This window comes from Patagioenas fasciata, chromosome 7 (assembly GCF_037038585.1).
Source record: "Patagioenas fasciata isolate bPatFas1 chromosome 7, bPatFas1.hap1, whole genome shotgun sequence".
NCBI lineage: Eukaryota > Metazoa > Chordata > Aves > Columbiformes > Columbidae > Patagioenas > Patagioenas fasciata.
The window spans coordinates 24573087-24778820 of NC_092526.1; the positions used below are offsets into that span (position 1 = coordinate 24573087).

The window sequence follows — 205734 nt, forward strand, 5'->3', positions numbered from 1 at the left end:
TTCAGTCCTAGTGTGTATGGGTTTTGCTCCTGTTTTGTTTGTTTTGCAGAGATGCAAAATATTTTTGAGTGAAAAAAGTTTTGTCTATTCAAATGAAACTGCCCAGCACTGTCTTTTGAAACAGTCTCAACAGTTTAGTAAAACACCTAAGTGGACAACATACTGTCATCCTAAAAGTATGATTTCCCATTTTAGTTTTGTACAGTTTCTTATGGCCTTTATGAATCATTTGTTTACTAGTAACCACAATTTTAATTGTCCATTGAACTTTAAGAAAATGAAATATTTTCTTGATCATGATCGTATGAGAGTAAACATTTTTACATTGAAACTTGAATTAATCAGTAAAACAAACTAAGTGTTTGTCAATACTCATGATCCATTTTTAATGTGGGTTCTTTTCTTAAAGCAAATTATCCAACTTTTTGATAATTAATGTATATGGTTGCATAGGATAGAAAAAGTACTGACTTTTGAGAACACTATTTCTCTAGCCAACTGCTTCACAGCTCTGTAGTGTCAATTTGGACACCTTTTGTATTGGTAGTGCCCTTAATGAGGAGAAAAAGATAAAATCGCATTTTTGTTTTTAAACTATTTTAGAATATTGTCTGATTAGCTCTCAGCTTTGGTAATGTACCAAAGAGAGTATAAAATGCTTGAGAAATAGTGCATATCAGAAAACTTCAAACTTGTTTAAAGATTAATTTAAATTCTATAATTAAAGTGATCAAAAAAAACTTGAACACTCAAAATGCATGCTGTCAAGGTACTTAAGGAAAATCTGTTATGATCTGCAGGTCATAAAACAATGTTAATGTGATCTTTGCAATGCAGCTAGGTTTATTTTAAATGGTCTTTGTTTCACAACATTTCAACATAAATCTACTGTTTTTTTGGATTGGGCCCCCAAAGTTTGTATCTCAACAGCAACCAGACCAGTAGGTGTAGTCTGGTTTTGGACAGTCACTTCTCACACTGTGGTTGAGTGTTCCTTAGGTACACGGTGGTGTCAGCACAGTCAGTCTGTCCATGTTCATGCAGGGGACTCCCTCATCTCAGTGCTGCACAGTGGTGAGTGTGTGGCCAGAGCTGGCATCTTGTATCACTCTGAAACAGAGACCCTTCCAGGGGTTGGTAAGTATGAAGGGTGTTTATGTGCCTCTGTGGAAGTACATGTCTAACTAAAGAATCAGTTTTGAAGGATGTGAAGCCTTTTTGCAGAATGACAGCACAAACAGAACTAAAACAAGTAGGCATAGCTCAGTAATACTGATCTCTTAAGCTTTTGACTTCAAGTACTTACACAGCTCTACAACATTCTTTTCAGTGCTTAATTTTCTGACTATGGTTTCTGCATCCCTTTTTTGTGTTGAGATTAGACAGATAAGCCTCCTTATATTCCCAAACAGTTAAATAGCCACTGGCTTCTAAAGTGATTTAAAATGCAGTTAAGATTTTTACTGCATGTCAATTGTCCTATGGGAAGGTGAAATAATAGGCTGTAAGGTCCCAAGGCAATGTCACCTGATAGCTCTGAGGGAAAGAATAGCTACAAATGTAATGGGTATTTTTTTCAAATGGCCACCCTATTGCTGTCTTCCTAAATATTTTTCTGTTTTATGAACTGGTCAGAGCTTAGTGAAACCACAGCTGAAATGCATGTATTACTGACTGTCTTAAATTTCACCGTTAAATTCCTAATGAAAATAGAGAAAAGTGTAATGCAGGTTCAGGAGCCCTAGATACACACAGATGACTACCCTTTTAAAAAAAATCTTTCCTCCTCTCATACTGAAGTCATCCACCATTCTTCCTTCTATATATTCTCCTTTCTTTCTAGAGACTTGACTTCCCATAGCTGCAGCCTGTTCAGACATGGAGTTTGATCCATGCAGATCAGAAGTGTATCTTGGCACACCGTGTTACTTTTTCATTTGCTTGACTATTTTGGCCATGGGTAAGTTACAAGCAGTTTTAATTAAGCTCATCATGACTTCCAGTTACACAGCTTCTGCTCTGTTTGAAGGAAGAAAGGTGCAGAGTGAGTATGGCTTGACTGCAAATTGTATCTACATTAGAGACTTTTATAAAGGCTTTGAGAGGAAAGAAGAAAATCTGTTATAAATTGATCCAGGGTCTAAATCTTACAGTCAAAGAATCTCATCTCTTCCTGAATTGATTTACAGTGTATTGGTGGAGTTAGAGATACCATCTTTGCATTACAGCTGTGAACAGAGGCCAGGGCAACAGCAATGTTAATTAACTGAAACCAATTTCAAAGGTAGGAGTGCATTAGCATTGAAATCCAGAAAACATAAATTGCTTCTCAATCTTGGAAATGTATGTTTATCAAGACTGTAATTTAACTTTCTGCAAATAAAGCCAAACAGTGTTTGTCATTTTAGTGTGAGATTAACTGTAAAACTTAAGTTGTAATGTTAAGAGATTATAGAACATTATATTATTAATAAAAAGAAAATGGGCCTAAACAATTGTGGTTTTGTGCTGAAACTAAACTAAACAAATACTAACTTGTCATCTTTGGTTCATTTTAATTTGGTTGTAAACTCTTATATAAGAAAAGCTATTAGGAAGGCTTTGGCACTTGCAGAGGGAAATGAGATTAAATTTGTAAATATATGCTAACAGAAGCTCGGCATGTAAAGCAAAATAGGAAAATGGGAGAACTTCAGTGAAGGAAGGGCAAAACAACACCCAAACACCAGCCTATCCAGTTCAGAAGTGTCACCTCCTTGGTATTCCCTGTTTGGGCAGTCAGGGGACCATGTTCAACTGCTCTTTTAAAGTTCTCTTGCTATGATGCACGACCATACCTTGTCTTACTTCCCCTTATTTCAAAGACCTGTTGTATTAAGCTACTGCAACAGGTTTATAGCTTCTTGCTGTTGCGTGTGTCTCATTTAAAACTTCCTTGTTACAGGTCCTAGAATCTACTTGAAAGTTCTATGTGCACAAATGCACCACGTGTGAGCAGGAGAGGTATTTCTCAGTTGTCTGCATCATCCATTGTTATGAAGTCTTTATGCCCTTTACGCAAAAATGGCTGAAATCACATCTTGCTTGAAAAAGCTGTTGAATTGTCTTATGTTAATGCTTTATCTTCAATGCATATTATTCAAAACCTGCAAAAGTCATAGGTATGCAGGGGACAGGAGCGCTAATAATGTGGTTCAATTTGTAGAACTACAACAACTTCTCAATATTATCCAAATTTGTGTCCTTGTTCACAGAAAGGAGAAAACTGTCTGACAGTCAAGCATTTTTTGTTTCCCTTCTATTACCAGCATAAAAATACAGTATTTTTACTTGAATCTAGATAGTCTCCATTTGAAGGAAATGTTAGATGATGATATACTTGCCTCAGGATGAGACAGATCCCATCAGCGTTTCTTTGTTTAATGTAAATTAGTTTTGTAAAAAGTTGGACCTGGAATCACAGCTGTGTAAATAGTGTAGTCACACTGTTTATGGTTTTGTAGTCCCAACAGTGAATCTGAATTCCACATTACCTTTAACATAAATTGATGTTTTTCCCTAGACTCTTTATGGAGACCAGAATTGGCAGGTGGTTGCTTTGTTCATGTTGAGCTTTAAGGTCTGCTGTGGTGCTCAAGAGCAGAGGTCGTCAAAGATATTTTTCAAAAACATTTGCCATACTGTCTTTGAAAAATACTAGTGCTATCAGTTTTTAAATTAAAATTCAGTTTCAAAAATATGTGGGTTATAATATTAAATCATATTGTTACTTGCAATATTTACCAATACAAGTTGTGATAATATATACCTCTACTGAAATGCTGTGAAATGTTTCATTTACAGATTTGGTTTTGCACTCTGGAAAATCAAAGAACTGAACTTTTTGTGGGAAACTTTATGAATGTTGAATTTTGATTTAGAGTAAAGCTAAGTTTGTTTCAGTCAACTGTTCAGAAATTCCAGTATAACAGTCCTATTACATGAGTAGCATTCAGCCTATTTCTAGCTTCATGGTAATATGTAGTGGTCCCCCCTCATGTATAGGGACATAACAGCTTTTAAAATAATGTATTTATTGTGGTATTATGAGGTGTCTTCTAAAGGATAAAAGTGTTGATCATAGCAATGACATTGTGTGTATGCAAAAAGTTGATGGATAAAACCTGATGATGTGACTGTAACCATGTAAAGCTTAAACTGATGCTTCTAGAACTTCAAATCAAATTAGGAAATAAGTGATAAATGTTTTTTTAAAAACATTTTAAAATTAAACTATATTTTCTAACAATGAAGAATGTCAAATGATTGTCACAACTTTGCATTTCAGTATAATGCAGCTTGTCCCAGGATGCCTCTGCAAGGTGAAATGTAAAGTGGATGGTCTTAAGATAGTGCCTTGACAAAGCTGCTCCCATTTCAGGCTGCTGGAAGGGCTTGGTTCTGTTCCCATGAGTGACACGGACACTCGGAGCACGTGGAACCATCTGGCATTGCTCTTGCAGTAGTCAGTGCTGGCTCAGCAGCATAACATTCAAAGCAGTCTGAAAACGAGTGGCATTGATGTTAGGTACCCAAATGAAGTTCAGGAAATACTGAAAACATAAAAGGACAGTTGGTAAGTTCAATTATTCATCAACTGGTTATTGACAGTGGCATTGATAAATGCAGTCCTGCCCAGACACAAGCCTGAGGACGTGGGAGCAATGAGAGGGTACAAACAGCCGCTGACCTTTCTCCATCCCACCCCTGGCAGCAGCCAGCAGCCTTTCCTGTCTCACCCTGTTCCTGCCGTTGTGAGCAGGATATCCTGGCTGCCCGGAGGCCAGGGTTAAAAGCCCTTCTGGAACATGGAGTGACACACATGCTCACCTAGCAAATACAGAGCAGCTGGGTAAATAAATGTAGAGATGACGCCATAAAAGCTGGTCATTAAGTCAAGTAAATCTTGCCAGTGTTAGAAAGCAAATGCAAGGAAGATGTGGGTGAGCCAAATGCTGCCTGAAAACCTCAGGTTTAAAATGACACTTGTTGACAGGATTTAGGTATGATACTGACCACACTACGGGCTTAGAGCCTAGTCCCAGGTATATTTGCAGTTTGTTCCTTGACTTGCTTAGGACAGAATTCTGGGTTTAGCCTAATTCGCTAGGAAAGCAAAAGCAATCTCTGCTGCTTAGTTTGCTCCTCTTTCTTTTTCCTTTTGTCCTCACCAAAGCTTTAGAGTTTTGTGGACAGCTTTAGCCAAACTCCAATAAGGTAGAACTCTCAATGTATTAAATTCTTACAGCCCTAATTTGGGCTGGTAAGAAAGATGAAAACTGATATGTCAGCTTGACCTTTGCTAATAGCAGAGAATCCATGTGATAAAAGCCCAAATGTTAGTTGGTGTACATCCACTTCAGATGGTCAAGGTGCTCTGCCTTGCAGTTCTTGGACCCTTAAAATACTTGGAGTGGGTCAGCCCCAGGGCAAACCAGCCTTTTTAGTACTGCTGCTTCTGGAAGTACAGGGCAACACTGTTCTTCCACTCAGGTTGTGTTTTGTTTGGTTTTTTTTTTCAATTGAGGTTTTCTTAATAAATGAAGGTTTTGTCTTTCTCTGTTCATGCTGTTAACTGTGTTATGCCCAAGTTCTCAGCTGTGCACAGCTTTACAGGTTAGCAATATTCTAGCGCAGGAACATGAAGAACAGAAGCTGCTGGCTTCCTTGAGATGGTGTTGGAGCTCAGTTTACACATGCAGAAGGGCCTCAAATGGATTGTAGTTGGTTGCCTTGTCCTTAAGAGGTGAGATCCCTTTAAAGCATAGCCTTAAAAACAGTCTGCAGGGAACAGGAGCAAGCTGTGAAATGGGGCTGAGGAGAGAGAAGGGGAAAGATTTTATTTTTTTGGAAGAAGACAGCAATAGGCTGGGTCTGTATGTGTGTTAACAGACTCCTGGCTCTTCTCCTCATGAAGAGTTGCTCTATTTTCACAAGCCTGGAGTCTTTCCATGTTTTTATCCCAGCGTGTGATTGAGGAAGCAGGGTTTACTGTCTTAGGTGGAGGAGATGAGTGACTGCTGCCCAAGGGGCAGTGGAGAAAGGCTTTCAAGAAGGCTTTTACTCCTGTGCCGTGCAAAGGTTAGCATCACAACCTGGAACGCAGAGGCTGTCCATCTGCAAAGCTTCAGCAGGCACCACAGCCCATCAGCACACTTAATAAAAACTTCTTTGTACAACTTCACCTGTCTGTTTCATGACTTATTGCTAATGAAATAGTGACCAGAAAGCAAAGAGAACTGCTAACAGGGAAAACAGAGCAAGGGCAATACAAGCCAGTGTCTTGTGTGTATGGCTAAATTACACTGAAATGAACATCTGGCAGCAACAGCCAGGCAGAAGGGACCTGGTTGCTATAGAGAAACAATAAATTTAGGGCAGTAACAAATCTGCTGCCTTGGTTACAATTTAGTACTTTTTAAGGCTGATGAGAGGAAATCACTATCTCTTCATTTACAGAGCTGTGAGCTGCTCTGCAGACATGAATAAAACATGACATTATTTCCTGTTCTTTTCAGTAGCTCGTGTAAGACTCCCCTACATATCTGAGCCTGAGCAGTCAGTTCAGGTGTTTACAGCTGAGTGTTTGTGGGCTGGCCTGCTTAGCCATGCTATGGTGCTTCAGCTCCTTCCACCCAGCCTCTATCCAGCATGATTTACATTGCTAAATCCAAAATGATCCTTGTCACTGTTGCAAAATGGATAGGCTAATTATTATCTGCTCCTTTGAAAAATTATAGAAAAGCCGAAGTGTTGCTTTAGTTTTCTTTTGTTTGTTTTAAAACCACATGCTGATAGGCCACAGCTGCAGAGCAGTCAGCACACAGCAAAGTTAAAACATCTGTGAGGGGTCGGGGAGGGAACCTTATGATGAATGAAATGTTTGTAATGAGTTACACAATTGCAGAGACACTATAGCAATCAGCAAGACCTTCAGCAGCCAGAGCACAAGTACTGACTGCTGAAGTGAAATGCAAGTTTTATGAACACAGGGACTAGTGTCTAGGCAAAATTGTGCTTGCCCCCATTAGCCTCTGTGTGCAGAGTGGTCTATTTGGTGCTGATGCTTGGCATCTTGAATCATAACTGTGATGTTACACTTCTGTGATTCTGAATGACAGCATTTGCTTATTGCTAGCAAATAAGCTCTTCGGAAACAACATGGTGGCACGCGCTGACTTCCCGGGAAGCTGGCTGGGGAGCTGCGCGCCGAGAGCAGGGGTTTGCTGATCTCCTGCAGGCTGGAGCGCATGGATGTTTGACACACAGGGAGCTTAGCTACCTCACCAGGGCTGTCAGCATTCTCTGTGTTTGCAAATGCCTGCCGTTTCATTCCAGATAGGCTTTTCTTGCTCTGACTGTGTGTACTCTGGCCCTGAAAGAGGCAGCTTTCGCTGCACACGGTTTCCAGCCCTGCCAGAGCAAGTCTCATCTGCCTTTGGCAAGTCACACGTGGGCATGTGCACCCCACCTGTCCTTGCAGCCACAGAAGTAAAGCTCTCACCTCTGAGGAAATGGAAGAGTTAAGAAAAGGAGAAAAAATTCAGAAACTGCTGCCTGAGGGCTGCCCATTTGAAGATGGCGGTTGAACCTTTCCCCACTGCAAATGCCTCGAACTATTTCTCCCCTTCCCCAATGGCAATAATGGGTCTCAGTTGTGGTTTTGTGGCAGATGAGGAGGAGATGGGTGCACCTGGTGGGAGGCAGGGTCAGCCCTCCCCCAGCCAGGACACGGCTGCTTGTGAGGGGGCTGCTCCTGCCCCAGGTGTGTGGAGAGAGGGCTGCAGTCCCCACAGCAGCTGCTCTCCACAGAGCGGCCAGAGGCTGGCAGGATGCTCCCTGTTGAGTTAAGAGGATTTGTCTGTGAGAACACCGATAATTTTAGTGCCTTGTTGACTGCTTTCTGATAGTAACACGAGGGCTTGGAGGAGATGGCTGGTGTGGGTCTTAGTGGGGGAAGAATCTACAGCAGGGCTGCCCTTGGCTGGAAAGGGTGTCCTGAGGAGGCCCTGTGGTCAAAGGGGCTTGGAGGTGACAGCAGAGCAGCAAAGACTCCTTTCCCTGAGCCAAAATGAAGCTGTATGAGGTGTCCTCTCAGAGACAGGCCCTTGGAGAGGGGCTGGGGAGCCCTGGCCCCAGGGCTGGGGGATCCAGGTCTTCCCCAGGGAAACAGGGAGCTCAGGGGACAACCTGAGTGTAGTCGTGGGGAGTCCGGCTTCCCTCAAGGTGTGTGTGTGCATCTGTGGGTACCTCTTGGCTTTGGCTTGTGTTTCAGATGTGTTGAGACAGGATTTGGATGTGAGACCTCTGAGTCCCAAATGTCTTAAAGAAGCTATTTTGTTTCTGTGCAGCTGTATTAGTTGCTTATGAGAACCACTCTGCAAACCATGTTCTGCCCTTGTTTACAAGCAGCCAATTTTCATGTATCCAGCCTGACTTTGCTAGTGGATCCTTTTTTTCCATGCTGAATGAGCTTGATGTTAGCAACTGCTTAGCTGCAGAGCAAGGACAGCAGTTGTTATTTGCCTTCGTGCTCTGAAACCCCTTGGCGATTTTTAAGAGAAACAAGTAAAAGGAGTATAATCCAAATGTTGCTGGGTGTGCTGAGGTTTCTGAAAGCAGGAGTCTTCTGTGGTGCAGCTCAGGGTCACTTGTGTATTATGTGCTCTGGGTTTGGCCTTTGAAACACCCCTCTTTTGTGTGCTGTTTCTCTCAACTTTGAAATGTGACTATGAAATATTGACATACGTGCTTACATGTTTGGATTGTGAAGAATGGCTCCTTTTTAAAACAATACATATGAAAAAAAAATAAAACAAATCATTCCTATACACTGGAAGCTACAATTGAATTTGCCCTTAACCACTCTACTACAGTGACTTGGGTTTAACCTGCCTGTAAAACTCCCCAGCTGCTCTTACTCTTTTCCTGTCAGAATGCTGGCCATAGAATAAATTAAGAGTACAGAACTGAAACCGAGATGTGAAATTAAACTTTTATTAAAGTAAATCAGGTCTTGGATTTATTTTAAAGAGTGAGGCAATAAAAGTGAACATATAAAAAATTGCAATTTAAAATAATGCACATTCTTTTTATGTCATTTCTCTGTTTTCAATTTTATTGGTACAACTGAGTTATGTTTACTTAAGTTGCATACCTGTGTTTTTCCAACTGCCATGGTGGCTTGTGTGTTTGATGCCCTTAGTTTTCAGGATGCCATGGAGAAAGAAAGGGGAATATAGTGGAAAAAGGAAACCGCAGAGAGCTTGTTACAGCTCTCTGGTTTGCTGCCATCTGGCACCAGTGCAACATAGGGTTGCCCAGAGGTCTCCTTATTTCAGCACAGAAAAGGAAACCCTGGGCCTCTGCCCCACCGTGGGGTGTCCTGCAGCGCCTTCCCTCTTGCTTTAGGATCTGCTGGGGTAGGAGGCAGAACCTAGGTTTCCTTTCTGAGTCTTCTGAATGAATTATATTTGTATTGAAGAAACTGTAATTCCTGTAAAAGAGCATTTTGCAGTGTGCCCTATGAGGAAGTCTGGAGGACAGGGAGGAGCAGGCTTGTAAGGGGGTGAGGTGCATCTTGTGCCCAAAAGGAATGTTGCGTCTGCCATGGATGCAAAAGGAAGAATTACCTGACTGGAACAGAAAAATGACTTTAGAAAAAGTATGTAGCTCTGCTTGTGTAGTTTGCTCATTCTCTCTCTCCATCCCATTTGTCTGTAGGACTGCAGTCTCAGTCCTGCAACTACCAAGCCCCTTCAATGTCTATTGTCTTTGCAGACACACTAATTGTAATGGAGCAAGCCTAGATCCCACAATCAGTCCAAAATGCTGCTCTGAATCTATAGTGGTGCTATCCACAGGTGGCTGGCAAGGTTAATCACCTCTTTCACAGGTACTATAGTTGCTTTCAAGCACGAAAATCAATTTTTCATCTGTTTGCAATTGAAAATTGCCCTATTTCTAAGAAGTGTTGGCTAGCAAAGACTGCAGGGGCAATACATTTTAAGGTATCAGCACAGGGTTGCTCAGTGCATTCTTCTGAGTTTCTTGTGTAGCAGAAACTATTTCTGTGCTTCTGGTGGTGATTTTCTTTTTTTGGATTATAGGGACATTAACTGGGTCTCCACTGGCAAAGTTGTGCAGATGTTTTATGGAGGCAATATTTTCCTCTATTGTTGTTTCTCCTGGCATTTGATAAGCTCAAAGGAAACAATGTATCTGTTTTGCCCAGTTTACAGAGCTGGAAGGAAACGCTTTAGGTTATTTCAGCCAGACAAAAGATGAGATCTATAGTCAAGTGTCCTGAGCCAGAACTGTCCACTCAAGATTCATCAGCTGGAAAATGAGCCTATGGTGGACCTGTGCTTGTGCTTCCTGATACTCCTAGTGTAGACCCTTCTCTCCTCAAAACTAGAGTAAGGTGCATATTTAGTGGTGGTCTTAGTTCACATCAAGGTAGTCTAGATGGAGAATTAATACAGATTAGCTTCAGTAATGCAACCATTTGGTTACCTATTCATTCATTCATTAACATTAGAGACATTAACATAGAGACATTAACTATGTCTCTATGTGGACAAAATGCTAAACTACCCCGGAGCTATTGTTTATCAAAAATTGCACAGTCAAGCACTAGCCTGCAATACTGATGTTTCCTTCTGGCTTTTGGGAATGGGCAAGGTTTTTATGTTGATAACAGGATCCTATTCTTGCCTGCCCCGTTGTCCTCTGAACCTTCTGCTTTGGGATGAGAGAGATGCAAAGGACAGAGGAGGCTAAAGCTCTTGTGGTTTTTCTGCTGTTACCAGCATATTGCCATCTGGAAATCACTGAAGGAGTCTGTTAATTCAATTTTATTGCTGTATATTTTAAAGACTGCCAGAGAAGCCCAGGGATTTGGGACAGGTCTTAGTTTTATTTTAGTCTAAATCAAAATAAATAATAAAATCCTCATGAAGATGTACAGGCACTGTGAGATACTTACCCAGCCTGACATGATGAAGAAATAAACTAATGATGTTTTATAGGCTCATGAAAAAAATATTTACTTACCTCATATGACTGTGCCAATAAAGTTTTAAACAGATTAAAAGTGAAGACAGATGCCAATGTTCATACCAATTACTTTGCATGTGGGAAAAAAATAAGGCAAAAAACCCCAAACAAACAACAACAAAAATGCAAAGAACAACACACAATTATCCCAAATTCAAGCTTGATAAATCTGATTTAAATCCATTAATGTCTGGTGCAACATGTACTTGTTTCTCTCCTAAGACCAAGCAAGTTTTGCTACAGATTTGGCCGAGCCCCTTGAAACTGTTGCAGAAAAATGGCGCAAAAGTATATTGGATAAGATTTTGTATAAGAATATGCAGTTTAAGAGTGCAACTAAGCTTGAAATTAGACTACTTCAGTCTGTGCAGTGATGTTTTTAAAGAGACATCTGATAAACCAGTGGCTGTTAGAGTAAGGTTTTGATCACCAAAAACACAGGGCACTTGTGAAGTAAGCATGTGAACCCAGCTGAATGCTCTGCTGAATACAGATACATTTAAGTGTTCAAGTGTTTCAAGTGTTTGCCCAGGAAGTACGAATGCCTAGAAAAACTGGAGGGCATGAGGAAATGCTCTACCTAGCACAGTGTTCATGAAGTCCACGCTGCATGCCAGAAATAACTAGTTTTGGTTGTATGTTTCTTAGACGGAAATTACTTTTGGCACAGAGCTGCACTTCTGCTGTGATTTGCATCCCCTGCTAAAAAAAGCCAGATTGGTAGCTCTGGTGTTAGGAAACTTTGGAATGAAAACTTGCCACATGGATAGCTCCATAATGAAAAAATCCCCAAGTTTTGTCTATATAGCAGCTGCCAGCCCAGCCCCGGTGAACACAGTGACGAGGCTGGTGAGGGCTCAAGGTGGCTGAGCAGGGCAGAGCTCAGGCATTATCTGCAAGTACACACATGTGAGTGTAAAATGGAGCATTTGGTAGATGGTAGCAAGGAGGGGAAGTTCTGTTTTGAAGATGAAGCAGTTCACAAGAAGGATGGAGATGTCTAAAAATTACTAATTCAATACATCAGCTGTACTGACTTCCACACAAGCACACCCCTTGCCTCACAGTATTTCGGCACTATTAGCCTTTCTCCCGTTGACTACACCGAGTAACTAATGAATTTCCATACGGCAACAATTCTCCATGGCTCTCGGGAAGCATCCCTGGCACTCCATCATGTCATCGCTCAGGACTTCCAAAGTCCCACAGTCGTGTAGCACCGGCTTTCCTCTATTTTCCCTGAATGACAAACCGATGGTGCATTAAGAGATTGTTTTAAAATGTTTACTTTTTTCCTTGAACTTGGTCTGCCACAGGAGTGAACACAGGATGTGCAAATACAAAAAATGTACAAATAAAAAATGGGAGAGAATGTGGTCTGGGCATCATGAACAAGCCCAGCCAGCTGCCTCAGGAGGGGCTGGGACTCGGGACACAACAGCGGAGTTGAACTTGAACTCTGCATGAGCTAAGCTTCTCTTAGTGGTGTACTCAACAGCAAACTTATCCCAGCTCTCCAGATCTTCTCTGGATCTCAGTTCTGCCTGTGAAAGGCCCCTATATCTGATTTATATCTGTGATGAGTTTTTCATAAGTCAACATGCTTCTAAGATGGATAATAGTGTTTTTATTTTCCTAACTTGTTTAATTCAGACCTGCAAACTAGCTTGTAAAACCATGTGCAAGAGTTGCCTAATGTATTCTTGCCCATGGGAGATCTGTAGCAGGCTTTTTTTTTTTTTTTAAATTGGATTTGGAAACTTCTGAGCAGCCATGAGTGTGATCAACATTAACTGCTATGTAAAATGACCGGTTTCATAGAAGAGTGATGACCAAAGCTCAGCAAGAATAAAAGACGTGAGCTCTGTTAGGTGATACAAATCTATTGTGAAAAGACTGGCAGTGCTTATTGTGTTGCTTCTGTCTTTTTTCCTCTTTCCTTTTCTTAACAAAAAAAAAAAAATAGTGCAGCATATGATGTGTCAGAGCCACAGTAAAAGCTGTGTCTGTGCTCCCTGGCAGCATGAGCAACCCCACTTCCTAGCACTTCAGCTGAGCACTCACTGACTGATAAAGCTGCTGCTGTCTCCTACCAGCTGTGCTGGAATGACATACCAGACAACGGAGTCTCTTTCTCCTCTGTCTCCAGTGCTGGCCAAAAGCAGTATGAAAATGCAATAAAATATTCATTTAACTCTAGATCAAAGATCGCCTTATGACTGCAAAGAAAGTTAACTTGCACTTTGAAGCCAGGTGGTGCAGATTTGAATGCTAAGAAGAAAAATGTTGAAAAACAAAAGGGTGACGGTGTATTTACTTAGACTTACTGGACTTCGCCTCTGTTCTTAAAAAACATTTGCATTTGCCACCATACAGCAGCCACAGATCAGTCTGATGTTATTATTCTAGTTTTCTGAAATGAGTTTAAGGTGTCTCACAGAAGTTTTAATCACAATTAGCAAGTTGACTTTTTTTTAATCTGAATAAATGCTTTTCTAAGCACTTGTCTTTATTTTCCTATTGCCTGCATGCTATACAACAATCACAACATCTCATAGGAAAAACTGAGCAACCTGGTCAGTACTTATGTCAGTGTATCCTAGAGAAGTACTAACTGGGGTTGGCAAGATTCCTTCACCAGTTCTTTTACAGTGTCTGTCATGATCTGAAGGAACCTTGGTCAGAGAAGGAGGAGGAAGACTCCCCGTTCATTTAACCTTTGGGCTTGCTGAAGGCATAACAACAGGAGTATTTATTACTGCTGTTTGTTTTTAACGGTCTTACTAAAGGCCAGCAACTCCTCAAGTGTTTGGTGAGCCCTAGCCCTGCCATGAATAATGAACTGTCTGTGACAAACTCTGATGTGAATTCAGCCCACACAGAGCAGTTTGCCATAAACATGAATTCACTGGCTTCCCTCTTGACAGTTATCTTTATCTCTCTTGTAGACTGAGCAAAAGTATCTGCTTCAAAGATCCCGAACTCTAAGACATTCAAAGTCTCTGTACAAACACTGCGGTTCAGGGCCATCTCTTAATCACCGCTGACCTAGGCAAGACCTAGACGTGCAACCGCGAGATGCAAGGCTGCAATGTCAGAAAAGATTGTTCTCTTAGAAAACACTTGGGAAAAAACTTCAGTTGCAAAGGAGAACTAACCTGTTGAGCTGCCCCTTCTCCTGTCCCAGGTGACAGAGAGTGTCACCTCTGTTGATGAGTCCTTAGGTTTCACCATAGTCACTTCTAGTTCTGTTCTCCCATTCTCCTCTTGTGCTGTGGTCCCACAGCCACCCAGCCCCCAGGAGATTTCTGCTCACGGGGAACTGCCCTTTCCATACAAAAGCACAGGTCAAATTCAAGCACCTCCGCTAATAAATGGCTCTGAAACAAGGACTGTCCATCAGATTTTTCAGACTGACCCTTCCAAAGTTTCGGGATGCCTTCCTCGTTCCACGTTACTTTTTTCTTTTTTTTTGATAATTGAGTCCGATTGCTGTTAGCTGCTCTGATGTACCTTTTGGTGGTTTATGGAGCTTAGCTTAGTTTTTGTGCTGGTTTAAATGAAAGTATAATTCTTTCTGTGGGTGGTGGGTTACTATTAGGAGGTATTAAAGGCCCTTGGCAGAGCAATCGTGTCCTGGAGCACATTAGGTTTTGCTTCGGGCCTTCTATTCCATTTTCACTACAGCTTGAATATGTGTTTGTTTGCTGTTTGGCTTTACCTCTGTCCCATTGCTTTCACTGGTTTTTGTTTCTGTTCTGCCAGGCTAAGAAGTTTAGTGGGATTTTTGCCACACAGAAATATGGCCATGTGGAGTCCTAAAGCAGCATTGCTGGTGTTTTGCTGATTAGTGTTGTGTTTAACCAGAGAATGGACACAATTGCTATGCTTTGTTGTGTATTTAGATTTGTTAAGTCCAATAGATTTTACTGTTTCTTTCTTCCTTCTTGGGCTGCTCCTGTTTCTATTCATTACAGGGATTTGCTCAAAAATTAACATGCTTGGGCTGACCGTTTGCACTTTGCACTTTGTTCTGACTGAAATTGTAACTTTCTGTGATCTATGGCCCCAGGCACAAGGAACTGGCAAGGAAGTGCCTGGAACGGCGGTTTGGCTACAGATATGTAGTTTAGAGTCCTGTCCCTCTATTACTCTGCATTACAGACAATAGGCCAGATTGGGGCAACTCCACCGGGCTTTGATTCAGCAACCCAAAATTTATACTAGCTGAGAATCTGACCCAATGTCTTATTTGTAACTGAGATAAAATTTGCAGAGAGAGGTAATATCTTTTATTAGACCCTCTTGATTTATCGGGGGGCAAAAGGGGAGTGTGGATGGCAAACAAGTTTGTGAGGATGCCACAGAAATTGGTATCATAGTCTATTCACAGCAAAAAGACTTTAATAAAAGATGTGCATGAAAAAAGTGTGAATAATGATGAAGCTTTCTCTTCTGGGTCCTGCACCCTTGTCTTAGCTGTCTTACCTGGGGAAAGGAAGACTTGTGGTCATCTGTTCCTAGATCTGACAGTCTCCCGTGCAGCGGGCCCTATTCCTTCCTAGAGCTGATCTACTTGTTAGGGTTCATGTGGGACCTCGCCATTCCCCTGTGGGAATGCTCCTTCTCTCTTCCCTTGAATGGAGTGCACAAAACCATCTCACTAGGTTTATGTAAGTGGGCAGGGACCTGGGACTTCACCCTCTCCACCAGGTCCTACAACAAGTCTCAGTTAGCTGTGCTGCTGTTTGCACCTCACAAGTAACGGGATGCAATTGGAAAATGTGCATTTGGATGTAGTCTCAGAACTATTAACATAGGACCTCTTTGAATGGGACTTGAGAGGAAGACTGAGAACATTTGCGTGAGTGGACCGTTCTGGGTCCCTCTCTGTAGGCCTGTGTTCAGCAGTGGTGGCACCACAGACAGTTTTCCCTGCGGCCATAGTGAGGTGAAGGCTGCTGTCTGTCTTCTTCAGACACGGCTGCCAGGTCAGCGTGCATGAACATGAGGTGTAGGTGTGTGATTTTGGCTGTGAGTACAACCAGCATGACAGACACCCATGAAGCAGAGATGGCAACACCACCTTTCAAAGCTTATGTGCACTAGGAGTGCAGAGTCCCATGTATAAATCAGGATTTTCATAAACATCCTCGAGCAAGGGAACCATTTCCTCAGTTCCCCTAAGAGCAAGAGAAACCAAGGCCTTGTCTGGGATCCCCATGGGCCACTGCCAGCAGGTGTCCCAGCCGTGCCTGGGCCACGGTCTGGTTCTACTGAAGATTTACTGCTTGGTCTGTCAGCACGAACACATCCCACTTTCTTCTATGTGCTCTCTGACACCCTGGTGGGGTTTGCTGCAGAGGCAACATTTAGATTTCTTCTCCAAATTGGCCAAGGGTATAATAGGTGAAATGATGGAGTGAGCTCAGACTTAAATGCAGGGGATAGAGGATAAAACAGAAGGAATAAATCTTTGCCCCCCCCGCTTCCCAGCCAGATGCACCGTAAGCCTGACAGACTTATGATTTTATATGGAGAACAACATATGCTAGAGTTTTTATTCCTCTAACCATTAATCAAAATGTATTTTGTATAAACAACATAATTGCCAGCTCTGGCCAGCGTGGGTGGGCTGACAGAAAGGCTTTGCAGCTCTCTGCGGCACAGATAAGCTTTGCCAGACGCCAGCCCTGGTATCCAGCAGCAGCTGTAAGGACCACACTTCAGTGCGGGCGGGTGTGCGGGGCCTCAGACCGGGCTCCAGCCTTGGCGCTGGCGGTGTGGACAAGGCTGCGTTGTCAGCTAGACCAGCGTAATGCTGCTAGGACTGAGACTATTAGTGTTTCAGCAGAGACAAACCCTCCTGCGTCTGTCTGGACTTTTTGTCTTCTTCACGGGTTACAGCATGCATTACGTCTGCTCATTTTGTAGCAAAACCAAACCTGTGATTTTTGTTTTACTAGATGAGCCAAAGAAAGTAAAACTGTAGACAAGACAGCTTAGTGCACATTAGCAGGAAACTTCTTGCCCACACCCCAAAATATGGCTGGAAACTAGAAACACTGAGAGGACTTTCCCTTGGTGCGAGGGGCCAGGGGCTGGAGGGAGCCAAGCGCTTGGTGTGGAGTTGGGTGTGATGTTCAGGCAGTGGGTGCCTGCTGGCAGCGAGCCAGGAGGAAAATGCTGGGCTAGAAGCCTTTCCATGGGTCTTCTGAAAACCACGCCACAGGTCCTTTCCACCTTACGGGAGCCTGCGGTAGAGGAATGGCTGCACGGGCCATGCCACTGCACGGATACTCAAGCACCTTTCTCTGGAGGGCAGGGAGATTTGATTTCAGGCTCTGCAAGGGTGCCTGCTGTGAGTACTCACAGTACTCAGATGTCTTCTGGGGAACTGGCAGGAGAGCACAGCAAAGCTTCACAATGTCAGAGTTATTTCTCGAAAGGAAAATATTTTATTGTCCAGTTTTATGCTGCTATTTGATGCAGTGGTCATTTATCTCGAAGGACTGCTTCCAGGCTACTGATGGCAGGTGATGTGAAGCTGCAGCCAGGCCAGAACTCCAGTGCCAAGGTGATTTTGAGTAGCAGCCAGAGAAAGAAGTGCCAGGGTGCTAATAAAACGTTGCTCCTGAAGGCTCTTCCAGGAATTAACAATCTATTTTAACTTTAAGAAATCTGACAGTTTTGTAAGGGTTATTTCTAGAGTGCTGGAATAGATCTACGAAAGAGAAAATGTTCTGATTCTCTTCTCCTAGAAATATTCTTTGAGGAATTTAAAATAGCAGACTGGATTAATGCACAGATGGCACAAGAAATTAACATTGTAAGAGAGTGACAAAAATAATGCATCTTTGTTGCTGTCTTCATCTATTAGGAAGGATCTCATCAACTACAGATTATCTCTGAACTCTGGTAGTTACCAAAAGCCCACCAGTGGCAAACAAGGCTCATGTGAGGTGTGAAATATGCCACTGGGTTAGCAACCTCCCCCTGCCTAATTCCAGCTGTTATACAGTGTTAGTCTGGTTTGGGAGTGGTGGTTCTGCTACATTTAATTTCCCTAGAAATCATCATAAAAGCAGGGGACAAAGGGAAATGAATTCAGCAGTACAAATTGCTCCAACGTAGTTGCCCTTGGTTTTTGCTTAACTTGGACAGCTTTAAAGGGTTACAGAAAATGTAAAGAGATCGGCCCCAAGTAGTAAATTTCAGAGCCAGATCTTGATGCCCCAAACCATGAAATTTTTAGATCTGGACTTTTGATTTAGCCCATTCTAGAAGTAAATTCCTTTCTTCAAAACTTGCGCTGGAGCCAGGCTTGCATTCCTCACCATCTCAAAATTTAGTGCCGGTTACTCTGTGGTGAAAGCAGATTTATATTTTGCTGGTCTTGAAGTGACTGATTTGCTGAGCATCAGATGATAGAATTTGCTATAACAAATTGGTGGATCGATGATCTAACACGCAGGTATGCTGTTGCTGACAACATGTGATGATTCAAAAGCAACAAACATATCTTGCTGTGCCATTTCTTAGGGGAATAATTTTTTCCTGACACTTCTAGTGATCATCTTACACTGTGAAGCATGAGATTTGATTACCGATACTTTAGCATGCATAACTACAAAGGTTGTTATTTTTAATGGAGTGGACAGTGTGTCTCACGAGAGTTATAAACAGACCATGTGTGTTTGAAATGTGGTGGTTGTGATTTGGCTGATTCTAATACAGAAGGCTTTGCACAATTAGATTAGCTGACGAAAACACAGCATTGCTCAACAAATCAGCAGGATTCATAGTTAACATTTTTCATTAAGTTTCTATGTAAGGCAGTTTGTTTTCCTTTCAGTATTATGTCTATCTTGAGTAGCAGCAATTGCTGCTGAGAATGTCAGGCTGGGCAACAGCAGCCAGGAGTTGGATGTACCAGAACTATCACTTTTCTATGTTTTGAGGTTAGAATTGCAATGACAGGGCACAATGATTTGGGGTGACTCATCAATTAAATAATGGATTCTTGATCACCCTTTGGCCCTCTCTTCCATGGTGGAATTTTGGCCAACTACCTTGCAAATCAGAAGGATTTGTCTTCAGTTAACATCTTCTTATGCTATTTTTAACTACTCCTTCAAAAACTAATGAGTTGACTTCAATCTTTGATGCGCAGGTGTTTCAGAAGCAGCAACATACTAAAATCTCACACACTGCCTCAGTAAATCTCTAGTTTGCAGGTATGCACCAATGCTCTGTCTTGTATTTAACAACCAAATTTATTCTCAGCTCAAAGGCTGCACAAGAAGTAACCTTCCTGTGGTTGTTTTTGATTTGATTCTAAAGTCTCATATGAAATAAAAGAGCTGAAATAAATTCAGAATGAGCTGTTAGCATAAGCTAAAACTATTTTTCTCCCATTGTTCATGAATTATTTCAGAATGTGGACTGTGTGGGATTTGCTGCTGAGTTGTACTGTACAGAGGATGACAATAAATGTTGAGAACTTTTTTTACCTCTGTTCCCATACTGGGTTCTGTAGTCTGACTCCTCAGAGTGATCAGTTCAAGGCTATTTACAACCTGGGTGCTGGATTTGCATCCAGTCTGGTGTGCCGTGCACAGAAAGCATGTACACTGCATCAGAACATGCTTTTGTGATTAGACGTCATGTTTTCACAATGGATTGCTTCTCTGAAGCATCTATTCCTGTTACTGTAGGGGTGCTTTTTCTTCTTGCATGATAACATTGAAAACTCAATATAGGGCTATATAAGGGGGGCTTGTGTGTATATATATGTAGTGCTATATAGGGTATACAGTCTCCATATAAGGCTATGCTTTGACAGATACATAACTATATTCTGCCTTCCCCTTATTTCTTGATACAAGCAACTTCTAAGTGATGCCAAACATCTGACTGTGTAAGCTGATTGATGCATATCATAGAAACCAGAAAAACTAAGTTCTGGTTAACACTGATGCTTCAAAAACTGGGTGGGCTCCTTCTTGGCAATGCTTTTTGTTTAAAATGAGCTTTTGAGTTTCTAAGTGGCACTTGAAGCTAACAGACAAATCCAAGGAATATGGGGAGACCTTGAGCACTAAAAAAACCCCTCCTGCTGAAGATAATGTTCTCATCAATCTTCAACATAAGGTAAAATCCTTTAGCGTTTGGGTTAGTTCCAAGCTCATAGGGTTGTATTTCTCTTTTGGCTCTTCTTCTCAGACAAATAGTCCAAATGGGAAAATCCTACAAATAGTCCTCTCCTGTCCAGTCTGAGTTCAGCCACGACCTTAAAGCCAGCCAAGGTCACTGTGACTTGCAGCACCCTTCTCATTCCCCCTCTTCTGCCTAGCCCATCCTCAAAAACTTGAAATATCTGAATAGATTAAGTTATTTTTTAGAAATATTTTTTAAAATCACCTTTTGCTTGGTTTTATCACTAGACCACAGAGACTGAATGCATGTGGGTCTGACTGTACTCTCCACCAACAGAGATTTTTGGACCTTCAATTTCAGCGAAACTATATAGAGCTTACAAGCTGCCTACTCTTAAATATGTAATTTTAAGGGGCACTTTTTTCTCTCTTTTCATCCCCCTTCCACCCCTCCCTTCTTTTTTGATAGCTTTCTTGTTTAGTGCCTTTCAGACCCAGTCCCTGCATTTATAGATGCCAGGGGAATATGTCTGCCTACCCACCCCACCTTTTGATTTTTATGGAGACCTGTAGCAGTGACTGCATTTACAGTGTGGCAAAACAGAATTTAAAACAAATTGAATCGCACCTCATGGCCACCACAACTCAATCCAAATGCTGCAAGTAAGAGGGACCTTAAGTTATTATGCAGAAACTCTTATTTTCTTCAAATATGCAGACCAAATGTTTTGTGTCTGTTTCACTTTTTCTTCATTTCACCTTATTAGAAATTAGAGTGACAATGGATACAGACCATGCCTGTCTGCCCATGTCTGGCAGGATTTTGTTCATCTATGAATTCATATTGCTTTTTTAATATTGTTGATAAGTGATAGCTTTATTTGTAGACCATCTAGGGGATACAGAAGATGCATTAAGCCTTACACAGTAAAATCAATGCAGTGGCCGAGCTCATATTCATATGAATTTACCAATAAACTAGAGTTGCCAGATGTATGCAGACAATTATGAAAAGCCAAAATTGAAGATGTCATGTAACCAGGTTTCTTTTCCAGACTGGATGTTAAGATCAGGTATTTATTTGTTATCTAAAACAGGTGAGAAGTAAGGTGAGTAGTGTTAAGACACACTACTTACAATGCCATTCTGGACACTTTTTTAGTGGATTTTTAATGGGCAGTGGATTGCCTATTGAAGAAGTCTGTGATTTAGTCTTGAAAGGAGATTTGTTTGCTTCTGCACCACCCAAGCAATATTGGATGGTAATTATTCTCTCTATTGAGAGAGTGTTAACATGAATCATCTCACTCTGTGTTATCACTCAAACCTTTCCCGTTCACACCAATAAACATGCTTATACTTACTATGGCAACACTAACAGCCACAGGGGAACAACCTAGCCTTTTGTGCTGCAGCGTAGTTTTATAAGCAATGGGCCTCTCCGACCGCATCCGTGCGGTTTAGTGTTTCGTACTGTTTCATTAACCACCCTTCTGACAGCTTCTCAGCTTAACAATGGGTAAGGCTACAGCTGCAGTAGGCGTCTCTTAAATTCTCCCTGATGTGAAGAAATCATGCAGCTCCTCTGCTGTCTCCTTACTATGAAATCCTGCTTCTAATCCCTATTAAACCAGCTGATTTGCTAAAAGAATTTCTAGTTATTTATTTTTATGTCTTTCATTATTGGCTGTTCATAATCACTCTCAGACTTTCATACCCTGACATTTTATTTGCTGTAGTTCATATTCCCTTTCTATTGGCTTCAGTTGGGCTGGGGTTTCATTTTTTGAAAGGCACCTGTTTGGCTTGAACAATACCTTGCCATTTAACCATTTTATTGCTTTCCCCCATACCTTCCTGCCTCCTTCACCTCATGCACACCTCTTTTTTTTTGTTGTTGTTTTTTTTTCTTTTTGTGCTCTCAATGATTACGTTCAAGTTTCCTAAATAGCTTCCATGCTGAGTCTAAAGATTTTAATTTCCTTATTTTGAATTTAAAGTCTTTGTAATGTCCACCACAGTTAAGCACAAAGTTTCCCTTCCATGGAGCCTGCTGACATGATGAGCTTCTCCCTGGGATGCTGAGTTACAGCATGGCCTCAGCTGCTGGGGCCAGGTCCTCTCTGACCACCTCCTGGTCACTTCTGTCACCTCTCCCCTCTGCTCCAGCCTGGCCCCACAACTGGGTTAGCGAACCTGGTGGAAAAATGCCCCAGGAAGAAAACAAAAGGGAGTTTTCTGCTGGTCTTGCTGGAAGGCAAAACCAGCTTCTGAGCTCTAGCACCTGGTGTCGAATTTGTAGCTCAGTGTTTCTTGCCTGACTCCTTGCACAGGGCTGGGTTTGGTTTCAGGTCCTGCCTGTGCCTGCACGGTACTAGAAGATGGATTAAAAGGTATGGGATCATCTGATGTACTTTGGAAGCAGAATTAAACCTGTTTAGCCAAAAATCTTTGTTTCTTTATAGGAGCTGCAGTTTGACTGTTGGTTTGAGGAGACTGGAAGGTCTTAAGATAGGCAAATCTATAAGAAACTCTGAGCTGGCAGGAGTGAATTCAAGCCTGTCTGCAGGGATCCCATTGCTAATTACCTGCCCTGTACCCAGACCATAATGTGCTTCTATGGGGGCACAATGAACCAGTTGTGAGAATGGCTCCAACTAATAAAGTAATTAAAACTCTCTATAGATTTGCAGACAGACTAATTGGGATCAGAAGATCTGGGAGCAACAGAAATCAGTGACATGCACTGGCCTTTTTTAAAAAAAAGTTCATTTTCAATTGGTCTTTTCTAATTTTTCTTACTACTAGGCTGTGATTAGTCTCCAGGGAAAAGCTAAGTGTGTATTTTAAATCTCCTTTTGTATTAGTCTTACACCACAACTTATCTTTTCTCTGGATCGGGATTTTGCTCCCATTAGGCTGAAATAAACGACCTCAAAATCAAAATAAGTGGGTACCTGGCAGTTTGCACCAATAATCTCCTGAAACCTGATTTTACAGTTTGTTTATACCCTAACGTGCTATACTAGCACTGTACTGAGCCTGTCCTGACCCCACACACCCATGGGGCAGCTGCCTCTCTGGGGCCAGGCTGCCTGTGGCACGTAGGCTGCTGGGAACAAGAGACACCAGCTTTCTCAGCAGGTGCCTCATGTGCTGCCCCTTCTCCCTTCATGTGCATCCCTCTGGTGAGCTCCACACAGCACAGGCTGTTTCCTGTCGCATAAGTAGCAGCATGAAGACTCACTTATTGATATTTGGGGCAAACAAGGAAACACCCAGAGACTTTCAGTGGAAAAGGACAAGCTGTTCTTTAATTTTAGTGGTGTAACTCCAGGAAATTCAGGAAGCTTGCAGACTTGGGAGAGCGGTAGTAAAATCTAAACAAAGATTTCAAGGTGTAATTTCCTCAGGTTTTAAGGCAGCTCTTTTCTAGAGTTTAAGTCTTTCCTATAAAGGACTGAATGAAGAAAATAGAAATCTGAGCTTTGCAGAACTGAATCCAAATTGTACAGTTCTAGCTTGGTTCTGTTTTCTTTCTCTCTGCATTGTTACCTTGAAACTATCAAGCTCTATTTTTAGTTATTACTTTATTTTTTTGCCATTCTCTAGAGCCAAAGCGCAAAGTTTCAGCCTCAAACAAATTGTTATAATTAGGTTCCAAACCCCTTAAACAAGTTATTTTATTGAAAGTACTGTTAGGCCTTTGACTGGGGCTGTGCTAGCAGGGACTGCAATAATGTCTAATGGCGCTGTGAATGCTGTGGCTGGTCTCTATTACTACCCAAAGGAAATTCAGAGTGTAGGAAAAGGGGAGAACTTTAGCATTTCCCAATGGCCAATGGGACTGTGCTTGCTAGAAAGGTCTCTTGACCATTCTTACAAGATAAGACATGGAAAATAAATTATAGTTATTTGTAATGACTCTTTATCATTGCAGCAAAGCTATGGCGAGTCAGGACTGGTAATGAGTTTAGGTGAGTCCCTAGTTTTGTTATGTTCTTATGCCTGGCGAGTTTATTTAATGGAACCAGTGTGTATTTATTATCAAACTTTCCAGGCTTCAACATACCACAAGGCAGTGCATGGGCCAAGGTGTGCTAGGAGAGCACAAATCAGCTTTAATTGTTTCAGATTCCCACAGGCTGTTCCTTCTCCTCCACTACTGCGATCTCTCCAGAGGTGCCTCTGGGTTGAATTGAATCGAGATGTTATTTAGTGTGAACACTTTAACATGCCTCGGTTGGTCCCACAGGCAGTGGGCAAGGTACCAAATATCCAAGAACAGCCTGAGGACAGTGTGCCATAGCAACACCACTGCTGGCTGCAATCATGGCTTGCGTGCTTTTCTTCACCAACACTGTAATTCCTGCTATACTTTAAATAAGAACAGACACTGTCCTCTAGGTTTCTCTCCACAAATGCATAGAAACTGGGCCAAACTCTTTCCTCAGTTGCACTGAAGTAAATCAGAAGTAATTCCACTGACAACTGTGAACGTTACAGTGAAGTTACACCAGCTGAGGGCAGGAGCTGGACTGCCTCGCTGACACTGCCAGCCAAGCTGAAACGCTCATTTACTGCAGCACATGGGCAGCATTACAGCTTCAGACTTTGTTTGGGTGGAAGTCAGTGGTTAAACACCTGAAATCTCAGTAGACAAAAGAGAAGACTATAAAATTTTATGACTGTAGAGTAGGAGATTGCAACATGTAGGTTCCACTAAAAAAAGAATCAGAAACTATGTTATATTACATACCTTAGAGGTTTTGTCACTGAGTTGATTAGTATGACTTAGTTATTAGCTGTTAGTAGAAGCTTTCCACTGAGAAATGGAATTAGAAATACCAGTTGCTGTATTTTTTTTCACGATCTTGTTGAATTCATCTCAGTCTCACAGATGCACAGAGAATGAGTCCTAAGGCTGTTTTATATGTTTAAGTATTTGCCTATTTCTTTGTGGCGGGAAAAATGCAATCTGTGGAGAGAAACTCAATGTTTTGTAACAGCTGGGTTTCAGATGCACATGCCAGAGCAGAAAGGGACGAGCGCTGTCAGCCACATCTGTACTCAGGCAACTGTAATTTTGCTGACCGGGATACTTATTTTCCCAGGCCAGCACTAGGACCCCAGTTTCTAACTCTCTGCAGCATCCCCTGGCCTTCTCCTACCCCTTCTGTTTGCCTCTTCTTTTCTCTGCCATTCCCACAATTCTCCTTCACTCTGCATCCCCTGCCCAAGCACTGGAATAGCTGCCCTCACCACTAGAGAAAGGCGGGGGATCCTTTAAGAAAGCGAGGACTCTGCCTTTATCTCATATGGACAAGAACTCGCAGGCAGACATAACGTTATTCCTCATTCCTGAAACATATTTGATGTGTTGTGTTGGTTTTTTTCCTTGCAGCTAGATCATATACATTTTTTTTTTAAAGAGTGTTTTTTTTGTCCAGTCTCTGACTGGACAAATACAGCTGTTTTCAGCACCAACACATACATGAGAGGATTTTAAATTGGCAGAGGGAAGTGGACTTGACTTTGAATGCAGCTTCTAGATGTCTTCTAGACAACTAAATTCACTACTCAGAAGGGCCTAAAATCAGAACAGAAAAGAGCGTTCATCCTAACTGTAGTGCATTCAGTAGAAACATAAAATAATGTTTTTAGACGTTCATTTGTAGTATCTGTCCATCCCTATTCCTGTCCCTGTTTCTTCCTCCCATTTCACTTCCAGTTTTCACATCTCATCCTCTGTATCTTTAGCCAATACAACTGGTGAGATCCAGCCTCTACCCAAATTGAGTGCCAGTAAGTGCATGCACTGGGCAACAGCATTTAAAGGCAGGAAAAGCTTGCATGTAAGCAGAGTGATTTTAGAGGGCAAGTTAAGGATTAAAATGAGCTTTTGAAAGTGTGTCAGATTCCCAGTCAGCCCACCCTGGTGACTCTGACTTGCGCTGGTTGCAGTGATGCTGCTTTGCAGTCATGAGGCTCCTCTGGTCTCTCTCAATGTTTTGTAACAGCTGGGATTCAGATGCACATGCCAGAGCAGAAAGGGACAAGCGCTGTCAGCCACATCTGTACTGGCTCCAGCCCTTGGGCAGCTGCAGCGCTTCCTCCCAGCTCACACCGCAGGAGCCCACCAAGTCCTGCCTCTTGACATGATCATGAGACACCCTGATTAGAACACAAAACATTGATAATGTGAAACTTTCAATTGCTTTCACATTCGTAGTTGAGCTTGGTATGTCCAAGCTTGTGGATGTTCAGGAGTTACCTGTTTATCTTATTTTACCCATTTTTATTACTGATTGGAAAGCGCAGGGTTGAGGGGATTTCTTGTCATGTTTTTCCTGGTGGAGAAATGCAAAGCAATCCCTTTTGGCATAGGAAATGATGTTATATTTTATTTAATAAAAAGTAAATTTTATTGTTCACCAATCCAATTTATAAATGTGAGCTCTGTAACTCACACTTTTAATTACATGGGGAAAAATGGAATTAGTTCATTAATGCTGTGAAAAGGAACAGTGCCCTACCTGCCAAATGGCAAGGTGGAAATAATTAATCTGGTCAATTAAAAAGAAACGGATAAATTAAAATGGAAAGCCTTCCATGTGGTGCATTAAATTAGAGAGTCACAATTTCCAGAATGGATGTTTATTGTCAGACTTGATCCTTCCTTTTCTTGCTTGACTTGATTCTGTGTTTGGCAAGTCCTGTTAGAGAGTTGTTTGGTGTTCAGAACTGACATACGAATTCATACGCCCAGGCATATTTTGCAAAAGAGAGCTTGCAATATCAAGGTTGTTACAAAATCCAGCTGATGAAATGCACATGCCTTGTTTTTATTATCGTATTACAAACCCCCTTATTCCCTTTGCTTTGCTTTGTTTTCTTTCCCATTGTTAAATGTCACTTGCCTTTCCTTGGGATTTAAAAGACCCAGGCATGATGCTGAATTGCTGGGGTCATCTCAATCAATTTATGACCTTAAAAATCTGATCCACACGGAAACTACTGAGCTGCTGGAGCTGAACCCTAAAGTATACAGCATATTTGCTCCATAGAACTGGAAATAGTAAAACAGTTTCTTTTCTATAAATATCAGTAACTCCTCTTGACATTTACAAGTACATAGTATTTTTTTTTACACACTGCATGATCTCAAAAGTGTTTAACGGATCAGTGAACTGTGTATCTGCTCAGCATAGGTAACTACAAAGCCATTATGTGCCCTGCACCATCCCTCACAAAAGCTCAGGACATTTACATTAGCTCCTGTCCATCTCAAGGCCATAAATTGCAACAAGAAATATGGGCTACTTACTGAATGGTTGACCAGTGCTTTGGTGTAGCCTACAGGAAAATATGAATGTTATTGTTTACTTTAACTAGGGCATATATCATACAGAGCCAAGGTCTTCTTGTTTGTTAAGATGAGAGTTGGTCTGGTCAGAAACACTTTAGGGCACATCCCGTTGCTAGGAAAAAAATTGAAAAGCAAAAGCTAGGCAGAGGATAGTATGAAAGTTTTATATCTGAGGTGTTAGAATTGGCAAGCATTAAAAATACAGCAAGAGACCAGAGTCAGATGTTTCTGTGATGTGGTAAAAATAAGCAGTGTGTTGTTGCCTCTTCAGATGGCATGGGTTTGCCTCATGAGGGGGAACAGTACGAGATGGAATAAACAGCTGTGGCCAGAAATCAAATTCCTGGCAGTTCAGCAGCTCCGGTCCTCCTCCTCCTCCAAAACTATAAATCACCAGGGGGATTCCCCTTGCCCCAGATCCCGCCAGCAACTCTGTAAAATCACTAGACAGCCCCCACAACTTGGTTTTAACTCTTGAATGCTCATGTGTCGATAGATTTCCTCGCTAAATCCTTAGTACATCATGAATCAGAGCTGAATTATACAGTCTGCACCTGTTTTTCCCATCTAAACCAGCAAATCATTGCCTGTGTCCAGCTGAGAACTTCCTGGAGATGGGAGACACAAGCAGCTCCGACCAGATACAAGGGTGCAGCTTCAAAGGGAATGGCACAGGAAAGGGGCAGGCAGGGGAAAATAAATTTATTTACTGTAAATGTGCACACAGTAAATAAAACCTGCCCTGGGGTATGAAACTTGCAAAACTCTGTTAAAATCATCAGGTTTCCCAACACTCCTGTCAGCTTCTGCTGTAACAACCCTATACAAACTAAGGCAGGAGTCATTGCTGCATGATGAAAGCTATCCCAATTAAAGAGGTGAGCTCTCCAAAAGTAGCTAAAAAGTTGCTGAGACCAGATATGCATGGGAGGCTGTCCTCACCCGGCAAATTTTACAACCGTTGCCAAAGGGAAATCCCAGCATTCCGGTGTCTGCTGAGAGCAACTGTGCCGTGCTCCGGACTCTGTCCTGCTGGCTGGTGAGTCTTGCTCTCCTCTCATCCCACCGGCCCACGCCCAGGGGTGTCGAGTCTCATGTACAATCCCATCTCAGATGTCCACCCAAGCTGTGTGATGAGATCTTCTTATGTTTCCTGAGCTTGTAATGAAGTGCTCTCCTTGTGTGCCATAAGCTTAGGCTGTGTAATGGAAACCGAGTCTCCCCTCTTCATCGCTGTACATTTTGCCTCACTGTTTTGCTGCCACAACTGATGGCTGTACATTTGGTGAGACTGACCTTAACATTGCATATAACAGCAGAACTGGCATAGGAATAAACAAACCCCAAGCTGTGTTTCATGGCAGCACCAAGTTTTCAAACCCACAGCCTGAAGGTGGAGGAAGAGAGGGTTTAAGACAGGTAATAAACCAAGTGATTTAAAACTTATTGACAGCAGACCACTGAGCTCAGCATCCCATTCTCGAGGCCCAAAGCAGGAAGGTGAGGGTCTGTCTGCTCAGCAGGGGTTGGGATGCTACTCCTTGGCACCAGGAGCTGCAGCCTGGCCAGCTCCTTGCTCTCCACAGGGGCAAGCAACCTTGCAAGGGCAGTGATGTAGCCCCGGTGCAGGTATGCACTTTCAGGCGGTCTCTCAGCACGCCATATCCTAAGGTACAGTTTCCCAAAGACATTCGGTAACCGCTTGCTGAAATGGCAAGGCCTGGGTGCCTACGTGCCACACAGATCTTGGCCCGAGGGCTCCATTGCTTCATCTGTGGTTACTTCACCCCTGTCCTTGGGCCAGAGAGGGAAATGGCAGAGGGGACTCAAAGATCATTATAAGCCACTTCTGCACTGAGGGACCAGCTTCAGGACCTGCATGGTTCAGGTCCCACTTGCCCATCCCCAGGGGACAGAAGAGCTGCTGCCTGCTGTGCTGGGGGCTGTCCCCTGACCCAGGGCAACCCCCACGGGTGTCTCTGGCCATTTACAGGCCCCACTTGGGGATGAAGGAGGGGAGGGAAAGGGAAAACAATGCACAGCAGCAGCCCAGCATCAGTATGGCAAGTGTGTTGTCAAAACCTGAGTCATACTTGGGCTTCCCCACTCATTAAAGTTCATATTTTTCCAACAGGCTGTGGTTCCTTGCACTGTAGTTTAATCCTCCTCCCTCGCTCTTTCTCTTTCCATCACACCCACACTATACTTGTCTTCATTTTGAAACATAAATGCTCACCTCTGAGCAAGCTCCCAGGCTATGGCAGGTTTTATGCATTTTTTATTAGGGCTGCTCCAATGCTGAACTGAGATTACATGATGTCTGGATTTCCTTGCAGTCAAACTTCATATCCTGAGAAACGGGAAATTTTACTGAAATCCAGCAGCCCTGGCCAGGGTGTAGGAAAGTCCACACCATCATTTCCATGCTTGTGTTATTGCCATGGATGTGCAGAATTATCAGACTTTTTTTTTTTGGAGGAGGGGTGGTTGGTTGTGGGTTTTTTTGTTCATCAGGGTGGGGCAAATGCACTTTAGGTAATTTTGCCACTGCTCAGTTTAAATTGCTATTAAGTTGTGATGGGAATTCAAGATGTGTAAATATGAAAAAACCTATGGGGAAAAAATTACAGTGAAAACTGACCATGTTGCATGATAAAGGCACTCAGACTAGCTAGTGCTATGAGAAAACGAACAGAAATAGCTGTGAGAAATAATCAGAAGGATATGAAATGCACACCAGATCTTAGCTAGTATAAATATTCATTGCTTCAGGGGAGCCAGGCAAGCCAACATCAACTGAGGATATTAGCTACATGTCATGGATTGAAATATTTATTTTTGTGCGACGAGGAAGGGAGCTGGCTGTTAGCAACTGCATTTGCAAGAAGAGGCCGGGTCCCTGGGAGGCACAGCCTGCCCTGGCTCCCCTGCAGCCTCCCCCCAGCCTGCCCCTACTGCAGCTCCTGCCCTGAGGAGCCCAGTCTTCCTTCTGTGCCTCTTGTGGGTGTCCTGTTCCCTGCCAGCTCACCCACCGAGGGCCTTTATCCCATGTCAATACCCTCGCTGCTGCTGGCACTCCCGCTCAGCTGCTCCCAGCCTGCATTCCATTTGGGATGGGAGAAATGGTGCTGTGTTTCTCCCTGGGGAGCTCTGCATGGGGCTCTGCTGCGCAAGCAGGATACGCAGAGAGGGAAGGTGCTGGAAGGCCTCTATCAGAAGCACTCAGCTGGTCCTGGGGGCTGCACAACCACATGGCATTATCCAGCTGCAGGCTCACTGACAAGTGGTGACAGGCTTGAAATGATCCCCCTGTGAGATCCCCACCTCTGCTCTTTAATGAGGATGAGCAGGCTCTCAAGGAGAAAACGCAGGTGCAAGCTGCTCTCAGGAGGCAGCATTGCCACGCTTACTCCCTCAGTTGAAGGTGAAACTCCTGCTGTATGATACCTGGCACAAATCCTTGTTAAATGGCAATGTGGTTACTGTTAGTGCTACAGTAGTGCCCAGGAAGGCTCCTCCAGGACTGTACCAGGTTGCAGGGAATCAAATGCAGGAGGCAAAGAAAATGACAGTCAGGAAAATGTGTAAGTGAATGTGTCTTTGTTCAGTGTCAGGAAATTAATGCCAGCTTCTTAAGGCATGGGAAATGACATTGGCTGCCAAATACAAAGTGCTCTGGATTTCATGGGAATAATTATGACAGTGAAATATTTTCCTAACTTGACCTTGGGCCACATACTAAATGGAAAGAAGTAAATTTGGCACTACAAATGCAAACTGAGCCATGTGGAAGATCAGGCCTTACAGAGCCTGTTCCACAGGACCAAATCCTGCTGTCACTTACACTGGTGTAAATCAGAGAGTGCTTTGCTGAGTTGGATGGAAGTACTGGGGCTTGCACCGAGTAAGCGTGAGCATAATTTAGCGCTTGGTGAGGACTGTTTTCTCATGGAGGTCACCAGTTATCTCAACTGAACAAATCACCAGCTCATGTGGTGCTCTCAAAGAAGAACCATAAAACCAGAAAGCGGTGGCAAGGAATAAAGTTATCCCCCCTGGAACACTGGATGGCGTTTGATAGGAATGTGGTCTGAGGTGACAACGGGTTCTCACCCCAGATCAACACCCAATTGTTGCAGGTTCAAACAACAAACAAAATGCCAGTTCCAGGAAATGAGATGAGGATCTGTTTTGCATCCTCATTCTGGGCTCATTTCCCCCTGTTTAATTAATGAATAACTTTAGAAGAATAATAGTGATATTTATTTGCAAAAAAAAAAAAAGTGATAGTACTCTATCAGTACAACAGGATAAGCAAAACCTGAACTCAGACCAGTTAATATTTTCATCAGATAAAGGGAGAACATAACAAATAGGCAAAAATATTTTAAGAAAGAAAATGTCACAGTGCACCTCTGGTTTACTTTTCTGCAGTAGCTACAGAGCAGAAATATTAAGCAGGTGTTGTCACGTAGGTTGCTTTCCTCATCATCCTGAAGACAAAGCTGACTACTGAAGTTAAGACTCAGAATGAAGGCACTAGTTGTTTAGGTTTGTTGTGTAAATATACATCTCTTTGGCAAATGGAAATTAGAGAAATAATTTTGGTACAGTCTTCAATTATGGGAGGTTAATACGCATCCTCAGTCTTTTCAAATGCAAACGATAGGAGGTAACTATTTAGCATGTCTCTCTAGGGAGGATTTGTCTGATTTCCAACACGAGAAAACATGAAAGCCAAGGCAGAGGCCTGCTGTTACTCCACCATGGAAGAACATGTTCCTTTGAAATTTCATCAGCTAGAAAATCAATGAGCAGGGTTTTGGATTTCATAGAGGAATTTTACTGGGGCTTTTTCTAGGTCCAAATGATAAAAATGCTATAAATTCTACCTTAGACTCTGCAAGTGAAAGGTTTAAGAGATTATGTGAGTAAGTCATTCATCCCTTCTGAATATCCTGCTGATAAAAGGGATCCCCTGATGTGATATGTACTGTCAGGTTTGAATTTGAAGCAGAGAATTTCTTTCAAGTTCCCTTCAGGGAATCTGTACATTTTACACTGATTATTAGGATCACCTCTCCAGGCATGGAGAGGAAGCCAGAATGAGACCCTAAAGCCATAGAGAAATTATCAGAAAGAGATAAACTGGTTTCCTTTTTTATTAAATTCTCTTATAACCAGCTTTATAACCTAGCAAGTAACACAAATTTCACAGTACATTACACATGCTCACTTGCAGGCATTTCACAAGATCAGGGAGGCGTCCGTGCACTTTCTGCCCTGGACTGAGCACAAAGGCAGCAGGCAGGGCTCCCACATCTCCCTTCCCAGAGACTCCAGCCTGCTCTAACAGCTTTATATTTTGTTGACTGTTTCATTGCTATTAACTCGTTACCAGCATTCTGTGCCTTCTGAAGCCCTGATTTGATTCTTGGGCAGGAGCAGGCCAAAAGGCATTTAAGTGTTGCAGAAAAGAAGGTGCCACTCATTACACTGGGAAAAACTGTGGCTGCTCCCTTTCTCTGCAGGAAGGGCGATTCCTATCTTGCATACAACTGTAAGGGTTCAGTGAAGATTGCTGGGGAGGTGCTTCCATGTGTGCAGGTTAACAATCCCTGCAGTGAAACCAGCACAAGTCCTAGAGAAGTTCCAGTGGAGTCATGTCCTGGACTGCACAAATACGTATAGGCCAGACCTACATGTACTCAAGGGCAAGTTCTTCTACATGGTGTGATCTGTGTAAGGGTGCTACAGAGGCATGGAAGGGATGCAAGAGGCAGCAGGGGTGCACAGCATTGCCTGCACCTCTGGGAGGAAGGCACTGGTACCCAAAACTGCTCCCTCCCTCTCCCCGCCCCAGGGCTTGTGGTGATGCTGAGAGGGAGCATAAAATCCTCGCTGGCAGCCCATGCATGGCCTCGCCCCTCCTTAAATGCAGGGCAAGCAGCTGCAGGAGAGCCAAGGGCAGTGCAGGGCTGCCCTCAGGTAGCACTGAACTCCCCAGGGCAGAGATTGCCCTGGACTACTGCCCTTCACCATTCGGTTTTGGCTTCCCTTTCTTCCTGCTTTCCCTCCAACCGGGAGGAGCAGCAAACTCTTGCGTGGGCCGGGAAAAACGGGATTTCGTTACCCTTCCGTGTCTGGAGTGAATATTAGCTGTCAGCACTTGCTCGGTCTCGTTTCCAGCGACGTGGCTGTCCCAGCCCCGTGGCGGGGACCCGGGAGGGCAGATGGGGGTCCCAGGGATGCTGCACGCCACCGCCAGAGCCCGGCTGCGCCAAACCTGGCGTAGCAGCACCCTCTGTAGCACGGCTGGAGCATGGCAGCAGCCGCCCAACCCTCTCCCTGAAGGTTACACAAAGGCAAGCGCTGCCAGGGAAAGAATAATGCCGCTCTGATAAATCAGGCGGTATTTCCTAATGGAGCTGTCTCCACACCTGCCTCGCATCCACGGACAGTTGTGGGAATTGTGTCAGTGCAGTGGCATCTCTTCGCTATCGAGATGGCTGAAGTAGCAGTCAGATGACAGCCACTGGGAGACGTGGCTCTTCTTTTGTTTTAAAAATGCTTTGACCTGCTCTGCAGGGGATGAGTGAAGGATTTATGTGCGCTCTGAAACCTCCGTCCCTCAGCTCTGATGGAGAAGCAGACCCTCCCGCTCCGCATGGGAACTGCAGTGATAAATACTATTGACAGAGCAAAAAAATCGGATACGCCATGTCAGAGCTCTTGCATTTCTGTTTGCTGGCTGTTTGAGCAGCCGTGAATCAGTGGAGGAGGACACAAAGAGCTCTGTGAGGCACTAGAGAAATGCAGTTAAGAAAAATCCAAGCTGTCTTAATTTTAATTTGGAAGACGGCTGTTAGAAAAGAAGTTCAACCCAACAGGATCTGAGTGTTAGCCAACTCCTTCTGCCCTCTCCCACGGGAAAGAGGGCTATAAAATAAAACTGACTCATAAAAAGCTGTTAGTCAACCTGTCCCCTGCTTGTGACACAGGATGGCAAGGGTCCTAGAGGCAGAGTTGCAGGGAAGAAGGTAAGCAGCAGGAAAGGTTGAAACCAGAGAAGGGGATGATTGTGTGCAGCAGAGGACAAAAACACCACAGAGAAGCTCAGACTGTTCAGAGCCAGTGTGCAAATTCATCCTGGGAAGTTTAAAAGGTTGCAGTGCCGAGTGTTGATTCCCATGTTCCAGAAGAAAATCTGGTGCTTGTGTTTTGATTTCCATCTCCGAGCAGTTCCTGGTGGGGTGGCCGTCTGGATGCAGGTGTCTCGCAGGGTTGGGGCTGCACCGTGGGGACAATCCGACACTACATGGAAAGGAGGCCCCAGAGCCACGGCAGGCTGTGTGGGCTGCTGGTGGACGCTCTGCCTGGCTGGGTCCCGTAGAGGATCAGGATCCCCTGATGACTTGTACCTCTCGTTGTGCAACAGTGATGTTTTCTTAAAGTGCAGCAGTTGCACCATGGGAAGCATGGGGTTGGCTGTCTTCTAAGCAGTATTTTAAGTGGGTGCAAACAAGGGGATTTGTCACTGGATTTGGGTTGTAGCATTTCAGTACTTTCCAAGAATTTGCTCTTAGATGGCTTGAAATAGTCTGTGAAAACTGATATTTTCTTAGGTGCCAATTTCAAGCTAATTGAAGTCAATGGGAACTTTTTTATTGGCTTCCCTGGGCTTCAGTTCGGGCTATAAACTATACTGAATTTAGGGGAAAAACCTCCAGAATAGAAACATTCTGGACTGAAGCTGCTGGATTTGGCAAGGTCTGCTGTATGAACAGGCTTTATTAGCTTAAATTCAGGCAAGGTCTAGGAAAATTATGCTAATCAAAAGGTTCTTTAAAAAATTAGTCCAAATGTCTCAATTTTTCTACTTAATGGAAAAGTATCATCCAAAAAAGTAGTAGTTTTGCTCAAAGTAAAGCCTAAAAATTCATCAAGACTGAAAGCCTGTTTTACTGTATTAAGAAACTGCTTCTTTGGGAGTCATGGGTAGGTTGCAGTGTTCAAATGAGTTGCAGAGGACTGCAAAACAGCTGTTCTTTGTATCGGTTATGTCTCAGTATTTCCCTGCAGCATCTCCCAGACTATGTGCAAACTTAGATGTTCTTATATTACTGATTAGAAGTAAATTGATTGAAACTGGCAGGATTTTAACACTAACTGGCTTATCACCATTTCCACAAGTGTGGAAATCCTCCTTGCCAGCCCCTAGGACACCAGTCAGGTTCACTTCTACTGCTACCGGCTTCCATTGTCCGTGTCCCCAGAGCAGCACAGAGTGACAAAGCGGTGTGTGCCTTCTCAGAAAGGCCAGCCTGCAGCCTGTGAAAGCTGATGGGGCCTCTTGTGCAGGCACTGACTCAGGGGCCCTCCACACGAGCATCAGGCTGCACCTCGCTAAAGGCTCCTTGAGTGGGGAGCCATTCAGATGTGGTGGATGTGCAAGGAAAGCCTAGAGGTGCCCCTTGCTGTGCTTGTGAAAGAAGGTGGTGTTTTACCATCCTCTTAGCTCTTTGCAATAATAGATGGTTTTGCAGGGAATTTGATTTTTTGGACTAGTTCTTGGTAAACCAGATGGTATTTATGTGTTTATCTTTTTCTCTGTATGAACTACATGTCATGATGCGAAGAAGATGTGCCTTGTCTCAGGCATACTCATTCCTTTAGAAGATAGAAGGATTTAGCAGAGGCTCAAAATTTAGAGAAGGTTTTATTTTCTGAAAGGCCAAAGGGAGATAAAGGAAGAAAAGGCTGGGGGAGAGGAGAATATGGATCTGTTGATGCTTTTCTTTCAGCCCACACAGCCATATTATCATACGAGTGTCCTGAATCTGCAAACCATCAGACAGGGCCACACTGTGCCGCCTTTGCTGGAGGCTAAAGCCAATGTGGGTGTGTGGAAGTTTTGAACTCAGGCATCTAAAACAGGATATTGTAAGTTAGATATTGTGGAATGGGCTGCCCAAATCAGCTTTTATTCGTTTATGCAACTTCTACCATTTTTAGAAAAATGACATTCCTCTCCCTCGTCCATCGTCTCATAGGGCTTGCTTACCCAGTAGAAACACCCTTTACTTCCCCAAGTAAGACTCTAATCATGCTTCTCCCAGAATTGTACAAAAAAGACTCTTTTGTCTCATCTTTTATACCTGTCTTACCATAAAGTCAGCCACCCCTTGATTACTGAAATTTTTTAATCTGCTCTGACACTGGAGCTGATCACAAGTGTCCCTGGCACTACCTCTGCTCCGCTGGTGGTGTCAGCAGACCTTTGATTAACTACAGAGATTTGAGCACCAAGGGGATTCAAGGTGGGCCGTGAAGTAAATCACATCTCAGGCCCTTCATGCCTCCCCTGCTCCACCCACTAGTGCAGGGGAGCTGCTGACAGAATGGCAGTTCGAGGACTTTGCTCGTGCAGCATGCGCTGTAATTACTGCAAGGGTAATTGGGGAAAAAAGATCACACGTGGCAAGCCCTTGTAAGGTTTGAGGACAAGAACATCTCACAAGGTGCACCGTAAAGGCATGGTCCAAAAGAGGCTATTGATTCAAATAAAAACCCGGAGATTGGTCTCAGTGCAGCAGTGGTGTGTGTGGGAGGCATCTCACGCCACCCATCTTTTGGATGCTGATGCAGTGACAGAGGGCTGAGAACTTCCTTCTCCTTGCTTCCACCAAAAAAATAGCAGAGGCTCTTGCTATAGGGATCCATGCTTATCTGCAGCTGCTTTCCCTTTGCAGCTCCCTGAAAATGTGGTCAGCTGTTGCTGGGTAGTGTTTTCTGTTTGCATTCTTTTAAATGAAAACAGTGATTTTTGGTTGTGGACAAAAGAACTACTGTTCTGGCTCAGGGGATTAATTTAGGTGGATTTTACTATATTTCTAAGGAGCACAAACCATTATTTGGTGTCCTCCTTTTTCTCCAAATAAAAATGTACGTGCTTTCCTTTAAAAATGTATTTTGTGTGTAAGTCACATAGTGATAACATTAAATGTGGTATAAAGATGGTAATAAAACTGGTTGTAACATTTATATACTTTTCATGACCAAAGTGCCTTGCAGTTGGAGATGCTATAAATGCATGCTTGCCACTGGAGGAAGCGACACACTTACACTGCAAAACATGACAGCTGTGTGACCCCAGGGGCTGTGGCCACGGGAAGGTTGGGTGGTTGATGCTGAGGAAGAGACTGTGGTGGACAGGGTGGAAAATACTGCCTGGACGGGGAGGAGGCCCTGCACAAAGCATCCATTGATGCGGCAGAGGAGGAAGCACCTGTCTCAGGTCTCCTCCAGTTGTGTCTCAGCTCTGCTGCTTCTCCCTCTCCTCTCAGCAGCAGGGACCTCTCCGCATCGGGGTCATGGTGTTCAGCATCACCCAGTCTGTGCAGAAACCCTGGGCTGTCAAGATGTGCAGTGTGCTCGGGGAGGAAAAGCAAGTAAAAACAGAAGGAAAAGGGAAGAATGTTGAAATGCTGCTATTGAAATTTCTCCTGGGGGTTTCTGTGTTTGGTATTTTTGTTTGGTTTTGTTTGTTTGGTCAGGTTGTTTTGGTTGGTTGTTTTTTGTTTTCTTTTTTTTTTTTTTGCATGTCTGAACGGTTGCAGCAGGATGATGCAAATTCCAGACATGCTGACTGCCCTCTAGCTGTATTTTCTAAAACAGTCTGATCTTACACGAATCTGTGTCCTTTTATGGGGACCTTTTTCCACAGCAGCATGGCTGCTCTCCCTTCCCGCCCTGCGTTCCCCAGCGGCTGGCAGGATGGGGCAGTGTGTGCCAGAGCCAGCTGAGCCTGTCACCTCCACTTATTCCCAGTGGAGCCCTGCGTGCCACGGGAGGCAAGAAAGAGATGAAGTGCTTAGCGCGGCTAATCCTGGCTGCAGTGCCCTAATGAATGTCACGCACTGGTTGTATGGAAACCGCTAGAGCATGTGAACATCCCTGAACAGTCAGCCATGGAAAAGTCTCTAAATTGCTCTCCATGTGAGGGCATTCAACATTTGCACGGGCACAAATCTGCTAAGTGATTTTTTTTTTTTTCGTAAATGTCCACTGACTTTTACAGAATACACACAATGAATATTAAATAAAGGGCTGATGTTCCTGAAGTCATTGCCCATTATTGCACTTCAGATGCCGTTATGTGGTGTGACTTTTAAAAACTTTTTTTTTTAAAGGTCATGCTGTTTATGCTGCATAATATATAATACAATTTCACTGTAAATTAGAAACATACTTTCCAGCCTGCTGCTGTGCTTCATGGAGGTGAACAAGATTTGAAATCACAGGTCTCCTCCTTGTGAGGAAGCACTTGTGGGAAATATTTAATATCACCATAATTGGGGGCTTTATGGGCTAGTACTGAGCTATGAAGGCCTCTCTGGGACACCTTGCTGTATCTCCTGCCTGCTCTCTAGCCTCTCTAAAACATTTTCCAATTCTTAACACTGTGAAATTTATTTTTACTTTACTGTTACAGGAAGTTTTGGGTAAACTATAACATTACCTAACCCACAGCCTTTTTCTTTAGCTACAGAGGTTATTCTCAGTCCTGACAGGTTTCTCTCCCATCAGAGAAGTAGAGTTGACTTTTTGCATGTTGAAATAGTTGCAGACTTGTTCAGTCCTTATATAAACTAATCTCTGGAAGGATTAAGTATTCTATTGCTTTATAATAGAGCAACTTTCAAAAACGCTGTCCTCTTTCTTTCCAGGTAAACCACAGTATAGACACTGGATTCTGAGGGACATGCAGCCTGACTCCGAAATTGTCCCTGTGACAGCTCTTCAGGGAGCCCATATCAAAGGTAAGGAAGTGAATTAAAGCCATGGATCTTTGATCGTTATTTAAAAAAAACACTTCAGGTCATGCGTTGCTTCAGAAAGCAGAATACAGAAGAAAGATAGCAGCCAGGAGCACAGAACGAGACTGCACAATAACACTGAGAGGTATTTTGGTCTCACTTTGCTGTGGAATATGTAATATGGTTGAAAAGGTATGGGAGGACTACTGAGAAAATACACTGTCTGATGCCAGTGTGATGGAAGTGGCAAGTAAAGTAATTAAGCAAATAAACAGGGTTTCAGAGAGGTGTTGAAAAATGCTGGAACAGTAACACAAGGAGGAAACTGAGAAGCAGATTTCTTCCGTTGATTGGTAGAAGATGTAAGCCTTGCAGGAAATGAAAGTTACATATTTTTTGAAAAATATGATAAAAAATATAATTTCACATTCACAAGGTCTCTCATCAGAGACTGGTATGTTCTGAGAATGGTATTTGGATTAAAGGGGCAGGCCAGGCTGTGTTACCAAGTGTGTGCTTGCTATCAAACGTGTCTGCGGGGCAACAGCTGCCGCTCGGATGGCAGAGGCGTGGGGACTCTGGAGGGTGCAGAAGCCAAGAGGCAGTACTGGGCAGTGTCTCTGCCTCATAACCAAGGGCAGACCTGAACTGAAATGCCATCCATCCCTATATATCCTTCTTGGAATATATTCCTGGTCCTTGTACTAGGTATACAGTTTGCCAGAACTCTTGTGCGTTATTACTGAGTTAGCAAAACGCAACGTTAATTTTTGTAGGACTGATTTTTTATTTTAAAGACATTTTTTTGTGTTTAAATATACTATCAACATAGGCTGTAACATACTAAAAATACCTCAGAAAAGCAGAAAAAACATTTCATGCACAGGTACAGAGTGGAGAATTAAACCAATTCTGTTTCTTCAATTTCTGTGCTAGAAGAGATGAACAACAAATTATCTTCAACTGCCAATGACTGAAAAGAACCTTGGTCAAAATTTCAGATGGATAAAGTATTTTATAGGTGAAAACTCTATGGTATTTCTGTAATAAAGTTTTTGATCAACACATCTTAAGGTGTATTTAACATGACAGATTATTGAAAATGCCCCTAGTTATTTGGTACATGTTAATTTTATGCAAATGTTCTATTTTTCTCTGAATGCTGTTAAAATACAGGATAAAATCATTAAAGCTAAGCAATCAAGAAAAACCCATATCACTAACGGACTACCAGGGTGAGCATGGCCTCACAAGCTCAAGAAAAGGAAAAACACAAAGTTCTTGTCTCTCCTGTATGGGAACACCATTTACCCAGTCCACCCATTGATTTTATACAGCAGTGCCCTTAGAAGCCTGGCTTCATAGGTAACTGTATTCTTCCCACTGTGCATCCTCTTCTCTTCAAGGGGTTGCTCAATGACAGCTGGGATGTTTCTTCCATACAGCTCACACTGCTTCAGAAACTGAACGCACTCTTGAATAACGCTGTCCCGCAGCATGATCATGTGTTTGGACATGTTCTCCAGCAAGGACAGGAAACATCGTTTCGCATAATACCATGTATCAGTGCTCAGTTTTTTGTTATATGGCTCCAGGCTTTTAATGACTCTCGAAATACCAAAGTCATAGTTTCCCTTCACACAGTAGAGGGTACCAATGACCAGATTGACAATGCAAAGATGGTAGGTATTTTTATCAGGGTGATCATAGGACAGCTGCTCTTCTCCCTTCTCGATCTTCCTCATCAGTTCCTCTGCATCTTCATTCTGGCTTGTCAGGATGTAGGAAACGCAGAGGTTGGCTAACACAATGGCACTAACATCGAGAATGTTGTCATAGTGCTTTTTAACTATTGGCTCATAGAAGCTAATAGCCTCTTTGTGCTTGTGGTCTTGCATGAAGAGCACGTGAGCCACGTTGAGCTTCCACACTTCATGTTCGTTACAGAATTCCACCGATTTGCGAAAAATCTTTTCTACCATTGTGTAATTCTTCATGTCCCAGTAGATCTTTGCCTGGGCCATCAAGACAGGGATATATTTATCCAGGGTCTCATCATACTCATTAATTGCCTTTTGCACAGCTTCATCATCCCAGTTCTGCCTAGCTTCCTGTACCTGCTTTGTGAGTTTTCTCAGCTGCTCAGTCAGCATCCCTGCTGAATCATCTAGCTTGTGGAAAGCCTCCTCAGGAGCAGTTTGACAAGTAATAATGGCATCCAAGAAGTTGTACAAGTAAGGCGTGAGCAGTTTGTAGGTCAGATGGGCATTCTCTGCCAGCACATCAGCTGCCAGGTCGTAGTACTGATGCTTGCAATAGAGCAGTAGCAAGTTTCCAAAAGTTTCTGGTGGACAGGGGTTCTGCAGCAGAAGAAACTGCAGCTTCTCAAACCCTTCAGTGGGCTGGCTGTCCATGTTCATTAGTGCTTGGTTGTGCAGTGTGACTGGATCCAGCTCTTCTTCAGCCCTTGGTGGCATGTCTGTGAGAGCCTCCTGGGCTGCTTTCAGGTTGCGCAGCTGGTACTCAATGGCGGCTTTGAGGTTGAAAGTCTCCACCAGGGCCGTGCGGTGCAGGAGCAGGGTGTTGCCCACACTGCGGACATCGATGCCCTCGGTGGTCATGCCCACGCTGAGCTCTGGGTGCTGGTGGATGCCGCGCTCTATGATATCAGAGATGTGTTTGAGGGCAGGGGCGTACTGCTTGGCTGCGTAGCAGCACAGAGCCATGTTGTAGGACAGCTCAGGGCAATAACCCAACACCTGCATGGCGCCAGCGAACTTGACGCTGGCCTCTTCATGCCGCCCCTGCTGGTACAGCAGGCAGCCCAGGTTGATCTCGGCATCAGCCCGTTCCGAGGGGTCCTCGGTCGCTCCAGGGCCGCCATCTGCAGCGGCGGCCAGAGCCTCCTCCACCAGGCTCTTGGCCGCCGGCAGGTCACCCTGGGCATAGTGGATGGCAGCCTGGAGGCGCAGGGCCCGGCCCTGGTAGGCGGGGAGGTCCAGCAGCGGGCTGACGGCCCGCAGGGCCTCAGCGTAGAGTCCGGCCTTGTAGAGGGCCTGCGCCTGGTAGAGCCGGTAGGCATCCAGCTCGGGGTGCAGCGCCGCCAGCTGCTCGTAGCACTCGGCCGCCGCCGCGAAGTCCTGCAGCTGGTAATGGCAGTAGCCCAGCAGGGAGAGGCCGCCCCGGGAGCGGCAGCTCTTCTGCAGCTCGCGGCTCAGCAGTGACACCGCCTCCGCGTAGCGCCCACCGCCGATGAGCCCGTACACCGCGGCCGTGTACTGCCCGTCGGGCACCGGCACCGGCCTCATCGCCGCTGCCACGGCAACGGCCCCGCCGCACCGGAAGCGGAAGCCGGGACCCCGCTGCCATGGCAACGCCTGCTGCGGAGCGGAAGCACTTCCCACGCGGGCGGGTGAGGGCGCAGCGGGGCCGCTGCTCCGGAAGCGGCTGGTGGGGCCGCTCAGTGACGGGTTCCGTCGGGTCGGCTTAAACAAGCCGCGCCCCCTGGAACCCGCCTCGGCCTGCGTGTGGGCGGTGTTACAGTGACTTAGGCAGCTGGGAAGAATAGCGAGTAAAATAAAAATTAGCTCACTGATTTTTTTTTTTTTTTTCCAACACCGTTAATTTATATCTAAAACTTCTGTAATAGACCATAGTTCTGTTGAGCAGGGCGTGGTAGTGTAAAAGGCCCGATGCTAAACGCACAGTCCTGGAACACAGGCCATTATTTCATTGATGGCTTTGGCTTTTTGAACAGGAAGCATCCGCTTTGCAGCCTACCAAGATTCAAACTGTATTACAGCTGGTGGGAGGGAGGTTGATTGTACCTTAGCACAATCTGCCAGGTTTTCTACAGTTTTTAAACTGTAGTAGTGACACCCTGCTTTTCCATAACTACTTCAACAACATAATTGTTCTTTGGAGGGATATTTTTTTCTCTGCACAGTATGTTTACTGAACAGTGGCATGCCCAGTGTCACAGACTGTATAATCTGTATAATTGCTGTACATGTAAACAGCTCTGCTAAAATCACCAGCCAGACTTGCTTTATGGTCCTTCCAGGCTAAGGCCAAGTGTACCCAGCGAAGCTGCCATTGCTTCCAGCAGCGAGTGCTGCAAGGTCATGTGTCAGAAATCTTGTGCGAACTGCTCAGTCACACATTTTCATGCTCTTGTGTTTGCATGGTTCAGTAATCAGTAGACACAGCTCTAATTCATCCCAACAGGGTATTTTCAAAGAAAAAACTAAAAAAACACAGGAAGCCATTAAAATTATGTATTATTTTTTTAGAGAGACAAAACCAAGTTGTTTATTTCAAAAACATGCTTTAAAAATCTGAATCAGTGTTGTTTGATCTATTAAAGCAAAACAATGAGGGTAATGGTCTTAAAATGGAAAAAAGGAAAAGCATGTAGAGGTCTTAAGTTACACATTTTGAAAGTCTGTAGGATTCACTTGCATTGGAACATCCACAGAGTATTTCTGTTGTTGTTCTGTCAGTCGCTTTCCATAGGCAAAGGTTTGAAGCCTATAATGGTATTTTCCTCACAACTGTAAGACGTGGTGGCCAATGTGCTTATGAATTGGTAATTAAATACAAAGTAATCCAGGAAAGTAAAGGTAACAAGCAATATACAGTACATATTCCAATACGGGAACATTCAAGTGATGGGAATCTCTGGAGTCTCTCGTTTCAGCTGATTTATACCTCCCATTTCATCGTTACGTTAGAAACCATTCACATGATTTTACTCTCAAAAAATTTCCACTTCTTTGACAACACCAATAAAAAACCTTCTTGCTCTATGTTTTCTTTCCCAGAACACTCTCAGCATTGGAAATTTCTATTAATATGTTTTACATAACCTTGAAATAAATCTGTTCTAAAATTTCACTCAATGCATGAACGATGTATCAGCATCTAAGATACATATCAGTAACTAAGATGGTTTTAATCTTATGAAGGGAAAATAAATATTTCGCCGGTAGACTGAAACACTCCCATTTTTCCACTAGGATTAATTTGTCTAAATATTACAAATGATGTTAGGCACTGCTGGTTGCAGTTTTCAACAATAGTTTGTGAATGCTAGTATTGGCTTTGTTGGTAACTACAGGCACGTTGCGAGATTGCAGTGCACTCTAAGAAGGAGGAATTAGCAAGGTCACCAGTCCAGAAAAATGCAGCTGCTGTACCAAGGACACCACCTAAGGAATACCTGAGCTAAATGAAACATGCTCCTCTACTCTATGGCTATTTTCTGTGGGGCACAAAACACACTCATGACCTTGTCAGCAAGATCTCTGGCGCTGCGGGTGGCAGGGGCTGGCTGTGACAGGGCTGCAGGGAGAGGTCAGGCTCTAATTGCCACACGTAGCAATTCAGTTTAAAATTCTGTGAGCTGCTGCTGCCTAACCTTGTGGTTCTGCTTGGAATGGGAGCTACAGAGTGTTCTGATGGAGGCAAATGTCTGCATCTCCATCACGTTCTGTTGAAGCTGTTCTGTTTTGCCTGTAGGCCCCAGGCTGGGAGAAAGGCAAAATGATGGGACATTTTTAGGGGAAACTGTCTGATTAGAACTATGGCCAAAGACACCTCTTGGACTTCAGGAGGTGGGAAACCCATCTTCTGTCTGAGTCACAGGAGAGCCTTTTCCCCAGGTGCTCCTCGCCTTGAACAGCATTTGTGTTTCTGGTGCAGTCACAGTGTTGTGTTGCAGGGGTGGGCTTTAATCCGGGAGTATGCACATACAAGACCCTCCTGAGCTCTTGCAGCAAAGCCTGTCATAGCTGTGCTTCTCCCAGGTGTCATGCAGAAATTGGGGCTGTACTCACGTGTGAGGGGCTTGGGCAGGATACAAGCCCACCCTTGTGACTCCTCACAGGCTGGTGGAGAAGGCACACCCACAGTTCAAAAGCCTGCTTCAAATCAAGCAGGATTTCTGTTTTGGTTTGGGTTTTTTTGGTGGTGAGGCAAGGTTGATTTTGGTAAGCAGACTCACAGGTGGGAATCCTGAGTGGAATTACTGTGTGGCCTGAACTATCTCTGAGGTTGGGGCTGAAGACCCAGATCTTCTCCCAGGCATTTTCTGCTGATCAAGTGAGGGTCGCTGGTCGGCTCCTGTGAGACCTCATGCCCTGTGATTCATGAGACAAGAAATCTGACCCAATTCAGGCTGCAGTTAGCGCTAGTCAGTAGGACACCTGGAGGAGTTTGGCAAAACTGACTGAAGTACTGGGAAAATGTTTCCCTATCAGAAATAATAACAAGCTGAAAGAATTTCTATCGAGCTTGTAAGCACTAGCTAAAAAGTGTTTTCCACCATCTTCGGATATGAGGAATTTAGACTATGTTTCTTTACTGTGCTGCATGTTTCCATAAAGAATCTTCTTCCTCTCAAAAATGCAAGTCTCTCGCTGATTCCTAAGCCAAGTGTTAAAAAAAAAAAATTAGATTTTTGTTTGTTTGTTTTCTAAGTTGAGCTCTATCACTTTGAGAGACCCTATGCTGTTCTGACATGCACCACTGTGCCCCCTGTTTTCAGCAGGGTTGCTTCATTTGGCCTGAGAACATTTTGATAAAGATCTAGCCATGCTCTTTCATTTTCTTTCTTGTGATGGAGGAACAGAACCATAACATTAGTCAGCAGTTTCTGAATTTTGACCGACAATAGCAAAGATACCGAAAGACAGGAGAAATAGATGGAGGCAATTACGGTCAGTCACTTGATTGATGGTTGACATTGTTGAAGCTCCAGCTGCATGTCAGGGTGCAGTGGTGCTGCCTCCCCATCCCTGCAATGCGTGTTGCTGTGGGCAACAGAGCTCTGAGGCCAGTCCAAAGGCGAGGAAATGGGGGGAGACCTTGGCAGGAGCTGTCAGATATGCTCTGTAAATTACATTATACTTAGCAATATGCAATATCAAAATTCAGGAAAATTGTGTGTACCTGCCAGCAGTGCTATGTCAGTTCCTGGTGTCTGTTTCTCCCATAAAGTAGGTGATGTAAGCTTCGTGTAGCTTGCTGCTTACTATACTGCAGCTGTCTTTATTCAGGGGAAAAAAAAAAAGTGGTAAAATAATAGCAGAAACATTTCCATTTGGTGCATGTGTTCACTGCTGTGCAGTCTGCATCTCTCCTCCTTCCCTGCTTCTTTCTGCTAGAGACAGTGATGGAGTTCAGTTGCACTAACAGATTGGTTTGCAATGGTACCGAATTTTCCTGCTATTCTCCTGTACACATGATTAGTAGCAAAGAGGGTGTGGTGTTTTTTCGGGGTTTGTTTGTTTGTTTTTTTAAATGAGTGATCAGCAGATTTGTTTCTGTTTGATTGTCAGGCAGATGTAGTCAGCATTTTAGAGGTGCTAACAACTCACTTTCCTTAGAAAGGAGGAAATCTGTTTTTAGCATCTGGTCAGCTGGGCCAGGTTCTGATTTCCATCAAGTCGGTGCCAGGTCAAGGTAATTCCACTGACGTAAATGGAGTTTGGCACAGGTGTAAAATTAAGCTGAATTCAGCTTTAATTTCTGCTGCCAGACAACCCTATATTTAGAAAGCCATTTTTCATGGAGTACAAAGGCTTTTTTTTCCTATGAATGGGAACTCATGTGAGCCCTGCAACGTGACTCCTCTTGTGTCTGATCATGCAGCAGAGAGTACTCTCAAATCACAGGTCACAGCTGTGCTACACCAGTGATCTTTGCACCAATACAGAGAGACCAACCCTCAGGTAATACCAGTGTCATCACACAGATCTAGACACATTTGGTTTTGTGACTTACCATGTTTGATTAGATTTTTATGAACGCTGCTACCACACGTCTACATGTAAGCCTTGGCTAGTGCTGTGCTAGCTCTAATAACAGCATCTCAAATTGTACTGAAAGAACTGCAAGAGAACTAAGAGGTAGTCAGTCCAGTATGATGATAGTCTTCCTCTCTAGCATTTCAAAATATTAATTTCAACTGGAAATTATACTGAAAAGGCTTACCCATGCTCCATCTTTCAATGTAATACAAACCTGAAGCACAGGGCAACAGATTTACCTTTTTAATTTTTTAATTTGTATTCTATTTTCATTAAAGACCATTAATCTTTTCCTTAGGGGACACTGTAATTGAAAAAAAAAATCAATTTGTTAAAGGAGCATTTTTTAAAAGAAAAAAAACCTCTAAAATTACCATGCAATATTTTGCCTTTATGCAAACTTCCCATTGCTGAGAAATTTACTGCGTTGTTAATATAAATTTCTCAGGGAAGCAGGGACAGGTTAGTGTTTTTAAAGATAATAAAGTTTGTTTTTAAATGTAGCAAAGGTAGGCAATTCTAAAGGCCCTGATCAATCACTAAGAAGCTTTGTTGTAAAAAAATACTTCTTTAGAATACAAAGCAGGCTTTTCAGAACATTCAGGCATAAAAGAGGGGGGAGAATGAGGAACATCACAAAAGCAGGCATAATTGATTCATAACATTACTGAAGAGATGCAAAACAACAATGTAATTACATACTATTCTGTTTTCCTGCAGCTCCTTGCATATGAATTGACCAGCTTGCATCCCAGTTCTGCTCTGTATTATTAATTTTATTAAGCTGTAAGTTCTTATATTTCAGTCTGTTGTCAGCTTTACAGATTTTTACAGCAGCAGTTGAAATGTAGTGGAGCTGAATGAATGCTTCTTGTGCTAAATCTTCCGTGTTGCTCCAGATACGAGCGCAGTCTCACCGCAGGCCCTTCCTTTCAGTCCCACTAAACCTCCCAGTAAAAGCAAAATGTGCTGCCGTCAAGATAATATCCAATCAATTAAGCGTGTCTGTGAAAGCATTTCTTAGAAAATGGTGGGCCTAAGCTTATGAAAATGTTTCAGACAGCTCTTACTGTAAAGCGACACTGACATTTGCAGGCTTAATTTATGTCTTTGAGAGACATAGTAAAGCTAGAGGAAAAGGAGGATGAGGTGTCTGCCTGAGAAGGAAGTCTTTTTTGGTGCAGCTCCTCCCATTTACCTCTATTCACTGCCACGGAGTCCAGCATAGGCTGCAGTTTCACATTCAGCTTCACCAGACACTGGAAGTTAAGAAAAAAAAAAGGGGGGGGGGGGAGTGCGGGGATGAGAGAAAAAAATATTGACAATATATCCTTTGGTGGACACTCCTCACCGCCAGCTTTAAATGCCTGTGTATGTAAAACTTAGTGTTCCCATTGAGATCTCTACCTTATCTTTTGCCTGAGGCTTTAAGTAAGCCACCAAAAATGCCAAAAAAGTGCACATAAGGTGGCAGAGTTGCTGGTCAACTACTTTAGCATTCTTGTAATCCTTAAAGATAGTTCTTTTAGGCATCCCCCAAGTGCCCTAGGCTCTCTGCTTGCTGGCATCTGCATGAGCAGGAGCTCCACTGGTTGGATGACAAGTTGGGCAAAGCTGAAATAACCTTCAGATTCTCCCTGGTGCTAGATTCTTCTTTCCTATAGATGACTAAACTACAACAGTACTGTGCTTTCCAAAGATGGCAAAGAATCCAGTTCTGTGTGCTCAAAATGAAGAAAAGAAGTTTTCTTTTTAGATTGTGCTGAAATCACCTCTTTTCTACAAACCCAGCCCAAAGCTCACAGCAGCCAGTAAGAATCTTTTATCTGTTTTCAGCTGGCTTTGAATCAGCCCCAAAATTATATAATTGCTGCACACTTTTGCTAGAATTTTGTTTTACTTTCCCCTTTAGTATCAAATGTTTATGTGAAAAGACCATGAGTGCTTCACTTTTTTTCCCCTACATTGAAGAGAGACAGGACATAATTAACAGCAGCAACTAAATGGTTAACCAGATACCTCCCTAGTGGTCATCTAATATGCCCTTTCAGGACAGAGAAGGAGTATTGGTTTGCAGCTTTTTTGATGAGCAAGAAGTGGGTTTTGCTGAGGGTTGGGTATTGTGTTTTCTCTGCTAGCATGGAAACTACAGATTTGCCATTTGAAATAAAGTGTTGGTGCAAGATAGATAAAAAAAATAATGACAGATGAGAGATCAAAAGCTGTTCTTCTAAAAGTGCGGAAAATTAGAAGGAAAAGAAAGGAGATGGGAAGTAGGTACCTTTGCACTTGATAATTTTCATCATTTGTTTTAAATGGCAGGGTTAACAGCAAACACTTTAAATGGTCCCCAGAGCCCAGACACCACTGAAGAACTGGATTTTTTATAGCTAGGCTGCAATCTATGGGAGCTTGGGTAGCTACTGAAGTAAGTCTTGGTAGATTTTTAATTGAGCTATTATATGATAATTAAGGGTTAATGGCCTGATTTTAAGATGTGCTGAAAACTTGCAATTTCAGTTGACTTCAGGAGGAAATATGAATGCTCAGCACTTCTGAAAAATCACAAGTGGCTGATTTGTGTGGAACTTGAAGCAAATCCACTTGAAATTATTCCCTTAGAATATGGCAGAGACTGGGCAGATAATTTTGGGCCTGGGATAAGAGGCAGAGGTTACTGCTGTCTCTACGTATAGTTTTGCTCACTGGTGATGGTCATTCATTTGATAGAATGGATGTGAGCTCCCCATTTTTTTTAGCTCTTTATTTCAGATCATTGTGTATTCCCCAAACCTGCTTTTGGTGGAGTGCAAACCAGAGGGGCAGTGATGCACCATTAACACCTGAAAATCTCACTGCTGCCATCACTGGCACTTGCATTACCACTGGCAGCTCAGTGTCTACAGGCAGCACATTAGATATTCAACTCTTGGCAGCAGCTTAGCAGATCCTTTCTGTGCAAACCCAGGATCCATCCACTGGCAGTTAAGCTTGCTGTTATTTCTCAAATCTTGAAAAAGTTGTCATGAAGTATTTTTCCAATATACACTCTAAGCACAAAGACAGCATTCTGCACTCACACCCTGCCACCTCCAGGACCCATAAGCACAAGATGCAGTACAGGCTGCTCCTGTTCCGGTGCTGTACCAGCAGCCTGTACCTGCCACAGGCAGTGTAGAGGAGAAGGGGCGCATTGGGACAGTGGCCTCTGCCTCAGCACCGGTGCGCAGCTCTAAGCTACCTCTGTGTCCTTTCTGTACTGTTTTGTTACCAAGGCTGACCACGAGACCCTGATGTTTTTGGTCCTAGTGCCAGGGAGCAAATGCAGAGATCTGGGCATGACCCGCTGCTGGGCCAGCCCTGCAGGCCTGAGGCACAGTGGGAGCCGCTTTGGGCAGTGAGCTTTGCATCCACTGCGGCAGAGACCAGAAGCCCAAGTAGACTGGGAATGGATTCAAGAAGCCCCCACATGGTTCTACAGTAATCACTGTATCGTGTGAGCTGTAAACACCTTTTAAATCCAAAAGTACAGGCATACATTTCTTAGAAATACATACCTAAGTGCATACTACAGAGTCTAGTAACCCAGGTGCAGCAGAGGTTACCACGTAAATAACAAGAATGGCTAACTAAAAACATTAACTTTGATTAAATAAATTAAAAGAAGTATTTAAGAAAGAATAAACCTTTTAGTTAATATTCAGTTTTACCATAGCACAATCAATTAATTCTATGGAATGCTTAAAATATATAGTGTAATTTTAACCAACTTTATTTTGTTACACATTGATTTAGATTAGGGATACTTGACAGTGCAGATTTTGCACTTGGTCTATAAAATGTCTTTACTCAGACATTGATTTGATGTTTAAACCACTGCTTCTGTATTTAGTATCCTTTCACATTGGAACTCTTTCGTTCTGATCTAGTCTTTTAATTAAACCAACTACCATAATTCCTATGGAAATTAGCTTTTATTTTATCTTTTCCTGCTACCAAAGCATTTCAGTAGGACTTTTCTGATACAAAGTACACAAATTGGATTTTATTTCTGCTTGAGATGTAATTAAAACCTCATTTGATTACTATATATCTCTGGTCCTGTTTTAATTATTAAACCCCAGTAATCAATTTTCTTTTATGAAGCTTCTGGGAAATTATCTCAAAAGCCACACATTTCTCTCCCTTCTGGCAGGCTCTCAACCATTTACTGAATTACATTCAGAGCACCTGTTCATGATCAGGACTCAACCACCAATTTATTCCCAAAGCTATGTAAGTTTATTTTGGCTGTAGCCTTGTCAGGGTTTTCTACCTTCTGGATGCACTTTTTACTTTCCATTTGATTGCCTAACCTCCCCCCCGCCTTGATGTACTGCTCAGCCATGCCGCTGGTTTTGATGTACGTCTCATATGAACGGCTTTGCTAGTGATCTAATTTGATATCCAGCTTCTTAAACCCCAATTGGTTATTTGCTTTAGTAGGAAGAAGCTTGGTCTTCAGCAGCTGTCCGACATGGGGTCCCACCACATAAACTCATAGCTCCAGAAACCTATCTTCCTCAGCCTTCCTTGGTGGAGCTGAGGGAAGCCCTGCCTGGACCTCAGTGCTGCCAGCTGTCCTGCCATCCTGCCACTGCAGTAGCTGCCTTGCGGCACAGCAAGAGGTGCTGGACTGGTGATCTTTCCTGTTTTATCCGCTTTGCTGTAAAAGCTGTTCTTAGCTGCAGAGCTGAAGGGTGCCAGGGCAGCGGTTGTGCTGGCTGCAGCGTTAGGAAACATCAGAGAGGTTTGCAGTTTCCTTCTCTATCCACGTGTCACCTCAGGTCTGTGACTACACTGGTTTTCAGGAAGTTAATGTATAGCACTGACTTTTTCTTACCTCCTTCAATAATTTAGGTGTCTTTTGTGACTATGTACAGCTCTGCCTACAGCATACCTTCACAAGGTATAGCTCCTCTTAAAGATAAGCTCTTCCAGCACAAGAAGTTGTTAAAGGCACTTCAGTGGTCCATTATGCACACCTGGGAGATGGCAGGGCTGCATGGAGAACAGGCTCAAAACAGCAAGAGCATGAGATACTCATGAGAGAAGGTAGGGAGGGGAGAATGTTAGGGTTTTTTTTCATTTGGTATAGAGAGCTATTTCTTAGGTATATTTTGCTATATAAAGCATAGAGAATGCAGAAATAGTAGAAGTAGCAACAACCCCCTTTAGAGAAGGGTAATGAGTAGCAGTGGAGGCATTTGTTGGTAGATCTGCCTCCTAGGTGGTGTGGAATTGGACTTCATCTGCTACATCACCTTCATCTCTGGGAAATCATGTTATCTGAAACAGCCAAGATGCAGCACAGATGTGGCCAGAGTCTAAACTATTGCTAAAGCAAATACAACATTTTGTTGTATTCTAATACCAAATCCTTTAAAGAGGAATATGGTGAGTCCTAAGTAGGAAATGCTGCAGGACCCTCAGAGTATATTCTCCCCCACCCCCTGAGATTCTCATCCAAATATTGACCAATTCTGACCTTGCCTAACTTATGAGCTTTGACAAAATTACAGCTCACAGAAGTATGGTTGCAGGTCTAATATTTGTAAAGTGAGTTTGTGGAATAAGATCATATAAATTCAATTTTATGACTGAGCACATATCAAAAAGTTATAGGTCTCAGTGTTCACTCTACTTTGGAACCCTGTGGTTTGTAATGAATCACTTTTATTATGTAGGCAGTTTCTGAGTTGGAAGGGAGGACTAGTGACCGAGAAGCCATAGGGATAAATTCAGACCTGGTGTAAGCGTAAGAAGCATTGCTGAAGTCAAGAGAGTCGTGACCAGTTACAGCAAAGCTGAATTGGACTCCTGAGTTTTGCTGAAGTGGCTTTCACATGAGGATACACAGGCCAAAGGTGAGCCATCTATCTTAAAGTCCTTGAACTTCAGATTAGTTCAGATAAAAGGGAACCTGTACTGCAGTCATCCACAGATTTGATCTTCATAATATAAATACTTGGTGGAAGTTGTTTTGAAAATCCAAAAGCATTTCTGTATATACACCCATGTACTAAAAAAAAACCAACAACCCACAACCCTGCTAGAGTTCTACCTCCTATAGACAGAATATAGAAGATAAAGTGATACAGAGAAGATCTATGGATTAACTTCTATGAACTTTTGACTGTTTGTATATGAATTAACTATTTGCCCTACTGATTCAGGGCCATATTTAACCATTATGTTAAAAAAAAAAATACTGTATTTAGGAGGAGGCTGAGTTCATGAAAAAAAAAATATGCTGCAGTCTCCTCATAGTTGAAGGAAACTTGTTTATTCCTTCTAGAGCTCACTGGGGAGGTGTCCAGGTTGTCAAGTACGTACTGCATCAGTGCATTACTTTCATATTTCTGCCAGTGCATTTTTTTCTGATGCCTAAAATCATAATTAGGTTAGATGAATATATTACTATCTTCTCTGATATTAATAGAAAACAGGAGTTTATCTTCTCTATAGAAATTGTTGGCAGTGCGGAATGAAGTCAGTTGTGCCTGGAAAGGGATCTAATATATGCACGAGTGTTCAGCTCTTCCATTACGAATTAGCATTATGCTTCTTTCTGGTGATGGTATACTAGCAAGAATAATGCTGTACTCCTTTGTAAGCAAACATGCACATTATAGAGGAATGATAATAAAGCAGGATTCTTCAGTGGTAAAATGTACCAGGTGCTTCAGGGAGGAAAATACATACAGAGCTCCTGGCAGCCAAATGTGGTCTGACCAATATCAAGCATGCTGTGCTGTCAAAGGGAAAGAGTAATACTGAAGGACTGGGTACCTACTGAAGTAGCTCAACTGATGTGTTGCTATAGTTGCAGATGATTCATCTGTTCATAATAATTTCATGAAACAAAGGGTTTGCTCAGAGGAGGAAGAGTTATTACTTCATAAACAACTTCTTATTTGGCTCTGCTGTTTATGGTTTTGATTCTATATCTAAAGCATGCAAGAGACAGAATGTTTCTAACTCTTTTCCTTTCAACATTTTAACCAAGCAGCTGATCAGTGTCTTCTGCCTTGCTATTAAATGGATTTTGAAAAACTCCTCAAACTGTATCAGTCTCATATCCTTATTTAGTTCTTTGAATTTGCCCTCAGCTGGGAATTCTGCAGGCAACTGTGATTCTGTTGTGTTAAACACTTACTTGAAGTGTTTCATCCATCATCACTTCTAGTCCTTTTCTGATGCAATGTAGTTTGTGCTTTGTCTTTCTTGAAAACTGAATGGCTGTTAAATTATCCATTTATCTTCTTTCAGATTTGCTGTACAATTTGAGTTCCCTCTATTGGCTGTCTCTTCTACCTTATCTGCCAACTTTTCAGTCTACTTCCTCAGATCTTTATATACATTTTCATACACCACTGCATGTCCTTCGTAACACATTGGGCAGATAATTCAAAATAAGACATCAACAGAAATTGCAGTGTTATGTTTTAGTCACTTTTTCTCACAGATCAGGCTGAAAGCCTTTTAGTGAACCCTAGCTTCACTGAAGTCAATGGCAAATGTTGGGTTTTCTATCGTCTCCCAAATATCTTTCTTGATGACCTGCCCTTTCCGATGAGACATTTTTGGCGTAAGTTGACTCTTGGAGAAGTTGAAGTACTCTTGTTTGAGGGGAAAAAGTACTTGTTTCTGTTGTCTGTTCTTCTAAGCAATTTGGGGAAACTTGTAACTTCCTAAAATTGTTTCTAGTAGTGCGTTTCATCAGTATCTCAATCACATTACAAAAATCCTAGCAAATCTAATGTTCTGTCCATTTCCAAAAGCAAAACTCTCACAAAACAAGAGGATCAGGATCTTTTTGCCCATTGTAAAAAGGTGTTCGTGATACTCATAGACACACAAAATTATTGTTTTGGAACCACTAAAGCTATGGCTTTCCATATTACATTGTGAAATAGCACTGGGAAGGGAATTGCAAATAAAAGCATTCTTTCTTCTTCTGTTTTTTTCTTTCCTGTATAGATCTTCTTTATCTTTTCTCTCTATTAGTACAAAAGTAGCAGAAAAAAAGAGACTCTTAGGTTAAGGGCATGAGGTAAGAAAGAGTTTGCTGATGCTTGTTCCATTACTGCAAGTTGTAACACAGTCATAGTATCTGAGTTTTCTGAAAGCTCAAGAGAGTTCATTCTGGGTGGCCTCATTTAGGTTCATCATTAATAGACATGCAACAAGGCAACAAAAGAGCTGAACCTAGCTCAGCTTCTGTTTCAAGGCTACAGAAAGATCCTTCTGCAGTGCCAAAACCTCCTTTCTCTGGGACAAACCCTTATTCCTAATGTAATCCTTCCTACCAACTCCCCCCAGTACTGGCATTTGGCCTGATTAAGTTTCCTCTGAAGCAAATTTCTTACAAACACAGCAGAACAGGTTTCACCTGCTCTTCCTTGGATAAAATTACCCCCTGGATTTCAACACAAAGTAGGGCTAATTTGATCTGCTGACGTCTGTGCAGCCTAAATCCTTGGTGTGTCACATAAGGCAGCCTGAGCCTATCTGCCTTACTAATCCAAGTCAGCCCGGCAGTCCCAGGAAGCATAGATGAATTATCTCTCACTCTCTGTGTCCAAATCAAATGTCAGAAATAAGCCTTGCCGAAAGCATGCCTCTTTATGGCATTTGTTAGGATCTATTGAAAGTTACCCTCCTTTTCTACTACAAAGAAAAAGCTGATTTCAATGAGAATTGCACAGAGCTGATCAAATTGCTTCCTGTGAATGCATTTTTTCCGAATAGCTTAGTCCTGATTCCCCTTCTTGATTTTTTTTTTTTTTTTGTTAAAACACTTCTCAACAACTCATGAATGTATTTCAGGGAACGTCTATGTATTGCTCACAGTGGACAGCTCACTACCCAGTGCTATCCCTGCCCCCTGACTAGTTGCAAGCTTTAAATAGAACAGCAGTGCTCTGACTTTCATACCAACAATCCCAGGTATGGGTGAATGGTGGTAAAACAAGCCATTTCCAAAATGTTTGTGCAGATAAACCCTTCCTTATTAAAGAATCTTTAAAGTTTTTCAGAGTACAGAAACTTCAGAAGGAAGCAATCATTGTTTTGGCTTTATCCAGTGACGCTTGCTCGAGTGAGGACTAAGCCATCCCCCACAGTCCATTCTGGACAAGTAGAATGATCCAAACCCTGAATTTCTTATACAATATTTCCTTATGCAAAATTGTAATTGAAGGAATGAGGAAAAGGAATAGAAGGGGCACCTGAGGAAGGGCTGAATCAAGACAAATATAAGCATGATTCTTAAAGCACACCCTTTCCTCCTTCTCTGCAAAGAAGCATTAAAGTTTAATCTCCTGCCTTGTAATTATAACTAGAGCATGCACTTTCAAAAAAGAAAAAAACCACTGTTTGTGCACATGCACTTTCAATTCAGGCGTCAAAGTCAACTGGAACTGGAGAAGTTAAAGCATTGAGGTAGCCATGGTTATTGGAGACTTCTGTGTATTTTTTCCTATGTTTTGTAGAGGCACTACCATTTATGATACCCTCTGCTTTTAATATGTGCTTACAAGCAGAATGTAGCTTTTACAGCTACATCATCATAATCTAAAGATAGATTTAATTACAAGGCCAGATATTATCTTCTGTAGGAAGACAGGCATATCAGAGCTCTTGTAGTTGTAGACAGAGTGATTAGATTTCTTTCTAAGTACGTCAGACAATGTGATAAAGAAGGAATCTGTCCCTCCACATTCCGTTCAAAACATTTTAATTACTTGCTAGGCTAAACATACATGTTTCTACTCTTCCCAGATTCCCCCTAGAATCTCAGATGGAGTAATGCAGATTCCCGTCTGTAGATACTATTATATGTGTAAAGCTCTCAATACCCAAGAAAATCTTGAATAGCACTAAAAATAGCACTAAAATGGAGCAGTTCAATGGAGCACCAAGGTAGAGGTGAGCAGGGCAATCTCAGGCACGCATAAGTTGTAAAAGCTGTGAGCTTCTTTATCTTCCACAAAGACATCTCCCTTAAATTTAAATAGCTGCTGTCATTGTCACTGACTACCTGACTCTGTATTTATCTGCCCAGCAGCAGAGTGCATGGCCTTTGGCCCTGCTATTCATGGTGTTGCTGTCTCTGCCTAACAATGCTGTGAACAGAGCTGGGCTTCTGTTGGTGTCTTTTGTTTGATCTGAATCACTGAAGCTTTGATGTTGTTTGTGAGAAAAAAAAATGATTAAAAAGAATAAAATCTTCACTCTCCCACTTTGTCCGCTCCCTGCAGAGAAATCTAATCTGAGTTGGGAAAAATCTGTGACTGATCCTGTCTTAGGTACACACAAACCACAGAGCCAAGAAGATAATTCTGTTGTTGTTGAAACTCTTAGCATCTCTTTACTGGAGGGTCAGAGAGGTAATTTGTCTTAACGATCAAAATTATGTTTCTCCTTGCATGAGCATATATGACCAAATAGGTACAGAATCCTTTATGTGGTGAACACAGCTGCCGGTGTAGCCACAGTGCTTTATTTTTAGTGGGTAGTCTTAGATTTTTCTGCTTTAGCTGCATGTGCTTCTCCTTTATAGAACATTCTACCAAAAACAAAAAAAAGAGGGGAGGGAGATGATTACTTCATACTGAAGCTACATTAGTAGATTTGAAATGCTCTACAGTTCAAAAACATTTATTTTTCCTTATAAATTATTATTCTAATAACCTTGTTTCTCATCTGTACTGATGAGCTCTTTTCTTGCTGGCATTTTTGAATGAAGAGCAAATGTGATGCAGTAAAGCGTGACTAAAGCCCCTAAAATCAGAGCTTCAGAGTAAATGGATGGCTGTTCTGCTACTCAAGGCAAAAACTCCACTGTCACATAAAAATACTCCGATCAGTGATCACTACAGTAACAAAAAAGTAAATTCAATAAAATTATAATGTCCCAAGTGTAATAAAAAGCAATGAACAAAAAATTGGGAAGCTTTTATCTTCACAAACCTTTGATCCACAGTGTGAAGGAACCAGATTTGATTACTAAGGTATTTTGAAATTGGAGGTGGCCTAACTCCCACACTGAGCAGCAGATGTGGGAGAGTGCAAGGCAGCAGAGCCGTGGTTACCTTGTTCTAAGAGCAGAGTCAGGCTTACGGAGCAAACACAAAAAGGTTTTGGATTTAGACACTTGGATATGGAAAATCTAGCTGTGTGTAATTCCTGTGTCGTCTTTTTTTCTATCCCCACCTATCATTACTTATCTATATTTAGCTTCAAGCTCCATGTTAGGTTATGATGTAGTGTGTTTTGTATATCTTTGACCTTTCTTCTGGTTTGGACAGGCATTCCAAGGGACAGTCCAAGAGGATTACTAAGAGAAGATGCACACATTTTGAGGGTTTGCTAGTCACTTGTAAACCTTCTCACAAAAAGGAGCCAAACACAGAAAACAATTCTAGCCAGGTAAGCAGAGAGATGTGATACACATCCTCCAACAAAGGGGATTTCATTATCCTTTACTTGGGAGAACTGCACCTCAAAGTGGGTTGTCTTGAGCTGCCTTAAGGAAATGCAGAGAGCTGAGGAGATGCATGAGGAGGAGGTAGAGCCAACTCTCCAGAAATCCCAAAGAATGTTTCACAATGGATGAAAAAAAATAAGCCTAGGAAAGCCATAACTTTCTAAAATGCTTGGCAAAATTTATATATTGTTTTCAAGTATGGAACATTCCTTGTGGGCACTCTGGTATGTAGCCTGGCTTGTAAGCTTTGACTGTGGAGAAGATATGGTTTGTTATAGTACTGTCAGTGGCACTGAGGTGGTGTCAGACCCCTCCTGGAAATTTGGGCTGTGAAGTTCCTTCTGTATTGCATACTTCAGACATGCACAGCTGCCAAGAATAGCCTAGTCTGGGGAACTACTTTGAGCAAAGAAATTTTCAGGTGGCTCTGGTGATCTCCTCACTTTAACAGGAGTTGCCAGCATTCCCATGGTTGCTGGGACCATCTCTACTGTGCAGGTGTCAAATAAAACAGAGCACAGCATTAGGTCCTGCTGTTGCAACTGCGTTGGTGCAAACACACGCACTCCCCACAGATCTCCCTTCAGGGTGCTGGAGGCTGGGATCTGCCCACATGGATCCAGGACTTCTAATCACTAGCATGGAAAAAAACTACATGCAAAAGCCTTGATTTGTTCTCTATGGTTTAATGTTGTGATTTCTGTATCAAAATGAGTGTCAAATGTTTATTTCAAACATACCTTTTTTAATTAGCACTATGCTAGTGAGCTCTATAGGGACTGTTAAGATTTTATTAATTTGTCAGCTGCCACTCCACCTCTTCATGTTGCATTTGTAATGATGTAACCCATTCTATCCCTACATGCAGCCCCTACAACATATTACAATGGCTAGAATTTTAAAGAATGTATTTGGAAAGAAAAAATAAAGAAATCTAGGACTTGGCCATAGTTGTGGTGTTCAGCCAGCCCTAAACAGAGGATTTACAATGCCTGAATACACTGCTGATGTGATCTGTGTACTGAGGTTTGATTAAGCTGGATATGAAAATTAAAACTTGGCTTTCACATTGAAGAGAGAATCTCCCGCAGTGTGATACTATGACATCAAGTTTTCTGTTTACCCCTAAGGCTGGTGCTGCTATGACTTCCAGGTTTGATGGTGTCTCTTTTTTAAGTTGTTGAGCAGCAGGCTAATAGCTGCACAGCATGATGCAAAGACAGCAGAAAGCAGGGAAATCAGATGTGAATATATTCCTCAGAGATCTCCTGCTAAGATGGAGCTAACTAACCAGAGCTTTAGTGCTCAGATGTAGTCTTCTCATGCAGAGGATGGGCTGATTATCAACTCTTCCTGCTTTATTGTACATTTTTGTATTACAGATGCTGTTACAAATCATGAATTCTGGTACAATATGCATTCTAGTATAATATGAACTATTATATTGAAAGGAACATTATTTTTAAAGAGTTTTTGTCCAAGGTCAGTTTTTCCCCCTGCTATGGTCCAAAATGATCTTGGTATTTTAAAAAATACAGGTTTATATTCTTCTTCTGTGCTTGCTTTGCCTTAATTGTTTGGAAGCTGTAGCTTTAGTTTATTTCATAATGAAAAAGACTGACCTAAGAAAGGGACAGAATCTGCTGGCAAAGCAGCAGCCCATATTGCTGTTCACACAAGTTGTCCATGTCACACAACAGGAGCTGCCTTTGCCGCTGGGCAGTCACTTCATTATTGCCACAGTGGCAGCCTCAGATGGCACAAGGTATAGAGGGCAGGGGAACCACATCATCCTTCTTACCTCATATGCTACTGGTGATGTATCTGGTCTATAAAATGAAAACGAACTGCCAATCCATTTTTGTAGGGAAGCTGCTTTCAGACACAAGTTCATCAGTTCAGCGTTAACATGGGAGCTGGTACCTGCTTCCCAGCTCTTGGCTTTTTATGACCACTGACCACTGCTTGGAGATGTGAGGCAGTTTTGGATGCAGTGGCAACAGGGAGAACTTGTTGCAGTTCCCCCAAAAAGCTAAGTGAGAACATCCCCATGTTTTCTCAGAGATCAGTGGCCAAACTGGCAATCTTTACTGACTTAAGGCAGTCTGTGTGGTTTCAGTGAGTAGGAGGAAGACTGGCTGACATAGTTATCGATGATTAAGTTTCTACAGTGTTATTTTCCATTTATCATCCTGCTCTTGTAGCTCTGCTTTTTATACAGATAAGAGGGAAAAAGTTTAAAAGGTGAAGCTTATGTTACACAAGTCAAATTCTGAAGCTGATTTAATCCATAAAGAGAGAAGCATTATTCTGATCATCTATAGTCTTAATATAGTAGTAATTGAGAGCTTATACACCTTATAGCAAGCACCCAAGCAGTCTGTAGAAACATGATTAGATGAGTAAACTCCAGGTTAAACAGCACACATGTTAAACCATAAGTTGTTTGTCACTGACCTTAAAGGCTTGGCCTAGAGTGCCCCTTAGCAGTTTGGAAAAGAGCCAGAATGAAGTGCAAAGGCTCAGCCTTGAGCTTCCCTTTGGGTCACAGCTATTCGGACAGGTTTGAGAGCAGCACCTCTCTGCAGAGCGCTCCACACCATGACATGATGAGAATCAGTTTGTCTCAAACATGATAAAATAAACAGTTGCCGTATCAGCTTTCAGAACTTGGAGAAGAATTATATGTACATATATTACCACCTCTAGTGAATCTGAAGATTTCTGCATAGAATTCAGGCTTTTGGTAAAGTCAAAGAAATACAAGAATTCAAATAGCCTTTAAGGCTGCAATGTAAGCTAACTCTTTGTCCCTAGAGAGGCAAGAACAATCTTCTCTGGACTCTACCGGAACAGTAAGTAAAAATTACCTCATACAATGGCATGCAGATGCTATCAATCCACTCGAGCTGCAACCTGGGTAGTTCATCTTTCCTGTTCCGATCAAAAATGGCCTGAATTGAGAAGGGAACAAAACTGTCATGCTTTATTACACTAGAGTATTTTATAGACACATCATCCAGCACTTTGGAGCTATGATCAAATTGTCACAACCAGAACATTTTGTAAACCATAATCAATCTTTGCAGCAGTCTTCCTACTGCTTTGTCTGGCATGAAAAATAAAATGTTTATTTTCAATTCTGTTTTGAAATTTGTAGGATGAATGTATTTGAATTTTATAATTCTGTGATGTAAAGTAAATGCTCCACAGTTGGAGCTGATCTGGTAAGAAACCTCCTGTAGAAATGTAAAGTAGATAGATACCTTGGAGCAGAAATTCCCCTTTTCTCACATGGGCTTTTCCAGCTCTACAAAATGACCAGTGATGGATCTGGGCTCCCTCCCTCCCAGTTACAGACCCTTTCTGCAGAACCAGCCGTGCCTGTGAATCCAAAGGGTGAGGAACCAACATTCATTGTACATAAAGCAGTTACCAGTTTGTTCCTCTAGAAGCAGCCTAATTCACTGCTCACTGCAGAAGAAGTTATAGAGGTCAAAGCTGATGTTTAAGAGGCTCAATTATTGGCTGAACGGAGATGGAAGAAACTGAGTTCTGCAGAGTCTGAATGTGAGTTGAGTTTCCTCCATACTCTGCCTGAGATTACTTGGGTCCATCAGCTTTCCGCCTACAGAATTTTAATCCTTCTTCTAGTGACCCATCTGCACCATTTACTGAATGCCTTTTTTTTTTTTTTTTAACTCTCTGTTTGTTTGTTTGTTTGTTTGTTTTCCTATGTAAAGTCTGTTCTTATTCTGGGGCCATCTCCTCAAAGTTGACGTCTCCTGAGAAAACTTACTTTCCTTCTTTACCTTCTAGAGCAGGGACGTCAAACACATTTTCACCGGGGGCCACATCAGCCTCGCGGTTGCCTTCAAAGGGCTGAAAGTAATTTTAGGACTGTATAAATATAGGAGTAGTTACATTATATCCATATTTTATGGAATGGCAGTTGCAGTTTTTCAGGCCTAGATTTGGTCTGAGACCAAACTGTGGACTATAGCTACCATTTTTTTTTGAGAAGATGTACACACAACTACTATAGGGAGAAATCCGTTAATGTCCCAACCTCTGTACACTAAGTGAAAAGCCATTTATTATATCTGAGCACTATTTACTACAAACTTTTTAATTTCATTGACTTCATTCCATTACCACAGGCTCATGTGTGAGTATTGTCAGAGAACAAGTCTGGGCCACTGGAATGATCTTCTTATTTCTGGAAGCATAAGCATATTTGTGAATTGCTTCTAAGTTGAATTCTTTAGAATACTTTCTGTTCCCCTTCTCCTGTTGCCTCCAGATAATGGCTTGTCAACATTTTGAGGTATTTAACTTATGTAACACTTTCTCTTCAAAAATCTTTATGGAACCTTTTTTCTCAGTTCTTGTTTGACACTTCATATCCATCTGCCTGTATTCCACTCAATACCAATTTATTCTTTAAATAACAGTATTATATTTAGTTATATACCTATACAAATGCTTTTCAGCATTTGATACATCAAGTAAAACAGGTAGCTGCAGCATAAAGTAGATCTGACAATTTTGATTTTCATAAGTAGCTGTTGATTTTTTTATTTGAATACTGTATATTAAAGCCAATACCTGTTGCTTAGAAAAACCTTGGGAATAGGTACAGAAAATGGAGAAAAGACTCAATGCAAAAGGAAATGAGTTGAATGAAGAACCTTCCTATATGGCTCTAAATGCATGTTCTTATTGGGCAGAGCCTTTATCAATTTCAAAATTTTTCTTTACATACAAAATTCAGTTAGTTTTTCTGAATGAACCCAATTATATTCTCTTACCCTATTCAAGTTAATAACTATTTCAGAAGCTATAAAAACTTACTGAAGGGGTGAGTTTGAGTTCAGATCTTTCTCTGTCTCCTTGTTCAAAGAACTCACTGGTTACCAGCTCAGCCGCCTAAAATATAAACCATGATAAAGATTAGGTTTCTGGCTACATAATTTTTAGGGTAATTAGTTCTTGCTCAGACCATGAGTTCAGCCTTAACAGTGCTTAACTGTAAAGAAGTTAATAGCCCCATGTATATGACTGATGGCACATGTTTGCATAGTTTTCAGGACTGGACATAGAGCGGTATAAAGAGCCATAACCAACAGTTGACACACTCGCCCCTTCCTGATGGGGAGCTGACAGGGGGATCACATTGCAATGTCAAGGTAGCACTCAGTGCAGATATATGCAAGTTACTCAACTATTAAGAACAGAACAGAACATTATAGCATCTTGTTGAGATCCATGACTGTGTCTGTAAAAATGCTTTGTAAAATGTGCAAGAGCTCTCTGGGTATTTACAGGCTGTTACCCTATATAAACAACTTCACTTATCAAAAACAGCCAATGACCTCTGTTGTCTTAATTTAATGTGAAATCATGAAGGCTTTTTTCCCCATGACTATCATCACTATAGGATCTGAATATGAACTCAGATTCTGATTATCATATTGAATCAGAACCAAACTGGTGGGTTGGAAGTTGGAATGCGTTTTTCTGACTTACATGAATGAGGATGTTCTATTCACAGCAGAGGTTTGTGCTTCTCAGAAAAACACAAGATTTAAAACCAAAATCAGTTATGGAAATAACAGGAGTTTTAGGAAAGTCAGTGAGCAATCCTCATATAGTAAGTAGCCTTTACGTACTGTCCTCTTCTCATATGTGGGGCTTTGAAGGCAGGCACGTGTGACATTTCAGATGCAAAAAAAAAAGGAAACTAATCTGAAGATGTCATACAGTCCTTAAAACTCCTGTCACACCTGCTTATTGTTTTTAAGGTGGGAAGTGATTTCATAACACCAAGACACAAGAGCATGAACTAAGGACAGAACCTGCACTTCATAAAATCTCAAAATTTCTTGCCCTAGCAACTGCATGGTAGCTAATATTCACAAATCCTAAGCTTGTTAGAGTTGAAATAAGGAGTACCAAAATAAATTGGAAGTAGGTGAAGTGATGTTATAAAGTACTCTTAAATCTTGAGCCAGGCTATCACACAGTTTAGGACTTTGCAATGTATATGATCCCAGTGCACTAATAAAATTCTGGATCAATACTCCAGAGAGAGGAATAATTTAACAACTTAGCAGCAATTAAGGGTTTGCCAAGTGTATTGTATAAATATAATCAAGACGTAGTCTTACCACTGTCTCTCACTGCTATTCTGATCCTGTTCTCCTTGTGTCACTTTCCCTCTTGTCCGTTTCTATCTTCTCTTCCTGAATTTTGCCTTCTTGCATGTAGCCTTTATTCCTTCTGATTAATATATTTTAGTCTCTTTCTCCCTCCCTTTTCAAGGTGTTTTCCTTTTAGTACAGTTGAGGTCCAGCTATTCCCTGTTTTCCCTCTGTGGACTTATTAGCCTCTCTGCTCACCCAAGTAATGTTTCAATCAATCCCAGACTGGATTTTTCAATATAAAGTAAACCTGTACACTAGGCTGCAGGGGAGTTTTCACCTGCAGACCTCAAGAGTGATAAGGATAAAAAAACCAGTTTGCCAGAGACTTCAGCACTAATTCAGCATCACAGCATGAAGATTAACAGCATGGGAAACAGACCCTACCTGACATTTTGGCTGTTAAAGACAATGGAGACGCTAACTGGGTTAAAGAGGAAAAATGAGGAGGAATTTCTCACACCACAGCTGTGGCTGGTGGCACTGAAAAATCTTGTGACTCATTTTCCCTCTGCAGAATATGAGCAACCTCTCTGATTTCCATGTGAGGTGGCTGTATTCTGGCCAAGTAGAGCAACAGCTTTAGAAGGACTATTGCCATAGCCTGCTTATAAAAGAAAAAAAGATAGTCTGACAAAAGTGCAAGCTGAGCTGAAGGCCTCACCACATAAATGTGTTTTTACTAAGTTAATGTGTGTGTAACATTTTTAGGTCCCTTTCAGCTTCTCTTGCTTCCTTGTCCTTTTCCAAGACATCTGGCTGCTTCTGCCTCACTAAATCTCTCGTCCAGCTTCTCTTCTTTGTTCCACCACTTTGCTGTTAAGCCAATCCAACTCTCTCTCCAGGTGCTCAGCCACACTCAGCTGTGCTGGGCTATTTCCTATTCACTTCTTGATGCTGTATATTCCTCCAAACTCCTGCCCAGCCTGCCTTCTACCAGCTTGTTCTGGGCCTCAGTAAAGGACAGAGGATTTATAAGCATGGATACAGGAGATATTAAAGATGGATGCTGAGTAAGGAAAGATGCCTAGAAGAGGGAAAATGACGTGGCAAAGGACAAGGCTTTTGGGGCAGCTTGCTTTCTCACATTCTAATTGTTTGCTAATGCTGGACCCAAGTTTTATGTATATTTTGAAAGGACCTACTCAGGTGCAGGAGCTTGAAATTTGTTTGTTTCTAAGTACAGGATGCTAAAAGAGACTCTACACTACACCTGCAGTTTTTTCTATCAGTGTTGAGAAGATGAACACATTTTCCTTATTGTATATTCTGAAGATTTTATGTTAATCAAAGTTTGCAGATCATCTGCCAGTATTTTTGATTTAGGGAAGATTCTGCCACTGCCAAGGAAGACTTTGGGACAAAACAAGAAAGCACAGCTTATGCTAACACTTTTTTTTTTTTTTTTCTTAATCCATCAATTTTTTTATATGGATTTAAAAGGTTAATAAGAGGAGAGGTTGTAAAGCCAGATCTCTTCAGGTACCTACACGCTGTTCACCAGCATGTGTACATGGAAAGATTATGCAATAAACCATTTTTTGGAGAAACCCCCTGCTATTTTTTTTATAGCATTAATACCACTGTAAATTGATTCCGGTTTTGGTTCCTTGTAAGCCAGGGCCCTGGGAATATTGTCCTGCCAGTCCCGCCTCCTCCCAGCCCTGCTATTAATCATGACTTGCCTGTCTTGAAATCTCCCACGGTTTGGTCACAGCTCCAAGGTCACAGGCTGTCATTAGCATTGATCTGAAAACCAGAAATGAACAATACCAGCTGAATAAAGCTTTGTTGGATTTCTACATAACTCTGCTTTGGGTGCATAAATAAATAATACATATATAAAATGTCAGCCTTGGCACCTTCTTTTCCTCCCCAAAAGAATGACATGTTTGAAATCTCAGCCATCGGCATGGCTTTTACATCACAATTGAGCCTAGGAAGCCTAATGTGTTGCAGGTCATCAGATGATGAATTTTGGTATTGTGCATTGTACACTAGAAAAGAAATGATATTGCAATGGAATAACTGCTAATTTTGCAATACTTCTAACACTACTTACATGAATACCTATAATATAATAGAAAACATGTGCTTCACATGATTTAGGTAAGGATATTATTACATAACAACACCTGCAAACTGGATTAATTTATATGCCTATTTGCAAGTGACTGCTGTAGCAGGAGAACCTATAATCACAGGAGGCATCCCAGACACTGTTTAAGCAGTTTCTACTGCTCATCTACAATAAAAATATAAGATTTACTATGAGCTATACTGTTCCGCTGTAGTTTAATACCTAGCTACAACCATGTTTTATATGCATTAGGAGAAAGAAACCATTCAGCTGTAGAAAGCGTTTATGTACAGTACATGATGCAGATAAAAGTCTAAGAAAGTTTAATTGAAGAACAAGGACACTGAAAATGAAGCATCAAATATATTGCCTGGATCTAAAATTAGGAATGGGTGAAATGACATGGAAAATAGAAAATGACTGATATTTTGGTCAAGAGACCAAAAGGAAAAAGAATTTTAATGAAATTTCAGATAAAATGAGACATAATCAGGCATGCATATGAAAATGCACACATTTTATTGTCTCAAAAGCATAGTGTACTCAAACCACGCACAATGTCTGAGGTTTTCAACAGGATGCAAGCTCAGAGCATTTGTGAGGGCTGAAAGAGTACTGTGCATCTGCAAATTCCCAGGTACAGACTAGGAGAGCAGAGAGAAGCATGGCCACTGAAAGAAAGCAGCTGAGAGGAGGAGGGAACAGACAAGAAAGACCTTTGTGCTCTGAGGCAGAATATTGATGCTTTCTGGAGAAAGAGCAGAAGGGCTGAGTGGTAACTGGCGGGGCTGGGAGAAAGGGAAGAAAATGTGGCAGAGTGTGAAGGCAGAACAGGAATGGAGAAGGTGAGGTCACGCTGATTACAACCCTGCTGTTTGGTAATGTTTAGAAATCATACCATATATTTTACATCATGGATCGTATGTTTTAAACAAGCTACTTTCTCTTATTACTCTACGTCTTCACTCCATGATATCTGAAATTCCTTACACAAATATGGGTACACTTTAAAATAACCAGAAAGCAAGAAATAGTAGTGCTCACCGAAATATTTCTCGGTGGTTTTTTATATTCCAATCATAACCACCTTTACCGACAAGTTCAAAAAACTCGGTCCTTCTCCTGGAACAAAACAGATTATCAGAGAAGGAAACAAGACACTTGGAGGGCAGCACTGCAGTGGAAGCACAGTTCTCTGGATGATACGAAACCATTGCGCCTCATGTATTATTGTTAAAGTCGTTACACTGACAGTCCATTTAAGCGAAGCATACTAATTTCCGAACATGTTCTATAAATGTCTGTTATCAATGTCAGAGCTGTCTAGTAAAAGCAATATTGTATTTATGGTCTCTGCAGATAAGGAAATAAATGGTACCAAAATGTTCAGTCTTCCATGGAAGCATGAAATGTTCAGCTGCAGCAGAGGACAGACAGACAATAGAAACACCCCTGAAACAGATACACGCTTCTGTCTACTTGTGCTTGCAAAATAATTTTTTACTTCTGGATCCCGAAGGGTTTTTCAGAGATGTGCAATTCCTGTTGTTTCCAGCACACAGAACAGAACAATGAGACACAGGAGCTGCAGATGTCTCAAGTTAGTAGTTCTTATTGACTAGAAACTAGGTCCCTGTGCGTGGTCCTGTGCTTTGTCTTGTGCAATATTTTACCTGTGTCCTCAGAGATGGACAAAACATGAGCCAGAACATGTTAATGCTTGTCTGTTGCCTTTAAGTACCAAAATTCTGAGTGATCGTAGTCTGTGATTTTTTATGGCACTGAGACTCTGAGCAGCTCTTATGGCACGCAGTGTACACTACAATATGAGACAGATCCTGCTCCAGATACAGCAGAAGTTGAGATATAAAAATATGTAACAACTTGCCCAGGGTGACACAACATATTAACCTGGAAAGCAAATACTTGTGTTCTGAGTGACAGTCCAGTGCCCCCTCTCATGGGAGGCTGTGCTGTCTCTTTGTCAGGTGGAAATATACTTAGATTCCCCAACAGGAGAGAGTTTGCAAAGCCTTTTATTTTCTACATTTACCTCAGCTAGACAGAAATTTTGAACAGTTATTGTTGAAAGCACAATACTACCTGACAGCGGGCAGTATAGGTTCTACACACGAGGAGATGCACACTTCCAGGAACATTGCCCTTGATCAATGGACAGAACTTTACATGGAGCATGTTGCATTATTCTGGTTCCTGACAGCCATGCATTATAGACCAGTCACTCCTACTATCAGCCTTTTCTAGAATGGATTTCATGACAGCAACTAGAGCAGGGAGATACAAGGACAATGTGATGATATCTAATCCCTTATGTTTCATGAAATAAGAAATAAAAGGGTTTCAGGTTTCGTAATTTGCTGGGACAATGCAAAGTCACGCATGCAGAAAAGAAAATTCAGTTCTTTCACACAGTCATAGCATCATGGCCCCAGTGGAAACAAATATTGCAATGATGAAAATTTTAACGCCAATAGTAGTTGGCACATAAACCTTAAACCAGCCTAATCCTGAGCAGCTCATCAACAACTATATATTCTGTTAAGAGAGTAAGCAGTGGATTTTTGCATCCTGCATTTCAGTGTAAAATTTGGTAGTGATTTCCTTTTGACATATTGGATATCCTGAGCAATTCTTAAATGGCTACAATATGTTACTGGACAGAAAACAGGCAAGAATGTTTAAAGCTGAAGGTGCAGGAAGATTACATCCAAGAAGCCTCAAACATTCAAATGTAAAACATAGAGATCCATAAACAGTAACTGAAAATCTGAGTCTCAAGGCCTTATGTTAATCTGAAAACTTTAAAATAAGAATTTTCTTTGAAATCCATTTTAATGGATCCAGAAGTAGTAGTCGAACTTCACAGAGAATTTCTAGTGTAGGAAAGTGTCACCCTGAGGAAAGCAGCACATATAAGGAAACAATTTAGTGTTTCCTACCAGTTGCTTATGCATGGTATCTAAAACAAAGAGATTTGCTATTATTAAGCAAACACAATACACCAGGATTTCAGAAATAAACAGAATGACAACAATTTTACAATGTCTTTGAGTAACATTGACACTGTTTGTATTTTGCCTGGAAGGGAAAGTTGTCTCGCTATATATAGCAAATCCAGTTGCTCTACAGCCCAGTGACTCAAGACATCATTTGAGTGAATTTCCATAAACCTTATTTTGGTTCTACACTTTTGTTTGTTGTATTATCTACAAACATCATTATCTGGAATTATCCACTGAAATCAAGTATATTTTTTGTCTGATCTTTTACTGAAAGGCATCTTTTTGTTTGTTTGTAGAAAAGTAGTGCCTTGAGTAGGTCGTAAAGCCTTGCTCTGCCTGGAGTTTTGTTGCTGTTTTGCTAGTTGGACTTTGTGATCATTAGGTTTAGGTATTCTAAGAATACTGATATGAGAATTTCCTTCTCTACAAAAATATCGAAGGCATAGCAAACTGAAAAAAAAAACAAGTTAGGTACTTGTGCAGAAACATCTGTTCACAGAAGGTGACTTTAAGAACTGTAAATCATCAGTGTTTCCAGGGAGTGATTTTCAGGCACTTTTGGAAGTAAAGTAGCATAACAACTACCTGATTAATGAATCCTAATAACACAAGAGGAAAAGATAACTTATTTGCAGGCTTCTGAGTAGAGAGGCCTCGTTTTCTGAAAGTTTTCTGATTCGTGTAGCACATAAAAATCAATTATGCAAGCAGGGAAGAATAATCTTGAAATTCAGCTGATGTCCCTTTTTGGACGTTATTTCCCTGCATTAAAACTAGAAAGACAACTGGACCGTGTAGTTTCTCAAGCTAAGGCAGGCGGAGAAGAGAGCTCCATCATGCTGGGCCTGGGCTCCCTCCCGGCCAGGGCAGCTGCCCACCCGCCCCTTCCACTCGCCTCTGCCTTGACGGCACAAAACGTTTCTGCAGCACTTGCTATTTGTGGTGACACAGAAGAACTCATACTGACAACATCCCTGTGGTCCCCGTATCTCACTTAGACCTGTCAGCAGCTTCCCCTGCCACACCAGCCCCCCAGATATCAAGGGATCCGAACAGACAGCTACTCAAAGAGTGTCCTGCTCAGGGTTTTCATGTTGGGAAGCACGAATTTCTTCAAGGACTAATCTTTAGAAGTTATGTATAATAAAACTATTAATTAAAACCCTTTCTTAATAAAACTATGCTGAGAATACACTTTCAGGAAACAAACAATATCAGTGTTGGCTACTGTCAGGACTGTTTAGAAACAGCCCTTGGCACAGTGAGCAAATACTGAGGGAAAAAAGACAAAACAACATCGCAAAACCCCAGCTAGGATTTTTTACAATTAACAGCTAAAGATACAATGTTGATATAGATAGTTGAACAATTTCAGGGTAAAGACTTTGCCTGAAGTTTTCTAGAAACTTGGTTTGCTATCAACCATCAGTACAAAGGAGGGGTGGAATCCAGGTATATCACCCTGAGAAAAACATTACTAAATGCTACCCAAGCACAGTACGGGACAGGATGCTAATGGACATCAAACAAAAATTCCTAAGGATGAAATATGAAAGGCTGGGAAGGCAGTACGCTGGAACTGCATGTCCAACAGCGCTTCTCCCTGTCAGTCAGACCCAGGCATGTGCCGGAGACGGCGACGTCAACAGCACGATGTGATGGTGACACCACGACTCCTCCAACTACACACATGCTCCCACACATCTCACTGGGAAAAGCTTGGTAATAATGAATAGTATTTGAAAAACATAATATAGCACCAACTTGAAGGTTACTTAGAGATTTGATTTGCAAACAAGGGAAAGGACAAAAACTGGATGTGAGAGATCCTATTATGCTTCTCTCGAGTTAAGCTTTTTAAGACTTATTCTCATCGTATGCAAACTGGGAGAATTTGCCTTCAAAGAACCAAGGTGTATGCTTTCATTACCTCTGCAACTGGGTCTGTAACAAAATATAGTGTTTTTCAGTATACACATTTAGAAGCTCTGAAATGGTGGAAAATAATTCTAAAATGTCATGGATTTTCTACATGCCTGAAGAAATTATCACAGAGGGGACAGAAGAATTATGGGACTGAGCTGTAACTGATTCCTGGGATCACTTTGGACTATAAGCCTAGGATTTCACTTGCTTTTTGTTGATACAGACATGTTACACATTAAAGCAAAACTTACTTGGACACTTGAGATATTTCTATTAGCCTGAGATATACTAAGTATTAAACTAAATCTCTTCAACCATAACTAAACACTGATTTCTCATATTATATATCCTTATTGGTATTTAATAGGTCATTAGAGTACGTTCTTCGAATTTTCATTTGTCAAATACCAGAAACGCCAATACTTACTCAAAATACAGAGTGAGGTCTGTTGCCAATATCGATTGCTTTAGAAGCTGCATAAGGTCACTGTAGTCCTTAGAGGACAAATTAGCAAAGATGTTGTGACCCTATAATGAAAGAGATAAAAGAGGTAAAGGGCTAGGAATCAATATAGTTTTTTAAAAGGCTTTCTAACTCTTTAAGTCTACTGTTTCCCTGTAACAGAGGCCTTTTCTGATTCATGGCAAAACTACAACAAAATAATAATGTTAATACTGCTGAGATTACATCGGGGTGGAAGAGTTGACGACTGTAATCAAGCACCTGGGTTGTTTTTCTAAACTCTGCTGAAATTATGGCCTCTTCAGTAAAGATTTACTCCTTGCTCTGACCCTGCACAGACTCAGTTTATGGGGAAAAACTATGGATACATCTCAATCTTTCCTCTTATTAAATGTTTGGGGAGCTGTGCATTGCAGCTTTTGAGTTGTGCTCCTAATAGATTTATCTGTGCTGCTGCTTGCAGGCACACAAACTGCTGTTAGAGCAGTCAGAGACATTAAATCAGAGTTTCATTCAAAACAGCCCATTTGCTCACTCTGCCCGTTACTGCGTTGTCTTACAGTGTATAGCAGCATTCCCTATGCGGGCTAAAGAACCACAACTTTATGCAGTTTAAATGCCCTTTATAAGCCCAATAGGCTACTTTCGAGGGGATCATGGATTAAGAATTTGAAAGGTGCTCCGCGGCCAGAATGAAAGGAAACAAATTATTTAATATTGCTATTTGAGAGCAGGAAGGTCTTTTTGTCACTGAATTTCTGACAACTAGGAGGGACGGAGATCTTATAACTTCTCTATGAAATCCTAGAGAAAATAAGCTGAAAGAAACAAAATTAATAGAAAATCCTAAATATAAGTGTTTTTTGTGACATTAGACACATATAACTAAATTAACATAAATGAAAGTACAACACTTTTTTCCTAATCACCTATAGAAATAGGTTCTTGCTAAACAGTCTTATTTTGGTGATATTTAGCACTGTAATGCACACATTCAGTATGCACTGCCATCTGCTGCTTAGGAAGATTAAAATGCCCTTAAAACCAAGATTTTTCCAGCAACTGGATTGATATAACCACGATGGTCTGAGGACATAAAGAATATAAGGTCTGGAGGTAGGGATGGCATTTTTTTAACAGATCAGCTAATTCTTGGACTGAAAAAAAATAATATGCCATGCATAAAAGATGGTCTTCTCTGTGAAAATGAAATTATTGTTTCTTTTCAGCTTAATATTGAGAAGGATTTGAGAATCTAAAGCTTATTTACAAAAAACAATTTTTAAACTAAAGCACTCAAAGTAAAATAAAGCAAAATGTACCAGGAAATAACAGTCCTTACAAGGAGGTAATTTACCAAGTCATCTGTTATTCTATAATATCTGTTGCCTTTCTGACGTGTTTCATGGTGTATAAACCTATGTCACTATAAAGCACAAGATCACTTACAATGAGTTTATCGTGTCAAGAGTAAAGGATAAATAGCTCCTTTGTCCAACAAGTATAAAAATCTAAAGAAATAATACAATATACTATGTTTCCTTCTAGACAGCAATGACAGAAGAGAATATGAACATTATTGGATAGGATATAATCTAATTTCATCCTATTTGAGATTCACCAGCACTGCTCAGCTGGTGAAAGGTGGTTTATCTTTAAGTAGGCTGAACAATCCAAATCTGCATTTATTCCAAACTAAGTGGTGTTTGTTCCATTAACAAACAATATCTAGTGGGTAAAAATCCTGTAAGATTAATTTTCTTTCTGGTCTAGAAATGGGGACCTGAAGAATTTGCCTAAACGATCAAAGGGGAGGACTTGCATTTCAAGTAACATTTTACATCTCTGAAACAAGCTGGAGTAGATTCCAAGGAAACAAGTACGTTTTTTTCATAAATTTAATTATTTTTAAGCTGGAAAAGATAAAGAAGAGCATCTAGACTGACATGGGCTATAAACTTCCACAGAGTTTTTTCCATGTCTTGAGCCTGTCTTCAGAGAGGCATTCAGTCATGATGAAGTTTTCAGGAACTAGAGAAATCACTCTTGCCCTGGGAAGATTGTTCCAGAGGCTGAACAGTCTCATTGGTTTAGAAAAAAACCCAAACATACCCTGTTCTGAATCAGTCTGTTTAACTTTCAAATGCTGCTTTTTCATATGTCTTTCCCTGGTAGTACAAGGAGCCATTAAATTCCTAGTATCACCTTTTAGATAAGCTAGGCTAAGCCAAACAGATTGAGCTGTTTAAATTTCATGCTGGTGCTCTCCTTTCCTGTATCTACTTTTTAAATGTAATGTCAAGAACCTGAACACTGAAGCCACAGTTCCATAATGAATCTCTGTGGCACTGTACAAAGAGGTAAAGCCATCACCCTGTTCCCATTTTTCTATGATCACAGGAAATTACCAGACGCTCTTCAGAAATTACTGCAGATCAGCATATGATCTGCAGTTGTGCTGCATGAACATTTTTGCTTTTATATATACTGAATGCACTTTGTAACAACCTATACGTGTAAATTAAGAAAATACATCCATTGCTTTGCAAGAATTGAGTGTTCATCCTTCTACTTTTCTCATTTACTGCATCTCGGGTGGCGCATGCTGCACACCATTATGCATAAGATATTTTAGGCAATAACTATGTCTTTATAGGTATCTGCAAAGCAACTAGTATACTTCGAGCAGCACATTACTACTGCTTAAAAAGAAAAATCATTTAGTAAAGTTATGCAAAACCATCATAAAAATACTGCTTACAGAAAACCTGTCAAAGCAGTCAAATTGGTCCAGTAAAAGATGACTGTGATACTCTGAATGCAACACCTGTGGGGAAAGGGAAGAGCCTGTTTCATATACCTAGAAGCCATGGAGCAGTATACACGTAAGAAGACTGAGAAAAGCTGACAATGTGATTAGGATTTGTTCCTCCTTGCCCCTGGCTGATTGAGACAAATATAATCTCTGGGCTCTATGATCAGCATTTATAGTTGTTTAATTTTGTGCTAGTTGTGACCTTTGTGGTAACCAATAAATAATTCCTCAAGGAGAGGGCATCAAAAAGGTACCGTGTGTGGTATTCCCTTTCCCAGCTGAAACTGCCCAACAGCTTACAGTGAGATTAATAGCCATGCTTTTGTACCTCACTTTGGAGAATCATGACAGCATGATTGAAATGGTGGTGCTCCAAGGTAGCAGAGGTGCCGTAGAGCTGAGCTAAGGCTGATCCGCTCCTGAAACAGAACACACAGAGTCAACAAATACTGATCATCTGCTTACGAAGCAGGTTTCAGAGACAATTTAGGAACGAAAGCATGTAGCCACAGTCTCCCTTCTCCACTTCAGCAACCATACTTAAGTTGACAAGATCAAAATACTAATTTAAAGCCAGATACAAGGCATTTATGTTCCAGATCTTGCTAAATATCATCAGCTGACTAAAGATTTTCCTAGAACTACATTAAATTTTGTAATGCAACTTTCAAAGTGTGTCAGTGGTGCAACAGCACAGGCGCACCACTGTGCTGTAAGGACAAACAGTAATGTCCTTGAGCTAGGACTGGCTGTTCTGCTACTACCTTTTATTTTTAATTCTTAGTAGATGTAAACACAATGGCTTACGATGGATGATTACAAACTCTTTAAAAGAAACCAAAACACAACAACAAAAAAACAACTGCAAAGGCAGTGAGGCTTTCTCTGTAAAATCATGGCCTTAAAAAAATACTAGGGTAAACAAAAATCCACAAGTGAGAGCAGTGGATATGAAAGTAAAGTTAAGCATCTCCTTAGAATGTATTTTCTCATCATGTTTCTTGTCTAAAACAAAATGAGCTTCAAAATGAACAGAGCAGGTGGGCTTTCTAAGTTTAAAGAACAAAAGTCTACAAAATATAATGATGAAATTGTGGAATGTTGAGGGGTGCAGAGAATGAGACTGAATTGTCAGAATAGTCACTCCTCACCATTACTTTACTTCTGGGACCCAGCCTGAAGCAACAAGATGGGTTTTCTTTCCAAAGAAGTGAGAATGAGAGATTATGCTAGAGACAAACAGAAAGAGTCTCCTAGGAGCATATACTGTAAAACTGCACTATACTGATATTTAATTATCAGAAGCAGCTATATTAGAGAGAAGGATGTCCAGGAAACATCATCCCTAGAGAACATTGTGCTGAGATAAATAACAGAGCCATTTCGGGCAACTGTGATATTGCCTCCATCATATACCTATTGAACTTTCATCACACAGAACAGCAGTATTGGATACTGAAGATAAACCAGGAAAATATGATGCTTCAATTTATGTCAAGTTAGAGGAATAAATCATAGCTGTTGTTATGAAACCCACAGCTTCTGTTTTCGGGGATGTTTTATACATGTGTGGTAATGTTTGTCTTTTGTTAAATGTCTTCAGCAATTTCTTTATGGAGTCATAAAATGGCACCCTCCTCTTTGTACTCCGTTGTCAAACACCAAGTATAAGTGATAGCAGTGTAATGCTGGAACCTCTACCTTTAACTCAGCTGTCCCTCTGCATAAGAGCAATTGTTGTGTAATGTTACAGTGGGGAAGTGGTTAACTTAATCAGAGCCTAAAACGGTCAGGATGTAAATCTTAGGTCTCGTTTTTGTAAATTAGGAACATAAACATCAATCAGCTGAGCTTCCTTCCCATTTGTCTCGTCTTTTTTGATTCACTTCAAGATTCAGCTGCAAAAAGGCATCTAGTGGTGCTTGGTAACCTTTGCACCATGAGCTCTGCCTGTTGAGCACTGCAATTGATTTTCCTTGCTATGGTGATTGAAGATCCAGACAGTGTCATTGTTTCATTCAGACTGTATAGCAACACCAATAGCTCAGGAAATGGCAGCTCAGTGAATATCAGAAACATCAGCGTGAGTAATGTTCACTGAGGCAACTCACTCCCAGAAATGCAGCAGCCCGTGCACACACGCACTGCAGCAGCAGAGTACTTCTGCAAAATGTAGTGGAAAACAGGCTAACACAACATGAGCCTGTCTTTCTTTGGACAATCATTTGACTACCTCCCCATCACGCTGAAGAATTAGCAGTAATGCAGAACAGACAAAGCTGCCAATGCATGCTGGGATCTGCAGGACAACAGAGCCTCAAAGTCTCTTACTCTGATTGCAGAGAACCTGGGGAGTTGAGAAAACAACACAGGATTTGGAGGAGTCTCTGTGTCTGACAGCTGTATTTCACAGCTTGGCCAGGATGTTGTCAGGGGACATTTCCTGTTATCCCTGCCTATTCTCTGGAAACACAGATTTCGGAAAGAATTTGACCTTGGTCAAGGGGGTGCCCTTACCATCACAGAAGTGCCCTCAAACCTTCCACAAACCTGCTTCTGCCTCACTGTGTCTGAGAGCAGCAGCCTGGACAGTAAAAATATGTGCAAGTCAAGGCTGCTGAATCAGGTCCTAAGCATTTTAATAGAATAAAATTAATTTTTAGAATTGAAAACAATCTGGAGATCAAGATTTCACACAGGTGTTGGAAGAATCTGCCTTTGAGCTTCATGTTCTGGTGGGCACTGACCACGGCAGGGGTGACCAGCCCAGCCCTGCCCACTGCAGCATGTCGCCCAACAGTCTCTGTGTGCCCTGGCATGGGGGGCAGGCCAGGGGGAAGCATTGCAAGAGAGAAGGGACCCTGTGTGTTCCACAACTGATGGGTATGGGGTCAGGCAACTACTCCAGCCACCCGATGTGGACAACATCCATCAGAGCTCCAGAATTGTGGCAACCATTTCATACTTTGTAAGCCTGGAATTATTTTAAGTATGCTTGCTATACTGTTGTGAAAGTTTTTGTGAAAGCATTATTTCAGTTTTACTTATTTCCTTTTCTTCTTAATAGTTGAACAAGGTTTTGCTTAATGTCATGCATTCCAGCCAGCAAGAACAACCCAGATAGACTGTTTCAGTGTTTCCTAGGTTGAATACCAGAAACAACAATACCTGAGCCCGAAAAGAGCATCAGGTTTTGGCATCACATTTCAATATGCGGTGTCAGTTCAACAGCCCGATACAAAGGACAAGCCAGCAATTACCCAGAAGAACAGAGAACGATAAAGATGGATAGTCCCTTGCTACATTCAAGAATAGGAACACTTGGCCTTGGCCTAGGAGGCCTGAAATTAATGCTTCATTTTTTATCCCAGTCACCTTTTGCTCTTCTGTGGAAGAAAAACAAATTAAAGTAATAAGAATTAGAAAACTTACTTGGCTTGGAAGGCATTGTTGGTTCCCCTGTGGTCAAGGTCATGACATAAGCATCCCACAATCAAAGCTAAAATTTCAATTTCTGTTAGAATCTCCTGAAATCCTGCAGTCTGAGGACAGAAAAAAAATAGCAGCTGTAACTATCAGTAGCAAAAGGGATAAGTAATGTTAGTCTATTGAGCAACAGTCAACTTTGTTTTGATACCGTGAATGTTTCAGTAAGGAGAAGATAAATGCTTGTCATATTAGATTCCCTGCTGTATGTTAGATGGTTAGCAGAATAGATAACATCCTTGGAGCGATCTGTTGTTATCTCTGTTGCATTTGCAGCATGCCATTTCCCCACTACCCAGAAGGCATGAAAAGCAAAAAGAGCTGAAAACAAACACCAATAACTACACACTAATACAGGAACTGGAATTTCATATCAGAAGAATACAAACCAAAACTGATTCCATTTTGATTTATTGTTCAGAGAAGTACTTAGGCAGATTTCCTCCATCCTGAAGTGACCATCTTAGTCAACCCCTACTGTCTGAGATAGCTGAGATGTTAAAAGACTTACAAAAGAATCCAGCTAAAATATACTCTGTGGAACTATTACAAACTATTAAGAGATGTGTTATCTGGGACACATTAAATGAAGCGGCGTGATTAAAGAGGAAATGTCTCAAATGGCACATTTCTGCTGCAGATACCCGCTTGAATTTAGGAGACAACTTTGGAAACTGATGTACTGAAATTCTCCGTGAGTAGCCCAGACCAGATACACCTGTGTGAATGAGATTGCTGATCCTAGAAACATTTTTTTTGCCACTATACTTCTTCTCACGGATACCTGCCATGGCAGTGTTCCTGCCTTATGTCAGAAAAGAAACACTGCTGTTCCTGCGAACCTCGGGCATCCTGAACAGATCCTGTTTGCAGGAGGTGCTGGAGCCAGCGTGGGGCACCACCTCTCTGGTTCTGTGCTTCTTACCCACGGCAGAAACAACCTGGTTCTTCAGCTCTTCAGAAGCATAAGGCCTACTGCCTGCAAGAATGAGTAGCTGAGCTGGAAAATCATAACATTTGTCTTTCCACAGTGCCAGGCTCCAATGACACTCCTCAATTAGCCACACAATCTTGTTAGTATGAAAGGAAATTGTATAAAAGGAACATAAAACACATTTACACTGGAGGACCAAGCCAAGGCTGAACACTAGCAGTGTGTAAGAAATCCTCAATTCCACTGATTTCCAATGGGGCATCATTTCACCCACTGGCAAGGAGAGGGTTAAGTGATCCAAAGACAGTGAGTATCAGTGGGAGTGATGGCCTTACCTGGTAGGAACCTATAGCCCACTCAGAAATGCCAGTCATTTGCTGCAAAACCATGTGAAAACTCTGCTGTTCACCCTGAGGACCACAAATTCTACTTAAATAAATGGACATTCAAATCCAAATAGCCTCTGTTTTCATCGTCTGAAACGTGGCCACAATTAATATTTAGGCAGTACAGGGAGCCAGACTCCCCCAGGGGCTCGGGAATGCATTTCAGTGGGAACTGAGAAAGTGCAGGACCTGCTACAAAATCTTTATAATTTTGCTCAAAGTTTACATATCAGAAAAGATGATCAAATATGAGGAAAAAAGATTCCTTTTGTGTAGAATCCACTGGTGTACAGAGTAACTTGAATATGATGAGATTCTTCTGATTTCTACTGACATTGCTTTTTTTAGTTTCAGTAGCTGCTACACAGGCAGAGCACATTCTCTAAAAAATAGTGTCGTCTCTTATTAGTTTTTAAACATTGCTCATATATGACAAATAATAATCAAGGTCTATTTTTAAAAAAGGGATTAAAAATAGGTTTGTAACTGACAACATGACGTGTCAAGTTTCAATCTAGAGAAAACATTCATGGCTAAGTAAAACAACTTTTATATTTATAGTTTTATATTATAAAATTGATACTGTAATAAATATTCTTTAGCATAACACAAGCTTTGATTAAACTCAAAGGTTTAACCTATGCTGTAAATGCATGAAAGCCGCTTAAGGAATTTATTAACAGTAGCAATATCTCAAAAATAAATGCAACATTTTATTTAATCAAAAGTCTTGTAATAGAATATGTGAAAGAAATATAGCATATTTCACTCAATAAAAAAGCATGTGATTTAAAACAATCGGGGGATATCTGTTTTGAACATAATGTAAGGAAACAGAGGATTACATTGCCCCATTTTTTGAATTTACACAGAGAGAAAAAAAATACATGGCTATAGACGACAGTGCAGCAAAATTTATTTTCACCAGAAAAGGAATGATCCATAAGTCATGAGTGGCAGAGTCTCCAGTGAGTTATGGAGGTCATTCTTCCATGTGAGGAAATGAATTGCATTCATTATACCTTGCCCCACATTTATACGTTTTGTTATTAGCACACCAGATGAGATTTTAATTTTGTATTTCTTACTTGTTCATTTTTACTTTTTGAACTAAGTATCAATGTGAACTGTGTTAGGCAAAGGCACTGATAATGAAGCCAGGGCTTGATCCTACGGTTTAATTTCATGTGACGCCCTTGACTCGCAGGAGCAGTCTTGCTTCAGCGCTTGTCTTCAGGATATTTGGGCGAGACTGCAACACAGAAGTCTGGCTCGCAGAACTGGGCTTGTAATTGTTCAGTGTCTAACCAGAGAGAAAATACGTACTTAGATATACAGGAACATACAGATATGCAGAAGGCTGACACAGGAGTGAAACAACTGGTTTAAGCTTTGTTGAATTTCTATTGTTTGGCTTGTTCAACCCAGCTGAATTTTCCTTCTGCGTTCAGTGGTAGCATGCTTGGGCCATTAGAGGCTACTGCACTGCAGGTTAGACAGGACTATGCTTTGGTAAATCCTACCTGAAAATGCCCTAAAAGAGGTCTATTGATTTATATTTGTGGTGCAGTCAATGTTGCTGACTGTCAAGATGGATCGGGAATAGGGTGCAATAACTGCACAAAGCAATGCATTCTTGACCACCACGGCCCCTCTCTGATGGTCAAAGAATTTTCCCTTTATTGCAAGTGAAAAAAAGGCACATTCTAACTCAGATGTTTTCCCCAAGACAAATGCAGTAAGAGCAACCCTTGTACTATTGCTAATCTCTTGACTCTTGTGTCTTTTTTCACAAGATCAGTCTTCCTATCTCTGGAAAGGAGAGCAGATCATAGGATCCAAGCAGATCATACACCTGAACTTGTTCTGTTCCCAGCCAGAGCCACAGTGAAGCAGGTGGGATATGCGGTGAGTCCAATGCTGTGGGCACACGTGTCCAGCCCTGCACCTGGAATTGCTCATTTGGTTTATTATCAGGATTGTGGGCAACAAAACGAGCTGGGCTTGCAAATCCCAAATCACCTTCCACAGACACTTGTGTCCCTGTGCTGAAAAGATCCTGAAATTATCCCTTGAGAACCATGGTCAAAGCAGTTTATGGTTGAGGCCTCACAGGCTTGCTGGTGGCTGTTGAAGCAACAGGGATCTGCCTTCTCACCCATGTAGTCACCACTAGCTGGGATGGAGATGCCTGTTGGGAGAGAGCTTTCCCGCTGCAAGAGCAGCCTGCCAAAATCCCAGCCTCGGAGCTCCACCTAGAGCTCCTCACAGGGGACGTCTTAGGCATCTTCACACCCTGGCAGTGTTCAGCAGAAATTACTGTAATTCCCAGCTGAACATTGCTCCCTGACTTTGCCTTCACTATTCTGACTAAAAAGCTTTTCATTTTTCTATAACTGAGAAAAAAGGCATGCTAAATTTATAAAACTGTAAAGGCAACCGACACCCACACGTTACCATGAGATGTCATCAGAGATCAGAAAGTCCCTACTGAAACAATGTTAATTCTGCTCAGCTGAACAGCCTGATGCCCAGAAGAAAGGGTGACCTTTCTCTCATCCTGAGCATCTCCATTTCCTTTGTCTCACAGCATACGGCACAACTTCGCTGTGCCTCTGTAAATGCTCACAGAAACAAACGCGCACAGCTGGGACGGACCCAGCACTAGACCAACATCTGCCTGCTAGGGGATGTCAAACTCTTGTGTTTTCTCATCCGACACACAAAGTTCTGACGCAGGGACAAGGCCAAAGGGAGGAGGACAGCTGGGAACCCACGCACACAAGAGCTGTGCCGTGTGAGCACAGGCCATGGTGTCTCAAGTCCATGTAACATGGCACTGAGCTGTGCTGTGAAGGGCACAGGCTGTGCAGTCTCCATCCCTACAGACAGGGTCCAAACACAAACCACACTGCAGGGACCAGCCAGCAATGGGAACACACACATTCAGTGGTTAAAAATTAGGGAACAAGCACACAATATCCCAGATAAATACTTGCACAAATGCTATTGATATGACCACTTTAAAGTTCACAATAGATGAGTCTGGCCATTAAAACTGAACATGAAGAAGAAATGGAAAAGCTTGAATTCTTATTTTTATCTGGAGATAAGGCAGAAACAAACCGTAAAGTATTGTGGAAAGTGTTGTGTGCACACAGACCTGTTGCTTCTCTTTTGCCATATTAACCAGAATATTAAACATCCAGGACTACCGAGCTTTCTATTGATACATTTACAAGAATTCATTGGCCAAACATGCATTATTTCAGACAGTGAGGTTGCTTGGGTTAGGGAGAGAGAACAGGTAAGAGCAGTGGTACTTTCAGCAGAATTTACTTGTATGCTGAGAGGAGTTTCTGGTACTGATGGAGATAAGTGTTAATAAAACCCAGAAGTGTTGCAGTGTCCAATGGAGACACAAGCTTCACTTAGATCACTATGTTGGAAAATAATTTTAAAATGTTTTAAGGCAGGCAATACCTTATACAACTGTTTAGATGAAGCTGGATAAGAAGGTAATAAATATCAACATAATAAATAACTCTGGGATTCTAATCTTCCTTGGTTTTGTACTTCCTAATTTAAGAGTCTGAAATAAATGTCAAATCAAAGAGTTCCAAAGGAAAATCATTTTTGTAAGATCAAGATGTATAATAACAAGCTCACTCTAAGACTGCCATCTGTTTTCAGTCACTTTAATGTGTCTGTGATATCATTGTCACTAAAATACTATAAGGTTTTGCCAAATATGTGCTGCCTTAAATTGAATAACCTAATTCCATGTGCATTTCTATTGGAAATGAATGAGTATCATAATAACTACAAAATAAATCAAATGTTGGAAAATGTTGAGACAGGTGAGGCATTGTGGCAGTAAAAGCTCTTATGGGATTGTCTGTAGCTGGATACTTACAGTTAACATGGCAAACATTAGCTGGCAGACGTTGAAAGCATGCCTCCAGTTGTGGTACAGAACCATTCGGTAATTCTTCCTCACTGTCAAAAGCCACCTACACAGCGTCTGAAATTAAAAGTACAAATTATATTTGGGCTACTAAACGTGTCCAAATGGACAGAGCAGTGCCAAGCCAAAAGCAGCAGATATCTCTGCAGCACAGATGGTTACCTCGTAGTCAATTTTAAATTTCTGAACCATTCCAAGTTCCATGAACATCCTCAGGGCTGCAGTAATCATGGCATCCACATCAAGCGAGAAGTCATCAAAATGGATATCATCAATGCCAAGCTCTGACACCAGAGGGATATTTGCTGCCTGAAAATGCCAAAAGGAAAGGGAAACTTCTGATTCAGAACTTGGGTCTTTTTTTTCTATGTCACTCTTAGAAGAAACCATCCATACATCTGTTCTGACTTCATCCCCTGCTTGATTTGAATGCTGAGCAACAAAAGTCTTTATCTGAGAAATACAAATGTGTCAAGCCAACAGAGCAGGGGAACAGTGGAAGAAGAACCTGGTATGAGCAGGAAATCTGCTCACCATCCCAACTGGAGCCTGTATACAGCATTTAGACTGTGCAAGCTGACCACTTTAAAGCTACTGCAGTAACACAGTATATTCCAATGCAAATTACAATGCTGTAATGCAAGAAACATCTGGACAGCCAGCAGCTGTGAATTTTAATTGCTACCATTCAGAAATGCAGAGTAAATATACTGCTCTGCAGAATTTCTTCATCCAAATGTCCTTACATTTATAAGCATAAAAGTGCCCTCTGCTTTAGATAGTTTACTACACATTCGTAGAACCAAAAAAAGAGTAATACAAGAAATGTCTAGCAGAAGTACTTTTCAAAGTAAAAGAAAAATACTTTTCAGCATGGTAATTATGCAGTAATTTAATAAACAACAACAAAAGCCTTACATTTTGCTTTGTCCATGTAACAGCAGAATTCTGTTAGTGAGAGAGCAACGAGCTTTTCATGCACACAAAACCACACAACTGAGCATACAGGACTGGCTAACACATCCGCTGTGTTGTGGTTGGCTGGGTGGCAGCGCCTGGGGGAGTTCTGACAACCCCCTGGGCTCCTCTGCCCTCCCATGTGCCCCTCTGGGCTTGCCACTGTCTCCCAAGTGAGCGCAGGTGGAGGAGGCTGTGTTTGCTGAAGGAGCATCCGCTCCCTGTCTCCTGCAGTGAGAAGGTGATGGGTCAGGTAGAAACCTCACAAAGGGGCTGGATCCAGCCCAAGGGCCACGAGCTGGACTGTGCTGAATTAATTAAAATCACCTGGACTCAGCTGGTGTGACACATCCAGCTACTCGCATAAAACACTGATTTGCTCATGCAGCTGTAAGTTCACTTTCACAGTTACAGCTTCTATGTGACCACCTCGTGGTTTCCTTCCTTGAAATATTGCACCCTAACTACAAGTTACTAACACATAAAAAGCTTTTTCTAGCCACCTCAATAATTACTTTATGCAGAGATTAAGCTGGCTTAGCTATACAACGTAAGAAAAGATAGCGTAAACTTGCCATAAAATAGTATTAACATCGCAGTAGTAACTAACTTGCTGGCTACACAAAAGCCTTTTCAGGGCAGCACCCAGTAAAGTAAGCCAATAGCACAGAAAGCCACAGTGTCACAGCCGTGAGCCTCACTGACATACAAACCCAAGAAACACATCAGGTGTCATCCCAGGACACTGCTGAAGAACCTCTTGAGCCCGCAGGCAGAGATGTCATCTCCGTCAGCTGCGTACTTACTTTGTCTGCTAGCACACTTACCCATGTTGAATCAATTTACCATCTTGTTTTGAGTAATTGTTGAAACATTTCAAATACTTCTAGATGATCCCAACAGATAGAAAACCTTAAGAGCCTTTAAGATCTGGCTGAAAATCTATGTATTTACTTCGGAGGTAAAAAAAGAATTTGTGAAACAGGAACACAGGCCCAGAAGTGCTGCTGTCGAGACCTTCAGTGGTCTTACAAAAAGTGTAACTTTTTTATCATTTACTTACTCTTCAGAGCTTTGGGGGATACTCAAAATGCATACTCATATTTATTCTATGAATACACTCATTGCATAGTGAACACACTTTCTATAAAATGTCTCTGAGAGAAGAAACACATTTGTCCATCTTACTCATTTGTCTCTTAGAAAGAACTTTAACTAACAAAGATGCTGAAACAGAAGCACTTGATTGTAAGTAGACCTACTTGAAATTGTTTTATCGAAACTATCTTTCCAAACCTACTGCTGCATTTTTATTAACACTGAAGTGGGCTCTGATTAAAATTTTCACATTTTTTTGTCCTCTGAAAGGAAAACATCTTTTCCTTGCGATTTTTACTGGAAACAACTGCTTTTACCAGCCTGTTACAATTCAAGGGAGAACACTTGAAGCAGTTCCTCAAGTACAATTGTTTTTCCTTTTGCCAAACAGTGGAGAAATAACAATATATTCCAAATCTATTACAAACTGAACAACAAGATATTAACAAAGCAAGTCAAAACAATTTCTTCTCACGTCAGTCTGAAACTTTTAAATATTTATGAGGTTTTACATTCCTAACAGGAGTGCCATAATCCAAAATAACTGCTGAATTAATAGGCAGGAGATAACATTTGTATAAAAGAACCATTTGCTTTATAACAGCAATAAAGGAAACAACAGAATTATGAGTGTTGAGACTAATTTGAATAATGTTAAAAAAATGATATGTTGTGAGGCTGCAGCAGTATTCTGGCTGCACCTGGCATCATCTGTCCTATATGTTCAAAGGAGAGCAGTCACTAAAATGTCATGTTTTTTTTAATGACAAAGATATAAAAAATATTAATAATACAGAATATTAAAACATATCCATCCCTGAAATTTTACTCCACTACAGCACAAATTCCAGGGATTTCTTAAAATAAACAGCAATAACAACACTCTCTTCCAGGAAAAGAGAGGGGATAAAAGTACCATGACAATAAGAGGGACAGGCAATTAAAATTCAGGTTACAGTGACATTATTTTTTAAAGCACCCCTGTGATTTAGAATCACTTAAAAGGCTTCATTTTGAAGTTCAATTTCTTCTTGCTAAAAACAATTAAGAACATTATTCTCTGAGGTCTTTTTACCCTGTGGATCATGAAATTTCAACACTCTTCATCCTTGAGAGAAATTCACGACTCTTCTGTGAGCTGATGGTAAATTACAGCCTGAGGCGCCTCCTCTGGTCACATCTCCATACCCCTTGGTACCAAAGCAAAAATTTGTCTTGAAAGGAACCACGAACACGAGTTGGGCTTAACACATGGAAGGAAACCAAAGTGGCTTCTACCAACAATCAAGCCCCAGTTCTGGCCACTATAAAAGAAAGTCCATAGGAACAGAAAAATAATGTTTCTGGTGGTATCTATAAGCCTTTGGGCTGCTGCATATGAACAAAACCTAAGAAGGAAAACTTTAGAAAACTAAAGAGTCAAAGTTTTAGGGAACTTTTGAAAGGGTAAATACTTGCTATAAAACCTACTATTTGATGCTTACGCCTTAGTGCTGCTCTAGACAACTATTTCACGGTTTTAGAAGTACGTATAAAACATATGCTGTATAAAATGGTTTCTTTATATTGTCAGCATACAACTAGATAACAATAAAGATAAATATATTCATTTTTTCTTCTGGGCAGTACATGGCATGTGTAAATGTATATCAGAAAAATGCAGTATAATATGTACACACATATCCACAGAGCATTTTACAACATTCTCACTGTAAGGGCTGAACGAAGCGATCACAGTCAATCAACACTAGCAAAAGGGGAGACCTCTGCTGCTCGTACTGAACATATTTCCTGAATGAGATAGAGGTTTTACACTCAGCTTGGTTAATGTTACTGCAAATCGCTTTCCTTTTAATCCTCCTCTCAGTTTCTGTCACACGCTACACTAGTACCTTCATAACGGCCAATTACCAATATTGATAAATATATATGCAAAGCATAACAGTAAATTCCCTTTTACAAAATAACTCTAAATCAGTTTGTAGTTATAAATAACACAAGAATGATCCCTTGGAGATGGTGGAAAGGAAAGGGGGTGAGCTTCTTGTCCTGAATAACCTATAGGTGTGATAGTTTCTATAAGCTCATGAAAAGTGTCTTGCTATTTTAAGGTCTGGAAACACATTATCAGTCCTTCCAAACAGGGAAGAAACATTATAGATTTCTCTAACAATCCACACAGTTTTACAAATCAAATTTCCTGTGTGAGTTGGAAGCCAAGTTTTCAGTATGCAAAAGCTTTACTAAGCCAAAGTCTTCCCATTCCAGCTAGTCAGATGTATCACCAGTGGAGACCAGCACACAGGTCACATGCTGCCAGACCAAGGTAACTCCTTATGTCGGGAAAAACTATATCATGTCAGGAACAAATACAAAATAGCAATTTACATATTTAATAATCCCGTATAGCAGAATCTGGTTATGAGACAGTCTGGGTCAGGGGTGGAAAGGGGGAAATTTCAAGGTGGTGATTACATTTTGTCTCATCTTGCCATAATCCTCTTATTCCATTCTTATTTTCTAGAAGCTGGCACTGATAGACAGTTTCTTAAACAAAAGATACCTACAGCTCGAGAGTCTTGTTGAAATACGTTCATTCAGCATTACACAATATATGAGAACACAGTTTTTTATCCCATTTGATACTAAGAACATGGGACAAAAATACAATTCCACAGATCGACAGGGAAGGCTTGCTAAATAATTTTCCACTAACTCTTGTAATATTAGTAGCATATTCTTTATGATCTTACATATCCATATTTGATAATGTGATAAAATCAGATATAAGGAAACTGGTGAGTTCTCCAGCAAGCATTCTTTCTCCTTGTAAAATGTTTACTACCATGGAAGCAGGCCAGCTAAGCACAGAAAACACTGAAATCCTGCTTTGCTGTGACAGCTTAAACTCTCTGTACTTCAGTTTTACTACCTGTGTGGATAAGACATCGGTGCTTATTATATGAGGAAAGTATTTTGAAAACAACTGATAAGTATATTAGTATGGTTTTATTAAAAGAAAAAATTAGCACATTCTGCCATTTGGTGTGCTCAGCTTCTTTCCCATGCGATCTCAGAACGATTCTGTAACAATAACTTCCACTACTGAATACAGCCCAGTTTTTATATAGCTCTATGGACAAGGACATGTGGAATGGTGAGCAAGGTTTCCTAATCAGAAAATACTGACAGAGAGATGGAAAAAAAATAAGAAAAAACTTGAATAGATATATATGACACATATAAAGATATCCTGTGAAATCTATGTCCCAATGTAGCAACAGAATGGCAAAACAATCTGATCTGCCTCTTACCTCCCAGGGGCACTCTTTGAATCAGGCATCCATGTACCATGATTTCAACAGCATGTCATAGCACCTCATTCACACTCGATAGTGAAAATGGAACTTCAGACAATGACATACATTAAAAAAACAAAACTATCCTTTCAAGTATCTCTTCGTCTAGAATCATTCAGAAGATCAGGAACTGAAAAGCCTCAAAGGTTGAGCATCAAAGTGGAGGATATTTAAATGCCATGCCTTCTTTATCTCTCAGTCTTCTATCAAGCCATACTGGAGACTGATGGCAAAGATTTTTATTTGTAAAGGGCTATTTTCATATATAGAGGCCTCTAAAACACTTGTATTTATAGCTGCAGGCATCTTTTAAAATGTATCTTTAGAGTCAGTTATTAGCAGTAGTGGTCAAATTTTGCAGTTCTTCATAGCCATGGAAGACCAAAGCCTGTTCTGCTCTAGTCCAACACATTTCTTACTCTCTCCAAAGGGGAAAGAATCAGTTGTTTCAGCTCAGGGATGTTTTAATGCCCAGAGCAACGCAGCTTTTAAAGGCCTCCATCTGTTAGTGCAGACTGCGGATGGCGTCTCTCTGCCCTTCACACTGCTGAGTTAGCACCTCTTTTCCAATGACCAACTGCAGAAGAAGTAACATAGAGGCATTTAAAGGGAATTTTATAATATTTACAGTAAAGAAGAGTGGGTATGGAAAAGACTTAAAAATGTGCAGATATATTCTCCTCTGCACTTTGATTCTAGTGAACTTTTAACATGATTATCACAGTAGCATTGCTGCTGCCTTTGGGACTAAAATTGCCCAGAATCACAGAATCCTTTGGGGTCCAACACACCTGCTCAAGTAGGGTCAATAAAACCTCAACTTCATTCGCCCTTCAGCAACTCTCAACAAATTCCAGTTCTCCGAATGAGGTCACGAGGTGAAGAGATACTCAAATAAACACAACTGGAGACTGGGATTTAGATAGGAGTGGGGCTTTGAACTCGGCTGAAGGCAACTGGATGAAAATGTGAGATAAGGAAACCTCATGCTGCCATACAAATATGCTTTGCCACCATCAGATCTACCAGACGCCCTGTTTCTGTGTGCCAGACTCCGTGAATGTTTTAACCAATTGCTGAGGTGTAAAAGACATCAAAAGTTGCTGGAGCAGGATTTACGTATTTTAAACCTCTTCAGAGTAACCCAGCAGATAAGCAGAGGGTTGCAATTGTAAAATCAAATGCCCAAACTCTGCCCAAAGTCCCACAGTAGATGTCTGAGCCCTTTGCTGGACAAGGTCATTCATTGCTTTAGTCAAAGCTTCACATCTGTAAGCTGAGAATAATGCTGCTCTTGTGTCCAGCTTCAAAATCTGCAGCTGAAGCACGTATACGTTGTGCATACTGCTTCATCCTCAACTGGCAAATTAACAGTGTAACATGTAATTTCGACATAAACTGTGGAACAAAGAAAGTTGCATTTAGTCTTGTTTCAAAAAGTTATATTTGCTTTGACAATTTACCAAACATTACTGCTTAGCTTGAATACTGGTATTTGCTTTAATTAAAAGAGAAACTGCATGGCATTAAGAAAGCAATGTATTCCACTCCTTCTATTAGAACGGGAAGAGTAACCATTAAGCAATATATCATTATCAAATATAGCGTTTATTAATTGGAATTTTTTTATTATCACGCACTGTGGGCTTAGGACAAAAATACAGTATTTGCTTTTACTTTTGGTATAAGCTGTACGTACCTGCAAAAAGGATTTGTCTTCTTAATTTTATTTTTAAAAGGGCAAGTGAAGATATGTCATTATAGCTTGACACATGCTATTTCCAAAGGTAAGTCCAGAATTATAGCTAAAAAGCCAAAAGTATGGAGAAAGTTTCTGATCAATCCTGTCTAAACATGCCACTTTCGAAAATGAGGACCCACGAAAAGGAATAATAAATTTCAGAGATAAAAATATTACGTTTAAGATTTTGTTACAAACTGTAATAGAAAAGACACAAAATACATTATTTATGTTACTAAAAATCAATCCTTGATGTTGAAGTTGTTTCCTAGTACACAGAAACAAAATATATGGCAGCCTATAAAAGAAACAAGAAATTTCTATTTTAAAAGAACAGAGACATAAAATAAAAGCAATTAATGGTCTGAGCATCTATTATTCTTAAGGCTAAAGTCCATAACCACAGCAGCCCAGGACTGAGTTTTACAGGGCATGCACATTCAACACAATGATCTCCTGAGGCGCACAGGGGAGCGTTCACGTCCTTTTGGCTTACGGTGACTGGGAAAGAACTCGAGTGTCACATACTACAGGCTAGCAACTGTCGACTTTTTATGACCATTGGTGCAGATGAGAAGCTCATACAAAAGGGTCTATTCAGTCTCTGTCCCAGAATTTTAAACAAACACAAGCAGCAAACCTAGGGCAAGTATTTCTCCATGATACAAAAAGTGTCAGGCGCGCGGGCAGCCATTTCCCACAACAGCCTCGCTTGGTTTTGGTAGGCAGAATAGCTTGGTTGCTCCCATGAAGAACAAAATGGGCAATACAGACTGACGCCCTCGTGCCTCTCAGTTTGGGAGGGTGAGGGAAGAGGGACAGAAGGTAGCTGCCTCCGCCACAAGACTACCTCGCAAGGGGAAGGAAGGCTCTAGCTGTTTCCTTGAAGACTCAGAAGAGGAAAAACCTCATTAAGGGTGCAAGGAACAGGGTCAGGGTTCTTCTCACAGAGGATGCAATACAACGGCACAAGGAAGAAATTACTCTTCTGGTGGCAAACAGCCCGGATTGTGCCCTGTGATTTTCAGTTGGACACATGGTGTTAAATTGTGAAACAGAAAGGAGTGAAGGTTCTGTCAAAACCAGACAGAAAGAACCACCACCACCACCATCCACACACAAAAAAAACCCAACAAAAAACAACCAATAAAACCTCAAGAACCCCACCAGTACCACAATGGCGTGTACACTGGTATTATGCTGTTTTCCCTCCTGGTGTCCCCCTGCAGCACTGGCTGCACCCAAACCCATCTGCAGGGCAACTGGCCAGGTGCTGCCGGGGGCTGTGTGGTGCTGCAGGAGTGCAGAGCAATGGCACTGCATGGAGCTCCTGCTGGCTGCCCAAATTTTCTTCCCAAGCACCTGTGACAAATGGGGCTGGCAGCACGGTGACTAGCAGTGAGAGTTATGCAAATATATGAGTGGGCTACTGCTCCACTGGGGAGAAAGCCCTATTTCAGATCTGCCCAAATGACAGCTAGAGCAGGATATGGTCAGATAGACAATAAATAATATTGAAAACACCTGCAAGCCTACAACACAGATTTACAGAAAAGCTGCAGAGTACCTTGAAGTGATTATCCTTAAAATATGTTTTATCTTTGTCTTTTTCTCCATAGTTTTCGTCAAGTTCTGATTGCAGGTTTAAAAGAAACCCATCCATCCCATTCTGAATCCATAAATCCCTTCCTATGAGCACTCAGATCTGCCCAAAAGAGCATCCTCCAGAAAAAACAGAGCTTCATCTTGCCACAGCCAAGAGGGTTATCCTGTGCGGGGCTACTGCAGGGCAGACTGAACACACATCCCAGCTTCTCTCCCTGCAGCAAAAGGACCGTCCTCCACAGCACCCTTCATCCCACAAAGCACAACACCAGGGAAAGCCTGAGCACCCACCCCACACAGAGCTCTAGTTCACACACAACTCACAGCCTAATTACGTTTTCCAAGAACAAAAAAAAAATGTAATGATTCTGCTCTTTCAACAAAAACAAATAATAAGTGCTTAAATGTTGCATTTATTTAACTCTTTACTTAATACTTTCATCTAACTAGCTTTGTAAATTTTCTTTAAACAAAAGTTGCTTTCATCCACCACTACGTTGAGGTGAAAGGCTGCAACACAGCCATAAATACTTGTTTCTTGTCATTCATGAGGTTCTAATGAAGGTCTTATAATACAGATTAACTGGCCCCTATGAAAATGCCTTTAAGATGTTTGATATAACCGTTCCTTTTCTCCTAGACACTTTGCATCTGCCAAATTAATGTTTGAATATAAAATCTTATCCTACATTTAGACAGTGCTACATCAGCTAAGGAAGTACGAATCTCAGTGAAGAAGTCTGTCTGTGTGACTCTGTTTCTAGGGGCACTGAGGGTTGCCAGTGCCCCACAGAGCTGTGGGGTGCACAAACACCCCAGCCACCAGTGACTGCAACAGAGAGGCAGTTCAGGTGCACATGGGTGAGACAGGAGCCAGGCAAGGAGCTGGATGTGGGACCCTTCTGGGGTGGCACTGCAATGGGTCTCCTTCGGGGAAGTACAGGTAACGCAAGTAGGTACCCGGAATCACTTTAACAGCAGAGCTTATGAAGGCCATAAATAGAAATTGTTTTTTTCTTGTTTTGAGGTGGGGTTTGTTATGTGCCCATAAGCTTGTATGCCTGGGACAAAACACATGCTGCTGCATGGCAGCACAGAAAGTGGAGTTAGTCAAGTTAAAACACATTTAGCACACCAAACAGGGTTCTGCGTGTACATGGGGATCACAAACGCACTGCAAACACCAATATACAATGTTCTCAACTTCTTTGTGTGTTTTCAGACCTGGGTGTAGCTGGTTGCAAAGCACAAGATGACAGAACACTTCACAGAAATGGCCTCATAAAATATTCAGTTTCCTGGTTTTGCCTGGGGTACAATCTGCACATTTTCCATACAGTTCCAACAAGAAAGAGAAGTGCTAGAGTCTATTTCTCATACATTTAAAGTGTTTACACATTAAATTTGAAAGACTAAAAACACAGAACTACTGCCATTATTTTTTTCTTAGAAAATACATTTACTTGGCCTAGGATTTTGCCCAGCCTAAAACAATAGAGAAATTCCCCCTCTCCCCACAGACAATCAAACAGTGAAATAAATAACACACAGAAGGCTGCAATCACAAATATTTTTTCAATAGTATAATAGATACAGTTTTGCTTAGATGATTCAGGCCCATACACTCTAAATATGAATTGATCTAAAAAACAAGTTTGCATCCATGTAATTTTTTCCCTTCAAACAATCCCCAAGCCAAAGTTAATACTGTACAGGAGCACGATCACTCACACACTTGTGTGTGGGAAGAGCCTTTCAGCACAGCCTCACTCTTACCAGCTCATGGAGAAATAAAAATTGAAAAAAATAGATAAATTTTCTAAAATGCTGCATATGAGACTGTGGCTGTAACATGGCTGAGCCTGTGGGGACATTTCTCCCGAGTCTCTTGGTGACTTGCACATGAAGGACACGCTGCCTGTGCTGCTAATGATGCCACTACATGCGCACACACACACACACAGACATTACGATGGTATGAAATCACACTGGTGTTGCCTTTTTCAGGATTTTACAGCTTAACAGAAATGCTGCTGGGCAATCAGCCTTACAATGGAGCAAGGATGGCACCCAGTGGCCAAACAGATTCATCTCAGAAAAACATTTCTCATCTATTTATTTTGCACTCTTCACTCTCTGAAGTTTTAATTATAAAAAGGTTCTAGCTGTAACATGAACTTGGTGGCAATGTCAAAAGACTCTAAAGGACACTGCCTATTCCTTTGAGAAATATTTTTAATTTCCTTTTGGAAAACTACTTTGTAAAAAGAGTGGCTATGGAAACATCACCATGAATAATTTAAAATTAATACCAGGAAACATTTACGACAAACAAGTGTTTGTAGCCAGAACACTATGTAGAGGCAGAAATAAACAAAGAAAAGTATTTTTTTCCTTTTGTAAGTTAAATCCTGGGCAAAACAAGACTTTTTTCCTGGTTTTAAATACCAGTACAACTACAAAGGAGCTTGTTTAATTTTAAAATTAACCTTGCTAATATTAATGCCAATTAGAAAATTCCTATCCAAAGTTTGGTGAAAAATGACTTGATTTTGTACCCAGAAAATTTCCAGTTATAACTGTCAATCTGCTGAGGCTACGAGAGGAATCCAAACGCAGATAAAGAATTATTTTAATATGAAATATTATGACATTTTTCTGTATTTCTTAAAAAAATTCTTTCTTCCATGAATTAGAACAGACAATACAATGGTCTTACTGGCCCATTCTGGGAATGGGGGTCTCAGAACAGTGAGCTGTCACACACAGGGCTCACCCCAGGGATGTCTGTCAGCTCTGTGGGGAATTATTTGTTCCCTATTGAAGGTCAAAGAACCATAAACACACAGTGAAGAACTCCTAAAGTACCATCATTTGCTGAAGAACCCCGATTTTTAAAAATTATTCTGGTCCAAATTAAGTGCACAAGTCTTTGCTAGATGGAGTTTTCTTCCTATTTGAAAACCTTTCCAAGTCTGGCACTGACTGAAATATACTACTTTATCATTTGACAAATGTTGATTTCCTTTCTTTTTCTTTTAAAAAAAAATCATTCACCAGATATTCCTCAGGCTGGCGTGACATTTTGCCTTATCACTGGTCACATGGTCATTGGCTAAATGGTGTAGCACTTTCCAGCTGACAAGAGATTCTTGTGGAATGTGATGACTGATCAGATCGAAGGACACACAACGAGTCTGTTGCATAATACATCGTTTCACCTGCACTTGTGACCAATACTATGTTCCCAACAATTGCTATTTCTAATTTGTTTTCCTAAGCATTCTCAAGTCCTGGACCAATTGTGGTTTTGGATAATAAAACAGATGCAGTAAATACAAAGCTTCCCATGTAAATAACAAAATGCAGTATTTGAGAGCAGAGAAGTAACAGCACACTTCTTTTAGTCATGGTTAAGTTAATAACCATAAGTGGTTTATTACTCTTCTGCTGGAAATTTCTGTTGTTGAAGTACGACTACATTAGTGTGCATAATTACTAAGAAACTGAAAAACAGCTCCTATTAAAAGGCAATAAGTCAGTAATATTTCAAACTATTTAGAATGTTTTGTTACTACTATAAAAGAATGTTAGAGTATATCAGAAATTCTTAGAATTATCTAAATCAACTGAAATCTATTTCAGCTTCACAGAAGAAGGTTTTTTTAAAAAAGTAGTACAAAGACTGGTTTTGACCATGCATGTAATTTTAATTTTCTGTTATTTTCAGTGATTGAAGTTTTTTACTTGTTAAGGTATTTAACAAGAAGATTCAAGCTCTGGTGTAGCTATGAAGTAGCTGATCTTAGAAACAGTCATTTATTATTTAATGTTTCTAGTTACTGTGTGTCTTTGCAGTCAGAATATGAATGTTGATTTTTCACTTTTTTTTAATCCTAACCCTTAAGCTCACTTCTTGTTAACCTACAGTGTAAATGTGTTCACAGGTTATTCTGTATAGAATACTTAAGAATAAATACATTTTGCCTTTGCATATTAAAAAAAAAATGACCAGGAAGTTCCTTATTGGCATCTGCATTATGCCCTTGCCCTGATGTAATCCACAGACCAGAACTTACTCCTGTTGAAAGAAGCCTATCCCTTTAAAAAATTGATTTAATGACTGTGCCAAACTCATAAATGAACAGAAAAAAATTGTCTGGGCATGGGATATATGGTTAAATTATGGGTTTTATCTAGCTTCCAGGCCACACACTTCTTTTGCCTTAACCCTCCCAAATCATATATAGCTTTTCCTCAAGAGCAAGACTTTTTTAAAACAGGATTTTCTTATCCCCTACACCACAAAATAAACTGGTTTTGTGGGGGTTTATTGCATCATACAAACATTTTGCAGTCGTACAGCAGAAATGTTGAAATCTTTCACAAATTTATTTCAACATTTCTGTCCCCTTTTTGTAGATGGGAAACCAAAACATGAAGTTATGTCCTGCCCTGCTCAGATGATACAACACGAGGCAAGGAACCTGCCCAGTCGGACCACAAATATTTGGAGGGGGGCAGATGGGTCTATGCACTCCTGACCGCTATAACCTCCCTTTACCCCTCTATAGCCAGCAAAGGGGGCTGGCCCCTTCAGAGAGCAGGTCCGTGCCTGAGCCTCACCAGGTTAAATTACTCCTTGTGAAGCTTTCTCTCCACAGCATTCTGGAAAGTTCATATTTTGCCTGCCCTGGAGGGAACGGAATATCTTACTCTGGGAGCTTGAGGTTTTCACCTGGAAATAGTAGACGTGATAATTTTAGAAATACAAGAACAATCTTTTTTTGCAACAATTTAATTTCATATTGATCAACAGCAAAGCCAATAGATTCAAATGCTGGAATTTTAATAAAACTGAATATTTAAAATTTCGAAAGCAAATCCAGAATTTCAATTAGCTTTTTGTATTAACTATTCCTAGAATTAGGGTAGATACTGTAGCATGACACTAAGTCTAGTAGGACAGCTCCAAACCTAATTCATAAACAGGTGCCTCTCATGCCTCTGACACACTGAAGTCATCCCACTTTATTTCTGATGAAATGCCTTATGGAAGAAATTTAGGCAAAAGACCTCAGTTTTTTTCCCCCACAAACTGTCATGTTGCTCTTTTATATGCCTTATTCTCAATGAAAACTACCACACTGGAAACGGGTTTCACGATGGTAGCAATATCTGTGTGAGAAGGGCTGTTGCATCCAGAAGAGGTGCACCTGAGAATCACAGGTCCCAGCATTGACACAAGGAGCTGAAGAACAGCTTAGCAGGACAATCCAGAAATGTTTCCAGCGGCAGACGGTTGAGAAAGGAAAAGAAACAGCCTGTATTAAAATAAACAATGCAGGAAACTTCGGAGTTTTCGTCAGACCCTGGTATCTACAATTTCTGAGATTTATGACAGCAATAATCAAGCCAAATCACATTTCATTTTAAAAATTAAAGGCGTGGTCTCTTTTCTGGGTGATAAAAAGTGATGCAAAGAATGTAGTTGTTTGGGTTTTGTTTTGTTTTCCCAAGCAGTGCTTTTGAAAGGCTCTGATTAGTAACACAAGAATAGTTGTCTTGGGTCAGAACAAAGGTCCTTTTAATCCCTATAGTACCTTAGCTGTGAGTGACTGAGAGCAGGAAGGACTATTTGAACTGAGAAAACAGACTTCTTGGTGACGTCCCCTCAGCTTTGGCAAGCTGCACGTCAGAGACTGCCTGAGCCAGAGATGACCATCTTCATACAAGAATTCATCATTTTTAACTCATTTACATCTACATTTGCTGAAGAGAGATCTTTAGTCAAAAATCTGCACCCTGATAATTTCACTTGGTGCCCCTAAACCTAAACATTGTATGAGAAAAGACCACAAAAAATTATTTCCCTACTCCTCCATGCCATTGCCTCTCTTAAGTGAAATAAAAAAAAAATTAGTTTTATATATCTTTCAACTACAGAACACTAGCCTGATGCCAACAGATGACAGCCTCACATTGCAGAAACTAGTATAAAAACCCCAGTATTTTCTTTTTAATAATTATTTTTTAAAAATAATTTTCAGTGTATGCAATGTGTTCCTGACTTCTTGTTTCCATGACAACTGGAGGCATAGGCACATGTAAAAGCATATGGAATAATCTAATACAATAAAGACCTCAGTTTCATGAATTATGAAACTCTTAACACTGTGCTTGAGGTCTTATGTGGGCAGTGCATGTGGAAAAGCAGAGAAAATAAACTGTGTTTTACATCTTGTGAACATGTGCATTTCTCAAAAGGGGAAAAATGGAACACGGTTCAATATTAACACTTAAGCCCTGTTCACCCTTGGGGTTTCTCCTTATTTTCTTCCCCACTGTCACTACTCTCAGTGGAACATGAGCAGCTGGAATAGCATTGGGTAAAGGCTCGAAGCCAACACAGACCCTTCTGTGGCAGACAAGGAGGAGTCCAAGAGCCTGTGTGACTCGTCTTGGAGGACAATCTGAAAAATACTTAAGGATGTGAATAACTTCACATACTTAACACAGAACTGTAGGTCTCTAAAGGAAACTGTGTACGCTTCACCATGCGCACGGCTGAGCACATGGCTGCAATACTGGCTGTGCAGTGGGATTATTACACTCACCTTCGGTCCTTGGTAAACGCTCGTTACCAAACAGATCGAAACGGTAATGTTATCAATGCATTAAAAAACCTCATCTTCTAGCCAAACACATTTATATGGCAATATTTCATAAGTGATCCAAAACACAAAGACCAGCTTGCCTTTCTGAAATTTAATTACCAAGGAACACTATAATGTAATTATTATAAACCACTAGGAATTATTGAATTACCAAAATATAAAAGTAACTAAAATAGTCCTAAGTTGAAAGATGGCATTACAGCAGAAAATAACATAGCCTAGGAACGTTTTCCCAATCCTTACAGGTATCAGAGATAAAATTAATACATAAAATTCAATTTTTCATTGTGCTGCCCGCTGTTATGCATTTAAGGATGGGTATAAAATTGTAACAGCATAAGACATTAATAACAAATTCATGTTAGATTATACAGGTAATGCATTCTAAGTATCAAATTCACTTAAATCCACCATCTTTTATGGATTCAACTGTTTACACTGTCACATACAGCAGCAGTCTTAAAAGTCGTTTCCTTTTTTGGTTCAGCTCTTTCCATCATTTAGTTAAATATCTGTGTGTGTCAGAGAGACACAAAAGCCTCCCTATGTGGGTGTAGGTCTTAACCAGCCATACCTTGGGTTACAGAACTGAGAAACACAGGAATTGTTATTCATGCTACATTTTTAATCGAATATTCTGTAAAGCAGGTAATACATTATTTTCCAATGTGTAGCTCTCCTGTGTGCTGTTTGACCTAAAAAAGGGAATCTCTCACAGGGCTATAAATAATGCATCATAGTCATTAAATATTGATCTGGCTTATACCATTCACAGCTGTGCAATTAGGTTAGCTTTTTAAAAATAGCTTCTTGTGTATTACCCATAATAGGACAATGTTTACATATTCTCTTTGGAAACTATATTAGTTACATGCAAAGGTGATATGTGTTTGTGGGACTGCTTGCTAAGTCACAGGACTTGTTCATTGCTGTCTCAGAAGCCAGTAACTCTTGCTATAAATATCCAGTCCTGGACACAATTCTGCATTATTTATTCATTTATCTTGTCTTTCTATATTTGCCTACAAGAAAACTATTTTTAGGATTGGAGAGCCTGCATTTCAATGAGAATAAACCTGGCACTACAGGACAATGCTGTAGGATAGCATCAATCTTAGATTAATCAGATTTCACTAGTCTTACATTCCTTTATTCCAGTAAAACAAATGCTTATAGCTAAACACTAACGCTAGTACACAATGGAAATAATGGAAATGTCTTTTAAGTCTAAAATACAAGAGAACTTAGTTGCCACAGTTCTTCAAAAAATAAAATTAATATTGATATGGATATGATTCATTGGTACATTACTTTAGCTCATCCTGCCAAAATTCGGTTTGAATTTAGTGCAGTTATGTAGATGCAAGTGAGAAGCATTGTGATCAATCCTGCTCTTGACACATTCTCAGATATGCAAGAAATGTTTGCACTTTAAAAGTGTAAAAGTGTTTTGTTTATATGAACTTCACAGTTTGGAAGTTTGTTTTGTGGTGGTTTTTTGTGTGTGTGTTTTTTGTTTGTTTGTTTGTTTTGGAAGCCATCATAATCTAAATCTAAAAAAAATCAAAGTTGAAAACTGCTTAGTAGCAAATAAATGTAAAATGATCTAGCAACACAGAGTGTACATATAATACTTACTATAAATCGTATGTTTTTGTTGCTCTTGTTGTAATCCTATAAATCGTTCACAAAAAAACCACGTCCTCTTTCTTAAAAGCTGGAAGTATGACTCATATCCCAAATTCAGGAACAATGATAGATACTCCATGATTAATTCTGATTAATAATTACTTCTCATTTAATTCTCTGTTACTGAAACTATTAATTAAGCTTCCATATGTTTTTCCTCATTTAAAAAACCTACCTGTTTTCAGGAAAAAGGCCACATTTTACACTGCATGTAACTCAAGTTTTTACTTCACCTACATTTTAAACTGGCATAAAAAGAAGACTGGATTTTAAACCTTAACTTTTTTTCAGAGATCTTGCTCTATCAGACAATGCAACACAAAAGACTGACTGCCATGAATAGACAGATGGAAGGTGACAGAAGGAACACTACTATGCAATTTTACAAGTGCCTGGTCAAGTTGAAGACAGCAACATGCTGCTGAAATTAATGGCAAACCTCCTGTTAAACAGAATCACAGAACGGTTGGGGTTGGAAGGGAACTCTAGAGATCATCTAGTTCAACCCACCTGCTAAGGCAGGTTCACCCAGAGCAGATCGCACAGGAAGGTGTCCAGGTGGGTTTCGAATGTCTCCAGAGAAGGAGACTCCACAACCTCTCTGGGCAGCCTGTTCCAGTGCTCTGGCACCCTCAAAGTGAAGAAGTTTCTCCCCATATTCAGATGGAACCTTCCTGTGCCCGTTACCCCTCATCCTATCATTGGGCACCACTGAGAAGAGTTTGGTCCCATCCTATTGCCACTGACTCTTAAGATATTTATAAGCATTGATAATATGATCATCACCCTCCCCGGGGTCAGATTCCCACCTACAAAGACTAAAGGATTTGCCCAGGCTCTGAATCCAGATCTCTGCAGTTCCACTTGTGCCTGCCTGGAGTGCTAAGCCCCCTCTATCTCGTCACTGAAACAAGTTCTCTGGGTTTAGGGCATGAATTTTCCATCCCACTGCCTGGGCAGGGGCAGCAGACAGGGCTGGTGGCTCCATCCAGCTCAGTAGAGCAGCACCTGCCCACACTGTGTCTGAGCTGCATGCCAGTCCTGCTCACTGGCCGCCTGAGCAATGTGTGCCTGCGAGCATAGGTGCTATTGAATTTCAAAAGCTTTAATGCAAATAATAAAAGGGACTGGTGACACAATTTTTTTACAGTAATGATTCACATAATTGGATTTTCTTCTTGGGAAAAAAAAAACAAAACGCTGCAATCATTAATAGAGCAATTTTTAATCATAAAGCATGCTTAGACTTGGCTTTCAGGTTTTTATTAGTGAAAGCTATAGCCTAGTAACACCAGAAGCGGAATCCCTCAAAAGAAGTGCAAAAAAAACCCCATTCAATGTGAATCTATGTTGCTGCTTTGTTTCTTGACAATTGTAGAAATCAGATATGGAACAGACCAATTGCATGACATGGTCCATTATTATACATTCATGTTTCATTGTTCCATATTGTGAACTTCCCTCTGTATTTTCCAACTCCACAGCCAATGGTGCTCTGCATTTTTTTCCATCACAGCATCTGAAGAAATGTATTTCATTTCTTAAGGGTTTGTTACTAAGATTTTTTTGTTGTTGTTTCATTAACTCTTGAACAGGTTTGGTAGCAACAGCAATAAATGTTATTTGTTTTACAGAACATGCTCACAGTGATTATGTTTAATTCTTAAAAAGATACCAGTTATTATTTGTGAATTTTTATATTTGTGAACTCATCCAATAACAGTAGGAAATTATTGACAAAATTTCAAGTAAAAAAACCAACTTTAACTAGTCTTGCTAATAATTGCTGTAATGCAATAAAATTAATTAACTTGTAAAAGCCAGAGGAAAAATAAAGTACACTAGCAATTTTTGACTTTTTATCAGAATATTTTTGAGATCTTAGCCAACAAAAAATAATGGGAAAGCATTTTATTAAGACTATAAAGAAATGAGATGTCAAAAGTGGAAATAAACAGCCTGAACTAGGAGGAAAGAATATTTAATTATTTCCAAGTTGCTGGGACCAGTTACAGTATGTTTGGGGTAATATGTTGAAAAGTTGCCAACTCAAATGCATTGTCACTCCAGTGTCCCTAATTACTGTTAGGTCCTGTGTCAGTCAAGACCCAGTAGTGAACTATGGTCATTACTCTCATTTAGATGTTTCTGTCATGTGTGTTACTGCTTTGACTGAACCAGAACATCGGGTAAATCATAACAGGCATTTCCTCTGACATCTGCCAACAAATCACAAAAGGGAGCAGGGAGAGTTTTAGCCCCAAACACCCCTAGAGGGAGGAATTGTTTATTAGCCAGTCAAGTCTAGACGACCCTGATATAACAAAGGGCTTATGCAAAAGATAACTATACAATGAACAGAGAAAAGAGCAGTGATTTCAGGGTATGATGCCCTAGGAGACCAGCTGCCAGAGCTCTGCAAGGGGGGAGGCAGGAGCAATTTCATCCCATGGATGAATGGTCCTCTCTGGGGCTGATCTCTCTGTCGAAGGCCCACAAGACACACTGGTCCTCTTTGGGTTTTTGTTGTTTTCTTTTTTTACAACAAGTGGTGTAGAGCATTAACAAAAACCATCTGGCACTCATTTTGCCAAGAATCAAAAGCAAGACAACTGGATATAGAAAAGGGAAAATCTTTCTGAAAAAAAAAATAGCTTGATTGAAGCATAACTTGGTTGTAGTCCTCATTTTCTCAGCTATGTTCTTTAAAAAAAAAAAAACTATCAATTTGGGTTTGTTAATGAATAAATGTGTTTAATTTCCCTTTATCTTATCATTAACCATTAAATATATAGTTATAAGTCTTCAAGGTAAATAGATAAGGACAAGACTTTCCTTACTTGGACACTAGCCAATCTATTAATGAAGACACCTGGGAAAATGAGCGGAATAGCTCCTCATCACACTAGTATCTAAGTCCCAAGAGTTACATAGCAGGCTTTTATTTCAACTACATAGAACATGATGGAGAATTGTCTTTCAGTGTCTGACAACAATGAAGTAGTATGGCTCTCTTGTATGTAGAAAGATATTGGTTGAATCCTGACAGTCAACAGAAGACATATTGCAGACACTTATTGTAAGGTAAACTAAAAGTAAAAAAAAATTTAAAAAAATTATTGTCCGTTATCCCTTTCTTTCAGAGAGTGTTCAATGTTCTTTTTGCCAAACATAAAACACAACTTATCAAGCACACAATAGTATTTTCTGCTCACTGCAGTGGTAGAATGATCTTCAAGAATGTTTGATTCCAATATTATTCATTAATCTAATCTTTAGCTTACAAAAGGGTAGGTAACTGCACCAGTAACTACAATGGAGGGAGAATATTACATCCATATCACCGGTATCAATAGAGTGTTCCAAGGCACAGCTATTATTTGGGCAATAATCCAAAACTAATTAACTAACTAGCCATAGCTACCCTTCCTCTGCCCAGATAACTCATCAGTATCAGCTCTGCTAAGTCACCCATGGCTTCCCCGTTCCACCACAGCCATTCCAATGCTGCAGATCAGGTTGCAGCCAGCCAAGCGTCAAAATAACCAAAAAAATATTTTTCAGCCAGACTGGGGCCAGGGAGCCACAGCAGGGAATGCCAGCAGTGTGGGGTCACAACAGTCCAGATCTCCTTCCCAGCCCTCGCCACAGTCTCCAATGTTGTTTGTGCGCAGGAGACCAACACTGAGATCCACCACGAGAGCCTCCCAAACAGCTCTGAGGAGCCCTCTGCAGCACTGGCTCCTCACAGCCAAGGAACATGCCACCAAGCTTTCCTAATGTTTCCCCAAGCAGAAAAGGACAAACAAAGCCTACCACAAAAGCAGCTCTGAGTGCTGGCAGTGATGAAAGAGCAAGGTCAGCGTTCCCCCTACTCTCTCCCCTTTGGCAAGGCAGGATTCAGTGAGAAAACATAATTATTGGTTCCCTGCAATGCTTCAGCATGCATTGTTTTACGGTTCTGCCCAGTGCACTTACACAGGTTAGAAGAGTATTTCTCACCTTCAGGTCCAACCTTCTGAGCTTATGCACGATCTTGATAGCAAATGCTCTGCTTTTTTAGTAAACACAGGTCAGCTTCCACACTATAAGCACATAAAGTCTCAAGTTCCTCTCATTTTCTATAGTCTCTTTCACCTCCCACTGTGTTACAGCTTCCCTATGGTGGTTCTTGCTGAGAAGAGCACTGAACCCACGCTGATGCGCAGTTCCAGCATCTGGTGCTGGGACAATTGTATTTTGCCACTGTGCACCCATCACTGCAGCTCTTCATCCTTTGAAAGATTTTTTTTTTCCACCTTTCCTGCCTAACATGTAATACATCCTTCATAAATCCCTGTTAATTATGATTTTCTGCTTTTGATGTAAAACTCTTCTCTCATATAATCGAAATTAATTTTAATTTACTTTTATATTTTCAGAAACAACCAAAAACTTGAATCCTTACCTTAAATTTATCAACTTCTGCCTTCGAACATGTTGCATGATAAGACAACACCTGCCCCAGAACAAAAGATAAAAAAAATTTTTGTAGACTTGACAAACAGAAATAATAGGGCTTCGTTCTGCAGTCTAATCAATGATGTTTAAAACAAATCTAATTAATATTTATGCATGGTAATTCAGTTCTGAATGTCAGCATATAATAACTAATTGCAGGTTATCAGGTACACATTTGGCATTTATGTTGCAGGGAATTTTACAGGGAATCATAGACAGTAAGTAATTTAATATTATAAGTATTTCTACATTGTTCTCCTGGAGTTCTACAATTAAAAAAGAACTTAATGTAAAAATAACAGTAGGTTTACAGACTTTAAATAATGCCTTCACTATACTCTAAAAGCATTAATGCCTTTGCTAGTGGCACATCACTGCATACCAATTAACACCTCTATGCTATGCTTGACGTTCTCCTCAATACCATTCAGGAGATGAAAGCATCAAATAAAATGCAAAGTACTACACAGCTCCTCGGCACTGGGCCTGCTGCGCTCTGATGGTGGTGGAGGAGTTGCTGGTCCGTGAGGGAGCTCACGGAGCCCGAGAACCTCGAGCATGGACAGGTCCTCCTCACCGCACAGCAATACACCATCTGCTTATGTGCTGCAGCTTTCATACAAATTTCTCATTTTGAAATTATTCTCATCTATGAATGTCTCTGTTACTTGTACAAATACCTAAACTCTATCTGAAATGCCCTTGGCTTGCAATGCCTTGTGGCAACAAGTCCAAAGATACATTTACTCATATCAGTTTTAGAGGTTTCATCTTGTACAGTAACAGGAAATCATTCCTGCAGTGTAAAATAAATAACAAACACCAATTCACTTGTTCTGTCCCACATTTTACTTTCTATAACTATACATCATGTCCTTCTTCAACTGGTATCTAACTGTCTGTCCAACCATATTGTGGCTTCTCTCCAAATTTATAAGATTAGTAAGACTATGTGTTCTGCTAAAACAGATTACATTTAATACCAAAATTCTCGTCAAGCTTCTAATTTATCTTCATTCATTATATCCCTCTAGATTTTTGGAGTCTTTATTGTTGATTATTCTAATCTTTTAATAATTTCCAAATTTTGCATCCTTTGTATGTAACAGAATTTACCCTGGTTTTGAACCATATGGTGTTCTCCTGCCAAACTTTCCCCGTCGTTTATTTACATTTTGGTCTTTAGTTTTTTAGTCAATCTTACAAGAGTTCTATATGAAAACCAGTACCTGTATATCTGGATAAGAATCTTATTATGGTATATATCAAATTGATGTATTTTACATCTGATATCAATGTCATTTTCAAATACCAATCATTGCCATGCTAGCTAAATACATGAATACTAATCAACTATTCTATTACTAAAAAATGGATTCACAGTCCTTCAGCATATACCATTATTTTGTTCAGTACTTTTCTGTTGTATCTTCAAGCACTTTACACAAATATTATCGTAAGTTGTTGCTCATTTATAGAAAGAATTACTCTTCACTAAAGCACAGTGGCCATTTATCAAACGTATAACCTACATTCAAGCTACATGGCTATTAGTCTATTTTAGACCAAGGAAAGGAGCTATATTTTGAACCAAGATATGTGAATTGCCTTGATTTCAGTAGTAAATAACAAACTTCTATGTTAGCTTTCATCCCTATTTATCCAAGTTTGATATCTGGCACTGCTAGTTTTTCTTGCCAGGAGGAATATTCATTCTAAGGAGTCATATTGCACAAATATCTGGGGCATATGAGGCCTTACAGTAATTCATTACTAAGATATGTAAAGAATAATGAATCTTGCAGGAGGCCTAAAAAGGAAAGGTTTTAACTTTTCCTCCTAAGTGAATGCATACACAGGAACGATTTAAAAACCCACTTAGGCTTAGAATGTTTTTTAACACAAACAGTCCTATTGACTTCAAAAAGCCTACATGCTACATGCTTTGCAGGACAGATCCCCAATACATAAATAAAAATCTCCAACCCTAAAGCAAAGAAAAATTATGCGACCTCCATACCACTCCAGTTTGGTTTGATTTTTGTTTTAATGGAGATAAATTCATATCTCAATCAGACCAATGTGGTTTTGGGGGATTCTTGTTGTAATGGCGAGTATTGTATAAACTTGAAAGAGTTACACAGTTATAGGGTGCACACATCAGGGACAGCTATATCATTTTATTCTCCTCTTCTCACACGTCAAATTTAAACCGATACGAAACCTTAGCAACATTACCCTTGCATTGGAGGAATGTTTTAAGATTAATCAGTCTTGTGTAACAATTTTTAAAAGATCTTAAGTTTCATTGAAACCGTTCTTAAGGGTTTTACTAGAAATAATGTGAATTTGTAAAGCTATCCTCAAAACTCCAAGCTCTGTTCTCACCAAGATTATTTTAATATGATTATGTTTAAAATCTCCAGAATATAATAGAGAACAGTGCTTTACTGTTGAATCAATTGTTTTAAAAAGTATTGTTATTTAAACTTCTAAATGTTCTACAGGAGCTGGGAGATTTCGTTCTTCATGAATAGGGGGAGCAGAAACAGGAAAATTAAATTCCACAAAGGCAGTTGGCAGAAAAAAAGAGAAAGCTTTCCATCCATTTGCCTACTCTCTATATATTTCATAGAAAGACGTGATGTGTTGGACCTTGCATTATGTATTGGCCTTGACCTACAGCGGAGCTCTTGCTGAGCTGCTAGCCATCCTGTGTTGACTTTATTCTAGCAAGACACATATCTGATAAGGGTTCAATAGATGTTGCTTTTGATACTAAAAACCTCTATAATGATCATAACTTTTTTCAAATTTTGTCCTGTTCACGTTCTGTTTTACTTACACTTCACAACATTAGAAAAACAACAAGCTATCTAAAATATCAAATTCTAAGAAATTTTCAGTTCCTAATGGACAAGAAAATACATAATGCCTAGATTAATTCCTGCATTTAGACCTGTAAGAAACTAGATCCTCCATCATCAATGTCCCCCCTTCTAAGGTAAAGACATTGGCACCAAATGAGATATCCAGGTTCAAAATTACTTCAGCTGTTCATGAGCTCCTCAGTTAAGCATTGCCAGAGAAAGTATCCTCTCCAGCATTACCTTAATGAGACAACTGTCTAAGATGCAGAGAGATAGATGTAGAAAATGATGCTAAGTACAATAAATTCAGAAGCAGTAGGTTCCTTTACACGTGACACAAGCAAGAAAAGGTATCATTAAGATATATACATACATCAAGAGCTACAGACTGTTTTGCCCAGGACTTCTTCACTTGGTCATACATAATCGTGTTATTGATGCCCAGTCCACAAAAAATAACAAAAGCCTAAAATCAAAGAGAAAAAAAAAAGAAAGCCAGTTATAATACAGACACAAAAATGAATGCTGGCTTAATCATAAAAAGGAATTGTATGAAAATATTAGGAATAATTATGCTTAGGTTATCTTGAGAATGCAGGTAAGTCACTGGCCTCAACAAGAATAGAAAGATCAGATGCAAGAAACTTGTTTTAATTACCATGCAACCTTTCTTAAGTGAGGTGTTCTGAGAATTAATGTCAAATCACAAATACAGACAACATATTCTTCCCCCCTCCCTAGAGTAGTCTGAAGTAGCATTACCAAATCCTGCTGAAATAGTATGTTATTACTACAAAATTGAATGTCTCTTACTTCAAACAGTCGCTGGTCAGCATCATCAAAGGGTTTCCCATCAAGCCTGTTCAACACTTGAGCTACCCCTTTAGAAAGAGTTAATATGAATTATAATCTTCACCCGGTAATTCACAATGCAGATTATTTTAGTAATTGTTAACACTTAAAATATATCTTTCAAACTGAAAAGCAAAACTGCAAATATTTATTCTGAAAATTGTTAAACAGACAGAAACACATGGAAGTCTGATTGTTTTGATACCAGGAATCGGTTTATTACATTCAACTGTTATCCTTTACTTTCCAAGTATAATATTGCAAATCTAAAAGCTACTTGCAATGCTTTTCACGAAAGGTCAAAAACCTCCTTGGGAAAGAACTTGAGCACTTTGCTAATAGCCATCATGTAAGTTGCCCTAGAAATCTGGAGTTACTAATATAATTTGCTGAATCAGTACCTTTGTTTCTAAAATCTTAGTTGGTTTAGCATCACCTTTGTGTATAAATAATTTCATTCTCCTGACTGGTCCATAAATGTATTGAACCAATGAAATAAATGTAATTTCCTTAAACCACTTGAAAAAGTGTTCAAAGTTCTTGGCTCTAGCTGAACTAATACCAAGTTCTACTGCAACAAACTATATCTATCTCATTTAGCTACAATATGCCCTTAGAAAAATATTGTGAGAGCTATCAGCAGTGAAGGGTTCAATTTCTTTCTACTTCTCTAAGGTAACACACACAACATACAATGAGCCATATTTTTAAAAGTCTTAATTCCCACAGCACCTCTGCTGAATAAGCTCCAAGCCCCTGATCCAGAGTGGCACCCCTGACCTCAGCCTCGCTGACACACAACACCCAGGGATGTGAGGCTGCCCTCCTGGTTTAAATTGCTCTTGCTTTGACTTGGATTCTTCTGTGGAAAGTTAACAAAGGAATCTGGTGCCATTATTTACAACTAGCGCTCCTTTTTGTGCCAAAAGCAGGTAATAACCCCAGGCCACTGGCAGGTGTATCACAGCTGGGAAGCGTCTCATCAAACAAGCAATAAAACCCTGTCACGTCCTGATGCAGCACACACCATGGCCACGGGCAGCTCTGACACCTGCCACAGCCTCTCCAGTGAATCTGTCCTGAGTGGTTCATCATTAAAGAGGGAAATAACCACTTTGCTTGAATGCAAGAACAGTTCCCTTGGTCATATACAAAAAAAGGGAGACCCACAAAAAGTATCAAAGAATATCCACATTTTTCATTAGTATTGTTAGAATTGCTTTTTTCATCTCATTAGTGCTCAAGTTTCAATACAATATAACTTAACACAATGGGAAAGCTGAAAAAGTCCATACAGTATCCAAGTCAAAACAGCCCTTCTTGGATACTAAGCATGCATCCTAGGTACCATAACTTCTTAGCAATATTCATCTGGGAAAAAGAAGAAAAAGGAATATAGAATTGAAAAGACAGAATTAAATTTACATTAGCACAAAAATGATGCAGCTACAAGGAAAGTCTTACCTATTATTTGGTGGCTGCTATTCCATATAGGAACACATAGAACAGACCTTATGTGAAAGCCAGAAATCTGGTCAGCCTAAAATATAGAAATGAGACCTTCCATTAGCAGTAGGTACCATTTGCAGCCTTTTGCATTCTTGTAATAGAAATGTCAAAGAGTACGCTTACATTTACAAATGTCATTCTGTATGGAGCAGTTCTCACTCAAAAATTTTGTGCTGAAGCTTCATTCACAGTAAGATTAACAAAAAGTCATAACTATTTTTCTAAAAATTGCCAAAGAAAATACAAACATTGCCATCTTTGCCACAGAAAGTTTACACTATTTGACCTTGATTTGGAATTAAACTGCAACTGAGGCAACGTCCAGACAATTCCCAGATTACTTACACTAGTGTATTAGTAGGAACAACCTTAATTGAGTAAGCATGCCTGAGAAACACACTTCCCAGTTGCCAAACTGAAACTGGATTTAGCATTTAGCAAAGCAGCTATAAAAGCAGGTTTACAGGAAATACGCATTTTCAGAAGAAAGGCAAGAGCTGGTAGGGAATTAGGCAGAAGTGCAAGCCAGAAAGAAATGGAAGGAGGGGGTCAAAACCAAGATTTGAGATTTTCTATGTAGGTTTAATTGGTCCTGTAGTTTTGAAGAAAGCTTTCTGCCTCATTTATTGTTTTCTATCTAATATGGTATAAAACTTTGCAATTTATTATAAGTGCCACTGAATCTGTCTTTTCTACAGTTAATGAGCTTTATTCTTTAAGGTCATTGCTGTAAAATCTGAAGAAAATACTTTTTCAAAAGAGATGAGGGAGTGGGATGAGCCCACTCATAGGAGATCAGGAGGTGTTCTCTTACTAAAACTGCCAGTGCTACAGGCAATCTGTATCATAAGAAAAGACCAGCAATAATTCATATCACTGTGATCTCCTAGCTATAATGTGTGACTCAGGTTTTACTAGAGTACTGCTTATTTGTGCGTACTCAGAAAGCATCACTGAAATCAGTGTAGAGTGCCACCTAAAATCCATGGGAGCGGGGGAAAAGTTGCCTCAGAATTATACACCTTAGAATGAAGTCAGTGAAAATATTTTGTCATTAAATTCTCAGTGAATTAGTTGAAAACTGAGCATCAGCGTTTGAAAACTACAATTAATGTTCTGAGAGAAAAAACAGTGTTTTAAACAGACACAGAAAACAGAATACCTGTTAATAAACCACAAATGTATGTTCCTCTTGCTACACCTGACTATCTGTAGAATTGATTGAAACAACTGTATTTAAGAACTAAGTTTTTGTAGGAACTTGCCAAAAGAAAATAATTACTGCCCTTTGTATTGTTTTCTTTTTCTCTATATAAATTGGGCAGTGCCTTTAACTTGGAAAGGACTAACTGTGAAACAAATAAGAAATAGCTGAGTTATTCCAGGACATGATATATTAAAAGTACAACTGCAAATGTATCAAAGATAGGCATGCTTTATTTTAGCATATCTCTTAATCAAAAACAAACCCCAGGCATTAATTGCACTTTTTCAAATTCTGAAAAAATTAGTATCAACACAGTTTTCTTGTACACTTTTACAGCAGGCCCCTTCTATTTTTCTTGTTTTGAGAAATTCAACTAGTTTGAGATGATCCCTTTAACGACACATGGAATAAAACTGGAACCAAGCAAAGTCTCAAAATGAAACATTTCCAAGCACACTTTTTATAGTAATATAGTTTAGCAAGCTTGCTGACCAAGGCTGTCCACTGATTAATGTGCTGCCCAACTGTTGGCCAAGTCCCCTGCAGCAATACTCTTTCACTGGACAGAATTCAGTGAAGATTTTGTCCTTCCATATGCTTCTAAGACTTATTTAGGTGTTAAGTATGTGTATACATTTTTATCTGTACCTCCCTACACCTTCCTAACTGAGGCTGGAATTAATACCTTCAGATACATATGACTCCTAAAAAAAATTGTGTATCTTGGAGAAATAACAAATCCACTGGGCATATTTTATTTGTGCAAATTTAAAGGTTAGTTGGCTAAGTTAGATCACAAACAACATTTGTCTCTCTAGATACGAATTCTGTTTACACTCTGTGTGTGTACAGTCCTAGTCACCCCAACAGCTAATAACGATGGTGCTGCTAACACTGAACACCAACAGCAGAATTTTCAGCAATAAAAATCAGTTTGCATACATATCAAAGCACTTGATAATATAGGTATCACTCATAAATATAAAAAAAATCATGAATGAACTAAGAGCCTAAAGTCAAACACTAATTCAGTGCCTTGTGTCTACTAAATCAAGTCATGTCAACACCTGCCAACCAGACGGATGATATACTGGCTAGAAAAAACAATTCCAAATAAATATTCACATGTTTTACAGCCACTTGGATATAACAATAAAATTGTGTTACATTAGTTGTAATGTCAAAAATATGACGTATATTTAAATTTCTAAAAACCTCTTACTTCAGCGTCAAAGCGAGGATCCTGATAGGCATCACTGATGTTCACTGGGAGACCCGTGGAAGCTACAAGTTCAGCAATGCTATTATTGATTAGCCAGTCTGAATAAGATGGTGATTTCTCCACACTGTCTTTGAAACTATCAAAAGGCATAGCAAGGGAAGAAAAAAATACAGTCAACGTTGCTTGGAAGTGCAGCATGTCTTACAGGCATATTCATAGGAACAGCAGAACCTTCCACAGTTAGCAATGGTTACTAGGCATTATCTAGAGAGCAATAATTTGGTATTAATATTTATTGAAATGGCACATCAAACATTCTCTCCTTTACACAATTCCTTCTATTGAAAATAGCATTCGACTCCCAAATAAAGTAAACACAGTATTTAATAATGAAATGCATTTACATGTGAAGCAAGAGTAGGATTATGTTCCAAGTTTCTGTGGGATCCAGGCCCAGTCATCTAAATCAATCAGTTCTAAATAATATTTTCTGTAGAGCTAACTGAAAGTATATAATTAAGATTTTAATTGTTCAAATCAGTATAATAATTTGGGGTAGTTTTAATTCATACTTCAAACAACTTTTCTGTCAAAAGAAATGCCATTTTTAAAATTTTGGTCTGAAATGTCAGACCTGAATGGATGAAGAAGGGATCACGAGTCTTAAAATCAACAAATGAACAATACTAGTGTGCTGCAACATGGGGGTCCTAGACATACAATACGTGAAGGTTTTGGGGTTTTGTTTGTTTGTTTGTTTGTTTTTTACCTGGCTGAGCTTCTGCTACAACTACCAAGGGGCTAGAGAGCTATCAGTAAATGAGCATAAGACACTAGAATTGTGGGCTCAACTCACCACACTCCACCATGTCTCCAGAAAACTCAGATTATCTATATAGACCTTAAAAGTCCTCACCTCAAACCTCATCTAATTAGCAGAAAAGTTCTCATTGACTTATTTCAGACAGGTTTTTGATATTGGCAAGGTGTAGCTATTCATGTGTGAATAAATGAATGAATGTTGTCTTAAGTTTTGAGAAGAAAACTGATCAATTTTCAACACCTGAAAAATATTACTTAGAAAAAAGTGACTCTGAGCAGCCATAGAGAAGACAACAATAGTTTAAAGCTTTAAAGTAATCCATATGAATGAAAGAAGGATGCACAGTGAAATGCTTGAAAGACTCAATCAAACTGAAAGGATTGATTTTTGTTGGCTGCATTGATTTTCTGGAGATTAATTCAAATAAGTCACTCATTTGAAAGAAAACTCAATATTCTTACAGGACTAAAATAAAGATAATAATGATGATTTACTCAAATTTATGTGTATAAAATTTCATTTGAGATAAGAATTTTAAGTGGCTGTAATAAACGTTATGTGTATACTTTGACAGGAACCTTTACAGAGATGTAATAGTTTTTGAGCTAAGTAAGAAATTCACGTTTATAATTTAACATTTATTTCAGGACATCAATGCTTGAGAAGCAAAAAAAAAAATAATCTTTAAGAATAAAAATCTAATTTCGAATGCCTAGCTCCCAGTTCATACCTTCAAAAATCTAGATTATATTATCATTAAAATATAAGACACTTTACATTGGGACTGCATTATGGGTGTCAAGGATTTTAAGTAGTAACTGAATTCAAGTAAAAGAAACAAGATATAATTCAGGAAGAAGTTTTAGAAGTGTGTTCTGCTATGTAGTCCTCATTCCCAGCAAGTGCTTTACAACTACACTCTGGAAGAGAGGCACTCAACTTTTACTAGGAGGAAATATCAATGATTCATTCTGATGCAAATCACAGCCAGCTGGCTCCCTCTCCATCCTCAGCAGCTCAGAATGCTCAGAAGCTACTCTAAAAAATCATAAGCAACAATTTTCTCCAAACTGTGGAAAGCCATGAGTGAGCCTTGCAGGATGGAGCAGCAGCTGCACACCCCCAGCTCCGCACTTGCCCACGTGCTGGCAGGAGCACTGCGGGTCAGGCCGGAGAGCAAACCCAGCTCCAGAGCACCGAGCTGTGCTGCAGGCAGCTGCTTGACTTGCCATCATCCCCAAAGCCCCCCAACAGGGGTGGCAGAAGGCACAGTAGGGAAGTGGTACAGCCAAAATCACAGGCACCTTCAGTCCCTTCTCAACAGTCATGTGGTGTGTCCTGGAAGACTGCAAACTGAATAGATAAAAGCAGGTGTGGTCTTGCAAGGTTATTTTTTACAACCAACAGCAGGGAAAAAAAGATGCCAGTGTTCATTATAATATTTAGGGACTAAACAGGTGAACTGCTGTTAGCCAGATACAAGAAGGGCAAAAGAAAACCCAATTTCTTCTAAAACTGTGTGATAAAGTATGTTAAGACATGAAAATTTACGTTGTCCTTGGAGCCTCTCACTCTTTCAGACAAAACTTATAAACTGGAACTGCTCTGATTCTATAATGTCTTTGGATTTCCACAAAAATTTCAAATAAATAATATTTATCTTCACTGGTGTAATGATGGAGAAACTCATCTTGCCATTTTTTTCCACATGAAATGTCTCATGACTTCATGTCAGTTACAGCTGCAGAACATAGAATGAAAAGGGCAAAACTCACTAGAAAAGCGCTCAAATGTCAAGGGCTCACAGCATTGTTTTGTACCCTAAATAACCTTTATTTTCCCACTATAGTGCCAATAACTCAAGCTGCGCCTGTGATAGATCCAAATGTGACATCATATCTGCCAGTCTAAACCTTGCTCTTTGTAAAACCAACTTCATTCTCCACTGGCTGAAAAAATGAAAGAAAAAGCAAGAAATCTTTGTATTAAGATGCACAGAAATATACCCTTATAAATATTATAAAGACTAAATACCATGTTGCATGTGTTTATTCACTTACCAGACTAAAGTTAAAATAATCTTGACTTGACTACATGTAGAGCAGACTACTAACAATTTGCTTTTTGGTAACATGCTAATATAACTATGGTAACGAGAAACAAGCCAGCTTGGTTATCTTGACACCACTCTACATTGTTTTGACTAATCTGGCTACAGATCAAGTTTGAGAAAAACAGGAATAACAACCAAATCCCTTGATTCACAGTCCTGTCGCTGAACAAAAGGAATGTATTTTCACCCATTTAATTAACCTAGGAAAGACAAACTGCTATGCTCGAAGCTCCTTGTCAAAAGCAATAACTTGTGATTCCCAGATGAATCAACAGATTACTTATTCATACTTAAACCTTCCATTCTTTATTATTTGTTTTCCATTTGTCTCAGCGTGCCTCTCTCTCAACTAGTGGACAGGGCATGAAAGAGGTACAGCTTCTACCCATCTTTCTGTGTGGCCCTGGGCTGCGCTGTCAGCTTGCATACCTTAAAAATAACACTACTTATTTCTGTAAATGCTGTGAAATCAATCCATGAAAAGCCTTAAGAATTACAACCTTTCGTAATCTGGAGCAACATGTGCACATTCGTCTTACCACACTGGAGGTGAAGACATAAAGCACAGAAGGTGGCAAATTATTTTAAAAAGCTGCCTTAAAGGACTTAAATATGGCAAAGCACAGAGTAATCTTCAAGTTTGCTAACCTGCAGATAGCAAGTTCGACAAAAGGCCAGGTTTATCATCATGGCAGTCATTTGAAATGGGAAATTCTAATGCAGAGTCAGTGTGGATTCTTTTTGCATAAAATATGTATGACAATCACTGACTTTGGTTCCTGATAGATGGAAGAAGCCCTCTCATGACAGCCCTGAATCTTCATCCACTCATTTGATACATAGGACATTTTATGTGAACTGTTACCAGTATTGTCTTGAAGGAATTAATAAAGTAACCCTACATAGGCAAAAAGCTCTTTCTACGACTACTTAAAATTAGCCCTTTGTCAGTTTAAATACAGGTCCCACTAAGCAAAACATATACTTCTATCTTGATGGGTCTCCCAAACAAGATTTAGTCACAGGAACACAATTTCTAGGAAATAAATGTTCTCTGAGGTTTTTAGGCTTTCCAACTTGACAAGAGCAGAATCAAAATTTCACTGGACACCTTTCAACACAACTGTAAGGAGGCATTTTGAAAGAGATCAACAAACAATCTAAAATAATTTTGTAATTTTTAATTCAGTATTAACTGTACAAAACAACATTTGCATGTTCTCTGTGAGTTCAACAGTAAAAAGTCACCAGTTATTTCCTGGTTTCTTCTGTGAGACACTGATACAATGTCAGTGCATATATATGTGTGTATATATACACACAAATATAGGCACATATATTTATTCGAGCAAGTCTCCATTTGAAGCAAGCAGAAGTCTTGCCTGAGTAAAAACTGTAGGCTCACATTCTTCAATCAAATCCATCCAAAGTTCCATAAGAAAATAAAACTAAGATCAAGCAAATTTAAACCTATGTGAAAAATAAAGTAATTCATTACTACAGAGGGCATGAGCACTAACCTGTTGTCCATATCAGCACTGCATTTTGGAGATAACAACTCAAAGGATTTTGTAAATTTCACCACCTGTCACAAAAAACATAACTTTAACTTGTCATTAAGATCAATAGATATGTAAGAAAACAGTAATGTAAAGTTCCTTTATCTAAACCGTATTTTTATCTAATGGTCTTAGAATAAAAATTCTATCTGTATTCCCTCAGTGGAGAATTCTTGTTCAAAATACACACTGTGCACAGTTCACTAACAAACAATATCAAATCAAATGATAACTTTAGATTCCTTCATTAAACTATTTTCTGCAACGGTAGATGCTTCCCTTCAAAGGGCTTTGTGATATCAATTATGGAGCTTTACTCAAACTTCACTTTTTTAATATAGGAAAAGAAACGGGAAGATCTGTTTGCACTACTAATTGCAACCAATTGTCCTTTAACACATGGGCCAACAACACATAAGTGAAACATTTTAAGAGTGGTTAATGTGACATAGAAAACAGATAATATGTTTGGATGCCACCATGGGTCACCATCTCTCATTTCAGCTTTGTATTGTAAAAGCTTTTCACACAATGTGAAAACGACAATAATTTAGATGTGGCTTAACACTGTGTTACTCTATGGAGATCTATTTTGATATATAGATTTACCCTTCAAAATAGGGGGAAATCAGGAAAATAACTGTTCTGCCACTTGTAAAAACAACCAAGCAGGTGGCAAGATGCTATTCTCCTACTCCAAATTAACCTAAGATTTAAGACTGTTTAGGAAAAGGTCAGGCTGAAATGAATACCTTGGCTGTCCACATTTCAGAATTTGGTTTAGAGAAATGAGAACACATTGTCTGTGGTTTGGGGAAACAAAACAAAACAAAACAAAACAAAACAAAAAAAAAGACCACCACCACCACCCAAAACAAACCAACACTCTATGCTCAAAGGTAGAAATAGTACTAAGAGCAGAAAAATTAAGTGAACAATGCCACCCACAGCCTGCTAATAACACAATGTACTGTTCTGTGAAAAACAAAAATCACATTATGCTTGCAAACATAGTGGCATAAGAATGTAGTAGAACTTTATCTTGCAATTATAAAATCGGGGGGGGGGGGTTAGAAAGAGAAAATAAACTAGAAACATTAAAATTCTATAAAAGAGAATATATAAATGAAATACTTCAATCGTACTTTTATGCAAGCTGGTGTAATTTAGGGCATACTCCACTGAAAGTACTTAATTTCTATTAGTTTAAATGAAATGAGAATCATATCTTTCCTCCAGGAAAGAATTTTTTTTTCTGCCATACACACAAACCTCTGATTTTGTCTCTAATAATCATTTATACTTGTCATAGACCAGCAATAAATAATCATTTACAAAGTCAGTGAATCCAGAGATACTTGGACAGGAAAAGGAATTAAATCACAAGCAACATTTTTATGCTCAACGACTTCTTAAATCCATAGAAAGGAGGATAGTTTGTGTTGAGTAGCCTGAAAACACTGAAAGTAGCTACAAATATTTTACTTATTTTACTACTACTACTAAGAGTCATAAGGTTAAACATTTTAAAGTGGCTCTCATACCCTATGAATGGCAGTACAACAAAGTCTCAGTGAAAGCCTCTGTCAAAACTGTTCATGAAATCCAACTCTTGAAAAATACTTTAATGCAGCTTACATCTATCTGTTCAGCCTAACAGAGCTCTGCAATAATTATTCCTTGGTCAATTGGATGAAGCAATTGCAAAAAACAAACATACTTCAGTAATGCCAAAAGTTGTATTTTTGGTTCACCTGCTCAATGCAGAAGTTTCTTCCTATCACAAGTCCATGACTATCTAGACATTTGTATGCAAATGTGTCTCTTCCAATGGATTTTCTGTTACCTCAGTGAAAAATTACTAGATCAAAATAACAAGACAACTTTTCACAGCACTTTCGTCATGTAGGAACTGAGACCAGTCCTCATCATTTATTTTGAGAAGTATTAAAGAAACTACTTAAAATGTGCAAACATCGCTACTCCCAAACATACCCCTGCCACCAACTAGAGTAAGCAGAAGACTATCAGGAAGGAACAAATCCCATGGCGACTGGCCACCCAAAGTAGTTGAGAAAACTTCACGTGTTGCAGGTTCAGCCCTTATTGCCTTGCTATTCTTCCACATTAAAATACTGGATTTCACAAAAAACAAACAAACAAACAAAAAAAAAACCCCAAACACATTCATGAGACAAGTTTAGGAGCTGATTACTGTTAAGACAGTGATTAGATTACTGTAAAACCCAGTGAGCTGCTGAATACACAGGATGGTCAGGTAAAGTCTTAATGAGTTTATGCATTATTTCTGAGGGACCAGTCTGATAAAGATGTAACATTTTACATAGTAGAATAGAAATTACATAAGTATTACGGTTTGCTACAGTTAAACAAGAGTAACAGATGCAAAAGTATGCACACTGTAGAAACATCAACAAAGATGTCTGGTATTTATTGGAATGTATGCAGAAAAGGTTAGTTCTAAAAATGAGCATTAAGGATTTGGTTGATGATGGAATTGTTTCTGGTTCTGAAGTGGCTTGCAAGCACCACCCATTTGATAAGTCATTAGCCTGAAAATGTTAGCAAGGTCACAAATTCCCAGTAAATGTAAATGAAGCTGCAGACAGGATTTTTCTTTCCTTCTAGTGGCTATATCGTGAAAGGAACTGAGCACATAGATATTTGATATCAGGTAATTTTTCTTTTTTAAGCAGACGACAGGACCACCTTGCTTCTCAGTTAAGCTGCCCTAGCTGCTCTGCAGGGAGTACTAATTCTATCACACAGACAACTGAGATTCACAGTGTGTCAGCTGGATCACACCACTGATAGTTGCTCATGGATCTAACTCACAAACATCAAATTAAATGCCTTCAAATTGCCAGAAGGAATAATCTTTTCCACTTTCATTTGAAAAAATGGCTATGCTGGTTTTGGCTGGAATAGAGTTAATTTTCTTCATAGTAGCCTGCATGGTGACACATTTTAGATTTGTGAGGAAAACAGTGTTGATAACACAGGAACATTCTCATTAGTGCTGAACAGCACTTGCAGTGCCAAGGCCTCTATTTCCCACTCTGCTGCCCCAATGAATAGATTGGGGGGTACACAATAAATTGGGAAGGGGACACAGCTGGGACAGCTGACTCCCTCATACCAAACGGATATCCCATATGATGCCATGCTCAGCAATAAAAAATGGGGGAAGAAGGAGGAAGGGGGACACTTTCAGAGTTAGGTGTTTGTTTTCCCAGGTAACCATTACATGTGATGGAGCCCTGCTTTCCTGGAGATGACAAAACATCTGCGGGTTGACTGGAAGTAGCATATGAATTTCTTATTTTGCTTTACCTGCTGAACTGTCTTCAACTCAGCCCACAGGTTTTTGCACATTTACCCTTCCAATTCCCCCCCCATGCCACTGGGGTGGGAAGACGAGTGAGTGGTTGCGTGGGGCTGAGCTGCCTACTGGGGTTAAACCACAACAGTGGTGCTGATAAAGATTCAGTCTGTATCAAACCTACATTTAATAATGACATGCTGGAAGAATATTTGCTGTCCAGCACTTACACATGACATGAAACAGCTTCACCACAATAAAAGCAGCTGCTCCACTACTTAAATATTAGCTTTTCTATATAATGTGCTGCCATACTTACTGGTGATTCGATATCTTCCAGAAGTAATACTGAGCACCGTTCACACTTCAACAGAGTCTGGGCCCGATGCATAATTTTCTTGACAATTTTCTCTAGGTCAGTCTGTTCCTCGAAGAGGTCATTCACTACTTCCAGTAAAGCCTGCATACAATAACATAAAACTCTTCTATTGGTTGCAGAATTAATAAATAAATTGAGCATAGCAAAGGAGGTGTAATCTCTGTGATTCATTATAATGAGTGATCCATTGAAATCTTCATTCAAATAACATTTTTAATGATTATGGCATCAGAACTGGGGTGGGTGTATCTGAAGAAAAAAAAAAACTATTTCTTAGCTCAAAACTGGGCACAATCCAACTTCTAGCAAACAATGGGAATCTTTCAAATTATTTCACTGTGGTCCAAAAATGAAACAATGACTATAACACAATTCTCCAACTGCACAGCATGGATTGAGTTACTTGATTTGAATTTGCTGGTGCATTTAAACTCCATTTTGTTCATTTATTACCCATTTTGCATGTTCAAAAACCACACATCAATACTTCCATATTCTATACTACTAACAACACATCTGTGAAACGCCATGTTTCAAAACGAAAGGCTTCCCCTCTTATTTCATCAACTTTAAAAATAATAGGCCATGTTCCTCCTCACCATGGGTCCAAAGAAGTGTGCCTTTTCTTTTATTCCGGTTTAGAACACCAACACTAAAGAACAGCCATACATGTAATCATATAAATGTGGGTGGTCTTAGCTCTCCTAATGGAGTGGTCATCAGCAAAACGTTGGTCACAGTCACTGGAAGTTGCCATAATTGGTGTCCAGTTTGATAGGGAAAGTGAAGTATGGGACTTGTCCATCACGTGTTACTTGCTAACTAATTTCAACCATGGACTAGGGCAAAGCTAAAGACCACCAACAGGTCAGAAATGCAGTTAAGTACAGGCCACCTTGTAGCTGTTGAATGGCAATAATATTTGTTATGCCTTGCATGGCTGAATTGGCAAGAAGAAACAAAGAATCTGTATCCCTAATCCAATTTCCTGATGTGTTCAACCACCAGAATTTACCATTCTCTAATGAAGCATGGGAATGTCCCTAATACTTTTCTGCTACATGCTTCCCTCAGAAGATGAAATGCTGACTCCTCAGAAGTCTGTCATTGTTCCCTGCAGGCTTGGAATCTGCAGTAAATTTTAAGTCTCTATGTAGTCACTTTTTTTTTTTTTTTAAACGTCCAAGAAAAAAAATATTTGGCAGAAAAATCTTCACCCACCAAGTCTCCTCTACAACTCCAGCCCAAAACATAATGGTCTGTAGTCAGACCTGGACAGAAGACAAGCTCAGATGCATCATGACCCTCAAATATATAAGCTATTAGAAAGGGCTATTGTTAGTTTTCAAAGTATTGGAAAGCTTTCGCTTCCAGATATGGAAAGCACCAAAATTCCTGAATACACAAAAATGTCAGTACTCAATAAGACCCACCCCACTGTAGCTTCCACTGCTTTGTGAAGCAAGATGAGGTTCAACACTACAAGTGGTATTTCTACCAAAGCTTTAGAGCTCTGATCCATGATAACAAAAGTATAATTTCCCATTATTCCACAGTAAGGCAACTTGTTTAAAAAAGGCAAAAAATTATTTAAAAACCCTTAAAATTACCATTTTATTTCTTAAAAAAATTAAGACCTCTGAGAAGTACATGATACATGAGCTGAGCATTATTTTCACTTCTGTGGAGACTTCTGTCTCAACTCATACATGGCATCAGCAATCATGAGTAATGTACATATGCAGACACAGACTTGTCAAAACCCTTCACATACAAATTTTTTTCTTGCTTACTTTTATAATGATATATTCACATTATTTGCACATGAATTTAATATTACAAATTCAGGATGGCAAAGATTTGATATTACTGGAATTTTATGACAGTTTGAATCTCTGCCAAGGTAACACACTCTCCTGCATCGCCTGTGTTACAAATGCAATTGTTCCAGCACTACAAAACATGGAACTGACATCAGGAAACAACAGTCACCACCACGAGCGTGTTTCTCTCCCAAGCTCCCTTGCTTGCTGCCTCAGTCAAGATAGTGGTCTGTTGAAAATGCATTTTTTGAAATAAAATGTAGTCTGTGTTGCAAACATGTATGCACAGCTGCAATCTGAAGGAACAAAAGACAAAGGTTTGATACTGGTCCAATACACATTTTTTACTTACCCTGCTTCTGTCATATTCCTTCCTTGAAGCTGCAAATAGCTGGGCATTGGATATGGCAATCCCGCAGAACGGGAGATACATCTGCATCACCTAGTATCAAAAGAAACTCCCAGTCATTAAAAAGAACTGTTATTAGACAATCATGTTACTAACAAAGAGACCTAAACTTAGGTGACGTGTCCCAGGAGCATCTCACCTCAATCACTCTTCAGCAGAACACTAAACACAAAACAAACTCATAATGGGCAGGACACATAAATGGGTGGAATGGACATCAAATGAGTAGGAAAAAACAAATGCATCTGAGTTCACAGTTGCCAGCAGCTAGTGTCCTCTGTAACTTGGCTGGAAATCTGCAGATTCTCAAGTCTATAAAATGCCTGAAGAATACATTAAATTACTGTAGACGATACAGCTGCCCTATGAAAAGTGTTCTTTATTTTTCTGGACTGCTTTTTTCTTCTAAGCTCAAGAAGCAAGCTTGAGTCACATTCTTCCTGAGTTCTAGAGAATGTAATTTTTGGAGAATACCAGGCACAGTGGAACACAGCACATTGATCCAAAACTATTTATCAGAAAGCTGACTGTCCACTCAATGCGTGGGAGAAGTGGGGGCAAAACAAAAAATGAAACAAAACAAAACAAAAAACCCACACACAACAACAATTAAAAAAAAACCAACACCCACCAAAAACAACCAACTAACCACACAAGAAAGGAAGGAAAGGTTAAAAAACATGCTTGAGAAACTGAGCCTTAATGCATCTACCATACAAAGATTGGACAAGAGGGACTGGGAAAATATTTTGAGGTGCTATGACTTCAGGCGAGTCAAATACTTGAATACCTGTAAGGGTGGCGCTTTCATAAAGATCACAGTGGATCAAAGTCCAATAAAATTAGCATTTTTAAGCCACATACCGGTAACAAGTCTGTAACATCTGCCATTACTGAATGGTTCCCAAGCTTAGGTCTGGGACATTAAGTAAATCTTATGGGTGCTGAATAGCCTTGACATTTGCATAGTCAGTGAGACTTGGGCACTGCTGTTTACAGAGCCAATAAATGCTGCAGCAGCAGCAAACTCTTCTTCTTCTTGGTCTGTCGACTGGGAGATCTGCTGTAAGCAATCCTTTCTGTAACAAGTTTTGGCACTGAGAAAGTAGCATTTGTCTTTGAAATTCCACTTAATTAGAAAATTATTGCTAACCCAGGGAAGCAGGCTATTGAGACTACTTGAGGAAAAAGCCCAAGAACTGTAAGCATCCAGAAGAACCAAAACGGCAGCAACTGCCATTCTACTTTATCTCCCTTAAACACTCAATTTGCTACACATCTACTTAGTCTGTGTTTGAGTAATGATGAGGTTCTGAAAAGGATCTTCTGAATTTTGCACCTTTACAGCTACCCTTCTATCAGAGGACTGCAGATTTTTAGGTGTATTTGTGTGCACCCTTTACTGCTAATTTGCAAACACTTTCGTCGTCTTCCCACTATGGTTCCCTCTACAGGAGAATGGTATACTTTAGATTCTACAAACAGTCATCTTTTTGGAGAGGCAGTAATTAAACTAGTCAACTATCACATCAGATCTCCAGAAAAGAGGACACACAAAAAGAAAAGACTGTAACAAATTGGTAAGAGGTGTTCATTTTTTATAAGAACTCCTCTGTTAGAATTTTCTAGATGTCATTTTATTTCCAAAAGAAAAGAAAAAAAAAGGATCTTATTTTTCTTGTGACAGTACTAAACACCACAGCCAAGTAAGAGATTCGGAGGAGGGGAAAAATCCATCCTTTAGTGCAATTATGAATATCATAGTGAAACTGGGTACAGTTTTACTTAATAAAAATAAGTAAAGACTAGTATTTATTGCGCCCACATTGGAACCTCTGTTCCCAAAAGTAATGTGACCTTGTGGCAATGGAAAGCATATAAGAGGTTTATGAACCTCCAGCGACCACAGAAACAGCTAGCAAAGATATCTTTTTAGCAATAAGAAAACACAATTTTGCAATATTGAAAACCATTCCAAGCCATTGACTCTATATAGAAATTAACATCCATAAAACACTGGTTTATGAAATGTCAAGAGTCTGGAAAGCTGCTGACTCACATCATTCTTTTCACCACTCAAACTAATTGTGTAAGATGCAGTGCAACAAAGCAAGAGACATCAAGCTGTTTAAGATAACCAGTAGAAGAAATTAACGAATGTCCACAGCTATGAAAACGAAAATCAAACCGAACCAAACAAAATCTACACCCCACAACTGTCAGGTAGAGAGGAACCACCCTGTAATAAATCAGTTATCCATTTTTACCTGAGAACAATTGACAAAACAAAAGCTTAGTGTCATTCCTCTTTTGTACTTTCTGAAGAGTAAGGGTGATCTCTGCCTATGCCACTTTTGGCAAAATTTAATACAATACCTAATAAACAAAGAATAAAGACATTTCTAATGGCAACTGAATTTTAAATAAGATTTTTTAAGCAAAATTGCAGAATGCAGTAGAAAGAAATTATCATATTCTGATTTTGAATTATGAATTTAAATCTACAGTACTCAAGAGTGCTTCAGAAGCACCTCCAATATGATGATGTTATGACTTTTGACACTCCATACAAATATGGTCTAACATAGTATTCAACTCTTATCTGAGCCACACACTGTAGGGAGCTGGTATTGTTATGCCAGATTCACTTCAGGGATTTTCCCTCCAAGGAGAACACAGAGTTCAAGAAGTGGCACACACCACCAGAAACTGGACATTATTTTTTCCTCCTAAGTGATAGGTACATAATTTCTAATCCTCTGGTGCTCCAAGGTAAAAACATACTGCATCACTGAACCATAATGCACTGTAATTCTATTTCCATTCCTGCTGATTACTACTATTTCTCACTAAATAGAAGGATGTAACTTATAATGGAGCATTAAGCACAGTCTGTATTTTACTATCTTAATTCTCCAGCATGGATATGCTTCAGCAACATAAGACTGACATTTTGTAACAGCAAATAAATTGGGCAGAAGACGAAAGTGTGTGGTAAGGACAGAGTATTGAAAGGTTGGTCACAGACACGCTGTTAAGCAGCACATGACAGGAAACAACACAGATAAGTGACACAATGATTTCAATTTACCTTGGTGAGGCAAAACCTTGTTAAGAAGGAGTTGTTTTCTTGTTATGCCTGCTGTTCTTCCTGCAGCACTGAATAGGCCAGGAGAGCTTGCCTCTACCAGCCAACATCTGTACAGGTTTTACCGTATAGTTTTATTACACAGTGAAGCCAACCTGATGCTGGAATTTGTCAAGAAACCACAGATACCTGGTCCAAAAGCTCAGTATGAAATAATTCCATTACACCAATGCACAAAAAAATTTTGTGAAAACTATGGAAAACAAACCTAACATATTCTTCTGAGGGACTTAAGATAATCTCCCTTTGCTATACAGAGGGCCATAAAAAAAAGGCAGCAAAATGGAATATATCTGAAAGAAAATCTCCTTCATGTCTATTTTGACCTAATGACCGGAAAAGAGCCTGCAGATTTATTGAACAAAGCAATTTTCCAAGAAAACAAATAGAATATAAAAACATTAAAAACATATATATATAGCTTTAACAGATTTACCTTATTAAATTATTTTGGTAAATAAAATCAGTTGTAATGATTCATGACAGTACTTTTTGGCATATTAACAAACAAATCAGTGAAAATGTAATAGTATATTTGATAAAAATGATGTTCAGCCTGAATAATGAGCTAATCTAATGAACCTGTTGAGATGCTGGAAGAGACTACTGTTCTTTTTCATGCCAGCTATAAGGCATTCAGATAAAACAACTGTCAGTTAACAAGATTATATTATGAATTACTGGAGCATTAAGGTTTCAGGTAGCCTGACCCGTTTTGTCACACCTAACCCTCCAACTAGTACCACATCCTTCAATGGCAACTGCACTCACCTCGCGAGCTCACAGCAGCACACAAAATCTAAAAAGCTGTGCTCACTCACAAACTGTTCAATATTTTATCAAGGCAGGAAACCTTCTATGAAAAGAACACTTGTAATGGACACTTGTTTAATCTCTTCATTTCTTAATTATAGTATTGCATTATGAAGTTATTTTCTTTTAGGAGTTTTAAAACACAACTACTTAGGGAATGACCAGGATAAGTACCAGAAGCGTTAATATTCAATTATGAAACCACTTATTTCATCTCTGGGACTCAGCTGAAAATATATATTTTCTGCAAGAATACACCAGTAAGATCTAATGACTACCCTGACCACAGTTACTTCATCCTTCTCACAGGAGGATATATTCTCATGGCTTTAGAATCTCCACAGATCTCCAAATTTGCATGCCCAAAGTTAGACCCTTAAATCCACAATAAGAGCTGAAGCAGTAGCTTGATATAATACATGGAATACTGCTAGGATAAGAAAGCTGCAACCTGCACTCGATTAATTGATTTTTTAAGGCACCAGTTCTGAAATCCAGATGAAGGCACACTAGCTCTCCTTTAGAATTTCAGAGGACAGTCTTTCATATGTTTCCTCTTCATAATCACAATTTTATAGGGCAAAAGTTCCATACCTAGTTCCATCATTATTTGGACACATCAGTATTTGGACACCTACACTACAGCATCACAATGTCTAGAGATATGATGCTCGTTTTCCTTTCATCTGGATTTTTGTAGATGCTGAGACACAGTCAAAATAAATAAGTTAATAAGATGCTTATCAATGTTCCTCTAAACTGCTAAAAATAAGTTAAGGGTTTCTCCCATGATCTGGGCTTGGGTTTCACAGTAACCTCATGCATTACACAATTCTTTTTTTACCATCAGAAAGAGGCAGGAGGAGACCCCTGGCCAAGCTCTCTCTCACCACCTGTCCTCAAGAGATACCACCTTTCACTTCATCACATGGCCTGGATATGATGGTCTGTACAGAACCTGCACACCCTTCTCTTGCTACACAAGGAAAGTCCCTGCTGGCTCCTACTTTAAAAGTTTAACAGAAGTCTATTTTCTAGAACTGCATGTCTCATGGAAAATAAGTTTTCTCTTCACAAGAAGAGGATACAAAAGCATTCCGTTTCCAGCCACAGTGTTCTTTTATGCTCACAAATAGCATAAACTCCACATCAGCTACAAAGCAGTATGAAATATTACTTTTCTTACCCTATTTAGGAATATAGGTGTTTATATCTGCAGATCTCAATGTGCCTTTTGCTTGCCTTTTTTTTTTCTTAAGATAGGTAATGATATAGACAATGAAGCTGCATGCATGCAGACCTGCAATGCAGACAGTTATTAGCTAATAGTGAAAAGCAGCCAGTGCTGCAATGGCTACACGCTGCAGAGGTGAGATGCTAGGTTCACACTTGCTGGCTGGAAAGCAGTTCAGCTGCAGCTAATGCGATGACATTTACCTGCCTCCCCCGCATGCGGTTTCACCCGCAGTCAGCACCCTCAGAGAGCACCCACTGTCATAACTATCTGATCAATATAGTCTAACTCATGGCTTCTGACAAAGTCCAAGCATCCCCCTGCCTGTGGCTACAAAACAACAATTTTGATGTCTGACAGAAGAAAGAAGCCTCTCAGTAAGGTTTGTGTACCCAGCCTGGCACAAACTCCAGCATAAGCTCTCAGAAAATGTTTGTCTGGTTCAACTGTTTTCTGCTGCGGCCACAGGAGCCACTTCTCTTTGCACGGCTTGCTTGGCAAGGCTGGAGGGAAGGAAGCTAATACAGGCTTCCTAGAAAGAGAAAACAAGTCCTTTCAAAGTAAATGTCTTTGCTAGAGTTTAAAGTTACGTTTCATAGACATACTTAAAATCAAGTCAGGGAAGCCATCTGCCCTTTGAAACACTTACTAAAGTGTTAAAAATAGGTCCAGAAAATGAAATATTCTACAGAATTCTGAAAATGGTAAACCAAAATCAATCGCAAAATGGTTAAGCACGAGCATTCATCCGGACTCCGTTGCCTTTTGCCAGCTCTGCAGTGTCTGGCTATCCACACCTCTGATAAAATCTGATCGTCACCTAAGTTTGCAATTCTCAGAAATATTTCTCAAAATTATTTTTCTACCCAAAGGATGGACAGAACATTTGCTTAATAAAGACACACCACGAATTACAGGCACACAAATAGGGCATATAGCTCCTGCTTTTATCAGTGAACCTACAGAGGCTCCTAGACCAGATTTCTATTGCCTCTGACTTTTTTGTTGTTAGTTTCCATTTGCATGTGTTTATTATTTATGCAGCACCATAAAAATACCCCATAGTTTGCAAACATAAAGCAGCATCTCTGTCATATAAAGCTTGCTATCTAACTATGGAATCTTTTGGTGGCTATAAACAGCCTGAAAAGGACCACGGGAACATTTCTTCAGAACTTACTGTGCGCGTGGCTGCCTCGTATAATTACTGGCACACATTCAAAGCGGATAACTGCATCACCAGACAGATTACAACACATGTCTCCTGTAGGAGCTGATTTATTACAGTTTTAAAACCTGAATCCTATGTAGGTCACCGTCCTCAAAAGCCACAGCACAGGGAGATTATTCCATGTGGGAGCAAGGGGCAGGACAGGGCAGGAATGAAGCTTAAAGTGGTTCAGCTTCAGCCTCTGACCTTCTGGGCCCCATCACCACCCTCCAGGTGCTGAAGCACAAACCCCACCTTCTCCCTTTTCTGCTATGTGCTTAAGATCTTTAAACTGGGAAAACAAATGAACGCATTGAATTTGATTTACAATAATACATTTGTAAAACAGTTTATACAGTCAGATCTATATGCATCTATTAATCCTATTTCGTTTTTCTGGCAGATATTTGGAGGTTTCTTGCTCCAGTCATTTTCCAGCTAAACAGTATTCACATCTGCCATCACCAGCAGGAGGTGAAGCTCAAAAAAAATCTAAACAAGCCACATTGAACTCTTCTGTCATACACACAAAAACATTGGCTGTGACTATTAAACCTATTTTTAGCAATATCCTGTGAGACATATTTAAACATTTTAACATTGCATTGAATTTAGCACTTGGTATAAAGTGGGAAGTACAATAAACTGTACTGTAAATTTCCACGGGGCACCTCATTTTGAATGTTGTTGCTCCAAATAAATCTGAAATATGAAGACATTTCTGCTAAAGACTAGAGGGCCAAAACCAATTTAAATATTTGTAAAATGGCTACTAGTCTAGGATCCAATCTTCTGATCTCATACATGCAAAACTCTGGCTATTTTCACTGGAAATTTCTCCTTACTTTACACACACCTGAATCAGTGATGCCCAGTAATAAGCCCTGACCTTCACTTCAAACTCCCACTCAGTTATTCAACATGTGATAGTAAACCAGAATTTCCAGCAGAAAAGCAGTAACAAGAGGAAGAGAAAATTTACACAAGAAACAACAGTGGTTCTATTAAAATGACAAGTGTATGAACTGAGGAAGAGGAGGGGTAGCAAAAACAAAAAGCAGGAGCATCACCATGCTAGTGTAAGCCTCTGTAAGCCCAATGCCTGGCATTCAGCACTTAGCCTTGGGGGTTCAGCAAATGCACATCAAGCTTGAAAGCAAGGAAAAGACACTTTACAGGCAACAAGGGCTGCAAAGTTCAAGTAATGTGATTAAACCAGGAAAACAACAGGTTTCTATATTATAAACAAGCTGAAAGCCACAAAGACTCCCGACTGCAATGACTGCTGAGGACTCCCAGATCTGCTTGGCGGAGCTATGCACGATGTCTGTGTGACCACCTGGAGTTAGAAGGCCATTAAATCAACCTGGCAATCATAGATGACATTTCTCTATCAAGTCTAGTGTTTCCATCCACTGGTTTTGAAAGCTGGCAGGACGCCATGCTTTGTAGCAAAGTCTTACAGAGAAGTGCTAGGCAGCTTTTACTAGTTTGTCTGAAATAACATACATGAGCAGCATCACGGAGGGTCACTAATGTCCTCAAAACCACAACTCCTAACCACCAAGTAACATTCTCTTCTTCAAAGGCTGAATGTCAGTCATATTTGATCCATCCAAATTATATCATCACCTTAAGAAAAGTCAAGTGGAGAGGGTTCACAAAGGACATTTCACCTGTGTAGTGTTGTTCCAAGAGAGGCTGTTACTGTCTGGCTGCTCCCTCCTGTCTAAGGATAAGCCACTAGAGGCCAGTCCCCAGGCACAGGAGCTCACAGCCGTTGTGTGAGGCAGGCAGTTCTGCAGCACCTTAAATTTCAGTATATCAAAGCACTTTGGCAAATGGTGAGTGAAGTTTTACAGCAGCAATATCATGGCGTCATCTTTTTTCTAGAGACAGCAAAACCGAGTCAAAGAAAGATTAACTGATATATCTGAGGGGAGGAAGAAGGTCACAAAGATTTTTGTCAAAATTTTGGAAAAACTCCTGGTTTCCACCATGCCTGAATCAGTGGACTCTGCCTGCCCAAAGACACAGTTATAAATGCTTTATAAATGTCACTACATGAGACAAGAAGATCTTGGTATTGCCACTGCAGAGTGAGAGCAGTGAAGATGGATACTATCAACACTAAAAAAGGAGTTGCATATCAGAACTCTAAACTGGCATAAGAGAATTAACAAGTATCTCTTTAAAGTTGATTTTTCCTAAAACACTATTGTAGACATCTGTTTTACCACTTGAAATTGCACTGCATGTCTGATCTCTAGCAAATTCTACCCATGATAACTGACCATGCTAATTGAATGGCATCGAAACCAATAATAAATTCCATATGCATCCATACATTGAGAATGTCATCTTCGAGTCACAATTCTATTTACAATTAAGTTACCAACTCCCAGTTCCTGTCAGTGATGAGAACTGGATTCATTCACATACTCCTTGCTTGCAGTCTTCAAGTACCAGAGTACACAAACTGAAAACTATTTCTACTAATTCTTGGCTTAGGCATAACTGAATGAAAATGTCTTCTTTCAGTTTTCATACAAATTAAATTTTGTCTTTAGAGCTAGAGTGCAGGCACAGAATCAAAATCACCAACTGGTTGAGGCTGGCAGGGACCTCTGGAGGTCACCTGGCCCAATCCTCTGCTCAAGCAAGACCACCTAGAGCTGGGTACCCAGGATTGTGTCTACACAACTTTCTAATATCTCCAAAGATGAAGACCTAACAACCTCTCTGAACAACCTGTGTCAGTGCTTGGTCACTCACAGTAAAACAAAAAATGTTTTCTGATGTTCAGAGAGGAGTTTCCTGTGTTTAAGTTTATGCCCATTGCCACTTGTCCTGTCACTGTGCACCACTGAAAAGAGCCTGACTACATCCTCTGTGTAAACTCCCATCACCTGTTTATATACACTAATGAGATCCTCCCATGACCATTCTCTTCTTCGCTAAACAGTCCCAGCTTCCTCAGTCGTTCCTCATAGGAAAGATGTCCCAGTCCCTTAATCATCTTTGTTCACCTTTGTTGGACCCTGTCCAGTACATCCATGCCTGTCTTGTACTGGGAAGCCCAGAACTGTACACATTGCTATGAGTCACAAGTGAAACTCAATCCTGCTGTTGCCTAAATACTGCGTGCAGTTTAACCAAAAAAGAATTTAGCTCGTCTATATATAACAGTCTGCATTGAGATCACAGTGATATTACTAAGTTTCTATTCAGGTTCTTCTCTTGTATACTTCAGAAGGTGGTTTTTTATTTTTGAATAAAAAATTTACTTGAACAGTAACTCTTTTTTTTTTTTTTCCGTATTGGACTTTGTTTAACAGAGAGAGAGTGTTTTTGGAAGAGCTTACTGCAGAGGCCCAATCCTTTGTCATTCTGAACTCCTCTTTCAGCAAGGTGGGTGTTCTTACTTGACTAAAGCCAATGTCAGTAAAAGTCCTTTCTTCTAACTGAAGCCCCAACTAGAATACAACATCCTGAAACTAACACAAAAACCAACTAGATTTCCTGAATTAAATTGTGCCTGTTATGAATTGTTTTAGCTCCCCAACTGCCCACTCTTTGCAGCATCAGACCAAAGGGGATGGAAAGGATGGCTTCTGTTCAACTACAACAAAAATGTGAAGCAAGTTTTCCTATGCAAGTGATATCCAGCGTTTGGGTGGCAGCTTAAAAGAAAGGCAAGGACACAGGATGCCAACTGTATTCCCTTAAATTAACACTTGCCAAATAAAGCATTTCTAGTGTTTCTTAGGCCACAGAAACTTTACCCCCAAATGGAATAAAACCTTCAGTGGAACACAAATACCCCACAAAGAACAACATATGGCATAACTGACCCTTCCTTTCACCACACTATGTCTCTTTTCCAGCTGGGATGCACCTGTACCTTGACCCTTTCTTCCATAATACATAAAAGCATCACAACACATGATCACATCACAGTGTCCAAAAGAGGGCTACAAAGTTGGTGAAGGGTTTGGAGAGAGAGCCGTATGAGGAGCAGCTGAAGTAACTTGGTTTGTTCAGCCTGGAGAAGAGGAAACTGAGAGATCTCATCCCGGTCTACAGCTTCCTCACAAGGTAAGGAGGAAGGGCAGGTGCCGAACTCTTCTCTTCAGCGATCAGTGACAGAACCCGAGGGAATGGCAGGAAGATGTGCCAGAGGAGGTTTAGGTTGGACATTAGGAAAATGTTCTTCACCCAGAGGGTGGTGGAGCACTGGAACAGGCTCCCCAGGGAGGTGTCACAGCCCCAAGCCTGACAGTGTTCAAAAAGAGACTGGACAATGCCCTCAGACACATGGTGTGAACTGTGGGGTTGTCATGTGCAGGGACAGGAGTTGGACTCGATGATCCTTGTGGGTCCCTTCCAACTCAGTACATTCTATGATTCTATATTTTTGACATACGTCTTTATGTTATTTTGTTGAGTTTCTCCTTGACATTGTTAAATTTGCAAGTGGTGTTCTACATTTGCCTGGTTTGAGTTTATGTATATTTAGTGACTAATATAATTGTTACTGAATGTCATGGCACTTTATGCTGGTGACACTTCTCTTCATATGTTTTTTGTGAAAAAGCTGTTCTTACTTTCTGTTCCAGTTTTCAACAAGAAAAATAATTGTAAGGAATACAATGTATTCTCAGTGTATCATTTTTACCCATATTTTTAATTAGAAATAAGATGTTTCTGCAAAAGTACAGCACCTTATTCTAGCAGAATTGGCTACACAACTGAACACACTTGACAATACTTTTATTTGAATCTGATTATAGCAATTAGGCAATCTGAATGAGTTTCTATTATAGTATTTTCAGACCAAATTAAAAGCAACCCTAACACTTACAACATGTATTTTAATTTCTACCTATCTCATTGTGAGTGTTAATGTTTCACATGAGGAAGTGGGGGAATAAACCCTACAAACTATTGCCTTTAAGAAAATAGCTCACAAACCCTCATGTTGAGCTCATGTATGGAAAAAAAAAAAACCAGTCACAGTGCGTAGTAAGAACATCACCATCCATGCAAAGTAACAGAGTATTTGCTGGAGGAAAACTTACCTATAAGTCCAGACAGTATCATTCTTAGTGGTCTAAGGTTACTAATTACTAAATTAGGGACAGATTAAAACTGGTATGATTCCAAAGCAACAGAATAATTTCTTAATCCACAAGAAAGAACAAAAATGCTAATTCTTATTAATTTCAAATGAAAGGAGTATTTGAAAGACCGTCACAAAGTACAGAAAAATCCCTTAACTGTTTTCTTCATAAAACTAATTACAGAAAAATGTGTTGAACGATTATATTACCTCCCCTTCATTAAGAGCACAGTTTAAAGCAACAACAGCAGAAAAGTAGCTGAGCCAAATATTGTTCATGTAAACTACTGTGAACCTGCAGTAATACCTCTGACATATTAATTTGGATTTACAGGCTTGTAATTTACAGATTTTTTTTTCATCTTTGAAAATGTGGAAAGGTTGTGGATGCCTCAAGGACATTTTTGTCAACTCTGGCTGTATCAACTTCAAGAAGGCAGACTGACATTAAAGTTTATTTTACCCTTTTCAGGCAGATGCCAGTCAGAAGAAGCTGAGCATAAATATTTACAAGTTTTCTGTGGAACCATGTAATTTGTAACACGGTCCAATTCGTTTGACATTCCCAGCTTTCTCTGTATCTGTTGTGCATCTGAATCTCACATTTTACTGTCTAATCCATGCACAAGAACATCCAATACAAACAGGAAAGGAAGTGACCATCTCTGCACAGAACTTTGAATCCTGCCCATATTTTCAATGAGAGCAAGTAAGGAAAATATGTGGTATCTTTTGGTAAGATCTAAAGCCACAACTTTAGAGAAAGTGATCTAAACTTGTGCTTCAATTTTTTATCTTTCTATCTTTACTTCACTGCAACTAGACATATGGGGAAAAAGATTGTCCAGCAAACAGTAAAATGTGCAGTTTATGAAAATAAACAATAATTCAATCTGCAATCTTGAAAATATACCAGTTCTGGAATGCAAATGTGGTTTTATATGAAAAAGAATTTACTTCTGTCTTTAATCTTTGCTTAAAAAAATAGCCTGAAGTCTTTTTGAATTCAACTGTTTTGCCCAGAGTCTTCACTAGACATCAGTTAGAAAGAATCAGAGTATGGATGAGAGCCACGAGCTTCAGGAGTCAGGTATCCCCATTCAGCTTAAGTCTTGGAAGGATTAACTTTGCCAGACCAGTTAGAAGTCAGTCAGGTATATTCCTGAACTAAAAGCTTCTTTTTTTCTTTCCCTGGTGTTCTCTCTCCAAGACCAGCACCTTATCATAAGGGTTATTTTCTTATCTGTTGATTTCTTCCTTACAGTCCCCACTAACTCTGCAATCAGGGAGGTCAATATCATTAACTGTTTCTAGTTTCAGCTAATGAAATTTTAAAAATAAAGTCAAGTAGTAACTTGGATATTCCTCCAATTCCTTAGAACTTAAAAGTACAAATTCTGAAACAATGATTTACAGAATGCAGCTTTGACACGTTTTTTGTGTGTATGTGTGGGATGTTAATCTATATTCAGTTGAAATTGTGGTAATTAACTCAGAGAGTAAATTAGTGTCTCCCAAAATTGCCTTTTGAGCACAACTGAGCAGCAAAGCATCAGGAGAAGCACTGTGTTCCATATTACTGCACCTTTGAGTTTTAAGACTGGGTGAGCTACAGCAGCCTGGCTTGAAAAATTTGATTTATTTTTTTTTTGTACTGCAGACTTCAAGGGGCTGATGAAAGTGTGTGGGCTGGTTTGGATGTGAGCCATGCTTTCTCCACACATCATTGTGTCTCCTGCACTAATGACTCACACCTGCACATGCTGCTATCTGATTTCTAGGCAGTTATTTATAAACTGGAACTGCAGGGCCAAATCCTAGTGGTATAACTTCACAGATCATGATTTACCTAGAGCACTTGTCTGCGAAGCACAATTTGGGGACACTGAATTCACTCTTCTTTCAGGCCATGAAAACCGGACACAGTTTCTCCCCTGATAAAAACTCTCACTGCAATTTCATCTTGCAGACTGCTATGGATCTGATGTAGTAAATCACTACTTTTCACCTGGCTGTGAGAGAAACACAATCATAGACCTCTGAGGTCTCCTGGACACAGAAAAAGATCCTGTCTTCTCTCACAGCAGGTACAGAAATTATTTGCCATACAGGCTGTTTATACCTGGAGACTTGGGTGTTGCAGGCCACCACAGACCAAAAAAAAGATATTTTATTCAATCAAAAATAGTGTTGCCCCAAGCTGATGATTACAGTCTGGCCCAAAGTGGTCCAGAGAAGTATTCAAACCTTCACATTCCAGTCTCTGCTTTCAGAATCCTCCCAGTGCTCAGAGTCTTTTGCTAGTTAAGATTGCGGAAGCATCAGTATTTGGTAGCAATTATGTATCTTTTTCTCCCTCTTCTGCAAATGGCCATAACGTGTTTTTACTACAGCTTCAGATGAGGCCATTTGTCTTCCTCTCCTTCTTTGGGATAATTTGGTGAAAGGGACAGGGGAAAAGAAAAGAAAAAAAAAAAGGGTTCTAAACAAAAGCCTAAATGACTTCTCTGTGAGAACAGCGTTACAAACCATACAATGAGATACATCAGAGATATAAAGCAGTGGTCTGCTGCAGTGTATATTTTCAAATAAGTTTATCTCACACCTAGTAAGCAACACAGCATCCTGCCTCTTAATGTTAAAAATCATAGTTTTAAATCTTGGACTAAAGTGATTGTGTATCTAAACAAAGCTTAGTTTAAGTGGAAAGAAAACCAAGTCTTTATATAGAAAATCCCATCTATAAGCAAGCCTGTAACAGTTATTTATACAGACACACATTTTGCTTCCAGCAACACAAGTTTTTTCTAAACAAATACTTACGTATACTTCATTGTGTGCCTCAGAAGAAAAGCAGTAAGGTATTAATATTAATATGGTTGTTGAACTGCAGACTGGAGGGCATTGGATTTCATGTAGCTGAGTTGTGTTCAGAAATCAATATGCTACTGTCTTTTTTGGTGCAAACTTACTGATGTTAAAGACTTCTGTCTGCAATGATAACAGTTCAATCTAGGACCAAATTATTTTAAACATTTACAGTGCACCCAGCAAAACAAGGCTTCACTTCCAGGTGAAACCTTTCAATAGTATGATAGTTCACTCAGCCTAAGCTTGATTTTGTAGTACCAAGGAGTAAAATACCTCAACAAACTGAGTAAGGATATCTGGTCTTTAAGCTAAAGAAATAATAGAAAAACAGTCTGTCCTGTCATCATATGGGCTGTCCCCACCCCCAGACATTTCATTTTAAAATGCAGGAAAAAAGCAGTGTTCTTTGATTTGAGTAGGCTTCTCTCCATAATTTTGAACTGCCAAAGTTGTCATTAAATGAGCAATGAACACTAGCCAGGGCAAGGCTGAAAGATGAGCTAACATCCCTGGGTCATACACCCTTGCTTCTTACAGCTCAGTAGAACAAGAACAGAGATGCAAAGAGAAGCTCCAATTCAGCTGACTGCACACTTGCTCACAATTGCTTGCCTCCTACTTTAATTAATTTTCCATTTGGATTTAAACATTTTCCCAATGCCTGGTGTTTTTATCCTAATTTCATCTCCTTAAGAAACTAGTCTGTTTTATCTTAGCTAACCTTTTGAGATGCATTCAATCTTGCTGTAGTCCTCATGTCCACTCATTTTTCTTTTTTTTTTTCCTTCTTTTTCCAAAATTGGTTTATTCACTTACCAAAACTCTTACTTCCAACTCCATTCTCTGCTTACAGAACAACCCATTTTCATTTAGCTATTGCTTCGCCCAAAAAATGTTTATTTTACTTTGTTATAATTCCTTTGATGTTATTATTTTTTTTTAAATACTAATAAGTTAACAACCTCCATGAAGAGAATCTTCTCTTTATTCACAAAACTGGAACAGCACAAGCAAGAATGGGTGAATTCTGTATGCTCACCTGTCAAGTGTCCTGAAATATTATATAGGCAGGTAAGCAGGATTTATCCTTGGTACTTTTTTCATGACAAAACTTTTACCATAACCTGTGTGACAGTGGATTTCGTGATGTTTCCAAGAAACTGAACTCAAAGCATAAATTGATTTCACTGAAAAAAAAAATGATAGATGGTGCCAGTACTATGAAATCCAAAGTACCAAAGAGCTGTATGTCGTCATACAAATTGCCCGAGGCATTTAAATAAAGATCTTGATGCTCCTTTTTTTGTGCAAAGAGATTCTTGATTCTGAAAAGAGTTCAGTTTTAATTAGAAACTGTAAATCTGATTTCAGATGCTGAAAATCAAACACATGCACAAACCCCCTCAAAAAATGAAACTAAACACACACTTTTTCAATTTGTTATTTCTTACATCTGCTGGCCTAACATGGAAATAACTGGCCATCATTTGCATTGGCGTTGCCACTCCTTCCCATCTATCCACCTTCACCCCTGCACAGATTCACAGAAGGTCCAAGATGACATCCACACTGACAGGGGAAAGGAGGCTCCAGAGCACAGGGGTATTTCTGACTTTATCTGCTCCTGCCCGGGCTGGCAGCAGCCCTGGCACCACCGGCACCCTCACACGCTCTTGCTGGTGGCCGAGCAGTGACAGCTGGCAGGTCACAACCACACACTGCTCCAAGGGTCTGTTCTTAGTCACCTGTGTAGAGTAGCTTTACTGATCTCCAAATACCCAGCTGCCTGCTAACGAGAGGTGCAAAATCAGGGCAATCTGTCTTTTTATACTCCTTCCTTACCTTTGCTACTAGTAAGAAATACCGAAAAAACCAGACCTCACTGTAAAAACAAGACAGAGCTCTGCTTAGACCATGAGTTCAAGAACAGTTTAACCCCTCCAAGACAAGCAAAAAAATTACAATATAGTCTATAGGATTGTTTGGGTTTTTTGTTTAGTTTTGGTTTATTTACTTATTTAAAGGTCTTTCTTCTAAAATTTGTTCATTTTATTCCTGCTACTCTTTAAAGTCACCAGCATGACTTGCATGTATGAAGCATAAAAAATTGTCCTTTCACCAAAATTTTTATTGATTCAGTTTTATATATTCCCCCTACAAAGTACTTCTAAAATGACAAGCCCAAATAATTTTTTAAACCCTCCTATGCTCACCTTGATAGCAAAAGTGCTCTAAATAAGCACCTTAGCTGATGCTACATTTCGTTTTGAAATAAGTCAAAATAGGATCTTACTTCAAACCATGTATTAAGCTGATATTAACAAAGTAACTCAGCTGCCTGAATTACTATGCTGTTACTATGTTGCTCACAACTACATCATATAGCAAAAATACATCAGAATTATTATTTCAGTAGTTCTACACAAAAAAAAGGAGGGGGGAGGGAGGAACAAAATAAAAATTTCTAATTTATACAGTGATCAGTGTTGGTGTATCTACAGACTTCCTATGGAGTTCACAGATGAGGAGAACAGATGTATCATATTTGATCTTCCATGTCACCCCCCAGACTCAGGCCCGCTTCTCATCCTTTGGTGTTGAGGAGTATTTTCTCTACCTTGTTCTTGAGGTCTGCCTAATTTTACAAGGGGTTGGTACTTTCTAGTAACTTGTGCTAAACCAGTTTTTTGAACACCTGAATAGGAGAGAATTTCTCAACCCTCACTTACGGTAATATGTTTCAGAAAATCAGTTGGTCAAAACAAGAATGAGGACATCTTGTAGAGTCTCAAGGAGGGCACAGTAAAAGCGTACTGTTTAATGCATGCCTCTGTGTCTACCAGAAAATCATCAATAGAATAGAAAAGAATGCCTGGCTGCTATATTTAGACATGCTGTTTCAGATGTGGGTATGCTGTTTTCATCCTAATTTTACAATGTTTATCTGAAAGAAGAATAAAATGCAAAGATTGGCAACAGTATCAAACAAAATATTATACTATACATAAAGTTAAATCAAGAAACCACAAAACTGTTGGTTCTTCCGAAATTCTTTAGCAGCCACACTTCAAGACCAGAAAGTATCACATAATCTGTGGTCACAAAAATATTTGTCATCCTGGCTGTATGGTATTGCCAGAAAACACCCAAATACAACCCTTAACTCTGGTGTTAATTAGTCCAAATCATGTGGCTCCTGACAAGAACAGAAGCTCAGACTTGTTCCTTCCGTAAGTGAGCACTACACATTATGTTTCAGTTTATTTTTATGAAGACAACCATAACTTTAGATGGTGTTTCACAAATTGATACAGAAGATAGTTTTGTCACAGTAAGTAAGGTGCCCATATGTACATCATGCACATAAAACAGAAATTAAATAAGAGTGATAAAAGAAGATACAGAAAAAGAATTACTGTTTTTCAATTCTCCCTATTCATGTTGAAGTACAGCCTCACTGCCAAGCTCAGGACAAACTTAACTCCTTGGCTTCTCAAGGTCAGACCTAATTCCTGTCAGATGCAAGGTCTCATTGCAACAAGATATTGAAAAAGCCTGCAAAGAAATACGAGTTCTGAATCAAAGGGGTTGCGCTGTCTCATGTGTGTTCTGACTCTGAAACAGAGTTGCATATCACTGTGCCTCCAACTTTATTTTATTAAATTCCAAAAGGCTTCTAAACCAGAACAAACTCAAACACATCAGGTACTAGCTATTTTTTCAAAATGTTGTTATTCTCATTCAGCTTCCTTTCAAGCAAACTACTGCTCTTCATCAAAAACCAGATTTTTCTTCTGCTCCCATATCAATATGAAAGTTTAAGTTCTTCAGAGATAAAGTTGTCCATAAGAACAATGTTTGTTGTTTGTTTTTTTTTTTTTCCCCATTCCTTCAAGCAGCTCTTTCTGTTCTTCTACCTTTGTTCTGTACCAAGGAATAGCCAAGGCACCAGACAAGCGTTGCTTCTTTTCTGTGTTAGTTACCACTGTGGGTCACAGCCTCTGGTTCGGAAATGACACTTCTTGTCCTGCAGCTGAGAAGGAGCATTAACATTCCCTTCTTTGGGACCCAGTAACAGTGACGTTGCTCTCAGGTCTCTTTGAGAGGAGGTGTCTCCATAAAAACATAGTATGTTCAAGTAATAACAGCTGGTAAATGAAGTGCCATGAAGTCAAAGCTAACTGAAACCATGGGTTTCTGTACCAGAACTTAATGCAGATTGTGGAGGAGTATACTGAAAGCTGAGGCTTTCACAGTCACCCTGCAAGCATGTGTTTTATGTGACAACAAATGTTATGCTTCCTACTGTAAATAAACAGGCTTGACTTGCTACCAGCAGCTACGCTAGAGCTAGGAGACTATCTACAATAGATCCACAAGTACTCATGAAGCTTCGTTTTGAATATAAAACACAATTTCCTTCTGATATATTCAGCATCCATTAACATTCTTAAAAAAAGGCAAGCTACATTTTAACTTATGAATTTACAAGTAATTCTTACTTATGAAAAAAATCTTTCCCTTCCCACACACTCTACGAAGGCAGACAATGGGAACATGAACAATACCAGCAGCAAACTGATGCTGTGTGCTTATTTTGTGTGTTCCTACATGTGCAAGAGAAATGTGAAAGGGCAGCAACCAGTCATTTTAAGCTTTTTGGATTTCTGAAGGCAAAGGTCAGGTCATTAATGTCTACCACAAACACTTCAGCAATTTCTAGAAAAGTGTGGGAAAACTCTTCAAGCACATGAGTTGGTAGAGAACTTCTATCATTGAGAAGGAGCTATTTCTGATCACAAGAAATGTAAACACAGATAGCAGGTACAGATTTAATATTTATATTTGGATAGAAGTACTGAATTTTACACACTGATGCTCCGTCTTTTCAGACCCATTCAGCCCAACTGTGACTGCAATTTGGTTTGATTAAAGGGAGAACTAGAATAAGGAAGTAAATATTGCTTTAAAGCAATGTTATTTTATATATGGAGTGTATTAAGTCTCATCACATTGAACCAAACAGAAAATAAGCAGGATTTTTTTTTTTTTTTTTTGCTTAAAGCGCTAACCTTCTTTGAGTCAGCCTTTCTCTGCTACTTCTCACTAGTGTGTGCCCACAAACCTCTCTGTTATTTCTGCTTACACAGGCGCACACCATGTCAGCACCTCTGTTTTGAGGTGTCACAAGCGCACATCAGTTCGGGGATATCTGCTGACTTGACCTTTATGCTCCATGAAGGAACCTGATTCCTTCACACAGCTTTCAACAAATGAAGAGTCCAGTGAGTAAAGCCAGTGACTTTAAGAAGGTTTAGCCCCACACTCAAAAGTACCAATACACATGTTTATAATGCACTTACTATCCATTAACCAATGAAAGGAAAATCACTCTCCTTGTTTTAGGTATGGAAAAGAAGAGTGTTGTGATTGTCTCCCTGTATTTTACAGTGTGAGTCATCCGGCATAAAAAGTCCCTTGATTTCAACCATACTGCAGAACACCACATTCATTTACTTCCAGTTGCATGGAAGTCTATAATCTGAGTGTCTGAGAGCTCTTTGGATGTGAGCTGCTGCCCATTCATAGAGCTGCTAATACGACTGGCTAATGCTATTGAACCCAATTATTTGTGTTACCCTGTATAATACAAAATACAATTGAGAGAATTAAAGCCTCATGTGGAAAAATAACTGCATTTCTCACAAAGAGTAATGTTGTGCTCCCTACAAATTAAAAGAGAAAATTTTAGTTAAGGGGGACAAGTTCTAACCTTTACTTCCCCAGTCCCAACTCAGAAGACAACTGACACCTCATCTTATCCCTAAGCCAAAGAAGATGCATGTAGGTGGAAAGCAGTCATACGTGTGTGAGAACCATATGCATAAGTGGACTGGACAGGTGGCATTTAGAGCTCTTACAGACTACAGATACAGCCCAGAGAAGCTGCAGTAAATTAGACTTGCTGAGTTTGACTGTTCTGATGTCTACTAAAGATTGCAATGACCTCCAGAATACCAAATAATCTTGAAAATTTAAAACAATCTCTCATTCCTCTACCTCCAGGCTGAGCTCTCCTTATAATGTTTCTGCCAGATACAACAGATTCTCAGCTAAGGACTGCAGATTTGAACCAAACTCTTACTGACTTATGAGCATACCAGGCAAAGTTACAAGTCAGTAGGCCATTCATAATCAAGGCTTGCAGCCACCTACAAAACCTTGTCCCCCATAAGTCTAGTGTGTTGAATAACTCTCAGTTGCATGATACCTTGAACATAAAGCCATAATAAATAATTAATATTAAAATTATTACCATCCTGATAGAGATATGCTAATTCCCTTCATTAATTTAAAAATAGTGCAAAATTCTGTTTCCAAAACCACACAGTAAGTGAAAACAAAGGACAGAGGAAAATAATAGCAAAAGCTTCTCAAAAGAATGTATAAAGATTTAACCTGGGGTTCCTGTTTTCATTAATAAGGCTTATATTGGTATGCCTGGGCAGAACTGAGTAATATTTTGTTACTAGAGTTTAACAGTACTGCAAAAAGGGCATAATTCACGAATAATGCCCTTTTTTTTTTTTTTGTCCTTTACAAAATAATACAGTTGTATTTGTCCAGAGTCAAGGAAAATTTCCTGCCCAAAAGAATCCACATGCCTCCACAAAATGAAGGAAAAACCTTCTTAGTGTGAATCTGTGTCTGTGCTCTGGGATACATAGTGCCTGTGATGAATAACTATATAGTATGTCAAAAAAGAGTACAAGAAAGAAAGGTATATTGAAGTATACTGATCCAAAAATATGATCTGGGAACAACACAGGATTTATGGAATCTGTTCTAGAAAAAACAACAACAACAGTATTCCAAAGAGCTGGCTTTAAGAGTACTTTCTGGAAAATATTAGCCCTGTTAATACCACAAAGTCATCACCAAAGTTGTTTTGTTTGTTTGTTTGTTTTTAAGTATTAGACCATAATGCATAAGGAAAACATATATTATGTTTTTGGTAGAAAAGAATTTTGAACACTGTATCTGAACCCTTCTACTGTATTGAAATCACTAACACAAAACTCAATTAATACAAATGTGTCAGAAGTCCAACTTTTGGTGCAATGGTACTATTGTGTGATTACCTGAGCCGCCCTGATCTGCAACTCTAGTCTTATTCTTACAGTTTGCCACTTCTACAGTTTCTTGACTATGACTACTATTATGTGACTATACTTCTTCCCTTGATGTTCATTTGTGGCCTACTTTCAGCTGAAAAATTCATAAGGCACAAAAATTAAATTCCCTAAAGGTGTACAAAAGGTCTACAGAAACCTACTAAAAGATCAGACATATTTATATCACCTCATCTGCCATTTTTGTAATACATCCTACCACCTCTTGGGATATTTTGCCTGTACAGCACCTACTGCACTGGGGTCTTCTGCCCATGCATGTGGCTGCTATGTTAAAAAAGAAAAATGTGTGGACAAATGAAATAAAGGCAAACTCTTTCAAAAAAGATAAACCTATGATGTACCTAAAAAAGCCAAGGATTCCTTATCTCCATAACACTTGTATTAAAAATTTTCTCATTAGATTTACCACTCCAGTTATTCTCTTGAGAGAACCATTTAAATCAATTGATGTATTACATATGATTTCCTGAAGAGAAAACACAGCATATAACAGAAATCAGTCTAGGACTCTTCAAGAGCAGCACATACTAATGATGACACAAAACACAAAGTAACTTGGGGGTTGGCTTGGAACTTGCACACAGTGAGCACCTGAGAAGGAGCCCAGAAATGAAGCCTTGTCCCCCATGCCAGAACCCACTCTGGGTTCTGCCGCAGTTAAACCAATGCCAAGGCTCAAACCCTGGATTCCACATTTTTTAGCTGACCAGTGAATTTTATCTAGATTATATTCTACCTGGAGCACATTCTGGCATTCAAGAGCCAGCGAAGGATCCCATTTAGACACGGTGATTACAAGTACTGAGTTAACTTCAGGATCTCCTTGCAGCAGTCTTCTGCAGGACATCTGGTGGTGGCTAAAAACAATAGTTCAGAGAGCTAAGAACACAGGATAAGCTGGGGACTCTACCCAAGAAATAAATGGCATTATTTCCATTTCCACCTGAAAAACAAGTACAGTAACAATAATATTTGCTAAACAGTTTAAATCGTTTAAACAAAAAAAAGACTTAAGGGTCTTAAAAACACATTAGCTTCCATATCAGAACTATTACCTTTTATTTCGCTCTTTTAAGCAGATATAATATCCCAGAACACTCAGACAATCCAGTTAGGTAGACCAATGTATCTCTTTGTTTTTTGAATTGCTTCTTCTTGACTATCTAATCTCCCTCCCTCTCATATGCTCTCCCCCCAACTTCACCTAGGACAGGAGGTTTTCTCATTGTTACAACACACACACCCCACACAAAACAATAACAAAACCACACACAAACCCTACAAAACAAAACAAACACACACAAAAACCCAAAACAAACAAGCAAAAACCCACAAGCAATAATTTGTGGCTCTGAAAAAGGCATCAACATTCTGGTCAAAGCTGACAGCTAGATACAAAAGGCAAAAAGTTCAAAGAACCAACTACCCCAAAATATTTTTGCATTTAGCACCCTGGCAAATGCTTTCTGAAAGTATGAGTGCTGACCAAAACATGACAAGAAGAAAAATTAAGATACATTTGTATCCTAACAATTTCCAAGACAACTGAAAATTATCACCAATTTTGTGTCTTACAAGGAGGGTATGAAAGCAAACATTATCTTACTATGAATCCTGAGGCTTTGCCAATTATTTCAGGACAATTTTTCAACAATTAAAGTTCCTCCACATTACATTCCTCCTTGCACATTTAAAGGTATACGACCAGCCCCTTGGCTATGCTATTATTTAGCCTGGCAAGCAGACAACACAGGATGGCAGGTTATCTTCTATCTCCACCACAGATGCTGTCATGTATGTTCTCCACTACTGCTAACATGACCAAAATGGTTTCCTTTTTCATCTGGTGGGTCCTTTCCCTTTTTTAGTTTCTGCTTTTGTTTAACACATGAGCGACCCTTACAAAGTTCTCCACTTAGTCTTGGCAAGGGATAGTCATCGCTTCCATACTTCCCACATATTCCAGATTTTCCTTTTTATTTTTTTTAACCTTTTATTAGATACTGTACCTACACTTGTGTTGCTGTTTTTTGTAGTGTTCTATCTTTCATTTGCTTTGTTTCATCTAGGTCCCTGCATGACAAGGCTGAATAAGGCAGAAAGTGAGGAGAAAAATCCCTTTGTACTGAAGAAAAATAAGTTAGAAATAAAGCAGTATTACATGATTAAAAATTAAATCCAAACAGAGACAGATTGGCAAAACAAAGGAAAATTATAAACAGTACTGAGATAAAATAGTAAAAAGGGTTAATAAAAAAGAAAAACTCAAAAAGAGTGAACCTACTGCATTATACATCATATAGATCAAGTAAACTTGGTTGTTCCTATGTGCAAATAGTTTAACGGGGACACAGGGTATTCTATATCCTTGTATTCATTTCTAGTAATACCTGACAGTGGAGACATACAATGCTGTATGACAAACAATGCCAGATTGTGACAACCTCTGGTAGCAGCTTTCATTGGTCTGAAGTCTAGTAGCCCTTTGAACATGCAGAAGTCCTTACAACACACAGATTTTGTGGAATCACCTCTTTTTACCATCATGTTCAGTGTCTGAGTGAGAAGCGATACATGCTGAAAGCTAACAAACAGCAAATCTATTGAGACTCTTAACCCTCTCACAAATGCACCCATCTGCACAAAGCGTAGGAAGACACATGAGCAAAACGATAGCAACAGGATAAGAAAAAGGGAGCACAGAGGGAAGATGAGCATCATGTACAGCACCAGGGTCCACTCCCTGTTGCAAAAAGGAGGATACAAGGGTTGAAGTGTGAGAAGAAAAATGAGAGTCATAGAATGAGCCATAAACCAGAAAGAAGAATGACAAAGTTCTAAGAATACCATAAAAAACAAATTCTAAACCACATGGACAGCATTAGGCTCCTCACAGCACCTCTGACATCTATCCAGCCATGTGTATCGCAGCTCACAGCCCAGTATCAAGGCTTCCTTTCCAGAACTTTGGTGCACAAGAGCTTGACAAAGAAAATATTTTCAAAAATAGTTCGAGAAAAACTTATTTTGAGTAGATTAAAAGAAAAAAGGCAAAATTCAAATGAGTTTCTGTTTGAGGAAAAAAAATCAGCATGGAAACATCCACCTTGAATATCTAAAACGTGATAAAGCTGTAAATAATAAAAAAAATTTTCTTGTTGGAAAATGTTCAGCTACTTTCAGCTTCTAACAAAAGAAAAGTTTCCTCAGTTTTTAACAGTTGATGATGCTGCCAGACTAAAGCAGCAACATATGCAGACACGCTGCATAACTTTGTGGGTGAACAGGGAGGTAGCTACTGAGTGCATTTCTTGGATCAGGTAACCATAAGACTACTTTTGAGTGAAGATACACTTAAAGTACACTTAAGGTCTTGCTTTAGCTGTCTGAGATCATCTCCTCATCTTGTCATCTTCAGAAAAACATTGAAAAGTGGGAAATGAGTAACGTCTAAGATTACATAACAAAGTCACAAGAATAAATAGCAAAACTTTGCTCACAAAGCAAACACAACCCCTTGGAAAGTTCTAAATGCAGTTGTGAACATGACTTCAATCCTGGCAGTTATTAATGTTTGAGTACCTCGATCCACACTGAGCAAGTGTCAGTTATTCACCTATGATAAGGACATGTATATCAAAATCAAGCTTATTTGGTATATCAGTTGCAGACAAACGATGGAGCAAAAAGATCTTGATTTATCTTCCCATATAAGCACATGTTTTTAGAGAACTAACTCTGCTGCTTCAGTATTGCAGGCAGAAAGGAAAGGCTTCTGCAGGTGTTGCCAGAATCAGACATGCAAGTAAGTGAAGCTAGGTTTATTAAGATTTTGATGTTATAACAAAGGGGATGAGAAACTTCAGACGCGGTGCCGTGATGCCTCGTATCCACTTGATGGCACTGCGAACAGGCTGGTGCTGCTCGCACACGGGACTGGGAGCAGCGAGCAGCCTCAGTCCTCACCTAGAAAGGTAAACCACTGGTTTGACATGGGTGGAGAGCTGCAAACACTTGTAGCATTCTTAGCCTAAAGTTGCCTGCATTGATGAGGAGTAAATGTCTACCAAAAAAACGTGGAAGAAGCATGAAGATTAGTAACTAGATTTATATTTCATTAACACTTACAAAACACTCTGCCAGCTTTCAGTGTTAAAAAAGTACCAACAATACCAGAAAGGTCAACCTAACAGAGAGTCACAACTTATCTTCGGGAGGCACTGCCCTAGATATCATGTTCATTTAATTGTATATTATCACAACCAAGTAGGAACACAAGCCACTAGAGGGGGTGAGACCCTTTTCTGGTGGCACACAAGTGCTAGACTCAAACACAGGAGTGTAAAATGCTTCGCTTTTTGCTGTGCCCTCAGTTTGGATCTGCCCCAGCTTTTCACTCTCCCAGCCCTTGTGTGACAGTAATGTCAAATGAAAATGATAAGGTATCAATATGCAGCTCTGGTCAATACAACAGTACCACTCATAAGACCACAAACTTGAGTATTAATTCAGTAGTCTCAATGCCAGACTAACAGGAATGTGACAACCACACCACTAGGCATGGTGACAGATAACTCCCAGCAGCCGCAGCTACTGCCAGTCAGGCAGAGACGTCTCCAGGAAAAGTAGAACCAAGGATTGGCTCAAAAAAATAAAATATTGAGAGAAAAGTAAATGCAAAATCATTCCATTAAAAACAAAGAAAACCAACACAGTTGTGCTGCTATAAACTCTGCCATTGTAGAAGATGCATCCAGACACACAATGCTCTGATTACTGTTCCAAATACTTACTTCCATAGTCATATTCAGATAAAATCACATTGCCTGATTAATTTCATGTCAGGAATACAGCAACTATCCCAGAAAAGCGGGTTCTGATTAAAACAGTATCTCATGGATATTTTTAACATAAATTTCCAGCTTCAACATCACATTCTACTATAAGCATCCAACATCTAAATTAATATTTTTATATAAGCAAAAATAGGTCTTTGTATCTGGCTTAACATATAAATTCTCATAAAATCCACAAAGCTGACAGCAGAAGTGAAACAAAAGGCCATGCAAAGTAGAATAAATTGAATTAGCATCAATCCAAATTATTCTTCTCTCATTCAGTTTTCATTAAAACAAAAAGTAAGTATATGATGAAACAGTAATTGAAGTATTTTGTTTTAATGTTCAGGACATACTAGCTTAGTATTACATCAGTCAGGAAGATGACCAGTGGAAGAATTAATTCTCTTGATTAACATATATTAAATCCTCCTTATACATAGAACACAGAGGATTATAAAATACGTTTCTTAAAAGTCTTTTCCACTATTTCTGCACTGGAAATGGAACCTAACTTTAAGAGAATGTGAAAAGCTGTATTGAGGCAGGGGGAAATTATAACACCACTTGTCTTTATTCCAAATATAAACAGCAGTGCAGCAACTTCAAACCTCATAAGGCTGATAGCTGAACACACAAAATGCTCCAGCTTGCTTTTACAGGCTCTTATGGTGGTTTACACCTTTCCGCATCTCACTGGAATGGGCTCTACTTCCTGCGTACAGTGATTTCCCAGCACTTCAGAAAAATAAAATGCTTTCAATTTGTATATGAATGGCTTAGGTCAGCAGCAACTATTGAGTTTATCACTCAGTGGCCAGATTTTGTCAGATGTTCATGAGATCACACAAAACCAGAGATCATCTCTCCACTTAAAATGAAAATTACAGTCTCTACTTTGCATGTTTTTCCAAAACTTCAATTATATGCAGTATTTGTTGCTCTAATTTGTTAGTGAGAAGCTTCTTGCCTACCTGCTGGTTTAGCGCTTCTGCAGGCAGACTTCGGCTTTTATAAATCATCCACATCCCTACTGCTCTATCAAATTTTGCCACCTTCTTGAAGTTCACAATTACTTGATATTCTTTGAGAGACTCGAGACTGGAATTTACCCTTGTGACAGTGGTATTATTAAGGCCACATTTCAGCTGCTGTGCATGTCCAGTACGCTAGCAACAATCTTTGCCATCACTGAGAACCGAAACTTCTGGGCATACAGGATTAAAACCTCATGACTTTACACCTTGAGTTGAAGGAGAAGCCCTGAAACCCTAGGCTAGAGCAGATAATGAACCGTTGTGATTCAAGCACAAAAGCGAGTACATAGTCCCCACTAACCACACTAAACATGTTTTCCACTGTGTGTGACAGAACAGGAAAATTCTGATTGTGTTTACGGTAACATGTTTTAGCAAGCTTCCTTCTTTAAAAGTCTCCTCTCCCTAGTAGGAAGCAGTACCAGATTCATAGTTATTCTGCTCTGTAGGACAAGTCTGCAGGGCTGCTCCAGCTCAGACCACAACACATGGCCCCGGCTGCCCTGCAAGACATCTTGCTGACACCTCCCATGGCAGCCAGGACACCCTCTGCTCTCACATCTCCACAACTCCATCACTGCTCAGTACTTGCCTCCCCGTATTTGGGATCCCATAACACAGCCCTACACACTGGGCCCTGTCCATTATAATTCCAGGGCGTTTCCTCTCACCTTCCAGCTTAAAAGCATACCAGAACACTGGAGAGCTATTATCATGCCAGAAAGCTATTATCATTGAATTTGACTTGTAACCATGACACCAACAATGCAAAATTCTACTCTGTTTTTATATAGCAAAAGCCTTAAAAAAACAAACAAACAAACAAACAAAAAATACAAAAACCCACACAAACCACGGGAAAAAAGAAACAAAAAGAAACAAAACCAAACAACCACAACAAACCACAAAACCAAAACAGACAAACAAAAAAAACCCACAAACAACCCCAGAAGATTTGGTTTTTATCTATTGTACCACATAGATAGCAAATCGCCAACAAATTAATACTAAGGTTAAATTCACGTCAAGTTCAGTTCAAAGACTGCAGCCTTGATAGCTGCCGGTATTTTTTTCATTTCACTAAAAACGTATGTGGATAAATATTCTAAGTAAAAGAGTTCCCCACAGTCTGAATTGACAATTAAGGTGCTTACTCACAGCTTTCATAAAGCACTGTTAAATGAAGTGTTCTTCCTGGTGCCCCTGTCTGTATCACTATGCTGTTCACAGGAAATGTTTTTCTAAACACAGTTTGCTTACCCTGTTAAGAGTTACTTAAGTGTGCTGCATAATTTCCTTGCTGAAATCTCTGACCATCATTTATGATTACAAACAATCTGGCTCAATTATCTCTGACAGCTCCAACAATGTTCCAACTGAAAAAAAATCATTATAATATTGATTGTTTTAATGCTCGTTTAGTGTCTGCCAGCCAGGCAGGAGAAGCAAAATTGTTATCGTTAGTTGGTTAAACTACTTTAACTTTGATAATTCTAGTCAGCTCCACTCTGAACATGTAGTCTTCCTGCACAGTAATCGGTAATCTTGTTGACTAACTTTTACTGGTGACCTGACATGTTTTTTATCCTTTGTTGAAAGTTTTTAATTAAAGAAACAACACTTCCAAACATCCACAGTGATACAGGAAGCTCTGGAATCTTTCATAAGGACAGTAACGATGTCTGCTGAAGTTAACAATTGGCAAAGCAGACTAGCTAGGTCAAATGATGAACAAGTCTTTTTGTTTGTTTACAGTTTTGTTTGTTTTTAATCTTCCACTAATGCAGTGGCATCAAGATGCCAATAAGCACTGAAGATTTGCCCTTGCTTCCAAAACCAGTTCTGGGCATACCTGACAGTTTTATACCACAAAGAAAAGCGCAGTTCCTGATTGGTTTGGGATTGTGAGGTTTGTTTTAGTTTTTTTCCAGACTAGAGCATACACAAAAATTGTTCAAGTGACTTTTTCTTCTCCAGACAGGGAAAGTATGAACCATCACCACAGAGCAGAGGCGCTGCCCAGGGCTCTGGGGAGCAGACAGCCCTTCTGCCAAAGCAAACAGCTGACGGCAGGGAAGGCTGCTGCTCCAGGCGGGAACTTCACAACATTTAAAGGCTGAAGATTTTTATGGCAAAACAATTGGCATGGAAATGAATAGGGAATGACTCTTCACTGTGTCCACTAAAAGCAGAAGGAGCAATAACAAAATTAATGGCAGTCAGGTGGCATTTCTTCACACAATGTCCAGGATATTGTGGGATCTAGAAGTTTATCTTGCTTCAAAAAAATGCCTGAATAAATTCATAGGTAAAAAAAAAAAACATATCTGGCCTGAACTGCAAATCAGCAAATCAAGGGAAACTGGTGCAGCAGTACATGAGAGAAATACCATGACAGGTATTTGCTTTTGGCAGCTGGCAGAGAAGGGTGAGACAGACCTTTCATCTGAGGTGGTCAGTCTCTTCTTTTGTTTATTTATTCACTTGTGGCCACAGAATTTAACAGCCAGCTTCCCATATACAGGGTAAATTTGTTCCTATGCGCTCCCAGCAGGCCTCACAGTTACATTGCTGCAGACGTGCTCCAACTGCTGGGATGCAGACAGGAATCTCTCAGACTGGCAACTGCGAAGATGACATGGAGGAGAATCAAGTTCCTTCTAATGTACAATCAGGAGTTCACCAATTATAGACCAGTTACACTTTAGCAAACTGATCAAGGACAGCAGGGTGGCACTAACTGTCATGGAGGTAATAAATATTATATAAAGCTGGGACTATTAAGCAGCTGAAATTTATTTTCATGAAATTGCTTTGGTGTTTTCTAACCAGATGTGTCCAGATTACAGCTGCTCTATGCATGGACAGCATACAACAAGGCTTTAAGAGCTCAGGCTGAGCTCAATAAGAGGGAAAATTATTTCCTTATGATAAAGTAAGAATACTTAAAATGGAAAGTATGATAGTACATATGGAACCACCCAATGTCATTTCCAGAATTATGTTTCAAAAGAGAGACCACTGTAAAAGGTTTTGCCCTAAGGCATACTATACTGTGAGCAGTGCTAGAACGACAGAATACTGTTTTAATTATAGTTTCTTATGAAACCTGTAATAACATGTTGAAGGTCAGAGGTTGACTTAATTTTTAGCAAAGTGATTTGCTAAGCAGTTTTCAATATATCATCATGTAAGCTATAGCTATAGACAGGCTCAGTACCACTTATTCCAGCAGGAAATACTTTTGATGGCAGGAACTGCTGCTCGAATATTTCATTCTGCTGCAGGAAAAATAAGCAATTCACAGGAGATGTGAAATGCTATTTTCTAAAAGTGTATCAAGCCTTGAAGTTATTATGAAAAACAGCTATGGAGAACTGAACAGACTGACAGAAGTTCAGAAAACACTTTACTAGGGACAAAGTCCTCCCATCCAGCCCGCAGGGCACTTCTCCAGTAATTGTCAAAAGTGAAGGATTCAGCAGCTGCTGACCAGAAAGGTTCCCTTTTGCATGCTTCTGTAACGAGACCCCAATGCAGGTTTCACTTGAAGCAAACAAGATTTTTCCAATGAGCCATTTGAACAAAATAATTTAGTTGGTTTAAGGGACTTTTGCCAAGAAACAACAGCTGAAGGTAAAAATCTTTATTCCTTTGGTAATGTAATAAAATAGTTTTCTCCAGGAGAAGAAGAAAAAAAAGCTTTTCTAGTCAATTCCTTGTATAGATGGTACCTAAGAGTTTTACTGTAACACAAGTATACACATCATAGCCCTCAGACTATTTTGCAGCAGGCTCTCTTTCTACTGACAGATGAACCAAACAAAATTCTAATCCACCTGAGCCCTTGTATTATTATTGTTTTGGTATTCAAAGCATTTAAGTGAAAATTCTATTAATATAGTATTAATAAAAAAGATCAAATATTTAAAGATCACAGGATCTAGTTACTAAAGTGTCCAAAAATTACCATCAGAACTGCAGAATTCTTGACTTCTGAGCTTTCTGTTGAAAATTTCACACTATTCTGCTTCTGACTGAAGAACACAGCATGGCTGCACTCCGCCAAGGAAAAGGTGCCCCATGATCACCACATTTTGTTGCATTACCAGTCTTCCTGCAAAGTTTGTTGACGTTTTTGAGCCATGGAGATCTGGACTCCTTTCTCCAAGTCTGCTGCAACCCCCTATGAATACCAGTGAAAAGAGAAAATAGAGCACAAAGCTCCAAGGCTATTTTTGTGCTTCAGAATTTGCAGGAAGACCCATAGGTCTCATAGTAAGACTGACATCCAAGGGAATACTGAATTTTTCATAATTTGTCTCTAATGGATCACTCCTCTGGAGTTTCGTCAAACAAGGACACAACTGATAAAAATCATTGCAAGTCTAATTTTTGATAACATGACTGAACTAAGCATGAAGAAAAGCAGCAGTATGTGTTCTCAAATGCTGCATTAGATACAAATACTTAATGCCGTCACATGTGAGGAAAAGGCCTGCAGTTTCATAGGAAATCAGTCGGGCTGCTTCCACAAGTTGCCAAACAGAACAATAAAAAACTTAACTCAGGCTGTAAAGCACTGCCTGTTACCATCGGCTTGTTGCTTGGAGCCCTGTGTGTCTGTATTTAGACAAAAATCATCTCAAGTCCTCACACAGTTGCAGAGTCCGCCCTACAATAACTACTACAACGCAGCCTTGGTGATCCTCTAATCTACTTGAAAAAGTTGATCCAAGAGACACAAAGATCATCTAATGTATCTACTGGATGAATTTAACATAACCTGCACAGAACTTTAGGTACATAAAAACCAGCAGCTCTCATTCTGACATTAGACTCAACACAGTTCTTGTGGAGGTGAACGAGATGAGGCCCAACACAAGAAATGCATACAAGGCTCTCATGTTCCAACCAGATTGTTCTGCCCACAAGCATCCAACAAATATCATTAAAGTTTTTTTTCTGTCTTGTGGCTCTTTGTATAGCTCAATTTCCAGGACTGACTATCATTTCTAAATCTGATCACCTTTTACAAGCTCAGAGGCAACTTCAGGGTCCAGGCAGCTGACAAAATGCCTCCTGGAAAATGAAATTAAACTTAACTTGCAGGAGACTGACCTTTATTGTGGAGGAATGGTTGGTCTAACAACCTCTCCAGTTTTCTGACTTTTCAGTGAATACTCATAAAAAAAAGAAAAAGACTGCTTAACTCCTTTCATGTCTAGTGAACTGAGATATCAGAGAGGTATTTGATCAGCACGACAGTCTACCACAAACTGTGTTCTACTTATTGGGGTCCATTTGCCTCCAGTGGAAGGACACAAGCCAAAACTGATACTTAACTGATGAATTTAAGCTTCATAAAATAAACTTGGGGATCTGCATTTAATAAGATGTTCCTATCCTAGAAATGGCCAGAGGTTTGATGTTTAAAAGCCCATGAAGTCAGCAGAGATTCTTCCATTTAGCTTATTGAGCCTGGAGTCAAATACTACAAGTATTAGCCAAATGACAGTCTAGGTTTACAGACAAGAGCTCTTAATTGTTCAAGCCTCTCTGCATTAATTATTTAAGAAGATACAAGCACAGGAAATATGGGAAGAGCCAACAGGTTCAGACTCCTGCTGACAGTTGCAGGAAGAATCCAGACACATTCCCCAGTCTCACCATCATAGAAGACAAGAACAAAACTCCAGCCCCATGAAAAAAAGAAAATCTTCACTGAACTGTTCTATAGAGAAACACTTCTCGATGTCAAATCCAACAATGTGTGTGTGTGTTTTATGACAGCACCTAGAGGCCTCAAGCAGGTATCAAGGATTTAGTGCAATGCAAACCATAAACACACAGCAAAGCAGCTCCTGAGCCTAGGAAAAATATACATTTATATTTGAAAAAATAATCCACTAAAATATCACTGTAATAGATCTTAAATGTTTCCAGAACTCAGAGATGAAGACATCCAATTCAAATACTAACTGCCAGTCTTAAGAGACATATCTCTATCAATACCTCTGTGTTAAGTTTCAAGCACACTTCCAGAGTTCTGTAATTAAAAAGAAATCTAGACTTTCAGCTTAACTTGAAAGCATGACTGAAAATATGCAAGAATGAAGGAAGTCCATTCAAATATTTGCCACTGTAGCCATTTAGTGCTGTTGGTTGCAAATCAGTGGTGTGCAGCTGCGTTGATAAACCAAATATTCTAGTGACAAATAGTTTTAAACTCTGCAAGCAAGAGAGTTCAGTTACTGTGATTTACTCTAATTTAGATTTGTGTAGCAAGCACTTTTCAAGAACTATGCCTAATAGACCATTAGAGTTTTCCCAGACAGTTGTAGTGCTTCAGCACCTTCATCCTTCATATGCCTTTGTTATCTTCTGTCTTCTTTCAGCAAATTCGTCCCTTGCATTGGGATGTAAGTGACATACAGGCCACATGATAGCTTTGAGGGTAATGTCAATTTAAAATAATAGCTTTGAGTCTCACTGCATTGCAGATTTTCAGAGAACCAAGGCAGATGTTAGCAGGAGGTCATCACATACTGCAATATGTGAAACACAAATTCATTATCTAATTTATTTCTTACATTCCTTTCTAGGGAACCCATCAAAATAATTTTCAAGTGACTCTTTTTTTTTTAAAGTAAATTCCACACATTCACAAAGCTGAGGTCACCATTTTCAACAACAGTCAGAGATGCTAGTATGTTCTGGATCATTCCCTTTCCTAGTAGTTTTATTTATAGTTGATTACTTCCCCAAGCTAAAGAAATTGTCCTGACTTTGAAATTGCTACCTGCCAGTGTTACTTGATTTTCCACGAGTTTTTGCATGACAGGTTTAAATTAGTAGGTATAGCAGAACCCCTGCAAATCATCCATCATTATCATAGACCCATACAGAATATCTTTAAGCCTTAACTAATATGGACCAAGAGCAGCACTTCAAATTGGACAATTTAGAACCATAGGGCTGCTATTAAGAATGTAAGAAATAGAAATGTTGGAGCACGAGAGAAGCATATCTTCAAGTGCCCACAAACCAGACATACACCAGCTGAATCCTGGAATCGGTATACGTATATATTTCTTAATAACACTATCTGCAGAGCACAGAACCAAATCCAGTTCTTCCTTCCCTCTCCCAGGAGGGATCTCATTGAAACTACTTCTCTTCAGTAACTCAAGCAGGATTTAATTTGAACTGGCTGCCCTGGGTAGTTTCCCCACAGTTGATTCACTTATGCTGGCCAGGAGGACGTCAGAGCCAGAGAGAAGGATGCCAGCTTAAGTGACAGTGGAGCTGCTGCTGATGTTTTTGTTGAACCTCTGATGGAAGATTAAATTTGTTTTGGCACTGAAGACGCTAAAGGGCACACAGTAATCTAAGCTCCAGACTGTCAAGCTCTTGTTAGGCTGAGTTTCTACTAGTCCTGGAACAAGTATGACTCACCAAAACAGCACAAATACTTAAATGAATCTTCAGTACAGTACTGGAAACACATGCAACGTGCATAGTTCATTTCAAGGGTTTGGATTTTAATCTTCCTACTCTGTGTAGATAAACTGGTGTCTTGTTTTGCAAGATATATGTAGAAGTATACCACCAGCTTATTTTTCAAAAAAGTTACCAATTACACAACATAATGTAATAATAATGGCTGCTATACAAAAGTAATAAGGTATTCTATTGTTTGTATCAAACTGGAAATCTCCAAAATAAGTCTGTTCAATGGAGTCACTGATGTTGCAGAGACAAGACACATGGTGAGGCAGAACATTTTCTCTCATGCCAGTGGCTGTCAAGTCCAGTTTTGCACTTCAACATTGAATTGGCTGAAACATCCCTTATAGCCAAAGGAAAAAAAATAATGGCAGTGGGGAACAATAATTATGTGTGGAAAATTTGCTTAGACTTGTTGTTAGTGCTGTGTTATTATCGCAGTGGTCAGAGATGTAATAGAAAAACCTGAAAATTTGCTGTGAAAAACTACAAAAAAAACCCTTCAAAATCTAGTAGTTCATTTTACATATTGCAAAGTATAAACTTGCTTACAGCTTGGGAGCATTAAAAACTCCTGAAATCTGAAATACTCTCTTTGTTGTTAATTTACCAAAAATAACTAAGAATACATAAAAATTATGCCAGCATCTACTTAATTCTAATTAAAAACATAATTTTTTGTTTCCCCACTGAATTAAGACAGTATTGTCCCCAACTGACATTTCAATATACAATATAGTCTTGCAGCTCTGGAAAAAAACTAACATATTACTTTAATTGCTTAGCACAATACTAAGAGATGATAGACTAGGAAAGCAAACATCTCCCTGTACTCTGTGCTGATGAGGCCATACCTTGAATATTGTGTTCAGTTTTGGGCCGTTCACTACAGAAAAGACATGGAGGTGCTGAAGAGAGTTCAGAGAAGGGCGACAAAGCTGATGAGGGGTCTGGAGCACAAGTTTTATGAGGAGCAGATGAGGCTGCTCAGCCTGGAGAAAAGGAGGCTGAGGGGAGACATTATTGCTGTCTACAACTACTTGAAAGGAGGTTGTAGCATGGAGGGTGTTGGTCTCTTCTCCCAAGTGATAGAACAAGAAGAAATGACCTCAATTTGCACCAGGGGAGGTTTCAATTGGATATTAGGAAAAATTTCTTCATGGAAAGGGTTGTCAGGCATTGGAACAGGCTGCCCAGGGAAGTTGTGGAGTCCTTATCCCTGGAGGTATTTAAAAGGCATTTAGATGAGGTTCTTAAGGATGTGGTTTAGTGCCAGAGTTAGGTTATGGTTGGACTCAATGATCTTGAGGGTCTCTTCCAACCTAAAGGATTCTATGAAACAAGAGTCAGACTTAAATGATTCTGACATTTTCTTTGGGAGGGCTTGGGGGAAGAAGGGAAGAAGTAATTCACATTTTCATTTTCTAACCATTTTGAAGTTGCTGATTGTTGGAAATTGTAGCATCAACATTAAGCTTAATTTACATATTTTGCCAGCTACTCATTAGGCTTTTCTGCACAAACCACCTCAGTACGTCAATAGATCTTTTATTTTGAAAAAGATTTCCCAGTTTTCACTTGCTGTCTTTCCTCACAACCATTTCTGCTGATGTTACAATTAAAGAAAACCCCACACACCTGTTTGTTACTTCTGCAAGACGTTCTCCTGGAAGAGTGTGCTCTCTTTCTTCCCAGAATTATATCATGATTTGGAAATAGCAGCACATGGACTGCCAGGCCTCATTAAATCTAAGATCTATTACAGGGTATGATAATGGTTACATTCTCATTTTTCCATAAACTCGATACGTGAGAACACATTTAATATATTCTTGAAGAGTTCTAACATACAGGCTTATAACAGTGAATGACTAGTAAAAATAATATAAAGATGACAAATTATGGGTATCTTGATGATTTTATAAAATATTTAACAGTTAGTGAATGGAAGCACATGCCACAACCTCAGTACTAGCATCTAATATTTATATTAATATGTTTATGTAATACACAATTAACACGTACACAGTTTTGCTGGTCGAATGTATGATAATCAAATCCACGATAAAGCCTGTATTTTAAACAAAATTTCCTTTACACAGAGTAGCAATAAAAAGAAGTGCAGAAAAAGCCTATTCTGAGAAGGTCTCATTCTGTCTAATTTGTATTTGGCTACCCATTCTAGCATACACTAACAAGATTTGTATTGTATGCGAATATATCAATATTCAACATCCAAGACTTTCAAGAATCAAATGTAATTCAGAAGCAAACTAATGGTTACACAAGTTTAGATAACTTACAAAGAAACAATTTAAGTACTGGGTCACTTCAGATGTCTGAAAAAGTAGCATCTGAAATTTGAGAACTACTTTTTAGTCATTTAATTCAAACTAAATCACAAAGCAGAATCAGTTACACTGACACCTTGCAAAAACATTATTAAAAGCTAATTTTTAGGGAAAAAAGTTTATAAGCTCTCTGCAGAAGAAAAAAAGTGTCTTTAATGTGGTGCTAGAATAATTGATACTGCCAGAGATTGGACTGTGACTTTCTTCTTTGTTATTCAACGCACATTTAGAAAAAAATATCTAACCAAAAAATGATGCCAGATATACATACACACTGCAATGAGTACTGTTCTTATAATTAATTTTTCTGGTTTATAAAATTACTAATACTGGTGGTGTGAAGAATAACCACAGTTAGTTGACATACATGATTTTTTTTAAAAGCTCACTACAGTACTACATATATCTGAGGAGCTGAGTCATCTGTATTGTTAGTCTGTCAATCTATAAGCTTTGTTACTGTTGGCCTAATTTAGCCTCCACTCTTTTTATTTGTATTTTAAAGACTGTAATCCAAACATGTCTAGTCTTTCAAGTGGGATCCAAATGACTAAGTCTTCAAGAGAATCTGAAGCTTGAAGCTTAACAAGAAGTTAAAAAGTAGCTCAAGAGCACATCAGATCACAACATAATGTTGAAACAGATTTAGGAAAAGCACCAAAACCAAACAGTGGCACACGGTAAACAAGCTGCTTTTCACTTGTAAGCAGGTGTTGCTAAGAATAACTGCTAGAAGACCTCCACTTGATAGTAAAGTTGTGCTATGCTAAATAATAAAACTATAATGAAATATTTGCTTATAATTTTTCTGTTGGAAGACATCTGATAACAAACACAAGGTATAGAAATAATCAGTACTCCTTTTTACTCTCTCAACTTCAATGCACCTCCTTGTTAATATTTCACTTGGCAAAGATTTTACCACCTGGACTGCAAAAGGTTCCTTCACATCCTAAAATTTCAATAAGGTAATCAATTTTTAATTACTCCCATTGCACAGCGAACCAGAGTATGATGCTATTAACAGACATAATTCATATAAAGATTCTTATTCTCACCAAACAATTGTTTCTGACTATGAAATGGTTATGCACAATGCTCTAATTGTATTGCTGTAAGTATATAACAAGTAAAAATAATAATGTAAGAGCAACTTCAAGTTGTATTCAAAAACGCAATTACTATGGTTATGTGGAAGAAGAGTTTGATTTGTGCAATAATTCACAGCCTTTATAAACCACTGTAAGTTTAGTTTTATAATGTATTTTGTTCATGTCAATCTATCTTGATTGTCAAAGTCATCTCCATCTACTGAGATGAAGCAATGAGACAAGATTTTTCCCTTCCAATAGGCATTTGTCAAGACAAAAGGGTTGACAGCTTTTTGTCATAGCACAGACATGTCAACACATATGTAAGACACTAACAATGGCTCTGCATCAAATATTAACTGCTTTTGAATCATCATAAAGAGCTTTTGGGGGCAAAGTCTGCCTCTAACTACAATGCCACAAAAAATTAGATTCAATACTATTTTAATACACAAACATAATTCACTATTACATGCATGAAGGAGACTCCATTTCTCTCTCCTGGACAGAGAGAGTTGCTGTTCTGTTCCTCCACAGCTTGCTGCCCTCTACCATTCTCTTCCCCAGTCATATTTTGTCTTCACACACATTTCCTTCCACACTCTGCGGTATGCATCTGCCTTCAGCTGCACCATTTCCTATTCTCCCCACTTTCTTAAATTGTGGCTCCCTCTAGTCTCCTGCCTTTTAAGCTCAGCTCACTTCACTCTCCAAATTTCATTTCATTTCATATATACACCTAGCATCCCCCTTTCTGCCCTCTTTGTCCTTTAGGCATTATGCTATTCTAAAATATAGCAGACTTGCAAAAGTTGTATATGTATGATCTCCTCTAAAATCAAGTTCTTTTGCGTGTGCTACAGGCATTTATCCCACGGAGACCACTAAGAAAAGGTGGCGATTTTTCAAGCCAGCAAGGTTAGGAGTGTCTCTGATAGTCTTCCCCATCATGAACTTATTCTTACCTGTACGTTCTCAAAACTAAAAAAGTCATCCTATTAAGACCTACTACATGAAAAAAGTCTACATAAGATTTACAGACCATTAAGTTGAAGTTTCAGCCACAAGGTCTCCCATATTTACGGAACAGATACATGCTTTATGTTGAGAAAAACAGAAACATCTATTTCATATTAAGCACTTCTAAAAAAACATCATTAACGCAAGAGCTGTGCCATTTACTTATTTGGATTAAGTATCTTTAGAAGACTCTGAGTTACAAAAGACATTTTTTAAAACCACAAAAGTAAAGGTAATCTTACTTTTTCATCATCGTCAGAAAAAGGGGCACCTCCAGGAGTCTTATTTATTGCTTGGGCAACACCAATAATCTCTCCATCACTGTTCCTTATGGGCATGCACAAGAGTGACTTTGTCTTGTATCCAGTCAGCTTGTCAATCTCATCATTAAAGCGGCGATCCTTTAAAAGAAAATAAGGAAACATTAACACGCATGTTGTACATCTAAGCCTTCTACAGGAAAAGTACTTTCTTTTTGCAATGTCTCATACAGTATTTTCAGTATTATGTTGCTGTTTCTCTGTTATTACCCCACTCTTGATTAGCTGTTTTTCCTCAGTTAAGATACTATGCTTAGAAAAAGTATAACCACTGCAAGGTTTATTATTACATAACTGTATTCCCTGGAGTCCCACATTGATACCTCAATTAGAAAAATGACCTACCTAAAGGATTGCTACCAAGCAGCAGATGTTATAGTTTCATTCAAACCACAACAAGCTGCAAGGAGTGCTATGTCACTTTAGTTGAGAACACGGTGGAGGAGGGTGAACCACAGAGTCTAGAAATTAGTATATACCAGATCTATCTCTGTCTAGGAAGTTACCATGTCTACCCCAACATGGAGCAAGGGTGTCCATTAACTGTATACAGCATGGACAGTTGCAAAATGTAAAACATGGAGCATATCAGCATGACACTACATATTCATATGAAGTCTTTGCCCATTTTTCACAAGCCCATGGCAGTTCAATCTGATCAGTGATTGAGGTGTGCTTCCATACAAACTGCTCTGCTGATCTGTACTTACTCTTTACTTGCAGGATACCCGCACCAAACAAGAGAGCTTCTGAATTTTCTTGTGCATCATCAGTCACAGGTTATACACCACCTTCTAACTAGTACGTGAGAAATACCAGCTAGAATCAGTTTCAGACAGAAACGCTATGTAAAGCTGCAACACTTCTTTTGCCAGACACTGCATCAACTACTAAACAATGAAAGATTTCACAGAGATTGTCCCACATTACTAACATCCAACTAAATCATTGTACAGCATGCTGGAAATGTGTAGGCAAATACACGGGTAGTCCAAAAGTTCCTAAAATACAGTATGCATCAAATCAGAGTATTTTTTTCATTAATCTGTAGTGCTCCAAGGGGCAAAATTAACACCACAATGCACTAGTGTTGACGAAGTGAATCTCCACAATAAAAGTTTACCCTTAACCTTTACATAGAAAGTAGCAATTTTGGATTCAATAATTTTGCAGGTATAATTTATTGTGGTTTTGTTTATTTTCAAATTTTGCTAGCAAAGAATTGTATCTAATATCATCAAGTTGTTTTTCATTGTTGTTACATAGAATTTTAGGCATTATTATTTAATAATATCCACTTGCATTTAATTTTTTGAACATGTTAATGCATAATTAACTATGACAATTTTTAGCTATTTTCACTAATGCATATATAAAATCTCTAAATAATTAGTAAGTATGCAACGTAATCCTACTGATCATGCAACTTTTAAAAACCATGCACTTAAAAAAAAAATACAGAACACATGCTGTGAGCATAAAGTCTCCTCTTACAATAACATTACTGAGATCTCTTACAACCAAATAAAAATGTCTAATAACATATCTCATTGAAGAGTAAAGATACTAACAACAAGATGCTCTTTGAAATAACAGCAGCAAGTTATTTTAAAATTTTTTCTAAGGCAATGAATATGCCTAAGGTTACACGTGTTTATTGAGGGACATTCATATGAAATAAATGCTTGCATCACATTCAAAGAATAATTTGCTTTTCAACATAAGATACAAATCTGTTACTAAAATTGCTTCATACTTCTTGTCATTCCTGTTCTATGTGGGGTCGCAGCGCTGCACGTAAAATCTATTTCTATCCCCAAAGCTATTCATGTACTAAAATCTTAGTAGTATAGCACTGCTAATGCCATTACATTAAAAAATTCACTGAAGTTGCATTTAGACAGTTCTTATTTCAGATTTGAAACACACTTCAGGGGTAACTGACAACATTTTACACTGAAGCACTAGAAGTAGTGTCAGTGCCTCATGTCTTAGTGAAAACCCAGGTGCCTTCATATTTATTACATTCTGAAATTCCTATACTGTAAAAGACTATAAACTACCATCTTCAAAAACATAATTAGTAGTGAAAAAACATACACAGGGTGGCAACACTACATCCTGAGATCAAATTAAATTTGATCACCCTTCAAAAAAAATAATGCCATCAGTTTACAGAACACTGCTACTGAATGACACCCAGCAGAGACTGATCCCTGGTGTTAGTACCACGAACATACACACATACTTACGCTAGGCCATACCGCCACTTCACATCTATATTTAATAGACCCTCATGATTTCTCTGTCAAGTAGATGGAGACTTTGTACCCACTCCTGTCTGTTGCACTTTAAATTTTCTAACTCAAATAAGACTTATATAGGCTAGTATTCCAATAGAGTACAAATGCTTTTTCAAAGTAGTAAAATAAAACCTCATCTCTTTCTGGAAAATTCAGTACCAGAATGTCTCTATTTAAAAAAAGCTCCCCCACATGCTAGTATAATTCTCAGCATATAGCTTAGCTAAAGACATCACTCAAGGAATATACTGTTTGGCTTTGCAGTTTGTTTAACCTTCTTCTGCAGGATACATGCAGCAAGTTACCTCTGGAGAAAGACTACCATATATACAAACAGAAGAGTTTAAAACGTATTAAATGTATTTTCATATGACTTTCTAGGTTTGTTAGAAGAGTAAAAGGAACTTACAGTACTTTTGATCATTAAACAATCTGAAGCTTTTCTTAAATACATTAATATTTGTAGTACACAAACAACTAAAAACAAAATTCAAATCTTAGCAGAAAATTACTTTCAATATAGATTGACAAAAACGAAAGGAAACTGGATTAAACATGGGCCAGTTGTTTACATGGCAGTGTACAGAAATGGATTCTCTGGAACAGGACAACTCCAACTGCAGATCACAAAGGGACTCAAATGAGGCTGCAAAGTTCAGAAGAGGTAGCACTAAGAGCATATTTGTTCATCTTGTCTTCACCAGCTCTCCTATCAGCCAAAGAGGGAATTACTCCTGCTCGCTGGCAGCAGCTCCATTCCTCCAGGGTGAAGTTAGCACTTATGCTGCGGACAATAGTTACTGCCAGTTCAGACGACCCTAACACGAGGGAACTGAGCTGTTCTACAAAAATAAGCAAAAGTTTTGTTTTCAAGAGTTCAGACAGTATTGACTGTGAAACAATGTCCATACTTGTCTCAAGTGATTAAAACAACTCATACAGCCCTTAACATAATAAAAGTTGATTGTGATGAGGAAGAGAATGCATTATATCTTCACTAATGCTAAAAACTGACAGATTTTTTTTCCCCTGGCAAATTTATTTCTATTTTTATTTCCTTGTTGTGAATTGCAGATGTTACAGAAATAGAGCTTTTTAGTCACCTAAAGAGAGACATGATTTAGAAATGCTCCGCACTTACTCATCATAAAGATTAAACAAATTCATTTGGCTATTTTACTACATGTTGCAAGTTCACCTACCTTTCAGGCACAAGGAATTAATATCAATTGTGGCACTTGTATACAGTTTATAGCGCTCTTCTGCAACAGAATACCAAGCTCTTAGTTCTTTATTACACTATTTTGTTTTGTTTTAATTCTATAACTTCATTAGGAGTTGTTCTTCCTTAGATCTATTGCTGTCTCTGGAGTGTATTAAACAGTCTTTCCCTCCATAAAGACTAGATCACTAATATGCCATCTTTGATAAGGCTTTGATGAGATTCCCTTGAATTACTTGTGCCTAACAACTTCCTTAGGAGAACCGGAACCCCTGTGATGAATGGTTTTTAATAATGGCATCAAGGGTCTAGACCTGTCTGATCTTGTGATCTTTCCACATGCTTCTAAACACTTACATGAGCTTGCATAGAAGCCAAACTGTTCTGCACTGTAAAGAATCCTGCTTAGCTAGAGATGTTTCTTCTACAATAGAAGAAATGGAAATGCAGTGCAATTATCACACAGTAGGCTTCACCAACAAATAAATTACACATTATTTCCTTAACTACATCTTGGTAATGTCTGAACTACTATTTTGAATTAGCAATTGTTACTAAAATACTGGTAATATGCTCTCTGTTACTGAAGAGACAGTCCCTGCTCTACTAATTTTCTTCAATGCAAAACGGAGTACATGGGGAAACACCAAAATGACACTGTGCCTCGACTAGTAATATTGCTGTTGATTTACATCTTGTAGGCCTTATAACAGAAATAAACCTTCAAAAGGGAGTTTCACTGAAAAAGGACAGTTGTTGGACAGACCAAAAGCAGGTTGCAATTTGTTTGTCAGGGACAAAAGTTAACAAGGTGTATTCATGTTCTTCTGAAAGTTTCTTTTGTTTAGGTAACAAGGTTCACTGTAGTGGGTATTTTAATCCAATTGTAATTTACAATCTTGAGCATATATAGTCATTGCCTTTCCAATAGGCCTCAAGATTGATACACAAAGTTTTGTTTGACCTGCACTGGATGGTGGCACACAGCACAGGGGCTTGTGAAGCTGTATGAGTTGGGTAAATATGGTACAGCTGTGAGTGTTAGGAACAGATTTAATGATGAGCTGTCAGTCCTGTGTTCCTTAATGGATACTATGGAGAACCACAGACACAGGAGGGATTGGTAATCTGGAAAGTGTTTTTTAAAGTACAACTAATTTCTGACATATTGCTTCTCTGTTCAAGTGGACTTTGGAAGTTTCTTGTTTGTATCTTTTGCTGGGACTTCTACACTAGGAGGAAGGAAGGACAGGGCTCCTGGAGCAATCAGCCAGCCTTAGTCCCAGAAGCAGGCCATCCTGAGATGCAACAAAATGCTTTGGTCTTCGTGCCATCTGATATCAGATTATCCACCTACAACAGAGAACTGAGACTACCTTTTGCAGAAGAGTATTACATCTCTGGAACAGGGACTAAAAGTACAGTAAGCATGGCATTGGGAAATTAATGCATTTAACTGGAAAAATTAGACATTTTTGAGGCTAACCGCAACAAGAACTCAGTAAACATTTTAAATCATCAAGATGTGAAGTGTAACTCTATCCCTAACCTTCTGTGGAAAAACAGGCAAGAATTTTATTTTGGTAACATTTGGAAAGTGATTAGGAAAGATACAGAGAAAAAAATATACTATTTCTGGCAACACTAACATAGTTGCATCATGCAATATACACATAAGAAAACTGGATGATTTGTATTATGTCCCAAACCTCTTTTATCCCCATGCGCCCTTCTTTCATCGCTTATAATCATAATAGGGTGTATGTCACAGGATCTAGCAGAGAGGTTTTAGTGGTTTTAACAGCATCAATAAAAACCTCAATGCCCAAGTGTGAACTGTGAAGGCTGAGCAGCTTGTACAAGATTTATGTCTACCTCTCCTCACAGGGCAGCAACCTTGAGCAAGGAAGCCTGTTTAGCAGCTGATAACAAAGCTGCTAGGTCAGAGAGAAGTCCTCTGTGAAACTGCAAACACTTAGAGAAAGAAACTGTATTATCCCACATGTTAGAACAGTCTGCAACATAATAGGGTCCTCATCTGCGCCAGGCTTCTGGCTAGAAAGGAGTATCAATGTTGATAACACCAATTGCAGCATTTTTTCTTAAGATTCTTTTACAATCAAGACTTCCATTCAGAAGTTAAGGACAGACCGGATACAAGATATTCTTTTGAGAGAGACTTCACCATAATTATAGTTGTACTGCCAGTATTTTCATGCAAGAACAGTCAAGAATTACAAGTAAAGTCTTCCAGTAAAGTCTTCCACTGATGGTTTAAAACATTACTAAAACCAAACATAGTTGGTTTTACTGCTTTGGTTTCATATAATAAGATTTCGAGATGCCAGAGACATTCAAAGTGTGAAGACCAAGGCACTTTTAATTAGAATTTCAGAACTGCCAACAAGGAACAGTTATTCTGTAGGCTACACTTTACTCTTGTGTCAAGTTATTTATCAATTGTAAATTCTTCTTTGGGGAAATATCACCTTGTAAAATGTGATATTCAATCAAGACAAGACACCGCAGAGAACAGGCTCAATACATCAATCCAAGCACTGATATTTCAGCTGCCTGTGCAGTAACACTGCCATCCTGGTTCTTTATGGACATCAAATTTAAGAAGTGTCAATAAATGAGAACAGACAAACATCTTGATGCTTTTCTTCTATACAAGACCAGATTAAGGTACACACAGTTTGTTGGGCTTTTTTTTGTGTGTGGGGGGGTTGTTTTTGTTGTTGTTCTGCTGTTTGTTGTTGTTCTGGGGTCATACAGTGTTATCGGAATCCCAGCTTTCATTAAAAAAAATTCCCTGTAAATGAGAATTACATTAAAAGTGGGATTTGAAACTAATCTAGAACATAAGGATCAGAAGTGCTAGAGCCTGGAACAGCAGTTGTAAGCAGCATGAATTCTTCTCAGTGAACTGATACATTCAAATTTACTTTTCTAGATCATATCAGCTAAAACCTAAAAATATTAACCATGCTTACAAGCTCTCACACCATAATATACTCACTATCTTGATTTACTTGAGGCTTCGGGCAATTTAAATCAGGACCTTATGAAATCGACTTGATGATCTTAAGTGTCTCTTTCAACCAAAATGACTCTATGAAAGGTTGTTGTTAGAGGAAAATGTTTAAAAATGTATGTGGCCCCATAGTCTAATGGTGCCTGAGTGTCTTCGGGACCCAGAGTTGCTGGGTGCGTTACTCCCAGTCCTGGACCAACCCTGAGTTCATCGTGAAATAGAGTTAATTAAAATTTATGGGTGAGGCATATTTCTATTGCACCAAAACCACAGAAGCTTTAATTTTTGTTCCCCATGAGGGTGGTGAGACGCTGGAACAGGCTGCCCAGAGATGCTGTAGATGCCCCGTCCCTGGAGTGTTCAAGGCCAGGCTGGACAGGGCCTTGAGCAACCTGGTCTAGTCAAAGGTGTCCCTGCCCATGGCAGAGGGGTTGGAACTACATGATCCCTGAGGTCCCTCCCAACCCAAACAGTTCTATGATTCTATGAAATAAAGCCCATGACCTATATGTCAAGCCCTCTAGACTAACCTCTTTAATAATAATATTACTTTGTAAATCTGACTATAAGCACTATACAGATATCGGGCAAGGACTGAAAAAATGTCAAGCCAGCTGTAATACTGATAGAAGTGGCAAACAAAAGAAAAATCCATTAAGGATACAACCCTCTTTTTGTGACCTCAGATCCATAATCAATTCGCTTTTGATATCAATCATTGATTGTGATTAAACCTGAACAGGTACATTTAGAGGAGGACCACACAAAATAATCCATGCTGAGCAGGAAGACGAGATAACACATCATTAAAAGTCACTATTTCTATCACTTATTAAAAGAATCTACATGTTTCTAACTAAAAAAGCCCTCAAAATTCTAACAACATGGACTACTCCACAAAAGGCCACAGAGGGTCTCTGAAACTCCCCATGAAACAGTCAAACAAGTATTTCGTACTTGTTTTGTCTTACTTCAATCTACGTTTCTTCTTTCCTCAAGACATTTGAAGTAACAGAATAGGTTATGTTAGAAATTAAAACAGTTAACTTCTGAGCAAACTTTCACCAACTGCATTTCAGTGTTGATTTTAAGTAGGTGGTTCATACATTGTTAGAAAAGGTACAGATGTGTGTGGTTTTTTTTTTGTTTTTTTTTTTTAAACATAGGATAGCTCTTTTAACTCTGGAAGAAAATACATACTTTTCTATCCTTATCAAAGCTAGTTTGATTTGTGTGAATATTATTTGCATGATCTATAACAGAAAAAGTATAATCCTAAACCAAGTTAGCTAAGAGTCAAATAACAATGGAGGATAAAACCTGCTTGGACACTGTTTTCCTTCTCCAAAGCCTAAGGAGAAAATGTTTAGTGAAATAGACTGAGTGACTTGGACAAAGCCAACGGCCACAAAGCCATTTCTGAATTTTATGATTTGAAAATATTGCTTTTTAGTCAAACAGAACAGAACACTACAAGAGATTTTCAATTAACAGGCCCAGCCTACTATATTGGGCAGTTTACTGCATAGTGGTTTTTCCCTTGGGAAGGGCTCAAGAAAAAAAGAAAACTTGCAGCAAAAGTTCTTTCACTATACTGTAGTTAAAATATTGAGTCAGCCAAGTTGTATGAACAAACAGGTAATAAAAGTAGTATGTTTGACAGCATTGTTAACCCAAGTATTACTGTACTACCAAACTGCATGCTGCATGGGATAGGCAAACTTGATTAATGTACTTTTGATTGACTTTATAGGAAGCCATACTGCAGGAGCCATTACATTTACAGAAGAAATTTAAACTAGAGGAGACCTATTCAATTTCTTAATCATACTTCCTATAAGTATAAAATACAAAAACTTTTACAGAAAACAGAAAGAGCAATGCAAAAAGACAGCAAAGCATAACACTAAAAAAATCAAAATACAAATTAAAAAATTAAGGCATCCAGTCTGTTCTAGATACTCTTCTCTAAAAATCACATATGGTATAAATTACACTGTGCATAAACAAGAAGCAGGAATCAAGTACTAAGCCACTACGGTAGATATAGGAATAAACCTTGCAGAGAAGAAACCTGCACACAAAATAATAAAGCAATCTCTGAAGAGACTGCTGCATCTATTGCTGTCATCTCCCCCCAGATCCCTAAAGCCCCAGAGACAAATGCAGCAGGAGAACTAACTAGTACCATTCACCAACATTTCAAACCTAATTTTCCCAAGTAAATAAGCACACAGTCCAGTTATGACTATTTATAGAACAACAGCAATATTTCTTATAAGATAAAACAAATAAAACAGATAAGAATGTGCAAGACAGCTTAGTAAACTCTATTTTTTCACTCCCAAAACAATTATTAAAAAAGTAGAGAACATTGAGCCTCAAAAAGTATTAACCTCCACATTTAAAACTTGAAAAAAAAAAAAAGCTTTAAAAAAAAAAGTGTTCATTTGCAATGATGCAATACTAGAGGTGGTTCTTTATGGTGTGGGTTTTGGTTTTTGTTGTTTGTTTTTTTGTGTGGTTTTTTGTTTTGTGGGGGTTTTTTTATGTCAGTAGTTTGGGACTTTTTTTTTCTTGGTGGGACTGTATTTTATCATTTATGTCCTTTTCTGACCACTGTTTCATTTATTAGTTAGACCATGGACATAAGCAACAATGTATGTTGGCTATTTATGATTGGCACAAAATTAATGGGAAAAAAAAATAGTATACATGAACTTTCCTAGACAGGAATAAATAACTTCATAAGCACTAGCAAGTTTGCAGACATGACTGCCAAGCTAATAAACACAATTACATTTCATGCCTCATAGCCAGAGCTGATCAACAGCAGGGATCAGGAAATATTTCTCTGTAGCACATTACCCAGATCCATCACATAAGGTTTTTGTTTTCTTCCCTCAAAACAAACTCCTGTTAGATCACCAATAGCACAACAGTAAATCAAGTTGTGTTCTTATGTATGGTAGCGTCTGTGCACTTCTGCTCTGCCCATATCATTAAAGAAAAAAAAAGTTTACAAAGAAAAATATTTTTCCTCCTATTTTAAATATTTAGATATCACATCACCACTGTTTACTCCATCAGTGGCTCACTGTGGCCTTCTGTACCTGACCTGACTGACACCCCTCTGAGAACCAACAACCACCATGACCGCATGCCCATCTTATTCCAACTTTGCATTGAGCCAGGTGCTAGTGCCAGTCTCCTAAATATTAATGATTACTTATATATAATACAAAGCCACTCACAGGGTGGCTTCAAAAAAACCCGGTACTCCTCTGAACAAAGAAACCAAGAAGACTCCAGCATGTTTCAACAGACATCTGTGCATGTGTTCACAGCTGCAGGTAATTCCTCAGGTGAGCAACACATGGCTTTAAGTATTACAGAGGCAGTATAATAAGATTCTTGAATAATAAATTGAGAAGATCTTATTGTGACAAAGCAGCAGTGTTATTAACTAAGCCACATTCATTTTTAAATGTGCACTGTAGAGACATTAAGCTCAGACTGCACAGGGTTGCTGCTACCCTGTTAACACGCAGCTCTGGTGAGCCATTAGCTTCAGTTGTTTGTATTTCATAGTTTGTCAATAGGGTTGTTTTACAGAAGTAAAACCAAATTAACTTGCATAATGATCTATGTGTGCTTGTTTATTAATTCTGTTATTCTACAGAATAACTACACAACAGCATACAACTGTAAATAAACAAAACATCCATTTGTTTTCAAAAATTGAAAATCAATCAAAGAGAACAGCAAAATCCATTACCAAGCAAAACTACAGCTTTACTCAGTCTTGCTCTTGTAACAGGCTTTCAGCTAAAATCTGAAAGCCCTAGTCCTTCAGTACTTTCTCAGTCACTGACCTGCTCTAATCATATATATATATATATATATATATATATATATATATATATATTCTTCTCACAAGGAAGTTAAAGGCCACAGAAGCACAAATTTCACAAGGAAGTTTCATAAGTGTCTGAATAGAAAAAAGATGAGTGACTCTGTTTTCTTCACACAGATAGACTGAGGGAGCAATAAACTAGTTAAAATTCATGAGCTTGACAAAAGATGGTCTTGTAGGGGGGCAGGAAAAATACCCCAGGTCTCCAAAAGGCTTCTCCTGCTCAGTTGGCTGCAGGGACAAAGCTGGGGGATCAGGCCTTACAGCCACCCCTTTTTGAGAAAGCAAACGTGCCAGTCTACTGAGTACTTGCTCTGTAAGGCAACTGAGAAAGTGAGCCAGCTAGATTTTTATTAGTAGTACTAAAAAAAAAATTAAAATCACACAACAAAATTATTAACCTGTTTATGCTTTGAAGTCCTCCACACTCACATTTGCCTGGGAGCCTACAGCCACACTGAGCACCCCCTTATACTAGCACTGCAACAAAGGAGCACAACATCCTTCAGTGCTGATTTAAAGTGTGGAAGCCCCATAAAATGGCTGATGACTACCCAACAGATCCAGGGAGAAAGACAGACAACTTGTTACACACGGGTACAAGCAGATTCCTCCCCTCACCCCCCAAGCCCTTCATCACCCCACTGCTCCTACTGCAAGAACTTGTGTCAAACAAGCCCCACCTGGGCACCCTGTGCACAGCCACCACCAGCCCAGCTGCTCTTCACTTCAAAGCAATGAGACAGACACTGCAGGCTCATCTGTGGCAGCAAACAGGTGTCATACAGCCATGGAGGATCGGCCACTGCCCACCCTTGTGTGGGGTAACCTTGCCTACCCCACACAAGGATGGAGAGGAGTGTGTGTTCCTTCACAATACCTGTGGTGTACAGTGTTGCGCAGCCCTGTCTGTCCTGGTGATCTACTTGAGCAGTGGCCTGGAGACACAAAGCTGCATGTGAGCCCTCAGGTGGCTTTGGACATGTGCCCTTCTGCATAGACCTGGCATCTACCAGGAGCTCCTGCCCCTGGTGGACACCTCCAAGGTGAAAACAGTGATGCTGTGACCCAGGGAGGCCTTAAGACATTTTACATGTCAATCAGAAAGGGTTCCATGAGAAGATGTATGCAGAAAGGGAGGTGACAGGAGGTGAGAAGACCTTCTCAGCTGCTCCCCCAAGGGCTCTGCTGTGAAGATGCCGGTAGGGTGCTGCCTCCTGTGGGGACAGCCCTCTCTCCTGGGCCAGCATTGCTGTGACAAGAAGGATGTGTTTGCCTCTGCTGGGCAGCAGATTCAGGGATAATTACAACATTCCTTCACCAATATACTGACTTGTACTTGCAGTTTCAAATTTTCCTAAATTTTGCAAGATGGGCTGGAGCACCCTTTTGCAGGAAGTGCATTAGAGCAGTTCAGTTCTTTACTGTTGTAATTATCTCCTGCATTCCCCATGATACTTCCTAGTCATGTTTAATGCACAGCAAAAAAAATGTTTTAATTCATTTTTTCTGTATTACATGAAATTTTTCAAAATTACTGTTGATTCTGCTTGCCAGGTTTTATGTTCTCTGCTCTCTAAAGAACAACCTCTGTCCTTGTTAAGAAACAGCACTGAAATGAATATGGCCATTGGTGCCAGCTGCTCAAGCACTGCTGGATGAAACAGTGCCTAAGTGCTTCCCATTTGTAGAACCAAACTTCCCAGGACCAGGGGTTTTAATACTTTAACTGTTCTTTAAAATTGAAAGAGACACACTGTTAATATTGATGCTAACAAACAGCTATGCTGTGTGATGAAACGTGGATCCCACCTGCTAGTGACCTTCTCTACCAAGAGCCTGTCCCCCACAGGGACTCCAGGCTGGCAGCTCTGCGCCCACCAGCAGTGACCCTGTACAGCTGCCCTGGCACAGCAGGGGATAATGAACCCTCACAGCTCACCCGGGGGAGCTGACAAAAATCTATGCCTGTACCTGAGTGCTTAAGGATGTTTAAAACTCACTGTGAAGGGTTGTGTGTGCATTAGTTGCATTACACTTGGCCTAAACTCAAAAGAGCTAAGAGGACAGTCCAGAACAAAGAGAGCTCAATTTGTCTTCTCTTTTGCTTGATTTTCAGTTCCAGTAATATGGTTAAATTTTCTTTTTAAGGACTTGAGCTGTACTCAAAGATCATTTCTGATCATCTTTCATGGCACTCTCTCTAACTTATAAAACCACATGTCTTAGCATGACTTCATTTAGTATTTCTCCTCTCTTTGCTCCTCATTTTATTAAACAATCCATCTGGTAAGCAATTTTTTCTTCTGTCTTTTAAAGATACTTTTAAAATTTCAAGTTTAACATAAAGTGTACAGAAACTTATTTTTCAGCTGACACTGGCAAATGGCAGAGATATTTTTCACGGCCTTCTGATGTATGCTTTCTATTCTAACAAGTAAGACATTTTTTCCCTAGTTAAAAAGAGTTGGGATGCCCTTGAATTACCCCCCAACTTTTGCACAGCTGAAGGTACAACAATAAGCAAGTTTGTGATTTATATTATTTAAATACTGCTCTAAAAGGTGGTACAAAATTGAAGTGATCAATAATTTCAGCTAAACATCATAGACAACCTTGAGAAGAAGGGATGACATGAAAAAATCCATAGCTTTAAATAGGAAAAAGCCATAAATTTTTGAACAACACCTAAGACCTGCATATAAAGGTTTAATGGCCTCTGCCTGTGTTCTTACAATATGCTTAATAATCTTTATACATGAATGCAAAAGCTACATCTATGATCTGTTAAAAGGAGTGTCAAAGGACATTTAGATCCCAAATTTCTTTGCCAGCATGATGAGAATCTTCCAACGTGTGTGCGGAAGATATAGTGCATTATTCATATAAGAATAAGGAGTCAGAAATGCTTCCCAAAATTAACATGGGAAGACCCAAGACCTTATTTTAAAACTTAAACTGACTAGGAGTTTGATTTACATGCCAACTGGATTACTTCCAGGAGAAAGTTTTAGACTGGTTTCAAAATGCAAAGAAAGTCTCCATCTCAAATCTTCTGTAGTGCTAACTCTTACAGATCGGATCATATATTTTGCAAACTGTTATAATCATAACCTCACTTTCATTGCCTGATATAGTAATGTAATAAATAAAACTTCTAACATCATGAATGAAATTCTGCAACTTTTCCATCAGTCATATAACATTCACCTAAACTTTCCCAAAAACTAGGTATTTGTCAAATTCTCTGATGCTGTGAACCTCCAAGAAGTTTGTTCAGTCACTGCTGAACTTCATAAATCAAATTACCATGAGATGTTATATATTGTGTAGTATTAAAATAATACATAATATTAATTCCAAATCTTGTATCTAAGTATGCTTATTGAATTAAAAAAGATTGTTTACATGAACAGGTTTCGAAAGTCAGATTCAACAACAGTAATAATCAACTGGATCAGAGAAAAGCCTCAGACTATTATTTTATTTCATTTTTTAGTATTTTTTTTTCTCTTTAGAAAAAGAAACGTGTAATTGAAATCTTATACTATCTCTGAAAAGGACACTAAAAGTCATATTTCCTAAACCAATCTGTCTGTATGGGCAGAGGAGACTGCTTACGTAAAGCACATTACACGACATGACAGGATTGAAATGCACTGTTGATTGCACTGAAGTCCCATTAATGTCAGCAGCAGCTGACAATACAAGCAGGCAACCCAATTTGTACTTGACAGTAGAATTCCGACTGGTATTTGATCAGGCTCTGAAAAAATAAAGATGATTGGATGACAATAAAACAAATTTCCCAATACTGTAAAGTAGCTAAGTGATGATATAGCAGTATCTTACCCCTTTTTAAAAAGGTTTGTTGATTTGAAAAACATGCAAAAAAACTTTAAATTCATCTAGAGGTCTTCCTCTGACCTAATATGAGGCCTTATCCTACTGAACTGTTCTATTCAATGGACAAAATGGTGCTGTGCTATCCCCGTTTCTCTCAAACTCCGTCTGTCAGCCTGACAAAGTTTCCTGTTGGTGCTTTTTTTTTTTTCCTGACAGTTGATTAAACATTTCCATCATTAGTGGCAGAGCTGACAAAAATCATATCATCATATTTATTAATTTTTAAAGTGCTGTATTGTGAGCACTACAATGATCTGAAATGGAACAGCTGTCACTTCTTTAGGCACATGTACCTGGGCTTCTATAGGGCTCTTTATACTATTAAATTGGAAAAGGCTGATGCATGATGGATATATATGTGCCAAGTAAAAGAAGATAAACCATACTAACCTCGAAACATAACAGAAAGCAGATCCCACATTATATTTTCAAGCAATTTTTTCATTAAATTTGCAAGGTCTAAAGTTTCTTCTGCACTAATCAGAAGTAACTACCCTAAAAGCAGGGACATCACAATTGATGTAATTACAGGATAAGCTTGGCCTAGAACTTTCCCTTCTACCTTAACTAATGTACTTAAGGCCTAAATATACAATTAATTGTGTTCTTTATAATATTTAAATTGATTTTTAATAGGAGCAAGACAAAAGTATAATATAAATAGTACCGGGAATGGTAACTGGATTGATTGTTTTTCACTTTTCTCTGCAAATGAAACAGACAATAAACTGTTCAAAGTAGCTGAGCCTTTTCACAGAGAAATGGACACAAAGCGAACAAACACTGAAGAAAAAATAGTACAGTCCCCTACGACTAGAAAATACTCTGCCTTTCCACTGGTGTTCTCCAAAAAGAGGTTGCTGGAGCTATCCAGAGTTAAAAGGAGAGATCGAGTTCTTTCACTCAGATATCCTTAATCTGTTCAGCCACTTAAGACTATTGAGAACATCTTCTGCTTGATCCCCAGCAGCAGCTATTTTGGCACAGTACAGTTTTAGAAGTTAGAGTATTTTTAAAAAATAGGTGGGGTAATAGAAAGTGTATAGTGGGGAAAAGGAAAAATAAAGGAAGAAATCAAGCTTAGAGTTTTTCAAAGGGCATCCAACACTCAGTCATTTTAGTCTGAATATTACAGCATTTTTACCACACTTTGTTCTTTCCCTTTAAACTCTGTGGGTTGGGAACCTTTGTCACTCTGGATCTGTGAGGTGTCTAGTATTTTTCACTGTTTGACAAATAAATAAATAAATATTCAGGCCAAAATACATTTACCCTGGCTCTTCTGTATTTCAAACAAACAACAAAAATCTTATTTTTCAAGTTTCTTCCTTGTATGGTTTACTATAAAGCATCATCATTTTTAATGCTTATTGTTTTTGTTATTACTGTAGAGCAAATTTAGATATTGAGCAATGGTTATTACTAAAATTCTTAAAGATATACCTCTCCCACCTTTCCAAAGCTTTCCAAGATCCTAATTTAGAAAATCTGCCACTCTGTGGTTCTTAATTTTCTCAAGAACCTCAAATTGTTGATAGTTTCTCACACTAATAAACACTAGAAATAGCCCCTAGGACTGAGAGACAGAAATTTCAAGCTAGTAAACCAAATGCACTCTTCTGCATCAACACACGCAGGTGAATGCATGCCTATCCCTGCTGAAGTCAAAGGGAATTTTTGCCTTGAAGACAGGACTACATTTCCACAATTCACACTGAAGCCTCTATAAAAATAAAAGGTGGAGAAAGCCCTTGTAGAAAAATAAACAGGACTGGTTCTATCACTCCTAGGAATAGGCTTGAAAACACATGCCATGTGGGCTGACTGGGCATATGCAAAGGTGAAAATATATGCTCTTTTGAAAGCAACGAGATTATTTCAGCAGCAAGCAGGCAGGGAACATTAAGTGAGACAGAGATTTAAGAATATTATCATTGGGACTGTCACGAGCATTTTTTTTAAAGTTTTCTTCGTCCGATTCCAAAATACGTTTTAAAAACCCAGGAAGCCGCCTACTGCTCCTGAAAAACCCAGACGCACTGCTGTACCGATTTTACGGCCACTTTAGCCCCGTTGGCCACCCAGGAGAGGCTTTCCCTCCCGCCTTCACAGGAGTCCCCTTGCGTCCCGCCAACAGTTGCCCCGAGCACAGCAGCGGCCGCTACGCGCAACCCCCGGCGCCCCGACGGTGGCAGCGCCGTCGCCCGGGCAGGGACAGCAGGGGTAGGCAGGGCGGCGGGGAGGGACGCCCTGCAGGGAGGCAGGGCCGGGCGGCGCTGGGGCTCCTCGGCAGGCGCCTCCGCCGCCGCGGTCCGGGAGGGAGCCTGGGGCAGCGAAGCGCCGGGAGCCTGCCCGGCTCCTACCTGGTAGGCATCGGGGATGTTGACCGTCTCTCCGTGTTCCGCCACGTAGCCGATGATGCCCTTGCCCCAGGGCACCTGCACCTCGTTGCTGTTCTCGGTGGACCCGCAGGGCAGCAGCGGGGTGCCGGCGTGCACGTCGAAGAACTTGGAGACCAAGCTCTTTTTGCCGGCGGCGGCCCCCTCCACGAGAAAGAGGGAGCCCCGGTCGGCGTCCACCATGAGACAGACGAAGATTAGGATCTTGTAGCTGAGGCTGGTGAGGTCCAGATCGTTGGAGATGTCCTTGACCAGCTCCAGGAAGAACTGGCGCTCGTTGTGCTCCTTGAGGTAGCGCTTGTAGTCCAGGGCGGTGGGGGGGTACTGGGGCAGGCTGACGCGGGATTCCAGGAGGGCGCTGAGGATGTGAGCGGTGGTGGGGGGCAAGGAGCTGGCCTTCCGCAGCAGCGCCCGCCGCCGCACGCTGCTCAGCGGCTCCTGCGCCCGGGCGTGCACATGCTCGTCGTAGGTGAGGTTGACGTGGATGGCCTTGGAACGGGCGAAGCTCTTCCGCAGCTCTTTCTGGGAGGCTCGCCGCTGCAGCCCCCCGCCGCCGGGGCCGCCGGGGCCGCCCGCGCTGCCCCAGGAGCCGCCGGGGCCGCCGCTGCTCCGGCGCTCCTCCGACGGGCCAGCGGCGGGGGCGGCAGGCGCTTTAGGAAGCGAGTTCTTCCTCTTCAGCCACTTCTCCACCAGCTCCGGGTGCCTCTCTAGGAAACTTTCCACCGCCGCCACGTCGAGGCCGGCGTCCGTGGCGTCCGCCATGGTGCTGGCGGCGGGGGCGGTTCAGGCCCCGGGAGCCCCTGCGGGGGCCATGCCCCGCCGCCACCACGTGCTGTCGCTGCCCCGACGGCCGCCCCGGGCCACGGGGTGCTGCCGGCTGCCCTAGCGAGGTGCCCCTTCCCGGGGCACCTCCTCGGGGGCGCGCCTTCTGCTCACCCTCTGCTTCCCCCGCGACCTCCTTTTCCTGCCCACCACTCTTTATTATTAGTAGCAGTATTATTCGTATTATTCTAGGTGTTTTTCTGCTTCCCGGCTCTCAGCCTTTCTCTGGCTCTGGCCCGGCTCCCCGGCTCTGGGCCGGCTCTCCCGGTGAGCCAAACAGGCGCTGCCGCCGCGCCTCTGGAGATGCTCCGGGAGCGCTCGGGCAAACCCCTTCTGCCAAGTGCTGTCAGTGCTGGCGGCGGCTCCTGCGTAACCCAGCCGGCGGACCACTGAGAAGGGAGGGGAGGGCGGGGGGAGGACGCGTGAGCCGAAAGGGGGGGCAGGCGAGGAGGAGGGAGGGCTGGCAAGCCCCGCCGCGGAGGGAGGCACCGCCGCCTCGGCAAACCTGTGCGGGGCGAGGCGCGCAGGGTCTCCCGGCGGGAGAGCAGCGGGGAGCTGCGCTAGGGAGGTCCGCACTGGCAGGCGCCTCATTCAGGAATACCGGGGGGAGGGTCCTTTTGTCTGTGATGCGGTGTAGGGAAGGGGCAAACCCGGCCGCAGCTCCCGCCTCCGGTCTGCGGGGGAAGGTAACGCAAGAGCTCCCGCTAAAGAGGTTTAATTTACAGCATTATTTGCGTTACTTCAGAGGACAAGCGGAAAAAGGTCAGAAAGACCAAGTGAATGCCGTTGATTGAATGCGGAGTTGAGACGCCTGCAGCCTCTCCCGTTCGGGGACCTGGCCGCCGCGCACGGTTTGTGCGGTGTCTCTTGGCCGGGGCTGTGTAAGAGGGGCAGAGCACGGGCTCCTGACCTCTCCTCGCAAAGCCGCCCAGGGCTTTCTGCCCGAAAGCTGCTTTCCATCGGGGCCGGGCGCCCGCGGGCTGCCCCAGGGCGCGCCTGGGTGCCCGCTCCTACAGCAGTGGCTGCCAGGTTGGAAACTGGCCACATCCACCGAGGCAGATGGACCCGGGTTATTTTTATGCGCACGTGGAGCACGTTTCATTGCTAAATCGATGCCTACGCGTAAGCGTTTGAAAAAACAGTCATGGATCTTAACACGTGAAAAATGTCTTTCATGCGCTCACCAAAGACTGAATGAAGGCGGCTCCAGAAATTCATGAATGGGAGTTTGGGCAGCTGGGAAAATACACAGGCAAATGTTCAACCAAACGAGATTCCGACCTGCCGGGGAACCTGTCCCTGCAGCAGCCCCCCACCCCGCGCAGGGCTCCGAGCAGTAAAGCCTGGAAGAAGAGGGAGGAATTTTGGGACGCGTGTGGATGGTGCAGGCGGGCGCGCAGATGTCAGCTGGGGAGTGAGGGTTACATATGTGTCTATGTCTTCCGCAGCACTCGGGGGTGATGAGGGGCTCCGTTTAGATGCTGTGGCTCCCGCAGCCCTGAGGCTGCTCAGGAAGCGACAGACAAAGGATTTCGCCTCCCGGCCTCGGTGCCTGTGCTGTTGCAAGCTGGGCAGCAGCTTCCTCGCTGCCGCCGGCCCCGGGCCGCCGTGGCAGCGTTCTGTGCCTGCCCCCTGTCCCCCTGGCGGGGTTTCTTTCTGCTTTGCCGGCTCGCCCGGCTGCGCAGGGAAGCTGCAGCAGGAGAACAGCTCTCCATTGAGAAACTGCGACGCCGACACCACCCACTCAGCAGTAGGGCGGGTGGGGGGGGAGCGGAACGCAGGCGCACGGGCAATGGGGGCTGGGGGCACCGCCCCCGCCACAGCCCCCGCCGTTTGGTGCACGGCAAAGGAAGCCAGCGTGGTCCCGGGCGGCCGTGCCGGTGCGCGGTGGCGGGGAAGGGGCCGGTCCCGGCAATCGCACCGTGCCGCTGTCGCTGCTGACATGCCGGGGGGCGCCCGGCTGCAGCACCCGCGAAGCGTAGGCTGCGGGAAGTGGAGGGCTGAGCGAGGCGCGGAAAGCAGGGGCATCGGAGGACATCCTATAGGGAATCGTCCCCGAGCTGCTCGCTCCTCTAAGGAAGCTGGTACATGTAGCTTGGACGTGAAATTGCAGGTGTATCTCGGTAAGGGCAAGGGCGACTACTAATCTAATAAGCGTTTCTCTCAGTGCGCTGCTGGCACACTGCCAGGGCTGTGAAGTAAAGGGATTTCAAGTACGGCAGCAGGCACAACCCCTCAGACCATGCCAGCGTCTGTCACATCGTCGGCAGAGACCCTGCGCTCGGGATGACAGGACCGGGATACCACTCTCACTGCCCATGGCATCCACGCTGTCAGCGCATGTCTATACACAGCTGCCTGGGCTGCCACGGAACTGTCCTCAGCTGCTGGTGCTCACTGGCACTTGCGTCACCATCACCCTCAAAGGGCACCTGCCTGACTGCAGCTGCTAATTGCTGCCTGCCCTTTCCAATGGCATTTACTTTTTTGCAACACCGGCACAAACACTCCATTTATACAAAGAAATCGCGTAAGCTGCTGAAGGTCTGGCAGGCACGTACCTGAGCTCTCAAGCGAGGACCATGGGCATCTGCATGCAACTGAAATAATTGTATGTAAATAGTTTTTACCATCTCACTACAGTAAGGTTTGGTCTGCTGCTCACACCAGTGTTTACTATAAAATGGTTACTGTGTAGCAGTTCTGTATGTAAATATTTAAAGCAATTTAGTGTTTCCACTAGCTTAGGTATAAACAAGGTCTTCCGTTACTATTTACTCAGTCTTGTGGCATCTTTAATTTATTTGCTGGGGGTTTTATGGGCAGGCTTTGGTTATGGTAAAAACCCACATACTGATGATCTCTCAAATAGGAGAGTCAAGACTGAAGGAAGTAAAAACAGAGTTGTCTCCATTGCCTAAAATAGGTAGTGAACAAGTTAGTGTAACACCTTAATTGTGAAGAACTCTGCAGCCTGAAATCTCTGTGTAAGCTATAATCCTCTCTTTTAAAGATAAAATGTAACAAAGATGATCAAAGTTGTTTTTCTAGCCTGTAATTTGTAAAACCTGCCTCAGAAAGCTGGCCTGGTGTGCACCAGTGGATTGTAGGAGAAAATTTGGGTCTGTTTGGGTTCTGGGACACATCGAAACATATCTGTTTACAGGGTGAGTAAACCAGCACACCGTATGCTGGGCTCCAGTGCCATGTGTGGGTTTTAGTTTTATCGTTTCATGGGAGGGCCCAAAAGGCAGATGGATTTTATCAGCTCCATGAGATCGTGCTGCCTTCATAATTCTACAGGTATGCTGCAGTGAGGTGCAGGCAGCTTATATCTAATGCATCTTATGTGTGCTGCATCTTTTGTCAGTGTGGATGCACAGCGCCAGCTCAGACAGCAAGGCAGGCTTTAGCCAGTTGCACCTGGTCTCTTCGGGTATGAACACACAGGGACACTCCACGAGAATCACAAGGAGAAATGTCAATGCATTTCTCAGGCAGAGTGTGTTGCTCTATTCAGAAAGGCAGTGGTAAATCACTCTGCAAAATGCAGTTAAAAAAAGCACTCAGAAAATTTTTGTCATTCAGGCAAATGCTTTAATTGTCTGAACAGTCAACAGAACAGGTTCCAACTATTAAACTGAGAGGGGGAAGTATCTTACAGCTACAGCACAAAAGAAAAAACAAACCAGGTACTTATCCAATTGCATCACAGAACTTCCTACCCAACTCTCATTTTCTCCCTTACTTAAAAACAGCAGTTCAGCTCTGTGGAGCACTGTAAGACAATCAGTTAAAGCCCCCAGTGTGCAAGTATTGGAACAATACCAATAAAATGAGAACCTAGAAATAGATGCTATAGCAAAGTAGCAAATTTTGTACTAATGCTCCTTTCTGTACTGACATAAGGAAACCTTGCTTGATTTAAGTATGTTTTACTCTATTGTGTTTGCGTAAACAGAGAATTAAATTGAAAATCAGAATTTTAATGGTAGAGGTTCCTTTTAGGAGGACTTTAATCACCTTCATCGATCCTCTACCCTTGCTGAAAATATCTACTAATAAATTGTTTGAGCTAGTTAGTCCTCATTCATTGTACATGTTAAGAGATAAGGATACGGTAATATACATATATATACTCTCAAAGATGACGAAGTAGATTATTATGTTGTTTTAATACACAAAGGTTCACTAACTATACAGTGAGTAGGATTATATTTTTAAACCAAAAAGGTCACGGTTATTCAGATATCTCCTCAAGATTCTTCTAGGGCAACATCACTACAGAAAGGTTACTTGTCCCCTGAAAATATCTGATATTCTGGATATTCCACTTCCATCATCTTCTTATAGTGTTCTTTTAATTGAAGGATCTATTCTATTCTATTCTATTCTATTCTATTCTATTCTATTCTATTCTATTCTATTCTCTACATACATTTCTTTCCAGATAATAATGCTGAGGATTTTTTTTTTTTCTAAAAGAAAAACTTCATTTAGTTGTCAGTCCTAATACTTATAGGCACTTTCCTATTTACCTACCCACAACTGAATAATAAGAGTTCCAGTGAGTACTTCTATAGCACAGTCCACAAAGGTCTATGAAATATATAACATGATATAAATAATACTTACCTCCCAATGCTGTTTATTAGGTATGCATCCTAAAACATACCCTTATTTGATTTTACCAAGGTCAGTCCCTAATGAATAATTAACATCAAAATAGTAAAACTTGACGTAAGAGCTAATCAAGATTCAAAAACTTTTTCATGGACATTACAGCTGCTGCAGCAATGTTTCATGAAGTTGCCTTTTTCAAGTATGCAATGAGATCAGCTCTTTCATTCTGCTTTTTCACTCCAGCAAAAATCATGTTTCTACCAGGAACGTATTACTTGATTCAAGCTATTAATTACAAATACAGTACCCTTTTCTGGTTACTAAGGTGCTTTAGAATTAGCTGGTTTTATTTTCCTGTGTTTTCTAGGAAATGTGTATTTTCATTGCAGACAATTCCTGAAAAACAGAAGCCATAATAAAATACAAGTGTATGGGGATATAGTGGAAGATTTGGCAAGGAGATTAGTTAAATGTAAATACACTCAAGTGACTTGCACCTGTCTGTAGAAAAAGCACATACATCACACTAATTGTTTTACTGACCTTGTGGTCTTGATGAGTAGAACCTCTGTATTAGATAACACAGACCTGTGAGAAATACTAGGCACCTTATCACTGTGTCTGAAATTCCTGCTTTGTTGTGAGAAAGAGCAAGAGGCTGTGACTGCCTGAAGCCTTGAAATACAGGTGAGCTCAGCAGGCCCAGGGATCTTCCAGCAGGGCTGAACTGACCAGCGCCTGCGTCCCTGCTGGTGTCACCTCTGCCTGGAAGCTTAGGTGCGACTTTGGAGATCCCCCAGTAGAGAGGCAACTAAAATAGAACTTGCTTTTTGCAATGCATTCGTGGCCTCTTGCTCTTCTTGCGACGTGCCTGTGTATGTGTACACAACAAGGCTGGCCTAACGTCATATATTTATGAAAATACTGATAGTCTCAAGTCAAAGGTGTGGTGTTACTGAACATAATATGCCTAGAATCCAAGAGGAATGTGACGAGAAATGATACATAATATAAATCGCACAAGGTATACATTGTCTTTATGTCACTTTTATAACTCAGCCATAAATCCTTTTTGCATCATGGAGAGTTACAATTCTTTGCACATTTCACATGCAACTACTTATTATTTCTAAACCGTGTAAGTATCTTTGTAATTCCAGTATCCAATTGTTGAAAATTAGCATCCACAGGTTGACGTGAAATTCCTCAAGGCTGTGCTCCATTGAAGGGCATCAGAAAAAGGGTTGTCAACAGCCAGTTCCTGGAATTTCTTGACAGAAGTTGAAAAAACATTGGTGTTTCATTGAAATCCTTCTAAAACCTATCTCTGTCAACAGAAGCCTACCATTGTACTGAAGACCACTGAAATACCTATAACAACATGTCTGAGTTTCTCTTCTGTCCTCTGGAGTCATCACTTCCCATTGTCTAAAGTGGATTTAGATATCACTTTGATGGGGATCTTTTAAAAACTTCTACTAACATCTGTATGATATGTTCACTAGGTTTATAATGAGAAAAAATAGTTAATAGATGCTGACAATGTTTTGTATGAAGGAAGTCCCAGTGGAAAGTCAAAATCACACAACATTTCCTAGAAATCACATAAAAATAAAACCAGCCAATTCTAGAGCACCTTAGTAACCAGAAAAAAAGGACTGTGTTTGTAATTAATAGCTTGAATCAAATAATATAATTTATATAGAAATAATATAAATAAAACCAATGAAACCCACACAGAATTACTTTCAATTTTTATTTATTTCCACTGCTTTTCAAGTCTGACTGAAAACCACAAGATATGCCATAGCTTACGTGTAGGTGATGGTGTTTAATCAAGTGTTCCGAGCAAAACAACTGCAGCACACCACGATGCCAGTAGAGGGTAGTGACCAGCAAACAAATCTAAAAGCGCTCTTAAGAAACAGAAGCGAAAATCTGCCCACTGATACTACAAAGTTCCGGGGAAGCCATATAGCTTCTGACCTGGTGTGCTAAGTGTTGGTAACGTTTCTTTTTAATATAGGGACTGAGCATTTTTGTTCCTGAAACTATACTTCAGATTCATCTTGCAATAATGCAAAGTAAACAGTTTCAAGAGTAACTCCTTGTGTGTAAGGCTTTCTATTGCACCTCTAAAGAAAAAAGTGTTTTTTTTTCCTCCCAACACTGCACCTCATCCATGTCACCTGTTAGCTTTATTTTTGTTCTTGTTTGCCTCCGAGTAAGAAAATACTGCAGCCTGTCCTGTTCTGCTGCCAAATATACCCCAAAGATTTGGTCCTGTTTGTGCTTTCCACCTCTTTCAACTGTATGGCACTGAGCACATTTCTGAAAAAAGACCCAACAGGCTGGAGAATGTTCTGACAGGAGTATCAAGAAGTTCAAGAATGGGAATTGCAAAGTCCTGCACCTGGGAACAACCCCATGCACCAGTACCTGCTAGGGTCTGACCAGCTGAAAGTGGCTTTGCAGAAAGGACTTGGGCATCATGGTGGACACCAAGTTGAATATGAGCCAGCAACATGCCTTTGTGGCAAAGAAGGCTGCTGGTATCCCTGGCTACAGTGGGAGTGTCACCAGTAGGACAAGGGAGGTGACCCTTTCCCTCTGCTCAGGGCTGGTGAGGCCACACCTGGAGTACTGTACTCTGCACAGTACACTGACATACTGGAGAGAGGGCAGCGAAGGGCTGCTAAGATGGCTAAGGAACTGGAGGATCTTTTCCATTAGGAAAGACTGATAAAGCTGGGACTGTTTAGCTCAGAGAAGGCTCAGCATCGATGTTATCAGTACATATAAACAGCTGAAGGGAGGGAATGAAGAAGACAGATGCAGACTCTTCTCAGTGGTGCCCAGGGACAGACCCGAGGCAATAGGCACAAACTGAAACACAGGACGTTCTGTCTGAACGTCAGGAAACACTTTTTCATTGTGAGGGTGACCGAGCACTGACACAGGTTGCCTAAAGATGTTGTGGAATCTCCCGCCCTGGAGAAATTCAAAAGCTGTTGGTCACGGCCCAGGACAGCCGGCTGCAGGTGTCCCTGCCCGGACGGGGTTTGGCCCCGCCGGCCTCCGGAAGTTCCTCCCGTTCGGTGCCTGCGACAGGGCTGCTGCCCGCGCACTGCCAGGGGCGGCGGGGAGCCCGGGGGCGCCTCTCCTGGGTACCAACCCTCCGGGTTACGCCTCACAGCCCAGCCAAAAGCGACGCTGCCCCATCCGCAGGCCAGCCGCTGAAGTCCGGCGTGAGGCAGGCCACAAAACCCTCCCAACCTCCCACAGCCAGCGAAGCCTCGGCCGAGATTAGGAGCAGAGAGGCGGGCGCGGCGCGGCGGAAGAGGCGGAGGATACGTCGTTTCCTCGGCGGAAAGGGGGTTGCGATCGTTCCCCGCCGGCCTCCGAGAAAAGCCAGTGGTCCGTAGCGGCCTCGCTATGGAGGAGAGCAGCGGTTTCCGTTTGTCGGCCGAGTGCCTGGATGAGCCGCCCAACAGCCGCATCTTCGTGGTGCTGGGCAAGGACACCGGGGAGGCGCTGATCCGGGAGCGCTTCTCGCCCTACGGGGACATACAGAACATCTGGCTGCTGCGTGACAAGCGCACCAATGAGTCCCGCGGCATCGCCTTCATCAAGTTCGCCCGCAGCTCGCAGGCCTGCAAGGCCATGGAGGAGATGCACGGCCGCAGCCTGGCCCCCGACACCAAGCCCATCAAGGTACGGCCGCCGCGTGGCGGCCCCGCTCCCTTCCCAGCATGGCGGCCGCGAAGGGCGGCAGGCCTCGGCCGCCGCTCGGGTCTTGTCGCTTGTGGGCAGCACTGACCTACGCGGGGGCAGCGGGGAGCCCTTCGGCGGGGCCGGGCTGCGGGACGGCTGGTGGTGGAGGCCCGCCGGGAGCAGCCCCTGAAAGCCCGAAGCGAGTCGACGACCTCGCTTGGCGGCGAGCGGCCGTGGGGAGCCCAGGCCCCGCTCCTCGGGGCCTGCTCGCCGCACATACAGCTGGTGGTGCCACTTGTTGGGCCAGAGCGGGGTGGGCCGGCTCGTCCCACCTTTGCCTGACGTTCCCACGCGTGGGATAAGCTGCAGCAGGCCTGCGGAAAACGTAGAACCTGGAAATTAGCTTTTCCTTTGTTATTGTTTGGTTTGGGGTTTGTTGTCTTTTCTGTTGTGTGGATTTGTTTGGGTTTTTTTTTGGGGGGGGGGTTTGGTGTTTTGTTTGGTTTTTGTGGTTTTTTTTTGTTTGTTTTTTTTTTTTTAATCTTGAGGGCATTTCTGTGAAATATTCGAAGACAGCAGATTTTGAGTGTTGTAAACAAGATCCACATGGATTAAGTAGAGCTGGCTTTCAATACTATTTTATATTGGGTTTGTATTTTGTGCACAGTTTTTTTTTTTCAATTTTTTTTTTCCTCACTGTCAGCTTTCAACCTTTTGAATTGTTTTTGTATTCCTCAAGTACTGAGAAGATATTAATCACTTTGACCAGTGAAAAAAGGTTCCATGTGTTTCATTTGAAAAAGCAATTGAGTCCGTAAAATCTTTTCTGAAGAACTTGCCATTAGAAGCCAAGAGATCAGAGCTGTATTTCTTACTCCCCTGCATGGCCATTAGAATAATAATTTAAGAGCTTTGCGGAATCAGTTACTACTTTTGTGTCAGAGGCTTACTTTAAAAGTTGTTTGTGTTTCTCTTAATTGCTTGGGTTTTTCTGATTTGTTTTGGTTGGTTGGTTTTTGTGTGTGTGTGGTTGTCTTCTGTGGTGCACTTTTGAGAAGAAATTTGTTTCAGTAATAAAAAAAGATTTTAACAGTTACATAGGTGAAGTTGTGATCCTTCATAGAGCACTAGATGTGCACACTTTGGCCCAGCTGAGCAGTGACCTGCAGCAGCAAGGCTTCATTAAGCTGCTGGGCTTTTTTGTTTGCTTGCTTATTTTTTGTTGCTATGGCTATACAAGGCCTGTTGCAGTATTGCATTTGTTGCTGCCTCATATGCCACCTGCGACATTGACAGTGCTGCTGAATCAGGCTTTGGAATTCCTGACAGTTCATCATTACCTCCAGTGAGAACTTCTGCTGGCCCCTGTCCTGTTTGAGAAACCATTTGAGGTGTATTGTATTTGTAGGTCTTTTGTCATAGATGCATTTGTGATCAGAAACGTTTGGTTGTTTGTTTTTTTTTTTTTTTTTTTTTTTTAAATACGGTTAAGACCCTTTCTCCAGTAATTAATGTCTTTGTAATTATTTCATTAGGTATTTATTGCACAGTCAAGAGCTTCTGGAAGCCACCGAGATGTTGAAGATGAGGAGCTTACACAAATCTTTGTTATGATACCAAAAACCTATACGGAGGAAGATCTGCGAGAGAAATTTAAGGTACTGATTAGTTGTTTCTTAATTGTTATTTGAAACTGGCTTTTTCTTCTTTAGTTTTTCTAGAAGAGTTTAACGCGTGGAACTTTAATGCATTTCAAATATTGTAAATTAATACCCTTTTTAATTTTTCTAGATGTATGGAGACATTGAATATTGCAGCATTATTAAAAACAAGACTACTGGAGAAAGTAAAGGTTTGGGCTACGTGAGGTATTTAAAACCATCGCAAGCTGCCCGAGCAATTGAAGAGTGTGACCGAAGTAAGAATTTGACTGACTTATTTCAAATTTTTCACAATAAGTATGTATTATTGTTGATGTACTTTTAATTTTAAGTTTTGTTTGCAGGCAAATTATTTATGATGTAAACACATCTTGAGACAGAGTTACATTGCAATTAAAAGCCAGTATTATTAACATTAATTGAGAACAAACACCTGATTATATTCTTGCAGGACCAACCTGCAAGTAAAATCAGTGAAAAGAGCTTTGAAATGGATGTAGAGTTTTCTTTCATGTGTTATTATTGGTCTGTAATGTAGGCTTCAAAACACAGGAAAACCTCATTGTACTGTATCCCAGGAATATGCATTTTTAGTCGTATCTTCTATATAAAATGAATTTTTATATAAAAACATATCTAATAATCCATGGAGATTCTGTTGTGGTTATGCATGTGCTTTCCCCCCTCCCCCCCATTAATACACGTAATAATTCTACATCATCTCTATCGTAAGTCGTTCTACAAAAAAGATATTTGTGACAATTGTTGCATAGGAATACAAGTATGAGATTACTTAGCAGTTAAAATTTATTTCTTTTCTGCTGTGAAGATAAAATGAAGTTATTTGGATATCATGAAGGTAATACCTAATTCTTTCATAAAAGCAAAATCTAGCCCAGTACAAAACATACATGAACTGTTGTTACAGCATGCAAGTTCAGGTGGTTGCCTCTGGAGTATCTCTGAATCCTGCTGAGTATCGCCAAATGGCTGAGGTTGGAAGGTCACCTCTGGTGGTTGTTCTGCCCGGCCTCCCTGCTCAAGCAGTGTTACCAGAGTTGCCCAGAACTGTGCCCAGGTGGCTTTTGAATATCTCCAAGGATGGAGACTCCACAGCCTCCCTGGGCAACCTGTGCCCCGTCACCCTCACAGCAAGTAGCAGTGTCTGGTTTGTGACTAGGAGTAGCTCTGTGTGAAACTTTAATACAATTATTATGACAGACTTCAACAGTTACAGATTAGTTATTTTCCTAAAGCCAGCACTTACTGAGTTTTCTGAATAATATGTTTTTAAATACAGTACTTCAAGAATGCAGATCCAGTCAGGTAATTCACATGTGCTGAGGTATTGTAATACATGTGGTTATGTCTTTCAGGCTTCAGGGCCATTTTGGCTGAACCTAAAAACAAGTCATCAGAGTCTTTTGAACACGATTATTACTGTAATAACATGAGACAAGACATTAGAGGAAATACGCTTCCATTTTGTAAGTCACAGCTTTTTATACTAAAAATGATTTGTAGCCATGAATACAGTCACAAAGTAAGAATGCAGTTTGGTAAAAGGGAAGCTAACAGGGGCTTACATCAATGCTTAAATAGTGAAAGAGTAGATGGGTGTTGGAGTTAGAAACAATTTGGGTATTTTGTTTCAATATTTTTATGGCTCGCTTTGCTCTAGTTGGCCCATTATTTTGTGACTTGGATTGGTGATATAAATATGTTACCTTTAGTATATGGTTGACCTAGATTACTTTTAAAAGTTGAATGAAAAATATGTATGAAATGAAGGCATGCTAGTGTGATGATTCAAATTATTTATTTTAATGTTGATTATTGAGGTGGGCAGCCAGAGTTTTGTAGTTTTGAAAAAAACGAGAGCAGAATTCAAGAGTCAGTCTCCAAACGTCTGTCAGTGTTATCGCGGCTTCCCTTTATCCAAGAGCAGCTGTTCGCCCTCTTTGATCTAGTCCCAGGACTGGAATATTGTGATGTTCAGCGTGATCCTCATACAAATAGTGGTAAGTGAAGGTACAACATTTTTTATTTTGTGAAGGGAATGCATCTTAATTGTACTTCAGTTCATTTGTATTGCAAAATAACAGTACACTTGTTGGAAAGAATTAATGTTTTGTGTATCAATGGCTGCTGCTATCACTGATGCATAAACTCAAGAATTCAGTTTTGTTTGAAACCCTGTTTACAGGTGGCCTTAAATACCTTTGTTTTCAGATAACAGAATCTTGAGGACAGAATCAAAACCATGAGAAGTGTTCTTTGGTCAAATTAAGTTAATAGCTTTGGTCAGAATAAAAGGAGAAGTTTGGAAATTATTAGACATCTAGTTGTAAGGTTCTCTGAACAGATATTCTGAGTTTTCATCTTGAAATGAGTTGTGTCTCTGTGTAGAAACTGACATAAGTAAATGCAAATAGACCATTCCAAAACAAATAATAATGTTTTGTATTGGAAAGATTTTTTTGTTTCAGGCTTATTTTGCTGTTGTTGAGCAAAAACGTGGAAGAGCTCTCCTCTTCAAGAAGCTCGAAATGGAAATGATTCAGAGAGCTAAAATTTAACTTTAGTACTAGAGATTCACTATTGGTGGGATAATTGCATTTTAAAGTGAAACTGTATATTTTTGTGTCTAATTCAGGGTTAGGGAAGAAGAGATGTTTTTACTTGTGTGGCTTTATTACCAGCTTTTCAAGATAGCATAAATATAGTTGATCTGTCACTAGTTAATTCCACTGAAGTTTTCTTCACAAATAATACTAATGTTGCCATTAAGTCATGTATCTGTGGTAAAAGACTTAAGAATTTTGTATCATGCCTGTCAAATGTGCAGTTTAATCATATTGCTTTAAATGAGTAGTTTGTTCTTTGGATTTACCTGTATCATGCTGAAACTGTGTGCACTGTATTTGTAGGGTACGCTGTGATTCAGTACAGTACTGTTGCATCAGCTATATATGCCAAGTATAAACTACATGGTTTTGAGTATCCTCCTGGAAATCGATTAACTGTAACTTTCCTAGAAGATGGGAATGATAGCTCAGAGTAAGTACCAGTACACAGAGATAGCAAGATTTAAGTTGTGTTCTGGAGAGCAAAGTTTAAAATAAATAAATGTTTTTTAACATGAGTAACAGCAATCTCACTGTGATCTTATTTCATACTCATAGTATTTTCTGAAATGTAAGTGGTTTGGTGGTTGTTTTGTGTTTTTTGAGTGGTTTAGAATTAGCTTTTTGAAACTTGCTAGTCTTTTGTAAAGGTAAGATTAAAATGTATATTCTTCAGATATATTGGAATCGTTGTGAGTGTCTCTTGTAATATGTAGCAAGGCTGGAGTGTGTTTTTTGATGAGGTCTTTTCAGCCAGTTGCAGCTAGCAAGCATGGGTCATGTCTGGAGTGTCATGAAAGCCTGATGTGCTTTTTGTTATCTACATGAGTTCACAGATTTCCAGGGATACTTTTAGATGTGCATTAAAACTTTTCTCTTGCTGAATTTAAGGTTACTGTAGCTTGGCTCTTTTTTTAAAATGATTTATTATAATTTCTGCTTGCAGTCTTATCAGAAAAATGGCAACACAGCTGGTAACGGCACAGGTGTCATCAGTTTTGCGGAACAGCAATGCAGTTGTTCAGCAGTATAGGACACCTCCTGTAAGTTAATATCATGGATACTGTTAATATTCTTTTGAATTGTTGTAAGAAACTTTAGAAATGTCAATAAAGAACACTGGTTGCTTCCTTCTATAACTGTTTTAGGTGCTACATTTTTAAGATGTACCTCTGGTTGGTTTGTACAGTTTTATTCCCTGTAACATTGTCTGACATTACTTGAATTTATTGTCCAATTTAATGAAATAACTGAAGTAAACAAATTAATTAAGATGTGAACTGGTAGAGCCTGTTTCTGTCCTGTGATGAGAACAAAAGCCGTGAAGTAGATAAAATGACTCATTCCCCCCACCCCCCCATCGGTTAATTTATACTTGCATTTTTTTTCCTATTTCAGCAGGTGTTTGGAGGAGCTTCTGGCTCACAGTTACTTCAGCCCCAGACAGATGCCATACTTCCACCAATCAAAAAAAAAGTTCCACCTGACACTTCCGTGAAGGAAAGGCTTTTCGTACTTTTTCATCCTCATCCTTTACCTGTAAATGTATTGGAGGATGTGTTCTGGTAAGACTCCATTTACAAATACGAGCTCTCTAACCAAAAAAACAACTGTTAATTTTTCAGCATTTATTTTAAATATTTTAAAAAAGAAGTCATGAAAACTCCAGAAAAGACCTTGTACAGTGATCAATAAGTGATCAAAGGTAACAGTTGTTTTTTCAAACAAACGTGTAGTGGAACTCCCCTTGAAACATAAATGCAGTGGCATTGGTACAGCAGCTTTATTATTGGTTAATGTAATTTCAAGTGAAATGTCTAGTCTCTTAATTTTTTTTTTTTTTAGCAAATAAATGTAGTACTTCCTGGTCTTATACCTTAATTTATTTGACATTCTTACACATTTATTTAAAGAATTTAAGTATTTTGATAAATGTCCACAGTAACTTAAGGAAGTAAGTATAGTATAGTAAGTAAGTATATAGTATAGTAAGTAAGTATGTATATTTTCTGGTGTGTCCTGAGACAGTTTGATGGTTCGCATCTTATTGACACTGTTTCAGTTGTCCTTTCACATTATGTCCCTATGAGGAGCAAAGATTTGAGAAACTATTTTTGCTATCTTTAAAACAAATCTGTAGTTCATCAAGTTTTCTAGTATTTCATTTATTTTTAGTATACTCATGAAGAAAAAGACATTTCCTTCTTGTAATAGCTGACATTTGCAATACATCATTGGAAAGCTGAAGTATTTTCAAAACACTGGGAGGGGAAAGAAACAATATGCATGTGTGTGGAATTTAAAACTACTTATTTGATACACTGGATTTTTCTTAATCAGATGCTGGAGAAGAAAAAGGCCATGTATGCTAGTCTTGACGCTTGTATGACTTCAGTATGGAGCAAGTGGACTTTATTTTTTAAAAACACTTTTTAAGGAACTGTGTGGGAATCTCCTGAGGACTGGAAATCTGGGTTTTTCCCTCAAGCTTTAGCTCTTGCTTTCTGAGTCATTTCAGTGAGACCTTTTTGAAGATGAATCATAACCGAACAAGTTCATTAAAGTTTAGCCTCTGAATTATCTGCTGGTTTATGTGTGTGTATGTTCTTTATGGTTCATTTGTTGTTTTTTGTGTGTGTTTTGTGTTGTTTTTTTTTTTTTCTTCTGTGGCTTTTTGTGTTTTTTTTTAAGTGCCACTTACTGTTTGGGGACTGTGGTATTGATTAGCTTTACATATTCTTTTAAATGAGATAAATCACTGGTGCTTGTAGTTCTGTTGTGATATTCCATAGAAAACATTGCCTACAAACTTTTGGTTTTACTTCTGTTCCTGCATGGAATTCTAGAAAAGGGAATATGAAAATTGCTGGAAGAGGGCAGCACAAGGAAGTATAGCATACATATGAGAATATAGCTTTTGCAGTTACCTATTATCCAATCTGAAGTATACATGATTTGGTATCTATGTTATGGCAAAACCTGTAAACTATGTTTTTTTTCCCCCCTCCTAGTCGTTTTGGAAACTTGATAAAAGTTTATCTTGTGGCTGGAAAAAATGTGGCCTATGCAAAATTTGCAGACAGAGCAAGCGCCAGTGATGCCATAACTGCATTACACGGAAAGATTGTGAATGGTGTCAGGCTGAAAGTCAGGTTGGCGGACTCGCTGACAGAAGAATCCAACAAACGTCAGAGAACTTATTGAACGGGTGAGTACCTAGTCTGTGCTGCTACTTAAACTGGAGTTCAACTACTTGAAATAGTGACAGGCAGAGTATTTTGAAGTTAGATATCAACATGTAATGATAAACTTTTAAATCTATTTTTAGCTAACAACTTGAAATTTTATTTGTTACATATTTGTATACATATATATGTATTTATGGGGGTGTGTATACTTACATATGCATATGTACACTTTATTTTAGTACAAATCTATTTTTTATAATTTTTGAACAAATATGAACCAGTTGATTAACATCAGTCTGGACGTTCATAGAAATATTCACTTTATGTACGTAAGAGTTATCAGTTAACATTGAAGAGAGTATGTACAAATAAACAATAGAACTCAGATCAGCCTCTGTGTGTCTTTCTTTCATTAAAAACACCATCCCTCACACTGGTGTTGGATAAAGATGCAGAGTTCAGTCCTTGAAGGGCAGAGGAGGGAAGGAGTAAATAAAAATGGATATGGAAAGCACAAGGAAGGTTGCCAGGTGAAACCAAACCTTTTGGATATTTGGTTCATCTGGATTCTCAGAAATCGGGTGTATCTGAAATGTGTATTAGTAACAATGTTGTGGTGGGATTAAGGTGTATGTTTGAGATAATTAGTTTGAAAATTTATTAGTTGGTGCCGATGGCCTTTGAAAGCTGGCTGAGCTTCTAGAGAGGCTTTGTAGACTTCAGGTTCCAAAATTTACGTGTTCTTTTAAAACATTGGTTTGATTCAAATTATGGTTTCGTGTGTTTTAAACGTTAGGGCTATTGCCAAAAGTGAAATAGAGTTGGGGGAGAAAAAGCTAAGCCCTGTTTTCTACAGAATAACTCCCAAATATTACTGTAGCTTCCAAATAATTTCAGTAACTGTATTATGTTCATAGGGGACACGCAATTTTGCATTATCTCATTCAGAGAACATCACATGAAGTCCCGACGCTCTTCACATCAATATTTTGCTTCAAAGCTTCACTCTTTTAACTTTTTATGTGTAGATGCTCTTTGTGACCCGGGAGTTGCAAAGATAAAAAAAAGATTCTGCCCACAGTGTTCTTTTCCTCCTTTTGTCCAAAGGACTTTCATGTTGTTCTTTTGATAAGCAGCAGTTCCTAAAGGTGGCCTTAGTCTTTATGTGCACCTTGCTTAAAAAAAAATATTTTTAGTATTCTTTTTCTGTATTGAATTGTAGCTAAAACTCATTTGAAACTTTTTTTTAATCAGCTGTTCTGGTGAATGCAACTTTAAGTAACTTGATCCTGTGCTCTTATCTTTGTACAAAGGGGTTTTTTGTTTGTAATGTGACTTTTACTTCCAATAATGAAAGGCCAGCCTCTTGGTCACTGCAGGAAAAACTACAAATAAATGAATAAATTTATTTATAAATGAAAATTCAGTTGTTTATATGAGTAGTTAAACATATCAGAGAAATTATGGAAATACAGACTAAGAAGTTTCTCTTGACTACCTTAAGTTCTAACATAAGGTGGGTTTTTTTTGGGTGAGGTTCTCACCTCTTATGCTAAGTATTAATGCTTGAAATAATCACTTTAAACTGTCTTGCTTTGAGTTAGCACAGGCTTGAGAAGTCAACCATGGTGTCTCTAGGCAGTTGCTAAAAGCAGGAACTATTTCAATGCTCTCGGTGTTCATCAGCTTGTGCTCTATTCTCAGTTTTTTTTCATTGCTTTCAGTATTTCCTGAGAACCTTTCTGCATTTGTCTGATGCCTGTTGTGCAAATTATGTCACTTGAAAACAGAAGAGAAAGCAAATAATTTGGTGTCTTTCAGAAGAATGTATCGTGGAATTCCGATTAATTTCTTCATTGCAACCTATTAATTCTATTTCAAAACCACCCCCAAAAAACCCCAAGCAAACCCACAAACAAACAAAACAAACCACCAAAATAAACCAACCAACCATCCCAAACATTTTTCATGAAGCTTTCAAGTAGTCCTTAGGAAGCAGAGCTCGTAACTAGCACTATATTAGAAATGCAAAACACAGATATCTAAGGCTGCATTCTGTGGCTTTTAATAATCATCACTGATTGAACCCATTAATTGCATCTTTTCACCCCTCTAGAAATGTTTGGTGTTGCTTCTAAATAATTATTTAGTTACTTACTAAGTGGAAAAACATTCTGTCATGAAATACTTGGTTATTGTCTTGTATTATGCTTGTCCTGAAAAAGTCCTGCATCACTGATTCAATTTCCATTCTTTTTTTTAGTTAAAACTTTACTAAAATTCTGATGTTTAACGTGTATTTATAATTATTTATTTCTATGCAAAAATGTTTTAAAACAAGGAATTGTGTCATAGTTGAAGTATAAATAAATAAAAAAATTAACTATATTTTGTATCAACTGTATACTTAAGAAAAATTGCTGGCTTTCACACACTACTCAGAAGAAAGGATACTTTAAAAGCTAGATAAGGATATATGAAATTTTATTAATATTCTTTTAAGAATACTAAAAACCTTATATGCATATTTTAAAATAAAAATAGGTATGTTGCTTTTTGATACTATTTTTGTACTTGTGTTTTTTCTACAGAAACTAAATAATGACATGACCTTCGACTGACTGACTGACTGAAAACGTGACTAGACATGGTTCCTGTGGACAGTGACAGCTTTTTTTTTCAATTGTTACTTAGTTGATCTTCTCTTTCTCTCTCTTGCTTTCTCTCTCTGTATATAGTACTTCCTGGTTTTGAAAATGCAGACATGAAGTTCTCAAAATTGTCTAGGCATTGAAAATTTTAAACTGGTGGTTGTTCTTGTAGTAATCTATAACCTTTTGACAGAAACGTATCTCTTGTGTTCAGCTAAATTCCTCCTCTAAGATGGAAATTACAATGGTGGTGGAAATAAAGAAGTCAGCATTTTGTAGCTTGGCTGGTTAATTGATGATGATTCAGATTATAACTGTTGAAACAGGAGACATTTCTTATGATCCACGTTGCACTGAAAACTTAAATACAGCAGTAAATTCAAAGAAAATGAAAAAACTGCTAGCAAACCTGACAGTTTTAAGGCTACTTTCTAAAACCTAGCTTAATCAAGAAAATTATTCAAGTACTTAAATATTTTGTTCATTTGGGCCAAAAGTATTCATGATGTTTTGTATGCTGTTTAGTGAAAAGGACATTTGACTGTGGATCAGACTACCAGAGCTGTTCACATTTATGCTTTCTTATCCTGACATCTTTTGGTTGTAGCTGTGGGGAAGTATGGAGTTTAGGGATGTTGTATTGTTTGGGGTTTTTGTTGTGTGGGGTTTTTTTGTTTGTTTGATTTTTGTTTTTTTTTAAAGAAGCTTTCAATGCGTATGTCGTTTAAGAAAGAACTGGACATTTGAACATTTCAGCAGGATGAAGATGATTACAGTATTGATGAAACATAAATGAAGATAGTTTGCATAAGTATTTGCACAGATAATTTTCAAATGCTGAATATTTTTCTGTGTATTTCTGAATACTGCATGTTGAATTGAAAATATCCTGGTTATTAAAATAATTTCTACAGATAAAATTGATAAATTCTAGTTGTATGCATACTAAATGCTCTTAGATGCATCCTGCTCCCCAACATCTCCCGTCCTGCTCCCCTGATCGTTGGCATGGGGAGAGAGAGCGGAGCGCCCTGGAACTTCCTCTGGCTCTGAGTTCCTTCGGAAAGGTTTCCTCCCTAAGAGTCCCCAGCCCACAGGAAAATGGGTAAGAAAGCAGGTCTTGCTCCCTTAGTTACCAGGTGTGGGATAGTGCACTGGGTTTCAGAGTAGACACAGCCAGTGCAGAAAATTCTAATAGGATGGGAGACTTGTTTACATTGATAAGGGGGTTGTGTCATAGGGGAGACAGTGAATGACAGCCCATGGTGGATCTGGATAGTGGGGTTTATTTAAGAACCAACAGGATTGAGCTTTTATCCTACCTTATGATTTTGTGCCCTTTACCTACTTTTCTCCCCTTCCACATAGCCTCAGACCCCGTCCCAGCAAGGAGTTTGCTGCTGTAAGGCGAGGCTGAGCAGAAAGCTGCATTTGTGCTGTGCAGCTGCTCGCAGTCACCAGTCTGGGGTCCCAGTTCCCCTGGGAAGCCTTTGGTGTTTGTTTCTATACAGCTCAGTGAGCTCCAGGATCGTCCCCCCTGCCACAATCTTCGCCTTCTGCTTCTCCAGCCCCTTATTTTTTTCCAGAAACTACTTATCTGAAACCTCCCTTGCAGCCTCCTTTCTGATGCTCTGAGCCCCTGACTTTCCCATCTCAATAGTGAATGTGCAAAAGTACAGCCCCTTCTGATTAGTGGTTTTGTCTTCGATCGCTTTATTAATTTAAGCTATGTTTTTATCTACAACAGATGGCCTCCTTTTCTTGGTTTGTCGGTTTCTTTTTCAAAAAGAAGAAGGAAATGAGAATGTATTGGGAAATACTTCCAGTTGTAAGTAGCTGAAAGCTGTTGGTGCAACCCTCTTTAATTTGTCTCTATTGTTTTACCACAGCAAAAGACATGTGCCCATAAAAGCAATGCCCCTGCTTGGGGTTTGGGGTTGGAAGAGGAGGGAACAGAAGAGCAGAGCTTTCAATACAGTCTTTTTAACTGGAAGATAGGCTTGCTTAAAACTTCACCATTTGGTGCTTTACAGTCAGCTGTCTTAAAATCCTGCTAGAAATCAAACCTACATTAGCCATCTTGTAATATTGTGTGTCTTCACCTAGTATCAAATTAATGCAATTAGCAGAATATCTACATGCAGCATACGTAATGTTTCTTATGCATCATGTATTTAAAAACATTTGGTAAGTTAGTAAGCATCAGTTCTACTGTGCAAATGTGACACAGACGTGGTGCTTGTGTAGCAGGTCTGACACATGCTGCTGAGTGTGTGTGATGTGCATCTTACATGCTAGGAGTAAGTTAAATACAGCTGACAAGGGCTGAGATACTGTGCCAGTCCAAGCATCTTTTAAGTCTATCTGCAGATCTTAACTGTCTTTGTCTTTACTCAAGAGAGTGCTTTAAAGTATAGGATAATGGTGTGTGTGTTCTTTAGATGACAGGTGGAATGCTGAAAATCTCTGTGTAGTCAGTTGAGAAAAGAAAACCCCATTTATATGTTTGAATCTGCCTTTTTGACAAGTCACTCCTGTGTCAAGATTCCCAGTGTAATGTGTTGCTGAAACTGGCTGGCTGTGTGTTCAGGTGATAGAAACATCTCCACATGTGTAAATACTCAAAAATGAAGTGACTTGTGTCTGAGCTTGGCCATCCAAGATGGGGAAAGAAGAATCATCTGTTAGAATGATCTTAACAGCTACATGAGGGAGCATTCAACACACACAGAGGGTTAAAAGGTACCATTTACATCTTGAAGTAATGTTACAAAGTAGAACAGTGCTGTTTTCTAATTGTTGTCAGCCCTGTTTCTGTTACCGCATGTCTGTGGGAATAGTGGGCCACTGCACTCCCCTGGGTATGGGAAATCAGTGCTCTGTATGTCAGGCTGCAGAGCTTTCCTGCCTGCTTGTTCGGTCCCGTCTTGGACTGCAGAAAGTTGGGCTGGTACTCAGAGGAAACCAGTTCCCTCTTTTCCAGTACTGAGACTTTGAGATACCCTAAGAGGCAACTCTGCAAGCAGTCAGTATTTGTAGTCATTGTTGAATCTATTGTTATATAGCACTACTGATAAGTAGCTGGTGTGCTGTTCTTCTAGGTCATTTCATTGGTAAGAAAAAGCTCTGTCTTCTGAAAAAAACCTGTCACATGTATTCCTTTTGCTGGTGGTGAGTGAATCAGCTAAAACTGTGTAGGGTTTTTTGTGTGTTGTTTTGCAGTAATGATGCTTCCATGTTGGTGAGTAGAATTTCGCAGGCTTATCTGCAAGTGACTTGGATTTCAGCTGTGCTCCTCAGTCATAGTTTCTCTTGGCATTTAGTGGGGCTTTTGTATCCTTTGAAAATGAGACAATACAGATTTCATACATTATGCTAAATGATATCCAGTAGAAACTGTTTTATCCATTTGAATTATAACCACTTGGTGAGCAGAGGAGCCTTTTTTCTGTCTAACTGGAGAAAGATACTAATTTGCTTATGTTGCCTGAATGTCTTCATTAGGTTATTTCTGATCATTAAGTGAAAAAAAAGACCATTCTCAAGAGGGCTGTGCATTCCAAATGTGATCTGTGGCTCATGACTGCAATTAGTTCCCTTCACTAGTCTTGGGGGGCGTCCTACTTGAGACTGTTTTCTTGGTGGTGCAAACCACTACGGGAGTGCCTCAAGTTGGGGCAGAGCCCAGGTTTGCACTGCACAGGGGAATTGGATTTCCTTTGCATCCTTCCTCTTTCTTCCTGTTAATATTCCATTTTCTGACCCAGGGTACTCTGTCATGTTATTTCTGCTCTGTCTACAGTGATATTGTCTAATGTCTACAATGCCAGGTATCCCCATTCTTTCAATTACTGTAGCAGTAAGTGAGAGACAGATGAAGGAATAATCATATATAAGTGGAAGCTGTTGAAGGTTAAACTAGCCTGCAAGTATGTGCACAGTTCCAGTTCAGGAAAATAACTTGTTTAATATTCTCACTGTAACATTTTTCTAAATTTTCTCTTTGTTAAACATTCACTTAAAACTTTGTGAAAGATTCTGCTCAAGTTTTTCACAAAATATCAGATTTGAACTGTTAAATTTAGTCCACAATAAACTGGAGAAGAAATTATAAATGAAGGTAAGAGTTCCTGATGCCAAGTTCACTTATGGTCACTCTAGCAAAGGGACAAAGGGTGATGCCAGAGCCTGCAGCACTAGGAGGCAACCCCCTGTTCCAGCAGAGCTCCCTGGACCCCTGGGTGTGCAGCTGGGGGCTGCAACTCCACATGGATGCTGCTTTTGAAAATCATAACCCACTCCTAAGGACTTCAACCTGAATACAGAATTTCTTAAACAAGACAGTGTGGATTTTTTTTTAACAGATTGATACACCTTGAGAGAATTCTCTGTGTCAAAGACATAATTTAAAATACTCTTTAAAAGTAATTAAAGTAATTAATTTACAAGTAAGAGATGGCAGAATCCTGGTTTAACTTGCGTATTTTCTTTGAATTTTTAAAAATCATTAATTTCTTCATAGCCTCTTATTTTTGAACTACAAATGATCTACTTGTGCAAACAAAAATATCATGTCTATTTCTGTTTTTCTTCTTCCTGTTCCAGAGGCTTTTTGTAGTTTTGCATAGGCAGAATTAGCAGAATACTTTTAAAATTATTATGCTCAGTATGAAAATTTTCTATGAGACACGTGGAAACATCACATACAGAAAACCTTTTTGTACCATTTCTTGGCATATTTGTCATTTCTTTGTAAAAGATTGAGATAATAGCAGGAACTAGGAAGAGAAGCAGCTGAAAAATACCAACTGAAGGAGGAAGAAAAGAAAAGGAAAACGATAAGGAGTTTTGATTTTGAGACAACAATAGGAAACAGTGTAAGAGATAAGGCATGGGGGGAGGAGTCCTGAGGGAAAGTCAATTCAGATGTTGGGAAAAGCAGGATAATCCAAAGTATTCACATCTTAAGATAGAAAAGATGGGGAGAACTGTGGTGCTCTGGATGCCAAATGCTTTAAGATTAGGTTGGGTGTAGGGACTTGGAGGCTTTTGGATGGATGTCTATAATGAATGAACTGCAGTCTTATGTCAGTTTATAGTAACTTCGCTCTTTTGTCTTATTTCTCCTTTATTTTGAAATCCTCTGATTATCATGCACCATATACATTTTACATACACATAATGAATATTATAGCACCAGGATTACTTATCAAGCAAGATCTGTCATTCGGAAGTGTGTGTTTTCTGTTGAGCTCCTGTACATTGTTGGGTAATTTCCTCCTCATCCCTCTGCTTTGTGGTGGTTCTGTTCCTCCTCCCTGTGCCCACGCCAGCTGCAGCCGCCTTCCCTTTGGTGAGCAACTTCCAGCACAAATTCACGCCGGGTCGCTCCTCTGCAGCCTCTGCCTTTGGCCCAGACAGGCCGGCAGCAGAAGCTGGGGTGACAGGAGGATCAGGCTCCTGCAGCCAGCCCGGTGCTGTGTCACACTGGGAAAGCTCCAGGTGGTTCTGGGCAGCTCTGGTAGCCGAGGCTGTGCAGAGAAAAAGGCAGCTCCACATCGCGGGGGTGGGGGTGAGAGCAAAGGAAAATGCACAGCTGAACATAATGCAAACTGTGGTTCAGCTGCTCGCTCTGCTTGGTTATAAATGCTTTAAAGGAAGGCTTAAGGTGGGGCTGCTTGGAGCGATGTTGGCCTTTATGGCCTTGGTGCTTTGTAAACATTGTAAATCACAGCTTGAAAATGACACTTCAGTACTGCACAATCCGTGTATCTCATAGGTGGTGGGGCTGTTGTTTTGAACTATCCATGGTGCTGTCAGATTAATTAAATATTGATGTAAGATTTTTATTTAATCTACGTTAGCACTATACATCTGCCTGCTCCCAAACCTGGGCCTGGGAAAGTGGGGCTTCACCAAACACAAAGTGTTCAAATACGTGTTAATATGCGATATCTGCGGGATCTTACTAACACTGAAGAGTTAACTGCTGACTGGACCCTGCTCTATATTTAGATAAATTGTTTACAAATCTTGAGCATGGGAGTACAGAAGATACTCTGGGAATTCTTCCAACTCTTCTGACCGAGTTCTGTCTTCA

The 205734-nt window shown here is 40.1% G+C and overlaps 3 protein-coding genes across 5 annotated transcripts; 1 reads left to right on the plus strand and 2 right to left on the minus strand.

Annotated features, from left to right (window-relative positions):
- Nucleotides 1–40210: 40210 nt before the first annotated feature.
- LOC136103433 (intraflagellar transport protein 70B-like) lies at nucleotides 40211–42804 on the minus strand. Its single transcript, XM_065841528.2, has one exon. The coding sequence runs from the start codon at nucleotides 42749–42751 to the stop codon at nucleotides 40751–40753; it is 2001 nt and encodes a 666-aa protein (XP_065697600.1). The 5' UTR covers nucleotides 42752–42804; the 3' UTR covers nucleotides 40211–40750.
- Nucleotides 42805–43798: 994 nt separating this feature from the next.
- On the minus strand, nucleotides 43799–181846 carry PDE11A (phosphodiesterase 11A). Its single transcript, XM_065841191.2, has 20 exons — nucleotides 180313–181846; nucleotides 163488–163646; nucleotides 123749–123838; nucleotides 121514–121654; nucleotides 117813–117877; nucleotides 113357–113492; nucleotides 110883–110958; nucleotides 109380–109447; nucleotides 108940–109032; nucleotides 105644–105694; nucleotides 84233–84379; nucleotides 84020–84127; nucleotides 78730–78839; nucleotides 75626–75716; nucleotides 72447–72547; nucleotides 68115–68192; nucleotides 66676–66739; nucleotides 63642–63716; nucleotides 61658–61741; nucleotides 43799–48513 (listed from the first exon to the last, which is right to left on the minus strand). The coding sequence occupies exons 1-20, from the start codon at nucleotides 181108–181110 to the stop codon at nucleotides 48352–48354; spliced, it is 2697 nt and encodes an 898-aa protein (XP_065697263.1). The 5' UTR covers nucleotides 181111–181846; the 3' UTR covers nucleotides 43799–48351.
- Nucleotides 181847–188900: 7054 nt separating this feature from the next.
- On the plus strand, nucleotides 188901–200554 carry RBM45 (RNA binding motif protein 45). 3 transcript variants are annotated; one of them, XM_065840660.2, is made up of 10 exons: nucleotides 188901–189507; nucleotides 191043–191165; nucleotides 191299–191425; nucleotides 192545–192655; nucleotides 193010–193189; nucleotides 194099–194228; nucleotides 194742–194838; nucleotides 195197–195360; nucleotides 196807–197003; nucleotides 199575–200554. In XM_065840660.2, the coding sequence occupies exons 1-9, from the start codon at nucleotides 189229–189231 to the stop codon at nucleotides 196997–196999; spliced, it is 1404 nt and encodes a 467-aa protein (XP_065696732.1). In that variant the 5' UTR covers nucleotides 188901–189228; the 3' UTR covers nucleotides 197000–197003; nucleotides 199575–200554. The 3 variants fall into 3 exon arrangements, with proteins under 3 accessions (XP_065696732.1, XP_071667233.1, XP_065696731.1); XM_071811132.1 differs by lacking the exon at nucleotides 199575–200554 and adding an exon at nucleotides 197901–199472 and having other exon boundaries at nucleotides 188902–189507; nucleotides 195194–195360; XM_065840659.2 differs by having other exon boundaries at nucleotides 188904–189507; nucleotides 195194–195360.
- The last annotated feature ends 5180 nt before the right edge of the window (nucleotides 200555–205734 follow it).

Excerpts from the sequence above, each read along its gene's own strand:
- PDE11A (XM_065841191.2), bottom strand. The coding sequence starts at position 181,110 with ATGGCGGACGCCACGGACGCCGGCCTCGACGTGGCGGCGGTGGAAAGT. Across the intron at positions 110,959-113,356 it reads ATCCTCGCTTTGACGCTGAA|GCTGACCAGATTTCTGGCTT; the intron begins GTAAGAGGTTTT and ends TCTATATTTTAG. Across the intron at positions 78,840-84,019 it reads TAATGTTTGCCATGTTAACT|ACTGCAGGATTTCAGGAGAT; the intron begins GTAAGTATCCAG and ends TTCTGTCCTCAG.
- LOC136103433 (XM_065841528.2), bottom strand. The coding sequence starts at position 42,751 with ATGAGGCCGGTGCCGGTGCCCGACGGGCAGTACACGGCCGCGGTGTAC.
- RBM45 (XM_071811132.1), top strand. The coding sequence starts at position 189,229 with ATGGAGGAGAGCAGCGGTTTCCGTTTGTCGGCCGAGTGCCTGGATGAG. Across the intron at positions 189,508-191,042 it reads CCGACACCAAGCCCATCAAG|GTATTTATTGCACAGTCAAG; the intron begins GTACGGCCGCCG and ends TTATTTCATTAG. Across the intron at positions 194,839-195,193 it reads AGCAGTATAGGACACCTCCT|CAGGTGTTTGGAGGAGCTTC; the intron begins GTAAGTTAATAT and ends TTCCTATTTCAG.